The sequence below is a fragment of the Rhamphochromis longiceps genome, linkage group LG15 (genome assembly GCF_057381845.1).
Source record: "Rhamphochromis longiceps isolate RC_006_pf linkage group LG15, R_longiceps_female_GT1.1, whole genome shotgun sequence".
Taxonomy (NCBI): Eukaryota; Metazoa; Chordata; class Actinopteri; order Cichliformes; family Cichlidae; genus Rhamphochromis; species Rhamphochromis longiceps.
In genome coordinates this window covers 7,003,053-7,262,494 of record NC_140571.1, presented here as the reverse complement: position 1 = coordinate 7,262,494, position 259,442 = coordinate 7,003,053, and the positions used below count along the sequence as shown (strand labels likewise).

General features: G+C 40.9%; 11 protein-coding genes across 22 annotated transcripts; 5 read left to right on the top strand and 6 right to left on the bottom strand.

Annotated features, from left to right (window-relative positions):
* The first annotated feature begins 12,600 nt into the window (after nt 1–12,600).
* LOC146651936 (terminal nucleotidyltransferase 5A-like) lies at nt 12,601–19,126 on the top strand. Its single transcript, XM_085382546.1, has 2 exons — nt 12,601–13,708; nt 14,648–19,126. Exons 1-2 carry the CDS (start codon nt 13,283–13,285, stop codon nt 15,461–15,463), a joined length of 1,242 nt encoding a protein of 413 aa, XP_085238672.1. The 5' UTR covers nt 12,601–13,282; the 3' UTR covers nt 15,464–19,126.
* A 19,068-nt stretch (nt 19,127–38,194) lies between these two features.
* On the bottom strand, nt 38,195–40,288 carry LOC146651935 (E3 SUMO-protein ligase ZBED1-like). Its single transcript, XM_085382361.1, has 2 exons — nt 39,185–40,288; nt 38,195–39,020 (listed from the first exon to the last, which is right to left on the bottom strand). Exons 1-2 carry the CDS (start codon nt 40,234–40,236, stop codon nt 38,345–38,347), a joined length of 1,728 nt encoding a protein of 575 aa, XP_085238487.1. The 5' UTR covers nt 40,237–40,288; the 3' UTR covers nt 38,195–38,344.
* Nucleotides 40,289–61,980: 21,692 nt separating this feature from the next.
* Nucleotides 61,981–69,813, top strand: LOC146651934 (very long chain fatty acid elongase 4-like). Its single transcript, XM_085381666.1, has 7 exons — nt 61,981–62,259; nt 63,557–63,648; nt 64,242–64,429; nt 65,613–65,693; nt 66,830–67,001; nt 67,125–67,252; nt 68,775–69,813. Exons 2-7 carry the CDS (start codon nt 63,582–63,584, stop codon nt 69,069–69,071), a joined length of 933 nt encoding a protein of 310 aa, XP_085237792.1. The 5' UTR covers nt 61,981–62,259; nt 63,557–63,581; the 3' UTR covers nt 69,072–69,813.
* A 3,192-nt stretch (nt 69,814–73,005) lies between these two features.
* Nucleotides 73,006–82,698, top strand: LOC146651933 (microtubule cross-linking factor 3-like). Of its 5 annotated transcripts, none has more exons than XR_014907618.1 (9): nt 73,006–73,068; nt 73,150–74,186; nt 74,760–74,984; nt 75,172–75,330; nt 75,646–75,714; nt 76,293–77,024; nt 78,509–79,197; nt 79,509–79,638; nt 82,689–82,698. XR_014907618.1 is itself a non-coding variant. In XM_085382413.1 (9 exons), the coding sequence occupies exons 2-8, from the start codon at nt 73,443–73,445 to the stop codon at nt 79,623–79,625; spliced, it is 2,709 nt and encodes a 902-aa protein (XP_085238539.1). In that variant the 5' UTR covers nt 73,006–73,068; nt 73,150–73,442; the 3' UTR covers nt 79,626–79,638; nt 81,388–81,527. The 5 variants fall into 5 exon arrangements, 4 of the variants coding, with proteins under 4 accessions (XP_085238539.1, XP_085238541.1, XP_085238542.1 ...); XM_085382413.1 differs by lacking the exon at nt 82,689–82,698 and adding an exon at nt 81,388–81,527 and having other exon boundaries at nt 78,509–79,171; XM_085382415.1 differs by lacking the exon at nt 82,689–82,698 and having other exon boundaries at nt 76,293–76,562; nt 76,638–77,024; nt 78,509–79,171.
* Nucleotides 82,699–82,805: 107 nt separating this feature from the next.
* On the top strand, nt 82,806–86,599 carry LOC146651932 (uncharacterized). Its single transcript, XM_085382418.1, has 5 exons — nt 82,806–82,949; nt 84,256–84,585; nt 84,988–85,067; nt 85,159–86,056; nt 86,158–86,599. Exons 1-5 carry the CDS (start codon nt 82,806–82,808, stop codon nt 86,413–86,415), a joined length of 1,710 nt encoding a protein of 569 aa, XP_085238544.1. The 3' UTR covers nt 86,416–86,599.
* An 8,899-nt stretch (nt 86,600–95,498) lies between these two features.
* Nucleotides 95,499–99,034, bottom strand: LOC146651931 (E3 ubiquitin-protein ligase rnf146-like). Its single transcript, XM_085382884.1, has 2 exons — nt 98,829–99,034; nt 95,499–98,252 (listed from the first exon to the last, which is right to left on the bottom strand). The coding sequence occupies exon 2, from the start codon at nt 98,249–98,251 to the stop codon at nt 97,193–97,195; it is 1,059 nt and encodes a 352-aa protein (XP_085239010.1). The 5' UTR covers nt 98,252; nt 98,829–99,034; the 3' UTR covers nt 95,499–97,192.
* Nucleotides 99,035–101,817: 2,783 nt separating this feature from the next.
* Nucleotides 101,818–103,044, bottom strand: cenpw (centromere protein W). Its single transcript, XM_085382104.1, has 3 exons — nt 102,861–103,044; nt 102,667–102,780; nt 101,818–102,022 (listed from the first exon to the last, which is right to left on the bottom strand). Exons 1-3 carry the CDS (start codon nt 102,945–102,947, stop codon nt 101,996–101,998), a joined length of 228 nt encoding a protein of 75 aa, XP_085238230.1. The 5' UTR covers nt 102,948–103,044; the 3' UTR covers nt 101,818–101,995.
* Nucleotides 103,045–103,837: 793 nt separating this feature from the next.
* On the top strand, nt 103,838–106,974 carry hddc2 (HD domain containing 2). Its single transcript, XM_085383184.1, has 6 exons — nt 103,838–103,972; nt 104,347–104,468; nt 104,725–104,827; nt 104,899–104,967; nt 105,044–105,182; nt 105,257–106,974. The coding sequence occupies exons 1-6, from the start codon at nt 103,895–103,897 to the stop codon at nt 105,412–105,414; spliced, it is 669 nt and encodes a 222-aa protein (XP_085239310.1). The 5' UTR covers nt 103,838–103,894; the 3' UTR covers nt 105,415–106,974.
* Nucleotides 106,975–108,237: 1,263 nt separating this feature from the next.
* On the bottom strand, nt 108,238–122,056 carry tpd52l1 (tpd52 like 1). Of its 5 annotated transcripts, none has more exons than XM_085383186.1 (8): nt 121,905–122,056; nt 115,372–115,487; nt 115,116–115,264; nt 112,977–113,078; nt 110,846–110,860; nt 110,264–110,302; nt 109,747–109,807; nt 108,238–108,589 (listed from the first exon to the last, which is right to left on the bottom strand). In XM_085383186.1, the coding sequence occupies exons 1-8, from the start codon at nt 121,921–121,923 to the stop codon at nt 108,467–108,469; spliced, it is 624 nt and encodes a 207-aa protein (XP_085239312.1). In that variant the 5' UTR covers nt 121,924–122,056; the 3' UTR covers nt 108,238–108,466. The 5 variants fall into 5 exon arrangements, with proteins under 5 accessions (XP_085239312.1, XP_085239311.1, XP_085239313.1 ...); XM_085383185.1 differs by lacking the exon at nt 121,905–122,056 and adding an exon at nt 116,545–117,415; XM_085383187.1 differs by lacking the exons at nt 110,264–110,302; nt 121,905–122,056 and adding an exon at nt 116,545–117,393.
* Nucleotides 122,057–123,691: 1,635 nt separating this feature from the next.
* On the bottom strand, nt 123,692–139,933 carry rnf217 (ring finger protein 217). Of its 4 annotated transcripts, none has more exons than XM_085383179.1 (7): nt 138,832–139,933; nt 133,785–134,006; nt 132,609–132,773; nt 131,716–131,813; nt 131,523–131,629; nt 128,492–128,603; nt 123,692–127,058 (listed from the first exon to the last, which is right to left on the bottom strand). In XM_085383179.1, the coding sequence occupies exons 1-7, from the start codon at nt 139,798–139,800 to the stop codon at nt 126,872–126,874; spliced, it is 1,860 nt and encodes a 619-aa protein (XP_085239305.1). In that variant the 5' UTR covers nt 139,801–139,933; the 3' UTR covers nt 123,692–126,871. The 4 variants fall into 4 exon arrangements, with proteins under 4 accessions (XP_085239305.1, XP_085239306.1, XP_085239307.1 ...); XM_085383180.1 differs by having other exon boundaries at nt 131,523–131,626; nt 138,832–139,928; XM_085383181.1 differs by having other exon boundaries at nt 128,532–128,603; nt 138,832–139,927.
* A 1,573-nt stretch (nt 139,934–141,506) lies between these two features.
* On the bottom strand, nt 141,507–253,873 carry nkain2 (sodium/potassium transporting ATPase interacting 2). Its single transcript, XM_085382701.1, has 7 exons — nt 252,458–253,873; nt 192,927–193,064; nt 190,750–190,830; nt 171,387–171,587; nt 159,484–159,544; nt 151,228–151,309; nt 141,507–146,765 (listed from the first exon to the last, which is right to left on the bottom strand). Exons 1-7 carry the CDS (start codon nt 252,509–252,511, stop codon nt 146,756–146,758), a joined length of 627 nt encoding a protein of 208 aa, XP_085238827.1. The 5' UTR covers nt 252,512–253,873; the 3' UTR covers nt 141,507–146,755.
* Nucleotides 253,874–259,442: the final 5,569 nt, after the last annotated feature.

Below are 259,442 nucleotides of genomic sequence, written 5' to 3'. Positions count from 1 at the left end.
GCAAAGAGTACTTGTTATCTGAGTGCAGGAATGCACGTTCTCAACAGCAAAGAAAGAAATAGCTGAAAGACTTGATTATGAAGTGCAAATGATTGGTGAAATGTTAAAGTTTGGAAATGTTTTGACTGCGTTAGAAATAACAATGATACTATCAGATGAACATGCAGCTGCTTTAAGATTAAGACATGAACCACTGACATCTTTTATCACTATTTAGTGTCTGATTTTCAGAAAACAACAACTTTATTAATGGCACTGGCGGTTTGTCAATACTGGATAGTAGTGTGAAGGTTGTTGCTGAATTTATTAATTGATAGATTAAGACAAATTGCACAAAACTTCTATTTGTGATCAACACTGGTTTTCTTTTTGACCTCCGTTCTCTTTAGGCTATCCTGTTGGTAAAAGAATATCCTTGTTTTACTTCTAGCATGGCTGCAAATTCTTAGATTGCTGTCCAAAAATGCACATGGATCCGTGTGGCCTCAGCCAGCTGAGCCTGTGTGCCATGTGCAGCCCCAGCCCAATGAGTCTGAGTATTCAGAGCCTTCAGTAAGCCACACCCCGAGGATTCCAAGTGTAAAGACCCTCCAATGAGAGTGGGTCCTGTACAGCAACAATGTGAGTGTCCAGAGCCTTTGGTGAGTTCTGTGCAAACTCAGATGGAACCTGAGCCAGAAGGTCCCATATTTCCTGTGTCAGAGGGTCCTGCGTGTACCTTGCAATATCCGAGGCTCAAGAGTCCAAGTACCTAAACCCTTCAGTGGGAGTGGCTCCTGCACAGTCCTACCTTGAATGTCCAAAGCCTTCAGTGCGCTCTGCACAGTCCCAGCCCAAGAATTCCAAGTGTATGGACCCTAAAAGGGGAGTGGGTTCTCCACAGTCCCTGCCTGGGTGTCTAGAGCCTTCAGTGACTTCCCTGCTGCTGCAGCCTGACACTGATTTGGAAGGTTTCAAGCAGTCCAAAGCAGCCAGAGTCAGTCAAGGTCTGTCCCTAGCAGCCATAATATAAGACAGAAAGTCACATGTTGCCTTGATCAGGGGGTCCCGTGTTGCTTGAACCTGTTCCCCAAGTAGAATAGAATAGAATAGAATAGAATAGCCTTTATTGTCATTGTACAGAGTACAACGAAATTGGAGTGCCACTCCCTTGGTGCAAGTTTCAATAATAAATATAAATGTAAAATATAAAAAGTACAAAAAAAACAATCGTAAGTACTCAAACAATAGTATGTACAATATATACAGGATAGCAGCATTAATATAATGACAGTATGAATAGCAGCATAATATAATGACAGTGACGGTATGGAATAGGTTCAATTGTTTTTGTGCTTATTTACTACGGTGATAGCTCTGGGAAAGAAGCTATCCCTGAATCTGTTTGTCCTGGTTTTATGTGACCTGTACCGTCGGCCTGACGGTAATAGTTCAAACAGTTGGTTGCTGGGGTGAGAGTGGTCCTTGATGATATTGCCAGCTCTGCTGAGGTACCGAGAGTTTGCAGTGACCTCCAGGCTGGGCAGAGAGCAGCCAGTGATCTTCTGGGCTGTGTTGATGACCCTCTGCAGTACTTTCCTGTCTGCAGCTGAGCACCCTGCATACCATGTTGTTATGCCGTACGTTAGGATGCTCTCTATGGTGGCTCTGTAAAATGTCACCAGCAGCCTCTCCTCCAGGTTGTTCCTCCTGAGCACTCTCAGAAAGTGGAGACGCTGCTGGGCCTTTTTAACCACCGCTGTAGTATTTGCAGTCCAGGAGAGGTCATCAGATATCTGCACGCCCAGAAACCTCATGGAGTGTACCCTCTCCACACAGCTCCCGTGAATGTAAAGTGGGGCCGGGTCTGCTCTGCCCTTCCTGAAGTCCAAGATAAGTTCTTTAGTTTTCGTGGTGTTCAGTTGGAGGTTGTTAACTGAACACCACTCAGTCCTGCATCAGTACTCAGTACCTGCATCCAAAGTAGGCTGCTTCTGGCTATCTTCTTGCCTTTCAGGTTGGCCAACTTTTACCAAGCCTCCACATGGATCCCGTCTCCTACTTTGTCACTGTTTGCCCCTTCAGCCTCCTGATAAGTTCGTCGATGGCCAGACATCAAGCTCTCAGAAGATGGTTGTTTCTGTTGCTGACCACCAGTCCAGCCCCCAAACAATCTCAGCCTTCTCAGCCAGTCTCCAGTGCAACATTTTCACTCCCAGTCTCTTGTCAAGTCAAGTCAAGTCAAGTTTATTTATAGAGCACATTTAAAAACAACCAAGGCTGACCAAAGTGCTGTACAGTAAATACAGATAAAAATACAATAGAACACAATTTCGTAATAACACCTCGCTGATAAAAATAAAATAAAAATATATAAAACAAATAAATTAAACCTTTCTAAAAGCCAATGAAAAGAGGTGAGTTTTAAGAGCGGTTTTAAAAGTTTCTAGGCTTTTGGAGAGTCTGACGTGAGGAGGTAAACTGTTCCACAGTCTGGGTGCAGCCACAGCAAACGCCCTCTCTCCCTTTGTCTTTAATTTATACCTGGGAACATCTAAAAGCATCAGGTCGGCTGACCTCAAAGATCTCCTGGGGCGATAAGTACTAAGGAGTTCTGACAGGTAAGAAGGTGCAGTGCCATTTAAAACCTTAAAAGCCAGCAATAAGATTTTAAAATCAATCCTAAAGGCAACTGGGAGCCAGTGGAGAGAGCAGAGAACCGGAGTGATGTGGTCTCTTTTTTTTGAACCGGTCAACAGGCGAGCGGCAGCGTTCTGCACCAGTTGAAGGCAATGTAGACAGGAACGATCTAGGCCAGCATAGAGGGAATTGCAGTAGTCTAGCCGTGAAGTAATAAAAGCATGAACCACTCTTTCTAGATCGTTCCTGCAAAGGTAAGACTTGACTTTGGCTAAAATCCGCAGATGATAAAAAGATCCCTTAACTACAGAGCTGATTTGTTTATCAAGTTTAAAAGCATTGTCAAAAATAACACCAAGACTCTTAATGGAAGAAGTGCAATCGGAGGTTAGGGGTCCCAAAAAGTCAAGAGAGAAGTTGGGATCTTTAGGAAGCCCAAACACAATGACTTCAGTTTTGCTTTCATTAAGGTGTAAGAAGTTAAGAGTCATCCAAGTCTTAATGTCAGACAAGCAGGAGAGTAGCGGCTGCAAAGAAACATTGCAGTTCAACCTCAGAGGGAGGTAGATCTGAATATCATCGGCAAAGATGTGGAAGGACACATTATGTTTACGGAGCACATCGCCCAGAGGGAGCAAGTACAGAATAAACAACAGGGGGCCTAGTATGGACCCCTGAGGTACGCCACAGGTTAAAGGAGCTCTGGGAGATGACAGTTCACCAAGGTGAACAGAAAAACTCCTATTATTCAAATAGGACTGGAAAAACTTTAAGACAGTGCCCTTTAAACCGACACAATGTTGAAGGCGGGATAGCAGTATGTTGTGATCAACAGTGTCGAAGGCTGCTGTCAGGTCCAGGGTTACTAAGACAGCAGCACAACCAGAGTCAACAGTTAAAAGCAAATCATTAAAAACTCTCAGAAGGGCGGTTTCTGTGCTATGCCGAGCTCTAAAACCAGACTGGAACTTCTCATAGAGATTGTTATTGTCAAGAAATAGCTGGAGCTGCGTGAGGGCGGCTCGTTCCAGTACTTTAGACAGAAAAGGGAGGTTGGAAATGGGCCTATAGTTAGAGAGTAGGGATGGATCTAGATTAGGCTTTTTAAGGAGAGGTTGAACAACAGCGTGCTTGAAGGGTGTTGGAAAACAACCAGAACTGAGGCAGGCATTGATCAGGACCAGAAGGAAAGGTCCGACTGAGTCCAGAACCTGCTTCAGAAGCCGAGAGGGGATAGCATCGGTGGAACAGTTGGTAGTCTTAACCTTGCAGACTATTTCATGCAGCTGAGAGAGAGAGATTGGTTCGAACTGATTAAAGGCAGAATGGCACAAAGACAAAACACAGGGATTGGAAGGTGAAGATGGAATGTCTGATATCCAGAGAGTTCCACCTGCTCTCTTCCATCTCCAAGATGGCTTCCTGAATTATTCCTCTCTGCCCTAAACAGGAAAGGCTCTGATTACAAACAGACTGTAACAATTATTGAGGCAAAAGCAAAGAATACTTTTTGTTATCTGAGTCCAGGAATGCACATTTTTCAAGAGCAAAGAAAGAAATAGTTGAAAGAGTTGATTGTGAAATGTGATTGATCACTGAAATGTTGAATTCTGGCCATTTTTTCAGTGTATTAAAGATTACAAACATGCTGTCACATAAACACACAGCTGCTTTGAAATTGGGACATGAACCACAGACATCCTTTATCACTGTTACATTTAGTGTCAGATTTTCTGAAAACAACACTGGATGGTGGTGGGAAGGTTTTCAGCAATGTTTCTGAATCCAAAGACAAGAGCCAAAGAGTTGTTGCTCACTTTATCAAATAGACTGATTAAGAGAAACTGCAAAAACCTCCATCTGGCCCTGTGATCAATACTTTGGTAATCACTTTTGACCTCATTACCATCAAGATATTGTTTTCCTTAAAAGAACTTATACACCTCCACTCACCAGTCGCTTATTATTACTATTATTATTGCCTTAATTCTTAATGTCATAGATTCAACAAGGAGACATTTCTCAGATATTTTTATCCATATTGGCATGATAGCACACAGCTGATGCAGATTTGTCAGCTGCACATCCACGATATGAATCTCCTGTTCTCAAAGGCAGTTAATTTAGCTGAGATCTTGTGATTGGGGAGGCCATTTGGGTAGAGTTAACTGACTGTTGTGTTCAAGAAACCAGTTTGGCATGATGTGAACTTGTGACATGGAGTGATACCCTGCTGGAAGCAGCCATCAGACGCTGGGTGCCCTGTAGTCATAAAGCCATGGTCAGCCTTATGCACCCTCCTCTTCTCTCAGGTCATCTGATCAGCTACTCCTGCACATACCTAAAACTAAGCATAACCTCAGAGGGGACCGCCTGTGTGTTGAAGTTTCTAAAGTGTGGAACAATTCACCTCTGCACATTAGACAGGCCTCTTCTCTGTCTGTTTTTAAATGTCACTGGATATTTTCTCTCTTTTTCTAATACTCGATTTGGACTTCAGCCACAATGCGTACACATCTAAATGCACTGGGTTGCTGCCATGTTATTTGCTTATAAGATATTTACATTAAAAAGATGGAGTTATTTACAGTTTCAAATGAATAAAAGAGGGCATTAAAGGATTCTGAAGCATATGTATCAGTTTTACTTGCTGTGAAAAACACTTAGTTTCTTAATAAAATCTTGTGCTAACACCTGTGAGGAACAAACTGAGGCATCATGCCACATGTGTGTTATGTGGCTTGTTAAACCTGGATGAGGTCCCTCGGGTGTTTTGGATGTTCTTTTAATCAGAATTTTTCTGATACAATAAATACCTCTCTGAAGGACACAAAGAAAGGAAGGGAGAGTAGGCAGAAGATAAAAGTTGGCTCACAAGGAAGAGGAAAAGGTAGAGAAAAGCTCAAAGCAGAGACATGAGAAACCGCCCAGTATTAGTAAGAATGGAAAGCACTCCCATGTAAGGTAAATGAAAAGAGCTGTGTTGTGTGACATCAGGCTGGATGCTGAATGTGAGGCATTCATGTGGTCTGCAGGGGCTTTGGTTCTCTTTATCATTTATCCACCTCTGCTCATAATGTTTTGTTTATGCTTTCCAACCTCCTCTTCCCCACCCTTCTAAGACATCCAACTGCACGCTTTCTTCCCATCTCCTGCTCTGTATTTCACTCATGTATGTCTTCATCCAAGACCTCAATTACACACCAGAATGCATTTTTCTCTTTTTATCTTCCATTTACTGACCTGCTACCTCACATCTCCCACCACTGCTCTGCTCCGTGGGTGTGAGAAAAGTACACCTCACCCTGAATAAATCACTGCTCAGTCAAGACGTACTCAGAAGAGCAGAGGAGTGGATCTCCACCCTAAACCTTTCATGACAGAGCAAAGTGCCAAATGACTGACCGAGACACAAAATTACTGCCACATCACCTGCAGCTGCACTGAGATCTTCCCACTAAGAACCTCTTTGTTCCTCCGGAGCCCCCAACCAATAAGCCTCAACCTAACTTTGACTTTACATCGTCAATGTTGAACCTATAAAGCAGACTGACTGCTATCAGCAGCAGGGTGTGACTGCACATGTGCGTTTGTTGTCCTCTTCTTTTTTTTCGATTTCCCCTCTGTATGAGATTTCAACATTCCCTGTCACTGATACTGGAGAAAAAGGGGTTTTCACGCGTAGTGGCAGCTAACCGGTTACAGATGCTTCAAAGTGAAGCTCAATGGAAATATCATTTTTCACTCAATTTTCACATGCACACGCAAGAAATCCTGACTTAAAGATGCTGCTGATCAAAAGCCTTAATTATCATCTGGGAAATATGCCCTCACAGATATCTCAAGGGAATTTCTTTCCTCCCACTTTTGCACAGTTTGTCCCCGTGAATCACGCTGCGGAGCCAAAACGGGGTTGATCCCAAGCATTCGCCTCTGCTGCACGTGCAACTAGTCGTCTGAGTCATCCGACCCACAGAAAAGCAGCAGACAAAGCTACCAAATAACGCTGACACAGGTCTCATGTATCAAAGTTTAATTGGTTAGGAACAATATTAGAATCAAATGCAACACCAGCAGTGCTCACGCAGATTTCCCACAGCAGATACCCACAGTATCTAGAGCATCAGCACTATCTTAAACAGAACAAGTCACTCTGCACATATGATGCAAATGATGAACAGAGAGAAGAAGAGACGTGCTTCAAAAGATGGATGACTAATGCGCTTGATTGTGTCATAGCTGCGTGCATTTAATTAGTGCATTTCACTCAATCAGCTTTTAATAACGGAATCATCATACACCGCATGAAGGGATCAAATGACCTAACTTGACTCTTGAATGACACTGTTTACCGAGCACAGCTGTGCAATGTGTCTCTGTGCGTGCGGCTATGTGGGAAACTGAGAAACTGACACAGATACGCTTAACTTTAACTTGTAGAAAAGAGCGCCACCTACGGGGGGGGGGTGAATAGAATTGCTGATTGAGTCTCAGATCAGCTCAGCCCGGGCTGTTTGTGGTGGTCCAGCAGATGGCGCTGTGGTACCTTGATGCTGCGTAAGCATGACCTTTGCTGGGATTTGTCAGGGGTTTTCCAGTTTCCTCATGAAAGTAGAAGAACAATGTGAGAAGGAGATCAAAACAAATTTATCAGACAAAGAGTGAGTTTCCTATATGTGTACTGCTTCTGATTAGTCCACTTTATGTCCAGTTTGGTTGCTGCTGACACTTCAGCGTGAGAATGATCAGTCACAAAAAAAGTAGATTTAAAGAAAAAAACATCAGGTACTTTTCTGTTTCCAAACTTTTTGGCTTGTGGCATTTTAATACAACGTAATGTTCTCTTATAATTTTCCGTTTGCATGTGAGGCCATGTAATCAATCTACAGAGGAGTTTAAAAACCTTTATGTCTCACATTTCTTTCTATATGGCTTCTATAATTCCTGACAGTAGAATTTACTCTGTGGCCCTATGATTAAACACGTTAACCTGGGAATATTCAACACATTCAGAGGCTGAATAAAATGTATACTATAAAAATCATTAGTTCACTTTAGTGTACTACTGCACTGTGCACTGTGGAAACCACCGGTTTAGGGCGGTTTCTAACTAAAGTTGAACTGATGATCATTAACTGGAACTAATAAACCAAGTTTTGTTTTGTGTTTTTTAGACTACCCGTGAAAGTTGTTTTAGGAAGGCTGGCCTCATGAGGTGTAAACTGCAACATGTTTGCATGTTGTCACTACTTCCAATTAATTTTAGTCTTTGGCTTCTAATGCACACAATTTTATGTTTATGAATGTGTGTGCAAGCGGTACAACTGTTTACACAGAAACCATCAGAGAAATTTGCTGTGGTATTAACATCTCCAACGACGGTATCATACAGGAAGCTGAGTCACAGATTGGGCGACTCACTTCCTGTTTATTTTATCAGAGCAGTCTTTTGGCCCTTGTTATGACAAGTCAAGAAAGCAGTCTGAAAAACTGCGGGGTGGTGGGCTATTCTGTGATTTTTGGGGGGCTGCACTAAAACATTCACCTGAGTTCAGCTCACAGACATTATTCATTTCATTTTTCCAAAAGCAAAGCAGGAGCCTTGTACAAAAAAAGTCTAATGTGGTCAATTAATCATATATGTAAAAATATATTTATGGTTATTGAACAACTTTGAACTATTTTAAACACCATTTTACATCTTTTTCTTTCTTGAGCAATGCACGTCTGTGACACTGTGACACAGTCGATTGTGGTCGGCTTTTTAGTGTGTGTCATTTTTTACTGATAAGAGAACACATCGTCTATAAGTTAAATTCAAAAATGGAAACTTTTAATCATGAAATCTCTTAATCTATAATCGTATGAAATGCATAAAAGGAGGGAAAAGGTTCATTGTGGTTTTACTGGTAGGGCTTCTTTTCAACAAATTCTTAAACTTGTTGTTAGCACAGTACCATGTGGAGGACCTTCTCCGAGTGCTGCGCTGCATGACTTACACTCCAGCAGTGCAATGAATCTCATTAGTGGCTGTGGAAGAGTTTAGCAGGGGGCTTACGCTACTGAGCATATTCTTTTAGGGTTGATTGAGGCCAACAGAGGTCACTTCAGAAGGTCAAGGTTAAAACTGATTGGAAATACTGCTGAGGTTTGTCTTTGTCGACATTAGCAGATACCCACTATACATCTACAGTGCTATATGTATGTGATCGGGCAACGGGCTAAAGACTGAGCGTTGCATGCCAAGTAGCAGAAACAGGGTGGCCTGCAATTGCATGATTGCATCACCGCCAGTGCTAAAGTGAAGTGTTTGTTAAAAGTTGTAACAGTTATTGTGGGCAAAACAACAGGAACTCATGCAAAATATTTCAGTAGGCCCTGATGTGACATAACAGACAAAAAATGTCATAGAAAATTGAATAAAACACTGAGATACAAGATTCTTTTTTGGTTTAGGAAGGCAAAGGAAGCTTTTTTATATATTTTACTTTTCAGTGACAGATTTAATTTAAGTGGTTCTTTTCGGATGAAGCACTTAAATTAAATTGCTGTTATTAAATACTTTGGTTTTTAAATAAAATGCTTTTCTACTGTTAACGTGCCTGGCAATTTAAATGTATTTCTATCTCTTGACAGGTCGTTTGAATTATAAAGACAACAAATATGACTTGTCTGTGAGGTTTCATGCCTTTGATATCTGGTAAATTGTTTAAAGTGTGGGATACAGGTGTCTTACTTTTGACTTCAGCTTTTTAAAGAAGCCTCAGCTCTAGTAAATAATTTTAGATTCTACTGCTTAACACATATATTATGCAATTGTTTTACTGGTCTGAAACATTTGGGATCCAACTGGGCTGCATATGGCCCATGAGTTAAAACGAGTTTGATGTAATTACAAATGACCCTAAAGCACCTCCCAATAAGCAGCGCCAACACTGAGGTTTTAATGTAGTGTTGATCCTGGCAAAAGAATAAATAAATACTCCAGGAAATAATAATAATAATAATAATAATAATAATGGATACTTTATTGATCCCCATGGGGAAATTACTTAATCCTCATCATAAAAACTTGTATTATTTAATCTCTTTGGGGAACTATTTAGTTCTTTGTGCAAATGTACCAGAAAAAAAAGAAAGAAAAAACACACTGAAGTCACCAGAACTGATGGTGACACAAATAACAATTCAAGAACAAATGCAAACACTCTTGTCGCACATCACAAACTCTTCCCCCTAACTCCCATTCAATGAAGCATAAACAATGTTCAGTAGTGTTAAACGGTCAGTTAAGTACTGTGTGACAAAGTTTAGCTTGTAATTGCGTAATTAGTTTATTTGATAAATACTGTTGCCCTGCAGGCTTCCCGTAGCTCCATTTGCTCACCACAGAGACCATTTAGATAGCCGTACATATCCCTACACTTGACTTAGCTGCCCGTGTAGACAGTAGACTTTATGCCTGTTATCCTGTTACCTTATTATCTTGTTAGCCTAAAGTTTTTATGCCTGGCTGCCTGGGGAAGGTGTTGAATCTTGCAAATGTATTTTGGTTACTTTTGCCATTTTCACACGGTGCACTATAAATGCATATAGGTTTGAATACTTTCATTCAGCCTAGCAGTTTCATGCAGCCTGTGGTATTTTAGGAGATTCTCCAACACCCAGAAAACCAAAACAGCAAATATCCCAGATGGTTGGAGGTCTTTCATCAACATTAATACGCTTATTTTACTTATTTTTCTACACCCTGCTGCTATGTCTGCAGCTACTCACAGAACTGCCATCATAATTGTGCCAGGCTAATTTTCCTGTCAATGTGACCTTCAGCACAGGACAATGTCTCAATGTCTTACATCTGGAGGTGGTCAGCAGGCCTGCACGCTGCTAATACATGTGGGTTAAATGTGGAAATTTTTTTCGTTCTTTTTTTAATGGAAAATCTTTGAGATACTAAAATGATCCAGCATGCTATATATGAAAATAATAGAAGGTGTTAAGAGTGGGAGGAAGCGAGCGGATGGACATTCACCTAACTACTTCACTGTAATCTCTTAATGAACTTCCACGTGTAGTAATGGTAAAAACAGGAAAGGGGAAGAGGATGAGCAAAGAGCAGGAAAGGATAGAGGGACTGAAGACATAGTGGGTTAATAGGAAAACATGGAAACATTTCAAAAGAATATGCAGAAGATATGGAAAGATATTTTAAGTGTGATCAGAATCCTGGGTGCCGAGATTTCTTCATGTGTCTGCATCTGAATTTTTTAATAAAAAAAACTCTCTGATTCATTTACTGTCATGTTCCTGAATAGAAAGAGGGCACTGTGCAATAATAATTCACACATAAACAGATAGGTTACAATTTAGTGCACACCTCAAGATACTCTTGTGTGCATAAATTTGTTTCCATATATGGAGATAAGTTTAGCAGCCAGGCATGCGGTCTGTCTGAAATCCTGGATAGTCGTTAGACATCGGAAACCAATCCGGTGTCATCCACTTGGCAGGTCAAAGGTCAGGTAAGTAGTTGCTTCACAGTAAGCAGTAAGGCTTAAACTGAGCTAAATGGTGAATGGGGAAGTGAAGAGTGTGACTGACCTGCTGTTGTTATGTCTTAACCTACAGAGCTACGTACTGTATTTGCAGTGTGGAAATAATGGCACAGTATTTCCTGTAATGCAGCAGCAGCACTAATGCTGAAAGTTTTGCATTTGCACATAAATGTGATTCTTCCCGTATTATTTAAATGTTAAGTAGCTGCTGTTAATGCATCAACAATACAAAGAAGTGAAAGCAGCTGCCATATGCTTCACTGCATCAACGACTGACAATGATACTGAGGCGAATAGTTAAAGTAAACTTGATCTCAATGCTGCCTATCAGATTGTAAACTGACATGGATTATTCACTCGAGTCATATGTCGGACTTTAAAATAACAAATAGATATTAAACAGATACAAATATCTTATTTTTTTCTGTAAAATGTAGCGTTTTCATATTTACATCCCTCCCTTTTTCTGACAGATGGTATTGGATCTTTGCTTCAGTCTTACTCAAAACTTGGCTCACGGTTATCATCACGTTTCTCCTTCTTTTCGGTGTTTTAGCTTTTTGCGCATGCACAAAAACAATTCTTGGATAACAATACGTTCACCCTCATGTGTGAAAGTGCACTTGCTAACAGCGCATCTTCCTGTGTGTCGGTGTTAACGTGTGTGACACTGCACATAGAGGGTAATCTGCGATAAGCTGGTTTATGGGCTCGTCTGCAGTGACGCAGATATGCGCGCCCAGCTCCGCACTGACAGATTCTTTATGACAACTAACCCGAGAGACTGTGGCCCATACCCAAGCTGGACCGCAGTCAAGAACATGACCGACAACTTTCATCGCACATATATGCTTAAATTAAACATTCATGTTGGTGTTAAGAGGACAAATAAAACAGAAACTGTTGTTAAATTTGCGCATTAAATGTGGTTTCACGATGTGTGACTTTGGAGATAAGATGATAACTAGTGAAGAAAAAACAAACATCTCTAGAGAGGGTGCATGTGAAACCTCGCGTAGTAGTAAAATTGTAGTGTTTTATATTTGTGTAATTTACACAAATTTATCTGTTTGGAAGGTTGGAAAGAATTCTAAGTACCCGATTTTGATAACGTGCATAGATTTATGTCAAACTGAACAGGGGGAGCTGATACTGGACCAGTGAGACCAGGGTTCCCCTCTGCAGGAAGACAAGTGTAGGCTGGCTGCATCTCCGGAATGATGGGATTTTGAGTAAAAGTGACTGTTTGTGGATACGAATCCCCGATTTTGAAGGCTAGAACTTTAATTTAAAAGTTTTTATTCTTCTTTAGACACGCCTCAGCATTCGAGCTTGAAGCCACTGAAATTAACCATGGGAAGCGGAGGGGGTGGAGGGGGTGGTGTTAGTTGGTGTGGGCTGTCAATCAAACCGAGCCGCCCCATCGCTTCTCGGACTGGAAATGATCTGTTCACAACCTCTCCAGCAGCCGTGGAGTGGGACCTCCGTGCATCGCGCAGTATCAGCGAGCTCCAAAACGGCCAAAATGTAAAAGACAAACAGCAGTCGCTCACCGCTTTTGAAAAGTAGGTGGGGATCGGAAACGCGCATTGTAAAAAAAAAAAAAAAAAAAAAAAAACGGAGCGTAAAGTTGCTCAGCATGGATACGCAATAAGCTGTGCGTATCAAAAAGACAAAAAGCGAGTCAAAGAAGACAGAAGTAAAACTTCTCCAGTGGATTTTTCGGTTGAGATAGCTGCGTCAGAGCACTACTGGGACGTCGCGAAAAGCTGAAACGGAAAGAAAGAACCGACACAGCTGACACCCGCTGTCCAGAGGTTAGACACGGAGACGGATCGGAGCGCGCAGTCTGCCAGCGAAAGCTTGACAAGATCATGAACTGAATTTGTCTGGAGAAGCAGACTTTATGTAAGAAGTGGGGCAACGCCGCCCGACCTGTTCTCTTCGTCATGCGTAAAGACGTTTTGTCGTTCACGGTCTTGTTGGTGTGACAGAGTTCCGCTCCTAAGGGTCATTTCCACAGAACGCTGCCTCCGGCTAATGCCCCAGCTCCGGACGGAGTTAGTAGAAAGTTTTGCCGTTTACATCCTCCTCTACCTCCTGTCAACATGATCGAGAGCGCTGAGTGCGCTGCAGCTGACAGCTACTCGCACGGAGAGAGCATCAACCTCAGCGTGCTCAACTGGGAGCAAGTGCATCGGCTGGACACCATCCTCACGGGCTCCATCCCAATTCACGGGCGATGGAGCTTCCCGACCCTGGAGGTGAAGCCACGAGATATCGTCAAGGTGGTCCGAAGCCGCATGGAGGAGAAGCGGATACATGTTCGGGAGGTGCGGTTAAACGGATCGGCAGCCAGCTACGTCCTGCATGAGGACAGCGGTCTGGGATGGAAAGATCTGGACTTAATATTTTGCGCCGAGCTGAAAGGGGAGATGGAGTTTCAGATAGTGAAAGATATAGTGCTGGACTCACTTCTAGACTTCTTGCCCGAGGGGGTGAATAAAGAAAAGATCACACCAGTGACCTTAAAGGTAGTGTATGAAGAAATGTGACTCACAAACGGAGCAAATTATGATTCTTATGAGAACTGTGAAGCACTGGCGCATATAATGCAGAGCTTCAAAATTACTCAATTCCTGAATTATACATGAAGAAGAATTAGTTAAAATTTCTCAGTCATTGCATACATTTTAGATTTAATAATGCACCCAATTCTAATAAGTCTGAATATGTCAGTGCAGCATAGAGATATAAGCCTACAAATAGTAAAAAGTTTGGTTTCCAGTTCAAAGAGGATTCTGTCTAATCCAATTGGAGTCAGATCCACATTAATCAGTCGGCCCTCAGTTACCTGGATACCAAGGACTACCCAGGCTACTAATGGCCCACCAACAGATGTGATCAGCAAAACATGATGAGTAAAAGGCCAGACAGAGATTTTTATCAGGTGCACATTAATGTGGAGTTGTTGCTCAAACTATGGTCAAAACACATTATATCTCCATTGCTGACCCAGAATGCAGTCGTTCATCTGGTGAGCAGGTCACGGTCAGAAAAAGAAGTTTTTGGTAAACTTTTTGCAAGAACTTTACTTTACCACAGCTGTGAAAAGGACATGGGGGAGGAGGAGGAGTTGAGAGATTGTGAGAGAGGGTTTGAAGGAGGTCCTCGAGTTTTTGAATGATTTGAGCTGATATATACAATTAGTTACTCATCTTATAATGCAGTGCTTTTTGTAAGCCCTTAATGACACACAAATAAAAAAGGTAGAGGGCATATAGAATTCTAGTGTGGATATAAAGTGGGTATAAAACCCTTGTTGTCCACTCTCTTTGTTCCAACAGTGTCTTTAAGTTTTCACTGATGATTTCAGTGTGCTGGTTAAAGCCTGCAAAATATGACATTTACTTGAAGATCATGATTCCTATTGTGTAGAAACTTTTCATGTTTTACTTTGTGTCTGTTTGTAGGAGGCTTATGTGCAGAAGATGGTGAAGGTGTGTAACGACTCAGATCGCTGGAGTCTCATCTCACTGTCCAACAACCGTGGCAAGAACGTGGAGCTCAAGTTTGTGGACTCTCTTCGCCGGCAGTTTGAGTTCAGCGTGGACTCTTTCCAGATCCGCCTGGACTCGCTCCTCCTCTTTTACGAGTGCTCGGAGCACCCAATGGCTGCAACTTTCCACCCCACCATCCTTGGGGAAAGTGTCTATGGTGACTTCCCCACCGCCCTCGATCACCTGCGCAAGCGCCTCATCTGCACGAGGAGCCCCGAGGAGATACGCGGCGGGGGCTTGCTGAAGTACTGCCACCTGCTGGTTCGGGGTTTCCGTGCAGCTTCTGACACCGAGATGAAACTGCTGCAGCGCTACATGTGCTCGCGATTCTTCATAGACTTTCCTGATGTGATTGAGCAGAGGAGAAAGCTGGAGTCCTATCTGCAGAACCACTTTGTAGACCTGGAGGACAGGAAGTATGACTACCTTGCCACGCTGTACAATGTGGTGCAAGAGAGCACTGTGTGCCTGATGGGCCACGAGAGGCGTCAGACACTCAGCCTCATCTCGTCGCTGGCCCTTCGGGTTCTGGTCCAGCAGAATGCCATACCCAATGCTGCCAATGTCACCTGCTTCTACCAGCCGGCTCCATATGTCTCTGATGGCAACTTCAGCAACTATTACGTAGCACAGGTTCAGCCTGTCTACTCATGCCCACCCTCTCCTCCTCAGCAGTACCTTGCTTCTTTGCAGCACCCCATGTACGCCACTTGGTTGCCCTGTAACTAAACCTTTTTTATGTCCATGCACCACTGTGTAAGTGCTGGGACTCCCACCCACTCATAAAAGGGAGGAGTGATGATTTTTTTTAAATCTCCTCCTTGAGAACGGAAGTTTGTGGAAAGGACAAAAGGAAAGCAAGAGATAAGATTGGGCAAGGAAGAAGAGAATCAAGGAAAGGCAAGAAAATGAAGACAAGGAATCAGGACCAAAGCAGCAAGAGAAAGAAATGTTTTTCCCCCCGGGTTAGGATGGCACAGCAGGAGGTGAGCACACAGGGAGAGATGCCAGTGAGTGGGGCTGGCCTGCCAGTTCGAGGGTTTGCTAGATCAAACCGTCGCTGAGGCTCTGAGTCATAAATAGCCTGGACAGGATAGTGTTCTGGTGTGTTGTGGGTTTTGACATGTGTAATAAGCACATCTTCTTCACATTGCAAACCAAAACATGAGATCACAAATGGCCACAAAGAGCAAAGAGCAGCAAAGGACGCAGAAGATGTTTTCATTCACATATTTACCGTCTGCACTGAGTTTGTGGGAGACTGGAACTTTGTTTTCAAAGAAAATTGCAAAAAAAGGAAGTGAGTACTGTTTACAACCCAAAGATCTGCTTTGTTACTCAAGTTTTTCTTTCTGAACTCTGACAACAACAAAAAAAAACAACAAAAAAACAAACAACAAAAAAAACCCAACAACAAAACAATGCATGCTTTATTTCTGTACAGGAATACATTTTTAAGTGCCTAGATAAAGCCTAAAGGGAAGAGTTGTTTTTTGTCATTCTTTATCTTAGAGTAGTATTGAATTGTCTCATGACATTTTCAAAATGATTATGAATGTACTGATGGTCAGAAAATTTACCAATGCTGACTAAGGTCTCTAACACTGAGGGAGGTATCGGACCACCTGATGTTTTTAACAGTGTTTGGTTCAAGATTATGCTCTTATCAGCAGTGCTGCTGGATAAGTACACATCCTGATTACCAAAGAGGAAGTACCAACATAATCTCATCATCTGTAGGAGGTGGGTGGCGAGAGTGTCTAAAAAATACATATAAAAATATAATGCATGGTTATTTTAAAATGAGAGATGGGTTGCAAATTAGGGGGGCAGCACGGTGGCACGGTGGTTAGCACTGTTGCCGCACAGCAAGAAGGTCCTGAGTTCAATTCCAACATCAGGCCGGGGTCTTTCTGTGGGGAGTTTGCATGTTCTCCCCGTGTCTGCGTGGGTTCCCTCCGGGTACTCCGGCTTCCTCCCACCGTCCAAAGACATGCAGCTTGAGGGGATAGGTTAATTGGAAAATCCAAATTGCCATTAGGTGTGAATGTGCGAGTGAATGTGAGCGCGAATGGTTGTCTGTCCCTGTGTGTTGGCCCTGCGACAGACTGTTGACCTGTCCAGGGTGTACCCCGCCTCTCGCCCTATGACAGCTGGGATTGGCACCAGCACCCCCCGCGACCCTGAAAAGGATAAGCGGTAGCGGATGGATGGATGGATGGATGGGTTGCAAATTAAGGTGAAGGAGTGTATAGCAACCTATTTCATGTGCAGGGTCAAATGTGACAGAAAGAAATGTATGCCCATTGTGCATTTCAAAATACAGTCTTATTAAAACACATTTTCATGTGTTTTTGTACACTTTGCCAGATGCAAACTGAAATGCAAATTAAAAGAACAGATTTTTCAGATGTACCACTCAAGCTTACTTAAAGGCACCCTGTGGAGTTTCTTTCTTTGTTTACACTATTTCCCTAAGGTCTAAAAAGCTGAAGTGAGTTCATGGCATGAAATCAGCTGCAGCAATCTCATCAGGGCGTAACTGTGAGAAATAGGTCAGGTCCAGCACTTTCACTTAAACTGGCCCACCACAATCATGTCACTCTCTACCCATCTTTGCGTTCCTCTGAATCTGTATATCAACTGTGATGCTCCCGTAAAACACTAAAAGTTTGTAGTGAGGAAAAGGGAATGAAGAACAAGCGAGAGGAACTGCACACTTCATAAAGGGGGCTCTGCAAAAATGCACGACTTTCTGCAGTGAATCCTAAAAAAATCCCAAATGACATCCTGTGTGTGGGAGGGAGAGAGGGAGAAAGTAGACAATAAACTGTAAAGCCAAGGAAAAGTCAGCTCCAAGAAGAGCAACAGCAAGCTCACTGCCTAAAAACGCTGTTAATGATAAACGCTGGCTAACAAAAAATAACCAAAACTTTCCACTGAGACAACTTATCAACATTTAAAGATGGTTTTAGCTCAACAGGGAGAAAATTAAATCTGGAGTTCTCTTCCTGTTAAAAGGGAGTTCTTCTTTTCCACTGTCACCAAGTGATTGCTCGCAGAGGATTGTCTGATCGGCGGGATTCTTGTGCATTCTTGCAATATGAAAATGCCTTGAAGTAAAGCCAAGTCAACTAGTGCTATATAAAACGCTGAATTAAATTAGCTTCTCCTTATTGCAAGTTTTTATTTCGTTTACTGTCCGGCTGTTGGGCCTCTTCTCACAGCACCTGCCACCACAATCATCTACTATGGCCCACAGGTCCTTAATTTGACAAACTTAGCATCTGTGTTTTGGCTTTCAGCTTTCTCCACAAGTGCCTTCCCTTTTACTCCTACCCATTTTGGCCAGCTGACTATTTTTCCTGACGTGTTGTTGAAAAACCGGTGCGTCCACCCAAATGCAAATGCTTATATTGGCTTACAGGAAAAGTGCCCATTCTGCCAGATGGCCAGCCCTGGACCTCATGCATGACATCACATGTATGCATGTTCTCATACACATGCACGATACAACCAAAGATTTTGCTCTATTAGAGCTCCTAAAATCAAACAAACTCTACAAGGTACCTTTGAGTAACAAACACATGTTTAACAGAAAGTTTTGAAACATGGGCGATCAGTTTTCAAAAAATTACACTGGAAAATTGTAAAAGATTTAAAACACTTTTAATTTATTTTTTTTTTTATCAAATGCATTAAGAAATTTTGTATGCAGTTCGAATGCATTTTGCCATAATGTATCTGCTTTAAAATAAAACAACATGTAACAGAAAAAGGGAACAATTGTGTTACAAGCTACAAGCTCTAAATTTGTCAAAGGAGTGGAAGTTGGTTTGTGTGTGCAAGGGTGTCGTAACAGAGCTCGGGCCCAGCAGAGGAGAACACAGTTAACAGCTGCTGAAATTTGTCTCAGTGAGGAAATAATGAGATAAGTAGAACTGAAAATGCACGGATATTTGAAAGGCATTAAAGCGTTTCGTCTGAGATTTAAAGTAGAGTTTTCATAACAATTGTGGAGTGACAGAGTATATTTCCAGTTTTTAACTGCATTCTGCACTTCACTCAGAATGTTCCCTCTCAAACAAGTCAGATCTTCTATTTTTCTATCGATCTCTATTTTTGTACACTTTGTGTTCAGACGAATTAGCAGACAAGGCTGTGTCACTGAATTTAAAGGTGCTTTTCTGTGTATTAGTTTTGGCTGATGGAGACCTGCTTTGGTGAATACAGTGGTTGAGATTTACATTTACACATGTTCATTGTACGTTCTGCTCTGAGCTGTTCCATGTGGATTTCTGTTGCTGTAAAGAGATTGTTTCATTGTTTTTCAGTGTTTTCAACAGCAATCCTGTTTGAACCTGAAAATAAACATCTGATGATTGTGTTCAAGTGCAGCAATTTCTTAATTAAAAGCAAAAGGAGCCCACTGGACATAAGATGTTTTAAGATTTTTCTTTCTTATCACAAACACTACCAGCCGCAGTAGCACTTTGCATGATGATTATTAGACGTTTCACCACCTTGAACTTTAGTTTAGCCGAGGTAAACGGCTCTGGCATTTGGATTTGGTGTCCAGGTTTTGACATTAAGAGAAAAGTCCTCATTAGGTCAATGCTCTGAAGTGCCCGCACATCCACACAAGTGCATGACTCTTGTTGCCAGCAAGTAACAGCTGAACGTGAAGGATTTCCCCTCAGTGAGACGTCACAGATGAGCGTCAACGAACGTCATCACACTGTTTGCCAAGCTAATTAGCTTTAAGTGAATCTGAAACGGCAAGCAGGTATCACGAATTTACAAACCTTACTACCAGCAGAGCCCAGGTCTCCAGGGACACATGGTAACTTGCTGAGTGGATTGGCTCCAGGTCTGCATCACTCTAATGCCCGCAAGCTTCAGCCTCCAGATGTCACTTTCCCTGCTGACAGTGGGGAAAAAACGTTACTCAACTCTGTCTTTCATCTTTTTCCTTTCTTCTGTCTCTCTACTTGACACTCTGCTTATGTTTTCTCCTCTTTATCTTTTCCTTTTGCTTTCATGCCTGCTTTTGAAAAGATTTCGATGTGCATAACTACTGACTCTTCTATTTTGAGTCACTTGAGATTACAGCTCTCACTCTAGGTGTTTATTATTATTATGATAATTCTGTGTTCACTCATTTCCCTTCATCTCTGCCTCAGTTGGTCTCTTGGTGAATTTAAGCAGCAATGGATGAGCTATGGAAAGAAGAACAGGGCCACTGTTATCCCCTGTTAAGCGGGAGAGAGTGGACACTAAATATAGGCCCCCCTCTCAGCCACTGTAAGGACATTAGCCCATCTGCCAAAAGCTGATTAGCCTCCCTCCATAACCATGCACTCAGGGCTCTAGTGTGGCTGCTGTGGAGAGATTTACTGGCTATTGTGCTGCAACACGTACCTGCCTCATCCCGTCTTTTAGGTCACTCTCGCTTGAAAGAGGAAAAGAGAAGGAGTCCACTTCCTTATCAACGGGCTTAAAGAAAACAACAGATTGAGGCCTTTACTGTGTTGCACAACAAGGAAAATAGCGAACCCAATAACACCGTAAGCTTAGGAAGGGTGTTACTAGCGTGCTATAACAGAGCAGCTTGACAGGTGGGCTGAGCATAGGAAGTATGCCATGCAATTCTTTTGAAGGGAGTCACTGTTAGACTGCAGTAAGGAAAACAAATGCTCTAAAAACGAACTATTTTTGAAACTATCAAACATTGAGTCATTCAGATCTTTATAGTCTTTTCTTCTACAACGATATTTTAAATGAAGTGACAGCTGCCGGTCTCACTGCAGAGCATGAAATAGGAACCAAATGCCACCTCTTTGTTTCTATGCATGGATATTAATTTCCCTTTTTTAACAGCAGCATTTCTTGTATTCCAGTTGAAAGCATTTTTTGTGAATGCATGAAATGTTAATTAAAAATGAAAGCAAAAACAGTTCAACTCAGGTCCCTTCAAAAGCACTACAAACGGTGCCCATGAAAACAAATCAGTGAATTGCATTTAGTGACTATTGAACAACCCGGTGGGATAAAATGTCATAACTAGTTCATAAATTGCTGTTAGACTCTGTGTGGAGAATACTTGCCCTTGTGTTATTTCCTAACAGAAAGCAAGTCCCTCCTACAGCTTCTAATAAAGGCTAGAAACCATTAAAAGCACCGACCTGGCTGTCTCTGAACATATTAGAAGCCACTTTACAGCCCTCACAGAGACAAAGCAGAAGCTGTCATACATTATGGAAGCAAGGACTGAAACAATAGCAATGCCTTTAGCTGACTAAAAATTACAATTTTGCTGTGTCAAATGACTATGTTAGCAACCCTTCTGTACCATGTGTTTCTTCAGTGTACAAAAGAGTTTGTACACTAAAATAAGAAGAAAAGAAAAAAACTCTGACAGCTGGCTCACTCTTAAATAAAATAGCCTTAAAAACTGGCATATGGCATATTTGACTTGCTTGTGACAACAGGGGCATGTCTAGATGGGGGCCATGGGGTGCCACAGAACATGACTACTAATACTTTTAAACCCCCCTCACCACCACCACTGAATGGATAGGAGAATGTAACTTGGTAATTCAAAATGCAGCTGCGCGTCTTTTAACAGGTACGAGAATTCATGAACACATAACTCCAATTTTAGCCAAATTACATTGGCTCCCTGTTAAATATCGTATAGATTTTAAAATTCTTTTGTTCACTTTTAATATTTTGAATAATTTAGCGCCCAGTTATCTTTCTGATTTACTCCATTCATACAATCCCAACAGAGCACTTAGATCGTCCAACCACAGGCTCCTAGGACAACCTAGGACTCGAATGAAGTCGAGAGGTGACCGGGCCTTTGCATCCATGGCACCCAGACTCTGGAATAACCTCCCCGTTCATATTCGCACTGCCGAGTCTATCCAGTCTTTTAAATTACGTCTTAAAACTTATTTTTTTACTTTGGCTTTTGATTCTGTCTAGTTGGCTGTTTTAGCTTGTTGCGTTGTTACCTATTGTTTGTTGTCCTCTTTTATTGTTTGTTTTAAATGTCTCATGTTTTTAGTGACTGTGAAGCACTATGGTCAACACTGTTGTTTTAATATGTGCTATATAAATAAATTTTGATTTGATTTGATTTGATTTAAATGGTTATATGATGTTACGACTTTATATGAGCTTATGATTCTATACAGCTATGTTTTGGATGCAAATACCTCAGTTTGTACTCTGTACCAGTTATTTGAAATATTTAGTTGCTTATTATTTTGGAGATAGGTTGCATTGTTATACATCAAGCTACTTAGCAATATAAAAAGCAGTATAAAGACATGCATACACATCAATGAATCAACAATTGAGAAATTACCATTTGACATAATGAGTATGTTTATTGCAGGCACTCTAAATATGCATCAAGTATAACAATATGAGCAGTGACAGTTGAAATAAATAGCACTGATTATATTCATCATTGCAACTGTTAGTGGGTGAGATTTATTAAGGAGCAAATGAAGTTTTGTCCTCAAAGTTGATGTGTTTAACACATCAACTAACACATCAGCAGGAAAAATTTGCAAGCATAAGGTTTTGGGTGAGTTTGACAAGGGGCAAATTGTGATGGCTAGACGACTGGATCAGAGCATCTCCAAAACTGCAGCAGCTTTGGGTTGTTCCTGGTCTGCAGTGGTCAGTATCTATTAAAAGTGGTGCAAGGAAGGAACAGTGGTGAATCAGTGACATGTGTGCCCAGAGCTCACTGGTGCATGTGGAGAGCAAAGGCTGGTCTGTGTGGTTTGATTCAATAGACAAGCTACTGTAGCTCAAATTGCTTAAAGAGGTGATGCTGGTTCTGATAGAAAGGTGTAAGAATGCACAATGCATCACAGTTTGTTCCAGTCAGGAAGTGCGTGCCTACCCTTCTGCACTGCCAAAAGTGAAAACAATGAGCACGTGAGGATCACAACTGGACCACAGAGCAATGGAAGAAGGTGGCCTGGTCTGATTAATCATGTTTTCTTTTAGATTACATGAATGTCCTTGTGCGTGTGGTTCGCTTAGCTAGGTAACACCTGGCACCAGTATCCACCATGGGAAGAAGGAAACTGTGTTCACTGGGATAATGCACCCTGCCACAAAGCAAAGATATTTCAGATTTGAGGTGTTGACTTGGCCTCCAAATTCCTCAGATCTAAATTTGATCAAGCATCTGTGAGATGTGCTGGACAAACAAGACCAACCCACAAAAAGGCTGAAAGGCCTCACCTCTCAGCTTTTAGGACTTCAAGGAGCTGTTGCTAACACCTTGGTGCCAGATACCACAGCACACCTTCAGGGGTATGGTGGAGTCCATGCCTCGATGGATCAGCAACAGCAATAGAGGGACCAACACAATATTAAACAGGTAGTTATAATATTATGGCTAATTGGTGTATTTTTATGATGCAACTAGCTCACTATTAACCTATTTGAGTAGGATTATAATGCTTACTTAAGTAAAAAGTCATTTTGAATTTTCTCACTAGCAGTCAGAATCATTTCCTGCCTGGATGGACTTTGTCTCTAAACAACAAAATTCAGAGTTTTTGGTTTTTTTTCCTGTTTTTTTTTTTTTTTTTTTTTTCTTGAACAGAGCCTAGCTGTTTCTCAACTTCCACTCTTGGTCCTGCATTGAGCTATTATATGAGAGTTCACATACAGATATTAAAATGGAGATATTTTCCACCTCTAACATCAAGCAAGAAAGTGAATAAATGTATTTTCACAATGTCAAACTGTTCCTTTAAGAAGCTGTAATCCAAGGTGACCTTATTAGTTCAAGATGCATGAGTAGGAGAGAGCAGCGGGAATCCCACATCTGTTCAAAAACGCCAAGCTATGAGCTGCCTTCAAAGATTAGACTTATGTTCAAAAAATACCACATCTATGAGTTAAAGAAGCGCCATCAAAGAAGCATAAAGAAAAAAATACATGTGGATTTATGTGTTCAGACAAGCGCTGACAGATTTGTTTACTACAGAGTTAGATATTACTCAGAGTCTAGGTAGATATAAAATGTCTCACCACACTCTTCTTTTCAGGCTCTCCAGGCTCTAATTCATATAGTGCGTATAGCTTAGCACTAGCCACATTATAGTGAAGGTCATGTTGAGGGCAAGTAAACAGTGAGCCTCTTCAAGACATATGTTTCTAAATGAATACGATCTTTTTTTAACGGACACGTTAAATGTTTCAAAACAGTATGAAAAGGAATCAGGCTAAAGTGCGAACGTGGATGAAAGCCGAAACAAAGTCTTTTTCTTTAGTTTTCTGGTTTTAAAATGAATTATCTGTTGTTTAACTGAATTAATTGGTTTAGAAGACTTTTATTTGGCCCTGGAGTGGTTTAATGAACCGGTCTCTCCCCACTGTTATGCTCTCAGCCTCTTGTGTGAGTATTTTCACAGGAAAAGGTCAGACTGAGTCGAATTACTGTTGCCATCTTTAATTAATTTAGGTTTCACAAAAACAGGAAATGAATAGCACCAAAAGGTCTCTTAGCAGTTTCTAAAACACTGGTATTGTGGCTGCGCTGCTGACAGGAGGTTTTCATTGAATGAGAAGTCACACATGAAGACGACTTTATTTAGTTTAGCTGTTATGTGGAGGCAGCACAGGTGCAGATTTGAGACATATAAACAAGCAGTAATTTAAACAAATATGTAGTACATCAACTTTTTAAAAATATACAGAACTCAAGAAAGGAACTGCGTGTAACTGTTGCAGGTTTTGGGACCACGGAGTGACGTGAAAACAAATGAAGATGTGTGTGTAGGCATTCAAACACAGGCGCACACATGCACGCAGGTCTGGCAGGGTCATGTTGGAGACGAACCAGTTGGAGCTGCAGCAGGGCCGAGAGTCCATCCAGCTCAGCCCAGCTGGGGTCAGAGGTCACCCAGTAAATCAAACAACAGCCAGACTAGACTGTGAGAAACAACGATTTTTGAGTCCGTGCGCGTGTGAAAGAGAACAAGAGAGATAAAGCAGGATGAAGACGAGAAGAGTGTGTATGGGCACACGTGTCTGTGTTCGTGCATTCGCCCTGTCTGTCTGTGTATTTGTGTTACACGAAAACATGAACGAATGTCTAGCGTTCAGTGTCAGACATCTGGGGACGATGTTGCCTTTAGAGATTATGAATACCAGCCATAAGCAAAACTTGATCCCCTTGATTATTAGGCAACACAATAATAATAATTTAGATTTGTCGAACAAACGAACCACTGAGAGAATTTCCCGTGACATCAGATGCCAAACAGCTGGCTGGCTCAAGCACTAAATCAGATTCATCCCTGATCTTAAGTGTTTATGCCTGGTTGTGTAAATAACTTGGACTCCAGTGAAACACAAACTGATTCCTTGCAACGCAGAGATACTAAAGAGACAGAGAGAGTGAGACAAATTGGTGATTTTGCTGCATCAGTGAAAATAATTGGCTAGTTTTCCCAATAGAGGCCAGACATGCTTTTTTTTAGAGAAAAATTATAAAACTTTCCATTGATGCACGGACTACTGGAGACTAAACAGCATAACCCTATAAAACAAATACCCTTAACAACTAATCAGTTCAGCTTTTCAACCTGTGGGGGAGTGCTAAGATTTTTCCTTAACTTGATCTTAGGAGTGGAAATCACCTGATGCACATTTAAGAAGTGGATGAATGTAAAACTGATCTTGGGCACTATGATTATCTGCTGATCTCTTTTGCTCCAACAAATGCTGCAGCAGTTATTTAGGCCCAGTAAATAATGCTGTCAGGGATTATTTACATTTTTTGTATTTGTATATTTGGATGACATTTCGATTTTTTCCATGTACCCGGAGGGACACGGGCAGCACATCAGAAGAGCACATCAGAAGAGCACTTCAGAGTCTGGTTGAAAACAAGTTGTGTAACGGCTGTAAAATAAGAATTACATATGTCATTTGCTTATGGTCTGAAAGGTGGGCAGCTGAAGACCGATCCAGAGAAAATCTAAGCCCAGTCCTGACGTGTGCAAAAAAAAACAAAGGTTCTCAGCGGTTGCACATTTCTCCAAGAGGTTCATTGAAGTAAAATTCTATTTAAACTCGCCTAAATTGTCACTTGGTCTTCAGAAGCAGCTTTTAAGTGTCTCAAGGAGAAATTCACCTCTGCTCCTGTACTTGTTCAGCCTGATCCAAGCCTTCAGTTTATTGTGAAATTGATGATTCTGATGTCATTGTAGGGCAATGCTGTATCAGTGCTCTTTTCTTTCTTTCCTTATTCCAAGCTTAACTATGATGTAGGTAACAGACCTGCGGAAGAATGGGGGCACTGACTGAAGGAGGCCAAGCAACCTTTGGATGTTTGGACCGACCATAAGAACTTGGCGTAAATGAACCTATCGTCTGGCTAGGTTGGTTTTGTTTTTTGGTCAGTTTAGTTTTCTTCAAGGGATATGTCTCAGACTCCAAAGAAATCATCATTTCCCAGTACTATGTCTTGGGAAGCCTCACTTGGGATGTGCTCTGAATCCAGATTTGCAGCTAAATCAACTTTGTTGTTCAACCCACAGGTTGCAAATAAAATCTACGAACTGTTCCACGACAGTTTGGTCCACCTTTGAGTGTTTCTGTCTGTCCACAATCAGGACAGGACCAAAATCTCCTGATACTTTTCTCTCTTCATAATTGCATAAGATTCCCAACACCACTGGCTGAAATGTAACTCCAAACCATGACAGAGCCTCCACTGTGTTTTACAGATGACTGGTGACACTCGCTGTTATAAAGCCTGTTGTTTTCCTTTTTTAAGAATGTCTTTTTGACAGCCACCCTTCCACTGACACCAATTATGATGAAGCTTTGGTGAACACTAGACGGCTGCATGCATCTCTTTTTTTATGCTGGGATGGGTCATAGGTGAGTGTTTAGTGGCTTAAGAACAAAAAAAATAAAAAATGAAAATGTCAGGTTCAAGGACTGGAAAATCTTTGAAAGGTTTTCAGAAAGTTTGGAGAACTATTGCTCAAGAGTAAGTATGGTTTACTGGAGGCAAAACTTTAAGAAAAAAGGAGTGTCTCTAGACACTCTAGACTTTTGCATAGTACTGTAATATTCTCAATTATACAGTTAATTATAACATATTCACATCCCACGGTGTCAAATACTGACATTCTGTAAGTGATAAGTACAAGGTGTGCTTCAGTGGCAGTTCCTTGGTGGGTCAGCCATGGGTCTATGGGATTCAGAATTATAGCCGTTCAGTTTTAAAGGCCAACAAATAAAATCTACTTGTTAGATTAGTGTTTAGATAGTAGAATGTTATATTTTGTACTGACACACACCTCCACACTTGAAGATTGGAAAAGGACACATATGTGTTTAAATGGAACAGGTATTTCACAGGTATATGTATGTGTTGACTAAAGTGATGTCCGGCATTGACACCTCTGCATATCTATCAGATACCAGAGTCCTTGAAAAAAACGAGTGTGGCTAAATGTTCGGTATAATTATACTGAACCAAAATTAGTAGTTCATTTATAACTACCCATGGGTTTCTGTTTTTGTTATAAACTAAATTATGCATGAATAATTCATTTATTTGCCACAGAGGAATCCATTGAGTGCCTTATTGGAATCTGTGAGAGTTAAAAACGAATTGCAAAGGATTCGGCACATATTTTACACCGGATGAAACCCTCCCATTTATTCAGGGTTGGGACCGGCACTAAGAGTACACTCTACCTTATTATTCCCTCAGGTTGAGTTTGCGATTACTCCTGGAATCAAACCGATGATGTTCTGCATTTAATGAATTAACCACTAAACCACAGCAACATATTTGTTAGAGATTAATAAAGCCATTAATCAAAACACATTAAGGCTGTTGTACTTGAAATGGTTTCCCCCAGTCTGTACAAGAGACTGTGTTTGGCTGGTGTGGCCACAGACACAGTTACATTGTAATCACCAAGGCTGCAACAACTAGTCATGAGAGAGCCGCCTCCTCTGTCCTATAAAATAACATCTGGTGCATTGCTGTCTAAGACACACACCCACACTAACCTGCACAATGCACTACAATACCAATTAACTTGCAAGCAGTCGGAATGAGAAGTGAAGAAAAGACAGAGTACAATGAAAGTACATAGATGAAAAAACCATTAACTTGTCACATAAAGTATTACAGATGCATTACCATTTCACCACATGCCAACTCTGAAAGCACTACAGCTACAAAACAAGCTGCTAAGAGTCTAAAAAGTCGCCCGCTTCAAACGTTCAAGCCCGTCCTGATGAAATCAGTATAATTATAATCAACATTACTACATGCTGTGGGTGATTAGAAAAACATTCAAGCTCTTATCACTGGTGCAGTTGGTGCTGAAATATGCTTTGTTTTGGACCTAGATCCATGGCATTTTGAAAAATCACTTAGAGAATAATGCTTTCTTTGGAGCTTTCCCCAGACTGACTCCAGAACAACAGGTCTCAAACACATGTATGTGTGCAGTAGTGTTTCTGAAGTAATTAAAGTTTTCTTTAACCATAGAAAACCAAGGAAACGTTTTAGACTTATAATAAAGCCTACATGCAGACTTAGAATTCAGGGTCAAAGTGAGCATTTACTCAATTTAGGACGTTAAGATAGCCAGTTAAGCCTTCACAAGTACCATCATTCAAAATGTGTGTTTTGCCAATGTATGTGCACATTTGCACACATCTGCTTCTTTCTGTTTACGGCACCCAAGGAGGCAGTGAAAAGCTGTGATGGATATACCCCATATGGTGAAGTGCAGAAACAGAGAGCAGGCCTGAGAGATTACCCATTTGCTTTCTAAACACAGTTACCTGGATCAGCATGAGTGTGACTTTCTGCAGTGATGTGTGGGGGAAAAGGAGCTCAGATAACTCTGAGGTGAGCCCATATAAACATATGAAATATTACTACGCGTCAAAGTTTAATGTAAAAACATGACTTTTGCAGCATTCATTAAAAATGTTACTTTTTGTAAAAGAGTTTTCTAAAAGTCTACGTGATTAAGAAGCATAAGGTCTGCATTTCATCATTATGTTATATTATAAAACACTAGTTTGCGCTCTCCTCCTGCAGGAAAATAACAGGCATCATTTTATTTTCAGCAGTGATACTTCTGAAGGGTTCATTTGAAGCTAAATTTAAATCAGCAAGGTCCTAATTTATGTGTGTTTCTGTTTGTGTATCTCTTCCTTACTGCTTTGCTGTGTCTGTACCTCTGCATAAGTATGTATTATGACTCTGTGTGTGATTAAGGTGCTGAAATGCCAGTTGTGCACTCACATCCTGATAAAGGCATTATTGCTTTCCTCTTGTCTCCATCTTGGCCTGCTGCTAACAAGCCTGCGCTTACCTGGGGTGTAATGATAGTCATTATCACATTGTAACAGCAAACACACCTGCCAGCTCGCTGCTGGTGCCAAAAACACACCTGTATGTGGTTAAGTATAGCACTGTCACTATATAGGGAAATGGAAAGTTAAAACTGGCCTCAAGAATGTGTAAGGTATGTGTGGCATGTTTAATTTTCCGGGTTACAGCATCATATATCATCAGCTCTGGCTGTGTGTGACACTGGTAATGTATGTGTTTCCTGAACATTCACTAAAATCACTAATTATTTCTTCTTCTCTTCCTTGTAGAAATAAAAACGTGACAGAGGATACAGTGTTATAGCAACCATGTGAAGCAGGATTCTAATTAATCACAGAAACAGTCTTAGTCACAACAGATTGTCTCCACACAGCAAGTGTTTTGATGAGCGCCGCTGTTCAGAAAAGTCATAAGCAGACTGTCCAAGTCTGCAGACTTGGGGTTTATTGTTTCTAGCTACATAGCATTGTTCCTGTCCACAGTAATCCAAAACAAACTCATCCAAAGCTCTACAGCTTGGATAAGTCGCTATTTAAATTCAGCTGCTGCAGCAACACATTTGCAAATGACTTGAATGCATCTAACATCTGAAACATGAAAGCTTAAGATTTTTTATGTGACAAATAAATCCTTAGGGGTGATGCTAAGCACCGTGACATGCGTTTAGGTAATGTAAAAGGTATTTGTGCTGTTTGACTCACGTTGTTAGACCCTTGTCAGATAAGTCCCACCAGCCTCAATAAACCCGAGTTTCTCCTTTCACAACATGGCCTGCTTCTCTTGGACTCCAAACACACACAAAAAAAATAAATTTTTGTGCAAATAGACTTTTTGTGAAAACTGTATATCAGCCATTGCAAAACTTGTGAAATTATTTATGTATCGGTGTCTGATGATGCTCAGTCTCAGCTGCCATTTGATGACCTTGACGCGGGTACACCTGTGGAGCTTTCAATGAAGATCCGATTAAGATAAAACGTACACTGGGGACATAATTTTTCTTTCCTATTCCAGCTTCAGCCAGTGCATGTCACTTTTGCTCTTTTTTACGTGCGTGCAGCCAACACAGCCTCAAAAGCCACTGATCAGTACTACTGGGAAACTAAAAACTTTCAGGTCCCAAAAATTCTTGTCCTTACCTACTGCTTCTGCATTTTCATAGGAATACAGCTTTTTTAAGTGATTAGATATTACCAAATAATTCTCATTTCCAGAAATGGAAGTGAGTTGAAATGTTTTGCTTCAAATAAAGACTGAGAACAAAGAAAGCTGACATTATGTATTGGTGTATTGGGTTTGACTCTGAATGTCAACTTTAGCAATAATGCTAGACAGCATTAATGCAAAAGAAGCACTATTTATCATCGTGCTGTGAAAGTAGGTGAAATAGATTGATAAAGTCCCAGTAACCTAGGCCTAGGGACTAGTCAATGAGCCCATGGTAACCATAGGTCGCTAAGGAAAAATGTAAATTCCCTAACCGGTTAGCAAATGGGTGCTGGAGGTTCCTGGCAGTCACAACGCAAAATTGGTCCCAAAGAAGCATACAGTGCTGAACTGAAAACAGACAGTGACCTGAAATGGATAGTCTATCTGATATCCTGTGTTGGTGTTGTTCCTGCATCATCATAATAATGTTTGGCCTGGATAAACATTGCAACTGAAAAATAATGTGTGGAAGAAAAAATACCTTTGCTTATATAAAACTCTTTTCTGGAACCAATTGTAAGCATTCCAAGTGTTTTCTTCATTAATTTATACAGTATAATAAATATTATCAGGTTAGATTTGCTGTTAGCCATATTTAGGTTTCATGTGTTTGTTTGCTAGTTACTGTTTTTAATAGCATTACCTAACATCTTGGCTAATGCTAATTGAGTGCTTAGACAGTGTTTTGAGTTTTGGTCTTGTTGTCATTGTTTAGTTTTCCTGTGTCTGTTTCCTGTTTTATTGTGACAGTCTTTTCTCCCATGGGCGTTATGTTTAGTGTTACTTCCTCTCTTTTATTAGTCAGATTTGTTTCAGCTGTTTTTTCACCTGTTTCCAATCCTCTCATTACCTTGCCTATTTAAGCCCTAAGTTTATCTCTGTTCCTTGTCAAGTCGTCGTCAACTGCTCGTGTGTGCCCTGTTTAACGCAGTCATTTGTGTTTATTTCTCTCAGCTCCAGTAAAACATAGTATATTCCAAACCAGCCTGCGAGTCCTGCATTTTGGTCCCCTGTCTCTATTTTCTACACAGCTGAACGTGACATCCTGGACCAACACTGTTGTGATGATGCAGGAACAACACCAACATGGGGATATCAGATAATGCAGAAATGTGCCTGCTAAAACGTTAGCTGCAGTTGTGAGGCACAACTTTTAATTCGCAGGCAAACATTCATCATTTTGAGCTTGCGTTCAACTTTTTCAAGTTTCCCTGCGGCACAGCTAATAGTTAGCAAGTGTTTACAGATGAGCTGGCTTGTTCCATGCAAACTGTAGGCAGCCAACCACAGACAACTACACTTTACTAGAGACTAAAGCAATAGCCAGCAACCTCAAGCAAATAATTACCAACTGGTCAGGGAACACACATTTTTCCCAACTAGCCTCCGGATGTGTGTTTGATTTAAACCTAACAAAGCTCATCTTTGGCACTGTGTCTCCTTTTAGTGAGCAAGATAACTTATAAGTAAGGCTCATAGATGAAGAGGTAGAGTAGAGGTAGGCTGCAGGAACGTGACTAAGGGAGGAGACAGGATTAAATTAGCATGTTCAGAGATCTGTTCATAATGATTAGGCTGCAGAATTACAGTTAAAGATGTAATTACTAAATTTGTAATTTGAATCAGTATATGCATGTATATCCCAATACTGGGAGATGAATTACTCAGCAGACAGCGTTAGTCATTTCAGAATCAGCTAAAAGGATCATATATTAATCAAAGTCTAGCTAGAATGTCACTTGTCACTGTAGCAGGCTAATCTTGTCACCATCAATAGAGTTAGATTACAAGATAATATGCTGAATTAGCACTGGTTGAGAGAAGAGAAGAGAAGAGAAGAGAAGAGAAGAGAAGGGCTTATTTGTCAAAAAGAGATAAATGTACCTCCCATTTCCTGGTCTTTGGCAAGCGCTTGCATACATGTAAGTCGTGCAGTGCATGACCGTGTCTGTGTAACAGTGAGTCCTGTGTGCACATGTTGCTGCTACTGCAAGTGCACGTCCTCGATCATGTTTGCAGTGCAAACAAAATGTGTGAGTCGGCTGCTACGTTCCAATCCATAAATCATACAGGCAAGTTGAGTTTTTAAAGCTGCTTGACCTCCATATGAAGCTCAGATATTCAACGTGGAGAAAGATAAACATACCGAGAAGACATAAGGGAGGAATATGACATTTCTGCATGACACTTATATTTTTTACTCACATGGACACTTTGAGGGTGAGTTTCACACTAGAAAACAGAACAAAAATGTCTTCATTCGTTTGTTGCTATATCTGCAAAACAAATATTAAGCCTGGATTTATTAAGTTTCTCAGACCGTTAATTTGTCACAGAAGCTTACAGTGCCAATGTCAGTATTCTCTTTCTGGCCTGTCAGACAAACCAGTGGTTCTAATTCAGCCATCACCAATCTTCCTGATGGTTCCTGTAATATATTTGCTAGTGTTCAGTGTTGGCCAGTTGCAAACCAGATGTATCTGGTTGGGTTTTCTTTTGTTTTTTGTTTTATTTTTTGTTTTTTTAGAGCACTTACAGAAGACAAATCTTCAAAACAGAACAACTAACTGCATAATGATGTGTAATTCAATTGGAGTCAACTAAACTTTAGCCACGCTGTAACCACAATGGTCAGACAATATCCAGTCAACCATACACACCAACATGTTTACATTTCTATGAAGGGAAAAATTTAAATTACCCCCTGACCCCCCCCCACACACACACACACACACACACACACACACACACACACACACATAAACACACACACCACTGCCTTGTTTCTTCTTCTTTTCCCCCCTCATTTTGCCTTTTTTCCCCTTCTCTTGTATTTTTGACTGTTTTTGGCATTTTAAATTTTGAATCCTTGGTGTTCCTGCATCATATAATAGGTGGTTTTGGTTAATCAAGGCTGGTTTAGTGATCTACGGAGAAGCTGTTTCTTCTTTATTTTGTTTTGGATCTTTTTTTCTTTTTTTTTTACAGACATATGGCATGAATCTGAGGAAAGAACTGTGCTTGTTTTGTGCTGATCCAGTGTTCTCCTATGAAGAAGTGCCTAATGCTCGGAGAGGATCTTTTGTGGTTCGTTCCTGTTCAAAGGTGAAGTTTGAAGAGTTGTTGACCTTTGCTGCCCGTATTTTAAAAAGACTGAGAGTTTTTCTACAAAGAGAAAGGCTATGAAAATCAGTTCAATAAGTTCAAAAGCTTTTGGGCAAAGGTACAGTTTCTGTAGTTTAGCCTCTGTACACCATCACAGACAATTTTACATCAAATTATGAAGATGTGACTGAGGTACATGATCAATAAATATGAGTAAACTGGTTCCACTGGTCTGTGCTGTAACATTTCCTCCACCATATTTGCCAGATGCTATGGCATGCTTAGGATCAGGAGAGGTTCTTGCCAGGCACATGTCATTTCCAATGGGAGGGTCAATTGACCACTGTGACTTTTTGGATGGAGGACCTCTTGAGTTTTATTGTAGATAAACATCTTTAATAATGATTTCAGTCAAACCATGATTCTACCAGGGTGCATCTGGATTGTGTTTAAGATCTCCCACTGATCCTGACTTTTTATTTATTTATTTATTTATTTTTGCTTTTTGAGCCTGCTGCTTCTGTCTGACCGGGTCTGATCTGAGACCGTTTATGCAATAATTGGCAAAATAATGCTCTCAAACACCTCATCCCTGCCTGAATAACAGATGAGGTTTTTTTTTATAAGTAAATCAAAAGTAAAAAGAAAACGACGGAATTTATTTCTCTGAATACAGAATGAGAGGAAAAGTAAACTCTATGTAAACTTTACATAGGCCACGCTCGGATAAAATTACCTCATTCATAATATGATCTTTTTTATTTGTTTATTCTTTTTTGTTAGATAAGCTGGTTCCCACCAGCTGATGGATGTGATCTTTTAAAAGTCCTATGCTAGTGAAGGGGAAGTCCGGCATTTTAGCTCACTGAGCTGCTTGTCTTTCTAATACCAGATTTATGCCCTTTGACTGTCGGTTCTTAACTGACCCCGGCAAAGGCTTTAAGGTCTAAGGTTAAAGGTGAGGGTACAACAAAAGGGGACATACTGCTGAGAGAAAAGTGTGTCAGCTTTCTCATGTCTTGACTGACTGGTTGAGCCGATTATTCATCATCATAAAGTTGTGAAATTCAGGTTGATTCAAGAGGGGCTGGTTGTGGAAGAGCTATCCTCGTGTGCATACATGCAGGCGTATTCTCGCATGTCACACTAGAGCTATGTTTACACACGAGGCCCATAATCTTAACATCCTCCAACCTGCTCAGTCTTTCCACCCCGTGACCTCTCTTTCACCTTCCATGAATGCATGTCAGAGCCTGTGCTTATTCACTTTTACTTGAGTAAAGAATTTGAAACCATCGTTGTTTTTTAACACAAGTATCTGTATTTCTGTTCTGTACTTTTTCCATCCGTGCTGATCAAATATTTTGCTGTCATTTCAGCAGATAAAAAGAAAATCTATTACACTTGGCTAGTTAAGACTGAAATTCAAACAGTATGGGTTTGTGTCAGCATGCAGCAATTTTTGTGCAGTAAGCACCCATGACCTCATTTATTTCTTCTTTGTTAAAGTGATTATTGTTGCTCGGTTAAAAGACCTCTTTTTAAATATTAGATCATAAATACTTGCTGTGGTTGAGCCAAGATTAGCTGACACTGCTGACAGTTTTTTTTATCCTAAAAGCTGGCCTCTTCCTCTGCTAGAGAAAAGGCCTTCCAAAACTGCAGTGAACATGACATAGAAAAAGGAAACATGGCCTTTTTGTCATGAGAGTTCTGAATGAAGTCGATGTTAAACTTTAAAGGATTTGTACTGCGAATAGACAGTCTAATCACTTTCATATTAGCCATGCAAAACGAGAAAGAAAAGAAACACTAATCCGATTAGCAGCAGAGAAACAGCCAAATTCCTGACCTTCTCTGACCAAAACCTAAGTTTGTCAGCAGCCACTTGCAAGTATTGATATGGTCTCAAATGGCGAAAAGAAGTGGGAAAAGGAAGAAAGAGTTTCCAGGCTCATGGGACAAAAGACCTGGATCCCTGCTTTAGCAGGTCGCTCACAACACCCTGTGAATGCATGTGCGTCAGAGCGTGCACTCTATAAAACCCCATTCAGCCTGCTCCTCTCGGCCATCTGAACGCAGCTGGTGAGCAGATATGTGGGGACAGAGAGGAGAGAGAGAGGGGTTGACAGCAGGGATAAAGGTAATTCAGGGTGATACAGACTGAATTTATATAGAGAAACAAAAAGGAGACGTGAGGCAGGGTTCAAGTGACATCTGGAAATGGATACAGCTGCGTTTGAGACTTCGGCTTCCTGTCTAGTGTTGATGAAAGCTGTATTAGCATTGTGCATATCATTTAGCCTTATCGCTTAAAGAAAAACATGTTCTTCTCATCCTCAGGGGGGAGTAGATGTTGGAGAGTTGTCTATTAATACACAACATGAAAACTATAATGCTTTTTTATATAATGTATTTTTCCATCCCTCGCTCTGTTTATGCACATGTCATTTTATTTGGAGGAGAGAGAGTGTAACTGACATGACTGTGGCCTAATCCCTCAACAACAGTTCTCAAAGATACTGCAGAGCAAGAGATTTGACCAACAGCAAGCATTTCCTTTAAGGTCCAACAAAAACCCAACAAGGAATTAATTTCATAATGACATCACAAAACACACATAAATAAAAGTGAGCAAGTGAGGTGCTGCCAGCTGTAACCAGCTGTTTTGTGTGTGTGTGGGGGGGGAGTGGGGGGGGCACTGCTGTTGAAAATTTACCAAAAAAAAGTTTGAAAGAGATTATGAGTTCCTGCCTCTTAAGCTAAATGAATGAGATCACCGGAGAGGGGTGAAGGAAGGAGAGATGAGGGCGGCATTTATCAGAGAAATGAGATAATTTCGGGGATGATTCATCAATTAAAAAAAACTGGTGCTGAAATCGTTGCTAAACCACTTTTCTCTTACAAAGACAGAAAAACATCACACCACCTCAGAAAAAAGCAGACATTTATGGTGTTATTAGAATTTACAGTACTACAATATGTTTGCTGGTTTTTTGTTTTTGGGGAGGGGTTTTGTACATCTTGTGTAAAGTGATTTACTGTTATCTGGTGAGAGTTTTAAACCTACCAAAGTGGTTCTTAAACATACAGCTTCGGCCGCAAAAATTCAGATAAATATATAAATCCTTGAAGACATTTTTATTTTAGTGCAGCTTTTCTGGAAAGTAATTTTTCACGTTTTGTTGCTTTAGTTTTCCCTGAATGGTCATTAAACTCTTTTACATGTTTAACATGTTTAGCAGGTTTAATGTTTCACTGGCAGGATTTAGAGCTATTAAAATAAAAGCCTGTGCTTTAAAAACAAGCATTTTCCAACTGAAATATGGAAAATAGCCGTACATAAAAACGCACATCCTGGCTCTCAGTTTTCATACAGTATGTATTATACATTCATGGGTGTCTTGCCTGACAAGAACATAGTGAAAGTTTTCTAATATAAAAAGCATTTATGTCATTTTTGAAGATTTAAACACACATGGCCTTATGTGTTCAAATGCTCATTAACATACAATCACATGTCAGCAACTCAATTTATTTAGATGTTTAGACATGGCCAAGACCACCAACTAACTAAGTTTAAACCAAGCATCAGAACGGGGAAGAAAGGTGATTTAAGTCACTCTGAACATGGCGCGGTTGTTGGTGCAAGACTGGCTGGTATTTCAAAAAATGCTGATCTGCTGGGATTTTCTAAAATAATCATATCGATGGTTCACAGAGAACGGTCAAAAAAGAGAAAACATCCGGTGAACGGCAGTTCTGTGGGAGAAAATCCTATAGTTGATGCCAGTTGCCAAAGAGTGCTTCAAATAGAAAACAGCATCCATCCATTTTCTTCCCAATTTTAGGGTTTAAGGAGCCTATCCACTAACTAACCACTAATTACAACTAAGTTATGTAGAAGAGCATCTCTGAATGTATAACACGTCAAACCTTGATAGGCTACAGCGAGAGAAGACCACATCTAGTGACACTCCTGTCAGCTAAGAACAGGAAACTATGGCTACCTTTCAACCAGGCTCACACAAATTGGACAGTAGAGAATTGGAAAATCGTTGCCTGGTCTGATGAGTCTCATTTTCTGCTGCAGCATTTGATCGACAGGGTCAAAACTTGGTATAAAAAAATTCAAAGCATGAATCCATCCTGCCTTGTATCAACAGTTCAGGCTGGTGGTGGTGTTGTAATGATGTGGAGGATATTTTCTTATCATACTTTGGACCCCTTGAGTATTGCTACAGCCTACCTGAGTGTTGTTGGTGACCATGAACTGCAGGATAATGCACCATGTTACAAAGCTCAGAACATCTTAAAAAGAGTTTGGCTTTCTTGCACAAAACTTCCCTTTTCTTTAAATTATTTAGAGTTTCCAGTGGTAGCCACCAAAACAATTATTTGAAGCATACGAACAGATCAAGATCATAGTTTGGGCTAAAATAAAAAACACTGAATTGCTGAACAGATTTTAAAAGGAAGTCTTGAACCAGGTATCGGTTACATAGTATCCCATATCCGTTTAACTTTTTCCCCCTAGATAGTAAGTCAGATTAGCAGATGGCTTCTAAGACTGGTCTCAGATACAGAGCCTATTAGATAGCCTGTTAGGGCTGTGCACTTATGCATTATGGATCCAAGACATGGACCTTACTCAAAACTGACATGTGCAAACTGCAGGTAATCCAAAAAGTTGCCTTGGAAAACTTACAAAAAACCTTTAAGGCCATCAACAGTGACTGAACCCAGGCCTACAGGTTAAAGTGAATATCATAACAATAAAGGGTGCACAAAACTCAGTATTTAAAACACAAAAAGACACAGCTGAAAACCCAGAATGTTGAACATTTTTCACTTCAAAGGAGCAATCTGGATTAGTCCTTCTTTGCACTCAGCCAGTTACTGAGGCAGACTATTCTGTTTACATTGTCTGATGACAAAGAAGCACGCTTCTTTTGAATGATGTGACCTGAGAGTGAGAATAATCTCTCACAAGGCACTGTGGTTGCAGGGGTTGACAGGTACTTGCGTGCAATAGGTGCCAGCCTGGCATGTGCTCCTTCTCTCTTTAACCACCACTGTAGTGGACACTCTCCTATGTCAATTTTGGGCTCTGCTTTGTACAGATTCAGACAGCAGTCTATAGCATCTTCCTCTTCCTCTGTATCTGAATCAGGAGAACCCAGCAAGCAGATGGACATCTTGCTCTTCTTTGGTGAGGGTTCCTCTGTTGTCTGAGCAGATGGTTGGTGTGCATCCGTCTCTGACATCAGAAGGTCATGTACTGATGCCCACACCTCTCTTCTTTCATCTTTGGAAAGGCATTTAAGATCTTTAAACCTGGGATCAAGGGCAGTAGCGATCTTCAGCCATGTGAGATTGCTGCTGTCCCTCCGCTGAGCTAGGTCTGTGGTAAAAATCTTCTTAAACCTCAAAACGTAGACTGGGTCATCATCTGAGGGCTCCATAATCCTGAACAAATGACACAAGGCTGGCAACACCATGGAACAAGAGACATACCGCTCTCCTCCCAGCAGTTCGGTAACATATCTGCAATAGAAAGATCAAGTCTGTATTTTTCTATTAATCACACAGAGACAAACATAAAAACTACATATGAAAATACACAGAGAGGTGGAGGTGGAGAACATACTTGAAAACAAAGCTAGAATGCAAAGATAGACACACAATCATGAGAAACAAAATGTATTTACCTGCAAGGTTCCAGTAGTTCCTCCAGCTTTTGCAGTCTGTCAAGCTCCTGGTCAGTCAACATAGTCACCTTGCTGTTTTGTTGAGTCAGGATGGTGGTCAGCCCAAATTTATTTCTCTGGATCCGCTTGATCATCTCTAGGGTGGAGTTCCATCTTGTTGGAACGTCCTGAACAAGCGGTTCTGTTTGATGTCCATGTGCAGCTTGCTGTGCCTTTAATTCCTGAGCGTTTGCTGGACTATGCTTAAAATGTCCAACAATCTTGCGACATTTGGCCAGAGCCCTTTCAAATGCGCTGTCATTAAGAGAAACTGTGACCGTTCTTTGCAGAATGTGGGCCATGCAGGGCATGTGTTCAAATGGAAGTAGTCTGGCGGCTGCAACCATGTTGCCAAGCGTGGTTACCTTGTCCTTGATTTTCCATTCGTTTGCAACATTCAGAAAATGGTCAGCACACGCCTCAGCATAGTGTCTCTCTTCAGTTTTACTCACTGTTAGTGCAAACGATTGCATAGTCCAGTCGTTATCAATAAAATGCGCCATGACCCCCAAGTAATTATCGTTGTTCACCGAAGTCCAGTGGTCTCCGGTGAGAGCGACATTCCTTACTTGCACAAGCTTGCTGGACTGCTGAGCCCTCTGGTCCCCATACAAAGTGTGCAGTCTCGACACAATGGTTCCTCTCGAGGGCAGATTGTAACACTCATCTCCTGATGCAGCACGAATGACTTCTCTCAGTCCATCATCTTCTACTATGCTAACTGGTCGGCAGTTTTTAGCTATCCAAACAACCAAGGAATTGGTTACCTTTTCTCTCACATTTTTTGTTATTCGTCCACAAGCACCATACTCCTGAAGCGTAGACTGGCGAGGTCCCGTAGAGGTGGATTCAGTTGGGTGTTTTGCTCTCAGGTGATACGCCAGTGATGAACTGCTTCTGTGGTACTTGAATTCAGCTTTGCAAATTGTGCATCTTACTCTCGTTTTGTCCAACAAGCCATCAGGCAACTTCTTAAAGAGAAACTTTCCACCCAAAAGTCCGCCCTCGTCCATGCTTGCGTGTGTTAGCTAGTGTTAGCTAGATAGTAGCATGGTGTCACTTCTTCTTCTAATCATTTCTGTCAGGCCAAACGCCAGCATAGCACACTGTTGCCCCCTCCTCCAGAGGTGCTCATGAATTTAAAGGTCTTAGATTACAGGAAATTAATAAAAAAACAAAATCAGCGTTAAATTTTTTTAATGCATTAAACATTTCGCGTTGATCTTAACAATTAACGCGATAATTTTGACAGCACTAATATATATATATATATATATATATATATATATATATATATATATATATATATATATATATATATATATATATATTTCCAGAGTTTCCAGATTTTCTCTTTTCACTTAAATTGGCATGGATTTTCACTGCAAACAACACATATTTGAATTTTTTTTATTTCATAAAAGTTACATCTGATGCTGAAACTGTCAAGATCTGCTGTCTGGAGTGTGGACTGCCTTAATCAAGACGCAAACACAAGAAACAGAAGTAACCATAAGATGAGCAAGTCAAAGTCAAGCCAAATAGTCCAGAGATGTCAGAAACAATGTCCAAAAGTACATTGTTTCTGACATGGAACGTAAAACCAATCAATGTAAAAGTACCGAAGACACTAGGAGTGGCAGGGAAACTAGAGGTAGGAAATATAAAGCAACCTAACAAAAAGGCAAAGGAAGAATGAGACAATATATGAACTGGGGGTTAGGGTTATGGGGTAGTGAGAATAGTATGGTAGTGACACAGAGGAGGACAAACGAAATGATGAGTTGGGGAAAGTGAAACTGAACAAAAGACACAGGGAACAGTCACTAAATTAAAACAGGAAGCAAGATACTAAAGACTAACCTGACACAAGGTAAAGCTGAAAGACAAGGAAATGAGACTGATGGAGGGAACACGAGAGGACAGGGCAAAAATATAAACCTAAAGTCATCAGTAACTTAACAGAGTTTTCAAATAAGAACACTAGAAAATATTCCATAGGGAACAAAATGCAAACATGAATCATACCAAAAGACATAAACTCAAAACCCCTGGGTCCAAGACCCCGGCCACCATGACAGAAACAAAGAGCATGGCAAACTGACTGCATGTAAATGTGTCTGAATTACGCGATGAACATACAATAGCATATTGCAATATTTGGAGACATTTGCAACATTTGTGAGTGTAGACAGTGTAAAATGTGGACATAGCTTCTGGGTCGTAAAAATGCATCAACCTGCATTCTATCTGAATGCCATTTATGGGTTTGGTCACTCAATTTGGGTCATACTGAAGAAAAAAATTAAGAAGTTTTATAAATCTTGGTCATGCTATGTTTCAAAACAACGTCTAACTGGTAAGTCTTTTGCCAATGAATGTGCAGTTTCACAGTCAGGCCCACCCTCTGATTTCACAGGCTTTTTGCTCATCTTGAGACATCAAAATGGAACTTCAGAAACCAGCGACTTACGTCACAGTAGCTAGTGCCATCTTTTATACTCTATGATTTTGATCAGGCGTATAGCTATTTTCCATTGTTGAAAACAATGATCCTGCTTCACACAGACCTTCTCAAAGAAGCAGATTATTTTGTAACCTCAAGTTTGGTAATTTGACTGTTGCCAAAATGTGACTATGTTTAGATGAGAGGGTAGAGCTAGAGAAGAGCAAAGGGGAGTGGGGGTGAGGAGCTTAGCCTCTTTTATTTTCCATTTAACTCTAAATAGGACCATAATTTACAAAATTACTATCATGTTGTGCTTTAAACTGTGATCCAAGGCAAAAAACTTCAAGGTCGTCTAATTATCAGCGTTAATGCAATCAGACTTGGATAACATATTTTAATACAGCTAAAGCTGCAATTCCTCTGTAATTAAAAGGAATTTCAGTATATTATATTTGAAATTACAACGTAGTTATATTTACCTACAAATATTTAAAGGTAGGCACACTAAAATAAGGTGGTAAAATACCTGAAGTTATGCAATACAGTGGTCTCTCGCTTTATCACGGTTCACCTTTCACGGCCAATTTTGCGATTTTTCTATTTTTTTTTTGTACAATTTTGCATGCTTTTATTTTTTTACAATGCATTGTGTTCTGTGTCCTGATTGGCTGTAGACCATTGTCAATCAATCTTGTGCCGTGTCTCCTGTACAGTACAGAATGCATTCAGCTTGTCAAATTTACATAAATCAAAATCACTAGCAGTGTGACTCTGAAGTGTTTTCTCCCCAACAAACACAACAATGTCGGTAAAACTTTTTGCACCATCAAAGGCCACTGCAGGTTTTTTCATTCTCTAATACTGGACTTATTTTTCTACGAAGGTTTGAACTTTGCGTTTAAACAAGAGAGAAAAGTATGAAAATGTTCGTGCCTGTCTGAGAAAAATGTATAAAATGTGTAGTGAGGGATTTTACAGCCTTAAAACATCTATAATAATTGTAAAAAATAAAGTTGGGTACTTCGCGGATTTCACCTATTGCGGGTTATTTTTACAACGTAACTCCCGCGATAAACGAGGGACCATTGTACTTAAAATTACTCATGCATTGCATAAATTATTTGCATATCATTTAAAATTACTACTTAAATTTACTCTCATCATAATGACTTCTTTGTTTTCTGTAACAAAAATATTTTCACATGTCTACATGTACAATGTCAAATAAAAGACATCCATTTCATGACATGGGACTATGCCCTTAGTCACATATTAGAAAGTGTTACCCAGACTTCCTTTGGAGTCTCCCCCTGCTGGACAATAGATCGAATCCACTATCAAGGTGCGTTAGCTTCACTTTTTAGCCTAGCAGTTTGGCATTACAATGAGAGCTACTAGAATACAATTCTGAATCAGTGGAGTACTTCCATATGATATTTACCTAGTAAATGGCTGTAACCGGAAATCTATTCTAAATTTACATGTGATACGAAGAATTGTAACTATTGTTCCCGCAGAGAAACATTGCTTCATTCATTTAGTCAGCAACATCAGGAAAAATCGTGGGAATGAAGAAAACTTGCTGATCGTCCCATGTGGCTGTGAGGGCGGAATCTGAACAAACACAGAAACACTGGTCATTGTTAACCACATCAGACCGCAGATGAATCATCTGTGAAGAAGCTCAAAGGGGTGTCTGGATGGGTTGCATGTGCGTCTGCGTGTGTGTAGGCATGTGGGGATGTGGTTTCTGTAACCACATTTGCAATGGAAAGCTCTGTGTTCTTGTCATTTTGACTGAAGAATTGATTAGCATTTTGTGTGTCTGGCTATGTTTTTGTAAAGGTTGTTCTGACCTTTTATACATCCAATTAGAAAACAAAGAAACTCAGTATTTCTCACCTTTAAAACTTTTTAAGAGAGAATGCTTTAGGGGGCTAAGGTGAGAAAATTAATTCAAAAAAGCAGCCAGGTCTTTGAGCCACTGGCGTATCTGTGCAAGCAACCCTGTTTGTTTCTCAGCAACACCGACCTCTCTAATGAACCGTTCTGCCTGCTGTTTCTGCCAGAGGTCTCGTAATTATCCAATAATTCTTGAGGAATTGTTCTGGCTGATGTTGTAATGACCTGACTGAGTGTTTTTAACAAAGAATGCTTGAATATCAGCATGCACATGTTTCCAATTCAGACTGACAGCAGTTTATTTACATGTTTATTATGCTAAAAATGCTACTAATGATATCATCTCTTTTAGTATTATAAACACTTTTGAATGAAAGGACCGTTTCTGCTGTGAAAATCTGGGATGTTTATACATAAACTATTGTGTGTCATTCTGGGGGAAAAAAAGATCTTAGCAGGCAAATTGAAGTCAGCCCTTTTCCCAAGGAAGCATTACTTTCTTCTCAGTGAGAGCCTAGCAAGTACTTTGTGTTTTCCTGTAGTACACTCACAGTGACACTGCTGCATTCATGTGGTTTTTTAAAACATGTTTCATCATTCTCACATCAGCACACTGAGCATGAGCAGCACTAAACACTGGGGACCAGCCTTACTCTGACCATAATACATTTGACTTTCAGCACCTCTGAAGCTCACTAATTACTTTAAAGACTAATTCAATGTGCTAAATTCCTCAATGATAAATGTTTTAAAATGTCAAACTATACAGTATATGACCGTGGGTTATGTATGGCACTATTTCTTGGTTGTGTGTATTAACTTCCTGGAGTCTCCAAGAAAAGTAAAGTTTATTTTTTTAGCATTATTCAACAGCAAAGCAACTCAGTACTTTACTCAACTGGAAAAACTCATTTTAAGAGAATATACAAAAGCTAAAGAACAACAAAAAGAAAACAAGAAATGTGGAAAAGGGAAGCTTTAAGAGGCTTAAAATATATCTCAGAGATTCTCATCCACATTGGCATGAGATTTGTCAGCCGCACATCCATGATATGAATTTCCTGTTCCACCACATCCCAAAGGTGCTCCACTGGACTGAGAGCTGATGACTGTGAAGGCAATTTGAGAACGGTGAACTCACTGTAATGTTTAAGAAAACAGTTTGAGATTATCTGAGTTTGTGCAAGCGCTTGGGCGACAGTGGGAAGGAAAAACTCCCTTATAACAAGAAGGATCCTCCAGCACAGCCATGACTGTTTGGGTGGTGAGGGGAGGAAGAGAGAATAAAGACACGTTGTGGAAGAGACCCAGAGATTAATAGTAAATAATTATTAAATGTAGAGAGGTATATAAATACATGTAAACATGTTTACAATAAACATGTAAATAAAAGGTTACTGAAGGTGAAACACTCAGTGCACCATGGGAAACCGTACCAGCCTTGACATGTTGCAGTGTAACTAAGAGATGGTCAATGGTCAGTGGTGGTCAGTGGTCAATGGTAACTTCAGAGGTGGGACCAAGTCATTGTTTTGCAAGTCTCAAGTAAGTCTCAAGTCTTTATCCTCAAGTCTCAAGTCAAGTCTCAAGTAATGTCAGGCAAGTCAGAGTCGAGTCTCAAGTCACTGGTGTAAAAGTCCAAGTAAAGTCACAAGTCTGAAATTTTGAATTTCAAGTCCTTTCGAGTCTTTTAAAAAAAAACAAAAAAAATTATGTTGCAGTTATGCTAAATGTAAATATTAGACCATGTAATTTTTAAATCTGTGTTTTTCTCAACACATGACAAAATAGTGAACTTAGAAAATATACACAAATTGTGAAATTGCACCTCTATAAAATGCAGCTCAATTAAACCTAGCTCCAAGAATAATTTTCACCGACAGTTCTGAGATAAGCTGCATGTTATTCTTGGATGCGGTTGTAGGACCGGCTTTAAAATCGCATGACAAAAATATCATACATAAATAAATGATTATTTTTTTTAAATATCATTTAAAAAAAAAACTGCATCACCAACGTAGCCTGGAAAACATTTGCTAGTTAGATGAAGTCAGCTATCTCATCGTAGCATATTTATATGCATATTTATAATTATACGTTTCTTGGAGTGAGTGCATACACTCATGAAGTTTAGTAACTTCCGGTCACTGCAACAAGCCCAGGTACAGTTTACCGACGGATGGGTGCAGGACCTTGAAATGCACCGTGTAGAAAGTAAAGACCATCGTACGTATCATAAGTTTACCAGTCTCACAAATCGTCGTCATAAATACAGATTTGTTAACCGTTTATTAATAGGACCTTTGAGCTCAACGGTAATTAATTAGCAGTGGAAATAATTTCTGGTAGCATCACAGAAATGTAGCAGTGACAATAATATTGTATGTTGTAATCGCACTGGACAATTAGTGATACAAAACAACTGTTTTATCCTGTGACTAAAAGTATATGTTTTTGTCAATGTACCATAATAACAGAGGCGAAACGCAATATTGTGTCAGGACAATTCACTATTTATGCACAATAAACAAAGAAGCGACAATTTCTGTTCAGCGCCAGACTTGCTTGTAACCTATATCACCAATTATGTTAAGAAAAATGACGCATTAACTACAACAGCAGACTGACCTTCGTGTAAATGCTTGGAGCAGACTAACCTGTGAGCTGGAGTGTTCTGGGACGTTATATTTGATCTTTGAATGGCTGCAATCCAGGCCATCCGTCGCGTCTTTGTTACTTCGGAAACATGGCTCGAACAATTTCTCTTCAACGACGTAATCCGATAACAACCGATCTCTTTACCCGTCGGCTTCCCGTGGCTGTCATGCGACCGGCTATTGCAGTTAATAATACAACGGCTTCTTGACATTTTTGTGTTTCTTTTTATCGCTGTGTAACTGATTTTAATTGAAAGCCTGCGTGCGCTAGTACCGCTTGCCACGAGCTCCCAGAATCCTTTGCGGTTCTACCCGTGAATGACGTCACATTTTCAATCTCTATATAATATGCATGTTAAATTTTATATTTGGGGTAAAATATCAAGTCTTTTCAAGTAAACCGGTTCAAGTCCAATTCAAGTCCCAGGTCATTGGTGTAAAAGTCCAAGTCAAGTCACAAGTCTTACAACATTTTTTCAAGTCAAGTCTAAAGTCATAAAATTAATGACTCGAGTCTGACTCGAGTCCAAGTCATGTGACTCGAGTCCACACCTCTGGGTAACTTTATTGATTTGCAGCATGTCCACACATGAAACAACACACACATAAATCTAAAAAAAACAAACAAACAAGAACAGCCCAAATTTCATCAGTAATGTCCAATAATGTGTTATTAAGCATGATAATAGCAGCAGGTGTAAAAGACACTCTGTCGCTTGGTCTTCACTGCAGGCACTTTATACCAATGACCTGAGGGAAGCAGTTGAAAATCCCTAAAGAGAGGATGGTCTGAACATAACATGACAGAGGTTGCCTTCTTGAAAGAGTGAGTGTAAATACAAAAACCTATTTTATTTTATATGCAGGAATATAAAGCAGGCGAGGAATTACAAACCCCTCATCATCAGTGGCACGCCAGTGGAGAGAGTGGACAGTTTCCGATACCTGGGTGTCCACATCACTCAGGACCTGTCATGGTCCTGCCACATCAACTCCCTGGTTAAGAAAGCCCGTCAGCTTCTCTTCTTCCTCAGAAGACTTAGAGACTTCCATCTGCCACTGAAGGTGCTCAAGAACTTCTACTCCTGCACCATCGAGAGCGTCCTGACGGCAAACATCTGCACCTGGTTTGGGAACAGCACCAAGCAGGACAGACGAGATCTGCAAAGAGTGGTGCGCTCAGCCGAACGCATCATTCAATCAGAGCTCCCTGACCTGCTGTCCATCTACACCAAGCGGTGTAAGTCCAAAGCTAGGAAGATTATGATGGACCTCTCCCATCCCAACAATGGACTCTTCTCACTGTTGAGGTCTGGGAAGCGCTTCCGCTCCCTTAAGGCCAAAACAGAGAGAATGAGGAGGAGCTTCTTCCCCCAGGCTATTCGGGCCCTGAACCAGGTGTAGGACTGGACTCTCCCACACACGTCACTATAAGACTGGACTCTCCCACACATCACCACACGCACCACCACACATTTCCTATAATCCTATAATTCCTATAATTTATAATCTTTATAATCTCTTCTGCTATTTGCACATTCTTTACTGTAAATTCCTAAGTTAATTTGTAAATTTTGTAGTAAACTGTAAATTGTAAATATTGTAAAACTTTTCTTCTGTCATTTAATGGTCGGGCATTGTACAGCTACAAGCATTTCACCCCCATGTCATACTGTGTATGGTTGTGTGTGTGTGACAAATAAAATTTGAATTTGATTTGAATTTGAATGTGCAGAAAATAGGTTTAAATGTTAAACAAATTTCTTCCAGTCAGAGAATGTTGCATATAAGTTAATGTTAGCTTGATGCATAAAGTTAAAAGATTAAAACTAATAAAAGAAGTTTTAAAAAGAGACATTTTCATTTGATTACATTTTATATGATGGATTATGCAGAAAAAGTAGATTTGGGCGGAAAGATCTATCGCTTTATTACCTATTCAGGGTGTAAATCATGTTTTAAATGTAACTAAGTAACTAAGTAAATAAATACTTTTAAGAATAAGTGATCAGTAAAGTAACCGGATTACTTTTTTGGGAAGTAATCAGTAATTAGTTACTGATTACCGTTTTTAAGTAACTTGAGCAACACTGGTCACCACAGCATCATCAACGCCCCTACAAGGCCTGTATGCAAATTGCAGTGGATCAAGCTTTTCTACTTGCTCCAGAATCTCCTTCTTGATGAGCTTTTCAAAGGTTTTCATCGCTAGAGACATTAAAGAAACAGGCCTTAAATCATTTAGTGATGTAGGTTTTGTGGTCTTTGCAACTGGAGCAAAAATTGACTTTTTCCACACCTCTGGAACCTTCTGTTGCTGAAGTGATTAGAGAAAGGTGTAAGAAAAGATGCTGCATAATTGCTCAGCACATGTATTTAGCACCTGGCCACATATGTCATCAGTCCCTGGACTCTTATTAGTCTTGGTAAATTTAAAAAGATTGTTGATGTTTTCCTTTAAAAAGCAGCTGAACAGTTGTACAAAGTGACCAGTGAGTGTTATTTGTTAACTATTGTGCTATGCCAAGCTATAGTGCTAGTTGTAACTGGCTAAAATAAAGACACAGAGACAGTAATAATGTCTTCTCTTTTAATTACGACAATAAACCCAATAAGTGCTTTTCACTAAGTGACTAGCCCTTTTATGTTGCTTTTTAGGGCCAACTCTCTCATGTAGATACAAATTTTTTGCTGAATAAAACACATGGGATTCAAAAGGATGCTAATCATATCTTTCCCAGCCACAATCACTCAACCATAACAGAAGTTTTGGTTGCTGGTCAGGAAAGGATCAACATATCTAGTGTAATTAAAATGAGCTATTAGTGGTACATAGTCTCTCATTAAATATTATGAGACAGATTTACTGTATGTAGGTAAAGTGTATGGTTAGTCAAGCAGCTGGCAATGAACTTGAAAATATGAGCACGCACAAATAAAAGGCATGCACAAATAAGCATGCAAACATTCCTTGTGTGTGTTTGCACTTTATTCCTTTCTTCTTAAACTGTAACTGCAAGAACAACATAATGGCAGTCATCAAATTTACAATGTAAATGTGTTTGTGGGACATCTAAATAGTCTTTAGGACAACTGGAAAATAACTAGACAAACAAAAACTACAAAGCGTGGTTGGTGGATAAACAAATTAAAGTCACTTTTTTAAAGACAAAGACAAAAACTCTAATGATGTCTGCTCAAACTTTTAAATTACATCACGACCACAGACAACAAAGACTTTCTTTAGAGTGACTCACAAAAGAAGCCAGCTTATGCTGATCTAAAAGGGAGATGCATTTTTGTATAAAAGCCCACTTCTTTTTAAATGTCTGTTAAAACATAGTTTCTGAGTCAGACTTAATAGTGAAATATACTAATACACTTAATGACTGTGCAGACACCATTATATCAAAATTGTATATGACAACTCTTTATTGACTCCATTGCTCCTTTGTATTTTTTCTTCAGTCGACTCATTTTTGTTTTTTTATTAGACTCTCACATCAGTCTCACTGTAGTGTAGGCTGGTTTTGTAGTTTATAGAGCTAGAAGTGTCATATGAGTGGATAATGTGGATGCAAAAATGCAGACTTAAAGACTGAGTGACTAAACAAAAGACAAATCTTTATTTAGATGAAGCTGAAAATCCAAAGGGTAAACAAAAAATGGATCCAAAAATCCTGCCAGGGAAACCACTCAGGCAACCAGTATGACGCAACAAGGAACTGAGACAAACTGGGGCCTTAAATAAACACATGATGTAAACAAAGGAAGTGGATACCAGAGCGTGACGAAACAAAGCTGAACTAATTAAACAAAAAAAGGAAATAAAACTGAAAATAAGGCACAAGAGACAAAGACTGCCAAAGTAAAACTGGAATGAACTAAAACATGAGAACACCTACCACAGAGAACAGTATAACAATAAATCTGCAGATGTGGTTCGTAAAGGACCCAGCCACACTCAAGCACGTCTTGGTTGGTTGTAGGACTAGCCTTACTCAGGGCAGATACACATGGAGACACAACTAGGTTCTCAGGTGTCTAGCCGAGAAAGTTGAGCGCAAAAGAAAATCCATCAACGCTCAACTTTCCACGAACCAAGAGGAGCGTCAGTTTTCATTAGTATTTGTCCAGGAGGGAGACAAGCCAAGGATGAGATCCTCAACCCTGGACCTGGGCCCGCTGAAGGTTGCCAGGGATTGGCAGATGCAAGTGGACTTGGACCAGAGGATAATTTTTCCCACAGAGATCGTAACAGCTACTCTGCGACCAGACCTTGTCCTTTGGTCTAACTCCCAAAAACTTGCGTATGTCATTGAGCTGGCGGTACCATGGGAGGAAGCAATTGAAGAGGCATTTGAGCCTTGGCAGCTGAGGCAGAGGACAGAGGCTGAAAGATCAAGGTGCGCCCGGTGGAAGTGGGGTGCAGGGGCTTTGTTGCCAAGACAACAGCCAAACTGCTTAGAGAGATTGGGATCAGAGGACAGGCACAACGGCAGGCTATAAGAGAACTGGCTAACACTGCTGAGAGGACCAGTCACTGGCTATGGCTAAAAAAGGGCTGACATCATTTGGGCAGCTAAGGCAGTCAGCTAACCGCGATACACATGCCAAGGATTGATCGACCCGTGGTGGGCCTGCCTCAGCAGTGGGCAGCCACTGGGCACCCGGGAAGCAGTGTGTTGGGACGGTACCTTGCTCAGGGGTACCCATTCAGTGGATTCGAACCTCAGACCTTCCAATCATAGGGCCACTACTCTACCTACTGAGCTATCCCTGCTCCTGAATGAGGCTCCATAAATGTTAAAGAGGTAAGTATTTCTCAGTTGCATTGAATAAATAGAATAAACTGTAGAAAGACAAAGGTAGATAGCAAAATGAAATCTAAGAATAGGATGTAAACCAAAAACCCAACCATGAATGCTATAGATAACTAGTGCTATAGGTAACACTAGAAAACTTGAAACTAGGACCAAAAACTGAAACTGATAACTCCAGGTCAAAAAACCCAGCACCATGATACTAGGTAAATAATTGGTTGGACAAAGACACACTTTTCAAAGTTTTGCTTACACCACCACAGTCGATTTTACATGAAACAATAAATGGTTGATCGTAATGTAAGCTTTAAGCTTTATTTCAGCGGGTTTTACAAAAAAAATGCTTTAACTGTTTAGGAATTACAAGCATTTTTGCACATATTACCCAACTTCCTCAAGCTCAAAATCAACTGGACTAATTGACTGGCAGACCTGAAAGACCACAGAAGACAACTGAAGTGCATAATGGGAAAATTATTGCTATGGTTAAGAAAAACAACTTCACAAACAAGTCAAGAACACTCTGGAGGACAGAAGTGTATCACTGTTGAAATCTAAATCAAGAGATGCTTTCGTGAATGGAAATACAGAGGGTTTACAATATGATGCGAACTGCTGGTTACGCTCAAGAAAAAGAAAGCCAGATTAGACTTTTCCAGAAAACATCTAAAATAGGCTGCACAGTTCTGAAATTGAGAAATAAATAAATCTTCGGAGAAATCAAGATGAACTTGTACCAGAATGATGTGGAAAAAAAGTATGGAGGAGGAGAGAGACGGCTCATGATCAGAAACATACTACATTATCTGCCAAACATGGTGGAGGCAATGTTTTGGCATGGGCATGTATGACGGCTAGTGGAACTGAGTCACTAATGTTTATTGATTATGTGACTGCTGACAGAAGTAGCAGGATGAGTACAGGGCTACTTTCTCTCTTCAGATTTAGCCGAATGTTGCAAAACGGATCACACAGCACTTCACAATGCAAATTGATAATAATCCAAAGCAAACTACAAAACCAACCCAAGAGTTTCTCAAGGCAAGAGAAAAAAAAATATTGGATTGTTCTTCAATGATCATGTCAATCACACGATTTTAACACAACAGTGCATGTTAAGACTGAAGATAAAACTTTGTCGTTTTGTTTTAACTCAATTAAAAAACAAAATATAAAGAGATTATTTTCACAAAGTACAGGGATTTAGAGGTTCTGGGTCCTTTTGACCCAGTATTTTTGGGTTTTGGGGACATTTTGTATTATGGTTTATGATTTTTAGGTTCACTGGGTAGTCCTGAGTTTATTTTGTACATTTAGGCTCCACTTGTGTCTTTGCCTTTTGTGTCCCCCTCTGTGTGTATGTGTTTAGGTGTGTTAGTCCTTGTGCCTTATTTCCCTCTCCTCTGCCTTTCCCCCACTCCTGTGTCACATTCCACCCTTTCCTGTTTTATTGTGAAAGTCTCGTGTTTCCATGTTCATTGTGCTTCCCCTGTGGCGTCATGTTAATTCATGTCAGCTGTGTTCCCTGCATGTTCTGACTTCCCTCATTATCCTTCTGTGTATTTATGTCCGCGTTTCCCTTGGTCCTGTATTGTGATCTCCCTCGTGGTTGTGTGTTTATTGTGTGTTTCCCCGTGTGTTTTGCTCTTATAATTTGCCAGTATAGTTTCGTGTTATTTTCCTTCTACCTAATAAAGCTATGAGTTTTATGAGTTCTAAGTCCCGTCTCCACGAGTCTACATTTGGGTCCTTTCCTGCCTGCCGCACACAGCCGTTTCATGACAACATAACATTAAAGTTGTTAATTCTGTTTAAGAATTTAAATAGCATTAACACCCTTATATAGAGTTATATACCACAACTTGATGGACAGGGGGGTTACCTGTGTTTACTTTCTGCTGACAATATAGTTTGTTGTTACTTTATTAGTAGTATTTACATGTTTGAAATAAAACAGTCAGTCAGTCATAAATGCAGAGAGACCCACAGCCCCAGTGGCAATTCAAAGGAGGAAACACATCATTTGATGATATCCAGAGGACTTTGCATCTCAGTACTTTTAATATAAATATATATATATATTGAAAAGTCTGCATTTCAGTCACATCTTAATTGTGTGATTTAAAAACAATTAATTGTGTGATTTAAAATCCACTGTGTCAGTGTACAAATGCAAAAGTACAGGTCTATGTCCAACACACAGACATGGTTATGGATCTAACTATAGCCCTAGATACAGTGAATTATAGTTCCTCAAATATAAAGTTCAATTCTTGAGAAATTTGGAGATTTCTTTCTTCTGTTCTTCTCCTCTTTTAAACCAAACTCTCTCTCTCCCTTTAGAGGAAAGTATCTGAGTTCAACATAATTAGAGATTTAACATTACTCTGGCGCTCTTATCAAGCCAGAACAGTAAACACATAAACATCTAGCTCAGCAACTGACTCACTAAATTGCTGATGAAACTTTTTGTCATTTTTTAACACAAACAAACAAAAATGAACATTTAATACAGTTTAAGTTGTGCAAAATTTACCGAGCAGATTCAAACATGTAGAGAGAGCAACAGATTTTTAAAAAAGTCAGAGATTTACAAATGTTATTACTTTCTAACGTGAAGAAAATATTCATGTTTTTGATTTCTATGCATCCATCCAGTAGCTACTAAGTGATTTTACAAAAACATAAACGGATCTCATAAGAGAAAACGGATGTGACAAAGTTATTAACATACACTATCTATAAATCTGTAAATTGTGTACACCAGTTTTTGAAGAAATCCAGTAGTTATTTAATAAGTAAAAACCGTAGCCTGGAATTAAAAATTCACCAAGAATCAACTCCTTGGATAGATACACAATTCACGGATCAACCTTACAACAGTCCACACAATCTTCCTTAAAGCCACACTAATCATGCTAAAGAAAAGTGTGGTCTGATAAATATAGGAGCCATTACCTTTTAGCAGCACATCAAGAAAAACAAACCCACATATCTGACTTATTCTGCTGAAATACAGGGTATTTATTTAGCTTAGACATGTCTGAGTGACTGAGTCTGAGTAAGTTGTTGACTTGAACACAGTCTTGAACAAGTTGGTACAAAGTCTGATGGTGGTTGTGGTTTCTAAATGTTATCAAAGGTCATGGGCATGTTAAATCCAGGCTATTGGCAGTAATTATCAAAGGGCACTCCAGCCTCTTCTAGTGACGTAAGACACTGACCTCAGTAAGGCTGCAGGCAGTGGGTCAGCCCCTTGGCAGTGGATCCACTTCAGATTAACATTAAGAGAACGTGACAGCGCTGAGAGACTTTGAGCTCGGTCGAGCAGAGGATTAACTACCTCTATACCTGCAGTGCCTACCTAGAGCTAGTGCGTCCCAATTCCATACTAGGTACTAACATAAGCAGGGCTAAAATATGTAATGCATTCACACTGGAAGAGGTACTAAAGGTATACTAATAGATTTGTAAGTCACAGCTCCAAATTGCAATTTCTGACAGTGGTAATCTAAACCCATTTCAGGTCAGCTTACTTATGAAGGAGTGTTAATCAGTGAAAGCTGTTGCATAAAGTCTTCTGTACCTTCTGTGGTCTATTAAACATTATATAACCTCTGGAGCTGTGAAACAAAGCTAACATTAGCTAACATGGAAACAAGCTAGACTTTAGCAACTGAATTAACATGCATGAAGAAGGGGTATTATTGTAAGAATAAATAACAATATTAAAAAGCTTTCTCTTGACTGTTTGTAATTTACATCTGTGAAATACATTATGTATTTGATGCTGATTGTGCACCAGACTGATAGAAAAAGTAAACATTTGCTTAAAGAAAGTTGCTGTTTTGGAATAAGGATCTTGCACGTCTACCAAAATAATAAGTTTTCACATATTTCAGTACTATGTGTGTGATATTTTAAGCTATCTAAGCCAGTCTGGGTTTTGAAGGGTTTTTTTCAACAGATAAAACTATCATTCCATTAAATATCACAGTGAATCATACTGTAGATGCACTCTGCTGACTGAGCTAGCTAGCCGGGGCTCGATTTAGCTGATGGCAGCGCAACCCTCTCGTCCGAATATGATTTAAACTACCCAATGCCATCATGGTGTTCATCTGTCACGTACAGCTTATGGTAAGTTTAGTTTGATGCAGTCTGTAAAGAAAAACACAGCATGATTCACAGCTTTAGTGCATGTTTTTGTGTCATTTCACCCCTAAACATAGTTAAATATGCACATTAATTAGTTGCTTTAAAACTGTGGAAGAAGAATATAGCATATATGGTACTTCTTATTTGTTCAATGATTTAGTGGTAGGTTTGCTGGAAAGAAAACTCAGAGTAGACAGCAGATCTCAAACAAACTTAAAGCCTGTTAGCCTGCCTGCCCATTAACCACATCCCCATTATGGGCTTATTGGCAGAGCTGGTCCTGAACCAGCTGTAAATATAATTAGTGACCATACTGTGCTGGAAGTGCCTCGTGTTGACTCTTGCTTTCCACCCCACAGTTGCAGGCCCTCTCTCTGCTGGCTTTGCTTCTTAAAACTGATCCAATAACTCCTGTTTTGAGTGGCAATACTTGTTTTTATGGATTTACATCACACCAGCCACCATGCACTATGACACATTTCGCTCTGCCCAGTCAAAATATCGGTAGACTTGGTGGCAATGAGGCAAAATCCTGGGAATCAGATTTCCTGTAGTAAGGCCAAGTCAGTGAACCACGTGTAACTGCTTCCAGCTAGCTTTAGTCTACAGAGAAAATATTTTTCCTCAAAATATTGTCATGTGTTACAGCTGTAGAGAAGAATACTGTTCACTTTGTGAACACACATTCATGAAATGTGACTGTATATATGCATACAAAGTAAGTGTAGTAGCTTTCACAGGATGTAATCGTGCTGTCAGTATAATGTAAAGACTTCAATAAGGCAGTGGGGTATGGCTGAAGCAATAAGTGGGGTTTCTTGCTGTATACTATTGAAACTTCCAGCAGTTCTTTAATCAAAAGAACAGGTCTAGATTTCATTAAGTAAATGAAATAGAAGGTTTCTTTTAAGATCACTGCACAGGTGTTCATTATTATAAGAAGTTGCAGTGCAGAGCCAAGTTTTCATCAAAGGCAAAAATGAAGGGAGCAAGCCAACCAGCCCGGCCCCCTCCCACAGAGCACCTTGAGACAACTCCTGTATTATGTCTGTGGTTTCTCACTCAGCAGTGACTGACAGGCTGTAGTATAGGTAACGAAAATATTATAGCAGACCATATAGTGTGTTTTCACAATGCTATCAGGAGCAATGATCTTACAAGCTGCTCACATTGCTTGCAGGGAATCTGTTTAATTTATCTGGCTGCCAGTTTCCTAGATGTGATAGCAGCAACAGCCCACTGATATCTGTCTTTCAATAAGAACCGAGCATTTTCTGCATGTCTCCTGTCTCCGAGCGTGTGGAAGTTTCTCAGGGTTTTGCAATTACTGAGACACATTTTTAACAAGTCACTTTTAATGCAACATTTAAACTTTATGTTTTTAACGTGAACTTTACGTTCTGCTCCACAAAAGTAAGAACCGAATGTGATTTCATTAACTCTCTGGGTCTTATCCCGTAAGAGGATTGCTGAAGCAGTCAGTTCTACCTCTATACTTAAACTGGTCTGGTCTTAGAATCAGTGCTGGAGATAATTACAATACTTGGCATTTTAAATTATATGGGGTTGGTCCTCTCTAAATGAGACGTGTAATATATAAGTTTTTCTTTTCTTTTTTTTAATTCTAAATAACTCAGAAAAACCACATCTTACACATTCTAACCACATTCTATAGTGTAAGTATAAATAACATTTAACTTTCCTTAATGAAAGTAATTTAATAGAGGTTATTATAAATTCTAAATGACCCCACTTGTCACTCTAATACAGTTTTTGCCCACTGCTTGAACACATTTTGCAAAACCCCGCTCGCTGTGCCAAAACTGTACACACAAGTACACATGACACAACACTGGGAAATATACTATTCACATCTGTGCCAAATTGGAACTCTACTCCCAAAACCTAAACTCTGCTGTCAAAACCTAACATTCCTTTGTCAAAATGTAACTCTGTTGACAAAATGACACATACCTGCACCATATGCAAACACTCACAGATCAGGGGGAACACACTAGTCTGCTGTACATAAAACACTGCAGTCCTTGATTCCCATTGTTTATTCAGAAGGCACATTTACAGGAGACACATTTCCAAACAACCATAAACGCAAATAGACCTACTCAATACTGTACATTGCAGTACCATGAATACAGGTACAGCAAATAAAACAGCAACAACACAATAGTACTGCAATAGAAAAAACACTATACTGTAAACACAAAAAACCATGACAATTGTGCATAAGTGGGCTCATGGATCCCGCCGTCTGTTGGGGTCTGGCCACAGGACCTCATCAACATCGCAAGCAATGTCCTCTCCCGCTAGGCACCGGGGTAAATATCCTCTTGCTCTCCCTCCATCCATGCTTGCAAAGTTCTTGGAATGGCTACGCTGAGGGCTTTTTGTAGTTGGCTAATTGGTGTTCGGTTTTGCAAGTAGGTGCCTTCAGGTGTGTATTTGAGTGGTTGCAATTACCCGATGTGTTTTGTATTTTGGATACATGTGTTTTCCGAATGGCACCCTGAGATTTCATTTTGTGAGCGAAGTGTCTTATGTATGAAATAGAGTGTAGCATGCAGGACCATGTGTGTTGCATGAGGGAGTAGGTGTGTTGCATAATTGGTACTGGGGTGCAAAGCAGCGCTTTTGTTTAAGGTAGGGGTACATGTGTTTGAGGTATGGTAACAACAGCTTCACGTTGTGTTACTTTAGTCTAAGCATGGGTTTATAGTGTTCAAGCAACGGGCAAAAACTGTAATAAAAACATTTTCTCTTTTTAATTATTGAGTCCTGCTTGTGTCTCTTTACAATGTTAACTGCGTCCTTAGCCTCTAAGAATAACTTTGTGTGGATGGCCAAGTGCTGCGCAAGTCAACATGAAGAAAAACAGAAGAGAAACTCTGTCTTTGAAAGATGATGATGAATGAAAATGGCTTGGGTTTCAGAGAAGGGAAACTGAGAAAGAAAGAAAGAAAGAAAGAAAGAAAGAAAGAAAGAAAGAAAGAAAGAAAGAAAGAAAGAAAGAAAGAAAGAAAGAAAGAAAAACAGGAGAAATGTTGTTCTATCATCGTCATCGATATGTTTCTGCATGTGGGTTCCCTTAAAGGCCAAATGAAAAACAGAAGAGAAACTCTGTCTTTGAAAGATGATGATGAATGAAAATGGCTTGGGTTTCAGAGAAGGGAAACTGAGAAAGAAAGAAAGAAAGAAAGAAAGAAAGAAAGAAAGAAAGAAAGAAAGAAAGAAAGAAAGAAAGAAAGAAAGAAAGAAAGAAAAAGAAAAACAGGAGAAATGTTGTTCTATCATCGTCATCGATATGTTTCTGCATGTGGGTTCCCTTAAAGGCCAAATGAGGACAAGTGTGTGTGTGTGTGTGTGTGTGTGTGTGTGTGTGTGTGTGTGTGTGTGTGTGTGTGTGTGTGTGTGTGTGTGTGTGTGTGCACGCAGCTGTAGAGAACATATATAAGTGTGCAGCTCAATTCCTGTTTTTATGAGAAGCAGTAAAAAAAGCCCTGTTATCCCCAAAGTGGCACAAGCTGTGACCTAATGCCACATCTAGTGAGCCACTACACACAGAGAGGGATCAGCTACTGAACGAAGCCATTTAAATCTCAGCCTGATGGATATGCCGTCCTAAATTAAAACCATATGAAAGACTCTGATGGAAGATTATCCTGATCCAGATTATACAGAAACAGAGGAAGAAAACGATTCAATGCAATTAGATGTAATTGGAGAAACTGGAGCTAGGGTAGGAGAGCTAATTAAAGGAGCACGAACCTGCGTTGTTTATGGGAAACTGTTGCACTTTGCGCCATGTGAAAAGTTGCTGCACGTGTTTAACCTGAAACAAAAGCACTGGCCTATATGAAATGTGGTGATTTAATCCTGCTTAAGAATGCAGTGACCGCACACCTACAGAAAGAACACACACAGAAACCACTGAGAAAAGTAATATGCACATTCATCTATGAGCTAAATCTCCCTAGGCCTGTAATTTCCTGGCCGCACGTGCTGAAAAAGAGACTCAAAAATACATCTTGACTGAGTTACAGTCTTATTCCTATCTGCCCTCCTCGTCTCACACATTATCATAATTAACTCTGTCAACGTGAGGATGACAATGTGCTTACAGTTAGGGTCTTCCAGTTTTTACTTTTTTCCCAGCAAATAAACGCAAACAGCTACTTCATGCTGGCAGGTTTGACATCAACCTATCCCAGTTACAAGAGCCTCAAGGATGTGAAACTCCCCCTTTATTTAGAGAACGCTTTGGAAAAGCGGTATTCCCAAAAGACTTTTTTTAAAAGCCGCTCCAGAGGTATGTGGAAAATAGTTTATCCCAGGTTGCTGGCTGTGACTGTGCCCTACAGAAGGAAATTTCCCTTCCAGAGAGTTCGGTGGTTTGTGCACAGTGTGTTCCAGCATAAATCATAGACTAATATATCTCTGAGAGAGATGGCTGTGCTCTGGCATTTGCTCAGTTTGGAAACGGTGGAATATTTACCCTTTTGAAAATGGCACTGCCAGATGTTACATGAAATATGAAGCCCATAAAGTGCGATAAAAGCGTGTGAGATCAACAGATGGTAACTTTACAAGCTGCGAAAGCACAATATGATATACAGCTGGCCATGCGTGAAGTGAGATGACACTATAGAAAATAGGAAGAGTGAAAACAGGAAGTCTAGTCAGCATATATTCTCTTTAACCCCTACTACGTCACACACTCAGAACCTCAGAGCACTTCACTTCACTTTCTGAATAGGAAGTCTGCAACAGGATATGCTCCTCTGTATGATTATAACATTAGATTGTAATTATGGGATAAATTTACTTAAACGTTTATGGAGTATAAAATGTACATTTTTAAACCCCACAAAGCAAAGCAACCACAGTTTAGTTAGACTTAGCAGGACATTTGGGAATGTCAAATGATAATATTAAATGCATTAGCTTGCATTATTAAAAGCCTAACTTCCAAGTTGCCCTGATGTGCCTCCACACTGGTAGTCATTTCTGATTACGGTCGAGCCCAATTGCCTCCTTCACGTTGTGCATGTGCACAGAAAATGTCAGTGTCAACCAAACTGGAATGCAAATGTGTGTGCAGGATGGTATCTGTGTGCGTTTTCACAACTGAGGTTAAACCCACGGTAAACATCCTGACCTGTGAATTTCAAAAACTGCTTCCTGAATCTTGCGTTTTAATATCGTATGAAACACTTCATACGAGCTACATTGTAACACATACAATTAGCGTCCAGCATGTTGCACAACCTAAAAGATGAAAAAGAAGAAAAAAACAGCAGTTTGGCTGCAGATGCACTATCGATTGCAAATGCTAAAATGTCTAAAGGAAGGAAGAATATGAGCAACTTCCTATATTTCTTTCTTGCAACACTCAAAGAATAAGTATGCAAAAAAAAAAGGTGGGGGGGCAACTTTGTCCTTTTTGCAATCACAAACACACACTGAAACTATTAGAAAGCACACAAAAACAGTTATTCATCTCATCCGAGGGAGCGTGGGGGAAGGCAGGCCTGCAAAGAATGTCAATTTTAGAAATGATAGATCTCCTGTTAACGAAGCAAATAACTGCAAGCACCATAATTACAGTGCAACTGGAGCCATGCAAATGAACCATCAAGGCAAATTTGAATAAATTGCACCAGAGGAAGCACACTGTTTCATGCATTGTTTAGACATAATCTACTGTTCAGTTTATTTTGTATATAGTTCAATCGATCAATGCCAAATTCAGACAGCAGTCAAAACTATTTAAATATTAAGGTGTCTATTAGTGACACAGCATCTTGCAGATGTAGACATGATTACCTTCACAGACCTGTGAATGTATATGCAGTTTTTATTTACAGGGTATCATACAGGACTTAACTGTACTGCAGCAATATCAAAACAAATGGACAGAGGACGTCAGTTTACAAGTTGTATTTGGAGAGAAAGGCATTAATCTGAGCCATTACACCTGTTCCTTGTAGCTTGGTTTAAACACAAACAGACACAGGATACGTTCACATCCTTCACTGTTCTGGATGCCTACAGCCTTTTGGTGGTTGGGCCAGGTTAGTGCAGTCCAGCTGGATCTGTCACCCTTCCTCACAGAAAAGCCTATAAATGGCTCTGGCACAGCAATAGAGCCTTTTCAAATGTACTGGATTCTCCAAAACAGCACAGCCTGACACACTAGTCAAAACTAATTTTCACTTGTAGGTTATGCTGTGACAACTAACCTAACAAACGCAGACAGTGACATATAGCCATAATAATTCGATGACTAATGTTGTGACTTGGCAATACATTTTTGATAAAGGAAATGGTAAATTTCGCTCCACCAAAATACATAAACCAGCTTTCCTTCTGAGGAAACCCTCCTAAAGGAGTCTTGAGCCGGTGACGGTGAATTGAAAACTTAAAGATAGCCTAACAGCACCATCTAGTGGAGAAATCCGACAGGGACGTTTTTACAAGTAAGGCAACCTGCAGAGCCAAACCTCTAGGATGTATATAGTTGTTTTAGGCTGTGAATAGAAAGTTATTATCATTTATCTATTTTTATTAAGATATATGAATAGCAACGAAGCTAGTTTGCTTCTTAATTATCTAACTGTTTATATGTACGGTTAGTAAATGCCGAGGTTTATCACAAGTGCGACAACGCGAGCACGGCCACGAGGTGAGCTGCCATCGCCTGATGCGCGTGAGACGGTAGAGTCGATTCCCGCATGCGCAATGCGCTCTGGCTTCCCTGCTTCCAGGAGATTGGGAGAAGAAGATGCGGCTGAGCGGCCGGCACGGACCGACTGCTTAACGGGCAAACCTTAGTCATAGGTCTCCACTTGCCTTTTCTTTTGTTAGTTTCTTGCCAAATTTGCTGCTTGATGTCGAATTTGAACAGGAGCAGCGAATGAACTGATAAGCTGTAAGGGCAGAAGAAGAAGAGGGGGAGCGAAACAGTTACTGACAGGAGTTGGGCATCATATTGCCACCGGATGTCATTATACGCTTTTAAATATCGAGGACGTAAGTAAATGCATCTTTAAAAACTATTGCATGAGTTTTAAGTGTTATTGTAATGCGGTTTTGAGTATACTTTGTTCTTGTGAGTTTATTATACATGAAAATTAAACATTTGAGCTTTAATTTTGGAGTTACTTAGAGAGGGGACGAGCCTTTTGTACACCAGAAATAATGTATTTAACGCTGGCGGATGAAGAATCACATTTCTATGGCTTGCAAGCTACAAAGAACTATAGTATCAGCCCTCAGTGCCTTTCAGCTACCACCTGTTACCACCATCCGAATAAAGCTGACTGGAGTAAATCACTTGTTGGACCCCTTTTAAAATAAAAAGGGCGATGTGTTTATTCTTTTAAATCCCCATCATTGCAAAAATGACAGTATCACTGCTGTGCAGTGTGCAGGTTGTATTGTCTGTTTTCCTTTCTTTCTTTATTTTTATTTTTTGCGTATGTCATAGCACATATAGGCAGATAACCATCCGGCAGGCTGTCAAATGGTTGGGCATTTGTTCTTAGGCCTACATCTAAGCTCGTTGATCAATTGAATGTAAGCCTCTTGAGCGGTCAGGGCGAAACCTGCTGACACATGCGCCCCAGTCTTTTTGTTCTTGCACAGACCCGGTTAACCCTCTCTTATCTGATCTCCCTCCGCGGCCCTCTGCTGCTCAACTAAACCCTGGACCCTGGATTGGATGTGATGCATCCTGCAAATAAAGTTATCCTGATAAAGCTATGAGCAACTCTGTGCTCAACACTCAACACTTTCCTTCCACTGAGCGCTCACTGGTGGGCAGTAGTTACTGTACACTTAGCAATTAATTATTTAAAGGGCAGCTGATCTGACGCATAGGATTAATTATAGATTAATATAGAGACACCTGCTCCCAGCTCTCAAGTGGATAAAAAGGGTTTGTTATGTAATGCTGCCTTATCAATGGGGTGCAAATCGCCCTCTGCATTATTACTGTCTCATATGTGTGCGTTTTTTATTTGTGTGCCCATTATTACTCAGTATCCTCCATCCATTTTCCTGTAGTTATCTGTAACTGATGGGAGTGCCCAGCAATCATAATAATCAACTTCCTGTGGAGGTTTGTGGTGAATAGGTGACTAATGTGCACTTTCAATGGAGAAAAGAGTGAAAAGAAAAAACTTCATCATGCATTTATCATAACATGCATTTAACATATTATTTGAGCTGTTGAAATGTTTGACTTTAGTCCAGACATCGTTTACCAATACAGTGTAACTCTAGCTGATTTTGATATTCTGCTCTTCTCTCTCTCTCTCCACCACAGTGTAATCTAGACCAAAGGCAGAGCCATGGAGGTTGTAACGCATCTTGTGAATGACACTGTAGAGTTTTACAAATGGAGCCTTACTATAGCAGGTAAGCTAGGATCTCTTGCTTGGAAACAACACGCAATAGGAGCTTTCACTACATACGCACATCTGTGGGGTGGCAACATGGTTTGTTCAACAGTGGCTGCATAATCATAATAATGGATTATTATAACTTCACCAAAAGTGATCGATGTCTCTTGTTTTCATCATCATGCAGTCGTGTGTATGTGTAGATGTGCTTGCTGATGGTATATGGAGTGAACAGAAAACTGCAAAAGTAAACATACTTGATGCTTTGCAAGTGTGTTTACAGCTACGTGCGTGTATCAAGTGAAAGAGGAACTGCAAAACTAAACTTGTCAGCTTATTTTTGAGCCGGGAAGAGTATTTTCACCTTCAACTTACATCCTCTGTACTGTTTTTATAGAGCTAATAAATGAATGCCAAACTATAACTTCTGTAGCTTGTGTTCTTAGTAAAAAATAAATAATAAAATTAATAAAGATTATGAGGGTTTGTGGATCAACTTTACAACATATGTTTATTAATGCTTCAGTTGAATCTATCCTGATATTTACAGCTGTAACTTGTGTTTTTCTTCCCCACCCTTAAAATTAACTGTAACCCCTTTACCATCAGACAAGAGGGTTCAGCACTGGCCCATGATGTCCTCTCCCTTCCCTACTCTGGCTATCAGCTGCCTGTACTTGATCTTCCTGTGGGCAGGACCTAAATACATGCAAGATCGCCAGCCCTACACACTCAGGAAGACCCTCATAGTCTACAACTTCAGCATGGTGGTCCTCAACTTCTACATCGCCAAAGAGGTGAGTGCCATTGTAGCCTTTGAAGGACCGATCATAGCTTAAAGTGGAGGTACTAGATGCTTAAAAGAGCCACGATATGGTGCTTGGCAGATTCTGGGCAGAATCTAAATTGAAAATACATTTTTTGTCCATCAAACTTACAAACAAACATAAAAAAATACTTTACAAAGCACTATATATTTTGTATATACATGAAATATACCTTAGAGCTTATTAAAGGAAATGGATGTATGACACAGATTCTGCAGGTCTGTGAATTCAGTTTCCAGCTTTAAAGATTGTGGATCTAATCAAATGAACATTTTATTTCTTTCCCTAATAAAGAGAAAATATTTCAACTTAATCTTACTGTCAAATAACCATTATTTGCACAAGTCAGAAGCGGCTGCAGTATTTTGTGGCTACCTTTTTTGATGTTAGCAATAATGCTCATATAACATGTTTGCAGTGAAGCCCACAGCATGAACATCTGTCACTGAATGCACCAAATAACAGCATTTCAGTCCGCTCAGAGTTTTCAAAACTCTTACCTGAGGGGGTTTAATGTAGCTTCCTTGATCACCCATTTTCTCTGGTAACTCCATTACGTGGATGGAACTGCCTTTACTCCCTACTAGAAGAACCTGGAGGGCAGCCAGTAAGATTAGTGTGGAAACCTTTGTATTGAATAAATAAAGACATTTTTAATTTGGTGCGTCATATATCCAGTCAACTAGAAGCATAAGACGTAGGAGAAATTCGATTTTTGGATATACATATTTTTTAACTGTCTATGTGACTTTAAATGAGTAGGCATCATATTTAGTGATTTACATTACCAAAGTCTTGTATTGCATACATGGCAATGCATCTGCAAAACATGTTCAATTCTACAAGAAAAGAAAGTGGGGAGATTCACGTGAATTATAGGAGCACATAGGCTCTTTCACTAATTTGATCTTTTTGAGTCAAATTTGTGTCTGCTTACATTCTTCATGTATTTTTGGATAAACTGAAGGTCCTATCTGCACAGAATCTCATGTTCAGTCCTGCTCTCTGTGTGCTGTTAATGTTTTAGCAGTGCTTACGTGAAAAAGGGTAATTGAACAGGAGTGACTTGCAGTAGTTGTCGGTCTCTCCAGATCACAGGCAGGATCTGTTGTTCTGCTCTCATCCTTGTTCCGACTTTGTGTCCTCTCATCAGCTCCTACTAGCCTCCAGAGCAGCCGGGTACAGCTACCTCTGTCAGCCTGTAAACTACTCGAATGATGTCAATGAAGTCAGGGTAGGTTCCCTCGCACGCACAGACATCTAAAAAGCAATCTGTGAACATCCTTCGCACACAGTTTACCTCTGCACTGGACATAGTTAGGGTAAAATAACATTAATATGACACTTTTTAGTATGACAATTTTTTTACTACTTTTACTAATCTTTTGTAAAGCAGTGGGGCTGCAGTATTGACACAGGAAAGAAGAGCCACATTTCTTGACTGTACATATATCACTATAAGCATGAAGGAGAGCGAGGGCTGAGAGATACTGTATATTTCTAATGATTTCAGCACAAAGAGGGTTTGGCTCAACACTCAGAGGGGCGGGACCAGTCAGTCTCACCACCCTTAAGCTCCGCCCCATCTCCACCTTTAGGCTTCACGCTTTCATGATGGCCTTAAGGATAAGAGATGCCAGAGCAAGATGGCTTAGAGAGCAACCTTGTGTGCTGTGTGTCACAAGGGGAGTAATTTGTACTGCGACAGAGTTGAATAGGATAACAGAGAGAGAGATTTTGACATGCTGTGTTAGTATAAAGGAGTTACTAAAAATATTTGATTTGCTGATCTCTCCAAAGATCCTCAGTTGCTACATTTTTCTGTCATCTAAAGATTTTCTATTAGTACAAAGGAAACTCAGGCAAAGAATCTGCTTCATTATTTGTGTACTAGGAAGAATACCACGCTAGAGATCACCACTAAAGAAATATTAATATATATTGTACCAATAACTATGTAAATATATAATTTACATAGTTTACAATAATGTTATTTTATGTGGGATTCTGATGTTGTCTACAGTTGCCATTGGCTTTGTTTACAGTGATCTTAACTCCATGTAATCATTATTTGCAGAACATTTGTTACCAGCAATGTTTCACTGAAGAAACCTTCAGAAAAGGAATCAGAAACAGGCTGTAAATAGTTAAATATGACCTACATAGGACCTTAACCTCCTCTGGAGGTCTTGTTTAGGATGCAAGGGATGTAACAGGTCTGTGTTGAGAAGAGTGAAATATAAGATGCAAAAAAGTCAGAGAAGTCAAATGTAATGTCCCATGCATTGTCTCAAAAGGTTTATTGACTTATGTGACGGATTCACCTCGGTGTGCTGTGATAATTCACCTTGCCTCATTTTATATCTTTAGATAGCCTCGGCTCTTTGGTGGTACTACATCTCCAAAGGAGTGGAGTTCCTGGACACTGTCTTTTTCATACTGAGGAAGAAGTTCAACCAAGTCAGCTTCCTCCACGTCTACCATCACTGCACCATGTTCATCCTCTGGTGGATTGGAATCAAATGGGTTCCCGGTGGACAATGTGAGTCAAAGAATCAGACTAGAGCTTGTCTTTGTACTTGGAGCTGGAAAATAGGCACATTACGGCTGTTTAGTAATAACACAGCCACCATCACCTCTGATATAAATGTAACTGTTTCCACAGCATTTTTTGGTGCAACCATCAACTCTTCCATCCACGTCCTCATGTACGGGTACTATGGCTTGGCTGCCTTGGGACCTCAGATGCAGAAATACCTCTGGTGGAAGAAATACCTCACCATTATCCAGATGGTAAGTGGCACCTTTAGGGATGCATCATATATCAAATAACTTGACGTTATTGATTGCGAAAGTTTAGCCAACAGTTTTTTATGCTAACATGGTGTGATTGGTGTTTTTTGCCTCTCCGAATTACCTGAGCTAATTGTGAGGACAATGAAACACACTTTGGGTTTCACTTGCCTCAGAGTGATTATTAGTGACAATGGTTATCATCTAAAGATCCACTGATCTGCTAATATGTGAAGCCCCTAGATATAGTTTGCACCTTCATCCAGTTATAATAAAGTTTACGCAGAAACGCAGAGCTTATGAAGCTAATAATGAATTGCTATAAATGTGCTACAAATGAGCGCTTAATTAATTTTTTGCTTGTATTTAATTAACTATATCTGAATTTGTTGAACTCTTACAGACTTAATTAGACCTTTCCATCAGCAATGAGTCTTTTGAAGTCTGCCACATTTATGACTGAAAATTGGTTGACAGTGTATTCTTTATTCCACACATAGGGAATATTAATAAGATAGGATAAGACAAGATGACCTTTATTAGTCCCACGTGTGGGAAATTTGTTTTGTTACAGCAGTGGACAGTGCAAAGTTGCATAGAAAAATTAGAGAAAAAACACTGGAATAATATATCTATGAGATACTGTACACAATAATAAAATACTATATACAATCGAATAAAATAGAATACAAATGCTAGATACAATTGATTATAATACAACGATGCCAGAAAAGAGTATTGCACTTAGTGTTATTGCTATTGCACATGTGTGGATGTGTGTGTTTGATCAGTTGAAGTCTTTGTTGTGGAGTCTGACAGCAGTAGGGAGGAAAGACCTGCGAAATCTCTCCGTCCCACATCGTGGGTGCCACAGCCTGCCACTGAAGGAGGCAGGCAGGTTTTAATATAATGTTATATTAAAAAATCAACTTTTAAATCTGTAACTATATTTTCCTCTTAGATCTTCACATTTTAAAGATTAATACAATTGGGTATCATATCAGTATGAAACATTATTTAATTGTTATAAACTTTTAATATAGTGATAATAGGCTTTTAGGAAATGTTATTAGCATTGATTCTAGAGGTTCCATGGTGTAGTAGCGAACACATTAGTCTAGCACAAGGTGGATCCCTGGTTTGATACTGCGAAGAGATGCAATCTCAGGGGATCACAGGCTAGTCCCAGGTCCCAAGACTGGATAAATTGGAGGGTTGCATCAGGAAAAGCATCCGATGTAGAATTTGTGCCAAATCAGATATGCTGATTCATCCACCGTGGTGAACCACTGGGATTAAACTTGGGAACAGGAGTGAAGTCAGCCCTCTGAAACAGCTGTATGCATGAGAAACACAAATATGTAGGCTTTAGTGTTAAGAAGTTAATCTGACAGATCTTCGTTTGTTACTGATTTCTGCCTGTTTCAGTGATAGCTCTGATTTTAGTTGGTAGTTGTATATTCAAAAATTCAGACTGCTTCTTCTGTGTCTTTTTAATCTTTTTTTCTTACATACTCACCAGATCCAGTTCCACGTAACCATCGGCCACGCTGGCCACTCCCTCTACACCGGCTGTCCGTTCCCCTGCTGGATGCAGTGGGCTCTGATTGGCTACGCCGTCACCTTTATCATCCTCTTCGCCAACTTCTACTACCACGCTTATCGACGCAAGCCTGCCTTTTCTCGGAAAGGAGGGAAGCCCATAACAAACGGCTCCTCTGTGGTGGCTAACGGTCATAGCAAAGTGGAGGAAGAGGAGGAGGACGATGAGGAGGACAACGGAAAGAGGCAAAAGAAAGGAAGAGCGAAAAGGGAGTAAAGCAGGAAACGGGGCTTGCTTTGCGAAAAGCAGACAGTTATTTTATAGGCCAGAGAAAGAGGGAGGGGAGGGGAGGGGAGGGATAAACAGAGTTCAAACCAGACGATCATCCCTGCAAATAAAGTGGATGGATGTGATTAGGGACCAACTTGATGAAGTGAATGGTTAGCAGTGTGTGTTCACTGGGTGTGTCTGTAAATGGTTCTGGTTTTGAGGGGACGAGAGTGTCGGTTGTCTCCATGACAGCTTTCTTTTGTAATTAAATCCAGATAAGAAAAGAAAATTGCTGTTCATGTAGGCCCACCCCCCCGTTCCTCTGTCCAGCTCTGTTTTGGACCATAGTAGGACCAAAATATTAAAGGAACCGCATCCTGCTCAGCATCCACTTACTTTCAACCGGAATCCACCTCCAACTTTTGTACTCTGGATTCCAGTACTGTTTAAAAGCTTAATAGTGTTTAATAAGCTAAATTAATTTATTTTCTAGTGCTTTCAATGAGTATCAATTCATTTGGGGCAGGGATAGCTCAGTAGGTAAAGTGGTCGCCCCATGATCGGAAGGTCGGCGGTTCGAATCCACTTAACGGCTACCCTGAGGTACCCCTGAGCAAGGTACCGTCCCTACACACTGCTCCCCGGGCGCCTGCTTAGTGGGCTGCCCACTGCTTCACTGAGTGAATGGGTCAAATGCAGAGAAAAACAAGTAATTTCCCCATGGGGATCAATAAAGTATCCATTATTATTATTATTATTTAAACTGTTAACAAGGGGAAAAAACATTCAAAACTCTGATCTTTCTTTTTTTTTCTTTTTTGGTTTGGGGGGTAATCATTGTTTACAAATACTTAGTTTACCTTAACATGGCTAGCAAAGAAACAAAAAAACATGTCTCTACATTATCTGCCATCAACTCTTTGCAGTCAGCTGCACCATCTACCAGACTTCAAATTTCACTGTCTTCTCTGATTTTATTTACCTGTGCTGCACTTACAGAGTGATACACTATTTTCTTTATGTGCTTTGTGGATTAAAAACCTGGTTTTAAATACTTTTGAGGGGGGCGGTGAAATTGTAGGGTTTTTTTTATAGAGTCACGCTAATTTATGATTATCTTTGTTATAATACACATTTCTGTGGGTCGTTCTTTCTTTTTGCTGTGCAATGTAGCTGAGGTGCAAGAATAAGAGATTGATGTACAGCTCAGTATTGTCTCACTGCCACGTAGAACGGACGGGGAAAGTCGTCTTGAGAAGAGCTTCGTCTTTTTTTTTTTAAGGAAAAGGATTGTCTTATTAAAACAGAAGTGACACAGCTTTCCCTGGCTGCACATATAACTGAAATAAAGACAATGTCAGCACCCCATAGGTTGCGTTTGTGTGTCTTTGTGCTAGTTTTGGCATTAGCGTCTGTGCATTCAGCTGCAAATCATCTGCTAAACTACCAGAAGCTAGTCTTCCCATCCTCCAACTTTCTCCCTTTGTCCTACTTACTTCATCTCTCCTATTTCCATCTGTACAATGGAAAGAGCTCTTATAGGTGAGTGTGTGTGACAGAGAGAGAGAGATAGGCAGAGGTAGGATGTGTGTTTGGCCTGCTCAGACAGATCTGCCCTAATCTTTGGGGGCAAATTGGCTTTAGCTCCAAAAGAGCTTATTTCCACGTCACTCCATAGGTTACTCAGGAAAGCGGGTCACTGAAAGAGAAGCCTTCACTAATCTGCCACCAGGTTGCTACTGCAACTCTCAAACTGCGTGGATTAGTTCATATTTGGCCTTGAAAATAGTTGATTTACAATGTGAACCATGTGTATTTAACAACTTCAAGATATTTGAAAAGAAATAGTAAATTCATCAGCCTGAATTATAACTCTGCCATTCTTGTGACACTGCATGATCTTTCCACACACTCACATTAATTTTTTTCATCATCCTGTAACAAGCAAACTACAGCCCACTCTTCTTTCGCCACACCATGAGTCACTAATGGCATCTATTCAATTATTTAGCCCCTATCATTTTCCTCGTCCATGCCTTTTCCTGTGTCCCGCAGCCTCTGCTCATTCTCAGGCCGTCATTTGTGGCTGCATGTCTGGAAAGTCAATTGCAATTCTTTTGCATCCTTTGTTGTATTTTTGCAAGTTCTCTTTATTTCCTCACATAATTTTCCCACATTCTTATCCCTCCTTCCTAGCATACATGCCCTACTCCTAAACTCCTACTTTCTTATAATGGTATACCTGTGGCTATTTTTATCTTTTTTTTTTCCACTGATGTCGTTAGCAAGGAGGTGGAAGGTTGTAGATGTGAATGATAGATTGGGTGAGATGATTGAGAGGAAGTAAATTTGTCCTCCTTGGGGACACAGAAGGATCTAAGCCAGCGACTAATAGGATTGCAGAATTGCCAAGGCTTTTCTATCAAAGGCATTTAGCACAGGACACTATAACCTGCATGCTTGCTGCTGTTGCTGCAGGAAGCAGAAAAAACATGTATGCACATGCATAAAATTGACCACTATTGCTACAGTTTGATGTGGAACTTAAAACATATGCATTCATAAAAACACACTGCTGCTTCCTGAATGTCTTCTTTCCTTTTGTGGCACACACAAACCTTTACACAAAGACAATAGAAGTTGTAGCTGGGAGACCCAAGTGGGCCAGTTTGCTGGAAGGGTGAAGGGTCAGTTTTCCGGAGGGGGTTAAATCCTTGCAAACCTGACCTGGGTCTTACTCATCTCATTAGCAATTATATTACTAAGGAGCTCATTCTAGCTGAACAGAGAGTGGAAACAGTCAGCGTTTTACTGGCTCTCTCTCTCTATCTGTGAGGCAGATTACCCTCTGGGCTTCTGCATAGGCAGTTTTGTGTATGTAGAGCACCCTCTGTTGGGCCACGGTTATATTTCTTGATTATTTAGAGGTGAGAGGATGAGCCCAATGATACAAACCTGTTAAAAATGTAAATATAAACCAAATAAAATGCTGTGCAAGGAAGTTAAACTTCAATTCAGAACAGTTTAAAACCAGTGAGAGAGTAAAATGCACAGCCAGTGCGGTTAATTTTCAGCAATTCAGGAATTCAGCTCATGTTTGAGCATTTTCTCCTTGTTTCCTTCCCTTAAAAATGGCTTCTTGGCAGTCACACTTTCACTGAGACCATTTCTGATTAACCTTAAGTGAACAGTCAGGTCTTTACTGGATTGTTTCTTATTTCTTAAGTACATGACCTTCAGATATTGTTCATCTTCTGCTGTTATTTTTAGGCCTGCCACTTTTTCTTTTTAACTCCTGACTTTAATCAGTTTCTTGAAAATTTTCAAGCACAACTGCGCACCATGAAGAGATATAGCAAGTGTTTGCCAAATAGTTCTTTGGGAATCACTTTGTTGGTGCAAAAGTATAATTTTATGTCTGTTAAATGTGGTTATCATTGGCACTTTTCACAGATTCAACTAAGCAAATGGGAACAACTTCTGTGTTTTTGCAATGGGCTGCTAGCAATAAGTGCCTAAAGATACAATTTTAGCTTTTTGGAGGCAAAATAAAAGGAAATTATGGGTTGACTGAGACTTTTACACAATACTGCAAGTAAAAAGGAGTAATAAATAACAGCAGGACTGGATGTGTCAGGAATCTGACAGTTCACCTTTGCAGCTGGACCCACTGGAGGATTACACCAGCCCTTTCAGCAAACTGGAGCCCCAGAAATCGATGCCTGTTTCAGTATCAGTGAAGTGGACTGTATTCAAACCAACCAAGAGTAGTCTATTTCTTACATTCTTGTTAACATTGTGCAACATATTGTAGTACAACAATATAATGCTCTGAATATGAGACAGAGGAAGAGAGTGGGATATGTCTATAAGCACGAGGCTGTCGGGAGAGGCTGTTTTACTTCCTGTTCTGACGTCCACCATAACGTTTACGCCCCCGTGCCCCTGCCCTGCAGTGCCTGGTGGTACCCCGTGTCAGCGTCTCCTCTCTCAGAGGTCCGCGGTAAGGATTCAGCCACTATGTAAAATTCTAAATAAATGTTAAAACGCATTTGTTTTATTATTATTTTTAATACTTTTACAGAGTCGTGGCACCGCTCATGTGTTCCCCGCCCTCACTGGCTGTGCGTAAAGCTTTCGGGTCATATGCATATGGTTTGGGATGAGAGGATAGGGGCGCTGACAGCAGCGGCACAATAGCGACATCTAGTGGCTCACTGGAGGCAACTTTGAACTTTTAGAGTTTTTATGAATGTTTTGCTCATGTTTCAGTCAGGCTAAGATTTTCAGAAAATCCTTCTGTAGGGCTGCTTCGTTTTTCATCTATAAAAGCACGCAAATGCAGCGTGTGCGTGGAGTTTACTTGAGGTGGAAAAAATGAAGCCGACCGTGAGCGGCGCTGCAGATCCTTCTTCCACAGCACCGGCAGTCAACAACGCAGGCAGGAGGAGGAGGCAGCACCGGGCTCCCTCGCCGGCTACAGCCCAGGAGGGGGCATTAAAGATTGTTCCCAGACACCCGGGCAGCTCCAGGCCTCCTGATCGTGCACGGAGAAGCGGGGATCTTGGGTTGAGGGACAGCCTGAGCACCGCAGACAGAAGGGAGAGGGAGCCCGAGAGCCGCGGAGGGGCAGCTGTTCACCCGGATGGTGCTGAAGCTGAGCTTGTCAGACCAAACAGGGCGGATGCTGTCGAGGAAGATCCGGCAGATTTCCCTGTACCGACTCTAGGCTCTGCCTTAACCCGCTTTAAAGGTGACTCCACACAGCCTTTGTTTTCCGGCAGAGCTTATTCGCTGAAAGAAAAGGAGAGGAAGCCAGCTGAGAGAAGCGGACACGGGAAGAGAACCGACGTGTCCGCGGCCTGTGGAGCGGGCCTCGGTTTGGGTCTGTGGAAAGGGCGATGCTTACAGACTGAGCTGATTCACTTCCACCTGCAGAAGAGACTCAAGAGGAGGGGAGCCAAGATGCAAGCCAAAGCGGACAGCACTGGGACGTCGGAGACCGCCGTGGAAGAGCCGGAGCGGGCTGCAGAGGCGACAGAGGCGGGGTCCGTGACACAGCAGGACCAGGCCCTGGAGGAGGAGATGGAGAGGCTGCTGGAGGAAAACGAAGATCTCAAGGTTTGATAGACTTTAACAAAAACATTTTTTTAAATAAAATTAAAATACTTTAAAATACATAATCTCACCTAACCTGAATTGTAGGCCAATGCTAAAGAGGTGAAATCATATTAGAATGACACAATTCAGAAACGTCTTAATTGTCATGAAATGACAGATAGCATATGGGGTCGATTATGTTTGTAGGACAGGCTCTCTGTCTTCAGTGAAAACGCATTCGCTATTGTAACTGTATATCGATCCTGATGCTATTGATTAATACGGATCGATTATATCTTGTGTTTAGAAGGGACTACCCACAATGCCACAGCTGGAATTCATATGTTTGCAATGTTGCATTTATATATCCCTGAAATGAACTGTGGAGTAATAAAGATGATCAGACTCACATCTGGAAAATGATTTTTTTTCAGGTTGTATATTTTAACCTGAACCTGAAAATCTGTAATACGTCTGGAGCTACTAGTCAGACTCTGAACCAATAAAATCTCCTGTTTTCGAAGTATATACACCTCCTGCTGTCAGTGTGACACATGTAGCAATCACATCTTCTGTCTGCTATGATTCTGCTAGTGTGAGATTGAAGAAATGAGGGCTGAGATGGACGAGATGCGAGACACTTTCTATGAAGAAGACACTTGCCAGCTCCAGGAAATGAGGCGTGAGCTAGAGAGAGCCAATAAAAACTGCAGAATCCTGCAGTATCGTCTGCGGAAGGCTGAGAGGAAGAGGCTGCGCTACGCCCAGACAGGAGAGATCGATGAAGAGTTGCTCAGGAGTCTGGAGCAGGACCTAAAGGTAGGGGAGGGGAGGAGATGACTCTGTGTGTTAAGGTTAATATGTTATGTATGGGAGGTTTTAATGTAGGCTAATACGAACCATCACGTTAGTTCAATTATTATGCATTTTACAGCAGCAAAAATCAAGTATAACAGATTATTAGTTATTTCTCCAAAACAGCAGGTTCAGGTTATGATTATTACAGGTAGCAAAGGATGTGTCTGTGAGGCTCCACCATGAGCTGGAAAAAGTGGAGGAGAAACGCACTAAGACGGAGGAGGAGAACGAAAAGCTGAGACAGAAGCTCATAGAGGTGGAAGTGACCAAACAAGCCCTGCAGAATGAACTAGAAAAAACCAAAGAGGTGTGTAAACGCTTCCCCACATCCATCACCATACATCAGAGGAGCATTAAATGTAATGTGTCATAAATGTCCACATATATGAATATTAAATGATCGACCAGCAACTTCATTAGGTAATACCTGAGTTGAACTTCAGCAGGTCGCATTGATCATTCACCGAGTTACTCCCACGTGATTGGCTGAACAGATATTTGCTTTAATCAGCAGTTGAGTGGGTATACTTAACAAAGTGGCCAGTAAGTGTACGCATACAAGTATACTCATAAATACATTAAAAAGTCATAATTTAATTTCAATTGCAATGTCCTCTTATAGTCTCAAAAGAGAAGAGGAAGCAAGGACGTCCAGAAGAGTGACAAGAAAGCAGCACAGACTCCCACTGAGGTGAGATGCTGTTATGATTAAAAATAATTATTTTATTTTGTGTATATTTATACATTTTTGGCATAAATGCTTACCTTGCCTAAACTGATGCAGATAATTGTTAGGAGGTAGTTCTCTTAGGAAAATGTGCAGTCTCATGTGAACTGATGTGTGAATATTTAGTCCTGTATCAGCTATTTTTAAACATGCACTTCAGCCTGGAGACAGCCTGCCCATGTATTGAGCAGTCAGGCCAAAGAATAAACAGCTTTTACCCTGCAAACTCTCAGGGTCCAACCTGAGATTTTGCGTATGAGCTTCTGTGATATCCTGTTGTGTCAAATGTTTGGCTTTTCACTTCCAGCTACAAAGTTTTAGTGAAAGCTGAGGGTTTGCAGAGCTGGAGCAATTTTGTTAGACTTATTACATGCCAAGAATCCGCTGAGTCCGACGAGAGATAACCGTCTGGCTCAGAAAGACTGTGGCTAAAAAATCTGCTCTTCACTTTAATCTTAAGTCTTAGGTCTCAATGCAGAAACCAGCCTTCTTAACAATTTAACAAATTCAATGCACTTGAGTGTATACAGTTTGTGTTTTAGGAGGACAATGAGGACCTGAAGTGCCAACTAGCTTTCATCAAAGAGGAGGCTGTGCTTATGAGGAAGAAAACAGCCAAGATTGACAAGGAGAAGGACCGGCTAGAGCAAGAGCTGCAGAAATACCGCTCGTTCTATGGAGAACTTGACAGTACCCACCCAAAAGGGGAGGCTGGGGGGCCACCCACCACGCGTGAGTCAGAGCTGAAGCTACGCCTTCGGCTGGTGGAGGAGGAAGCCAACATCCTCGGGAGAAAGATAGTTGAGTTAGAGGTAAGAGCAGACTGTGTGAAATTTCTGAATGAAAGATCATGTGATTTTTGCACCCGTCTCCCTTTTTCCTTACAGGTTGAGAACCGTGGCTTGAGGGCTGAGCTTGATGACCTCCGTGGAGAAGGAGAGAGCGGTGGAGGCTCGGGTTGTGGAGCGACAGGTGGGCCGGGCGCAGGCCGAGGCCTGGGGGATGATCTGACAGAGCTCAGACAACAGCTACAGCTGGTGGAGGACGAGGCAGAGCTCCTGAGGAGAAACCTGGCTGATGCTGAGGAACAGAACAAGAGGGTGACAGCTGAGCTGAACAAGTTACGCTTTAAAGCTGGCACTCATGAAGGAGGTGCCAGGCATGGAGGAGGAGGAGGAGTTACAGGAGGAGCAGGCATTGATGGAGCAAAGGCAGAAGCCCTCCAGGAGGAGCTGAAAGCTGCAAGACTGCAGATTAATGATCTAAGTGGCAAGGTAAGAAAGGCGTTAAACACTGACATAATATAAGATGCTGATCCATGTAATTCATTTAATGCTTTTATAATTAGTATAAATATATGCATTTAGGTATTAATTAGTAACTCATTCCCAAGACTGAGAGTCCACAAACACAATTCCCTAACAGTCTGTGGTTCCAAATACGTGTGTTGCCATCGGGGAAGGTACTCTAAGAGTACCCTCTCATCTCTTCTTTCTTCTCTTTTTTAGCTTTCATTTATTGGCTACTATAAATATTGATGCTGATAGATCTGCAAACATTTAAAATCAGTCGATAGTATCAGCCTGCTTGGTAAATCAGTTGGGTTTTTGTTATGATCTGCAGCAGCAGATTTTGTGGAGCAGAGAGTGAGGACCTATTTGCAGACAATGTAAGCAGGAACAGAACTATAACAAAAGGCGAGCAGATTATTCGGGCTGATTGGCAAAACAGTACAAAATAAGGAAACTGAACTGAAATCTAAACTGGGAAAGACACTAGAACATGGGAAGCACTGGAAACATAAGCTGTGTCTCAATTTAGGGGCTACTTTAGCCGCGCTCCTAATCCATTGCCGCACATGAAAACTATTTTTATATTATTATAAAAATATTTGAAATACTAATTTAATTAATACAGTATTGCAAAGAGTAATAAAAATAATATTACAACAAAGTAGCTGTCGCCATTGTTGGAAACTGGAATTGGCTGGGCCGCGCTATGAATTCTGGGATAGGTTGGGCCACGAAGGATAGTCCCGACCTATCCTTCAAATTCAGGGAAATGAACGACGCATTTGTCGGCCGCATTTGGAGCAGCCTTCGAATTGGGACAGCCTTCATTGCATTGCTGTGACGTAATTGGCCTTCAAATGCGGCCTCCGAAGGATGCAGCCCCTGAATTGAGACTCAGCCATAGAACCTGAGAGACACAGGGGAAGACAGACAGACACTCAGACAAAGGACTGAGACAATACGTACACTGAGAGGTGATCAGGGAAGTGGAAACACATGGGAACACAGCAGGAACAAATTAGACATAACGAGATAGGGAAAGCAAAACTGACACAATGAACATGAGACAAGGACTATCAAAATAAGACAGGAAGTAGCACAAACACAAAAACTCAAGAGACTCAAGACATACAGAGAGATGTAGGGTGAGAGATACAGAGCGAGGGAAAGACAAGACAGTTTTACATGCACCTTTCACAGTTCTGCATAACTTTAAGTGGGTAAAATAACTGAACAGTTTTTACAACAGGGGAAAATTGCCCATAAAGTCCCAAATCATTTTTTGTACCAGGGTGTAACATGTTCGATCCTGCTGCAAAGCCTGGTATTTTAACATTGCAGCCTATGAGGATTGACTTGCTTTTGGAACCAGCCTGCAATTTATAGTTTTATCTGTCCACCCCAGAGGTCACTGCTTCGCCAAAACATCTTAAAACAGTTCATCTCTCTCCGCCTCTTCCCATCAGGTTATGCAGCTGCAGTATGAGAACCGAGTGCTCCTCTCCAACATGCAACGCTACGATCTGGCTTCTCATCTCTCCCTGCGGCCGAGCCCACGGGACAGCGATGCAGAGAGCGATGCCGGTGGCACGACGAGTGGTCGCCGAGAGAGCGACGAGGACTCCACCTCATCCCGCCTGCTCCCTCCTCACCGCAAACGCGAGGGTCCTGTTGGTGGGGAAAGTGACTCAGATGAGGTGAGAAACAATAACGGCAGCAGTCGCTGCTTGACGCCCACCCGGGGCCTCTACACCCCTACTGGGCCAGAGGGCGCCGCCTCCTCCGCCTTATCCCGCTTCCTGCCTGGTGGCCGGTGCACCCTGCGTGAGCGGCAGCAGATGATAGACATCCGCGTGGAAGCAGAGAGGCTCGTTCGCACCATTGATAGGCTCATCGCCGATACTGCGGCCATCATCTCGGAGGCGAGGGTCTACGTTTCAAATGGCGACTTAATGTTCGGGAGGTCCGGCGAGGAGGGTGGGGAAGAAGATGGGAGCAGAATCAGGGAACATGAGCTGCTATATCGCATTAACGCCCAGATGAAAGCCTTTCGTAAGGAACTGCAGGCCTTCATAGACAGACTGGAAGTGCCGAAGCTAGAGGACAGGGAGTCAGAGGAGCCGCTGTCGGTGAGAATAGAACTGAAATATCTCATGTGAGCACGTAAAATATGCTCGAGAGTTAACTGTATTTCTTCCTTTTTCTCTCTTTATCCATACTCCCGTGTTTCTCATCTGTCGGTTTGCCGCTCCTCCCTCTCCCAGATGTTCCAGCCAATCATTTTACTCATCCTCATACTCGTGTTATTCTCATCCCTCTCTTACGCCACCATCTTCAAGCTCGTCTTTCTTTTCACTCTTTTCTTTGTTCTGTGATGCACACCTCCCTTTAACACACGTCATCCTTTGGTTTGTTTTCCCTCCGTTGATTTTTTTTCTTTCCATCCCCGCATCATTTGTTGCCAAGGTAACCGACAGCACAGTAAAAGCTCAGCACTTACCGAGGTTGCACTCACATTGGAGGAAGTGTGGCCAGCTTCAGCACTGGAATCTGCATTATCATCACGCATCGCCATCTGCATAAGACGCTCGAGACGGTAAGTTACAGACAGGTTACACATTGCAGATAGCGAGTGGAACTCTAACATAATAATGCTTAATTTTAAGCCTTAGTGATGTTTAAACGGTTAAATTGCAAAAATAATAATAATAATAATTCACGCCCCTAAGTTGTCATAAATAGGAAAATTTGTCTTACAGAGAACAAAATTGTTTTCAACTGGACTGTAAAAATGTCTATTTCTGCTAAATGCAATTAAGCATTTTAATGAAGCGGACAGCGGGGATGTAGTTTCAGTCTCAGATGGCCATCTGAGGAGCTGCAACTCCTCGTAGGCTTCATTTGTAAGCACTGGAAGTGTCCACGGGGTTAAAAACAGCCACCTCAGAGACTTATTGTAGTACAAACTTGCAGCACGACAGACATCATCAAAGAGTCCAGTTATATAATATGTCCTGTGTGTGTGTTTGTGTGTGTGGACATTTTAAGATGTGTGCCTGTTTGAATCATAATAATAAATAGTCCAGTTTTTTTGTAGTTCATTCCTCACTGTGCGGGTAATAGCTGTGGATTTAAAGCCAACGGAGATATGTTGGCATATTTGTGCGGAACTTGTTTAAGCCAAAATGAAAGTTTGGTCATATAGGTTTTATTCTGACTGGATGCAATCTGAACCACTTAGTGCTACTTAGTACATTAGCTGTTGTAACAGGACTTGACGGCAGCGACATCGTCTTTAATTTGTAGAACAACACTTGCTGTGCCGCCCTGCTGTTGTTGTTGCCTCAAAGTAAAGTAAGGTGAAAGTTTGTTTCTGTCCCACCCCTGAATTCCTGAAGGGCTTAATTATTCATTTGGGAACACAACAGGTGGAAGACTAAGGCTGATTTCACACTGGAAGGAATTCTGATCATCACCATAAGAAGGGGTCAAGGACCCCAAAATTCCCAACAGGGTCTTGATTAGGGGTTGCTATTAGTAATTGATGGTGTGGCAGATGAACAGTAGCAACTGTCTTCAGATGTTCACCGCAGCAGAATGAGTCACAGCTTTAGGTTACTCCAGGACATGGATGAGAGTGTGCATATTTTACTTCTTTGCACCATTTGAAGCATAAATAATGTGATACCTCTAGTGAGTGTGTGGCTTGATTGTTAGTTTGAAGTATTTTATATATGTATGTATATATATATATTAAAGCTTTAAATATTAAATTTAAAGATTTAATATTAAATATTAAATCTCTACAAATTAGATGTAAATGCTGTATTATTATTTTTATTATTGTTTGTGTGTTGTTGTTGTGTTTTTGTGACTGTCTCCAATAAAGATATTACTCCGTGTGACACATTATTACTCAGTGTCACACGCACTCATTTGGCATCCCTTGGAAAAATGATTTGCAAGCTGGGCACGGTCACAAGGCAAAATCTGCCCAAGCGTCCGAAAGCAGAGTAGCAACAGAGAAGCTGATTGGTCGAGAGACCGCAGCAGCTGAAATAGCTATGTAAACACTTTCCCCTCTCTCCGCGAGCCCCGGTAATTATAGCAGGGATGCTGGTGACGACAGTTTGTCCCATCGAGACTTCAAATGCTGGAATAAGTTTGACAATATGATATTTGACCTCCGCCCCACGTAAACACCCGGGAGCGGTATAAAGTGTGGGTACCCCGGCTGGAACAGAAGTTGTTTACCCTTTAGCTCAACGCTCCCCGAGGAGGAGGACAAGGGGATCCTTTAAATTCAACCCCTGAGGTTTTTTGTTTTTTTTTTTACGTAACACAGTGGAGGCAAAAGCGAGGGGGACGCAGCGGAGAGAGGGCAGTTGAAAATAATTGGCGAGCAGGAACGGTTGAAAGGACCGAAGAGACCAGGGACTAGACTGAGGAGTTACACCCGAGGGCAGATATAACTTTTACGTAGAGGTAGGTAAGAAAAGCTGTAAATTACTAAAGTGGGAAACTTTTTTATTTTATTTTATTTAGTTTTAATTATCAACATATACAAAATGAAAATTGAAAAAATAATAACATGATTTTTTTGTTTTCTTTAAAGATTTATTCTGAGTCATGTTCAGTTTGATCATTTTTCTTTTGGCTTAGTGTCGGGCATACTTTCTGTTCCCCTGTGCCTCTCCCCTGTCCACAGGACGTGCAGTCACTTTACTATGCATAGTTACAAGATTATTAATATCTCTACTCTTACATCACAGATGGGAGGGAAGTGGCTGGTAAATTCGGGCATTTTCTACCAGGATACTTGTAATATTGAGTGGCGGCATCATCAACAACAACAACATCAGAGAAGCCTTGCTGTCTCAGTTTACCACAGCAGTTAGGCTCTTGCTCTTGGCTGGTTTTAGGGAACTGGCTCGCCGTCTTGGATGCATCTGAGGTGTTCCGCAGTTTAATCTCCAGGAGGACGTTTTTAATGTTAAGCCCCACTTAAGAAGCACTGAGCTCAAGTAGGATTTTAAGTGGTTCTTTAAAGGTCAGATGCAGAAGAGATAATGATTTTTTAAACCTTCTTACTAATAGACTCTGTCACAGTTTTGCAATTTTTGTACATTTATGTTTTTTTTAAATTAGCAAATCTTATTGTAATGATTATCAGTATAAACATGATAGGTGGGTGTAGGATATAGGGTGGATAGAGCAAAATGCCTAACAGGTGACATCATGTGTGCACATGGGCACTCTGATTCATGCGTGAAATGTTTTTTCTTTGAAATGCCCGGTCAGGCTGGAGGTCAAACTGACCAAGAGTTGAAACAGATGGCTGTGGCACTGTCGTGTAATAGTTTTGTCTACACGTGCTGCATTGGTAGTTCTAACATGCCTGCAATTATTGGTGAAGAATTCCAAAAGCAGCTGTAAATATCTGACCTTCCTGAGGATAGAAGTATTCAAGCCAAACCCAGATGAAAAAGCCTTGACTGAAAAAGTAGAAATGGGTTGATCAGCCTTTTGATTTCAGTGTCAGAAACAAAACCAGATTTTGGGCTACTTTATATAGAAATACATTGAAACACATTGAAATTAATCAACAACGCTTGTTGTCTGTCTTCTATTTCTTTGACTTTTTAGTGTTTCCAGGCCATTAATCCTTCTGCCCCTTGCTTGCAACCCTTTGGTGACCTTTGACCGAAAAGTGAAAGGGGGGGAAGTCATTTGAAAGAGTGTCTGGCTATTAAGCAGCCTGTCATGGCAGCTATAGATCTGGAGCGAGGGCTTGAGCACAGTGGTTGTGGCTGGGGGCAAGAGAGACCAGAGCTGATGGACAACTTCGACTCGGAGATGCAGGAGTGGGAGGACCAGCTGCAGGACATCCAGAGGAAAATCGAAGAGGTGAGACGTTACATAAACAATGCAGGACTTTTAAATGTACAGACTGTATATAAAATATGGCAGTGGCCACTGTGATGTCACCCGTTAGCTTGTGGACATGCATTTTGAAACCTCAGCTTTAGTATTGTGATCATCGCTGTATTGTTGTGGAGCCAAACTGACCTTTGGCGTCACTAACCATGCTTGCTAGCATTACCAAGGTGCATTAATGAATAATGAAAGGCAAATTTGGACATTTCATGTGACTGGTGGGTTGTACTGGGATCGTGTGCAGTTTTCTTGAAGGTGCATATCAGCTTTTGATAAAACATATTTATTTTTGCTCTACAGTTGTGCAGTTCAACATGGGTCTATGGCAGGGGTGTCAAACTCCAGGCCTCGAGGGCCGGTGTCCTGCAGGTTTTAGATCTCACCCAGGGTCAACACACCTGAATCAAATGATTAGTTCATTAACAGGCTTCTGGAGAACTTCAAGACATGTTGAGGAGGTAATTTAGCCATTTAAATCAGCTGTCTTGGATCAAGGACACATCTAAAACCTGCAGGACACCGGCCCTCGAGGCCTGGAGTTCGACACCTGTGGTCTATGGGGATTAACTTTTGGTCGCAGCCTCAAGTGGTCATTTGAGGAACTGCACCAATCTCAGGTTAAATTTAGCCAAAATTGATCCTTAATCACACATTGCATCAGCACAAACAGTCGATGTATCTACGCAGTGTTAACTGAATAGATACGTGCAGATTTCTACAGACTCTGGGTCAGTGGGTGTAAATTGTACTTACTAATACTACAACCTACTGGTGTGGAAGTGCAAAAGTAAAATTCAGTAGATTGATTTTGTGATAAATGATGGTCTCGATGTTTAATTTAAAGTGGAGTTATTTTGTTTTTGTTGTTGTTTTTTCTTCCCAGAAAGATGTATCAGTTATCTCTCAACATGACCACGTGTGGTACATGTTGTGTTTTCAGTGAGGAGCTTTTGTGGCCCCTAGAGTGTGTGTTAATTGGAGTAACATGTGTGTTTGTGCTCCATAATAAACTGTTGGCAGCACACAAACTGACACAACCTCTTGGCTTTGTTGGAGCAGTGATGCAGATAAATGTTAACAAGCTGATTAAACTGTGATGTGCTGACAGATATGCTGGACACACACACACACTGTCTGAAAAAGGATACCAAAGTATTGCACATTACAAAGATGCAAATTGAAACAGGTGCATGTGTGTAATGGTATTATGAGCTTGTCAGAAATCTAAGTTAGATTTTAAAGTAGTTTTGTAATCATTAATATCGCTGCTTTCCAGCTGTACAATGAAGTTCAGGCCCGCAGAGGAGCAAACGATATCGCCGCTGACAACCAGAAAAATGGCACCCCGTTGGAGTGTGGCCTGGGTCACCATGGCAATGGCCTTTTTGTGCCTGACCATCACAGAGAGAGCCACACTAGAGCTATAACTGTGCCACATCACTATAGTAACGGCTGCAGCTCCAGTGGGTACAGCTACCCTGTGTCTCATCAGAACGGCTACGGTTTCTGCCACGCCAACAGCGTCTCAGAGATTGGCGACCTGCTGCAGGATTATTTGGGGGCAGGGAAACAAATGGGCCGGAAGAACAATGGAGCTCGCCACGTGGTAAGTAGAGGAAATAAATTCTCTTATTTCCCTTCCATGTGCCTCATGTCGTTGGCATTTGCACGCCCGAAGGAACCCGATCAGTAAAAGTATAAGTAGGGCTTTGGTCAGGAGCATATTGATTACAGTTCCCTGTAAGTCTGCTTACACAGACAAGCTGCCAGATAGGAGCTAGTTTCACATTCTGTCCCTGTACCTGACAGCAGTGGAGAAGAAAGCCAACTTGCCAAGTGCAACATGAAAGTACAGTAGATAAGAATAGATTGAGCTATGCTATATTGAGTGGTGGGGTTCAGTTTTGGTAAAGATACAGTAAAGGGTACCTTGCCAATGATCTTCCAGCAAATATAACAGCACAGGGTGATACAGGGTTATTTTTATGTCACTTCTGATCTCTTTCAGCGCTTCAGTGACACAATCAAAGTGAGCCAGGACATCGCTGCATGCCAGGGTGAGATTGAAAGAGGATCTGGAGATAAAAGGTAAGAGGCTGTATGTGTTTTTCATCAACTCTTTATAGTCTGAGAGGATTTTTGTGCCTTGTTTTGAGTTATTTTCTCTGTGCCGAACCAGGCTTGGTAAAGAACAGTTTTTCGGCAGTTTCGAGGAGACTGAAAACAGAAAGAACAGAGTGTCTCACATGAGAAACTCCCCCTGCAGAGAGAGTTCCCCCAACAAAGAAAACTCAGCCAAGCCCCCTCTTGGACAAAGGGATGCTCCTGCGCAAGCACGCTCGCAACTCCAAGGGACTGCAGAATCTCCCGCTCTGGACAGGAAGTCCTTCAGTGCAGGTGTCATGGGTGACAGGAAATGCAGCAGCCCCTCTGTTCTCAGGAAGTTTGGAGCCATGCTGCAGGAGAATGAAGGTAAAATGCTGACAGAATCTGGAGTGGTTACCCATCGGGGGCAAGCTCCAGAAGCAAAGTGTCCCACTCCCAGCTGTCAGCGCAGAACTCTGGGAGCCGCTGCAGTCGCCGGCAGGTTGCCCACCCGTGTGCCTACCCAGAAGTGCCAAACGGATTCTGACGTGCTGACAGCAGAGATAGAGCCCAGCCAAGATCGGGGGTTAGCATTAGACCCTGGAAGGCAGAACTACAAGGATCAAAGAGGAGGGTACAGCAGTTCCAAAGGATCCCAGTCTGGTCCCCAGCAGTCTCAGAGGAGATCACAGGTGGCAGGGAGCCCAAAGATTAGACCCAGAGCTCACAGTGGGGCAGACAGAGATGGAGGACTGGCTCGAGAGAAATCAAGAAAGGCTACAGTGGAGCAAGCGGAGCCCAAAATGGAGCACAGGGTTTCAAGTGCTCCCTCTGTAATCCATAGGGGAATGTTATCAGGACAGGAGTCGACTCGTTATGGCCAGTTGAGGGATGAAGGACTCATTGAACTGCTGGACATGCTGGAGATCCAACACGAGTACAGCTCCAATCCCAGAACAGGATACAAACCCTACAGACAGGAGCCACAACAGGTAGGTAAATTTCTGCTTCTTTTTTTACTATAAATTTGATAAACCTGTAAAAAAAAAACTGTAGTACACCCTAACACGCGTACCACTGTGTTTGTAACCAGACAAACCAAGCTGAGTTGTCACCAGCCACGCCTAAGAAGAGCTTCTCTCGCCCTGCACGGCCGGCCAACCAGCGACCTCCTTCCAGATGGGCCAGCCGCACCCCTCCTGCCAGAATCACCGCCCCCTCAGGCCCAATCTACCGCCCACCAAGCCCACTCACTCACCCCCCTAGCCCCATGACCAGAACCCCAAGCCCTGCCATGAAGCACCGGCTTCTTATTTCTTACTCTCTTCCTACTGAGACCGTCATTATGTAATAGTTCCATTCGAACTGAGCTTGTTCCCTTCCTCTTTTTTTGTAAATAATTTCTATCAAACAAGAGCGCTTCGTTTTTGTTGTGAGATAAAACACATCCACTACATTCTCCAGTGCTGCTGTGGCTTTTAAATCCTTCTGTGCCTAAACTTTGCCAACACATCACCATATCGGCTTTGTTGTAATCCTGCATCGTATCTATAAACTTCTTTATTTTATTTTTTTTTGTATTGAATTTCAGGTGTTTTCTGTGTAACGTGACGAAGCATGCAGCCCTGTTTTGAGGGTGCATGCCCGTGTGTTTGATCCTTACGGCTGCTGTATTATCGACCGTTCTCCGTTCTTCCAGCGGCCACTCCTCTAACTGTCAACAACAGTGTGTTGTACTGTATCACATTGTCAAAATATATTTAAGATGTCGAAATAACAGCTGTGACAAATGACTATAATATGCCTTTAATGTCTTTTTTTCTTGGTAATAAATATGACAGTGCTTTGACATAAAGACTCGTCTCTCTCTGCGTTGAAGGACTGCATTGTCTCACTCCATTAATATTGGCTCATATTGCAGGACGTTGCCCACTGATGCCTGCTGATATCCAATCACAGCATGCCAGTGAGATGGCAGCTCGTCCAGAGCTAGGCGGCTTTGCAACGTGACATAAGCTATTTGAAACAAGCTATGTGATTACTTCCAGCTTCCAGATTGGCATATGACACAGTTTTGATTTGTTGGGTTTAATCATGTTCTTAAAAAAAAAAAAAAGTGAAATGATGATGCTGTTAAGCACATAAACACCGTGCAGCGTCCGTTCAAGGGCAGTTACGTTACCTGCCGTTATCGGGATATTCAGCGTGCGGCACAGGCAGAGATGACGTCGCATGCTTTGTGTTTCTCACCTCATCATTCTCCCATCAACAACCTCTGGGGCACCTGACACCTGCTTTGGAGCAGAGGAAGGAAACACATTGACACACTCACAAGTTTACACACTGGCGCTGAAAGAACATTTGCATTGCATAAAAAAAGCATTCATATCACACAGTTTCTGCACCAACCAACATCATTTTTAGACGTATGCACATATGTTCGTGCCCTGCTATGCCTTTTGCCCCATTTTACAGGGTATTTGAAGTGTGAAATGTCATTTAAAAGCTGCATTGGTGCGTGGAAGACTCTTGGGCCTGTGTTTCATTTCATGCCTGTCACCCAACCTCTCAGTGCTATGTGGCACCTCAGACAGAAATAGCAAGCGTGACGTGTGTTTTGGTGCCAGAAATCTTATCCTGCTGTCTTTAGGAGTATAAATAAAGAGCAGGAAGGGGGTTTTGGCTCCTCTCTCTGTCTCCTTAGCTCTTTATCTTTTAGCTTATTTATCTCCTTTTCTGCCTCCTCAGGTAGAAATGCCTTTAGATTCTGGGTTTCAACTGCTCATCTGGGACATAATTTTGCCCCTCACTCATTTTCTTTTTTAAGTAATTTTATTTAGTGGTTTTTGGGTTCATTTGTGTGTGTCTGTGTGTATTTTGCTTTTTTAGGCACATTACAATAGTTCCCCTTATTATTCCTCTGTCTGGTATCAAAATTACATCTCTCTTCCTGTATCCCTGTTACAGCATTACTCATTGGTCTTCCCGCCTCTGCTTCCAGGTTCTTTGTGTGAGTAAATGACAGCCCGTCTTACAGGTTGGCGCCTCCACATGCTGCAAGATGCTGGCCATCTCCGCTACCCTCATCAGGCCCCCTACTAACTCGACCTCCCACCTGCATAAGCGAGCTTTTAAACAGGAAATCCGCACTAGAAAGTGTGAAAAAGCAGTGTTCTTTGCCATGTACGTCTTCTCCTTCTTCACCCTCCTAGTCCAGCCTGCTCCCCCTTTATCCCTGCCGCCCTGAATGAAAGACACTGCTATCAGACCGACACAGCATGGCAGAGCCTGGCACAACATGCTCTCCACCGGAAAGGCTATTCATGTGAGCAGAAGCAGACACATGTGGGGAGAAAGGAAGAGAACACAGGAGCAGACAGCTGAAGTGTCGCCTTGGCTTACTTGACGTCAGCAACCAAGTTAACATACCCAAGGGGGTTACGCCCACTAAAAGATACTTTTAGTTTTACATCATCACACCTCGGACAGCCTCTACTTTACGCAACTACTTTACGAGTTATGCAACTTTTATTATATGCTATAAAAGTGCAGTCCTGTCCAAACACATTCATTCATGACACATGTACAATGCTGAACTGCCCTTTTCAATGGTTTGCTATTGTGTACATGCGTGTGTGTGCTGAGATCCTGGGAGCAGCCCAGACAAGGCAGCACTTGTACCCCCTTAGAGAATCGAACCTGTGGCAGTGATTGCCAACATTTACATCTATCCTCACCTCTGTTAAGAGAAAACACGTGTATCAGTCTTTCAGACATTTATCCAGACTTGGACTGAGCGTAATCTTGGACTAAAAAGAAAAGGTAAAAGAAAAAAGGTTTTACAGACCAATTTACAACTGGTCTAAATCAATGTCTGGAAAACTGAGTTTATTTTACAGGAGCAACTTATAGTTGTTTCATAGTTAATATTGCTTTATTCAAAAATAAATCCTGCTTGCTTTACAGCATATCACAGTCAGCCACGGTCATGTCATGATGCTCTTTAATGCAAGGTTGAAGACCATACAATAGAGAGAAAACATGAACAATCAGATGACCACATATGAGTAAATGCTTGGTGACAGTGGGAACAAACAACTCCCTTTTAACAGGAAGAAACCTCCCGTAGCACCAGACTCAGGGAGGTGCAGCCATCTGCCACTACCAGTTGATGGCGAAGGTGTAATTAATAAAATTACAGATGTCTTCCTGATGGAACTGAGGCATCAATATTGTTAAAACACCTCTGTTTATCTTGCAGTCTCCAATCAGAACGTGGTTAAAATGATCTATGATATGCATAATTTGCACACACAACTATTTTGCTGTACATGTACTTTTAATGTCAGAGCTCATCTAAAACAGGGATTATCTAGAAGAAATGGTCTTCCATCCCTCTAGGAGGACTGATGATGTTCTATGTGCACATGTGCCGGTTTTAGTTCTTTTGTCCAGTAATTTTTCAGCATCCACAACAAAAAGACCAAGAAACTGGGTCACATAAAAGGAATGTGGTCGTTTTTAATGTTACCTTTCCACAGAACGCATGCCAGGATTTCCGCTGTGGAAAAATGCCTATTACAAGTGTTAAATATATCTCACTGAGTCCCTGGTTGATGACATAATGTTTTCTTAGATGTCTGAAGAATGTGAGAATCTCACATTCCTTCCTGTCACTTCTTAGCCACATCCACCTGTCCTCTGTCCTCTGCTCTCCACCCCTGTCCCGCCTCTCTAAAGCTGGGCTTGGGGAGTCTTCAATGAAATCCCCAGCATGTGTCAGTTGCTCCTGCAACAGACTCAAAATAGTTGACTGTCATTAATTTTGAGTTCATCTCACAAAATTGTGAACAGGAGAGCAGCAGGGCCAAAATAAGTGTAAAGGAGAACAGATCAGCTGAAACTGAGCCGTTTTACAGCCGTTTTCACAAGCTCTCTCATTGCATTATATAGCTGGATTTCTCGTGTTAAAATTTAACAGACAAGAAATGTTTGCATGTCTCAAACAACAGGCATGTCTCTGTCCTCTCATTGGCATCCACCTGCCACTGCACACGTGAGCGCACAGCTGCAGAAACGAGCAGGGTTCGACTGACACCTGTTTTGTTCAGTCTTTTCAGACCTTTTGCGAAATGCTCTTTCAGAGATCTATGCGAACCTGAAATTTCTTGTCACACATTTGTAAATAAAGTTATCTTCTTGTCTCTCAAAGATATTGGGTGATAAGAATTCACACATTTTCAGCAGCTGCTGAACCTGCTCCTCTCGAATCCCTGTATCGGTAACACGTAAAAAATGGATTTCAAAGCTGCTGTACATCTCCCAGGAGTGTTGACAGCCTAAATTATGAATTTGAGGGTCAACTCTGTTAGGCCAGAGGTGTAATTTCAAATTCCACTGCTCCACGCTTCCATTTTGTGCTCCTTTTAACCATATGGCACAAAATGTCCCGTTAGACTGGAGGTGGTGTCACAGTTTGTTCTGCTCTATCTTCGTCCACCTGTCCACACTATCAGTGTGCCTGCATCTGTCCATTGAACCAGCCGTCTCAAATGCTAGATGATGAGTGCAGCAGTACAAGAGGTTGGACCATTAAGGACAGCCAGGGGGGAGCCTAAAGTGTTCTTGAAAATTCCAGAACCCTTCATTAAAATAGAATGGGGCCCAAATATCTCCCCTTTGAAAGACGACCCACGAGGGTCGTCTTTCAAAACAAGAGCGGGGCGCTCTCGTGGGATTAGCTGGTGTTGCTTGGCAGAGGTGACTATAGTGGTCCATTTATCGTGTGACAAATGACCAATTTTAATTTGGTGGTCAGCTGGGAGCGGCAACATGGCTGCAGGACTGGCCTGTGGCCCATTCATGTGCCCATGTTCGCGTCAGATAAATGTTCCTGGACATACACATCACCAAGGAATGTCATCTGTTTTGCAGGTACATGCACCTGGCTGCTGCTGTTGACTGCAGTAATGCATTGGTACAATGTTGTCATGGACTTTTTCCCCTGAAGAAAGATTCTCAACCAAGATTTTATGCTTCATGGCTCTGTCCATTGGCCCCTGATTTTGGTAAAATCGTTCTGTACCATTAGTGGAAAATGACACCAAAGCATGTTTCCAACCCTATGCTTGACTGTGGGGATGGTGATCTTTGGGTCATACTCAGCATTTCTAAAACCAAAGAGCCCAATTTTGATTTCATCTGATCACAGCACTTTCTTTCAAGCTCTTTCTGAATCATTTATTTGCTCACCTAAAAGCAGAGTGACCTTGCAGCCACTGGAAGATTCAGTCTATTGCAGTCTAGTGTATTATTAATGGCATTCTTGGTCACTGTGATCCCGAATGTCATTAGATCATTAACAAGCTACAGGGGAGTTTTAGAGTGTTCTGCCACCTTTCTCGTGATCATTCTCACCCCAGAAGGAACAATCTTGCATGGGAGATGAATTTATTTAAGTTTTATGAACTTATATTGTGTTTATATTGTGTTTCTCTCCCTTGAAATGAAACTTTTTTCATTTCATTTTTCATTTAATTTATTTAGAAAAGGGCAAACTTACAAATTCATTGGATGACCAAATAATTATTTCCCACACTGTATAAACTAGAGAGCAGCTAGATCTCTAAAGAACATTTCTTCCTGTGCAAAAGCTAATATCAGTACCTTAAACTGTCAGCTCAGTACTAACCTGTCTAGTTCTCCCTTTAGCCTTCATTTGGTAGCAAGTAGACACCAAATGGAAAATACAGTGTGCAATCACATTAAACTGTTTTTAGAAATGGAGAAGACTCATAATATAAACTTTACGATCTTCATAGTAATAATGTGATACGTCACTGTTATAAATGGTTCAGTAGCACTGGGCTTAGTGAGGCATGTTACTTGATAGGCTAATGGTGTTAGGTCGATGAGCGTTACAGTAGAAGTGAAGTCATTTTTGGCTCCTGCATGAGTGAGGTACCTTGTCTGTGAATCTCTGCATTATGGTTAGAAATACTGATGACCTACTGTGCATATATGCATAGACACATCATGCACAGCTGCAAGACAGAGGCCACATGCTAATGGTTCTTGTAACAGTCTAAACAGTGTACTAACATCTTTTATTCTCTTACAAAATAAACATTTTAATATTCAATAGAATTTGTATAAGAAAACCTGAGCCTGTATTTAATGGACTCAACCAATCCACCATGTTCAACAAAATAAGGTTAGAAACAATCCCCACAATAACAATGCTCCACTTTGGGCCTCAGGGTGGCGAGAGTGATGAGACTATTTGTGGATGTATTGGAGACAGGGTATGTATTTTATGTAGTGTGAAAAGTTAGGCTACAGAAGGCATTTGACCAGTATATGAGGTTCACGTGAGATCGTTAGAGGGCAGCTACGTGTCTGAAAACATATAGCAGGCTTGTCTCCCGTCTGTCTGCCTGCACTCAGCAATAGCCATATCATATAGTGCATGCCCAGACCAGAAGTAGCCATGACCTCTCATCATAGATGCAATGAGACTCACAGTCAGGTTTTAAAAAAAATAAATTCAGAAAGACATCTTTGTTTCTATGTCAACATCATGTCTGCTCTTCTTCATTTGTCCTTCATGCTATTTTCACGCTAATGTCACATCTCATCTTCCGCCCCAGCAGATGTTCCATCTAAACACAGTCTCTGTTTCTGTGTAAAAGCAAAAGAGCACAATGTAATATCCACGTTATTATTCATGTGCATCACATTAGTTGTTCAGTGATTATATTTATGATGTTTTGACTGTTGCACAACAACATATACAAAAATATATCAGTCAGAAAAGAATACACTGCTACAGTGGTGAGGTAATGCAAGTTTTTTTTAAGTACTTGACAGAGTTTAGCCTTCATGTGTAAATGAATGGAACACACACAAGACAAGTATCAGCTGTGTTCAGGTATAGATCTCCAAAAAATTGAAAGCTACTGAAATCAATATTTTCATAGAAACAATAGATCAAATTGCATGTAATGTAAATGCAACTGGTTGTGGTGACAAGCACCCATAGATATACTCCTGAGCTTGCGGAGCCTCTCGGTTCCAAGCAGGCGTTGTGTTTCAGTTATGTGGAAAACTGATTTACTGTATTGGTTTGGTTGTCGGCTACAGCTGGAAGGTATTTTTAGAGAACAAGAAAATCATAAAACTCACCATAAACTACCTTCTCAGCAACACGTGATACTTTGGTGAATACTATTTTTTGCAATACACATAAAAGGGAAAAGAAAAGGAAATATACTGACCTCAGAAGGTGGTAAGGCCCAGTCTACCCATCAATCTGTCAATGTTACGCAGTATTTAAAGCTTTAATTTTGGGGGGTACATCTCTTGGCACCACAGGATTCAGGCACACTTTCTTGATATGCACTCAACTGTAGTGTTGTAGTGAGGCTCACTGCTATATTGATAACTGCACTGTTGCACTCAGGTCATTTCTTTCAGAAACTCTTTAGCTGGATCCCTGCACATTTTGCTGAACTGCACCTCCACAGCTTGAAGATTATTGGTGATGCAACTCCTGGCAAAAATTTGCAGTCACCACAATTGGAGGATGTTCAGTCAAGATAGCGATATTAAAAATTAGTACTTTAGCTCAGGTTGAGCGGTTTGTAGGAATGTTAGAGAGGCATCCTGAGATGGTTTGGACAGTGGATATACTGGGCAAAGGATGATGAAAAGATTCATGGATGCAGTGAAGGAGGACACGCAGAAGGTCGGTGTGACAGAATAGGAAGCTAGGAATGGGGTGACATGGAGGTAGATGATATGTGAACAACTATTATATATAATTATTTTAATTAATGGAATATTTCTGTCCAGATCCAAAGTTAAACCATTATCAACAAAACCAGAAAAACATCAAAGCCTGACATCCCTGGTTGACGTATGGGCTTTACTAATAAAAGCAATTTTCTCAATCAAACCGAGTCCAACTTTCTCAAAGAGCAGTTGATGGATAAACTTGGAGCCAGAATGGATGTTTTTGGGGTTTTTTAATCAGATTAAAATCTTCAGCCAATACGAATTTATGATTAACTTCTGAACATTCACAGGCCATGCTTCATTTTCATTGTTTTCTGGTTTTCATTTGATCACATTTCTTACAGTTCTGTCAAAACGCCAATGTTTCATGAAGTCAGAATGTCCAGCATTTGAATACAAAAATGTTTTTGTCATATTGGCTTTGTTTATTTCATAAAGTCAAACAGCTAAATGAACATCCTCTAAGTGTGGCGATTCCATATTTTTCTTGTATTTCTTTAGTGCTAAGCATTGCCAGAAACAGAATGGAGCCTGCCAACACATATGAATGGCAAGTCATTTGTATTCCAATCAGGGTATCCTCTATCTGGCTTATTTGCCATAAAGGCCCGTATGATGGTGGTTATCTATGAGCAGGTTTTCCTGTCTCTGCAGAGGACTCCTGAAGCCCTTTTAGAGTGACAGCTAGTTCTTGCTCACCTCCTGAAACAAAACACACCTTACATAGTCACTTATCATGGTCAGAAGTTTGTTTTGTTTAACTGTTAACATGACTAAAAACTACAAACTGAGTGTTAAGTTTTTACCCATTTACAACTCGATAAAGTATACAAAATTGTGTTTGAATGCTTTCTAAAACTGCTGAAAGAATGAAGATGTTCTTTTTTTCAAAAACAAAACAAAATTGCATTCACTTATTTTCCAGGCTGCAGATGAAAATTATTTTACCCAGGAACAGAAACACGACATCTGGCCACCATCGCCACTGACTAAAGAGTGCACACAGCTTTGTGAAAGCTCTGAAAAGACACAGACAAAGTCTGGCCCACAGAGCCATGTTTCTAATTCAAGTCACAGTCCAACTGCACGCATCAAGCCTGCAGTTTTCTTCACTTGGCAAATGCTGCAGCTCAGCGGCTTTGGTGGGGTTTCAGAGCATCATAAATAAATCCAAAGGGCAGAAGGGTCCGGAGCCCAGTGTTTAAGTCACAGCCTTTAGTGATGCATACAGACTAATGCGTCAAACCAAAGCAAATGTGAGCAAGACTTTGATGGAGATACAGTGGGAGTGCAGTGGTGTTAACTGTTAGTCTGTTTGTACCTTTTAAAGGCTGTGAATAAGTTGATGTTTTGGATTGGATCAGCTCCATTTTACTGAAAAATGTGCAGAGAACCCAGAATTTATACAAATAAATTTACATGTTGCTCATGGATTATAGAAAAGGCAGTAATGATTTTAAACACACAAACTGAATATTTCTGTCCACTTAAGATTCGTAATCATTTAAGAACAAATAAATGTTAAATAAAAACTCAAGTATTCACTTTGACACAAACTGCAGCTGAATTCAGCAACTTTCCAGTACAATGTATGCTTGAGTTAGTAATTCCAATGTTAAAAATGTTATTATTCACAATAGGCACAAAAATACTCTTAGTTGCATCACGGGCAAGGTTTCAACCACCCAGTCTGTATGGAGCTGCTTAAGGGTTTCAGAAATCTGAGCAACACCTCCATCTTGTGGACTCTTGAAACATTAAATCCAGGACACTCCTTGCAAGCAAGTCCATGGATCAGAGCTTCCAGTCATCCCACAATCCTCTAATGCACTGAATTACATATTCATCCATCATAAATGAAAATCAACACACCCCATTATGTGACTTTAAATCACAGATAAACAATTTTAATAACTTGACAAAAACACCACAAGGGAAACATTCAGACTTCAGTAAGACAGGTACAGCAAAAACTTAAAAGCTGAAGCAAGAACATGGGGAGGGAAGGGGTCGTGAGGGTGACAGAGCTTGTGAGGACAGTGTGAGCTCATTCAAGTACACGTCAATGCCAAAGCTTTGATAGTAGCCCTGTGACAAGAAATAGAAATCCAAATGTGTCTCTCTACATATATAACCCAACACTTTCCAGTGGTTCTGCCAATAGCTTTTCAACACCCAACAGTGCTCACAACAAAAGAAAAAACACATCATTATTAAATAAGACTATCACACCAAACCAGGGGGGGAAATGGCCTCCCTCCTCTAATACACACACGCGCGCACGCGCACACACACACAATCTCAAATTTAAATAGCTAATAATTAGATCCTGATTAAGCTTTAAAAATAAAAAAAACCTAATCATCACAGCAAGGAAGCAGTTTCAATCCTCTGTAACTTTTGCTACATTTTAGGCTTGATTTTTAAACCATCACTCTAAAAATGGAGAAAAGAGGAAAAAACATTTAGATATACATAAATCAGCCACATTAACAATGAGCTCATAAAATTGGTAAATAGAGAATCACTGAATTTCAAAAGGGCTGTATTACACTGTCACATCTTATGATAAGGCAGTGAGCTTATGGTAGTTTATAGACTGGATAGCTTTCTAAAGCACGTCACTTTTTTGTTTTAGGAACAAGCCTGCTGTTGCATAACCACTGAGCCATGAACTGCAAACTGTTTACGACTATAACAACGACCTTAAAAAAAAATTATATTCCTTTCTAAGGTTTTAGTTGTTTCTGCTCATGAGAGAGTACAACAAAGGTAACATGAAACATCAACCTATATCAGAGGTGTTATGATGATGTTAGCTATTACATTATCCCACACGTAGCAATTTCATATAATGTCTATGTAAAAATGTTAATTTGCTTCAGGTGACATGAACTGGGGAAAGTATGCAAGTCTGCAAGCTAAATTACTTGCATTACAACTTCAGTGGAAATTTTGCTAAGAGTCATAAAATGGATTCTCTAAACTCTCTCAAAACTGGAGGACCTGATTCCAGCTACTGCCTGTAATCCTTCTTCTCGCTTTTACTACTCTCTATATTTTCATGAATTTGGTCTGAACACAGCTCAACAGACACAGGGCCACCGACAGAATGAAGTTTACATTAAAGTGGAGGGAGAATTTTAATTATTCCAACAATAATTTCAGGATAATGTTTGGCACATCAGTCAACAGGTTAATCACCCAGTGACACAGGCAACAACACATTCAAAAGGTATTGCTCTATCCATGGGATCTTTTAAAGATGCATACTGGTTTTTAAACTTTTTTGCTGAACTGATGAGAGTTTGAGAACTTTTCAAATGTTCCAGTCACACTTCTGTCACAGTGCACTGCCCATCAGGACTACGTGAACGGAGACTGAGTGTAGCACTAGAAGGCCTGCCCCTTGGAGGGACTCTGGTTGGCTGGATCTCTCTTAGCGGCCTCTGCCTATGTCTTCTTCGTGCCACTGATTCTTCTCGATCTCTCTCGCACTTCTTCTCGTCCTCACTCTCACTGTTGCCAGATGCAGATTCATACATCTGAAGCTTGTCATCTCCTTCCACCTCTTCACCCTCAGGCTGGCTGATTAGAAGCTGAGAAAAAGATGCCTCCAGGGTCGAAGGTGACAGAGGACTGGTGAGATGATGACGCCCCAGGAGTGTTTGAGGTCTAACAGGGGGACAAGACACAATAACCGGAAAGGAAGACTGCGATTGGCCAGCAGAGTCCGATCCATGAGCTGAGCTGACACGCTCTGTTGCTGCCGGAGCAATGACAGGTAAAGCAGGAACAGGGGTAGGTTCAGGGTCTAACCTTAATCCCGCCACCCCCTTTTTAGGAATATCTAGAATGTCCCTCTTTATCTTGCGCCTGCGACCATGCTCATTTCTGCGGTACTGGACCATGTTTTCCAGATCAGCCACATAAAGAAACCCCGCAATCAGCATCTCTGTGCTCTTTCTGCCCTTGGCGAAGGCCTCCTCTAGCTCTCGGCTTGTCCTCTCATCGTACTGCCACCAACCGTTGCGTCCTTCATAGTACCATGCATAGTCTCCGCAGGATTCACCTCCTACTCCCCCGCTTCGGCTCAACCCAGAAGCCGCTGCCTTCAGTTCTTCAGGTGACAGGAGAACAGGCCGCTCCAGGAAGTCCTCAGGGATTTCCTGTCGGCAGAGAGCACAGCGCTTGCTATGCCAGGAGGCACCTTTCACGCACAGGAAGCAGAAGACATGGCAGCACGGGAGGCGTACAGGATGGACGCAGCTCTGCAGGCAGATGGCACACTCCGGGGTAGTGCTGGTGGAGGCAGCATCCCCCACTTCCTCAATGAGCTTGGAAGGTCGCAGGGCGTTTGCTGAGAGGTCCACTTCTCCACAGCCTGCCATGCTGCAGGGAGAGAGTCACAGCACAGCAAATGGGACATGCATGCTACAAGCTAAACAGATTTAGTGACTCACTGACAAAAACATGGGAATGCAGCCCAAGTTAGCATACACTGCACTGCTCTGCTGACACTTCTGGGAACGCCCTCGTTCGCATATAGCACAAAACTGTTTTCAGGGCAAATATCCCCCTTTGAACATTACTTCCCAAATAACTGTAGCTTTGAAAGCCTAAATATTACAAACAACAGACAGGCCAGCATACTTCTCGTGACTTTATCGGTCTGCAAATAGAACAACAAAGGCCTCTCTGTTTGGCAGAGCTAATGTAGCCACCCAGCTAGGCTACTGTTGTGCTAACGTTAGCTTTTCAGCCCCAAGTTGTATAAACAGATATTAAACTACTTGTCATAATGTTAAACTCTGGCATTGCTTTTGTGGCTGTAACCAATCTACAGTCGAATAAGTTAAATCATTCATTCAGCCAAAGATGGCCTGCTAGCTCCAGCAGTGCATGTAGCTAGCCTGCTAGCTGTCAGTGTGTCTCCGGGCTGCTAAAGTGGCCTATAAATACACTCACCTGAACTCGGGATACCTCGAGAAGCGTCCTCAGCTGAAGGCCAGGTTGAGATATTTCCACAGCTGCATTTATATTTGGTTATGAAGTTATGTATGACAGGAAACGACTGTGTTGCTACGTTAGTTGAGCTCTGTGCCCTGCCCAGCTAACTTCAGTACTGCTGGATGTGCTGCAAACACTTTCCAGCGGTGATACATATGTTGTGTAGATCTGGTGTGTGTGGCTGCACAAAGTAGGTAAAAAAGGAGTGTATTTCACAGTAAAAGGAGGGCTTCATTAAACCTGTTATGGTTTAGTATGTTGTACACCATAAAAAAGAACTAACTTTATTTAATTTTTTAAAATAACTGCGATTTACTTAAGAAAAACAAATAATAAACCGTAAAAAAAACAAACATTTGTCCTACTCAGGTATAATATTTTCACTTTTAATTAGACATTGTAGTTACTGTGTGTTGTGCTTGGCGCAACCCTGTTACCAGAACTCTAAAAAACTGAACCCAGAGTTAAAAAACTATTGTTTGATAAATTCTTACTCATCAAGTTAAAGATATACATGGTCATACTGAATACTCATTCCCTATGGTGTTAACACCCAGCTCAAACACATTTTTAAAGAAATAATCAAAAAAGTAATTTGCATATATGCCTTTAAATTTGCATAATATTTGCTACAGCTTTTGTCTTAAAAATGTCTTTATTTAGGTTTACCAGGCAAAGAAAAAAAATCACACTAATGAAGCCTCAAAAAGTCATGTCTCAAATATAATGCACTTGGCATCAAGGGGTTAAAATATGTTGAAAAAAAAGTTACAAATAAATATGTTTAGAAAAAGGTTTAACATGGTTCACATTTTGTCTGAGGTCAAATGTCATTTATACAACAAGTGCATGTTTTAATATTTTGTGCAGGGATTAGTTTCACATTTATCAGTGGCACAGAAAATGTCCTGCAGCAGTAGAATGGCAGTGATTCTATAACATTTTCATGCAGTTGCTACATCTGGTGATTATATTTGCTATATTATTTAGCAAATACAATCAAATTATCTGAACTTTATTATCTGTGTTAACAGTTCAGTAGGAAAGCGGTGAAATTTTTGCACAGGAATGAGAGATAGACACACAGGATGACAAAATTACAAACTGTAAATATAAACCAATCAGCAGCAACATTAGGATTAAAACCACTGGCATAATAGAAGATCCTTAGGGTCATGTTTGAGTCTCTTTTGTTGTCAGGGAGATCCATGGCGGGTGGGAGTTGGTGTTGGTTTTGTGGCTTATCTCAGTGCATGGAGAACCTTGAAGTGTTTAAGGAATCCACAGCACTGGTGCATCTTTTTGTATGCATTAAACATTTTGCATTTCTCAGCCATTTTGAGCTTCTAACAAGCACAAACACAAAGTTTTCATCATTAAATGTGAAAGTATAATTTGCCCCATACTTGCCCCAGGCTCTTGTGTTGATTTTAGTCCCCAAAAGAGTAGTGTTCGAGTGAGGCATAAACTGAAGCACAGATGAACCTTGGAAATTAATAGCTAACATACAAGCATGTCCAGATGAAGATGTACACAAGCACTTTAATAAAGTTAGTCATATCCATCAACTTCAGTCATAACTGTCGGGCTGTATAGAAAAATCTGGCTTCTTTTAGATGAAAGAGTTTCTACTTGTTTTTAAATTAGAAGACATTAGTGCATAAATTCAACAACGGATGCTAAAGATGGAGCTGCAAGGCAGGAGGGGAAAATGTGCACACCTCATGTGCACATCTATGCAGAACATTTAAAAAGGAAATACATTGATGAACTTTCATGGTGCTATCACTTACTTTGTTTTTCTCTACCCTTTCCAGCTTTTGTTTGTTTGTTTATTTACTGTGTGTTATTTATGCTTTAAGGGCTGATTTATAGAACATTTCTATCCCAAAATTGTGGAAAAGTGATTAATTTCTTATGGTATCTTGTAATTGTTTGTTTACTTGCTTGCTTGCTTCTTTATTGGAAATGTATGCACATTTGTGCGTTTTTACACATAAGATACCTCATTTGTAGAGGTAAAAAGAATAGTTAAAATTAAAAGAAAAACAGAAAAACTGTAATATAAAAACAAACAAACAAACCAAACAGATTTTTTTTTGTGACAGGTGAACACACCTATCAGGACATACTTTTCTACATACATTTACAAATGTATGTATAAATATATATCTCCATATCTAGGGTAATATAACAAAGATAATAAAACATGATAAATTAACATGTCTTTTGCCTCATACATGAACAAAGTTGGTTATAATTAAGTTTATGTAAATGAGGCAAAATAAGTAGCCCCATATTTGGAGTATAAATCAGCCCATTCCAACTCATTTTTTCAATTCCCACCCCTGACTCTTGGTTGTTGGGTGTTATGTAGATGACTTTGAACCCCCTCCCCCGCTACATCTGCTGTCAGGGTGCCGGTTGAGCAAACATGACACTCTTTTCATTAGTAACTTAGCAGATACTGTAAAAGAACAATCAGGCACTTTTACGACTTCAACCTTTTGGCTCACTATGAGGAACCCTGTAGTGACGTGGAACCAGTAGGATATCACTTCATCACACTAACACATGTAGTGTGAAGAAGTGAGGAATTTGAAGAATCATGGGATATAATGGGAGAACAAAACAGATTCGAGAGAGCTCATCTGCACACATACAGCTTTTTAAAACCTTATTTTGGGATCAAGTCAGCAAACTTAATCAGGTCTTATCAGGACTGACTGGTGATTATGTATATGCAGGTTTGATGAATCACTGGCCACTGAAATTTAACTACATTTAGGTAGGGAGTGATTTAATTTGGCTTCCAAATGAATGCCCAAATAACTGCCTGCAGGCATTTCAATGTGGACTTTCTAAAAGAATTTGATCCCAAATGTTTTCAGATAAGAATAACAATTATTTTCTATATTTTAAGTTGTCATACATAAATTAGGCAGTGTAAAATTCATGAATGTTTAATACAGAACAATGAAAGGACAGTGTTTACTTGCACGGAAATACAATTTAAAAAAAAAACTCAAAAAAGGAATTTCAGATCAAAACAAGACATTAAAAATATGAAAGAATATTGCCACTGCCTTCCAAAATAATCTTTATAATGCTCTTCACCGTCTTCATCATCCTCTCGCCTTTTTCAATACTTTCTGTAAAGAAAGAACGGAAATATTTTAGAGTGAGCTCAATTTGACACAACACTGAAATTTCTAACTTCTGTACAGTACGTTTAAAATATCTTTAATAATATGAAGAAGAAGTGCCAGCATACTGAGGGAATAAAATTATGTCTGTTTTATGTAGTTTCAATTACAATGATTAAAAGAAAAACTTCGTAATGTAACAAGATGATAGCTGTTATTATTTTACAGTAGCAGAAACTACCTAGCGTGGAGCAATTCTTTAAAAGTCTTTGAAATGTTAACATGTGATTTGATTGTGTGTGCAGAGAAATAATGTTTGTTTGTTTATTTTAATATTAAATAATGTGTATTTTCTGCTGTAAGGGCTGATTTATGTATATAAGTTATTCAATCAAGACCCCTCCAATAAGGGAAAAAAACGTAGTTTACTCTTTTACATTTAGTGCTTTACAGTTATATACAGTGATGGAAATATTGAAAATAATTCAATCTCTAATTTTAAGGTTGTTTAGTTAAACGGAGAGACAGAACCAAACGATTAATCGGGAATCAATAGATTAACTAATGATTTACTAATGAATAGTAAATCTCTAATCACTGGTTGGTTACATGATTGTGTTGTTAATGCAGTTATGTGAACATAAACCGACCTTGGAGACTGCCCTGACGTGCTGAGCTCTGATCGTCGCAGATTTCTCCTCAAACGCTTTGGCCTTCGCCTCTTCAGCCAGGCTGTTCAGGAACAGCAGTGTCAGCAGTTCGATCTGAGCACACAGGAGCAAAAACCAGCTGTTATTTAGCGTCGCTCATCTACCGGTCAGCTGCGGACAAAGCGATAGCCTACCATCGCCTCTGACGCCGGCCTCACGTTTATGTTGCCCTTCGCCTTCGTTTTAATTGTACTTTTCAGTCTGGGCGCTTTGTTCAACATGTCGATGAAGTTTCTCTGTGAAACAAGAAAGGAACACCCCACGAAAAACGTTTGTTTACGTTTTCTAATCTCCCGCTTTGTTGACTTCCGGTGTAGATTCTTCTTCGTGGTCTTATAAGCCGTTTGCCTCCTTGCTTGTTTCATCCGCGCCATCTAGAGTTTTGTACTCATTACTGCGCAAAGCAGTAAATGCTTTCTCACCTTGTATTAACATACCAAAACATAAATAAATAAATAAATAAATAAATAAATAAATAAATAAATAAATAAATAAATAAATAAATAAATAAATAAAAATGCAGAAGATTTAAGGCAAACATGACAAAATATTAGGGTTGAAACTTAGATAAAAGTAAAAGTAACATGCACATGCAGGAAATCTTATAATTTGATGTTCACCTGTCACAATTTTTTTACCTCTACAAATTAGGTATCTTCTGTGTAAAAGCGCACAAATGTGGATACATTCTGAATAAAGAATCGATCAAGCAAGCAAGCAAACAAACAATTAAAAGATATCATAAGAAATGAATCACTTTTCCACCAATTTTGGGATACAAATCAGCCCTTACAGCATAAGTAGCACATTATTTAACAGTAAATAAACAAACAAACAAAAGATGGAAAGGGTAAAGAAAAACAAACTAAGTGATAGCACTTTGAAGGTTCATCAATGTATTTCCTTTTTTAAAATGTTCTGCATAGATGTGCAGATGACATTATATAATATCCATAAATCTGCATAAACTCCTAAAACACAAACTGCAGGATTTTAAAGACCTGAATGTGTATTTTGAGGACAGGAGGAGAGGCAGTGCTTCCTGAATAAACAGATACAAGTGTGTCCTTCGACTCGGTATCTTTACGTTGTGTATGCTGCCATCCAGCGGCTGCTTTGCGCTATTACATCAGCAAACTCAGTCTTTCTGTATCCGGGTCGGCGGATCATGATGGCGGCTACCGCGGACAAAACAGCCGGCATGAGTAAAATGCTGCAGTTTATGAAACTTATCGGACAATTGAAAGTGAGTTATTATAGAAAGAGAACCAAGACACCTCTATGTTGTTATTGTAGATGTGTACATGTGATATGTTCCTGCAGCTTCGTGTGTTTTTTGCCACCAAACCTTTAGTGTACAGTATTTCCCCACAACGGAAAGCCAGAAAAATCTATCACCAGAAGCCAGAGATATATTATCTTTTAGGTCTGCTTACCCGCTTTACCTGCAAAAACAAACAAACAAAAAACTTAAAACTATTCCTACTTGCACTCACGACGAGTTATCAAACACAGTGAAGTCAGTATCTGCACACAGAGTGTCCCCCAAAAAACCCCTGATGAACCAGTTATGAGACAGATATCTGCATGTGTGTCACTGATGGCTGATATTACTCGCAGAGGGTGCCGCGGACCGGCTGGGTGTACAGGAATGTGAAGAAGCCGGAGAGTGTGTCCGACCACATGTACCGCATGGCCATGATGTCTCTGACCATCACTGACCCCACAGTGGACAGGGACAGGTGGGTCCCATACACCTGAAAATCAGTTTTTACACCATTATCTAAAAGGAAAGCTGAAAAACATATAAATGTTCCTCTTTTTATGTGCTCTGGGTCTCTTCCTGTTAAAAGGGACTTCTTCCTTTCCGACATGGCGACGGCTGTCGCCATGTACTTGCTCATAGGAGATCACAAGGAATTGCTCTTTCATATTGCAAGGTTTTTAGCTTGCAGTATAAAGGACCTTGACTGTTGTTGTGAACTCTTGTGTCTCCAGGTGCATAAAGCTGGCTCTGGTTCACGACATGGCAGAGTGCATTGTGGGAGACATCGCGCCATCAGATAACATCAGCAAAGCAGAGAAACACAGGAGAGAAGAGGCAAGCGACTTCATCATAAAGGAGGCAAATACTAAACTTGGCTGTAGTTGTAACTTCTCCTTGCCTTTCAGGAAGCGATGAAGCAACTAACGAGTCTTCTTCCGGAGGCTCTCAGACAGGAAATCTACACACTGTGGGAAGTACGTCTCTGCAAACATGGCATTTGTTGCTTCCTGGCCATGTGCTTTATAATCGGGATGCTTTGTCCTTGTGCAGGAATATGAAACTCAGAGCAGCGCAGAGGCCCGGCTGGTGAAACAGTTTGACCAGCTGGAGATGATCCTGCAGGCGCACGAGTATGAGGAGCTGGAGGGAACACCAGGAAGACTGCAGGAGTTCTTTGACTCCACAGCCGGTACGTCTCCAGCACGTCTATCGTAGCATTTACCCATTTTTCTACTCGCTCTGATCTTGCTGGGCTGTCTTTAGGTCGTTTCCACCACCCGGACGTTCTCCAGTTGGTCAGCTCTATGAACAAAGAGCGAGAAAGTCACATGACCAACACAGATGGCAGAAAGACGTCTGAGCCATCGCAGGCTGCTGATTCGGTGCCTGAAAAAGACCACACAACGTCACACGCTTCCTGACTGTAACACGCACACAGTGAACAGGACTTCTCAGGTAGACAGAGATGCTGGATTCAGACAAACAGTCTGTACAGGGACGCACAAGCTGTAATATTGTTTTTGTTTTTTTTGTCTAAATCACACCAGTTCATTGTTTTAGTCATTGTTTTATATGTTTTCAGTTTACACACATTATTGCGTATTTTAAACCAAGACAAAGTTAAAGCAAAGACTGAAGATTTGAAGTAGCAAATGACTTTTAAGGAACCGCTACGTTTACATATTATCTAGTAACGCCATTTCTTGATCTTGTATTTGTGACAGCTTGTGTTTTTCAGTTATTTGATATACATGTACATCTTTAGTGTTTGATACTTGAATGTGAATCAGGTATGAATCTAAAAAAGATGCGCTCACACTTGGCTCCTGAAAGTAAACTTAGAGGCTTCAAAACCCAAGTTTGGCATCACATTTATAACTGTGGCGAGGGCTCTCATCTTAACTAATTTGGTGCTTTAAACTTTTCACCTGTGCTGGTGTGATTAGATCTGTGATTGGCTGAACAAATAAGGTGGTGGAGTAGGTCTGATATCAGTTATTGTCAAAGATTCCTTCAGACTGATCTCAGTCGTTCTGCATTTTTAAATTAGACAGAAATTATCTGCAAACCTTCCACAGTCTCTGAGACGGACTGGCGGATGCGACTGTTTGCAGACAGCTTGCCTCCTAAAAGCTGACGTGTGCAATCATCGTGCAATCAAGCAGTTGCGTGTATGCAACACCTTCAAGCTTTGAGCAAGCATTTAATCACCTCAAGCTGCAGCTGGTTTAAGAAAATGAAAAAATCAATACCAGACACTGATTTCTTTATAGATGGAAGGAGGTTGTGGTCTTATTTTTATTCATGACTGAGCTCTTGGCTTGCTCTGAATTAGAAGGTAGCTTTGTCGAGCTAAGTGTGTCCAGTGATTTTCTTTTGAGCTGATTTAATATCAGTTTGCTCACCAAACGTTGTCTCGTTACGATTGTGCACAACAACACATGAATTGAGCTGTGGTTTGGGTAAGGCCTTGAAGGGGACTGGCGGCGGCTCCCGGGCCTGGCAGATCCTGGCAGATCCTGGCAGAAGTGAAAGAATTGAAAAATGGCAGGTAGGATGGGGCATGAAAACAGCTTGCAGAACTGGGTGATCATATATAGATAAGAACAGGAAGTGGCGTGTTTAGAGACGTGGTCCTGGTTCTGAAATTCAGATACTTTAATGCAACAGTGTCGCTGCACCATTACATTGTAGTCCATAAATGATAGGTGTGTTTTAGAAACAATGCTGCAGATAAACGATTATTTTAGTATTCTGCAGGTATTAATGTTTGTTCTGTTTTCCTCATGCTTTTCCAGAGTGCTGTTGAAACTATAGAGTGACATCAGGTTTGGTTCAAACAATCTTTATTATACATACTAAAGTCATAAAAACAGTTATTGATCATTCACATACAGTGTTATTGTACATGATGGTCACAGTTATGTCTTTGTGTTTATGCTGTAAAGACATTTATTACATAAAAGGTTTATTGAAATCAATTTTCCAAAGACAGAACAGAACGAGTTATTTTTAGTGAGTCTGTTTCTGTTTATGGATTTTATTGAATGTATTTCAAGGGCCAAGCATCTTCTCATGGGAGAGGACCAAAAACAAAAGTTTAACACATGGAAGAGAAAGTAAAAACTACAAAACACAAACGATTATTTACTGCAAATAATACAAAGACAAAGTAATGAGTTTGCCACACAGAGCAGATTTGAATAGTTGCAAAGATCATTCTCATCGTTTACGGCACCAACATTTTAGTTATAGTGACACTGAATTCAATTTTTCAGCGTTAAAATGTTCGTTAAAATCTGAGCTCATGTAGTTTCACTACATGCGTAACAGCATTCGCTGGATTAATGCGTCACATTTACAGCCAAGAATTGTGCTCCCGATGATACATCATGTCGCACTGATGCTTTTTCACATATACACCACTGCTTCCTGTAGTTGCTCTCACAGTTTGCATTTAGATATTCAAACAGACCCCAGCTGCAACTCCCAGCTGACTGCTGGCTGCGCCTCCCCAACCCCATGTGTATATCAGTACACTGAGTATATATCGTGAAATGCCGACGACAAAATGTTTTTAGATGCCACAGTGAAACCCGAGGAGCTAGATCTTCTGTAGTAGTGTAAAATCCTTTATACAAATGTCACCCAGGATGTTCAGGTTGATCGGTCACATTTTTACAGCATTAAGTAATAAAATTACTTAATTTTTTAAATCACAAACATATTTCTAGTAAAGATGTGAAACAGCAGTTTTCTGCTGTCCTAATAAAGAAAGGTAGCTGTTTTAAAACTCTCATACTGATGCGGTGTTGAACATCTACTGTCACTTTTTCCACTTGTCTTAAATTTACACATCTCACGGAGGAATCGGCCTTTTGTTTTGTGTCTGGGGAAACCCAGCTGTGATCTGACAGCCGAGTGAACTACATGAGCACAAATGTGCCAAATAGAAGAAGAAGAAAGTACCAGCTCGATATGCGGGGTTTAGGTTCAGTCTGTCTCCTGAAGTTGATGTGTAATCAGCTCAGACTCGTTTCATGTCGTGTTTCAGGTCATTTAAGGCCTATCTGCTAGCTGCTCCTCCCCAACCCCATCTCATCAACATCTGTGGTGTAACGTGGTTAGGAAACCTCTGGAGGACAGATGGCATTCATCAAATCCACTAAAAACCCTTCAACACTATAAATAGAAGGAAAACATTATAGGCTCCTTGCTCTCATTAGTCCCCGTATCATATGAGGTTTAGAGTTGATCTTTTAAAATAAAAGAAGACGACTGCAGCCTTAGGGGTCATTTTGGGTAAATGTAATTATTTAGGTTTTAAGACAATCTGTATTCTGCAAAAGCGCCTTGACACTAAGGATCAAAAGGTGTTGTGCACTGTTTCAGTCAGAGCTTTGAGTTAAAGTGCTGCGACACATCGGCAGCGGAGTTCCCGTTTAAGCCCTGGCTCGTGGTCCGGGTGGAGCCTTAACACTGCCTCTCAGAGCTGTCCATCAAGTTGTTGGTGGGCGTGTCCTGTGAGCTGGCGTGCGCTGCGGATGACAGGACGTCCTCAAAGCTGCCCCCACTCCCGGTGCCGCCAACCTTTGTCTGGGACAAGAAACAAAGGCACAAAAGTGTCACTGAAGCTGTCGTTCTTGTTCTGTGGTGCTACAGAGTCGACTCAAGGTGGCAGACTTTTACAAAGACTGAAGCTGTCGGGCATTTGTAGGGCGTGTACATGGAAACAGGAGTCATTTCACCAGCTTTTGTTCCAACTTTGCTGACCACCACAGCAGATTTCAAATCAAATAATCAACATGTGATTAAAGTACAGATATTCAACTTTGATTCAAAATGCCATTAACTGTTTAAGAATTTACATTTTCAGAGGCTCATAAAGTAACTGGACAAACTAACAAATTTGTATAACCCGTGAACATCACCACATCCTGGATAACTTTGAGATGCTCTGGTGGGCCTTTACACTTTGAAACTTCAGCTATTGTGTCTGCTTTGTTTGTCATTAAATAAGGGAACACGAGTCACCTGATTACAGAACCGCTTGTCAGTGAATTTTCCAGTTACTTTTCAGCCACTGTTTGTAATTCATGAACCGTTAATGCAGCTGTTTTGTAAAGCCTCTTGAATTAAAGCTGAAAGTCTGCACTTCAATCACAGCTTTATTGTTTGATTTAAAATCCTCTGTGATGGTGTACAGCGGAAAAAATACAAAAATTGTGTCTTAGGCCAAGAAATCATGTACCAAACTGATCATTTACATCACATTTAAAGCATCCATACATGAATGAGTGAAAATGTGCTTTCAGTCAATTTGAAAACCAAAACTCTTAATATAAACCTCTCTGGTGATCTAGTTGGGTAAAAACAGGGTCAGTTTCACAGCTTACTAACCCATAAATGTTGCTTCCTAGTACACTCCTCTGGACTCTTAGGACTTGTTTTGGTATCACTATAAATGTCAGTAATCAGTGGGTTCCCTGTCAGAGTGTAGGCTCATAATTACACACTAATTATAGTACTTTGTTTTATGCGTCAGTACTTAGAAGCTGCAACCTGACCAGCTTCTTTATGTGCAGCGTTCACATGAAATAGTTTTTAGTTTATCTTGAAAAACATTCAAAAGTGCCCCTAAATGCCTCGGATTAAGTGAGACTACTTTTAAGGCAAACACACTCTGTTTGAGGCTTTTCACATGTTATCACTTTATAATGCTAAATCTCTCTCTCACACACACACATGGTTACCTTGATAGTGGAAACTGTGTTCTCAACTTTCTCTTCAAAAGACCTGAAGCTGGGAGAGTTTCTGTGAAAAAGGGAGGGAAAGATTATTAAAAAATAAACCACATTTTGCTGTCTTATCACATGAGCACACAATTATTTGTGAAATCCTCTTCTGAAATAGAAGAAGCTACTTTTGGCAGCGCCCTTATTCAAAAAGGGGTCATGTTTGATTTGTAAAATATTCTGAAATAACACAATGGGGGTTTTTTGGTACTGCAACACAAAAAAGTCAAAATGACCTGAAGAAGTGAGCATGTGGAAAAAAACACACCAGGTATTTTTCCAGGTGTGTCAGGGTCAGAGTGCCTTTAACTAAATACAAAGCAGTGCAAGCGTTGCATTAACTCCTAAAGACTGCACAGGATTTTTTTGTGTTAATACACAAAAACTTCAAATTTTAAATGATCATCTCACATATAAACATCTCTCTCTCACTCACACACACACAAAGACACGCACAAAAGCACAGAGTGGTTACCTCATAGCGGGCATGCTCATAGAGTGTTTGATAGAGTAACTGTCCCCGGAGAGCGTGGTGAGAGAAGAGTTAATGATTAACACAGGTTACACGCACTCACCAAACCAGAAACAAAGCCAAGAGTCAGAGCAGTGCTTAGCTGTTCTGTCCTGATGCTGTGCATGTGCAGAGTGTGACAGAGGATTACGTACAGGAAAGCAGTTACATGTCAAAAGATATGCAAGCAAGGAATTAGCAGCAGCCACTCCAGAGTTTCTCGTGTATTTTCATTAATCTCTCTTCAATAGATTTATTAAATAAAGCTATTAATTTAAAACTGAAAAATCCAATGTGGTCCTAAATTTGTTTTTTATTAGCTTAGCTTTAGCACTCTCTGCACAGGGAAGTGCAGCCACTCATGTGACTCAGTCAGGAAGACAGTTTCTCTCCCCGAAAACAAAACTGATGTGATTCTGGGCTCAGACCAGAACCTGACTGAGTCCATACTGTGCTGTCCAGTTAGTGCTATCAGCTGATCTGACTGAGATCTACTCACTGCAACAGACTCCTTACTTTGATAAAATCTACTGTGTGGCTCCTTACCCTATGGAGTTGGATCTTAGGAAGCATGAAAAAAGACGGAAAAACATTTTAGGATACTTGGACAAGCCGATGTCAGCATTACAGTCACACTCTGTCAAATTCACTTTACCAAACATTAATATCAATACAAAACTATTTAACTACAAAAGGCAAACTACCACTACTACACTTATTTTAGGTAACACAAGTAACCAACTCTTTGAAACTTGACTCTTAAAACATGTGTAAACAATCTGTGTTAGAAGAAGAAAACAGAAGAAGAACAAGGGAAACAGTGTCACAGTGACTGGAAACCCAGCTGTGGAACTCGGTTGACAAACAACAGTGTAAATCATCTTTGTAACTGTGTTACAGACTGACTTGATTTGACAGTTTGTTTCTATTAATCTACCTGTAACGTGATTTTCTGTAGGTTGTGGGTTGCTTTTTTTGGCGTCATTGGTCAGTGTTAATTGCACAGCATTAACACATGTTATACCAGACAGGCAGCTCCTATTCATATTTGCATGAACATTTTGTGGCACATCCAGTATTTATAGTTCATTACTAAATGTTGCAAGTTAAACCTTTCAACATTTTTTTGTTAATGATCATGATAGATAGATAGATAGATAGATAGATATCCACAGCAAAAATATTCGAATAAGTTCATGCCCACACAAACCAAACCTGTGTAGAGTGTGAGAACATACCTCCGTGGGAACAGTAACTCTAGACCAAACATGCTGGAATATACCAAAGATAATAAGTTGTTGCTTTTCTGCAATTGATATCCTCAAAAAAGGATACATTAAATTACACAGGGAAGTACTGAAAGTATAGTATAATTTTAATTGTATAATTAGAATAGTATAAAAAGTATATAAGTACAGTATTGGTATAGAATAATTAAGTGTAATTGTGCTTCCACTTAAAGCCAAAGAAAGCCAAACTGTCTGCAGAAAAGACTTCTGATTGATTTCACCACTATTACATTATTAATATGAACTATTATTATTATGAAGCACTAGCAACATGGGCCTGGTGACATTGTGATGTCCTCACTGGGCTTTTGGTTCCTAACCTTCAAAAGCTTTTTTTGTTTTCACCTGCACATCCTGGAAATACTTTCTGCATCACCATTGCGCTGTCACGCAGTCATCTGTGCACATTTAACACAGGGACACATGCTTTCCTGCAAAACACCCCAACATTGTGTGTGTGTGTGTGTGTGTGTGTGTGTGTGTGTGTGTGTGTGTGTGTGTGTGTGTGTGTGTGTGTGTGTGTGTGTATCCGTCTCTCAAACAGAGCAATGCAGACTGTCAGCTCAACAACAACAGAAAGTGACCGAGGGAGACAGCTGCTGCCTCGAGCCCTTTGACTCAGAAAGCAGCTTAGTGCTTCTTACATAATCTGATGCTGCCTTGAACTGTTTAGACCAAGAGTCAAAACTCTGCTGTCTGAGACACAGAGATGGGTAGCACAGATAGAAAGTGTCACCGAGCTGGTTAAAAGTGGAGGCGCACGCGGGGCAGATGGGTTCAACCGGAATGCTTGTGTAAGTTACACAGATGAGCCGATAATGGAGCTTTAAGATGATCAAGTGCCTGCAACGGGCACATTTAAATGGTATCTTTTGTGAGCTACAAGCACACATGAACAACATTTAAAGACTGAATGGTGAAAAAGTTCAAAGACTAAAGCAATTAATGGGATCAATCCATGTGTTTAGACAAAGGAAGCCTGGTTTAATACAAGATGCTCTTGACCTGTCAGCAGAACTACTAGCACAGCTTTTATTAAGATAAAATCCACTTTTAGACAAACAATGACTGAAAACCTTCACAAACAAGGGCTTCGATTCATTAGCACATATTCCTCTGCAGAAGGACGACATTTATCACACTATTTGGCGAACGTGCTTCACTGAAGAGGCAAGATGACTTTAGACATTTGAAACAGTTTATCTAATCTATGTTTAAAACCGTTTGCAGATCGGGTGTCACAGAAGGCAACGCCATGTGTCCACAGAACAACCAAATTCATTGGGTGACTGTGGCCACACGGTTTGCATACAACTACTGTCACTGTTAAAGCTGTTTGGCAAGTGTGAAGCAGGAAATTCAATGAACATGTGACCATCAGTCTGTACCTCATATCTCCAATCTTCCTGGTGATGGTGCTGCCGAGCGTGCTGAAGGCTGCCGAGGTTCTCTGTCCCGCTGTGGAAAGCGTCTCTGATGTCTTCTTGTAGCTGCCAAAAACCCCCAAAACAAAACACACAAAGGTGCGTGCAGTGAAAGATAAAGACGCATACACAACACAGGCTTGTTCGGAGAAAACAAAAGCATGAACATGCTGTAATTAAAACTTGCACTACTGAGGTTTTACAGGAGCAAATGGAATAAGTCACAGTTCATGTTGGGTGATTCCTTTAGCTGATAATTCATATGTGCAATTATTTTTACAAAGCCTCACTTCAATCACTGGTAATAAAAATAACCATCTAGCTTATTTTGAAATTATTTGTTAGCGTTAAGTAAAAAGGCGAACACATCACTTTAAGGCCCTACTTTGCTTTTTTGTATTGTAGAAATTTGACATGAATTTATGTTGGGCCTGTTTGCTTCCAGATCGTCTATCACAGCTTCTCGCATGTCTGTGTTGCCCAGTTTCTCTAACACCACACATTGCTGTGGTCACCCTGGTTCATTATAGATGAGGATGGAGTCTGTGTGTAAGGTGATCTTCGGTGAAAAGTGTAACTGGATAAGAAAGCTGGCCTTCAGAGACTATCCTCTTGCTCTTCTTTGTCTCTTGCTGTCTGGATAAAAGCTCAGTGCTGACCATCTGATCAGAAAATTTGATTGTTTCTCTGGAGACAGAGACACTAAAAGATCTTACAGAAACAACATTTTGGAGATGAGAAGATGGCTCTTTAGCTTAGTATTCCCATCAAGAGACTTACCAAGTATCTTTGGAGCTAACTATTATCACCTGGTCTTGTACAGATAAATGAAAAATTAAAAGGAAAACCCAACACAATAGTATTTGGGTTCCTGCTAAGGTGTTAGGTTAATACATGCTGCCAGAACAGCTTCAGTCTGTCCTAGCATGTCTCTGAAGGTCTAGTGAAGGGATAAAAATAATTCTTATAGAAAACATTCCCGATCACAGTGATAAGGAACGCAGTGTAACAAGCACCGGATTCACATGAGATGTGGTGACTGGGCACGATTCACTACTTTTCATTTTATCCAACCATCTGGATGTTATCTTTGAAAAAAAAAACACTCCTTTTGAGATAGAAATGTAGGATCACTGGGTAAATTTGATCACTTTGCACTTAACTGCTAAACCATCATGTTTTTCCATCCGTTAACTATCCCTGCTTGTCCTACAAGCCTGAGTCGATCGCAGTGCCATGCATGCAGAGCATTACAGAACCACCAGATCTTCTTACTATGGAGGTCGAGGCTTTCTGTTTTCCTTTTAATTTGTCACCCTCTGAGATTTTTTGGAAAGAACAGAAAACCAGCACATTTCCCCAAACTCCAAACTATTCCTATTAATCTTTAAATAAGATCAACTCCTGCAGATCTGCATGAACATCAAAGCCCCGGTAAAATCAAACCTAAAACCTGCAGGGCTGCACGTTTTGTACCATTTCATTCACTATTAGGTTGGTAGATAGTTGTACACTTTTTAAAGCACACAGTTGAAATCAGTATTTCTTTAAGGGAATTTTTTTTTCAGAAATACACCGACAACTTCTCTTTAAAAAAAAGAGAAGTACACAAACAATAAATGTTTCCTGTTACAGGTAGGGAAGTGACATTTAAAAGAAAATCATAGTACAGTACAATGACTTCCAGCTGCTAAAGGGAACATGTACTACTAATTGTGCACTGAGGACAACCATAGCCTTCAGCACTGGGTGATGTGTTTTGATCAGGTTTATGGTGTCTGTTACAGTGAGCACAACAAAGATAACAAATCACACACATGCTGTGCAGCCAGGAGCAGAACATTATGTTTTTTTAATTAGCTTTTTGATATCTGGCACTCGTTTTGGATAGTCAATGCTGGCTGTTAAGAAGAGAGAAACCTGCTCTTTGTGTGATTACTTTGAGTGTGTCCTATGAAGGGCATCAGTGTTTACAGCTAACATAAAAGCCATTCTGCCGTGTACACTTCGAAACACACACCTTATTAAGCACACAAATTCTTTCTTTGTTTCTTAGCTGTGTGATGTAGCCTCTCTCTCTCACACACACACACTGTAACTTACGCTACTGAGCTCTGCATGTCGTGCCAGCCTCTGCTGAAGTTGGTTTTGAGCTCGCTCAGAGGAGTGATGCCCAGTTTCTGTTTGAGCTCCGCATGCTGCTTCTCTTTGGAAGACAAAACCTGCCTCAGTGTGCCGATCTCCTCTTCCAGCTGGACATGCACAGAAAGACACAGCTTCTAAAGTGACTTCATAGACCGAGATAAAAAAGTCATCATCCTAATGCTAAAGATATATTTGTGTTCTTGTGTGTGTTTACTTTAGCTAACTCTTGCTGAATCTCCTCCCTCTCTTCCTCCGTCATGGAGGCGCTCAGGTTGACGTCTGACACAAAGTCTTCATCAGCCTCTCTCAGTGGCTCCGAATCTAGAAAACCTGTGTGAAACACACACAAAGGCACCATAAATGCACTTTAGCGTGTCCATGTGTGACCTTAAAACTGACGACACCCTAATGACAAGGTGTGAATTCAACATTTCAAGGTGAAAATCTGGTCTCTGACCACCAGTAAATCTGTACTTGGCGCCGATTTATTTCCTGGTATTGTTACTTGTTTTGTTGCCATCGTGTATTTTTAAATGAGCCATGTCAGAGACAATCTGGCATCCATGCCTCATTCTGCCTTTTTCTGCTTCATTGTTTTTTTTGACTCTGCTTTTTCCACGTTTTCTGTGTCTGTCTCCATCTCTGATCGTGTCTCTGACAGTTATGTAATCTGAGGCTGCAGCCTGTAGTGCCCTAATCTGGCTTAACTGATGTGGATTATTGTGCTTAAACTCTGCTGACCAACACCACGGGCAAACACAAACACTAACGCACACTCAAACAAGATGGGTTGAGACTTCGGGGAGGAGAGCAAATTTTAAGTTGCAGTGATTGATTTTCAGTTTTGTAGCAAATGAAAAACATGCGCTTGGGGAAAAGCGTTGAATTGAGATTAAAGACATTATGTAAAACCTCCGCTTGCTTACAAGAGCAGCATCGCAGCCGTCTGCCCAACTTACGAGCTATAAGAAATGAAATATGATTAGACAGGACAGAACACACACATAATTCAGATACACAAACAGAATGAAACAACTACAGTAAATGACGCTTTCTGATTAGCAATGTTTATTTACCTTTTAATTCTATTGAAATAATAGTTGCAGAGAGGTGCAAACACCCAAAATAAAGCATGAGCTGAAGGTGAACTCGCTTAGACTATTTTAGTATGATCCGTCTTATACTGTTGCACCATTTGCTTTTATGATATTTGTAAAGGGCTTAACAGCAGCACACAGTACCAGGAAACAGCAGGAGGGCAGTGTACACACAACGCAAGAAAGGTAAATACACGCAAGTCGTGTGTCAATGAACACTTAAAGTTATCCCTTTAAATGCTGACTCAGACGCCATTTCGACAGGATGGAAGTAAAACGTTTTCACGTACCTGCGGTGAGGTGTCTCCTCTCTTGATGTGGCCGCATTATAAGACAGGTGAGGGGACAGTGAGGTTAGTAAAGACTAATGTACTGCACTGTGTCGCCACTCTCCACTGACTGTAGTGGCTACTTTAACATATCAGCAGTTCAGTTCTTTGAAAACTAAGGTTAAAGGGGACACAGCAGCAGCTCATGCAGCAAACTCACACACAAAAACAGCGTACAGCACGAAACTCAAGCACAGCTTGCAGCAGTTCAGTCCGTTGCAGGTCTTTCTACAGTAAAGAGCTTTTTCTGCTAACATTACACAGCAGGAGGACAATGAGATTTTAAACCCCTGCGGTTTCAATAGAAGCTTTTCATGTCTGTCTTAAGTGCACTCAGAAAGCAGTGTCCCTGTTTACACAGCCTTAAAAAGCCAGGCAGAGCCCCGGTTTAGATATTTTCTACCAGAGTTGTTAAAGCTTGGGAAACAAAACACAACACAACACAACACACCATCTCTGCTGAAGTTCGTCTGCAAGGTACAGATTGTTTTCTTTTCAAAGTGCTTTTGAATATAAAGGTAAAAACCACTGCAAGGTAGCTATGAATGACCACATTTGAGTGCTGTTCTTTACTTGTTAGCTGATGATTTTTGCAATTTTTTGGCTAACCTTGATTTCCTTTTAGCTAACTTTTTTTTAAAGACCTAAGCTATGTCTGTCTGTCCAAAACCTTTGAGGTCCACCAAAATATTGCTTTAGCTAAGAAATACCCTGGTTAAGAGTAGTTATAAGGCATCTTATGCCTTTATTTGACAGTGAAATATAGATAAGAGTGAAAGGGGAATAACCTGCAGAAAGGTTAATGTTCATTGGGTAAAATCAAACAGACAGACATTGAAAACAAGATTCAGTGTAAGATCAGGTACTGACAATCTCAATTTCCCAGGTCTTCACACAGGTCTAGAGACCAGTTGGGGATCCTCAAACAAGCAGTGGTTGCAAAGGAAAAATGTGTATTCTCTGACTGGCTGGCAAGTGGTTGCTGGCAGTCGCTAGCAAGAAACTGGTTTCAAAGAAACGGTGCTACTGCAGTAGAGGCGATGATTGGTCGCCTTCAAAGTAAAAGTTTTGCGATAATACACAGCATTTGATTTCTCCGTGTCTAATTGCTGTCACACTTTTTCAAATGTTGCTGAAGCTCGGTGGTTTGTTAGCAAGTGTTTGCAGGCAAGTCTGTGTCTTCCATGCAAACTACAGTGGACGGTGACAACCTGCTAGTGACAAAAGCAATCACAAGCAAGTTTTAGCTGTGGGACGTTCTCCGCGACTGACTTCACCTGGCAACAGCAACCAGTTCAGAAAAACACGTTTCCCTAGCAACCAGAGGTTGCCAGGTGTCAAAAACTGGTCTCTAGGCCTGTGTGACTGACACTTTTTAATTAAACAGGAGCAGTGGGCCACTAGAAATGTGCAGGCAACATCTAACAACGAGAAGATTAAACTTTGTGAAAAGTTACAATGCTAATTTCATGTTGTTTTTATAATACAATATACAATATACAATATAAAAACTATGTTCTACAACAAAAAAAACTTTTGATTGAACACTTAACATATTGTAGACACTTGGTAACAGAAAGAAAATAAATTCCCCAAAAAATTGCAGAAATTTGGATTTATTAAATTTATCTGATTGGTTAATTGTTTGATTGCATTTTCCTTGTTGCTGCTGTTAGGCTGAGTGTGGTCTATATTTGAGACTAAATGCAAACTGTATTATATACAGTGGGGTCTGTGTGTTTGCTTTTTAATTATAACCGCTAGGGATACATCCCATGTGAAATTCTAGATGGCTATTATGTTAACGTGACACGAGTGATAAACAACAGTCACTGCCACCTCTGAGTGCATTCTCATTTGAGGACACCACAAAAATCATGTATCGGCAGATACAAATAATTCAATCGTTACTGAGATAAAAGACTGAATTTAGTTTTTAATAGCTTTGTCACAGATCAGATTGCCTGATGCTTACCATGTTGCTTGTGCCAACAGAAGCCCTAGGGGTAGCTGTAGGTTTAAATGTTCAGCCAAAGTGAATGACTGATCTAATCTACAGGCTCTATATCTACATCCCTTGTCACCTGTGCTGTCCAGCTGCATATCCCAAGCGGTGGACGTGGCCCAGGTGTCAGACACTGATGTGTGACCCCACCGGCTGTCCCCTGAGGGTGAAGTTTTACCCCATTCTGTCAGGTTTTCCCCATTTTGGACGACGGAGGTAAAACCATATGAGCTTTTCCTAAGGGACTCCTCATCAGAGGGGTAAAGCTTACCTTGATTCAAACCTGAGTAAAGTCACAGTTTAAAACATGTTCAGTACCTGAGGAAAACAGAATTTTTAATTTTGCAAGCAATTAGTTCTTATTTAATATTTTAGCTTAAGGAAGGGGAAAAAGGCAAAAGTGGGAAAGCTCACAGGCTGTGAAACTGCCTGTAAGCATACAGGAAGTTCCTGCAGACAGAACAGAGTGCTTACTGGTTTAAGGGAAACACAGGAATGTGAGTAATTTCATACTAAGGAAATCATCCTATCAGTCAGCAACATCTCATATAACTGCCAACGTTTTTTGCTAGTGGTTTTACGTATACAGTATATCCCTCAAATGGTTTGCACTGTAACAGAATTGCATTTTCTTCCAAAACTGATGAAAGACGTCGAAACTTCACCCAGCAGACACAATGTTAGCATTTACAAGGTTTCATAAAACCTATGGAGGCTTTTTAAAGGAGACAGCTGCATGTGGTGGAAGAAAACACAATTGGTGAGAGCTGAGAGTGTTAAATGAAACGGTAACGTTGTGTACCGCGATACCGAAACAATCCACCGAAGATGTTAAAATGCTCTGAAGGGCTGAGGTGGACCATAATTTTCTGTAGCTATGAGCAAAAACCTGTCATATTACACGTAGTATATCTTTTTCTGTTCTATTGCAGAAACATTTCGTGTGGTTTAAATGCATTCCCACATATACATTCATATTTCAGGTCTTTGAAAAAATAGATTATTTGTGATTTAACAGGTATCATGCACTCAAATCAGCCTGATCACTGCTGCTTTGGGTAAAGTTATATCAAATTCAATGAAAGGAATGACTTTCCCTTCAATTTAAGGAATAAAATTCCAGTCTTTTTGTCTTTTTACTTGTTGGTTTATTCACACAGACCAAACTCACTCATCTGACTGTTCATTAAATCAACACTGAATAACAGAAGGGCAATAAGTGCTCCAGTAATTCCTATAGACAGGCACCTTTAAACATTCTGCACCTTTACTGCTTCAGCATTGCTCAGAGCACCACTGCATGACGTGGTTTTATGCTTTTTGTGATTCAGGGTGGATTTACGGGTTTCTTTTGCTTTACTGGGAGAGTTGAGTCTTACCCTGCTCTCCCTCGTGTATGGCTGAATCAACCCATTCCTCTCCGGGGCCCATGCTGCCCCAGTCCACCACTGATCCACTCAGAACACTAGAGTACATCTCTGCAGCGGAGCAAGGCAGCAGGGTGAGGGGACACAAGAAATCCGGTTATACATGCAAACATGGAGACTTCTCCTCCCTGACAGCTGTAGTTAGGCCCAGCTCAGTGCAGGAACAGGAAACCTGACTTTTGACCCTATGTGCCACTGATATGAACTTCTCCGAGCTCTTTAAACATGATGTAGCTCCTTCTTATTATTTAGAGACCCAGACCAAGAAGAAATCAGTGCCACAGAGGGTTCACAACGGGATCTTGTATAACTTTGAAACAATCCAGAAAGAATATCTGAAGCTATTAGGCAATACAAGCTCCCTTCTTGCAGATGAAATCTCATTACACCACACTCCAGCACTACAGGAGGAAGTTGGCCAGGATAAGGCCAGTTTCACTTACAATATGTCCCTCTGGTTCCACATTTTGACAATGAGGCAAAGCTGACTGGCAAAAACAGTTTTTCCAGGGAAGAAAAAGATCACGTACTTGGGTGGAAAAACACTGAGCATACATTTTAATCTAAAAAGCATGTTTTATGGTAATAAAGAAGAATAATTTCCTCAGAGGTGGGTCTTATACAGCAACATGTGTGATTTTAGCTACTCAAAGCAGGTCATACCAGACTGTGAGGGTCTTTTAGCACTAACACTGATTTATGTCATAGGGTGCTCAGAAGAAAATTGTCTCCTTCTTTACTGTCCATTCTGTGTGTCTCCTCCCTCCCCCTGCTTTTTTGTGGGGGTGAAATACCTTTGGTCACAAGATTACCATTCGGCCCAGTGGTCATGTGGCTATGCTAAATCAGAGGCTTGGGGATGGTCATACGGCTGAAAAAATTAATTAAAGCTGGCAAACAGTAGATACTGCACATAACATTTACAGCAGTTAACACAAAAAAAATCCCTGTTCCAGACATTACAGCTGCTTGTACATGGGTAACCATGAAATATAACCAAAAGTATTGCTTTATAAAAAACAAATAAGTTGATTATAAAGTTCATATTCCCATATCAGAGTCTTTTCCCCCCCCTTTTTCCTCCCTCTCTAAGCCTTTCCGGCTTCCTGTTAGCTGTAACAGGTACCTATTTAGAATCAGACTGCAAAAGAATGCAATTACCTACCTGAATAAGCAATCCTTTATATCCCACACAAGCAGAGCTACTGCTCGAGCTCCAGCTTTCATTTTCACAATTCATTTGGTCTGAGCAGTCAGTCAACGTTATTTATCTATAGCTTGGAGTCACTCTGTACTCTAAAAACAACACAGATTCTTTGCACTGCTGTAGAAAACGAAAGCAATGCGTCTTCTGTAAAGCCTTTTGCAGCAGTGATTTTATCTCCTGCAGTACCTGCAGCAGACCAAAGCGCAAAGGTAGTGGACAGGGGAAGGATGGAGGGGGGCTAAGCCAATTCCTGAGGTGAATAGAAAGCATTCTGGCTTTGCAGAACTTCCACAAATAGCCTGAAAGTCACCACATAGAGGGGGTAAACAGTAGCCAGCCCAGGATTTGGTCAGGAGTTTCCATGTCGTCTTACAGTGTGCGTGCGTGTGTGTGCATGAAGCTTCTTAACTGTTGCACTGCTTCTTAAAAACGCAGCACCCTCAACATACAGTCTTTACACTGAAGGCGCCATGCAGCAACAGATGAAGCTGACATAAGCAGCAGCAGATGCTCCGCTTTATACACTTTCCCCCCCCCCCTCTTCTCCATTCCCACAGCGACGTCATAACAGTGGCGCGTGCAACACTCAAGTTCAACTCATTATCAGATCAACTGGAAACAAAAAGTAACGCTGCGGATTCAGTTATCCCGGTCTGAGAGGTAAGAAACGGCACTCACTCACCTTGCTGCCTGGTTTCCATGAGCGACGCACAGGTGAGCTTCACAACAAATAATAATTAAAAAACGCGCTCTGAGTCAACAAGGATCGGCCGCACGGGCAGCTGCACCGCTCCTCGGGTCAGTCCGTGTGTCAAGTTTCCTTGGATGTCACGCGCGCTGGGCCAGTTCCCGGGCGGAGCCTGCAGCGCGAGCCAATGAGCGCGCGCAGTTTTAATGTAGTTAATTTGCTCCGTGCACAGGAAGCTGCGCTCGGTGGACACAACGAAGATGCCACAGCGACAAAGGTCCAGAAAATAAATGTGTTTGTTGGAGGTGGAGAAATATTTTCATTTTCATTATTAAAAAACAAACAAACCGGAACATAAAAATACAAATAAAGAGATAAAAATAAGGTAAATATTTAAATGTAACCATCTTGGATGTTGTGAGCTACTAGTACATATAAAGTAGTGCATGTACTACACCTCTGCACTGTTTGTGCACTTAATATTTCACTCATGTCTAATTGTACATTTTTTAATCGATTTCATTTTGTGCTGTAATTTAATTATATTTATTCATGTAATTTTTTCTAATGTATTTTTATTCCCGTGTTTAACACTTTGGTCAGTGGTTTCTGTTTTTAAAGTACTTAAGTAAAGTAAATAAGGTTGGCTTTGCTCTTACTGGTGTGTTTGTACCACTCCTGACACGACTACTCACACTTCAGTTGAACACTAAATAAGCCACTTACACTTAATGTTATTACTTGTTTTTAAGCCATTAATGAATCTGCCATTTTTTTTTCAGAATTCATTACACCGCTGTTTTAGTGTCTACTTGTTCATAGGAAATAATGAGGTTTTGGCCTTAGACTGCCCATGGTTATGTTGGCTTCACCTCCTCTGGTGCACTTATGACCCCTGCTGACATAAAACTGCAGTCACAGCCGTGCTTACATGAATACACAGACTGTAGCCACTTAAACACCCTGTCAAACAGACCTCAGAAAGAGCTGCATAATTGAGAGAGGCCTCCACTTTATCTACGAACAAAGAAGCAGAGTGTTTCGGTGATGCGTTAATATAAAAAAGAATCAGGCAAACCGGGGCATTTTGGCATTTGACTTACTTTACTTTATTCTCCGTTAATAAAGCAAATGTTCAGGAGAAAACAGTGTTTGTGCCTGGCTAAGTGAGCAACAATAACAAATATTACTAGCAGATGTTTCAGCAGGTGGAAGAAGGTTTTCCTGGTGAAAACAAGGAACATACTCATCAAGCGTCTCTAACATTTCCTTGAATAGGAATACCCGTGGATAACTGTGTGGCGTGTACACATAAACCTGCTGCTGTTGTCGTTCCAACAACTTTGCATGTCTAGATAGGGAAAACCCAACCCGATGTTACTGATAGTACACCACCATATTGCAACATCACTTGTCCTGAGTCAAACTTATGCTGAAATGACACTGAAATCGTTTTTTTTTTTTGGCGTGATTAACTCTTTCATCGAGACAGGGTTAGTCCCGTGTTGGCCTTAAATTATATTCATCTGATGAGTGCAATAGCCTCCTCGAATTAATCCAAAGAGCGAGTCGGAAACATGGTGACAGAGTAACTTGTGCAAAAAGGTACAAAGAGTATTTGGGATGTAGCGAAACCCACTGCATTGTGGCACTTATAAAATTTCAGAAGTTTAGTTTAATCTGAAGCTATAAAACATATTTTTAGCAGGAAAACACTGAGTCATCTGCATATCTTCTGTGTGGTATGGGTAAGACATCCATAAATATATATTCCTTCAACAGTAGTTTCAGACAAATTTATTTTACATCAAGAAGCCTGTTGTACTGCTCTATTAACTGTTCTAATAAATAACACATACAACAGCAGGCTGATAAGACTGCACCCTTGTCTGTAATATTTGCAGGACCCTGAATAAAAAGTTGGTAATCTGATCTATTGTTGATGTGAAGGCACCATTGCATATTTATGCCAATAAAACCGGGAATGTCATATAAACAAAACAAAGACCATGGGTGTCAACCAGCCAATGCTTCCCAGCAAGGGGAAAAAAATCATGACCTGAAACAACTCTAATGTCACTAAATGAATATACAGAGCAGCTTCTGGTTACAGCTTTAACCAAAGAGCTCCTGGCTATAGTAACACAACAACAGTAACAACAAAGATGGGATTTCTGCATGGCATTAGCACTGGGCAGAGTTATGCAACACAGATGTGTATAAAAGGGTAAAAACCTGATGTGACATGGAAAAGAACCATCCCATAAGACCTCAATTATCTGTATTTACAAAAAAACCCCAAAAACAAAAGGCAAATTTGCCATCTTTTTTTTTCTACGAGCTAACCATTAAAGAAAAATTTAAATTTAGGAAAATGCTAAAGGACAATAGTCTAAAGGACATATTCTCTGTCAATCATTTAATAACTTTAAAAAAAAAAACAAAAAAAACAAGCAGCAATTCAATACACCAGTGTAGCTGAAACGTGCCTGCATGAAATGCATGTGAGTAAATGTTAAAAGCATTCAGTTTGGCCCATTCATTGCACATCCGCCTCCATGCTGCTGATTTACTAATACATATTGTAATGTACAGGTTTAACCCGTGACCAGAGTGCAGACCGGACAGTGGCGGCTGCACCCAGACAGTTTGATCTTCTTTTGACACTACAGTGGTTTTACTTCCTGGAATTTAAACCAGGGTTTCTAATCCCTGAAGCTCCAGGCATCAGGAAGAGCTGCGACTCTAGAGTGCAGTTGAGGATATCTGTGGCACAGCTCAGGTAAGATGGGAGTCTCTGGGTTACAGTGAAGAGAAAAGCAAACTTCCTGAGAACAGATTCAAACCCAGAATCGTGACCCTGTTGTGGTTGTTCAGATCGGGTGTGTAACAATCTGTGTATGTATATTGCGCCTACAGCTGACACGTTGTATGTGTTAACTCCCAGATGTAGAAAAGAGATCAGGTCATGGGATAAATCCCAGTTAATGGCATTGCACTGCAAATCATCCAATCATCTGCTTCAGTGATGAAACGTGCTGTAATATTCGCTCCGACAGCAACTGCTACGGATGCACAGACACAAACTTTCCACCTGTACTGTAATCACCCGCCTCTCCACATCCACTCACAGCTGAGGTCAGAGTCCAGTCACACCTCACGGGGCAGCGGCACGGACAAAAGATGTTAAAGGACAATCACGAGGCATCAAAGGTATATATAAAAAAAATGAAATAAAGCAAAAAACAAAAAGAGTGACAGGATAAGTGGAGAGAGCAGCTGGCTGACTGCTGCCAGGTGGCGACCTTTAAAGCTCTTAAAAATCTGTCGTTTCCTGGCAGCGCTCGCTGTGCGCACTCTCTCTCGTGCCAGTGCGAATGAATTCAGAGGTTTGCATCAAAACTGCTTTGTCACTATCCAAACTGTCAAGCAGGCAGACAGCTTCAAACAAACAAACAAACAAACAAAAAAAACCAAACACAAAACTGATCCACATACAGCTGACATCCAAATAAACTGGATGACCTTAAGAACAATAACACCCTGTTTAGCTCTTTGGTAAACCGCGGGCCTAACTCTACATTCTATTCTCTGTCTTTTCAGTCAGTTTCTGGTCTTCTGAGCACTTTCCAACTATCTACCGTACTTCTACAGCTTGTTTTGATCCCCATTTCTTGTGCACACTCCATTACACCTCATCGACACCCCTGCAAAAGTTCACGTCTAAAAGAACAATAAAAACAAAACAAATAACAAAGGGAAACGGTAAACCGTCTATCCCGCCATATTCAGCGCTTTGTTTTGGCACAGCAGCTCCTTTTTTTTTGATGATGCAGATACTGGCATACAGCATGTAGGCTCACTGGAAACAACATGCCATGCAGAGAGGGAGAGTGTAAACCAGCATCAGCTCAGACAGACAGACAGAGAGGTGGGACAAAAAGACAGCGAGAGAGACGGGGACAGACAGGATGAAGGTTTGATGGAAAACCATAACAGAAAACAACAGAGGCGTGTTAGAACTCCAAAGGGCCTTCCAAAGTTTCACTTTCGTGTGTGTTAGTGTGTGTGCGGTCTTTAACACCAGACGTCACTCTTAAGGTTGGGTACACACCCAATCTTCAAACCTTCTAGCGAGAATTTGAGAGGCAGTCGCTGTTACCCAGAATAGTCAAGTATCATCCTTCCTTTGACATTATTGTCCACGCTGTCGGTTTGCCAGATACTCAAACTGCGATGGAAATTTTTCCAAATATCTGACCTACGCTGGGAAAAATTGAGGTCCAGCTTGCGTTGCATCGGTGAGAACTTGATATCAGTGCTTGTTTCAAATTCATTTCCATTTCTCACCCTTTTTTCCTGCAGCCAACAGCGGCAAAAACAACCTTTGCAAATGAATAAAAACGTATTTCCTTCTTTTTCTTTTTCATCCGCAAGGCTATCACCGTGCAGCCGGCATTTCTGGCACAGTATTCCTACATCTCAGCGTCAAACTAACCGCAGGTAGGAAAGCAAGGGCGCAAACCAAACTGCAGCTGTTTAAGCTGCGATTTATGGTTGTTCTCCTTTAAAATAATGAAATAAAAAGTGTGACATTCGTGGAAAATGTGCACTGATTTAAACTTCCTGCAGTGTATCCAAGAAAGTCCTCAGAAGTTCCTGCATTTAACATCCTCTATGTGACGAGCACTGTGCAAGACAGCAGCTGATCGGGGGGGGGGGGGGGGGGGGGGTTGCTTTTTTTTTTTTTTTTTTTACTTTTTTTTTTTTTTAATTACTCTTCTGCGTAAATATCCAGCATTCATTTTGCAGTAGTCCCACTTGAGAGCAATAATCCAGATGTAAAGATGTGCATTCATGTAGTCCTCACGTTATAGATTTAGGTACATCATTCCACCTGAGGTCCTTCCTAACTGCCAGTGTTTAGTTTGTGTTGCTCATCTCAAGAGTTTTGTGATGACTCAGGCTGGGAGGTCTGTCCCTGAGGAGGTGCGGGTGTTGTCTTTCCAAACCGTGTGTGTGTGTGTGTGTGTGTGTGAGGTCTGCGTGGAAAGAAGGACGAGCTTCAGATCCATCGTCCGGAGCCTCTGGTGCGCTGCTGCTTCTTCCTCTTCTTGCACACGTAATAAATCGGGAAAACAACCAACCCTACAAACAGAGAAGGCAGAAAGTGCAAGAGAGGTCAAACCGCTGTCTTATCTACAAGCATTAAATATTCTCTGTTGTGCAGCGCTGCAAACAAATGTGGAGCTGAAAGGTATCGGAGAGAGACGGCAGCACAACACTGATTCTATTAATGATGAACCCGCCAGCATGACTATCAGTCTGCAGAGGACCATCAGTCGGACTTACAGACGCAGGAAACAGATTAACAATAATTACACTAATAACTACAGGTCAGCTGAGGCATGAGCAGTTCACAGTGCAGTCTGATTAGTCTGTAGCTGGATGTTCCTACAAATGTACAGCACTGTGCAAGTCTTGAGCCCCTGACCTTCCTCATTTCTTTATATTTTGCAGGGAAAACTGGAGCAATGAATTAAAACCTGCAAACATACACGAAGCTTAAAGGGCTTTAAAGTCAATATTTGGCATGACCACCTTTGTTCTTCAACACAGACTGAAGTCTCTTAGGCAGCTTTCTTTAAGTAGTCTTTAGGAATAGTTCTTCTAGAAGGACATTTAAAGCTCTTATGCTGATGTTGGCTGACGTTTGTTCCATGACTGATAGTGTTCCACTGTGTGCTTTTTATTTAAATCAGGATATGTTTTTACTGCATTGGCAGTGTGTTTGGGATCATTTTCATGCTGCAAAATGAAGATGAGGCTTCAGTGAAAAAAAATTCTGAAGGGGAGCTGCATCTCTCGGGTCCCTCTTGTCAGGTCTGTGTTGAATTTCTAGCTATTTCTTAAGTTACTGTTCATCCGCTGTAAATCTCGTCACCCTCAAATCTTTAGGGGCACAACTTCCAGCTAAAATCTCTTTGGGAATCACTTTGCTGGTGCAAAAATATTATTTCATACCTGTGAAACTGCCTTATCTTTCTTATCTATAAAAAATAGGAACAAATGATATGTTTTTGCTATAACAAAGTGCAAATTTTAAAGATAAAACTGAAATTGGTCCATTGCTAGGTTGTCTCTTCTGTGTAGACACTGAACTCTAGTTCATCCTTTGTGTTAGCTATATTTTTAAGCTTCAGGTCAGGTACAGGGACTGGACTGAAAAAGAGTGAAGAAGCAGCCCAATGTCCTATGACAACCTTCAGAAAGCCCAGAGAACTGATGCTCAAAACCACCATAAAAAGTTACTAGAAAGCTTTGTTCATTGGAAGCCAAATACAAAGAAATTAGGGGTGACTAAACACTTGCACAGTCCTGTCCTTCCAGGAAGCAATAGTTACTCCATTATAGTGTTTCTCTGGATCAACAGCTTTGTCCTTTTTGAACAGAAAAAGTGAACTTTTACAGAAAATAAAAAGATGCCCATGACCGAAAACAGATGATAAGAGAGCTCCTTAGCAGCCTGGAGGAAAACAACAAGGCGAACCATCTCGCTGATAAGTGTTAAATGCTCTCACCGAAGCAGATTAGAGCTCACGTGTGTTTGTAATATGTTACCTATCACCAGTGCGAGAGCTCCGAGCACCACGACCAGCAGAATGACCACAGGAGCTATCAGCACCTTAGAGGCTGCAGAGAGACACAGGCAGAGGAAAAGATGATTGTCATTTTTTTTTCTCTTCATAAATTGCGACATTTGGTCATCGGTGAATAGCTGCGGGATGGAAGTTACTGTAACTACAAATTACTTCATCCGCAGTGTAATGTTCTTTATTAAATGCTACATCTTTGCCGCTAGCAGTGCATGGCACGAGAGCAGTTATGAGCGCTGTAATGGGCCAGTGGCTCGTGTTAAGCGACAAATTAGCTCCCGGTTCACGGGCACCCTGCTGACATAACGAGCTGAAGCTGTCGCTGAGAGCAGAGTGAAAGAGAGCTATCAGAGGGGATTGCATGTATTTTATAACCGTGAATGGATAATAAGAATGAACATCTGATATGTGATTCTAATCATGCTTCATCAGGAATCTCACGAATGAAGTACAGAGGTAGATGTGGATATGTTCACTTCTGTTGTTATTGGGTGGTGAATTCACATCAATCACTTAGAAACCAGAGAATCTGGTTTCTAAGTGCAGGAGCCCCAGGAAAGGCTTTTTCATTAAAGTGATGCAAGCAGTGGAGCTTTAGGGATGGCAAGTCTGCTTAATTCCGGCTGTTCCGCCACTCTGATCCAAACTGTAATAGCTTCAAACTGTTAAAAGTACAAATACCTCTATTCTTCTCTGTGTTTAATACTTCTTAGCAATCGCGCTAAAACACTAAGACAGGATGCTGAACGTGGTAAGGAGTATCCCTACTAATTCTTCCTGCTTCAGTGCAGCCCATAGACGGTTATAAAGCCTCAGTCTGAGCGTCTTCGCTGTGGTTTCAAGGCGCCGATCTGACTGTGAAGCTGACTTGTGATCAACAAGTCCTTAGCACATGAGGATAGCCTGGATCATCCTCCTTTCTGACTCTCAGAATGACCATAATTTACAAAATGGACTGCGTGTTTTGTTCAGTATGACCTGAAAGTAACAACTTAGACCATAAATAAAGGTGATGATGATGATGATAAAGTCAACAGGAGCGTGATGACTGAGGTCACAGAGAAACAGCAGGCGAGGGCTGTTTGTTATGGAAGCCCGTTTCCGCCACTAAAAAAAAAAAAAAAGGATCCATAACTCAAAATTTCGAGTTATTTTCTCGAAATTTCGAGTTATTATCTCGAAATTTTGAGTTTTTTTCTCGAAATTTCGAGTTATTATCTCGAAATTTCGACATATTAACTCAAAATTTTGAGAAAAGCAACTCGAAATTTCGAGTTAGCGCTGCCAATCAGTAATCTACGTGAATGACGTCATTTCCATGTTACCCGGAAGCTGAAGCCCTCAGCTACAAATGCTACAGCTAAGCTACCGGTATTACATCCAGTCGTGAATGCACAGATTGCTGAGTGTTTTCAGCCTGGCTTCACAAATGATGAAATCCCTGTGTTATTAGCTGAATCACATGGTGTTACTATCAGCAAACATACTTTAATTTGTTGGGATCCGTTTTTGAGTGCGCGGTCCTGCGCCATGTGCTTCCGGGTAACAAGAAAGCGACCTCATTCACGTATATTTTTGATTGGCAGAGCTAACTCGAAATTTTGAGAAAAGTAACTCGAAATTTCGAGTTATATTTCTCGAAATTTCGAGATAATAACTCGAAATTTCGAGAAAATAACTCGAAATTTCGAGTTATGGATACTAGCTTTTTTTTTTTTTTTTAGTGGCGGAAACGGGCTTCCATAGTTTGTCCACACACTTCTTTACAGCCAAAGATCTTTGTGCAGCCACAGGAGTCGGCCCCTGCTGGCCATTAAAAAGACTGCAACTCAAAGGCACCTAACGCTAACCCTGATTGAATTTACAGGCTCAATCACTCATTTCAGGTCACACCAAAATAAAAATTAAGTGTATTTTGTAAATCTCGGTCATACTGTGTTTCAAAATGGAGACTTATCCGTGGAGGAAAACACACCTTCATTTTCTAACAAGAGGCCAAAAACAACTCCAGATTGGTTCAAACAACTATACTTTCAGTACAAGCATTTGTGCCACTTTGAAGACCCAAACTGTCACCCTCAGATGAGAGGGGATTGGTTAGGATGTTCAGGAACCATCAAGGCTCAACCCTGCCGTAAACAGGTAACTGTCCACAGTGAAGTTTTACATCACCAGGAACTGAGAGGATGCTTTCCAAAAGTTAAAAAATCAACACTTTCAAACTCGACTGAAATTTACAGCTACAAGGACAAGTGCCTTCTGGAGAAAAGTTTCATGATCAGACAAAACAAAGAGTGAGTTATTTTGCCTCAATTACAGGAGGTCTGATAGCAGGAGTAAAGCACGGTGGTAGTAGCAGCTGCACTGGCACTCCATACACTGCACAAAGCGCATGGGATAATAAAGAAGGAGGACTACCTCCAAATACTTCGACAGCTTGACATTTGAAACTTGGACACAACAGCTAAATGAAACCTTGTGCTGTACATATGAGGGAAAAGAAATCATTTCCAATAATATTCTTGAAACTTTCAGGGAATGTACTGGTTCTCTGTAATTTCAAAAGCACTGTCCAACTGTCCAAAGCATCAACACATTACTTGAAAGTAGAAAATTGGGGTACGGTGCAGTCAAGCACACATACGGTACTTCCCCTGAGTTTTCTGGATGTAAGGTGTCTGTTACTCGTCTTGCACACACTTGTGTAACGAGCAGAGGACATTGTCCTAGTCTGACACTACTGTTGTGTGACAAAGCCAGTGACCAGAGTTCACTCTCATCACAGCTTGAGCAAACAGCTCTGTTGTTTAAATCTGTGGCAGAACACACGGTAACTGCCATAACGGGCCACTCCTAGTTGTAGACATGCAGCTGTGTTAGCATAAAGCTCACTATAGCTGAAAAGAGCAAACATGCTATGAAAACATCTCTTTATCAATTACACGCAGCAACTTACCACAGACAGAGCCTCTAATTAGCCGTCTCAGATGAGGTTTATCGGGGAGATAGCGATACTTGCAGCCAAACACACTGAGGTTGGATGTGTGGTCCCCAAAAAATCTGCTGGCAAAATGAAGCGAAAGATGAAATCGGAGAGAAGAGATGGGCGGACAAAGCAGCCAGAATGAAGAAAGTGGAGCACAACACACCTCAGGTGTCTGTAGCGCTCTCCGCAGCGGTAACAGAAGTTGGTGTTGCACTGCACACAGGTCATGTGATCGCATCCCTCCGTACGCTGAATATGAATCTACAGACGAAGATTAAAACAAAGAGAGGTGATGTAACATTAACTGAATCTCAATAGTGCAGCTTATCCACTATCGCTTTAGTGCAATACCTGAAGTCTCGTTCGGTTTCGAGCTGTACACTATAAGCATCTAACAGCATCCGCAGTAGTACAGTACATCAGCAGTACGCATCAGGGAGCAGACTTTCTATAACCTCAGCAATAACTAGCTTTGAGCAGCTTCTTTTACTTGACACCAATCTGCTGTCTTCATCAAACATGAGCTCCTCTTCCTGCTTCCAGAGCCATGGAGCACCAGTGTGACAAACACAGATGGAAAGTGTTTACTGCTGTGAGCAAACAGTTCCCATATACCGGTAATTAGCTTAATTTATGTCTTCCTTTAGTCATCTGACAGTCAAATTAGATATTGCGTAGACCAACTTGGTCGTAATGAGACTGCACGATAAGACCAGGCTGGTATTATGGCTAGCAGGGAGATGCCAGTGAGTCTACCAGATATGGTTTTGTGCAGCACACATGGCCATCATTTTTCAGCGTGGACTGCCGCTGCCACACGTGCTTTTTTTTTTTTTACATCTGTGCATCCATCCTGTTCTCTACAGCGCTCCATCCATCATCTACAGCTGCTTCAATGCTTCTTAACCTTCATTGATTCATTCATCTACACCGATAACACCCTCCATCAGTCAAATCCCTTTCTGTTTACAGACACTGTGGCTGCTTTCAGGAGTCCTCTTCCCAAAATGTTGGAAACTAAAAGCTTGTGGCGTGTGTCGTTCATCAGTGTCTCACCTTGCACTTGGGGCATTTCTGGGCGTTTCTCTGTCCGTGCTCAATGACGCTCGCCCAGGTACGTAGCAGCTTGTCTCCTTTCCTGTAGTCGCGGCATTTGAGCCCGTCGTGCCAAGGTGCGTGGCATTTAAAGCACCACACAAACTGGCAATTGCTACACTGGATCTGCAGAGGAGACAGAAGACAGACATGTTTACCCACAAATAACCAACATGCTTAGCCTTAAAAATGGACAACTGCAGTTTGACCAATCACATTGAATGTGGTACTTTTGAGCAGAGGTGCAGATTTAGTACAGGCTATTAATCCTTAAACCAAAATGCATTATTTTAGTAGCCAGTTATTTATATTCATATATACACATGACCCTTAATGAAATCCCAGGTTTATCTATTTTCCAACCGATCTGATCTTTTAGTTCCTGTCTCCTAAAGCATGGAACTCCAGAAAGCCCCTTTTGATTGGTTCCCCCTCGCCTGGCTTCAGCAAACAGAACCTGCTGCTTTTAAGCTCCGCCTTCTCACCGAGGGCTCACCCAAACCCACACCTCCAGCTGTGTAATAGATGACTACAAGAGGAAAATATATGTCGAGCTGATGTCAGATAGGCACAGGCTGGAAACCAAGGCTTAGGTCTTACTTCCCACTGATTACCTTATTATTTTAAAACTCTGCCCAATTTCATAAGAGCATTTGACATTATAATACACAAATAAACACACATCACACAAAAGTATTATTTAAGACCTTTAGGTTTTTGAATTTGCCTGTTTTTTTCCCCAGGATTGTGAGGCATTTTATTCCTAAATATAAGAGTTTGCCAGTAGGGAGATGACAGGGAATGGGGGAAGAGAGATGGGAAACGATAAGCAGCAAATATCTCTGTGCAGATGTGAACTATGGATGTGGTTTCGGTTGAACAAATAAAATCATACATCAATAGGGGACCCTGGTCTTTGTTGCTCTTGACGTGAATAAAGGCTTGGGATCTGATTTGATCCACTCGCAGTTAACCAAAGCAATTACTTTTACCCCAGCTCTGCTTTTGTTGCCTAGTGCACACACCAGCGGCACGAGGCACTTCTTTTTAATCACACAGCTCACTGCGACTCGCTGCGAGCATCCCTTTTTACTGTACAACATTACGGCAACTGTCAACGCCGGCACGTCAACTTACTTTATACTTGTGCTCAGAGCGGTTGGGGGTGTGCGTCTTGAGAGAAGTGAACTGACTGCACTGGGGGCAGGGCTTTGTGCTCGAATCCAGCTGACTCAGCTCCAAGAAGTAACGATATTTTGCCACCTCCTCTTTGGTCAAATGGGAAATCACCAGTCCTTCCTCCAGGTTGCCACTACACTCCGTGATCGGACAGCTGATAAGAGCTTTCCCCACTCGCACCTGGGGAAAGAACACAGACAGATGACATGGCATCGTGGAAAAAGCTGCTTTTAATGCACGCAGAGGCTCAGAGGAGGGTGTTCTACTTTTAAATGTTACTGATAAACCTGTCAAAGGCTCCACAAAGAAATTGGTAAGCTTCATAAAACGTGTGTCACCACTCGGCGGTTTGTTATGGTGTGTTTCTCTGGCCCAAATCTACATGCTGAATATATTTACACCACTGATGAGAGATGGTAAATAATTCACCAAAGACCAGAAGGACTGAGGGGCAGAGGGAGGTCGTGCAGCCGCTGGAGGTTAATCTACGACAAAGGGTGTGCACGTGGGCACATTAGTGCAGCGTGAGTGCCTGGAACTTGGTAACTCTGAGTGGAACTGAACCACAGTCTGGTGATCCAGTAAAACACTAACTAACCATAAGGTCACGCACTCTGGAAGAAGTGCACTCTTTTATTTAGACTTCTCTTGAAGGCGTGTGAGGCTAAGGTAAACAAACCTGCTCACCAAAAGGTGAGCCGGATATTTTGACTGTCTGACTAAGCGATTTCAGGAGGCTGACATGTAATCCTGGAAATTTCACAATCTGTTATTATCATGAGTCATTAATTTAGCCTTTACAGTGCTACGTGCAAATGTCCGGCAAACACAAACTCATGTCATCTAACCCTGCCTATAATGCAGTATGTGATGCAGTAAATGTCACGGGCAGGATTAGAGACAACTCAAATCCCACTGGAAATATTGCCTCCTATTCTTTTACCATCTTTCGTTTCAAACTTTTTTCAATGTGCTTCCTCCCAGCTAGGGCTGATCTTCTCTAGTTCCATTCATCTTTCATTTCCTCATTTTTCGCTCTCTCTGTCTCCTCAACACATTAAATCCATCAAACCCTGCGAGACCTGTTATACTGACACATGATCAGGTCTTTTCTCCCTTTGTGTGTGTGTGTGAGAAATGGCAGGCCGAAAACAAAGCACAATAGCATCAACTTCTGATGGTGTCACACCCATATCACCCACCCCTCAAAAACCCAATATTGCATATAAAGTTAGCATATATCATCCAAAGCTATATTGATATTGTTGCCACAACAGCAGCGCAGGGATGACCAGCACAGACTGGTTTGACTGGTTATTTCTCACCTCCACGTGTCACAGAGTGTGGTCTGCTGAAAATACAGGTGACTTTGTTCTGTGGTTTTAATGTCTTGAGTGAAAACATAATCAAATATAACCAGAAACCTGATTTTACCACATAAGCAGTGAACCGTTCACCTACCTGAGCCAGTCCGAGCACGTAAACTGCCACGTGCTGCACGTATTTGAAAACTAGCTGACTGAGGCTGGGTTGTAAACTAACAGCATTGGGTTACATCCAGCTTTGAATAACAGATTCGTAAGAGCAGCAGATGATGTCAGCATGACGTGGACCAAAATGAGATCATGCTGCCTTAAAGTAAAACAACTGGTAGTAAGTGTTTAGGAATGTAGGAGGCTTTAAAAGGGACCTGTGTTTGGCAATCTGTGATTCAGTATTTGTATTCTGTACTCTACTGGGGTAGCTTTGCACGATTCACAGCCCTGTCCCCCTTCCCTCATACCCAACCAGTCAAGGCAGATGGCTGCTCCGTCCTTAGCCTAATTCTGCCAGAGGTTTCTTCCTGTTAAAAGGGAGTTTTTCCATCCCACTGTCACCAAGTGCTTGCTCAAAGGGGGCTATTTGCTTGTTGGGGTACTCTCTGTATTATTGTCAGGTCTCTACCTTACAATATAAACTCCCTTGACGTGGCTGTTGTTGTGAATTGGTGCTATAGAAATAAAGCTGAATCGAATTCACAGTAAAACAATTTGTCTCACAGGTTCAGCCAGCTTATCAACTGTATGAAAAAACTGTTTTAGCGCTCTCTTCCTGTTCCCTTTAAGCCGACTTTCAGCTGAGTGCCTGCCTCTGCTGAACTGAACATTTGAAGAGCAGATGGGTGGATGTGTCCCTGAGATGATTGATTAGGGATTTCCACTTTTGCTGACATCATACAGAGCACAGAGTACAAAATAATGTCTAGAACTTACTATTATGGGCAATGTGAAGCCTGAGGTTTTGGCTCATAGGGTTTTCCCATAGTTAATCTGACCTCATGAAACCTCTCGTCACTATTTGTTTAATAACACTAAGCTAAAATTGAGAAGCAGTGTATGAAAAACTAAATAAGACCCATACTGCTTCTGTCATATGTCTAAGCGGGTAAGTAGCAGCCAGGTGCTGGTAATCAAATGAACCCCATTAATGGATCTTTAGGAAGTGCGAGCACCTCTATGAAAGCAGAGGTTCTGGCAGTTTGCTGGTCTGAAGCATTCAGCTGTGTCTTAACATGCATCAGTAATGATCTCAGAGGAGCGACTACTGCTGCCCGTTAGCCTGGAAAAGGTTATAAGGCCATTTCCAAACAATCTGGAACCCATCATCCCACACTGAGAAAGACTAAACATGTAAAATGTTGAAGAGATTTTTCCCAGGAGTGGATGATGCAGCGCATTCACCTCAACGTTTGACCCCCCAAAACAAAAACTAAAAAACAAGTTCAACTTCTCAGACTCTAAAGTGCCACATTTTTCAAAAACCCAACACAGCCTATCAGCACCTCATAACAACTGATGATGGAGGGGTGATGATTTGAGTCAACCATGAACTCCTCTGTACACCAAAGTATTCTAGAGTGAAATGTGAGAACATCAGTGCAACAGCTGAAGCTTGGCTCAAACTGGATCACCAACAAGACAATGATCTCAAGCAGAGCAGCAAATCTACAGCATGATGACCGAAAAAGAAAAGAATCAATGTGTTGCAATGGCCCAGCCAAAGTCCAGACCTCGACCTGATTGAAATGACCATTGTAAAGACCAACGGGCTGAAAGTTCCTCCACAATCATGTGAGACAAACAGAAAACAAACACTTCAACTTACTGCCGCTAAAGGTGACTCCACTGAATCACGTAGGATACTCAGCTTTTCACACTCTGCTTCTGCATTTTGGCTTAATTTTTGTTATATAAATGACAACACAGTGTAATATATCGTGTGCTGGTGTTCATTTAAGAACATGCTAATGTCCTGATACATATAACCTTGGAAATGAAAGCGATTACACTGCCTAGATTTCATTAGGTCTTTATTTAGCACAACAGGAAAGTTGCAGGTTTAATCCCTGTTATAACAACTGTCATAACAACACGGCTGGCAGCGGTTCAGTGCAACATCCATCCATCCTGCAAAGCCTGACCAAGATCCCAGGAGCAAAAACAAAAACACAGAAAAACAAAACAAAAAAACCACCAATTCCCAAGTGTCTGTGACCACATCCATCTGACATACCGCTTCTACTGAGGGTAAGCGCCAAGCATGTGTGCTAAAAATTCCACCTCCACAGGATAATGTACATGACCCTTTTAAAAAAAAAAAAAATAATAATTCACAGTGTGCTCATCAGAGAGCCGGCTTGGTTCTGTATTTGCATGAATGTTCATGTCCTGTTATCAAAGCAAGGCAACTGCAGATAAAAATGAGCCTCAATGACTGATAAAAAGTGTGTTATCTACACAGATTAAAGCCAATCTTGGCAACAGTAGCAAGGAGATGAGAGTGCAGCTCCTCCCTGGGCTGCAAAAGCAACAGGGATTATGACTGAAAGATTGCTGACCAGAACAGTCTGATGAAGAAGCCACAAAAAGGCAGAAAATCCATCCTGAAACACTTTACCTCTGGTAGAAAGCATCGCGGGCTGGCAAATTGTAATTTTACTGTCAGTGCAGTGAACATGTACAATAAACGGTTATTTAATTTATCTGTTCAGTGGACTAGTCAGTGTTTCGGGGTCTGTGTTAGCAGTGGAGCTATTAAAGCAGAAAATAACTGCTAATACGCACAATTTTATATTTGCTTATTTATCACAGGTCACACAGTCATGGCAGCGCTGACCACTGTTACTGAACACTGCAGAGCTTCCTTACATCGTGCAGGCCTGGTAGGAAGCAGCAATGTGCCTTGTGCTGCAGTCTGATAGCTGTTTATACTGGAGAGTAATCAATCTATCAATTATTAATTCTCTTAATGGATCAGCATAAAGCAACAGAGACTCCACACTGATATTTATTATAGTGGAAGAACTCATTCGTCAACTATGACGTTGTTGCTTCTGTGTTGACTGCTGCAGCTGTTTTTATCCATCTTATTCCTCCAGATACCAAAAGGCATTCTGGGAATGTAGGAATCAACCCAGAAGGGGATGATCCCACACTTTGTGCCCCTTTGGGATGCAACTGGACATACTAATGCACATAAGAATAAAGGTCTTCTATCTGAAGGTGGGATCCTTCTTAGAGCCTGAGAGAAAGACGCTGAATAAGCCAAAGAGCTCTCACAAAGTCCTCTATTGTGAAAACCACCGCTGCCAGGTCCCAATTTTGGTGTGGCATGCGTCTGTGACCCAGATTCACCGAAAAAGTACTCATCACAAGACAAGAAGACCTGTAGATTCTCGCACTCACTCGTTAATTAACCCTTAACGTGGATCTTTTTGGACGCATGCGAAACACGTGGGGTTGGGGGTCACCACCTGGTATGCTCGAAAGCCAAGCCCGTGCTTCTAAATGTGGATAAAATGCCAAATATAGCCCCAGAAAAGGGTGACGGAGAAGACTGCAAAGTTACTGCTGCTCAAGGACACCTCGGCCAGCTGCTGCTGACCGACCCAGCGAGGCCTGCTTCTGGGACAGGCCCCTTTTGTTTTCACTGAGATACCCCCCCACTGATCCCTAACCCAACCAACCTGGGAGCTGACGTAGAGTTTCAGACACTCGTCACACACGGCCTTCCTGCAGCAGGGCAGGGGTGCGATGGTTTTCTCTTCCATGCACACCCGGCAACTCTGCATCGCACCCTCGGCGCCGGCCTGCTCCGCGGACAGCCGGTGGGACAAGTCCCCGAAAGGATCCACCAGGTCGTCCACTGTGTACGGTTGCGGCTCGAGACTCGAACCCGCATCCTGCCCAGTCTCCAAGTCCCGTTCTGACGCGTCTGGTGCGACCGTGTCATCGGAGCGGTCCGTGATTTCGGCGTCTTGTCTATGGCTGTCGTTGGCAATGCAGTAAACGGTGCAGTAGACGTGCTCTTTGGCACTGACAGACCCCTCCGGAGTGGCCGTGCTGCCGCTGTTGTCACACGTATGATGGTGCTGACCTGTAACGGTTAACAATTCAACTGCCCGAACACCCAAACTCGGTAACTCGCTCGAGGTTGGTTCGTTTTCCACCTCGGCTTCGCCCGTTTCTACGTCCGACTTTGTAGACCCGCTACAATCAGGTACATAATCTTGAGTGTCGTTAACGTTTCCTTCGTGGTTTTCAAGCTCGGCTCCGTACTGCATCCGACTGCCTCTGTTAAGACGGAAAGAGGGAGATTTTGAATCCCCGAAATTCTTCCTCAGGATGTCGACAGCGCTCGCCCTCCTCCTCGCTCTCCCTCCGCCGTTGCAGTTGTTGTTGTTGTTGCCCTCCGCATCCTTCCCCCCCGGGTCCCTGTCGCTTTCGTCCAGCGATAGCCGAGAGTTTGACCTGGTGACACGTCGGCTCAAATCTCCGAGCGTCCGCTCAACTTTACCGTCCGTGAGGGAAGTTTGTGTCGGCAGGTTGCGGGACAATTTCACCCTCCCCTCCTCGATGCCGCTGATGAAACTCGGCATTTTACAGGCGTCAGCTATCGGGCCGTCATTTTCCATTCCCGATTTAGCTCTCCCCATTTAGAGAGCGGCTCTCTCCCATGCGTACCGCCGCCTGCTCGTCTGTCTGCCTCTCACCCAACTCCCACTACCAAAACAAAACAAAGCAGTCAGGTCGCTGCTTCCGGGTGTCGTCGTAAGCGTGAAGGAGAGCAGCGATAGGCCGATGGAAAGCCTAGTGGTGGAGATCGGAGAGAGCCTAACTCCCCTTTAATCTATGCCACCAAATAAAAACAGTGCTCCCGGTACTAAGTGTGAGGAAGAGGAGCCAGAAGGGCTGGCCCACTGGTTATTTTGTTTTTTTGTCCTAGGCCTCTGTACATGGGTGTCAAACATAACGCCAGGATCGGCCCACTAAAGACTCTAATCTGGCCCACTGGATGGTTTAGAACAGCGGTCCCCAACCCCCGGGCCTCGGACCGGTACCGGTCCGTGAGTCGTTTGGTACCGGGCCGCGAGAGTTGAGGCTCGGGTGTGAAATGTATGGCTTTCAGGGGTTTTTTTTTTTATCGGTTTTTAGCGTTTACTGTGTTTCCCACTGATAAAGACCTCCTCCATTAACATCCACGAAGTAAAAAGTAAGTAATAGATAAACATTTAAATGACAGAAAGTTCCTCTTTTTTTCACTAGTTGAAATAAATTATTTTTACTGTAAAAAGAAAAGACAGAAAAAAATCAGTTTTTCTCCCAATCCAGCCTACTGTACAGTTTTAGCAAATGTGAAGGAGTGCACAGATTTTGAACTTTTAACTGTATTTCATAGGTTTTACAGCTTTTCCTGATAAAGACTCGCCCATTGACATTCATACTACACCAAAGTACTTAACTAACAGATAAACAATTTCAAGACAGTAAAGTTCATGTGTTTCCATTACTACAGCGAGTCTACAGTTTAACAGAAACTTTATCTTTTATCATTACAGGACAACCTGTGCAATGAACTGCCATAACCTTTTTTGTAATTTTACACATTTATCATTCAGTTTCACTTAAGATTAAAGCGGCCCTCTTATGCGGCACATAGTATAAAACAAGTGACATCCCTGCCCTCGTAGGTTCTTCAACCTGTCCTTGTAACGACTGCAGCTCTGCAGCTGGATCTTATAATGTGCAGTTAAAATAATTAAATGAAAAAAATCCATCACATTTCTTTGACATTTCAGCATTAAATTAATATAAAATTACAGCCTTCTTTTATAACTATTGTTTGTAAATCTAAAGAAAATGTTCAGTTTAATAAGTTTTGCTTGTAAAAAATCTGAGCTATGATCACATTTAGCAAATACAATATTAAAACATTAAAAATCGTGAGCATTTATTGTCTGAACAATTTTCCATTTTGTCCCATTACGACAGAGAATTGGACCATAATTTAATTTATTTTTTCCTGCCACATTTCAGCTTTTCATAAATGTTCATAAATGTAAAAAGCCATTAGTCTGTATTTTTACAATAACTACTGAACAATCCAAACCATTGAAGCATATAATCATCATTCTGGTAATGTAAAAATATTAACAGTCCTTCTGACCAAGGTTTGTGTATCTTAATTCATAATAATGTGTTTTTGTAATACAAAAAAATACAGATAATGTCTGTATTTTCTTACTGCAGTAGAACTTTCAAATGAATCTAAGTAGGGTACCTGTAAAATGGGTTGTTAGCTTTGTTACAACTTCTCATTAATGCCACAGGGCTGGGGCCACACACTAATTAGTTTTCTTGTTCTGGTTGTGCCCAATTGGTTTTAATGGAGAATGCCAACAATGTTCAGAGAGGAAAAAAAATCTTTACAAGTGCACGTTTATTACATAAGGCCTCAAACCCAATCAGGAAGGTGCTGTTTTACACAAAACAGGTCAAAAAGTAACTAGTGTGCAGGGTATAAAATAGTTCAACTACTTGCATTCTTCAGCATTTCTTCAGCCTTACAATTAACTGGCCTTGCTCACTCCGGGAATGTTTTCCCATATAAGTGGGTAGATGTGTCATTCCTTCCTTTAACATTGATATGTTGAAATGACTGTTGTAGTTTTTTGGAACAGGAACAACAGCTTCCCAGTTTTGACTGCATGTGGGAGTTAAACAGGCGTAGTTGTTGATGACAGGGTGCACTGAATATTTCAGAATCTGCTGATCAGCTGCAGTTTTCCAACATAAGCATTGCTAGGGTTTACAGATAATGGTTGGAAAAAGATAAACTATCAAGTAAGCAAAAGGTCTCTGGGTGAAAATGTCTTCTTGATGCCAAAGGTCTTAGGAGAATGGACAGACTGCTATGAGCTCACATGAAGGCAAAAATAACCTAATTATCAATCATTATAATCGGGGTAAGCAGAAGAGCATCTCTGAATGAGCAACACACTGAACCTTGAAGCAGCAGAAGACTAAACTGGGCAGGTTATGAATAGAATACTAATACTACAGTTCAAATTCATACAATAGACAAATGTCATTTGTCTATTAATAAATAATAAATCCACCCTACCTTGTGTTAATGGTTCAGATTGTTGTTGGTGGCGTAATGTTGTGAAGGATATTTTCCAACATACTTAGTACCAACTGAGCATCATTTAAAGGCCACGGCCTACCCAAGCACTGTTGCTGACCATGTCTGTACCTTTATGACTATAGTGCACCCATCTTCTCATGGCTGCTTCCAGCAGGATAACACACCATGTCACAAAGTTCAGCTAATCTCAAACTGGTTTCTTGAACATGACGATGTGTACTCCAATGGCCTCCACAGTCACCAGATCTCAATCCAATAGAGCACCTTTGGGATGTGGTGGAACGGGAGGTTGACATCCTGGATGTGCAGCTGATAAATCTGGAGCAACTGTGTGATGCTTGCATGTCAATATGAAGCAAAACTTTCTAGCACCTTGTTGAAGCTGTGCTACAACAAACGAAGGCAGTGCCAAGGGCTAAATTGGGTCCAACCCAGTCCCAGCAAAGTGTGAGCGTATACTTGATAAGAAACCCTGAAGTCCACAGAAATAGCCCGGTCTGTAAATGCTAAACTAATTTACATGCATAATATAGCTGGGATGAATAATCTGAGCTAATGTCTAAAAGGAATCAAAGAATAGAGGACACAGTACAGACGTTCCTTCTCCACACTCTACTTTAATCCCAGCTGTCTAGTTTATGTACAGTCAGTCACCTGTGGGAAACCCATCATATGAAGAGAAGGCGCTAACATACATACATGGTACATTCTAGTCAGTGGTGAACTTCAACAAATCAACCCAGAGCCACAGAGAAAAGACTGGACGTCTCTGCTCCCACTTTCAGTAAGTGGCACATTTCCGTAACATTGTACTGTGAAAATAGTTGCTAAATATAAGATGATCATGTCTTAGTGCATTTTCAAACACTCGTCTAACAGAAGATTATCTGTTTCAACAAACCAATTTCCCTCCAGAATGTATGCTTTTTTAAATTAAAGCGCAAATTTCCACCTAAATCAATTATCTAAGAGAACTCAGCTAACTGGTATCTCATACCACACAGAGTATCTTGGAGCTTTTTTATTGCAGTGTCAAGAGTTTTACACTGGCTTGATTGAATGTTTATTTACACTGATCAACACAATAATGGCTTGGCTCAATTCTTCTACAAATTCTTTTTTCCTTTTATCACACAAAAGCTCTATTGACTGTTCCAAAGTCTAAATGGGCTCAACCAGCTCTCAAGATAAATAACAAACAGTGTAGCTGCTGTCTTCCTTTTTACTTTAAAAATGTATTATTACTGTTGTTATTGCTGTTTTTTCACCTTTAACAAGCTCTTCCTTCAGCTTAAAGTGGCACCTCGCTTTAGAGCAGAGCGTGTGTTTTTTTAATTGTCTTTTTGTTAGGTTCGGGGTTCAAGTCTGCATAGTTCACCATGACATAGAAAACAATGCACTGCAGTACACAGTCCCACATGTGGTCTCACACACACACACACACACACACACACACACACACACACACACACACACACACACACACACACACACACACACACACGTCACATTATATTTCTGAAATCCTTTCTCGCTTGTTAAATGTACCAAATTAGGACTTTCTAGATCACTGATTACACAGCGTGGTCAAAGACAAATTTATTAACAAATAAAATCCACTTTCAGTTCAAATAAAGTCATTTCATAATGCTGCGACTGACCAGCTCTTTCAATTAAGCTTCACAATAATGGAACATTTTCACAGTTTCCCGATTTGAACTGTGCAAAACAAACCAAGCTGTCAGAAAGCCACATGTGCATGTGTTTGGTTGACAGTTCAAATACAAATGAATATTAGTTAATTTAATTATGTGTTGAATTGAAAGTGAATTTTAAGGCCTAACAGACCAGTTAATTAAACAATTACAGCCTATAGTGCAACTAATACTCTCCCTCCGCCTTGTCCTCTCTTTCCCGCTCTGATTTCAAATATACTATACAGTTAGAAGAAGTAAAACATAGTAGTCCCACTTATACACAACATCATACAGTATTAGTCAACTAGAAAAAACAGTAAACACAGCCACATGTGAATAAAAAACGTCTAGAAGGTCAAAGTTACATTTCATAGTTTTACATCGTAGTAGCTATTTTTCTCCCTTTACTCAGCAGACATTTCAGACTGTGTTATTTATAGAAAAAACCCCACAAAGTTCACATTTAGGACTCTTGGAGGAGCTTTTGAGGAGCATTCGACAAACCAAACAGTTCCCATTTTTAAGTAGCTAGTTAGTCACACGCAGCATGAGATTAAATATGCAACAGTTTGGGAAACACCTCATGCAAACACACAAAATGCTGTTTCTGTCCTCCGGAGCGACCGTCGGCGGAGCCCCACAGGGCAGCGATTTGAAACGCCTGGAGTTTCATTACAAAACGGATATACTGCTGAAGATACTGGCCGAGGGGGTGCTTAAGGTGGATTTTGAGACGAATTTTGTTGAGGAAAACAGTCTGACCTTGTCCATCCTTCTTTCGTGAGAAGCCAGTGTTTTTCCCACCAGAAAATAAAAAAGAGTTTCTCAGTAAAAGAAGAAGGCCTCAAAACATTTGGTCCAGTGATTACAATACAAATGCAACATCAGTCACATTTCCAGGAGGAGTCAGTTGAATAAAAATAAAACATAAAATAAAAAAACCTGCTGGCTATCTGGAATGCCAATATAATTTTAATTTGTGATTTCTTTTATCAGTTTTCTTTCATGGAAACCCTGCAAAGTAAACTTGAGACCTACTATTATTGGTCCCAGTGTGCGGCTAAAAGTGGAGCAATGAAGTGAAAGAGGAGAACTGCTAAATGTCTTTCTCTGTTTTTTTTGTCCTCATCAGGCTGCTGGCGAGGGTGTGCAAGGATACGGCAAACCTTGCTTTCCCCATTTGTTCCTTTCAATCTTTTATCATTCACCACAAAGGCGAAACATCAAATAATGCATCAAAGAATATCATTTAAAGGCTTCCCTGTTCTCCAGTGACGGTGACCACCATCTTTCGGGAAGGTTTCCTTCTCTAACATCCAGCTCCCTGAACTGACAGAAAAATGCCAATTCACGACACGACAGGCTGCTCTGACTGTGATTGTCATTTATATAAAGTGTTGCCTGCAGAAGATTTTGGCTGCTTTTGAATTATTATTAAAAAGAGCTGGATATTGGAAAAAAGGGTGATTTGCCATTCTTTCTTTAAAAAAACAAAAGAGTCTAATTAAGAAAAAGAGAATCGATTGTTCGGTGACAGATATGGGGTAGTCTACACAAGGACTGAGACGGATGGGAACCTGTCGCTCTCCTGTGACATTTTCTGTCTTTGTTGCCATCTCTGTATGTGTCTTGGGTGGAAGACGAAATATTTATACAGCAAGAGACACAGCTGTTTTTTTTTCCTTGTATGGCTGAAAACACCCCGACCTTTGGGATGCTGCAGCTAAGAAGTGTGGGTCATCTCTACCTGCTGCGTCAGTCAAGTGTTCAGTCTCTCAATTGTAAACATTAAGATTCACATTAGCAGTAAAAAAAAAAAAAAAGTGAAGTGCTAAGATTTGTCCTAAGTTTGTGTGTGTGTGTGTGTGTGTGTTTGTGTGCATGCATGCGTTCACATGTACATTACTCAACGCCTGTCTGTGAATGCGTCTGCTTCCTGTACGCATGCACAGATGAGAGGACGGTAAAATCAACGCTGTTGGATAACATTCAACATTTTTTTGCCAGAGTAAAATGTGTCCTCCTGCCGTCTTGGCCATCACCGTTAGAAAACCAGATCCTGAAATTCACCGAAAATAAATAAATAACTAACTAAAACAAAATAAAAAAAACTTTGAAAGGTGTTTAACATTCCTTAATCGGTAGTCATGTTCGGAGATTCTTCGCTGGACTTTTCCAAGTGTTAATCAGTCAGGCACAAAGAGCAAAAAGTTCCAGAGAAGGTTAAACAGGCTCTGTTGTGTGCACGGGGATGGTTTTTAAACTCTTTGGTGAGGCGCAAGAGCTGTTAGATACCAACACACTTAACCAGCGCTCCTGAAACATGTTTTTTTTTTCTTTTGACAGCAGAAAATTGAACGAGTTCTCATTGGAAGCTCGCAGGAACACGTGACCGTCGACCGTCGAGCGTGGCCTCTTTGCATCCCTTCGGTTTCCCTCGTAAAGCAGACGCCCAGCAGCACAAGGGAGAAGCAAGTCACTGGCTACTGACCGGGTCTGAGGAAGGAATGAAAAATGTCCTGCAGTTACCATGCTGAGCCACATGAGGCCAATGTTTCATCAGGAACTCCACTGAAAGACAGGCTAGTGGGAAGCCATCTGACCAAGTGTTTGGGGAGATTTGTGAGCTGAATCGCAGAGAGTCATCTGTTCCCTGTCTACTTGTCTGTGTCTCTGTTGTTTATTAAAAGACAGTTGGGAGTAATAAAAACAGGATTTTAAGCAGGAATCGTTGGTAAGGCAGCACTCTTGGAGTCGCTTCTGGGCTTATTTTGACCTGTGGGGGGAAAAAAAGACAAGATGAAGAAAACCCAAAACAATGCCAATGATTTTATTTCTATTCTAACTGGTAAGTAGTTATTTTTAAGGTGCGATAAGACATGAAAACATAAAGTGTATGTGACACGGTCAAATCTTCCGTAAAAATGAGAACACTGAAGGTTAAGAGGTTTATGCTGAAATGCTAAGCAGTACATTGTGTTCAGTACGCTCCCTGACTTAGTCATTTACTCATGATAATGTTGCTGGATGAGAACATCATGAGCACTTGTCCCATGTGTTTTGTGAAAGATAACACTCGAGAGAGAGCCTGACAATCTCAAGGGTACACTGGCTCTGTGATACCCCACACCCCCTTTTTGTTGCCAAAACAATCATCTGACATTAATGCAATCATATTACATCATCTTTAATGCAGTGATGTCTAACTGTAAGAGTAAGACTAAGATTTGGTAGCCGTGTAACCTGTACTTTGAAAAAGTCTTGAGCCATCTGTTCTTGTCTTTTTTTTTTTTTTTTAGAGCGCTCTTGAGCAACAGCTCTCCAGATTTTTCTGAAAAAAGTTTTTCTTTGGGCAGTGGCTGCTTTTTCACTATTTCGTATCAGCCCATTTCTTTTACCTGACCATTTTCAGAGAAGTGTTTTTCTTCTGTTAGGCCCTTTAACACTGACCCTTGAAACATTCAAGTACAAAAAAACCTCCCCTCACTCAAGTGATAAACCAGTGGTGTATCTACACATAACAGACAACTTAGCTAAGAAACCATTTTAAAATGCATCTTGAGGCACTTTGTTACCAAAACACATTATTTGTTCCCATTTCTTCAGTTTCTAGTCTTTAGCTGAAAACATATCATATTTTAGCACACTGTGCAGTGTTTTCAATCCATCCATCTTCTTCCACTTTTAGGGCGTTACAGGTCGCCAATCTATTGCAGGGCTAACACAGAGAGACAGACATCCATTCACACTGACATGTGTACCCTGTCAATTTAGAATGACCAATGAATCTAACCCTCTGCATGTGGAGCTATGAGAGGAAGCTGGTGTGCTAGGACCAACTCGTGGGGAACATGCAAACTCCACACAGAACAGCCCTAGACAGCTGACGAATTCAAACTCAGGATCTTGCTGCTGTGCAGTGACGATACATGATGGTGAACCACGCCTTCAAGAGTTATTCCTGAAGACTAATTTAAAAAAAATAATACAAGAAAGATTGCCTGAGCGAAATCAGGCAATGTTTAAAAATAAGGTTATACCAAGGTTGCTAGAATTGTACAAACTCATGTATGTTTGCACACAATTCAGTAAATCACTCCAAGTTTTCCCTATTTTTCTAGCAAAACATAAAGAAATGGTGGATGGCTCAAGACTTGTAATTTCTCATTCTAAGGATAACAAATATTACAAAGCGTCGGATGTAGTGGTTTAAAGTATGCCACCACTGGACTCTAGAGCATTAGAGATGTGTTCTCTGGAGTCTCGACTCACACTTCTCTGTCTGGCAATCCCATGATGAGTCTGGGTTTGGCAGTTGCCAGGACAACAGTGCTTGTCTGACTGCATTGTGGCAAGTGTAAAATTGAATGGAGCGGTGATAATGGTGTTTGTTGTTCATGAGTCAGGTTCGGCCCCTTAGTTCCAGTGAAAGAAACTCTTAATGCTTCAGCATCCCAAGACTCTTGGACAATTTCATTCTCCCAACTTTGTGGGAGCAGTTTGGGGACAACCCCTTCCTGTTCCAACATAGTTGCTCACAAGTGCAAAGCAAGGTCCATAAAGACATGGATGAGCCAGTTTGGAGTGGAAGAACTTGACTGGCCTGCACAGAGTCCTGACCTCAACCCAAATACTTTTGGCAATACAGCGCACTGTACTCACAGCAGTCACTGCTGGTCTTATGCTACCTACCAGCAACCACGTAAAAATTGAATCCCCTCTTTCTAACAGAACGTGTTTTAAATATTACAAGTGAATGCTGTCAAAATAAAGCACTTTGAAATCAGATGATTCTTGGCGATACAGCCTATCATTCAAAACTATGCCACAATGCAATAGAGGTCAGCTGCGTTAGGAATGGGAACCAAGAACTGGTTCTTGTAAACAACTGGTTCCCAATTGTTAGTCTGCTTGCCTCGATTCCACTTATTGGTTCCACTTGTACTCGTTCTACAGTCGGCTGATTTCAGTTTGCGTGTCAGAGGAGCAAATTAGCGTCAAAGTCTGCAGCGTGGATATGGACACTACTTTTATTTCTATTACAGAAACGTATGAGAGCATGATAAAAAGAGCCGGAGCAAATGAAGTGCAAACTGCATCGAGAACAGAAAGAAGATGCATTACACTGCTAACACAACTTTGCCTCTTTGCAAGCACCTGTGCAGAGAACATGCTAACATTAAGCTAGCCAAGAACCCAGAATGATGTTAAAGCTGATAAGTGAATACTAACCCCAGCTCAGCTGTCAGACCCTGAACTTCAACACGTAGCAACCTGATGAGCAGTCAGACTTCTCAAAATGTCTTTGTGCTGGTTTTCATCTTTGCTTAGCGCTGTCAGTTTTGTGTTCATAACCAAATACTAAGAGAAAGATCGTATGTGTGTTCTCATTAGGACAGGGGTTTGTGTTGATGTATGGGGCTGTAGCCTAAAGAGACTTTGAGACAATGTGTTTCAGGTCATTTTACAGAGTAAAAAGCAATGTAACAAATTATTTTCTTCTAGGAGTTATTAAGTATCGTACTGCAATACCTCCAGCATGCACAAACATTTGACCACATAGCACTGCAATCAATTTGCATGAATGTAATGTCTTTGATATGCTGCTTAGCAATGGCAGAGCCAATGAGAACCCACTGAAAATCAATGAGAATGGATAAGGAATCAAATAGATAAGTGTTATTGATAATGGAATCAGAATTGCTAAATTCTTATCAATTTCCACCCCTAATTAGCGTGAGACAAAAAGATGAGGACTAAATAAAATGTGTAATAAATTCACTCCAAGAGTTTCAGCTCTGTATATTTTTTTCTATCATAAAACCACAAAAGTCATTTTTTTCTTTGTAAAAAGAAAGACATTTCTACAGAAGGCTGGAGGGGTGACTGTTGTGCGTGTGTGTGTGTGTAGGTGTGTGTTTGTGTGTTTTTCCTTTGGGATGGTACAGCTGATGCTTTTTTATTGGTCCCTTTGGCCAGAGCCAATAAACACCAAACTGAAGGGACAACAGCTGGAGAACAATGATAGCATATTGATGACGTTTGTGTCAGTATGTGTGCATATACTGTAAAGTACGTTTGTGTGTCCATATGTGTACAAGCACAACTACTGTCTGGATGTTTCTGCGTATGAGTTTGTGTGTACTCATGCTTCAGCTCTCGTGTGTATGTTTATGTGTGTTTGTGTTTCCAGCAATTATCTTGGGTGGGCAGGTGTATGTGTGTGTGTGTGGAGGGTTTTTTGATGATTTATGACCCGTGTTATGGCTTCCACAGGGGAGATATAAAACTACAGAATGGTCCTTTATTGCCTTTCTTCTTTGTTTAGTCCTATGTTTCATCCATCACTCTCTGTTTCTCTTTTTAGCCACTCCTCTCTCTTTTTCTTTCTCTTCATCTACTAGCCTCTCACCCATCTCTCTCTCTCTCTCTCTCTCTCTCTCTCTCTCTCTCTCTCTCTAATTTGCTCTGGCTCTTTTCTAATAAAAACTGTTATTGATAACCTGCCCGCTGCACATCAGTGGAATCACCATTACTTTTCCTCGCTGTTTGTTACACTGGTGGACCTCTTTCCTGCGTTCGCTCGGCGCCTTCCCCACAACAAACCGAGACAGTGAGATTGATGCACGGTTGTCTGAGCCTGGACTCGTCTTGTGATCTCCTATTGGCTTCGCTGCCTAAGAGCAGCCGAGGATTTTGATGAAACTGCAATCCACAGTTTGAGTCTAGGGAAATTACCATATAAACTAGGATCTATCCTGCAAATACGCAAAAGAAAAACCTTGCAACAACAACAAAGGCCACTCCATGAGACAAAAATAATACTCTGGTAGGTGCTCGTTCCAGTCAGAGTGGAAAAGATGGTTAAGAGCTAATTATCAAAAACAGTGTAGTGGTTTTCACTACATGGCTCACCTTTATTTGTGAGGGGAGTGATAAAAGCACCACAGTGGTGATAACTGATGAGACCTTGAGCTGGTAAATGATAAGCCCTTATGCTGATAGAGCAAGAACGTGCCTATATCCACCTCTGCAGAATGCATGATATCAAACCCAGATGAAAATGAGCCCCTAAACAGACTGTTGGAGTTGAATTTTAGAGGGTGAGAGCTTTTCGGGGTTTAAAAAAGTGAGGAATGACCATGGCACTGATGTTGTTGGTACAACATATGATAAAATTAACCTCAAAGCATTTTAGCCAGGCATCTGCAGAAGAGACAGAGTGTCCCCATACTTACATGTACATGGGTTGTAGTTGAAGGTGGGAGGTCTTCTGAGGCCCCTGGTAGCCATACGAGTCAAACCCTCCTATAAAATCAACTGCACAAAAAAACAAAAGCAATTAGAGAAAGCGTATGTCACCGTGGTTATCAAGTGGGAACATCCCACAACAGATGATTCATGCCTTTAAACCTACTCCACCTACAGAGGTCTCAGCAGTACATTTTGAACCAGAACCACCATCTCTGTTGCTTCTATTCCTGCTAATCAGGATTGTAAGCATGAAACGGCTTCAAGTAAAAATTCTGCAATGCAAATTTCCTATCTATTTTTAGGTGCAAGACTAAGACTTATGCAGCGATATATATTTATGCCTTGAGAATACGCTTAACTCCTAAATTATCTAGGATAGCTCCACAGATTCCTGAGCTGAGGAGCTGCCAGCAGGTGGTTGCTTTCCTCACACAGAGGCAAAAAGCCTGGACTTTTGAAGCGAGGGAGCCATGATATTTCTTTTACTTTGATGTTGCAGAGCTCATAAAATGATACTTCCCTGCCTTGATCAGCAGCATACATTCCTATTTATTCTGTGAGATTTCATAACTTCAAGTACAATGCAGAGTTTTGGCTGTCACTGCATAGAGCAAACGTAGCTGTGAATTTACCTTAAACCTGCAGAAAACAAGTCTAAATAACATTTTACAGCAAGTACCACATACAGTCAGGCATCTTTATTCCCAAAACAAGCCCTCATTATGGCAGATAGCTTTTATATGTCTATTACTAAGATAATAACATACATACATTGCATGTATGTATTGCATCGTGCATTAGATGAGAAGATTGATGTAAATCTTTATGCAACCCAATAAGCTTAGCTCTACAATTATCAGATAGATAATCAACATGTTAACTCTTGTTTAGTTAATCTATATTAAAAAAAATGTAAAAAAAAGAAAAGAAAAAAAAGGCAGTTTTTTTTAGCAACTTAGATTATTTGATTATGTACAGTTAGCCATCCTTTAATCACTAAAATATTATATTTTTAAAATCAAATAAAAAAGAGATAATGTATTACTAAAATTGTAGATGTAGATGTTTTTGTTTGAGAAAAATTTCTCCTGTTTCAAAGATTTTGCTATGCTAACTCGCAGCTAGCTTTAGCCTCAACAGCTAAGCACTTGTTTAGTACTGAAATAATAAATATAATTTCTGTATTAAGTCGCACCTGTATTGCATGGAAGCCTGTAACTCAAAATTTCAAGAAAATCTATCGGTAACTTGAAATTGTGACTTTTTTTCAGTGGGTTAAGGCCCTACCAGGACCTCCCCTTGTGTGGGTGTGGCGTTCTCTCTCAGCCTCCTCCTCCTTTGCTCCACCCCTTTGTCTTTCTCACTCTTCTCTCTCCCCAGGACACAGCTGGTGTTCATTGGCCTAGTTTACCACCTGGGCCCAGTCAGCAATCACCTCTCTGAGATTATATAGGCTGGGGAAGAACTGTGTGATGGTGGTGATTTTTCTGGTGTTTCTTCATTGTGTTCTAGATGTCGAAAGAGGTCCTACTGTGTGACTGTCCTGCCTGTGGCGTGGAGTTGTGGGAGCAGTGGGGAGAGTAGCTGCTTCATGTGAGTAGTGTGGACTTGTGGGCCTCAACAGCAGCAGAAGCAGCAGTAGTGGAACTTGCTGCTGCTAGTGATAGGGTGGGCTTGTGGGCCCCCGGAAGTGCCTGTTTGGTTGTTGTGTCCTTTGTTCTTGCGAGCTTTTTCTTTTTCTAGTGTTATTGGTAAAACGGCTTTGCCGTCTCTGTCAGTTCAAATTATTTGTAATAAAACTATATTATATACTGAACACCTCTGTCTGGTTTCCTTTTCATTCCATTCTGGACCCATTTGTTACGGGTCCCCACACTCACAACCCAAGACCTCTTCGTGGGGATGTAACACAGTGGTGGAAACAAAGTGTTGGATGGTTTTAATATTCGCTAGCTCTGAAGCTAGCGAATAATTTTCGATCAGCTTAACTAACTTCAGTAACCCTTCAAAACTTAGTTTTACATCTTTATTTTGCTTGTGACCGGCTGGATGTGGGAAGAAAGACAAGAGGCATAAAGATGTTAACTAGCCAGCTAACTTAGTGCAATCGTCTTGGCTCTATGAATCCTGATTTTCATGCCTCGAGATTTATTGCAATATCAGCTGCAAAAGACACTGATCATTATTGGACTTGAAAGAATTTAGACTGCTGCTTTAATGGTCAATGGCAACTCTGTTTGCTTTTGGAAGTTGAGGAACATTTCAATACGGAAATGGATAATGATGCTGGACTTAACAACCAGACTGTAATTGCTTTTATTAAAAAAAAAAAAGTTGAAATATGCCTGTGCACATAACTAAATCTTCACGTTAAATTAAAAATAATCAATTAATATAGATCTTGCAACACTGAGACATTTAAAATTTTACTTTAAAGACAACCATACTCTACATTATCAGTAAAGAATATGAAAATCTAACACTGATTATTATTAAAAGCTATTTAGTATTTTAGGAATTTGGCATGACATACTTTTCTTGATTGTTTATTTCACTTAAAATCTTAATCTTTAGTCTTAATTAGTTGTAAAACAAGTTGTCCTTTATTTTTTCACATTGCTTGCATGAGAAATTTGAATATCAGCCTAACACACAACAGAAAAGCAGATGGAACAGTTTCTGGTGGTCATTCAGCTGATTGTGACTGTTCAGAAAGACAAGACAGAGCCTCTGTTGGTGCATGGAGCTTTCCTTCTTTGTGTGGATCCTTTTGTGGAGGAATGGCCTGGTGTAAACCGTAAGGGTTTCCTGCTGATTCATGCTGCAGTCAAATAGCCTCAGCAGAGTTTCTGCCATGCTCGACCCTTTGAACACTAGAGAAAATGGAGCCTCTGAGCTTGTCAGCGTGCTGCCTGTCAAGCTGTAGCTACCCAATTTAAAAATTCAGATTTGTTATTCATAAGGCTCAAGACTGTCCAGTAAGAGTGTAAGCACATAAGCAACTCTCTCAAAAAATGTTGCAAAACTTTATATTTCTTTACATTTATTACTGGTCAAACATTTCTATGATGACTGTTAAATAAAAAGTTGCTGTTGCTATGTTAAAGTGTTCATTCATAACTGCGTGTCGTTTGTGTGTACGAATGCGTTTGATAAAAATCTGTCTGGCACATTTGAGTAGCTCTGAGACAGATAACACTTACTATCTTGATTAATACACATGCGCACACACACACCTACACATATGCTCAGGCAAGCACAGAATAATTATCAAGGTAATGAGCTTTCTCAGCAACTCAAATTATTATTGGTCCTGAGTTTTCACTTCTTCACCCAAGGCTGATTTCCACCAAGCTCCCTTATTGTTTATTCACCCAGGATGGATCATTGTGTACCACTTTCCACAGCCAAAATTTGGGACTCACTGCTTAGCATCACTATCATTGTTTTTTATATATTAAATCTGATGGATTTATCAATGCTTTATCTGGAGTTCAAGCCTAGCTTTTCCAGTTCAAAGTCAGATAATTATTGTTTCACCACAATGTACCTCCAAGGACTTGTGATTGACTAAAAAAAAGACACAGAGCTTGAATTACAATATCCTGAAAGGTTTTTATGGTTTTCAAAACATGTTGCCTATCCCTACTTTAACAGAGGGCTGAGACTTTAATTTGAATCCTGATTCTTTCTGATAGCATTTTCCCCTTGAGAAGTATTAAAATCTTCCATGCAGTTTATTATCTCTCATCTGTGTGCAGTTTGAAGGTTTTCCTCATGTCTGCAGGAATTTCCTCTGTGCCCTTGTTTGCTCCCACAGTCCAAAGACATGCAATTTCGATAGACTGAAAGCTCTAAATTGCCTGTTGGTGTGAACGTGAGTGCGAATGCATTTGTCAACATGCATTAACAATTTCAGACTAGCAACCTGGCCAGACTCTACCTTGTGCCTCCTTCTCAGTGTACACTATAATAGGCTCCAGCTCCCATCACTTTTAATATCATAATTGATTTAGAAAATGGATGAATGTATGGGTCAGCTGTTAATATGTGGAGGTGAAATTTGCCCAGATTTGTTAAAGTCCCTCACAACATGGTTTCAAATTATAGCTTTTCTATCTACTGTGAAATGTTCATGAATAAATAAGTAATGAAAAGGGCCCCACTACACTCATCATGTGTTGATTGATGAGTTTTTTTCATTATGCTGTTAATGTCAACAGAGCCATTAAAGGAGAGGAAATATGGCACTCAACGAATCCTGTCTAGAAATATATAAAGGACTATTCTGTTACCCAAAGAATTCCCATCTTTGCTACCAAAAGGCCAATCAACAGCTAAATAATATTTAAAAAATTCAACGATACAATCACCATGCAGTTCAGACTCATTTATAATGGTTCATGACCGTTTCAACAGTTTGGTAGAAGATATTATTCCTTACTATATAAAGTTATAGAGATATATCTTTCTCAGGTTACTGTGACATTATTTAGAATGTTCTCCATTCCTTAGTACTGATGTGGTGAGAGACTCAACTGTAAATGAAATTATAATGATGTTCAGGTAGTACATGTGTAATCAGCAGGGGAACAGAAGCTCAGAAAAAAACGTATTTTGGGGCAAAGACACCAAACTTTTTAAGAACTTTTAATAGGAATCTCTTTTGATTCTATCCATGCAGTTTTTATGTCTCATGTTTATCTATTTAGGGACTTTGTCTTGTTAACATGAAATAATTGTCCAAAAAAGTCCTGCCACTTGTCAGCCTTCTTGCTAATGCCTCTAGACAGTTATTCTGAACATCCTGTTTAGATAAATGGGAAGAGATCCTGCATGTATACAATGTATAGATAATTGGCGTTCTGCAAGGGCAAGCAAGGCAAGCAGGGCTTGGCCTGTGAAATCTCAAAAGAGGTATCAATTAAAGTGAAAGCAATCTCTCTTTTTGTATCTCAAACAGCGTTTTGTCTTGAACTTTCCACCATCCTATAAATTACTGCCATTTTGTAGATGTTGCAGGCTATTAGGAGGCTTGCCTCCAACCATTATTGGCTAATGCCATGTAGACAGAGTACATAAGCCTGCCACAACATAGCAGAAACTACTGTGAAAATGTATGACAACAACACAACTGACTCTCAGGTTTCCTGGTTTGACTGTTGCTCTTTTGAGGTAAGGGTGGGATAATTACCATCCTTGCCACTACAGAATTTTCTCAGATTTCTATTCAAGAGTCTCTCGGTGACATCTTTCTCTTAGTCTCTGTTAGTGCATGAAAATACTGTGAACTCTGACATCTTTTAGCTGAGCCCTATCAGCTCAAACCAATGAAAAGTAAGAACAGGCACTAAAATGTGAAAAAATAAAGCTGTTGCACTTTGACAGAAACATGTGCTCAGACAGGACTACATAACTCATGGATGAGTAAATGTTATTTAAACTTTTTCCAGGGACTGGATTTGTTACCTTAAAAACTAAGAATGTTTGTTTTTGGCAACATTTCACACCACTAAGCACAGTGATGGCAACACATTTCTCTCATCAAAGTCTGCTGCTTAGTTCTGTCAAACTCTCTCTCGGGGTGCAGCATCAGGAGGAATGTGCAGTATCGAAAGCCAACGGCCAAAATGCAGTTAACAAAAGGGCAAATACTAAATGTTGCACATCAATTATTTAGACATGGAGATGAAGGCAAAGTGGCATTTTAGGTTTACTGTCATCACTGAGCTTATTAAAATGCAGTATTAAAAAAACCTCCTCTCAAAAACAACCCCTGAAACTCAATTATTTTCCTTTAAAGTCTCATAAATGTAACATTACATTACTCTCAGCTGTTCTTAAATTTTTACACTATGATGATTTCACTTTTCGCTGTGACCTCGTTTAACATAGAGGTCGTCCTGTCCCAGTACTGACCCACACTTTTATAACAGACGGGATAAATTTGCCCCCTTCAATCTCGACTCCCAATCTGTTCAGGGCAGGAAGGAAAGCAGAAAAATGTGTCTAGTCTCGAGGCTTCAAACTATTTCCACTGATCTAGTCTGCATTTATTACCTATCAATATTTATGCGTTAACAAGCAGCCTCCATGGTTCACTGTTGAATAAGACATGCCACGGTATTGATCTTTGGGAAAAACGGCTGCGTCTACTTTAACGGAATAACTTAACTGATGGCCTCAGGTAAATGGGCTCATTCAAGTAAATGCACAAGGATGCACACTGCATTTTAAAAGCAACAAAAACTGAATTAACATGTTGATGTGCCACATTTTCATCTTCTGCGCCACATGCAAAGGCAACTATTTAGACTCACATCTTACATAAAACGCTTACTATATAGTAGTCAGTGTCACCTCTGGAAAACCAGCCCAATTCCAAATCAGCATGGTTGTATTAATGAATTGATGTATCGATAAAAGCCTCAATAAAGACAAATACTTTGTGAATTGACTGATGAACATCTTTTAGTTCCCTTTCTCTTCACACATTTTTCCCTCCATGACTGTTGCTTGGTGATGGTGGTTGAAAGTGGGAAGCATGAGGGAGAGACCTGCAGTATGAATGAAAAGCAACTTTGATCTAGCAGAAATGTGCTCAGCTATCTTCATCCTCCACACGTTCTCTCACGTCTCTTTCTCTGCATGTTGCTGTAAAATGAATGAGCCCGGCTGTTAAGTCTGTGGGCTACAAGTTTCACTGTGAATTTGTGTCGGTAAAGTAGTGGTAACGACCCTCAACGAGACAATGGCTCCATTCAAACCTTCTGCTTTTTTTTATTAAGAGAATAAACAAGATGGACAGGAGGAGTGTAGTGAGAGGGCGACAGATTGAATTTATTTTAGAAGCCTGACCCTTCAAAGCAACTTTACCCAGTATATTAGAAATCAACCACTGAACCTTGCCAAACAGAGTTTAGTCAGAGCTTAGCAACCGTAACCAGGAACAGCCGGTTTGTCAACCTTTGGATTTCTACACACGCTAAAAGCAGCCAGAGAAACAATTAAAATCCTCAGTTTAAATGGCTACAGTTTTTAAAAAAATCTTTTCAAACGAACAAACAAAAAAATTCAGAACAGATTAAACCATTCGACAGAACAAAAAAACTGCAATTTTTTCTCATTGTGCAACGTCATTGGTTGTGGACCCAGAGTTTTGAGTATCTGTTGACATTCAATTCTTTGATAATTTATTTGTATATATATATTTTTTTTTTGATTGTCATGCTCCTTTGTATTTGTAGCCTTAAGTACTTTGTTTCAGATCCCATGTATTTACATTTGTTTTCTGGCTTGAGGTTATTCTGTATACTTGTTATTTTTCTAGCCCTTTTCCTTATATACTTCTGTGTCAAGTGTGTCTTAGGGTTTAGTCTCTGTGTATAATCACTTTCTTTTTTCATTTTGATACTCTCCTGACTTCTGTTTCTCAATTCTAGGTTAGTCTACTTCCTGTCTCATTATCTTTGAATAGTTTCACCTGTTTCTTGTTCCCCAGCTGTTTCCACTCAACTCCGTAACCTTCAGTGTGTTCCTGTGGCATTTCCCTGTCTTTCAATTAAACCTCGTCATGTCATTCTGTTTCCATACCTGCCTGTTTCACGGTGTTTTTCACTGTGCTGCCTGTATTTTATTGTTTTGTATCGTGGACTTTGTTTTACTTCTGTTTTGTGAAGATTTATGAATTTTACAAACAGTAAACTAAAAATACCTCAGGAGTTGGAATGTGGCTCAGTGCTCAAACCTGAGGATGTGTGCTTTGTGACAAATGGTACGACTGGTGTTTATAAACTCTGAGTGAGACAGCTCACCTGTCTGAAGCAGAGAATTAAATCTGATGGTAGAATCTCACTAATCCTGTCTCCATGTTAGAGATAATTAATAGTTTGAAATATTTAATAAAGTCACAGCTGCTGTGCAACTCGTGTAAATACTTGCAACTCCCTCTACTCATATGGATCCCGCAGATGCGATTCTGCAGGTATTTAATGAATGTTGATAAGATTGATATTTCAGAAGTCGCATATTTTCATGTGAATCAATTATAACTTTTGTTTGTGGATCTCAATGTAACTCCCCATATGTAATCATTTATTCCTCGCACACACTTAAAAGAGATGAAAGTACTCATTTAAATCGAGGATTATGTAAGTTTCAAAAAATAAAAACATAATTTTGCTTTCAAGGTATTTTTCGTGTATGACCATGTGACTGCAGGTGTGTGACTGTGTACTTACAGCTATCCTCCTCTTCAGAAATAAGCTTGACCACGTAACAGGCGTAGATAAACCCCACCAACTAGAGACAAAGACAAAGGAAAAAAGACAAAAAACAGAGGAACATTACTCTTTTGTGCAACACAGAGAGAAAGCGGAAAACATGTGAGGGTGAACAAATAGTTGGAACAGACAGAGAAAACAGGTGTTGGTGGAAGTGGAGCGGAACAGCACTGTGGTATTTTGCTCCAAAATAGAGCGCTGTGTGTGTGTGTGTGCAAAAACATATTTTCAATGACAACCACAAGGTTATCCCAAATTTTCATGGTTTTAGAGCTCCACAGACACTGTTTTAATGCACAATGTGTTAACAGAAAACACCAATGTGTCACAACTGTTGCTCTACAATGTCATGCTGTGGGTAAACATGTGCCGTCTATTGCCTCGGTCACAAGCAATAACTCTAGCTTACAAAATCAAGGCAGATAATGCTACATTTGTGATTATCATCAGAATGAAAACCTTACACCACCGCTGTGGGGTAGGGCTTTGTAAGCGTACAACCACAGGTGAACCTCACAGTCTTCCATCTCATCATGTCATGTCCGTTTGAAGCCATTCACATACCTGGAAATAATGAGGGCCAAACAATCAAAAAAGGATGCTGCAGCTCTGTGCTGTGATTGTTACAGGGAGAAGCTTACATTAAACATGTGTGTATCTGTGTGGGTTATGTTTAGACTGTGGTACAGCAATCCACACCAGCAAAACACCTTTTGCTATCTGATCTGCTTTCCCATTGGCTGTCTGTTTCCTAGGAGACCGATAGGAGGTGGCCGATTGGAGCAAAGATGCAGGAAGGTGCAGTCGATGTAAGGTCGGGATTTTAGTGACCTTATTACCCCGCGATGACAGAGGAGGAGAAGAGGATGGAGGGAAGAGATAAAACGTGGGATGGGAGGAAAAATAGGTATACACGTGTGTTTGTATGAGGCATTAATTTAACCTATTACCCTGAATAAAGAGGACTTATTGCTGAAATATGGCTTTAAGTGTTGGGAAAATGACATTGACCTGGTTGGTATTCTATTGACTACATGGACGGATGCCAACACACACACACACACACACACACACACACACACACACACACACACACACACACACACACACACACACACACACACACACACAAGCGCATAAACACTCAGCTAGCTGCAAATGTGAGGAGCTACATTTGAGATTCAGTGTATATCCCAAGGTCCTGACCTCATTTACTCTAAATAATGTTCAGCTCCCAAAGCTCCCCTCCGTTTCTCACACTGACTATTCCTTCCAGCTTCTCTTCCTTTTTCTCTTGCCATTATACATCCCATTTCCTTCCACCTTGTACTCGCTCTCTCCTCTGCCTCACACAAGGAAACGAGTCAGGAATACAGTGTTTCGCTGCGCGGTAGATGAATTTACTTAAAGCTAAGCCACATACAGGAGGAGGAAACTGCTGCCGGTATCAGCGGGGGGATCAAAACTGATGAGAAAAGAAATGTGCTTTGTGCAGCAGATATGCCATGAGAAATATCCACTGGTCAAAGATGCTGATAAGTTTACGTCCTACAACATCGCAGCTGTCGGTACTACTGACAGCATCATTTCAAAGATTAGGATGACCTCGACCTCAGGCTGCGTCTCCTGTCTGCCGCCAATCCAGCTTGAAATGATTTTTATATTAGTATTCACTTGAAGCAGACTTTTTGCATTGCAAAGTCAAAATGTTGCTTAAAAGACTATGAAGAGTTTAGGGAGTTTTCCACCAATGATCGGGAGCTTGTTCTGTCTTCTTCTGCAGGCTCATTGGCTCTGAAAATGACTTTTGGGTGCAGTTGTGTTAGCGCGACTGAACAGGGAGCGGAGAGCCATGCCCGCCCCGCGATAGGGAACATTCTGATCAGCTGTGACGGAGTACGTTTCTCTGCACATCAATATCCTGTTAATATTCGTGAAACTCAAGTATTCCGTTTTTGGTGTTTGCTGCATATAAACATAATATCCTGTTTACAAGAAGTCTGATTATATCTAATCCTGGAGTCAAGAAATCCAAATAAGATAGCTGGGGTTCACCAATATTAGCTATGGGGCTGTAAGCATGTGTGTTCCTTATCTTGTTTATTGCTGGAGTTCTGGGTGTGTCTATGTTTGATCCCTGCAGTTATATTTGGACTTTCCTGCTCATGAACCCTGGAAAATAGCATATTTGTTATTTTAGGTTTTGCAGGGCCAAACACTTCCAAACCACATTTTTAGTTTTGACTAAGATTTTGATTAAAAAGTGCCAATAGCAACCAACTAGAAACACATTGTCAGTGTAAGATACAACTCACAGACAATTACAAAACAGGTGTGTGTATAAATAAAAACTGAATGGCATGATTTGCAACTCTCATAAACACCTATGTTATTCACAAACAAGAATAGAAATCACATCAAATGTTTGAGCTGTGAAAATTTACCATTTTAAGGAAAAAAAGAGGTCATTTTAAACATGTCTCCAAAACATTGGGACAGGGCCATGTTTAGCAGTTTGTAGCATCACCTCTTTTTGACAGTCTGTAACCATCTGGGAACTGATAAGAGTAGTTGCTGGGCTTAGTGGATCGCAGGCCGACCAGTTCAGCACCCGCGATCCACTAAGAACATTATTCTGAAAGTGTTCAACAATTGAAAGGCACAATTTTTTTGCAGATTGGTAAAACCTTGCCCATCTTTACTTCTCAGAAACTAGGCCTCTCTAAAATCAACTTTTTTTTTTATCGGGGATTGTAAAAAGAAAGAAATACGGTGTTTTAGCTTCTCCACAGTACATGCTTTCTGCCTTTTAGTGAGCTATACCCCCAGGTTTCTCAGACAGACTCTGGCTCCTTTTTTTCATTTTGTCTGTGGATTTAGGTTTCCTAGTTACTAAGCGATGTTCAGTGTGACGAGTGGAAATGGAAAAAGCACCACTTCAGCATCAACTCAGACAGGATCCCTGCCCCTGATCAGCCTGACAAGCAATAACTTGTACAGCTTCACCATTTCGCCGCACAGCACCGTGCACCTCACTCAGAGCAGAAGCCCTTTATTCTTATTAGGTTTTATGAGCACAAGGGCGCATGCAATCCCAGGAGGCAGGAGTTTGTCCCATTTCTTAAACATACCGTTTATCGAATGCCTGTTGCCATGGTAAACACTGCAAATGTAGTTAGTTATGCAACAGTAAGTCCGTAAAACCTAGTTGCATTATTCCAAGGTAGAGAAAAGTAATGGTATGGGTGATAAATTGTGAGATATGCATGTTCTTCCCGCTTCGATGTAGTTGACTGCAACATTTCTCCCCTTCAGAGCTTGAACAGAGTGTTCTGAACAAATGTTTGCAATGATAACGATGGCAAAGTGGCCTTCCTGCACTGCAGTTACACCTCCTAGTTTCACAGTGTCTGTGAGTGGCTGATACACATGCACGTGCATGTTTTCAATCTCAACTCTTCTTCTTGGTGTATTTGTTTTACGGCTCCCATTTGGCATTTATAACAGATTAGTCCATGTTAACAATGATTCAATTAATTTATTAAATGAAGTAAGAATGAAATGGGGTGTTGCGATGGTAAATGCCATTATCTGGCAAGGCCTGGACTCAGCTACCCACAGGTGTGATTGTTAAGTGTGAAGTTGTCAATACTACTAATCTGCAAATAAACCCAAAGTACAAAATAATAGGATGTAAGATTTACTAATGATATTTAATAAAGACGTGCAGTGAGCTCCACATGTATTTGTAGATTCCCATTCATGAGTTCCTCTTTTATGGAAAGAAGAGAAAGAAAAGTCATACAACATGAATATCAAGGCTTGCAGTTGGCAATTTCTAGCTAATTGCACCATTATTTGATACAGAAAAAAAAATCATGTCTTACCTAATTTTCTATTGACATCATCCTGGTAGTGGTTATAAGTACAAGTGCATAATAACAGTTTAAGAGCAGCTCGTAGCTCAAATGTTTAGAGCCATATCTGCATATCTCTGTTCCTTTTAAATGGCTAAATTGTTTGCAGTGAAGCCGCTTTTCTACGTATAAATCCTGAAATTTGAGATGTCAGAAATTAGCCAGAGAAGGAGTCAAAACACCCCTGATGGAGGATTTTGTCCACCATTCTATTCATGCTGTTCATAAGCAAAAACCTAAGCAAACACTTAGCTGTGTCTGTCAGATTATAAGTAGCAAGCTGTGCAAGTGTTATTAGTTGGTCTGTCTGCTTTACAATCTGCTAATTGGAGAAACTCCTGCTAGATTTTGGTTGTTATCACTTGAATAAACTAGCTCCATCTGTGATCATAGATGGTAGTGGATCACCCAAAGAACTTTCAACTTCCATCTGCACTTTTTCCGGGCTCTTGCTTAATAAATCTTGCACTAAGAGTCTACAGCTATATGAGAGGTTCTGTGAGCTGGGGTGAGAAATGATATGGAAAACCACAAATATCAACCTCTAGTGGCGCCAAAGGAAAAGTAAATGTCAGTGGCAGTGCATTGTCAGGATATCTGAACTTTTACCAGGTCTTTGTTTTTCTTTCAACAGGCCAAAATCCTCAGGAACATTGCCACATTGCTAAAATCACTTTCATTGCCGCTGTGTGCTACGCAGGCAAAGAAATCCCATTAGACAAAAGGAAGATAAGTGAATCATCATACTTTTCTACAATCATGATGCTCCAAATGTTCCCTTAGCAGTGATTCTGATAACACCTGGAAGTTTTGAACGGAGCGCAGGGAGAAATTAGTTGAATGTCAAGCAGCTGGTGTTCGGTAAGGATGGAAACTCTACGTTCTGCATGGCCTGAGAGCAATAATTCACTGATACCATCACGGGATGAGACCTGTTAGAAAAGCAAGGACAGATGCCATGGACGTGCATGCATAAGTCAGTTTCCCAGTGACGCAGTCAGTTCTACACCAGAAATGAAGAGGAGTTAACATTTTGAATGAAGCACAGTGCTTTTTAAGTAGATCTTAAACCAGCTGAGTAGATCCGCAGGTTAATACATGACCACCACCACCAATTACCCCTCCCATTCACTGTTGCTTTATTCTCATAACATTCACAGTGTTCATTCTGAATCTTAACGATAGAGCTGTTGTCTATTTGTCTGCTAATCTTGCCTTGTGTTGTGGATGTATTGCTCTTTGATGAGAAATGAATTCATCTCCAATGAGCAAATCCATTACAGCTGTCTGTGGAATTGTACTGAAGATAAATTGTGTTGTGACGAAGATGTCGCATCCATTGGATTAAATCTATTTACGTGCTGATGATGTCCTCTAAAACTTAAACAAATGCTGGGGGAGTTGAGGGTGTGGCGAGGGTGTGGTGTATTATATTTTGTCACCAAGAGCAGGAGTGAAAATTTACAGCTTTAATTAATACTTAATTTGTTTTAAACAAAACAAAAACCAAAAAAAAGAGACACCATCAAGAAAACAGAGATGTGGTTCATCAGGAGAAGGATGACAATATCATACATACAAGACCAAAAGAACACTGTGTCAGAAGACCACGTTGAAACAAGGAGGATTCTTTGGACACATTATGATAAGAGCAGGAATGCAATATAATGATGACGGAATGAAAGACTGGATGAAGAAAGCAAATGAGCTGCTGCACTGTGTGAGAGACGGGGCATCCTGGAGGACCATGTTCGCCAATACTATCCGGCAAGGCACCTAAAAAGACAAACAGACACGTAACCACCAACTGTGATTCTACACTCACCGTTTACTCCCTGGACAAGCTGCCATTTTGGTATTATTTCTGTCGGTCATGGGACTTTGTGCTGCCACTACAGCAGGGTGACATCATGGTGACAATGTAGGATCAAATAAATTCGGTTCCAAGCAAACAGGCTGACTCTGGAACAATCCGTGCATGATGTCACACGAGAAACTTCTAAAAAATTTCATGCACAACACGGTGCATGGATAGCAACAAGGTCTTTTCTTAGTTTTTAGAAACCATCTAATTTTCACATTCACATTATTTGCCAGATTTCCTACTGGTATTTGGCTCTAGTAACTCTGTTTCTATTTCTGCATTATGTTTTCACAATTTCCAATATGTTTTTTAGGATTATAGTTTGTTGTTCTTATAAGAAACGTGCAGCACGACCCGTGAATGCAGCTTGACCCTAACATGTCATTGTGTTTGATCCCACTGACAATGTCACATAATTTCCACCTTAAAATAACCTGTAATTCAAAGGATTACTTTCACAAGATGAAGGCTGAGAAAAACTCTACAGCTGTCTGATAGATCATACTGAAACTACTAGTTACAGTCCATTTTCACAGAGCTTTTTTGGGTACCATGCCATGGACCTGCCAAGCGCAGCACTCTGGAACTATTGGGAACACAAAATATTTAACTGACTGTTGATATTGCGCAGTGTTAACCTAAAAGCAGTGCTGTACCAATCTGATATTCAGTAGACATACTGGTCTGGCAGCAGTGAGCTCTCTAAATCAGGGGTATCAAACATAAGGTGCGGGGGCCAGAATCAGCCCAGGAAAAGCTCCAGTCCAGCCCACTGAATGGCTTTGAACAATGTGAGGGCGGGCATGAATTTTAGACTTTTAACATTATTTATACAGGTTATACAGGTTTGTACAGGTTGTACAGCTTTGCCTACTGATAAAGACCTCAACCATGATCATTCACACTAAACCAAAGTAATTAGCAACACGTTCTCATCCCAACGCGTAACATACAGAAGACTGTGACAAATTGTCGATAGGCATGAGAACGGGTTGGAATAAATCTATACATGCGTTTTACAATCAACCTAACAAAGCATTATGTACGTTAAATCTGTTCACTTTCAGATCCTGAATTACTTTGGAATACACTATGTGATAGGGTTAAGGTGATGGTTAAGGTTAGGATTAGGGCTGGAATAGACGGCTTAGAGCTTCTGCTCTAAGTGTGTCTTACCGCTGTGAGCAGCTTTCTATTTGATTCAACTGAAAACCGAGAGCGTTTCATAAGGATGCGGAAGGGTACCTTTCGCGTTACTATGTGACGCCTAGGGTTGTGACAAATCGTCGGCATGTTACGCGTCGGGAATGATAATGCTGTGTAATTAGGTAACCAATAAACAATTCAGTGAGAGAAAAGTTCTTGTCTTGTGCTATAGAAAATTTTTCATAATTTACAGTGGGTCCACAGATAAACTTTCTTTTTTATAATTACAGGACAGTCTCAGCAATTAGTTACCAGATTTTTTCCTGTAATTTCACATATTTATTCACTACAATTTACCCCCAAAGACTTGGGCTGACAAATTTCTTTCATTTACTGCAGTAGCATTTATTTATTATGAAAAAATTGAGACATACTGTTGAAATTGTTCAATTTTTTTCTTAAATGAAGATATGTGAGGACTAAATGTCTAGTTAAAGAGTAAAGAGTTAAACTTCTTTACAATGACAGAAAGGGGAGTTTCACTCGTCCACCCCACTTGAACTCAAACTGGGGCTGTATGTGGCCCAAATTCTAAAACATGTTTGACATCCCTGCTCTAAATTGTCTAATAAATAAACAGGATAAATAACTTTTTTAAATCTGGTTTTCTGTGTCATTTATTACATTACTCATAAATGCCAATTCAGTTAGTGTATTTATTTATTACATGTTGGACACGGTTAACAAAACAGTGTTTTAGTCCATCATAATAATAATAAATGCCCAGTCTCTTTCTCAAAGTGAAGAATAAAGATAAAATCAATTCCCTGGTTTTAAGTGCTCCTGATTTAAGCATATTCTCTGTGCAGAGTTGTAACATGCAAACAAGCCGACATAGCTAATGGTAATTTTCATCAGTCGATTATGTCTCAGAGACAGGGTTACTCAGCTGTGTGTGGGGACCAGGCTATATGCAGCCATTCCTCCCAATCAGAGAAAGAAAACAAAAAACAACAGTAGGTGATTTCACTGATTAGTATCTCCACTTTAGATGAAGTTATGCTAATCACTGAAATTACTTGCAGGCATGCACTTTAGACCACGGAGCCAGCAGACAGCCTCTTAGATAATGTTGTTTAATATAATTATCACTTTGTTTGTGCTATTAGGATGTACAATAGCGCTGAGGGGGAAAAAAAACGTAATTAAAGAAGTAACGCTCGTGCATTTCCCCACTGTGCTATCGTCTGGGATTGAAGGCCTACATTTCACTGAGCACGCTCCAGTTCTCCCCGGAGAAGCCTTATGCTCTACGTCAGTACAGCTGATATTCACTCTGTGGAACAAACTGTAAAGGAATTGAAAGTTTAGAAAGCTAATTAGTCCACTCTTCAAAATTAACACAGTAATTCACTGTAAAAGTCAGGCAGCAAACCAATTAACAATTTATCATATACACTTTATGAAATAAATGAACCATGGGACAAAGCCCAACGAGACTGACTGTGGAACGAGTTGTTTTCTTATGAGACAAATATTCTCATCTGTTGTAGGGAGAAAAAAAAACTAAAATAGATTTGCGGTCACAGTTGTTACATCACATGAAGTCAGTAAACTGGAGACGAAAATCCAACTGCTGCGAGACACTTAGAAAAGCAAACTAGTTCATCACACACCCAACTAACCACCCAGACAAACAAAAACATGCAGTGTTGAAGAACCTGACAGCTGCAATGCTTCAGTGGCTATTTGTCTTCCTCACACTGTCCAGACTTGTCTACATTTAGATTCCCCCCACCATCGAAACACGAGAGCCTTTAATTCTTGAAAACACAAGCATTACCCCTTTTTGTCAGGTTGTCAGATATTACCTGTTAGTATTGATCCAGCACCATTAACGTTGCTCCAGGATCCAATCACCTGTGGTGTGTAAGTTCAAACTTGACAAGAGCAAATAATGAGATTAACCTGTTCATGTTCATTTTTTGGTGTTTTCTTTAATGAGGTCCTCTGAGCTCTTTTTCAGTCGAATGTCATCCAATCATCCATGCACACCCCCAATCATTATCACCTTTCAAACATGCTTTGCCACTTAAATAATGTGTCATAAAGTAGGACATTTCAAAACAGGTGAGTTTACAAATGTAATTCAACTCTTTCTGAACTTTTGGCTCATGCTCTTGCCTTTCGTTAATGACTCTTTAATGTTATGGGAGCTTGAGATGCCATAAACATCAAGGAAAAAGATCATAATGATACTCAATAATAATTTGTTTATTAGCAGTAAGAAAGTAAGGAGTAAACTTCACATTGCAAATGTTTCAGTTTGCGTGCTTGATTTAAATATTCTCTGCTTTATAATTTGCCCCTTGAGAAAGATGCTCCTAGAAATCCAACAGAATCAGTCTGAAAAATCTCTTACATGTAACCTTGCGCTCTTTTTTTAAATACAGATGATTCTTTTATAACAGTAATTTTCTTTAACGTCAAAACCCAGTTTGCACAAGTGCAATGCATACATAAATCTGGCCCATAGTTTAGTCCCATTTAGATTTTTGCAAAACAATATAGTTCGATTATAAGACACCTTTTTCACAATGTTAGTCACATGTTAGAAAGCCTTTGTGCCAGAAAAGGAAGTAACAATAAATACGAAGCTTTAATGACACCAACAGACCAATGCTGGATTATGTGCCAAGCATCGGTTATTCAGACAATCAACCTGATAACGACCAGTCATTTAGTTTAGGGTGTAATTCAAGCAAACTCTAACCCACCACCAAACAAGGCTGGCGGTCGCCTGGTGAACCTGTCAGACTGTTGAGTTTGTGCTCATGGAGCATGACAGTGTTTCAACACACCAATTACAGTGAGACAGTGGTACAGCTGTGCGGCGGCTTGGCACTCAGCCACACTATAAGCACCACTATCGATTGTCAGAGAGACACAGAGTAGGCAGGAGAAGGGGACAGTCATGCACTGCAAGAGAGCGAGATGCAGAATGAAACCGAAAAGACGGAGAGTCACTCGCTTCCGAAACCTTTTCCCTGTTCTTTGTTGGCGTAATGATGCACGGCCGTGGCATTAAAGCTCTGACTTGTTTATTGCGTGCACTTCCTTATTTGAATGTATGTGTACAAACAGAGCTACAGTACAGAGGAAACTGATATGAGAAGTGGCAGGCCTCCCTCATTCTCGCTTTTTACTTCTCTCTGTATGTTCTCTCCTCTGATCCTCCTAATTATCACAGTTTGACAGTGCAGGAGAGGAAGAAATACTGAGGGCAGAGAGAAACAGAGAGGAAAACTATCACGTTTGGAAAAATGAAATAAAACAGAGAGACAGGCAGAAAACCGAGATAGAGGAACGGTTTCTAAAGCTTATCCAGCCTATTCTATGTTAATGAGGGTATGAGTTATTAACTTAATGGAGACTCATTTTAGTCTAAAACAGGTACTAAAAAGGCCCAACCCGCTGCAGCAGACAAAGGAGCTGTCATGGCTGTGGTACACTTTAGAATACGTTCAACTTATAGCCGAATATAATTTGAATAATTGCAATTTTAAAAGCACCGTGTCACATATCCATACACAGACAAAAAAAGTACAAAGCCTAGGATGTAATTGCCGCATATGTTAATACTTACCTGGACATGTAAACTAATGCAGAGATAGACAAATTTTTTCTTTTTAGTCAAATAAAAGAACCATGTAATTATTTATGATCAAAAAGATTTATTTATGGTTGGAAACAAGAAAGGCTCGATGTACTTTAATCTAACAACACCCTTAAATATGATGGTTTAACTCATTTTACTTAATTTTCTAAGACAGCGGTCCCTAACCTTTTTTGCGCCACGGTCTGGTTTAATGACAGACAATATTTTCACGGACTGGCTTTTAAGGTGAGGCGGATAAACACAACAAAATAAAATGATATGACCAAGGCAAAAACTGTGGTATTTTGTAAATATAAAAATAAACGCGAATTCACTGTGTAATTGCGTAACATTATTATTACCAGCGTCCTCCTGAAATGCGCCAACAACATTGAGAGTAACGTTCTCCTCTCTGCTCGCTATGGTAATGCGTAAATATTTCTTTCAAAATAAGACACCCAACTACAACACGGGAAAAGACCCAGGGAAACCAAGTTAACGATATAAACCCTGCAAACCATAAAGCCTCAACTCTCGCGGCCTGGTACCAAATGACTCACGAACCGGTACCGGTCCGTGGCCCGGGGGTGGGGACCTCTGTTCTAAGACATACACAAAAAGTTATTTTGTGGGGTTTTTTGCTTGTGTTAGGAGTTTTTTTGATCACTAGCAGACCTAATCAGCTCTAGCTAGGTCATTCTACCGCTGAAATGACAGAAAAATATTCATAAACTCTTTCCTCTTGTTGCTTGGGTTTGAAAATGTGATAAAAAGACACAAACCCTATTAAAAATATTACATTTACTAGAACTCTATGGAAATAATAATAAGAATGTTGACAAATGCAAAAAGAATGGATGAATCTGCTAGGTAGGACAGGATTAACACACTTTTGAAGAGTTAATGGTGGACAGCTGCATTCATTTAAATCCATTTCCTTATCTCCAAATATTCTTTACCAGTACTGACCAGCTATCACTGGACAGAGCCTTACTGTTCTCGTGGTGCGAAGTTGCAGGTTAAGCATAGGTGAATGCAGCCACCTGTACGCAGGCCCACTCAATGCACAGGCATTAGGTTTTTCCTTTGGAGGCTGCCTGATGTTCCCCTCATAATTATGGCAAATTTAGTCGGCTCTAAACTGCTACAGTTGTATCTACAGTACCAGCAGGTCATGACTGCCTTTTAAAGCAATAAACCCCGAGTATGTCTACTACATGCAGGCACTTGAGTTTGAAATTACAGTGCATTGTACTTATTCATCTCAAGTACTTACAGCCAGGAGTATCTGCAGCGAGGAATGAGCCACCTCTATGAACTGAAAATCCATCAGACAGCCAGATATAGATATATATCGGTGGTCCTCGGGTGCCCAGGAGGGAGGAGGGGTGATGGGCGTCACCCTGCATCCTGGGCCATTCTCCATCCACCAGGAGCGGTGCATGGACAGGTTAAATGTCAGGACAAGGTCAGAGTCCTGGCAAACAGAGAGAGACAGACAGAAAGAGGTTGATTACATCCTCAGACAGAACACGAACAAGGAGCAAAGAAGAGGCCGTCTGAATATGTCGCACCCTGAGAGCTAGACAGAAATGTAAGGAGAGAGGTTTGATCTAAGATTTAGATTTAAACTCACCAGCAACTTTATTAGGTATACCTGTTCAGCTGCTCATTGATGCATATGTCTATTTAGACACATGGCAGCACCTCAGTGCATTTAGGCATGTAGGCATGGTAAAGACGACCTGCTGAAGTTTAAACTGAGTGTCAGAGTAGGGTAGAAAGGTGATTTTAAGGGAATTTGAGCGTGGCATGGTTGCAAATGCCAGACGGGCAGACAGTCAGAGTAGTTCAGAAGCTGCTGATCTGCTGGGATTTTCCCACACAGCCATCTTTTAGAGATGAGAAAAGGGCAAATTTGGCATAAACAACATGAAAGCGTGGAACCATCCTGCTTCGTAGTGGAAATATTTTCTTCCTGTGCACGAGCTGAGCATCATTTAAACTGGTTTCTTAAACATGACAATGAGTTCAGTGTAATCAAATGATCTCCACAGCCAGCAGATCTCAATCTAATAGAGCACCTTTGAGATGCGGTGGAGTGGGAGATTTGCATGATGGATATGCAGCCGGCAAATCTGCAGCAACTGTGTGATGCTATCAAGTAAACATGGATCAAAATCTCAGAGCCATGTTTCTAGCAACTTGTTGTGCCACGAAGAGTTAAGGTAGTCCAATCTGGTGCTAGCAAGGCGTACCTAATAAAAAGTCATTCCAGTGATTCTGGGCCTGGATGTGAATTGTGCACATGCAGCTACTGTCATCATTATCACTATGACAATGATGACTTGGAAACTTAACCAGAATCAGAACCAACCTATCAGTAATTAGCATCTGTGATTTTTGCCTTGCTAATCATGGGACGAAGGAATAAATATTCACTAATACTCACTAAAACACATTAAAAGCCCCCCCCCCCCGGCCCCAAACCACACATGCACACACACAAAAAAGTCATTTTTTTATGATCTGAAACTTAAGGTTAGGTTTATGGTAGGGTCACTAGAGCGTTAACTTTACTGTGGGGGTTTATAGCTGCACTGCCAACGTGGCTCCATAAATGTCAGCAACATCATTCACTATACCACTCTGACCCAGATTTAATTATCTTTTCACATACTGCCATGTATTTCCATAAAACTGCAGAAACTCATTTGAGTGGAAGAGCCCTAATGACTGGCGATTCCTTAACTTTTCTTCTAGCATCAGCAGCAGGTTTCTACATCTCCGGATGACTTTCGCTCGCAGACCTTTACTGCGCTGCCACTTTGATTTAAAACTTTCCAGCTCTAACTGCACCACTGTTGTGTCGTACTTTGTGTTTAGAGTTAAACGGCAACTTACTGTAATGCTAATTTGCAAGAAGAGAACACGGTAAGCGTGCTAGCAGCTGACGTCAGCATTTTACCTACATAACTGCACAACATCACAAAGCCACTAGCTACAGTCTGATAGCGTGTACTCATATGAGGCAGGATTGCCTTATATCGTACAGATTTGTTAATTACCTAAAACAGAGAAAGCAGCTGTCACACTTTATGTCCAAATAAGCATGAATAGTCCCCTCACTGATGGAACAAACTCTAAACTTTTACATTTTCTGTGGTAAGTCATTTCAGTTCAGCAACGCTGAAGAGCTTTAAATAGAAACCCTGTTCTTACATTACCTGTTTCTACTCCATATATCCCACCTTATCTTGTCCTTGCCTGTCCCTCTTAACCTCCCACCACATCCGCACTTGGCTCTGTCACCTCTTTCTGTACCGTTACTTAATTTTTTCCTGCTCTCTCTTTTTCTCTCTCCATTCATTTATATTGTGATCTCACCCCCCTTCCCCCCTTTTCTCCCCTTCTTATTCTTCTTCTTTCCGTGGCCTCTCTCTATTTCAGCATAATGAGTAAATGCCTCATTAGCGCAGAGCTCTGATTAATGCCATCTCCCCTTGTTGTGCTCCTCTTTTTAATGAGTAAAATCTCTCTAATTTTCTCTCTTGCTCCCTCTCTGCCATCACTCTCCCCGTGCCTGTCACTGCGTCGCCGCAGCTTTCTCTCTGTCTTCTTCTTTTTCACTATATTTCTTCGTTCTTCGCACCTCCTCCCTCCCCCCCGTTTCCGTCAATGCTCCTCTCACTCTATACACCTGCTGAAATGCTGGGGAAACAGGTAATAATGATTCCAGCACAGCATCATCCATCAGTACTTTCATAACAGGCATTTTCAAATCACAAGTAATTCTCGTTAAAAGGCTGAATTTGGCAAAATGTTATGAAGACCCGAGAGAATGCGATGCCAACTCTTCTCATTCTGTGAAGGAAGCATTTATGGACATGACAAGAATAATGCGTTAAGATGCTTGGCTAAATTAGTTTGGCTAAATCGCTAACCACTCGGGGAATGAGCAAACAGAAGGAGCTGTGGTGTTTAATTTTAGATAAGGGAAATACATTTTACAAAAAGTAGTTTGGAAAAAGCTTTACTTTTTTTAGCTTTGATTATAAAATATATGAAATGTTTCCTTTAGAAAACTGACGTTGAGAAAGAAAATGAGTCATGTCTAATTCTAAATGGCATCCTCTCAGACATCGATTTTAGCCGTTAATCTTGCTTGTTATATTCAACAAGGAATATTTAGACACTTTAAGAAAAGTTTTATTTTATTTTATTGTTTTGGACCTTGTGAGAATCTGATGAGAAAATTGATACCATTCCTATATCTGTATGTTAAATATGAGTCTGCAGCAAGGGTGTGGTTAAGGGGGGCCAGGGGCCTGGGGGGTACTGCCCCTGGCCATCAAAATTTCAATGTCCCCCCTGCTGCCTCCCCAAAAAAGAGGTCAGCAGTGAGGTTCTGGAAGTAAAAAATCCCATTAATATTCTCCAAAAGGGCTTTTAATTATGAGCCACATAATTATGTCGACCATCAAAACCATATTTACTATAAGCTATCACGTTATGAATTGATAGTATGCGTGTGACATCAATCATTTTATTCACAGTGCTACAGAAAACAACTACTCTACCTAATCCTGAAATAAAACAGTGACCTCTCTAATTGGTTATGTTGGCTGGTTGCTTTTGTGAAACTCCAGAAACCGCCCGAGCGGTGACTCGAGTCAGGCTCGAAGTGCAATACCACATCCATAACTGAGCTATATTTTAGTACACATAGGGGGCACTGCGTTACTGTACACACACAAACACAAAAAAAAATCCAAAGATATTACAACACAGTATTATCATTAACCATAAAAAACACTGATGATAAAAAGGATTCAATCAGAGAAGGGTGGAAGTCGTTCGCTTTGGACTCTGTTTGCAATTCATTATGTGACGAACAGTTCTTTCACCAATAAAAGTAACTACAAATGCTGTCTTGTACTTTTTGTTTTTAAAAAATTTCCATTATTTTATTTATTGACTTTTTTCCCCCAAATCAAATATTTTTCTACTCATGATTCACCCCACAGCTGGTTAGCTTGGTTCAAGGCTACAAACTCTTCATATAAAAGATTTTCTGAAACGTCAGTAGAAAAAAAATGAATGAATAATTCTTTAACTAGTGGACGTCAATTTGAGCTCTACTGTACTGTAATATTAATGCAATCATGGGTGGAAATGAGAGGGAGGGGGTCTAGCTCTCCTTATACCTCATTGTAAAGTCCATTACTCCATTACATTTTTTTAGTGTATGCTGGTTCTTGTACTGGTTCCTGTAGCCAGAAGAAGGTTTACTAGCTTAGCAATGAGCAACAGCTAGCCTAGCTAGTCTGAGCTAAGAAAACCCACCTTACAAAATCTCTAAGTTAATAAATGTTAACAGGAAATATGTATTAGTGAGCTTTAAGTTTTGATATGTATTTTAATATTTCTTTAGAAGGAACCAAGATAACTGTTTTCCCTCAGTTTTACGCGTACATGCTAACCTAAGCTAATCACCTAAAAAAAATCAACTATACTAAAGCAGAGCCATTATGAAATTATGTGGTAATACTCCTCCAAAATAAACAAACAAATAAACAAAAAAGAGACTTTTCTGTTTTCTCTTTTTTCTATTGAGCCCTGTTTCAGGATTTTGTGCATGTGTATCACAAAGGTTACAGCATTTCTAATATAGCTCGGCCCCAGACTGGAACTAATAATAAAAAGCGTATTATCCCCTTTGTATTCATCCAGCTGCAGTGAGCTCTCTCAACAAGGCTCCACCACCACAGGAAGAGAAAATGTGACACATTAGAGATTAAGCTCATTTTTCCAAACCCATAAATAATGCAGATATTAAGAGTTGTAGAGTTCACAACCTGTTCAACACACTGGGAGGCGAAAAAGAAAAAAAAGATTACTCCATGTTCACCAGTAGAACACAAAACAATTAAATTGCAGCCTGCACTGGCATTGATGTATTGAACTTGAGGAATGTATTTATCAGTGCACAGAGGTGTGGACTCGAGTCACATGACTTGGACTCGAGTCAGACTCGAGTCATTAATTTTATGACTTTAGACTTGACTTGAAAAAATGTTCTAAGACTTGTGACTTGACTTGGACTTTTACACCAATGACCTGGGACTTGAATTGGACTTGAACCGGTTTACTTGAAAAGACTTGATATTTTACCCCAAATATAAAATTTAACATGCATATTATATAGAGATTGAAAATGTGACGTCATTCACGGGTAGAACCGCAAAGGATTCTGGGAACTCGTGGCAAGCGGTACTAGCGCACGCAGGCTTTCAATTAAAATCAGTTATACAGCAATAAAAAGAAACACAAAAATGTCAAGAAGCTGTTGTATTATTAACTGCAATAGCCGGTCGCATGACAGCCACGGGAAGCCGACGGGTAAAGAGATCGGTTGTTATCGGATTACGTCGTTGAAGAGAAATTGTTCGAGCCGTGTTTCCGAAGTAACAAAGACGCGACGGGTGGCCTGGATTGCAGCCATTCAAAGACCAAATATAACGTCCCAGAACACTCCAGCTCACAGGTTAGTCTGCTCCAAGCATTTCCACGAAGGTCAGTGTTTTTTAGTAGTTAATACGTCATTTTCATAACATAATTGGTGATATAGGTTACAAGCAAGTCTGGCGCTGAACAGAAATTGTCGCGCTATGCTCCTTTGTTTATTGTGCATAAATAGTGAATTGTCCTGACACAATATTGCGTTTCGCTTCTGTTATTATGGTACACTGACAAAAACACATACTTTTATTCACAGGATAAAACAGGTTTGTATCACTAATTGCCCAGTGCGATTACAGCATACAGTATTATTGTCACTACTACATTTCTGTAATGAACCAGAAATTATTTCCACTACTAATTAATTACCGTTGAGCTCAAAGGTCCTATTAATAAACGGTTAATGAATGTGTATTTATGACGACGATTTGTGAGACTGGTAAACTTATGATACGTACGATGGTCTTTCGTTCTACACGGTGCATTTCAAGGTCCTGCACCCATCCGTCGGTAAACTGTACCTGGGCTTGTTGCAGTGACCTGAAGTTACTAAACTTCATGAGTGTATGCACTCACTCCAAGAACCGTATGATTATAAATATGCATATAAATATGCTAAGATGAGATAGTTGACTTCATCTAACTAGCAAATGTTGTCCAGGCTACGTTGGTGATACAGTTTTTTTTAAATGTGTATGATATTTTTGTCATGCGATTTTAAAGCTGGTCCTACAAGCGCATCCAAGAATAACATGCAGCTTATCTCAGAACTGTCGGTGAAAATTATTCTTGGAGCTAAGTTTAATTGAGCTGCATTTTAAAGAGGTGCAATTTCACAATTTGTGTATATTTTCTAAGTTCACTATTTTGTCATGTGTTGAGAAAAACACAGATTTTAAAATTACATGGTCTAATATTTACATTTAGCATAACTGCAACATTATTTTTTCGTTTTTTGTTTTTTTTTAAAGACTCGAAAGGACTTGAAATTCAAAGTTTCAGACTTGTGACTTGACTCGGACTTTTACACCAGTGACTTGAGACTCGACTCTGACTTGCCTGACATTACTTGAGACTTGACTTGAGACTTGAGGATAAAGACTTGAGACTTACTTGAGACTTGCAAAACAATGACTTGGTCCCACCTCTGTCAGTGCACTATTTAACCCAGTAAAAAGATGAAGCTGCAGCTCCAAAATAATCTTGAGATCTGTGTGGTGATGAATGGGCTGTTTGGCTTGCAAGCCTAAACAAAACCCCTGGCTGAAGCTGTATTAATATTTCTAACCCAGTGTGTGTGTCTGTGTGCATGTACAAAGCACCATTCTGGCTGTTCTTAGTCTCCCTATATTGTTCCTCCTCTCTTCCTGTCTCTCATCCCCCTCTCTCTCTGGCACACACACATGCAATAGCACATACAGTCTATAATTTCCAGTGTTCTAGTTAAGGATCACGCACTCATGCTCTCAGGTCTTTGTCTCTGACTGTGGGCTAGTGCCGCTTCAATGAACCAGATCTGTTTTTTCCACCACCTTCCTCTCCACCTCTACTTTTCTCCTTCTGCCTCCGCTCTTCACTCCAACCCCCTCCCACACCTTCAGTCTTTCTCAATTTCCCCTCAATTTCCCACCTTCATATTTTCCTTTGTCTTCATCTCCCAAGAGGGAGAGGGGGGGGGGAGACCATTCAGAGTGGTCGTTCCTCTGATGGTCTTACAGTTAACAGGGGAAGAGTGCTGCCATTGTGACATGAAACTACAGAGACTATTTCAACGACTCGAATAACAACACATGCAATCAGGCAAAAATTACATTTCATATTTTTTCACATTTTCAACTAAAAAAAACAAAAGAAAAGGAAGGAAAAGTATAAGCCTTTAAAATGAATTTTGAATACCTTAGAGTCAGTTCTAACCAAAATCGATGTGTTTTTGTTTTTATTCATACAGCATGTTGAATTTCCAGTTTAATAAATGTGCCTACTTATTTCTTCTAAGTTAATCAGAAAAATATCATATGGCTGGCTGGATGGATGATGGGCAGAATAAGATGAGGGTGAAAGTAGTAGATTTTTCCCATTTGTACCCCAAGCAATAGTAGATTGTATCACAAATGCAAATATCTCGTCAGACAATCACATGGAAGAAACTTAATACATTTAAGCATGGAGCTGTGGTTAACAGGACATGCTGAAGTTTATGACCACAGTGTACCCATCTTCTGATGGCTGCTTCCAGCAGAATAATGTGTCATGTCATAAAGTTCAGATCATCTCAAACTGGTTTCTTGAACATGACACTGAGTTCTCTGCACTCAAATGTCCTCCACAGTCACCAGATCTCAGTCCAACAAAACCTTTTTGGGATGTGGTTGAATAGGAGATTTTTGGATGCAGCAAATGTGTGACACCATAATACCAACATGGGCCATGTTGGCAATGTTTCCAGCATATTCTTAGAACAATGCTACAAGCAAGTTTGGCAATTATGAAGGCAAGAAGGGGTCAAACCAGGTACTAACAATGTGTGGTTAGTAAAGAGTCTGGTGAGTGTATATTAGTTTATAGCTACCTTATAGCTTTCTAGTCTAAACATACCATACTAGCTCCAGCAGTTTTGTAGCAAATAAAAAGGTTTAACAGTCTAACAGACAAACCAGTCACCCAGACAGTCAGTTGCCTCAGCAGGCCACCACAAAGATCAGCAGATCATCACACTAAAGGGCAGAAAATCAGTGATGGGACGATATTAGCTTTATTCTCTCTAAAGTCAATTTTTCACTCTATTTAACTGAACCTCACTCTCTGGCTGTATCCACTTTTCTGTCATTTTCTCTCACTGTGTCTCTCTCTCTGTTATTTCACACCAACATAATCAGTCACTGTGCATCTCCCTGCCTTGTTTTGCCATAATTTCCCACGGGTGTTAGATGAGGCCTTAACCCATAATGCTTGAAGCACTTTTCTCCTATCAGATTGGATGGGGTTTTGGGGGAATTGTTTGTGTGTGAGTGTGCTGGGGGGTAGATAGTGATGAGGTCTGTTCCAGATCATAACCCTGACCTTAACCATACCAAACCTATTACCATTTCTAATCAAATGCCTCAACAAAGTCACTCTAACCTCTTCAATCTCTCTGATCGGTGGGCCAATTATAGTGCTTCTACCCCAGGTGGAATCCATAATTTCATGAAAGGGAGGGGCTGCTAAGAGAAGCATGGAGCGAGTAAACTATTTCATCCAGCCACACCTTAAGGAATAATTCAGAATCCTGTCAGAGCTTTATACTTGTGAATTCCAAAACAAAGAAGAAGAAAAAAAGAGAAAGAAACCCTAAACAATATTTTCACACGGAAACAGAACAGCTGAATTGTTAAAGCTGCGCTAATCATTATTCGTATATTAAGAAATGATCAAATTGCTGTGTGAGAAGTGAAAAGGTGTTACTTGTAAAGAAGAATGCAAAAATTCCATGCAAATTCTGCATATCCCATGGACTGTAAGGGGCTCGTTTTGGCTCTTACAAGGCCATGCACAATATCTGACTCTTTAAAGTGAAACATAACCAGATTTCTCACATATATTTAAGAAGACGTCCCCTGTCAAACCAAGACAAAGCATCTACTGATCTCAGTTAGTCCTGAGATTCATGTTATTTGAATTTTTTTTAACAACACCCGATAAAATAAATTACTTTTAAAAATGTGTGACTTTGGCTCTGATGCAGCCCCCACACTTTCTCTGAAGCCACCATTCGGTGGTCTCAGGCAACATCCCACCCACACAACTTGGTTGCATGTCACAAGTAATAGTCAACACTGAAGGCTGCTGTGCCACAGACGGGCACAGAGGGGCTCATTTGCAGACTAGAGCCTCTCTGGTGTGCAAGCAGAGGTATGTTTTGAAGGTAAAAAACAGATACTGGAGAGGTTGCAAAAAAACCCAAAAAACCCAACAAAACCCCACTGCAATGCTTTAACCTGAACTCGCCATTAGCAGCAAAACCTTATGAGCTATACTTATGATGTTTCCCAGTACAAGTGAAAGCTTACAAATAACACACTTTATGCACTTCCTACTGATAAAAGAGTAATGGTATATTTGCATAGACATATGGGTAACTAAAGCAAATTTCAGTCAGCACGTTTATTTTAATCGTGGCTCAAGAGTTGGCAGTTCGTCTTGTAATCGGAAGGTTGCCGGTTCGAGCCCCGGCTCCGACAGTCTTGGTCGTTGATAAGAAGTACACTGTAAATTACAAGTTGAAGGCTAGGCAGATTAGCAGTTTAGCATTTACAGTGAAATCAAACTCTATCGCTAACATAGTTGAGCTAAATCCATTAAGACTTGAAAATAACACAAGCTGCCATCTGGGCCCTGGGACAAGTTTGACTGCAGCAGGCAAGTCAATCAAATCCATTATCTACTGTGGCATTAAGCCAATCTGTGCTCTGCTCATTTCACATGAAACTGTACAGTAAAAACGAGTAACAATCAAATGGAATCACCAGTAATAATAGCTCAGGGCTCAAGCAATAGAATTGGTGGGGTAGAAATGTCCCGCTAGAGATGTGTTGAATGGGGAAGGGGGGGAAAAAGCAATTTCATGCCACAATTTCAACAAATGCATCCATTGATCAAACACAGACGAGGCAGATGGATTAAGTCAGTGACTCAGGGTGGATGTTTTAACTAGAACGCCTATGATTAAATGTGTGGGGATCCCCTCATTCATCGTCTCAATGCAACTATTAGCATAGAAGCTGGAAACCTGTTTTCAACTTTCTTCAGCAATGAATTGGGTGGCTTGGAGTTTGATTTACTGTCATATTTCTACTGCAATTCATCCCGGAGTAAAAAGCCCACCGCATGCTGACAACAGGCGCATCTGATGTTAATATGAAATTGATATGAAAGCCACATTTGATATTTTTTCTTCTTCTTTTTTTCCTGCTCCTCTGTTAGATAAGCGATCCTATCTTGTTAAGAGGTTTTGTTGAACCAACTTTTTCCGTGTTTCGACTTCTTTTTTCCCCCTTGTCCCCGCTTCACCTCTTTTTCCGCGTTGAAAGACACCCGTTGATTCACTTGTGGCTCCATCTCGCAGCACATCATCGTCTTCTACAGCTCTTATCACACTTTCTCATGTCTCATCCTCTCAGTCTCTCTCTTCACCCCCGATGCCTCGCTTTTCTTCTTTTCGTCACCAAAACTTTTGGCCTTCTTTAATTTTTTTTCCTCCACACGTTTTAGTTTGTCGCTGCTTCACTGTGTATGTGGAAATCAAAACGTTTTAAGGCAGTCTGGATTTAGTCCATGCACATAAACAAATATGCATCCCTCATGCACACACACTTTCACAAATTTAAAAAGTATGCAGGACACCCTCCCACAGAGTACCCCCTCCCCACCCCGACCACCAATAAATGACTGACAGTTGGTGCGTGTGCAGTTCTACGAGCCACTATCTGTGCGTTGCCCAGGGGGGTGGCTGCATCTTTTATATGACACAGTGGACTTTTCTGACACTTAGCTGTCTGAGAGTGTGCATGCATATGTGTGAGAGCGTGAATATGCGAGTGTGCGTTCGCAACATGGTGACAGTTCTCTCTCTCTCTCTCTCCACAGGCTCCTCTCCAAAACTGTCAGGGATGCCACATCAGAAATCTTTTTAAAGATTAATTTTATGGCATTGCTGCTATATTAGATAGTGCAGCAGCGAGTGACAGGAAGGATGGGACTGTGACAGACTGATATATGGTATGAATCTTGGGCTTAAACTCAAATTACTGTCAAGACAGGATGTACACCTTATCTTGCCTCTGGGGCTCCACGGGGGCCTCGTGGAAGGCAAAGATACACGTTAGATAGAAAGTTTTATCAAACACAAATGTTAGAAAAACCAAAAAAGAAGGCTTCACAGAAAGGCAGACACAGTTATTTAGCAGAAATTTAAACATAAACAAATATAAACTGTCTGCTTATAATACGCAATTCTAATACATCTGAAAATCAGCTTGTATAAAGTGAAAACATCCATAGGTGTGTTGTTCTAGGATTTGTACACAAAAACCTGCCTCGTGCTGACATATGTTAGCAGACATGCATCAGTGTACTGTGTGTCTACTTGGAAGCAGCGTCCAAAATGAACTGTTTGACTCAGCAGTCAATAGGAGTGGTTAAAAAAAAAGCATCTTTTTTTAGCTCAATAAAGTAATTTTTTTTCGGCCTTGTTTGTGTCACATTCGTATTTATTTCAGTACACTGATTTTAGATAACCAAATATCTAGTTGAATATTAACATAAAAAGAGGCTAGAGTGAAATTATTTCAATATTCATTCATTAGTACAAGCATTAATAGAACCAAAGACACGTGGATCTCAAAATTCTACTTATCTGTTTTTTATGTGCCATGTAGAGCCTAACACTACACGCCTAACACGCCGACTCTGGCAAAAAGTAATTAAGTCACTGAAGATTAAAGTGACGGGCTGTTCATGCATCTGTTTGTCTACTTAGGTTTCTCATTGCTCAAGAGTTGTCTGCCATATTGGATGTGATACAACAACTGTTTGCTAGTGGAAAATGTATATTCCCCAACTTGCTTGCTGTGTTTCCTGGATGTTGCTAGCTGTTGCTGGGTGAAAGTGGTTGCAAAAATGGTGCTGCACCGAAAAACCTGGTTGCTAGCAGATAACCACGGTTGACTGCAGGTTTTCGTATTTGTCAGTAAATATTTGTTAACTACTAGATGAATAAGTGCGATGCAAACTAGAGATGGCGAAGTAAAAGTTGTGCCTCAGCTCTTATGCTGCACCCAGTGTGTTTTCGAACGGTGCCACTTTTACTTGCAGGTGAATGGTCTCTATGCCCATTTTGTGTTGCACTCTTCAAAGTTTCAGTACAACTCAGAGATAGCATTTGTGGTTTTTGCCACTTATTTGGAGAATACATATTTTTTCCTAGCCACAGATGGTTGTCACGGGATTACCGCCTGGTCTGTAGGCCTGTGTGACTCAAACTTTAGCAGTCATCTCCCTACAACTGCCATTCACCTCCACCATACACTAGCATCCAGTTGGGGAATACTCATTTTTCCTATTACATCCAATGGTTGCCAGATGGCTACAGACCAGTCTCTGAATGAGTAGTGCCTTATTCACTTGATCCTACGTTGTCACCATGATTGTCACATGTCCAACATGGCGGACAAGTTAATGTCATGTGGTTAGTACTCACTTGCCTGTGAAACCTCAACACATTTGCACTGTTTGCCTGCAACAAACAATCCTGATGCAGGCAAACAGTCAGGCATTATTTTACACAATGCAAAATCTCAAGTTCTGAAAGCAGCTTCCTTCTGTGACCGGTGCCAAATTATAATGGCTGCTCTGCCATTATAATTTGATCTAATTCCTAAGTCCAGTAACAAATAATTCATTCTACATTTTAAGAATCGCTTTACACCAATATTTTAAAAAGAATAATATTGTTTAACCCTAACCCTAAAAAATCTGGGCATGTCCCCAATTAGTCTAAGGCTACAGGTTAAGATGTACTGTGTGAATATCCCACTACTTTGCATCTGATTGGCTAATATTCACTGCTTGGCTATGTTTATGGCTAAACGGTTAGGGCTGGTAAAAAAGCCAAACTCTATCACAGAAAGAAGAGCACAGTAGCATCACCCCTGTTAATGACATCGTCCTAGCGTTTTGTTAGTGTGGCAAAGACAACCTTTTGAAATTTACTCAAAGAATCGGAAAACATACCCCACCTGGTCCTGGTACAATCTAATATTAGATTGTATTAAATGGTACTTGCTACTATTGGTCAGAATGGATAAAGACCATCATTGGCTTGATTGCTCACACACTGAAACAGATACCTGTAGAGTCATGTAATATGTAATTTTTCTTGGTATTTTATAGACAAAATTCAGTTCAGTTCAGTTCATTTTTATTTCAAACATGTGCCTTCACAATCATTACAAAATATGATTCCATTATTTGTTTGAAAAGGAGTAGGCAGAAGTATTTACTTATTTGCAGAAAATAATGCAACCGTTGCTGTCTCTAGATTCATGAAAGATCAAGGAAGGTCAGCTTTGGTCAACATAAATGAGAAGACTTAGAGGATGTTCAGTTTAGTTAAATAAAAAGGAGAATTTTTTAATGTAGTATCAGTGCTTCCCATAGGCCTGAAAAATAAAGCTAACATATCAAAGGAGGCAAACTGAAGTTTCTCTCAGTGCCAATTGAGGTTGGTTCCAAAAGGGAGTCAATGCCCATAGACTCCATTCTAAAATGGCCAACTTTACAGCATTAAAATTATATTTACAGGCCGCAAAAAAAAAAAAAAAAAAAACTAAAAAAAAAAGAAAGAAAAATCATTTTCTCATCCCGCAGCAACTCTGAGTGGGGTCATCCACCTGGATAATTGAGTTAGGCACCTATCAGCATCTGCTAGGCCTCATCCACTCTTCACTGTGTGTGTGCTGCTGGAGCATTTTTAATGGATTGGCTGGCTAATATTATGGCTTGTTGTGCAGAACAGACCATCCAAAAAGCATCTACCTTGGATTTACTGGGGGAAATACTAGTATTTTATCAGTCTGTTACTTTAGCCAATAACATGGCACTCCACTCTTTAAGTTCATAAAGCTTGGCTTCAAAAAGCCAGCATAGCAGTAACATCTCAGTGATTCCTAGCATTATACGAGGCACAGCATTGATTTTAATGAAACAAACACGCTGGATACACCTGCATTTCCATTAAATATGGGTAACCTTAATCTGCTGATGAAATCTGTGTGATACTGTTGAAATCTCCAGAAGAAGAGAATAAGCCAGCTGTCAACTGCTGTTCCCACCGTTAATAAAAACTGTCAAGCTCAAAATAATTCAGGAATAAAAAAGTGAGTTCCCCCTAACTTTGATTTACGGGCTTGCTGTGTGTTTGTGTGTGCATGTCTGTAAGCGTGGGACAATGTCAGTGAGTCATCGCTGACGTGCACCATGCTCCCACAATGTCCTGTTAGCTCTCAGTGTCATGATGTCTCATCAAACCCACTTTGCCGTAATCTCAGTCATGATAATGATCTGCCTGTTCTTTCAGCGTCTGTCCATCTGGTTGCCTGGTTTTAGGACGTCAAACTGAGCTGACAAACGCGGACACCGCCCACCCATCCACCCCCACCCCCATCCACCCCAACCACTCGGTGTCTCTCCTACTTTTCCACTCACTTTCATGGGGGTTTACTTTCCTTATCAAGAAGAAATGTCATGGGCATTTGGCAAATGCCATACCTTTACAGGCCTAATATTTCTGACTTTTCCTGCTGTTGTACTACAAAACACCAAGAACATTTGCAGTTAGCAGAACATCAAACAGCCTGTGTGCCGTGCACCGCATGGTTAAAATGAAATCTGTCATCAGGAAGGAATTGAGAAGATTCAATGCCTTTGCCTGCAATATTTCCCCTAGTTTAAAACATATCATGCAGAAAAAATATATAAAATGAAGGCAGGCCCCTAAGCGCACACTTATTTCCCTGATAGGCTGATAAACGTACAATCTGCATATCAAGTCTATTAATGGTTAAAACTGAGTATTGGGCTGAAAAAAATGACATCAAAGCTACATTACAAATCCAAGTGTCAGTGATAACATAGCGTAAATCAAAGGACTGTCACCCTCTTTCATTTGGAGACGCCAGATGGCTTTTATGAAGAAAAATGCAGCGTGTCACAATCAGTTTTGTCCCGTGACCCCGCAGTAATGGTGTGAGTATATAAAGTAATGGGCTGTACACAAATCCCTGCCCTGTATTGTCCACTAATAGGAGTGCCTTCTCAACAGGGCCACGTTTCCCCGTGTCTCTACAAAAGAAATTTGAAGGAGGAGGGGGAATGAAGAACGAGGCGAGAGATGAAGATGTGCGAGACAGAAGAGGAGCATGGGACTTTGGAAAGCAACTTGAAAAAGACTTGATTATAGGGTGAGCAGAGGGAGAGGAGGGATGACTTACATGGAGACAGAGAGAGTGAGGCGCAGGAGGAGGGAGAGAGAGAGACTGAGCGAGAGAGTGGCATTGAGAAGCAAATGAGAGAGAGAGTTTCAAAGAAATTTCATTTATATCATGGCATTCTTGAAGCGCGTGCCAACCTCAGCCTTATCAAATACCGACAAGTGGCAGCGTGATACATAAATAGAGGCAGCAGGAAAAGAACATGTCACGATGATACTCATCTCACTCTCTGGTAAATATACTGTACAAACCATGTATTATTGATACACTCGTATTCAAATCCGAGCTTGAAGTCTGTTTTCGCTGGGCTGTCATGATATTGATATATCAACTTTTATCAGCTGCTGGTTGGGATCCAATTAAATCTGGCGCTAACATCTAGTTTCCCTCAGGGTGATTAAACCGGAGAGTGTTATAGACCAGGAAGCCCACAGCTGACCAGCTAAAAGGTCAGCTGGGACTCCTCTACATGTGGAACTGGTTATTCTACACACCTGCAATCCACTTTGCAACCCACCTTCATCTCCAGCCTCTATATATATATAAAGGCAGGGAGGTGCATTGTCTGCTCTGAGGCCATTTACACAAAGCATGAATTTCTGAGTTTTTAGGATGAGAACTTCTCCTTTAATGCAGCGGTCCCCAACCTTTTTTGCCAGTTAAACCAGTACAATACCAAAAAACAGAAAATTTATTCATAAAGACCCAGGGAAACCGAGTTAACGATAAAAACGATGTTTTAAAAAAAGGATAAAAACTGGTAAAGACCCTGAAAACCATAAATTTTACACCCAAGCCTCAACTCTCGTGGCCCAGTACCGGCCCGTGAGTCACCCGTAGGTTGGGGACTGCTGCTGTAATGTATATACACACCAAAACTCAGCACCAAGCTATCAAACCAGCATCAGAAACAAGACGAGCTGGTTCTGATGTTTCTAAACAACAGAAAGAAAAACTGAGATTCTGGGTTCATCTAATCCTCCCGAGAGGTAAGAAGCAGGGAGAATTTCATGGTTTGGTCCAGGAGTTGAAGTTATATCGGAGCTGCTTTTGTACATATTTCAGGGTAGTTTAAGCTCTTTGGCGGAGTTGGGACCACCTCTGAGGAGGCAGAGAAATAATTTCAAAGCTGACTGACCCTTACCTGCGTCTAGCTGTGTCTGAAGTAAAACAGTATTATATTACTATTTGTATATTCAGTACCGATGAGTGTTTTGAGATAAGAGCGCACTTGTTGCCAAATGCAGTGATCTGATTGGTCAGATCTGTTTATTTGCATCTGAAAATCTTTAAAAATCAAGCTTAATCTTAAAAAGCAAAATGCAGCACGCCTGCATTAAAGATAGATGAATCTGAAAAATATTTTTAACATACAATATATTTGTACAGATTTACAGTTAATGCAGAAGGGATGAGAGGGTCCAAAACAGAACCATACCAATATAAATCAGTATAGATGGAAGTATCCAAGTTAAATAGCTTTGGGGATTCAGTGGTTGCTGGAAGTTGAGAGAAGTTTATGTTGGGACCTGCTCACTTCAAGTCACTGAGCATAATTTACCTCCCACTGTTCACCACATCGCTGCAAATCACTTCCAGTGTTTAAAGCTGTTCTAAGATCTTAATTTTGTAAAAAATTTTGAGGCCTGTTGCCAAATTTGTTGTTATTCTGGCGTTGACTACCACTCACAATGCGGGGGTACAGAAATCAGTTTTCTTATGTTTTAAACTGGATGTGTACACCTGTGGAAACAATATCAGACTTGTACTTGTTTTACATGTGGACCAGAATAATAATAGCCCTCAGGTCAGTAATTAAGCCTCAGAACGGTTGGTGATGGATTTATATCTCACACTGTATAACAGCTGGTGGAGCCGATCGGAGGAGAAGTGGGACTTTGTGGTTTTCTCTGCTGCGGTAACTGGGTCAAGGAGGATGTGTCCTTGAGGCACGTGCAAACTGTTCTGGTCATAAAAGCAAAGCTGTTTAGCATCTGGTTTGTGTGTGCTTCTGTACGATTGGTCAGCGGGTAATTGATGACGGTATTGCTAATTAACTGGCTGCTTTGCCCTCATTAGAAACCAGATGTGTTGATTTTGGTCAGGAGAGCTGAAGCCTTTTAAATGACTTTATCTTACAGAACACAGACTAATAATTTTAACCCAAAGAAAAGTGATCCACACTATTTATTTTGCTGTGCCATTTCCGCATGTTTCTACCTTCCACTCTATCCATTTAAAATGACAGACTTGCTCGTTTTTCCCGTGTGATAAAAACGAAATCCAAACAGTAGTCCCCTGTTCTCTCAGTTTCAGTGGTTTCTGTTACAACTAGGCCATGGGGATATTGAGAGGTATATACCAATCAGCCACTGACCCACTGTCGAATGCGGTGAATACAATTTATCGCCCTGCTATTTGGATTTCTGAACAGAAGGCGGATTTTAGACAACTTTCAACTCAAAATTGAAATGTGTAAAAATTTGTGAAAAAGGCTGAGAGTGTAGACTGTGTGCTTGTGTGGGAAGAGCAGAAACGGTATGAGTATATGCAACAAGTACCAGATATAAAAGAAATTGTACTCCCAAATATCATTAATTGATTGATGGATGACTGATGGAAAAACCAATAAGATGTAGATTAGAACAGATTAAGACAGATGGTATGAGGCGGCTGTAACCGCAGTCCTGTGTCAGATATTAAACTGATAGCAAGCATGTTGTGAAACTGTCCAATAAAATAAGTAAATTACAGAGAAGTGAGGCAATTTTTTTTTTTCAACAGCCACACACCCGAGTGTGTAATCAGCAATAATCAGCACTCACATCAACTGATTTCTTCTGTTTATGGAAGCACTGATTAGCCTTAATAAATCATCGAATCTGATAAAATACATTTAAATCAACAAATTTGGAGTTTAGATAAGGCTAACTTTTGAAAAACACATCAAAAAGAATTTGAAAACCCTCCAGTCATCTCTAATATTTATTAGTGGATAATAGCAACATAGTGATTTTAAAATCAAACCAATGACGGCTGAAAGGAAATAATTTCACTACAATGCAATGTTCCACTAAGAAATCTTTGGTCTTGACATTCATGCACATTTTGCTTTGGCACATACCACCAATCTCACCACTGTTGCACTCAAAGTACCCCAACACTCCATATAGCAGTGCTCCCCAATGGCCGCTGCCTTCCCCTAGCGGGACGATATATCCTGGCCACAGAAAAAGCTCAGCAACAGCTCAAGAAACATAACAAACCATCCAGCCTTGCCAGACCCCAATCGATCAATCAGTCAACCAAGCATCTACAAAATGCACTGGAACAAGCCCGATCCGCAGAGGCCAAAATCCATATTTCACAAGACCCAAAGGGTGCCAGAGACTGCAGGACATCCCCAGAAGAATTACAACTAGCTTGGTGACACAAGGGGAACCAACGTACATGTAATGGCAGACGGTTTTAAAGTTGATTAAACCCTCACAAATAATCAGCTTATTTAGTGAGTTAATTCTTTTCTTAATATTTGTGTGACTCATATAGCATGCTGGGAGTAAACAAAGCCATATCTAAATGCAAAAAATAAAATAAAATAAATAATAATAATAATTAAGTTCCCTACACCACTTGAATGTGTGTTATCAGATTTATATCCATATTTTGCAATGGTGCTCCCTCCCCTCTACGTGATGGTTGAGAGGTGCTTCATCAGAGGCGGAAGTTTGACCGAGGTCCTGGTGGTGATCGTCTCTGCTGAGACCCGGGACAGCAGTACAGTGCTGAATTTCAGTTAACCTGAAGGAGAAAGGTCAACCCTTTCTCCTTCAGGTTGAGGGATTTTGGCTTAATACATTTTCATGGGACTGCGTTCAAACTTTGTGAACAAGTAAACAAGTTTGAGAACACGTTACCCAAATGAACAGTGTGGCTCAAGTCACTGTGTCTAACCTGTGTGTATAACACAATATATATTAAACTTGCAGGCAACTTGAACTTGTTTAGAGAATCAATGCATTGCTAGTTTGGGCCTTTTTTTGTGTTAACGCTGGCACATTAAGACTTGACAAAGAAAAATGTTCTTACTCTGGACAGGTCTCCAACCTCCAGGTAAAAACAGATGATGAAAACGTTCCAGGTCATCCAGACTACGAGCCAGGCTGCATACTGCGGAGAAACAGGCAGAGAGATACGCAGAGAGGAAAGTGAGATGCCGACAAGACTTGACAAGCCTTTGTTAGAGAATTTAAAATGCATCTTCGTGTCTTGCATTGGGACTGGGTGAGACGGAGAGAAAGACAGAGGGCGGCTTCACTTTTGATGTCGTTGAGATGCAAAGAAACAGAAACAACGGCAAATAGTACAACAGATCACCTGAATCAAACCAGACAGGAAGAGAAAATGGATAGGGGTGTTGTGTGTATGTGTTTGTGCAAGTTATAAGAAAGCGAGAATGATTTTACAAGCTTTGATACAACTTTCAGTCTCTTTCATTAACTGAATCTTCTTACTAAACCTTGTGTGTCTACTTGAAGGTCTTCTGATTGGATTAATACAATGTGGCAATGTGAAGGGGAGCTTTGCACTAATCTGCTAATTCCTCCTCAAAAGTTCTTCCTACTCCCACTCTGTTCACACCATCTTTTTACACACACACACACACATATATATATATATATATATATATATATATATATATATATATATATATATATATATATATATATATATATATATATATATATATATATATATATACACCGATCAGCCACATCACCACCTCTAACCTATTAGAGCGTGAACATGGGACCTCTGGAGTCTGATGGCACCAGGATTCTGGTATAGACTGGGTGGAGCTGCTTTACATTTGGCTTCTGTCTGCACATCCCACAGAAGCTTGATTAGACTGGGATCTTGGGAGTGTGCAGGCTCTGATAATGCCTTAGGTCCTTGGGTTCTTTGTTTAAAAAAAAAAGTTTTGCTAGCAATGTTCCAGGTTTTTGATTTGCTATTCAGGGGCGATCGTGGCTCAAGAGTTGGGAGTTCGCCTTGTAATCGGAAGGTTGCCGGTTCGAGCCCCGGCTTGGACAGTCTCGGTCGTTGTGTCCTTGGGCAAGACACTTCACCCGTTGCCTACTGGTGGTGGTCAGAGGGCCCGGTGGCGCCAGTGTCCGGCAGCCTCGCCTCTGTCAGTGCGCCCCAGGGTGGCTGTGGCTACAATGTAGCTTGCCATCACCAGTGTGTGAATGTGTGCGTGAATGGGTGGATGACTGGATATGTAAAGCGCTTTGGGGTCCTTAGGGACTAGTAAAGCGCTATATAAATACAGGCCATTTACCATTTTACCATTCAATTAAACAGGAGAAAACCCAGGAGTAGTCTGAAAGCCAGAAAAATGAGGTTAAAATTGGTCCATACAAATAGATTTTATGTATTTAATGTCTGTTTAAAACCATTATTCAAACTCTTTAATAATCAAATTGTATTTTAAATCCCTTAAAAACACGTCTGCAACACGGCGGTACAGTCACATGGAAAACAAAGTGTTCACTGTGCAGTCCTGTGAAAAACTAATTACACTCCATAATTCTAGCTTGTAGAAGCACCTTTAGCAGCAATAAGTTGAAGTAATTGTTTTATGTATGACTTCATCAGTCTCTCACACTGTTGTGAGGGAAATTTTGGACCACTCTTCTTTACAACATTGCTCGAGTGCCTTGAGGTTTGCGAGCATTCGTCTATGCACTCCTCGCTTAAATTTCTGCCACAGCATTTCAATCAGGTTAACTCGTACTAGGGCACTGCAGCACCTTGATTCTTTTTTTCTTCAGCAATTCTATAGTAAATGTGCGAAATGCACGTGTCAAAATAACATGAACATGAATGCCTGGAACCAGATTTCCCAGCAACACTTTACATTGTGATGAGATAATCAGAGTTATTCACTCAAACTGTCAATTTTAATGTAGTGGCTCATCGGTATATAAAATAAATACAGTACATGGTCTTCCATCAATCTTGCATCCACCAGCAGATGCGTTTTTATTAATTATTAATGCAAACTGTTTAAATTTTCTCTGTTATCCATTCAAGTGGATTTCATAGTGCATCCTCCAGGTATGAATGAAGTTTTCACTGTCCTGAACTTTTTTTTAATGAAAGGTTGTGAAAACATCAAACATACTACTTATATAAGTTATAAAGCTTTAAAAAGAGAGAGAGCAGAGTATACGTAAAATGCTTGTTTTGAGTGCAAAACTCACCCCAGTGACATATCTCGGCCTGAACTGAATGGTGCCAAAAAGGCCCAGGATGACAACAATGATGTGCAGGAAGTTGGTCAGGATGGGAGCCCACTGGTATCCCAGGAAATCTATCACCTGGCGCTCCAGCACACTGACCTGATAGAAAAAAGAAGCAAAGGAGTGAGATTAGACGCAAGAAAACAAAGGCATGTTTTCTGTAAAACATTTGACTGTTAAAGGTAAAACTACCAACAGTGACAGAAATGACATAAAACTCTAGTTACAGCTTTGCAGTATGGTACACCTCTACCAACCACGATGGCTTTTCAATAAAAAAAAGGTATTAAGTGTATTTATGTTTGGGAAATGCACTGTAGACACGAGACTAGTGATCCTTCACCCACAGAAAGCCACAAATTCTAAAACACAGATGCTTTACAAGCATCTTGAACCCCAGCAGGACCTATTAATCACCACAGTTTGTAGTTTCATCAATCAGTCTTCTGACCATATGGTCATGACCTTTGTTCCTAAGTAATGGTGTTGCAGAATAAGTGTTTTTACACAATGTTATGATGTCACATTGAAGATGATGCCCTTCTGGATCTAAATGATCCGACTTAGTGTTTTCACCCGTCTGGACATTTGAGAGAAAATTGTGTCATTATCCTTGAAAAACTTCCAAAAACATGTTTCATAAGCCCACAGTGAGCTTGCCCCTTGACTGCCACGTTCAGATCCGTTCATTCTTGAGTCCAAGTCAACATTTGTGCCAGATGTAATTAAATCCCTTGCAGCTGCTCCTGAAATATCGCTTTCACGAGACAGCAACGGACATGAGATTACTGGGACCTTGGTCTTTTGACCTCTGACCACAAAAATCTAATCAGTTCACCTCTGAGTCCAAAGTGAACGTCTGTGCCACACTGGGAGAAACCCGTTTAAAGCTTTCAAAAGGACAGCTTGGCATAGAGATCGGCACCGTTTTTCCTAATTATTGCAGACATGCTGTGAAACCTCAAACAACTGGTCGACCAACAGAAAATTAATCATTAGTCATTAATCATGGCTAACTCCCTCAAATGTAAGGATTTGCTGTGGTTCTTTGTTAAATGCAGAAAACAATTTTGCAGATGAATCGCAGCCTAACTCTGACGTAATATTTGAACTAACGGTGGCTGTTTTTTTGTTTTTTTAATTCACCCCCTTTCTTCAATCAGCTGATTTTTCTGTCTTCTTTACACAGATTTATTTGGGACTCTTAATGATGAACTCACTGATGGGTCTGATAGGGTTAGAGAGGTCATTTATCATAATAACAAATATAAAATGCTTTGTCATAATGAAGTAAACTGTAATCAGTTATACATGCATTACTGTTAAGCTCTCAGGGCTGTGTGTGTGTGTGTGTGTGTGTGTGTGTGTGTGTGTGTGTGTGTGTGTGTGTGTGTGTGTGTGTGTGTGTGTGTGTGTGTGTGTGTGTGTGGTAGAGCCAGTGAGTCTGGGGGGTGAGGGTTATTATCATTCAGTCACTGTAGGCTCATGCTGAGATAGTTAATGAAGTTAGCACAGCGTATGATATGGCACTGCTAAATATATTAACGCACACAGACAAAGACAGGGACAGGGAGATGGTGAGGGGGGAACAAAGAGAGAGCATGAGACAAAGAAAAGGTGTGCACTAAAAAGAAATAGGAAAAAAATATAACATGAAAGCTAAGGATGCCATTATTAGCTTCATTTAGTGCAAATGAGACTGATATTTACTGTTCTACGCTCTCAGCTAGAAGAGATTACACATCATCGACTTACATATCAAATCAAGGGCTTCATTACCAGCCATGACTGTGTAGCTGGTATTGTTTTCAGCTTGTGAGGCTGCCTGTCTGTGAGTGTCTCTCATTTAAATGAATACTGTAGCAGGAGGTAACACAAAGGTGGTCTGTCTGCACAGATTTTGTCAAGATAGCATTGCAACCCTGCAAAATACTGTCCCGAATCATTATGGGTGTGTCGTTGAGTTTAAAATGAACTTTGTTTACACCTGATCTCTTCTCACACACATGCAGGCAAATTTCTGGACGGCTGAGTTCAGAGTGCCCTAAAGGTAAGCCATACGGCAGCACTACAGACAAAGCTAGAGACCGTGTTGAGCTGGGATCACACCAGCAGCGAAGCCTGGGTGTTCTTGGACAAAAACCCATTATGAAAATATTACATGTTCGTACATCAACTAAAGGTGTAGTGTAGTGGTTTACGCATTTGCCTAGCAAGCGAAAGATCCCCAGACGTGACACCAATCTCTTTGGGGTTGCATCAAACAGGGCATGCGCTGTAAAAAGAAATCTGCCAAATGAAACATGTAGACCTACTGTCTGTGGTAATCCATGTGAATAACAAAGCAGCTGAAAGGTATCTGATACAGAATATTTAATATAAGCATTAAAAATACAAATGATTGTGTAACCATGGTTGTTTGTTTGTTCGGTGTTAATGTTCTAGCGCTAGCATGAGGCTATGAACCCATTGTGGTACATTTTTGGCTGCACCAAAAGCCTCTTTTGAAATATACTTTGGTCATTCTCAGATCATCTCAGTCACTTGTACTTTTGAAAAGCTGAAAAAGAGCAACACTACTGGGAAACGTAAAAATGTTTGCCTTGAAAGTAAAAGTTGTGATTCAATTGTGTTCCAAAAGGTGCAAGTTTTACTTTGAAGAAACTTTTTGCAGTTTCTTTCAAATTTAGCAAGTAGTTGGGGAGTTTTTTGGTACAACATCAACCTAGCATCTGCCACCATCCTCCCATAAATGCTCGCCAACCAGTTGTTTTTTCCGTGGTTGCCAGGGGTTACTGACTGATAGGCCTGTGTAAACGCAGCTTTAAGCAATAACTTACAATAACAATGACCAAATCCTCATTTTTTCCTAGCAACCTCATTGGTCACCAGGTGGTCGCCAACTTGTCTCTAGGCGTGAGGACTAACCTAATTGGTAAACACAAGTAATCAAATTTCAACTAAACATTAAAGCATCAAAGTTCTTTTGACTCTTTCAAGCTGATTCTATATTTGTAAAACTGTAGCAGAAGGCTGGTCACTGGTCATTGTTATTTTATATCTCTATATAAATAAAATCATATTTAATACACTTTTTTTAAAATCCCAAAGTTTACGCTCAATATTTAACATAAAGTAGGGCTGATGGGCACTGGAGGAAGTCCTGCACAGATGGGAACATCCCAACAGTACCAGGCACGCTGTCATGACTACAACCGTAACAGTGCATAAACTTCACCAATCAGACCGTCGTTTTAAAAATGAGTTACTGAATGTGAGAGCTACACGGAAAAGGAAGGTGTATGAATGAGTGTGCGGCGTGCTGACATATGTGCATCCATCCATGTGTGGGTTTCTGTGTCAGGGCAGGTCTGCTGTGCTTGCACTTGACAGCACCTGCTGTTATTGGACACACTGGGCTCAGATGGCTCAACAATGTGTGTGTGTGTGTGTGTGTGTGTGTGTGTGTGTGTGTGTGTGTGTGTGTGTGTGTGTGTGTGTGTGTGTGTGTGTGTGTGAGAGTGAGATAGAGAGAGAGCGAGAGACTGTGCCTCTCTGTGTGAGTGCCTTTATGTTTGGATAGACTCTCTCTCTCTCTTTCTTTGTGTATCTGTATTATGTAAAAGTGTGTCCTCCCATTGACAATTATATAGTGGTACAATTGTGTCTCTCTCACAAGCAGGCACACACAACCATACAGACCATTATAAAAAGTCAGAGGCCTCCCAGCCTATTATAGAGGCCTCTTGGGGCCCCTCTTTCATCACCAATAATATAAACAGTCTTCACTCCAGCTGGGACACACACAGACACACACACACAGAGACACAGACACACACACACAGACACACAGACAGAGACACACACACACACACGCACTCACACAAGCAAGAGAAGTCACAGAAAGGAGTATCCAGTGGAGAAAATCTGAGAAATGAAGTAAAGAATTTCTATAGTTTAACTGTCAGTCACTTAAAAAAACAGTTGTCGGGGTTTATTGCTCTAACCTGGGTTCATATAGGAACCAATGAAAGGAATATTCAAATTCAGACCATCTGTTCGTGCACTGCACTCGTCTTTTCATGTGAAACTCTCATTACATGTCTCAGCTGCAAAACAACTAACATCAGGTGCCCCAGTAGATCATCCTTTGTATTTCACTTCTTCAATTCTCCTAACAGAAAGGAGACATGTAAGCACCCCCCCTCACCTCCCTACCCTCCTAACGCCTGCATCCTTTTTCATGAATCGTATGACAGAAGAAACAGTTTGAGTTTCTTCTGCTTTTCAACAACTTTAACTCTGGGGGAAGGGAGATGAAGAGCTGTGCATAGGAGCCTCGTTCCCAGCAGCAGTTTATGGCCTGCATGTAAGCAGATATGGCAGTTTTGTGATACGTGCAGCTGATGAAAGCTTCAGTGGTGTGCAGGTGGAGCTCCAAGCTGGCTAGCCGGGTCCTTTGGGATTAGATGCAGCTCGCTTTGATGCTGCTGACAGATTTGGACATTTCAGAGCCAATGCTTAGGCCAGGTATGCATGCACACTAGGGTTATTTTAAATGCTGTACATACACTCAACAAAAATATAAACGCAACACCTTTGTTACTGCTCCCATTCCCCATGGGATGGACGTAGAGACCTAAAATTCATTCCAGATACACAATATAACCATCCCTCCCAAACAGTGGTCACAAATCAGTCCAAATGTGTGGTAGTGGGCACATCTGCTATATTGAGATAATCCATCCCACCTCACAGGTGTGCCACATCAGGATGCTGATCTGACATCATGAGTAGTGCACAGGTGTACCTCAGACTGCCCACAACAAAAGGCCACCCTGGAATGTGCAGTTTTGTCTCACAGCAAAATGCCACAGATGCCACAAGCAATGAGGGAGCGTGCAATTGGCATGCTGACAGCAGGAATGTCAACCAGATCTGTCGCCCGTGCATTGAATGTTCATTTCTCAACCATAAGCCGTCTCCACAGGCGTTTCAGAGAATATGGCAGCAGATCCAACCGGCCTCACAACCGCAGACCTCGTGTAACCACACCAGCCCAGGACCTCCACATCCAGCAGGTTCACCTCCAAGATCGTCTGAGACCAGCCACCCAGACAGCTGCTGGAACAATTGGTTTGCACAACCAAACAATTTCTGCACAAACTGTCAGAAACCGTCTCAGGGACGCTCAACTGCATGCCCGTCGTCCTCATCGGGGTCTTGACCTGACTCCAGCTCGTCGCCGTAACAGACTTGTGTGGGCAAATGCTCACATTCGATGGCGTCTGGCACGTTGGAGAGGTGTGCGCTTCACGGATGAATCATGGTTCACATTGTTCAGGGCAGATGGCAGCTGAGAATGTCCCAGTTCTTGCATGGCCAGCATACTCACCGGACATGTCACCCATTGAGCATGTTCGGGATGTGCTTGACCGGCGTATACGACAGCGTGTACCAGTTCCCACGAATATCCAACAACCTCGCACAGCCATTGAAGTGGAGTGGACCAACATTCCACAGGCCACAATTGACAATCTGATAGACTCCATGCGACGATGTGTTGCACTGCATGAGGCAAATGGTGGTCACACCAGATACTGACCGGTTCTGGGTCCCCAGACCCCCAATAGCGCAAAAAACTGCACATTCCAGGGTGGCCTTTTGTTGTGGGCAGTCTGAGGTACACCTGTGCACTACTCATGATGTCAGATCAGCATCCTGATGTGGCACACCTGTGAGGTGGGATGGATTATCTCAATATAGCAGATGTGCCCACTACCACACATTTGGACTGATTTGTGACCACTGTTTGGGAGGGATGGTTATATTGTGTATCTGGAATGAATTTTAGGTCTCTACGTCCATCCCATGGGGAATGGGAGCAGTAACAAAGGTGTTGCGTTTATATTTTTGTTGAGTGTATGTACTGTAAATCTGCAGGTGGACACAGCAAATTACTCTCGATATGTTCTGGTCTAGCACATAAGAATACTTGGAGCTCTGGAGAGCCAATGCTTGCATCTATGAATGCGTGGAAAATAAAGTGGGTACTCCATTTCTCTGTTTAACAATGGTTCACAAAACACAGAAAACAACTTTATATTCAGCCTTCTGTCAATCTATCTAATGCCAGCACAAATTCCCTCAGGGACCAAGAATGTTTATTCCACCTACTGTTTTGTTAGCATAGACTGATGCGTGTGCTCTTCCTGGCATCAGCTTCCCAAATGCAGACGGAGTCTAAGTAGAGCTACAGTGAATCTATCACTCCCCTGCTATCCATTTACGTGGAGAGAGGCCAAATTCCTGAGAAAAAATAAAATAGATTCTGGGCTGCGTTTAAAGGGAAAGTAATCTAACTGCCAAAGTAACAAAGACCAATCACCTGCTTGTCTCAAACAATGATTTGAAGCTTTGCAAAAAACGTGATTTTTATTTGTTACCAAGCTGCAGGAGGTGAAAGGTGGCATCGACAGCAGTTTTCCACAAACGACACTGTGACCTCTGTTGCCGGCTAATTTACTCTCCTGTCGTTGATTAGCGCCGTTAATGAAACTCTGTCAGTTACACACACACACACACTGGGGTGCAAAACCATCATAGCGTTTCGAACATTTAGGTTTTAGTGGTGAGTAAAGATACACAACCTACAACACTATCCATGTATCCAGGTTACTCCAGGCCAGTGTTAACTGTGCATATTTAAAGTGTCAGAAACAATAAACGTGTGGATTTTTATTGTTGTTTTTGTAGGCAGGTTATTTGTGGCTGATGTGATTAACACTACGGGCAGATAGGTGCAACATTTGACAGTCACAGCAAATCTGTAGAACGGTTGGCAGCGGCTGTTCTTAACTTGATTATGCAATTGAATGTTTAAAAAAATGTGACATTTGGTTGGGAAAACTAATGATTGATTGTGTAAAAAAAAGCAGGAATACTGCCAGCCGCCTGGTCTCTGGAGACGCACAGAATGCAAAGCAAGGTTTCTGCAATAAAGGTTCATAGGTCGAGAGCTGCTGGGAAGTCTGGGTAAAGTCCAGAAAACTGTGTGGTGTTGCCGAACGCATCGTACTGCTGCTAATGAATGATGATGAACAAATATCAGCTGAACAACTGAGCAAAACTGAATGGTGCCCACTCTTTTACATGTATAAACAGAGGTTATTGTACTGGACTAATTCCATGCACTCACTAAGTGTTAAGCTAAAAATAAATAAATGAATGAATAAAATCCCAATGCTTTGTACTAATAGTGCTTCTGACAGAGTCTGTCAGAGTCTGACAGACATAGGATTTTTAAGACAGATACCATTATTTCGTGATTTGAAAATCGAATATTCTTTCAGACACATGACACATAAACACATTTCCCTAATATTTACTATTATTCGCTCATTTACGCTCTGCCCGACTACCCGCTGGTTTTCGTGTTTCTGGCGTTCCAAACACGGGTGTTGTAAATAGGGACATGTAGAGTGCCCTTTGTTGGACAAACGATGGCAACGTCAACATTTGCAACATGGCTAAAAGAAGTTTCTCACAATTCATTTTTTTCCTTTTTAATTTTTAATTTATCGGCTGTTACAAATGCTGACATAGATCAGCATAGGTCAATAGTACTGGTTGCCGACATATCTAGTAGAAGTAAATATGCCTTTTGTTGAATTGTTTATCTCTGTTGTGACCATAACATTCTATTCAAATTGTCTTCCATTTCTTTTCTTTAGTTACTTTTTTAATGAATTAACTTAACTATCTGTTTGGTAAACTAAGCCTGGCAAACTGGAGACGGACTGAAAAAACCCATGAAGTAAGGTGACATAAGCTAAGCATATCTGCTAAAATATCTACCCACGTCCTCATTTTAGGTTTGGAAGCATTTTTAGTAGATAAAGGCGAATGGCTTAAGCAAGAAATGAGCTGTCGTTTGGGGCAGGCCTCGAAGGGGACTGGTAGCGGCTCCCGGGCCTGGCAGATCCCCATGTACTAAATAGAAGCGAAGAAGTGAAAGGATTGAAAAGGGGAGGGAGGGTGAGGCACATAAATGAGAACAAACAGCTTGTAGAACTGGGGGGGTCATAAGACTCGGAAGGGGCGTGTTTTGAGACGTGGTCCCGCTCCTGATATTCATAAATTTATCTCCAACAAAGATGTATTCCAACACAGCTCATAGCAGGGGAATGTGTATAAAAATGGCTGTAATGCCTGAGCAATAAATGCACAGGTTTTGTAACACCCCTTGAATTAAAGCTGAAAATCTGCACTTCAATCACGTATTGACTAACTGATTTAAACTCTACTGTGGTCCAACAAATTGTGGAGCTAATGATGCCATCAACGTAGTTTCCATCTTCAAATATTTAACTAGTTCAGCCTTATCGATCATATTTAGGTTAAAACACAGCTTATTCGGCTTTGTTCTCACTCTCCAGCTATGCTATGAGTTCAGTTGACTTTAGGCTTGTTGCTTTAGTTTTTACACTATGCAACACCACCCACTTAACATTCAGCCATCCAACTACTGACTAACACACTTCGTGAAGTCAAATATGTTTTTGCTTCTCTTTGGTTAATAAATTGGTAAAAGCTTTGCCTTTCCCATTATTTGTCATGCCTCATGGAGGTGGACAACGAAACACGCAACAGCAGGAAAAGTGTGTGTGCCGCATGGTTGTGGTTCTTGACGATGCTGTGCGCATTCCTCTGGGAGTGCTGGTGGAGGATAGTGACGTGGTGTCAGCAACTTATCGATGCTGCAGCTGTGCAAAGATGCCACACTTCCTCAGCCTCCTCGGAAAACAGACCCACTCCTGATGATGTCATATGCATACTGCGACTGTGGGGGTCCCCGCTATGTGCAAACAGTGAAACATGAAACTGCTGACCCTTTTAACCTCAACAAAGCCAGTGTGGACAGAGGAAGGTTTCCACCCCTCTGCTGTCTTCTGCAGTTCATTTGTGCTGCAAATTGTTTCTGCCACACACGCGCGCACACACACTCGTACACACACGCAACACAGTGATGCAGATGCAGTGAGGGCAAAGACGCACCGAAATACTTCAGGAATAGATTAGCAGCAGAAAGAAATATGAAGCTGATGAAAGGGACAGCAGAGAGGCAGAGCAGGAAAGGGTCTTCGGTGAGGTGGAAAGAGTTGGGTCTATTTGATGATGAATGATAGATGGAAATCAAAGAATGAGCCTCGCTGCCGACAGGAGGACATCTGCACTGCGTGACTATTATGAGACACTGCCGAGCGACGAGTGTCTTTTATCTTAAACACAAGACGAAGAGAAAGAGAGAGAATGAGACAGTGAAGGATGGAGAGAGGGATCTGATGAGAGAACATGAGGAGATGGAGAGGTGATTAGGATCCCACTGTTACTGAGCAAAGAGATGAGTGGCACTGGGTGAGAGAAATGAAAATATCTCCATTCCTCCTTCCTCACCGTCTTTCCTTTCCCGACCTCCCTTTCCTTGCTCTCATCTCCTCATTTCCTCCCATCCTTTTCCTTTTCTCATCATCATCTCCCAGCCTTCTTCCTTCCTTCATCTCTCCTGCATATTTAATATGTATTCATCTGTTAACAGATCTGTTATGTCACAAAACTGCAAATTACCTCATCTGCCCCCTCCCTCTTTTCCCCCCCATTACCTCACTACCTCCCACTTCCGTGCTCGCTTCCCATATTCTCTCCACCGTCTCCCTCTTTGTCCTCTATCTCCTAGTGAAGTTTTTCCTTCCTGTCCCGCCTGCTAGACTCCTCCACCCTCACCTACTTGCTCCCTCGGCTCTTTGGCTGACAGTTTTCGCTTGGTTGTGTGACCTTTAAAAAACTGCTGATCAAATTCTGCCGCTCATCCCATTAGGAACGACAGCGAGGGAAGGAAAGCAGAGAGGGATGAAGGGGAGGAGATCAGGTCAGATGGGCTGTGGTGAGACAACAAGAAGAAGCTGGAGAACGAGCTGGCAGAGAGAAGAGGCAGTATGGAAAGCAGCAGGGATGGAGCAGAGAGAAAAATAAACAGGGAGAGAAAAAATGTGAGAAAATGCCCAGAAACATCATATATGAGTCACGCAGGGAGCATCACGACCGAGTAGCAACATCCAAGCAAATCACAAACACGGTGAAACAAATACGTCCTTTTTTTCTTTACACAACTTTCCTTTTCTGTTTCTCTAATCACCCGAAACTTATTTTTGCAATAAACCTCAGAAGCATTCGTGGTTTTACTGTTAACTTAATTAAGGCCGCCTGCCTGCGCAGTGCCCTACTGTGTACAGCAAAAGCAATCTCCCATCGATTCGGTTCGCACAACGATCAATTCATCTCCATTGGAGGCTATTAGGGACCATTTGTGGCTACTTAGAGCTCGGAGAGAGAGAGAGAAAAGACGGCGGGGAAAGGTGGAGCGAGCAGAGGAGAAGGAAAAAGATGAAAGGATGTCGTGATCCGAAGAAAGGGAGGGAGAGTGTTACGGTCGCTGACCTCTAGTGGCTCTCCCTCTGTAGAAGAGTTGTTTTTCTCCTTTTCTTGTGTTGCAGGTCTGCCTCATGAGCCGCAGCTGAGGTGTGTTCCAGCTCGTCAGCCACGGCATATAGTCTGCCATCCTAAACTGCCACACCCCCTGCCATTTTCCCCATGTTTGCCAGAGCTGTGAGCTGTAGAGTTTTGGGCAGCGGGCCTTAGTGTGTATGTGTGTGAGAACTTACCCTCTGTGAACTTTGGTTTTTCTTTCTTTTATTGTAAGCAAAGGTGTACCCTTATTGTGTTAATTAGTTTGTCATTGTGGAAGCAGGTAGGGGTTCTCTGCCATTTTTGTTTCAACTGTTTTCTCCTGGTTTGGTTAGACAGGGAGCTCAGCCATTGTATTTTGTTTTGGTTAGTGAGTACTTGGTTTTGATTTCTAGCTAAAGTGGGGTGTTTTGTTTATTGTTTTGGCCTTGGAGACCCTGAAGAAAAGAGCTTCCCTGTGCTTGTTTTACTGTAGTAGTTTTAGGCAATAAATCTTGTATACTGACATCTATTTCTCCAGTAGTTCATGTGTTCCCTTTCACTTTGTGTTACCCCTCGCTCCAGTCGACACTTCGTTCTTAAGTGGGGCGTAACATAAGTGGGGGCTCGTCCGGGATTATTTGGGTTATGGCGCAGTTTAGCCTGGGTGATTTTATAGCTAGGCCTGCATTGGACCAGCTTGATGCATGTCGGAAGGAGGATTTGTGTGCTGTTGCCGCGCATTATGAAATCCTTGTGGCCAAGTCCATGAAGAAGAGCGAGTTAAAGACTCTTGTTGTCAGTGGGTTGGTTGGGAAAGGCGTGTTCCCCTTAGAGGTGGTCTCGGGGGATGCCGCGTCACTCCTCGAAACCTCTGGTCATCCTCAGGTTTGTGCTGAGGAGGGGGCGGGGACACCTACGGTGGTCAAACCAGGTGAGGGAAAGCCACCAACCTCTCTTCCACGGTTTGAGCCCTTCTCTGTCGAATCTAGTAATCCCAGTGTTAGTGCACGCGTAAAGGTACGTTTAGTTCGTCTTGAACTTGAGGCCAAAGAAAGGGAACGTAAGGATGAGCTTGAGTTCAAGTTAAAGTGTCGGGAGCTAGAAGCTGAGACATCTATTAGGTTGCGTCAACTGGAGTTGCAAGCTAACAAATTGTCTCCTGAGCCTTCTGCTCCACCTACAGTGAAGGATGAAGACAACAATAGCAATCCTTCAGATAATTCTCCCCCTGCTCCTGCACCTCCGGCATTTGATGTGGGCAAAAACATTGCCCTAGTTCCACCATTCAGGGAGACTGAGGTGGAGGCCTATTTTAATGCGTTTGAGCGCATTGCTATGGCTTTACATTGGCCCAAGGAGGTTTGGTCCCTTTTGCTTCAGTGCAAATTAATTGGTAAGGCACAGGAAGTATGCGCAGCTCTCACTATCGAGGACAGTCTTGTGTATGACAATGTCAAAAGCGCTATACTCAGAGCCTATGAGTTGGTGCCTGAAGCCTACAGGCAGCGTTTCAGAACCCTGAGGAAATCCGCTGCTCAAACATTCCTTGAGTTCGCAAGGGAAAAAGGGACACTATTTGATAGGTGGTGTCAAGCAAGCAAAGTGTCAGAGTTTAACGCATTGCGTGAACTGGTATTGTTGGAGGAATTCAAAAACTGTGTTCCTGATCGTACAGTGCTGTACCTGAATGAACAAAAAGTGGCCACTTTGCAGGAGGCAGCTGTCCTGGCAGAAGAATTTGCTCTAACGCACAAAAGCGTGTTTGTGGGTAAATCCGAATCACACTATCATGAACGACTGGAAAAGGACACAAAGCCTCAACAACCTAGGGGTTCCTTGGGTTCCAAGTCTGATAGACAATGTTTCTACTGTCACAAAGTGGGGCATATAGTTTCTGAGTGTTTGGCTCTTAAACGTAAACAAGTGCCCCAGCGATTAAAACAAGCCAAAGGGGTTGGCCTAGTCAAGTCGCTGAGCTCCCCCCCCCATGTGACCATGAGTGAACCTGATAAGTGTTTTAAACCCTTCATTTTCGATGGTTTTGTCTCCTTAACAGGGTTTCCTGGGGATCAAAAGCCCGTGAGAATACTGAGGGACACGGGTGGCTCGCAGTCATTTCTATTGGCCGACGTTTTGCCAGTCAGTGATGAGTCATCTTGTAACGCTAGTACAATAGTGCAAGGTATTGGGATGGCCTACATACCTGCACCATTACATTGTGTTCATGTGCAGTCGAGGTTAGCCTCTGGTTTGTTCAAGGTTGCAGTAAGAAACTCATTTCCTATTCAGGGTGTTGAGTTTATAATGGGAAATGATATTGCTGGGGACAAAGTACTCCCTGTTCCTGAGGTGGTGGATAAACCCAGCTGTATCCCGGAAGAGGACGAGCTGTTGAAATCCCACCCTGATGTGTTTTCTGTCAGTGTTCTTACCAGGTCGCAAGCTCGGAAGCTGGAGGAAGTGAACCTGAGTGAGACTGTTCTTGGATCTGTTCTAACTGGGGACAGAGAGCCAGCTGCTAGCCCTTCTAAACCAGCGCTCGATGAACAGGGTCTGGCTACTCTGTCTGAGGTTCTTCCTTTGCCGGTCTCACGTGAGTGTTTGAGCCAGGCTCAGGAAAAGGATGAGTCACTCGCTAACTGTTTTAAAGAGGTAAGCGAGTTAGCAAACAATAAAAAGGCACACAGGTTTTATCTTGAGGATGGGTTACTGCTAAGAAAATGGGTCTCAAGACCTGCATTACAGCAGGAAGGAGGTGATGAGGGTTGGGGGGTGGTACGCCAAATAGTCATTCCTAGGGATTACCGGGGTGGCATATTGCAGCTTGCGCATGAACACCCATGGTCAGGTCATTTAGATATTACTAAAACCTATGACCGCGTTCTTCAGCACTTTTTCTGGCCAGGTCTGAAGAAAGACGTTGCCAAGTTCTGCAAAACATGCCAGGTTTGCCAAATTGTGGGTAAACCTAATCAGGCGGTGCCACCTGCTCCTCTTAAACCCATCCCGGTAGTTGGGGAGCCTTTTGAGCGTGTTTTAGTGGACTGTGTGGGTCCTCTACCCAGAACAAAAACGGGTAATCAGTTCCTCTTGACAATCATGTGTGCCATAACCCGTTTTCCTGAAGCCATACCACTTCGAAAAATCACCGCTCCCACTGTGATTAAGGCTCTACTTAAATTCTTTTCAACATTTGGTCTGCCTAGAATTGTTCAGACCGACCAAGGCAGCAATTTCCAGTCAAAACTGTTCAAGCAGACATTACAATCACTTGGTATCAGACACATCCCTTCCAGCCCTTACCATCCCCAGTCACAAGGTGCACTAGAAAGATGGCACCAGACCATAAAGTTGATGATGCGAAAATATTGTCTGGTGACTGACAAGAACTGGGATGAGGGACTGCCATTCCTACTGTTTGCAGCTCGTGAAGCAAAACAGGAGTCCCTTGGTTTCAGCCCTGCTGAATTAGTTTTTGGGCACAGTGTGAGAGGGCCTCTAAAAGCCCTGAAAGAACAGTTTTTGTCTGATGTGCAGCCGCAATCAAATGTGCTTGAGTTTGTCACGCAGTGTCGGGAACGTTTGTACCATGCTTGTGCAATAGCTAAGAAGTCTCTGTCAGCAGCCCAAGGGAAAATGAAGCGGCAGTATGACCGGAAGGCAGTGCAGCGTTCTTTTAAACCTGGTGATCAGGTACTCGTGTTGGTGCCCACATCTGGTCCGTCTCTGTCAGCCCAATTTGCGGGACCATATGTGGTAGAGAGCAAAGTCAATGACACAGACTACATCGTTCGCACTCCGGATAGGAGGCGTAAAACACGGCTCTGCCATATAAACATGCTGAAACTGTTTCACTCTAGGGAAGACGATCGCGAGGGCTCCATCTCACTCATTTCTGTGCCCATAAACCATGATGATGGTTTGGTGAAGGGTAGTGAAGGTCAGCAGAGCGGCAGGCTTGCAAACTCAGAGGTTCTTGGTGCCTTAGACACGTACCTCTCCTATCTTCCTCATGACGAGAGAGACGATGTGAAAGATCTGATCCAAGCGCACCCTAGTCTGTTTGGGGATGTACCGTCTAAAACCCCAGTGTTAAAGCACGACATTGACGTGGGTGATGCGTGCCCTATTAAGCAACACGCATACCGGTGCCCCCCACTCAAGAGGGAATTAATGAAAAACGAGGTACAGTACCTGCTTGGAAATGGTTTGGCGATACCTAGCCATAGCTCTTGGAGCTCTCCATGTCTGCTGACACCAAAGTCAGATGGTTCTCCTCGTTTTTGTACTGATTTTAGGAGAGTAAATGCAGTCACAGTCCCTGACTCATACCCATTGCCTCGCATGGAAGACTGCATAGACAGTATTGGAGCCGCCACCTACATAACAAAGCTAGATCTGTTAAAAGGGTACTGGCAGGTTCCTCTAACTAGCAGAGCCTCTGATATTTCAGCATTTGTTACTCCAGACTATTTCTTGCAGTACACAGTGATGGCGTTTGGCATGCGGAATGCACCAGCCACTTTCCAACGACTTATGAACCTTGTGTTAGCAGACATTCACAGTTGTAATGTGTATTTGGATGACATTGTGGTATATTCTTCTTGCTGGACTGATCACGTGAGTACTCTGAGGGATGTTTTTGCTCGTTTAACCCAGGCTTCCCTAACTCTGAACCTGGCAAAGTGTGAATTTGCCAAGGCGGTAGTGACATACCTCGGAAAACAAGTGGGACATGGCCAGGTGCGCCCCGTGAATGCAAAGGTGGAGGCCGTACTGAGCTACCCGGTGCCCACCACCAGACGGGAGCTCAGACGCTTCTTGGGTCTGGTGGGCTACTACAGATGTTTCTGCCGGAACTTTTCAACAGTGGTGGCTCCCCTGACTCGTCTGTGCAGTCCAAAGGAACCCTTCGTATGGACTGCTGAGTGCCAACATGCATTTGACTGTGCCAAGTCTCTCCTTTGCAGTGCCCCTGTACTGGCTGCTCCCGACTTCAGCAAGGCCTTCAAGCTGGAAGTGGATGCAAGCGCTACGGGCGCTGGAGCAGTACTGTTGCAGGATGGAGTTGATGGCATCAGTCACCCGGTTTCCTACTTCTCAGCTAAGTTCAAGCCTCATCAACTCAACTATTCCACCATTGAGAAGGAAACCCTGGCCATGTTGCTTGCTCTGCAGCATTTCGACGTGTACGTGGGGTCAACCACCACCCCTGTCATGGTTTATACTGACCATAACCCTCTGGTATTCCTAAAGCACATGTACAATCATAACCAAAGATTGATGAGATGGGCGTTGCTTGCTCAGGAGTATAACATAGACATCCGACATCAGAGAGGTGTGGACAACGTGGTGGCTGACGCACTGTCCAGGACCCAGTATTAACCCCTTAACCCCAGTAACGGACCTGGTGGCAGTTGTTAAAGGTGTCTGTTTACTGTATGTGATATTTTATGTGGGGGGGTGTTACGGTCGCTGACCTCTAGTGGCTCTCCCTCTGTAGAAGAGTTGTTTTTCTCCTTTTCTTGTGTTGCAGGTCTGCCTCATGAGCCGCAGCTGAGGTGTGTTCCAGCTCGTCAGCCACGGCATATAGTCTGCCATCCTAAACTGCCACACCCCCTGCCATTTTCCCCATGTTTGCCAGAGCTGTGAGCTGTAGAGTTTTGGGCAGCGGGCCTTAGTGTGTATGTGTGAGAGAACTTACCCTCTGTGAACTTTGGTTTTTCTTTCTTTTATTGTAAGCAAAGGTGTACCCTTATTGTGTTAATTAGTTTGTCATTGTGGAAGCAGGTAGGGGTTCTCTGCCATTTTTGTTTCAACTGTTTTCTCCTGGTTTGGTTAGACAGGGAGCTCAGCCATTGTATTTTGTTTTGGTTAGTGAGTACTTGGTTTTGATTTCTAGCTAAAGTGGGGTGTTTTGTTTATTGTTTTGGCCTTGGAGACCCTGAAGAAAAGAGCTTCCCTGTGCTTGTTTTACTGTAGTAGTTTTAGGCAATAAATCTTGTATACTGACATCTATTTCTCCAGTAGTTCATGTGTTCCCTTTCACTTTGTTACCCCTCGCTCCAGTCGACACTTCGTTCTTAAGTGGGGCGTAACAGAGAGCAAAAGAGTGGAAGAGGAGGAAAGAAAGAGGAAGGGGAAAGGAGCCGTGATGGAAAGAGACAATGATGATCACAGGTGAAAATCTCTATTAAATATCCAATTTCCTCCATTCAGGCCTACTCATTGTCATCACAGCTGTTCAGTTATAGCTGTAATAGCCATAATATCCTTAGTCACTCAGCCATACACGGACTATGCACTATTCCAAGTGGAAGTCCCACTTGAATTAACACTGCAGGATGGCCATAGTCATAAGCCATGCCGCTTTAGTCAAGTCAAGTCAAGTTTATTTATAGAGCACATTTAAAAACAACCAAGGCTGACCAAAGTGCTGTACAGTAAATACAGATAAAAATACAATAGAACACAATTTCGTAATAACACCTCGCTGATAAAAATAAAATAAAAATATATAAAACAAATAAATTAAACCTTTCTAAAAGCCAATGAAAAGAGGTGAGTTTTAAGAGCGGTTTTAAAAGTTTCTAGGCTTTTGGAGAGTCTGACGTGAGGAGGTAAACTGTTCCACAGTCTGGGTGCAGCCACAGCAAACGCCCTCTCTCCCTTTGTCTTTAATTTATACCTGGGAACATCTAAAAGCATCAGGTCGGCTGACCTCAAAGATCTCCTGGGGCGATAAGTACTAAGGAGTTCTGACAGGTAAGAAGGTGCAGTGCCATTTAAAACCTTAAAAGCCAGCAATAAGATTTTAAAATCAATCCTAAAGGCAACTGGGAGCCAGTGGAGAGAGCAGAGAACCGGAGTGATGTGGTCTCTTTTTTTTGAACCGGTCAACAGGCGAGCGGCAGCGTTCTGCACCAGTTGAAGGCGATGTAGACAGGAACGATCTAGGCCAGCATAGAGGGAATTGCAGTAGTCTAGCCGTGAAGTAATAAAAGCATGGACCACTCTTTCTAGATCGTTCCTGCAAAGGTAAGACTTGACTTTGGCTAAAATCCGCAAATGATAAAAAGATCCCTTAACTACAGAGCTGATTTGTTTATCAAGTTTAAAAGCATTGTCAAAAATAACACCAAGACTCTTAATGGAAGAAGTGCAATCGGAGGTTAGGGGTCCCAAAAAGTCAAGAGAGAAGTTGGGATCTTTAGGAAGCCCAAACACAATGACTTCAGTTTTGCTTTCATTAAGGTGTAAGAAGTTAAGAGTCATCCAAGTCTTAATGTCAGACAAGCAGGAGAGTAGCGGCTGCAAAGAAACATTGCAGTTCAACCTCAGAGGGAGGTAGATCTGAATATCATCGGCAAAGATGTGGAAGGACACATTATGTTTACGGAGCACATCGCCCAGAGGGAGCAAGTACAGAATAAACAACAGGGGGCCTAGTATGGACCCCTGAGGTACGCCACAGGTTAAAGGAGCTCTGGGAGATGACAGTTCACCAAGGTGAACAGAAAAACTCCTATTATTCAAATAGGACTGGAAAAACTTTAAGACAGTGCCCTTTAAACCGACACAATGTTGAAGGCGGGATAGCAGTATGTTGTGATCAACAGTGTCGAAGGCTGCTGTCAGGTCCCGGGTTACTAAGACAGCAGCACAACCAGAGTCAACAGTTAAAAGCAAATCATTAAAAACTCTCAGAAGGGCGGTTTCTGTGCTATGCCGAGCTCTAAAACCAGACTGGAACTTCTCATAGAGATTGTTATTGTCAAGAAATAGCTGGAGCTGCGTGAGGGCGGCTCGTTCCAGTACTTTAGACAGAAAAGGGAGGTTGGAAATGGGCCTATAGTTAGAGAGTAGGGATGGATCTAGATTAGGCTTTTTAAGGAGAGGTTGAACAACAGCGTGCTTGAAGGGTGTTGGAAAACAACCAGAACTGAGGCAGGCATTGATCAGGACCAGAAGGAAAGGTCCGACTGAGTCCAGAACCTGCTTCAGAAGCCGAGAGGTGATAGCATCGGTGGAACAGTTGGTAGTCTTAACCTTGCAGACTATTTCATGCAGCTGAGAGAGAGAGATTGGTTCGAACTGATTAAAGGCAGAATGGCACAAAGACAAAACACAGGGATTGGAAGGTGAAGATGGAATGACAGACTGCAGGGAGGAAATCTTGTTTACAAAGAACTTTAGAAAGTCATTACAGAGGGTGGCAGAAGGTGTGAGGCTGGTGGATGTGTAAGGATTTACAATGGAATTTAAAACACGAAACAGAGTCTGAGGTTTATGGACACTACTGCTTTAGTGGAAACGGGCACTGAAAAAACATACCTGTGACTCACACAGGTGACGTGTTGCCTTTATATGAGTTGGATGAACTTTTAGGAGACTTGTGTTAAGCTACTGCTGAGCCTTCAGGTGCACCTATTATTTTTCCTGATCTTATGGGCTTTTGAGGCTGGTGAATAAGATTATGAAACTACAGCAGGAGATATGGCTTCATATTTAGTTCTGGCATAGCGTTTCGTCATGTGGATCTGAAGCTTGCATGCAGAGGTGAGGCTTAAGAATCACAGCAGGGTGTGTATTTCAGCTCCTGGTGATCATATTTCAGAGAAAAGGTGTAGAAAAGTTTAATTAGAATCCGCGACCTGCGACCAGTGTATCCCGGCTGGGATGAGCTCCAGTCACTTGTGACCGTGAGTTGGATAGAAGGTTAAGAAAATGGATGGATGGATGGAAATTGTATTAGAATTTGTCTTCAAAGGTAAAGCCATTGCTGTTATTCTGTTTTCAATGCTGATGTACTGTTTGGTATACCAAAATAGCATGCGAGAATCTTCAGTTACAGTGGAATACTGGAGCATGCAAGCCTAGGACATTACATTGGCAAAATATTTCCACAGTTGAGTCACCTTACATACAATCAGACAATATAAAACATGTACACAGCTTCCAGGTCTAAAATAAAGGCAACATGGAAGCTGAATCGTTAAACTTGTATACTTTTTTGTGGCCAGCAGGGGGTGATTCCTCTGGTTGTAAAAAAAATAAAAATAAAATAAAAACCTATTGGAGAATGGCACCAGGCTTATGACCTTTATGACCTCTATTACTATTTTCGGGTCAGATTATCCAATATATGCTCATTTGCCCTCCCTCTCATATGCTGTCTATGCCCATATTGCAGAACAGTGGCCCATGTTAAACAAATTTGGGCTATGACTGTAATGTGTCTCCAAGTGCAAATGGACTTCTCTGTAAATGACATGAATGCACTAAGAAGTCCAATCACAAAGACACATCCTACTCCGAGGTGCACAGTTTGGGATGCAGACCCCCTTGCAGATTCTGCCAAAGATTATAGTTATTCTGAAAGCATTCAAAAGGTTCTCGGGTGAAAAGCTGCTGGAGTAGGGACTTTTAAGAGATTTAGGATTTTAAGCAAAGGAGAAACTGGCGGAAAGACAAAGAGGTGAGGCGAAATTATTCCCCAAACACTGAATGACAGTGAGTTAATGAAACGCTACAGATTAGACTGTGCAGGGATAATGTTTGTGGTCGATCTCATTAGAGATTCGCTCACATCTCCCACCCAACACATTAACGCTATAATGCCGGAAATGAAAATGATCATCGCAACACGAAGATATCTGGCAGCTGGAAAAATGCAACAGTGCAGCACTGATGTCTGTCGCAACCTTTGATCAGCAGACTGATCGCACACAACAAAAAATAACGACGTCTCCGCCTGAGACACACTTCATTGTATCACAGAAACTGAAAGCAGAACAATTTATTTTAGTCAGTAAAGACAAGAAAAATACTATCAGCGTGTGAAGAGGCTACACTGCAAGTAGGTGGGACTCCTAGTTTATTAGTAATTTTGAATGTTGTCAATTCAATTCTATTTATATAGCGTCAATCACAACAGTCGGCCTCTGTGGACTTTAACATTGTAAGCTAAAGACCCTACAATAATACAGAGAACCCTGTATGAGCAAGCACCCGGTGACAGTGGGAAGGAAAATCTCGTTTCTAACGGGAAGAAACCTCCAGCACTCAGGGAGGGGCAAGTTTTCTAATAAAGCCTAAATTATATGATTAGGTATATCAACTTGAATGGCCAAAGTAAGCCAATCATCACAAAAAGTGTATTTTTCTCTTAAAAATGTATCAAACTTTAAAAAGGAACCAGGTCAAGCCCTCCTTCTCAGAACCTTTTTACCTGCTAGAACTCTTTGGCAGAAAGTTTGTGGCTTAGCAGCTCTATGAGAGGATTCCCTCAATGTTTGTCTACAGGTAGATACTTCAAAGACAAAGTCTCCTTTGAGCCTGAAGTGAGGAGGCAAGCAGAAAACCTTGATCAAATGACCTCAGAGATCTACTGGTGTTACAAGGCCTCGGTGTGTCTCTTATTACAGACAGAGCTCTAAAAATGATCACAAGAATTTCTAAATGAATTCAAAATATTTTCGACAGCCAAGATGACAGATCATAATCATGGTTACATGAGAGATTTAAGTGTCGCATAAATTTTGAAATGAATACAGTGGAGTGTCATTGGCCACACTGGAAAAGTGTCTGGAGCTGTTTGGTCACACCTGAAGGTGGGGTGAAAGGCCAGCACTCACAGGATCGTGTACGAATCAACCATTTAAATAACAGCCTAGAAAAAGCTTGAAGGAGGAGTCCAAACCTTCATCAAAAAGTGACACAATAAGTCAACGTATTTTCTTGGCTGGGAATGATGCCGGAAATGACACTCATGAAAGTCAAGAGAAAGTTTCAGGTCCAAGAGAATGTTTGAACGCTGGTTTTCCATGCCAGAAAGTGCTCAGGTTTACATTAGTGGCTCTTACACTTTTATATATGAAGTGATTTGCTCAGAGCTGGTAGTTTGGTCTCCAGGAGGCATTTCAGACTCTCAGACAACACTCCATCAAATGTCAGTCAGAAGTGTACAAGACTTATATTGATACGCACTATTGGACTGAACCATCCATCCTCTTCCATTTATTCAATTAACTGTTGCAGGGGGATCCTGCTGCAATTGCACCACATCACATATTAATTCAACTCAGGACCTGCTGGCTTAGCAACCCCTGTGGTTATTTTACGTGTCATCACATCAGGTCATGGTCTCTCACCACCACATTCATGTTCTGGTTTCTTCCTGTGTGCACACCTCTTTAGTCTTTTAAAGGTCTTTTCTAGTGATCAGAGACTAGAAATTAATCAATTCATTTTATTAAAGACAGGCTACAAGAAACAAAAAGGACATCATAATGTGTACAACAACAAAATGCAACCACAACTTCCTTGTGACCAGGAAAAATCAGTGGTTGCCCAATGAAGTTTTATGATTCTGGTGACTGATTACAAGTAGTTGCAGCAAAAGGTATTCAATCAAACGTAACGGCACAGATTACCTGGTGAGAGAGGAATTATTTTGGTCGTTCCACAATTTTCAGGCACTGTTTTCCCTATTGTAACTGTAGCACAAGGAAGACCTGCAGTCACTCATCTACCTGGATGTGTGGACTGCTTGACTATTCTTTACATCACTTCCACTTTCCCACGCTTTCAGACTCATTTCTCTCACCATTATTCTGGCAATCAGTCATTTTCTCGCCCACGTTCTGCAAGCCGATCAGCCCCTATTCCATGTGCTTTAAATCTCAGGGCTCCTCTTTCATTCTCCCCTTTCAGGCTCATTCATGTGATCATCCTTGTCCCCACCTCCACCTCATCTCCAACTGCTTCATCTCCCCCACCATCAGCATCAGCACTCTGGGGGGCGCTGTCCTATTTCTTCATCATTGGACTCCGCTCTGCTGCGAAGTTTCATCTGAGTCTAATCGCCGAATAATTTATTACTCAAGCTTTGTACTTAAATAAAATATGTTGAGTTCTTCCAAATTATCTTTCCTTATTGAAACAAGATATTTTTTTAAAATGTGGGTGGTAAAACTGTGCACACAGAAGAAGCCAAAAGAAACCGAGTACACTGGCAAAGGTTCAAGACCACTGACTTCAGGCAGTTTCTACACTGAGTTTAAATGTCACTGCTCTGACCTGCCCAAAAAACTAGTGGTAGTACGTTTCAGGCTCCAGGGCTCCCAGTAATCGATGATTAGTGTTCCCAAAAACATGCGTCACTGTGAACTCAGACTCGAGTAAGTATTTCAAACTATATGGCCAACTATGGTTATATAAGTCTACTGTTAATCTATTGCAGCTTAATGAGGGATTTAATTTCACAAAGAATGAATGCAGTATCTAAAATATCACAGTTTAGATAAACTAAACTGTTTTTACCTGTCACAGATGGCCAGCAGTCACAATAAAAGTGTGCTGCACGACTGCCCAGCATCTCACATTAAAAATACTGGCCCAACACTTGTCACGTCTCATAGATTCTTGTCCAAATTATATGCATTTGGTTCATCTGTTTTGCACTTTTGTTGGCCTGTCATAATGTCAGTTTTTATAAATCTGGCTGCCGTGGCTGTCAGCAGATGGAAAAAGAGGACGGGAGCAGTGTTAGCCAGTTAGCAACACGCTGTAAGTGCTCTGATGTGTCATGTGGAACAACTGAGATGGATCAAGATGGCAGTGTGTTAATGAAAGCTGCGCTGCCGAGGAGCACTCGTAGGCTGTTATTATGGTCACACATCTTCACACTACAGCTCAAGACAGGCTACCTGGAAATATGATGAGTAACTACTAGCCCACAGGCAAAAATCCATTTTCCCACCTAATTTGCAGTAATAAGCCCCAGCACCTGAGCAAATTGGAACTGCAATTTGGATCCCACGGACATCTGACATTCTCAAAATGGAACGTCATTGGAAAAACAGACAGATAGATAGACGGTGCTGAAATCCTATTTCTGCAACATAATCAGAAATACCACGAGGGGGGATTTCCCTCGTTTTGTTCTTTTTGTCATTTTTTATTCGCAACTCAGAGCGGCACTGACAAAGTACCTCAGTGATGAAATACATTCAGGTTCTCGCTCACTTCATACAAGATGCCACGGAGCCACTTGCTGGGAAGCTGTTTCATCCCAGCAGTCAAGATAAAAGTTTCTTAGATAGACTGCAGTACATGATTTCACCTCTTAACTCAATGGGTTGTTCCGCATTGGGACCACTGATTTGAAAGATGAAGTTCTCAATGCTGAAAAGACCTGCACTGGCATTCTACTGTGGGACTTCTTATAACTACAACTTTGAACCAGAGCTTCCACAAAGCCATTCAAGCATTGCCCAGCAACTGGGGTTCAGTCTCTTGTCCAGGGACTCTCCAGGACTGGCCAAATTCTAACCCTGCGATCAATGGAGCACCCACACCACCACCTGAGCCCCCTCTATTTATTGCTGGCCTTTTATTCTAATAATAACAATAATAATATGATGGGTAAGAAGTGCAGCAGACAACTGACTACTAAACTTACATTGCAGTAGTTTCTATCAGTGGTGGGGCAAAATTACCAAAGTGCAGGACTTATTCATTGGTGCTTATTCCTTTTCAGTTGCACACAGTCATGCAACGTATCAAACAGAATCGCTGCATTTGCTTAGTGCGGGCAATGAAATGAGACGCTACCGTATCATGAGCTACTCTGTGACTTCTTCCCCTTGGTTTCTATTTTTGTAGCATTGCTGCTAATATCATTAACTTCTGCAATTGCTCCACCTGAATTCGTTCCTCACCTCCCTTCCCTCTGTCCCTCTCTTCTGCCACGAGCACCACGGATCCGGTACACATCTCCTCGTGAATTAACTAAAGTGATTAATATTCCTTGGAAACATTTCTCTATGTAAACGTGGCATTTAAATGTCAGAAACACCGACTAATCAGTTTGGTATTTCAACAGATCTTCCCTCTCTGCCTGTGACTGTCCGCCCCTCCGTCTTTGCCTCTTTCTGCCGCTGCTCTTTTGTTTTTCTGTCAGCTGGGTGCTGCTCTCCCTCTTTCTCTCTCTCTTTGCCTGGAAACAACATCCAAAAAAGTCTGGCTGAAAAGTCTTGCTTCTGTTATCATCATCTCCTTTTTTAACAGTCAAATTGTCCCTATTATCAGTAAATCCCAGTGTAGGATAACACAGATAAAACAATGTATATTAGCTCAGCTTGCCAAGAAAAGACAAAAAAGCCCATTCTAATCTCAAACTGTGAGGCACAATTGATCCCAATTCCCAAAATATAGACAGCATGAGGGTTATTTATAGCAGCGATATCAGAGGGGTGCACACGGCACATCTGTGCGAGACGGAGTACACACACACAGGTAGGCAGACTGCATGGATACACAGGCGCACACACGACTGGGGGGGACATCCTCTCTCTTAGACTATCAATCAGATATCATTAGGCTGCCTAAAACAAGTGCACGTGTGTCTGAGTGCCTATGACAGTGTGTGTGTGTGTGTGTGTGTGTGTGTGTGTGTGTGTGTGTGTGTGTGTGTGTGTGTGTGTGTGTGTGTGTGTGTGTGTGTGTGTGCGCTTGTTTGATGGCCGTGTGCCGATCCTGAGCTGAATGTGTCATTAGCGATAATTGCAGGTTGCAGCCGAAGCTCTTTGCAGTCATTTAGCGTGATTGACCATTTGATTATGATTAATATTATACACATAAACTCAATAAATGCACCTGTCCCGTCTTTTTCCACCGTCTCTTCTCCCCAACCATCTCACTTTCTTTCCCTCCACATCTTCCACTTCTTTACCGTCCGCGTCCTTTTCCCCAACTCCCAGTCCGGTCACCTTCTTTCTGATGCTCTATCCTTTTTAATATACTTATTAAGTGCTGAATTTAAGGCCTTTGATGGAAACCTTGTCCATCTGTTTGTCTTCCTGCAGCTCCCTTTGAAAGCTTTCTCTTCCTCTAACTGTCTGTCAGATTGCCTTTTTTTCTGTCTGATCCGGCCAGACCAAAGAAACGCTGACATTATCAGAGGAGACCAGAAAGAGTGAAATGCTCGGATTTATCTCAATATGTTTTATCTGCCCTGCCGCTTTGATCTAAACTGGACTGACTTTGACAAAAGCACATAAGAGAGGGGGAAGACAACAGAGCTGGGGGAAATAAAAAATAAAAAAAAACTTGCAGAAGCGATGAGGTTATATTTGAAATCATATTTCCAATACACTGCTCCAATATCATGATAGTTTAGCTGGGGTTTTTTGGGAACCAGTATGGGTAATTCCTTGTTATATCTTGTGGTAATTTCCCCATGGGGATCAATAAAGTATCCATTATTATTATTATTATTATTATTATTATTATTATACACTGAAGAACTTGAAGGTAATCGTGCAGCTGCGGTAATTTCAAATTGATGTCAAGAGTTGTACGTTTTGTGCAAATGGCTCTCTTCTCCTGCTTTTCCTCTCCTGGCTCCTTAATGGCATTGGCTTTCACTGCTTATTGCCTTCTCCCTCCTTCTTTATCTTCTCTCCTGGTGGCTCTCTCCCGCTCTCCCCTCTCACTCTTTCTTCTTCCCTTTATCACAAACTTTTCTTCTCCGTCTTGCTTTTAGCTTGTCAATTCTGCTTCCACTTTCTTTGGCTTTCTGTCTCCCTTGCTCCTCCATGAGTCTCTCCTCAGTCAATCTGTAAATGAATTATCAGCCCACCAATGGTTTTCCCTTCGTAGACTCTGATATCTTAATGGACGATCTATGCAGGCAGTGCTTTTATGAGAATAAAACGTGTGTGTGCGTGTACGTGCATGTGTGTTGGTTAGTTCAACTGCTGCATGATAAATAGGGAGTATTAGAAGGCAACCTCTATCGTACCCAGGGGCTCTCGTTTTGTGTGCGCTTGTGTGTTAAGTGCATGTCTGCATGCAGCGTGTGTGGTTCACTGTATGAGACCCGGTTTTGTCAGGTTACTGCGTGTGTGTGTGTGCGTGAGCGAAAGTGAGAGCAGTGCATAAAGTGTGTGTTTAGTGCAGTTTTTTGTATTGTAAGTGTGTGTGTGTGTGTGTGTGTGTGTGTGTGTGTGTGTGTGTGTGTGTGTGTGTGTGTGTGTGTGTGTGTGTGTGTGAGTGAGAGAGAGAGAGAGAGAGAGAGAGAGAGCGCGCGAGAGAGCGAGACAAAGCGGGAGTGGAAATGACAACAGATAAACCCACAGATGGACGCCCAGCGGGCTAAGAAACATTAAGACTGCACAAACACATTAACACACACACACACACACACACACGCACACGCACGCACACACACACACACAGAATGGTAAGTAGATATTGGCCTCTCCCTCTCTCTGAATAACCTCATGGGAGCCGAATGAAATCAACCACATCATTGGTGGTTGTGGCGTGCATGTCTGTATACACACAAGCAGAATGTAACATGAGTGTGTGTGTGTGTGTGTGTGTGTGTGTGTGTGTGTGTGTGTGTGTGTGTGTGTGTGTGTGTGTGTGTAACTGGTAACAAAAAGGATTACTTTGAGGAAAAATATATAAAACAAAGGAAGTAGCTTGTGTGTTAGTTTATTGTACTGTGTTATATGAGGGCTGACTGCAGCGTGAAAATAACCAGGTAGAGGTTTTAAACACAAGCTGTGTCCCAAAATGTTTCAGCTGCCTCAGTAAGACCGTAGACAATAGCATCAGTGCGGTTTATTGTGTCTGTGTCGGGGCCAAAACTAAATTAACTTTGTGTCCTGGGCTGAATGGGAGACATGAAAAGAACCCGCAGTGTCCCAGCTGACAATGAACTGCCGGCCATCTTTGTCACCTTATTTAAATGAGCTTCATTGTGCTCACGGCGCTCATAGCATCAATGGGCGCCAGGCACTTTATTTCCTCCTTCTCACTGTTATGAAGCAGAAAATATGGCCGTATTTCCATAATATTACTCTGGCTGCTATCACTGAGGCTGCATTGCTGATCACCCATTCAGTGTCAGTGGAGCACATCCAGGCAGCATTCACTCCCGGTGCATGTGGACACGAAAGCTCGTCTGTGTGTTTACCGTACAGAAACACCCACGAGCAGATTGCACTTAAGCTATTTAAGATGCAGTGAATCTGGAGCCTCTGTAAGTTTCCATTGCAGGGTTAGGTGCTACTAGAGGCCAAAGAGACTTTAAAATAAGGGCATGATTACCGTTCTGGGCTGGGCTGAGAAAACTTAGTTTATCTGTCAAGCAGTCCATAATTTACCTGTGATTTATTTTTTACTCTTTTTTTCATGCTGGTGCTGGCATATATTCAAAACTGTAGGTGCTTACTGAGTCATAGCAAGGTTAATTCAGTGCACTAATATAAAACATAATATCAAGGAAATATTTTGTTCTTTGGTTGCCACAAGCATTTGTTTTCATTATTGAACTGCTTGCCACCTATCTTTTGTTTTTCCCATTAATAGATTAGCTTATAAAATGCCTGTAAACATTAAGACATGACCAATCAAACACAGATCATAAAATAGTCACTTTAAAAATACTGATTCTTGTTTGTGGACACAAATTTCCCACACTAAGTTCGTGTCTGTGAACATGACAGGTCTCATATGTCCATGTACACGTCCAAGTGAATAGGTTCCACTTTTAAAGCCCGAAAAAGATGACATTTTGGGATGTAGAGTGGATTATTTTGCAGCTTAGTTTGCATAGTAGGAGTTACACAAGTAACAAGTTACACTTCACTTATATTATGATATTATTTTAGCTATGATATTAATTCAAAAATACAATTTTCAACTTATCAACTTGTTAAATAATGATTTGGTTGGGTTTAAGCACCAACCATGACTTGGTTAGATATTTGGTTAATTAAGGGAGACCCTGGTAACACACTGCTTTGTCGTTGGCAGTCATTGGCTAGTAGCAAAGCGACCAAAACTGCTAGCTACTTTCTTTTTATACCAAAAATTTAAAAATGCGAATACTTTTTTGTTTTTTTTTTAGTTTTTAGTTTTTTGTACAAGTCTAGTCACCGTAGGCAATACATATATTGAGGCTTTTTCTCAGAAGTGTTCTTGTCTATCATTAAATGTTGTGGCTAAAACACAGGAAAAGCTACAGCTACCCCAATAGTTCCACCTAAACTTCTTGATAAGAAAGGCAATATGAGCCAGTTGGTAATAAAACATAATGTTAACATTTTAAATAAAGGATCTACCACGACTATTGACTTTTCAACATTTTAAGCTCATGGGATAATCATTTTTGTTTTCTACAATTGGGTGTAGAGAATAATGTAATTCTACTGGTATTGGTACTAACTACTAAACCTCTGGTATTGTCCCAAGTTATAGTTTGGGCTTTCTAGGCAATCCTTTAATGTAATTACCACCCTTCATACATCAGTTTGCGATGTTCTTTGCTGTCATTGGTGGAGTTTAACTCATTGTGTTGCCAGTGGTTATTTCGCCCAACATCATTTGAAGTCCCCAAATGTCTTATACTGTGGTCTTTGGTTGCCACATTGCTGCAAAGTGCTTCCCATTTATCTTTAGAAGATTGTGGTTTGGTTTCTAATCCAGCAGCTCTGTACAAAAGCTCTGTTTTCTTGGTCGACATGGTGACCAGGTGAATGAAGAGCCTGGACACAAAATTACCTATTTTGTGTCCAGGCACAAAATATTATTATTACCTATACATAATATAGGTAATATTATATAACTATAAGTTTCAAAGAAGGCTAACTGTCATGAAAAAATTTAGCATGCTCATTAGCACGAGCAACCACAGTTAATTACTTTTTCTCAAGCATTACAGCTTCACAGCAAAAGGCGAGGTTTTCAGGTGAGGTTTTGTGTGAGAAAAGTTCATTCTAAAAGGTAATTATAAGCCCTCACATTTCAGTGAAAAAACTAAATGACTGGTTTAGTTGGAACTGATCTTAAACCCTGATAAAGTTTTTGTATTTGTGTGCGTGTTGAGTTGCACCCTTTTGTACTTTTTGTGCACGGTCCTCGAAATGTAATTTGTGTACCACTTCAATCTATTAAGTGAGTGTGCGTACACGTGTGTGTGTTTCTTCCCTTAAGTCAACTAGCCACTTCAACTACACAAAGGCATTTCTTTTGAGACTTCAAAAACAAAAATCTCATTTTTAGCATTGTCTGGCTGCTGAATGAAAGCTCTTACAAAAACTCAAAGAGCTTCTTTTCGCTACACACAGAGAACAAGCATTTGTCTTTGTGTGCATTTCTACCCCTACGTGTTTGCTTTTCATTTAACTAATGGCATGAAAAAAGCGTCAGCACTTCATTTTAGTGGCAGTTTGGGAAGGGACTGGTAACTTTAGTGATTTTAAATCAATGATCATTAGCAGGGTTGGGGGGGTGTTTGTAATGACGCTGGTATTATCCTTGCTGCCAAACACTCGTTGCCATCACACTGATCACTACACTGCCTAGTGTCCACTATTAATAGTCTGAATAATATTGAATCACTAATTTGCAATACTGCTGGGAAACAGATTATAATGTTTATTAAATGCAGAAGTTGTTACCGCTAAATGCTACGAGTAAAAAGCATGGATCGGAGTGCTGTAACAGGCTCAGTTTGCTGGGTTAGTGCTCCGCTTTCTTTATTGAATAAAAGTTCACAGCATTACAGCCAACAGACACTCACACCAGCTTTATATCAAATGCATTACACAGAGTGTTGAGCACTGAAAAATGTCTCTAAAATGACAATCTCTAAAACGGATCGCAATGTTTTCTGGGTGCTCCAGCTAACGTAATGTGATCCTGGCGCCTGAAAGTCACATGAATATAAATCAGTTCATTTACACAAACAACATAAACAAATTCACTTTATGCATGCTAAAACACAGAAGCTTGGTTATGTTCTAAAAAAAATCATAATTACAATTATTTTGGTCATGACTCAGATCACGGTTATGTAGCATGATTAACTTATAAAAAAATAATGTGTGAAACTCAACTCAACTATTATTAGGCTGAATTTTTTTTTCTATTTTCATGAACTATGAGTATACTTTGAATACACTTTCAGTGAAAACTAAACAAGAAAATGACAAGAAATGAAGTGGAGGTGGTGGAGATTGTGAGGCCCTTCCTGTAAGGGCAGCTTTCACACTTGGAGGCTTTGTCTGTTATCAGGAGACATCCCCACCTCAGGAGACAACCGGTAAGTGACAGCAAGTTTCCTCGAGTTCACCTACAGAAACCTTGTTATGACTTTTACTTCTTCTAGGTAGACCTTGTTGGCTCTCTTTCGGTCACACTGGCTCAAGCTCAGTTAAATAGTGAGTGAGTTGGGTTTTTAGGAAGGGATGAAAGCATGCCAATGTAAAGAAAAGAGATCTGCTAAATTTACAACACAAGAACTAAAGCAAGCATCATCACCTTCTTTACTATAATGATCGTAATGTATGTATGAAAGTATGTACCCCATCTCCTCCCTAAGGGGTGGGCCAATCTGAACAAAACTTTCCATGAACTTTGCCACACTTACAGCAATCATTAACGGCTCTATGCTTTAAAAAAAATCCCAGTTTTGATTTTTGCATCTATGATGTTCATCATCATGAATGCGATGTTACATTTTCTGTTTATGTTAGTTTCACGCGTCACGTTCAGCGAACATCACCAGAATGTAAATTAACGCTCACTAAAATTTGCATTCTTGGTGGCATTTTGTTGCTACTGACAGGTGATCAGAAAGACAATGAATAAAACTCGGAATAGAACAAAAGCAATGACATACTGTATAACATTGGTCTATTTTTAGACACTTTAATGAGGATCATTCATCATTAATCACTGTTTTGTCTTAAGCATTTACTTGTGCCATTTTTCAAATTTCCTGGAAGAGAAGTGATCAACTCTAAAAGAGAAACTCCAGCACCAGCTAATGTTTTGGTGGCAAAAGCACACAGGTATGAATGCTGGCAACACCATCGCGAACTTCGGCTGGCTACATTGTAGCCTCTAGATAATTTATACTTATGCATTTAATCTGAGCTTCATAATGTGAAGTGATGGCATCAACTTAATGGATGTGGAGCTTTTGCAAACCTTCTCTGCACAGTGTGATCAAACTTAATGCTGAAAACATTGATATTAATATAAAATTGCATTAATTTACTCCTACCACTGTATCGTAACAGTGCTGGAAATATCTGAGTGTGGTGTGATATGGTTTCTTTGTATCCTGCCAGCAAGCTACGGAAAATAAAACCACCCACAACTCTTCTTATAGCTTGAACATACAGGTGTCTGTACACAGCATGTGGGCCTGGCACTAGGAACTTGGGAGTCAGTGACCTGACAGGCGTACTCACTCACACAGACACATAATAGTCAAATAACATCTGACCTAGCCCGCTGTGTCCTCTTGACTCTGCTAAAAACCACACATATAAACACAGCGGTCTTGATTATCCTGCAGTTTGCCCTGCCACTGACCTTACATCTAAAACCACACACACACACACACACACACACACACACACACACACACACACACACACACACACGCAATGATGCATTTATACCCACACACAGAGCTCAGGATGATTTATGCCCTCGCAGTGCCTTTGAAGATCACATTTTACATTTTAGATGGAGTGTGTGTATGTGCTTGTGTGTGTAGTGGTGGGGTGACTGGAAATCTAAAATAATAATGTTGAGGGTTTGTAAAAGCATAACTTTGCCTCATTATTCGAGGGGACTGCTGTTATGACACAAAAGAACAAAGCAAAAACGATTTTACAAGAAAAAAAAAGAAAGAAAAAGAAAATATTATTTGGACCTTGAAAACTTAACTATGCGAAACAGCTTCTGATGACTGTGAACAAACTTTCATTAATACAGAGCGCCATATAAATTATAGTCAGAGTATTTGTCTTTTGTCTACAACACGAACATGATAATAAGTCTTTTCTCGGCTTGTGTGGGAATCTTCACGAGTCAGTTTGTATAAGGATACAGTATACAGGTGTTACACAGATTTACAGTGCATTTACTACCAAATCAATCTGCTGACACGCTTAGCCATTACATTAAGTGTTTAAGCATCGACACTCCTTTACAAGCTTGCTGTCATCGAAAGAGCCACTCCAAGGAGGTTAATGCTTCAGATTGCTGAGGACACCCAGCAGCACAGAGACAAAGCTTAAAGGATGGTTTATTTATTTATATACAGATCAGGACAAAATCATTAACTTTACTTGGGAAAATCCTGCTAAGATATTAGTGAATGAGTTAGCCAACTGTAGAACTGTAGTCTCAAAGAAGGCAATCACTAGAGCTCTGAACAGGAATAGACTGCAAGGTTACAGACCAAGAAATTCTCCACTGCTGCAGAAGAGACACCTTCGGCCAAACTGAGGTCTGCTAAGGAGACTGGAAGCATGTCCTTTGGACAGATGAGACAAAGCTAGAGCTGGAGATGGAGAAAGAAGGGTGAGGTGCACAACCCAAAGAACACCACCTTGTTTGACAGCTACAGCGACAGTTATATTGAGGGGATGCTTCAGTAGGTCAGGAACTAGGAAGCTCTTTAAGTTGGAATGAATCAACAAGAAAGAAGGATTTGTGAAGATTTTAAGTCAGAAGGTGAACTCAGTCTGAGTAATTGCTTTGCCTTCCAATCCGTCAACAACACAACGTAACCTGGTGAAGAACTGCCGCCAGAAGACGAAAGTAAACGTTACTGACTGGCCTGCATGAAACCCTGACTTGAATCCCATTGAAGATCTGTGGGGTGAACAGAAGATTTGTGCCAGAAGACCTTCAAATCTGAAGTAGCTTGAGAGATTAATCAAAGAAGAATGATCTGGGATTGCACAGGAGATGTTTGTGAGGCTGTTTGTGATATAGCAAAAGTTTATACTAATTTCCACATGAAGAAAATATGTGTATTTGTGGGTTGCAGAATGATTCGTTATTGTCAGTGGTTCAAACTTTGGAACCCAACAAATCTTGTGCCAGTGTCAGGCTTTTGCCATTTTCTTCCAGTGGAAATGTGTGAAACCAGTTAAAGATTCAGGACTGGTGCAGTAGTGGTGGCGATAAGTACATGACCCATGTTTTCATGGCTGAAAGTCGAGGTTTTCATTTACCTCCATCTATTCCTCACTTCATCCTTACATGCTTCTTCGTCCTTTTCTCCCTTCTATATAACCTTGTCTCCCCCTGTCCCTGTCTGCCACAGCTTTATTTAACCATCCATCCATCCTTGCCTCCTTCCATTTCTTCTTTGGACCTTGCCTGGTACGTATTTATTTGTCTTTCCCATCTTATACATCCCTCAGCACCTGACTTACTCCTGCTGCCATCTATCCCTTTTTTTTATTTCTTGCTACATCCTCAGTTGTCCTTCACTAGCTTCCTCCCTCCTTTAGTCCCACATTATCAAAACCAGCACTCAGGTTTCCACAGCAACTCTCTCTCTCACTCACACACACACACACACACACACACACACACACACACTCAATCAGAGAATCACACATGGACAGCCAGCAACGTCACCTTTGCACACACACAAACGCACACACATATAAATGCATGCAAGCAGACGGGCACTTGCCACTGTAATCAACCCCACACATGCAAACCGGCGCACAAACATTACAGCTCTGTTCCCCTTGTTCCTGTGTCTCTCGGTTGACACACACATGCACACACACAAATGCGCACACACTCAGATGTAATCACCGTGAGTGCTGAGAGTGCAGTGCAGAGGTGTGAGAGTTCTAAAAGCTACCGCCTGCCATCAATCATAAAATCCTTTCTGGGGATTGGACAGCTGACAGTGTCGGCATTACGCATCGTCTCCCTTTATTTCAATCAATCATGTCCTCCGCTGCAAAAAGGCCTACAGATTGCCAAATGATATTGGCTTGCTTTCATCAGACCCGATGAATGATTATGTCGGATTCAGGGGAGTGATTTGCTTTGTGTTCATGTTTGTACGCTCCATGGGGTTTTTTGTGTTTCAGAGAAACTTTTTTCAAATTTACCGCTTCAACGTGCAAAGGCGCGGGCTGTGTAATAACTACCTCACACTGGCAGACATGCTTCAAGACGATTTAGGCAAACAATTTTTTATCATTAAATGCAGCTGCTAATGTTGGCAACGCCACTGAACGAACACGGCGATACGTACGCAGCTTGATCTTTGGTTTCAAAAGCTGCGTGTACAATTAGCAGACCAAGAATCTGTTGCCAAAAGTGGCACATAAAAAAATATTTAAAAAGCAGCCTATATTATCACATCCTCTGAAACTAGCAGAGTGGGAGGAAAAAGGTGAGAAGGAAAATTTGTAAATATAGAAAATAACTGAGACTATGCTCAGTAAAAAATAACAGCACAGCCTGTTGGGTTACCATAGAAAAAATGACGTGGATTACATCCTGACAAGCAACCTGTTATATATATATATATGTTGCCTTTGAAATGGTTGCTTCAAAGATGGGGGACCATCTGCATCACACATAAACACACACACACACACACACACACACACACACACACACACAATCAGAGAATCACACATGGACAGCCTGCACCGTCACCTTTGCACACACACAAACGCATCTGCATAGTGACTTTGATAGAAGACTGCAATAAGATCGAGTCATTCTGCTGTCAAACTTAACCATGCAGTTAGTGGGGTTAGGTTAATTGGTAACTTGAAATTGCCCATAGGTGTGAATGTGAGTGCGAATGGTTGTCTGTCTCTATGTGTTAGCCCTGCTGCAGACTGGCGACCTGTCCAGGGTGTACCCTGCCTCTCGCCCTATGACAGTTGGGATTGGCTCCGGACAAGGATAAGCGAATGGATGAATGGATGGATGGCATTCTGCTATCAGATTGTGACAACTGGGGTCAAGTTGGCAATTACATGCAAGCAGTTTGTGATAATATGGCAATTAACAGTTTTTGCTCCATACATACAGATAAATTCCCATTAAACAGAAATTCATATTAACTACTTACATTCAGCACCTCACACAGTAGATTTGTCGTGTCTTTCTTAACTCTCCCCCCACCAGCCATGGCAGATGGCTACCCCGCCCTGAGCATGGTTCTGCCAGAAGTTTCTTCATGTTAAAAGGGATTTTTCCCTTCCCACTTTTGCCAAGTGCTTACTCATAGGGGGCTGTCTGATTGCTGGGGTTGTCTCTCTTTTATTGTATGGTCTTCACCTCGCTTTGAGGTGACTGTTGTTGTGATTTGGTACTATATAAAAAAGCTAAATTGAACATGAAATGAAAATTCTTCTACGAACAGTGATCCAGTTTGAGCAGCACAGTGGTTTAACTGCAAAATGACATAGGCACTGGGCAACCTTATATAAACATAACCAGAATACAACCAGTTGGCAACAACCTGAGTCGAGTCCCCTATTACACAGAGATGTGTTGCAGGAGACTGACTCAGATTGATTACAATGTGTTGGCAGTATGTCTGTCGGCAATTATTTGCAATCTGTCTGAGTGTGCAGTCAATCTGAGTCAGACCCTAATTGTTGGGAGACAGGTTGCCTTCTACCAGGAAAGCTGTGCAACTGCCGAATGCAATGCCATCCCACTTCTACTCTAGTCCGACAAGATAATAAACATTTAAAATAAATTATTATGGAAGCCGATCAATAAACTGCTGGTACTGTATCAGTATAGAACTGGAAAACTGGTACATCCAGTTCATCAGGGATTGTGACTGCACCCCTAAAGGCTGTCCAATTTACCCAGAGCACATAACCGAAGTTCCAAGATCCAATCCAACCGAACACTGGGGATAGAGAAAAGGACTGAACTCCTCACATTTCACAACTCAGTAATGACTGCACTGTCTTTGTCTCTGGCAAACTTCGATGTAGCACAGCGGCGTTACATCGATGCTTGAAGTTTAAGGGCAGGAAGATGGGAGGGTATAAGTGACTCTGACATGTAAGATGGTCTAAAACAGTAATGTGAGTCATTTAACATTTTCTCTCTACACAAGACTCCCCCACACACAGAGACACTGAACACTACTGCCACCATAATGTCTGTTACATTCAAGAGCGCACTGAGCTCCTATTTTGGTGAGACGTGACTGCAGTTTGGCTGATATGCTGATACGGAGCCGGGCTGCGAGCTGACACTGTATCCGTATCTCACTTTAGCTGCCGTATTCAAAAATACAAGAGATTGGCGGATCTGATTACTGTGTCTGAGTGTGTTTGTGTATGTGTGGGTATGACAGTAAGAGCAATAGAAGGCAGTAGTTGGTATGTGTGTGTGTCTATGTGAAAAGGAGACAAGTGGAGCCAAACCAAAGGGCAGGTGTGTAAGGTAGTAAGACTAAATCAATTCATACTTAGAGAGAGGAAGAGGGAAGAGGAGGGTTTTGAGTGGTGGAGGGTAAAAAATGATTACAGGTAAAGATGAAAGTGTAACACGCTGTGCTCTTACTGCTCTCACACATTACGCCTCTCTGTTCCTTCAAGGGATTCAAAACTGAATCAAAACTGTTCTTCTGTTGTGCCTTTAGGAGTCATGTGTGAAGACTCTCTGGATTCCTACTGTTAACATATCAGAGGAAAGTACAGAAAAACTGCATCTGCATGTCTGTGTTTACATGCCGGGTAGGGCATAGATATGAGTCTGTGCCCAGCCTGACAGTGTGTGTTCATTTGTGTGTAAAGAGAACAAAGAGCAAAGTAACATATTTATAGATCAGAATAATGGCAGCTTTTGGAGAAGTGATAGAAGACCTTGGCAGGCAGCAGTAAACATGTGACCCATATCAGATAAGACAGCCCCTGTCAAAACTTCTGTGCTCTTTTTCATGCAACAGAAACAGTGAGGCTAACAAGAATCAGTGATGCAAAATGATGTTTTGGCTTCTGTTTTTTAATCACAAAAGTGCTTGTCAAAATGGAACCAATCTGCATGCCTGAGTATTTGAAAAATGTGAGAATCACAAGGAACAGAAAAGTAGTTTTTACAAGGTTTTTTTTTCTATCAGAGTTGTGTATAGCTGGTGTGTTAATTAAATAATAATAAGTAAGATTAAACTATGAGATGTTAGTTAATTAGTATGAAATATCCACCCATCCACTCCATTATGTTCTTTAACACTTAGGCTTCAGTCACCCCCAGTTACAGGGCCACTTCCCATCTGAGCTTACCCCAATGCAGCTATACTTTAGGTCAGGGGGGTGTTTGGGCCCAGACATTAGACTGATATTGCTATTTAGTAGGGCTGGGGGGAAAAATCGATACTGTGTAGTATCGTGATATTTTGTTTGCTAATAATGTATCGATACAGGGACAGCAGAAATCAATATTTTGTTACAAAAAGGTTTTTGTGGACTGGAACATGCTCTGACTTCAGAGCATGTTGATCCTTTTTCTGAGCAAGAATCCTGACATTCCTTCACTGTCCAAATGTGTTCAACTTTTTTTTTGGCAGCAATAAACATGACAGTTTACTTATTTTAATTTAAGACATGTTTTATTTTAATTAAGTTTAAAACTTTTTTATTTAATGTAAAATTATATTTTGTTTTAATTTACTTTCAAATTCTTCAGTTGCTGAAGGGGCTGCATAGTTTTCATAAATTGCATAGTTCAGAATAGCTATAATTGCACCAGATGGTTGGATTCAGTTAAGTTGGACTAGACTGTAATACAAACCATTCAGTTTGTCAACAATAAAACTGACTGAAATGAGAGAAAGACTAAGTGCGAGACTTTGTTATTAGATAAAATGAATATTGATAAAGTTTACCTTTATGTACAGAATCTGAATATTGCAAAATATTTTTAAATAATTGCAATAATATCGTATTGTGCGTTAAGTATTGTGATAATATCGTATCGTGGGATGTATGGTGATTCCCACCTCTACTATTTAGCAATAACCCTGAGATAACATCACTAAAATACATGGGCAGAGGTTTTGTCTTAAAATGAGTCTCCCATCCACCCATTAACACATCCATCCATCCATCCACCCATCCATTTTTTTAAGCCTATCCAAAGCCTGGTTGTGGGGGTAGTCCCTCTCCACGAGGCATCCTAGTCACATGCCCAAACTACCTCAACTGGCTCCTTTTGATTTGGAAGAGTAGCGGGTCTACTCTAAACCCCTCTCAGATGACTGAGCCCCTCAGCCTATCTCTAACAGAGAGACCAGCCACCCTTCGGAGAAAGCTCAAGTAAGAGCAAGATCTGATTTTGTTGTGTGAAACTGCCTGTTAAGACAGCTTCTTATTTACATGATTTTCTGAATGAATTCATGTGATATTCTCTTTATGATAAAAGCCTTAATGCTTCTAATGCTTCTCTCTAGTTGCCTAAAGCAACCACCTCCTTCCCATCAACACTGGGTGCACTCAGTGGCACACGTATTGCATAAGTCATATGAGATGTGTTCATTGTATATTTAGAATTACTGAATGATTAATACTTCATTTGCACAAGAACTGAACAATCCGCATCACTACTGATCTGTGTGTGCCACAACAGGGGGTGTGTGAAAATGTATGCAGTCTCGTATTCTATGAAAAGACACAAAAGATGTAGGCAGGTTTATGATCTCTGATTCTTCTGTGCATCGAGCCTCTTAACCTGAGCAAAGTCTACAGTGATCAAATAATGGTAAAACATTAGCAGATCAGCTAAGGTCAAAACTATCTTTTCCAGGAGGCCTTGCCCAGTTTATTTCCAACCTTTGGTTTTATTGTTTGTGGATAAAGTTCACTCGCTCAAAACTGCCAGTTACTACATTAAAGGAAAGTCTCAACATAAAATATTAGACATTTACAAATGAGTCATGACAGTTGAACATGTCTGCTTACCCTGTACACTCAGATTGCAGGAAGTTAATTAGTAAAGAATTGCTCAAAAATGCAGTTTCGTTGGAAAACCACTAGAACACTGCAAAGTGACAAATAAGTTGAATCAACTAATCTTTATTCTTTCACCCATGTTCAGTTTTGAAACACCATAGTTGTGGCTTCTCACTGCGATCACTTCTCCTTAATCCAAACCCTCTAAAGTGTAAGAGGATGATTGTAAGACTGCAGTTCTAATATCACCTCACTTTCTTAAGGTCCTTTAATATAGGCTTGACTTGCAGCTTTGTTCAGGATTTCTGCCGAGAGAAAAATCACATAATGAAGAGCATACAGTTGAATGCTGCTGTGGTAAAAAAAAAAAAAAAAAAAAAAAAAAGAGAGAAAGGACAAAATCAAAGCAAAACCCTGCATGTGGAAGAGGTTAGGGCAGGGGTGTCCAACTCCAGGCCTCAAGGGCTGGTGTCCTGCAGGTTTTATATATAACCCTGGGTCAACACACCTGAATCAAATGATTAGTTCATTACCAGGCCTCTGGAGAACTTCAAGACATGTTGAGGAGGTAATTTAGCAATTTAAATCAGTTTGTTGGATCAAAGACACATCTAAAACCTGCAGGACACCGGCCCCTGAGGCCTGGAGTTGGACACCCCTGGGTTAGGGTATGCAGATGGGTTGATACAACATCAGATTTGAACACATGTGACTTTGACCATAAACTCGAAACTCGAAGCTTTACTGTTGAGGGTGTGAGACTGAATTTAAAGTAACCACACTGCTCAACTTTTTATTCATTAATTTATTTATTCAGAGCCAAATACTTTTTATACCACTTCTTTTATACGATTACTTCAGGTACTTATTTTCCTGGGACTAATAATATTAAATATAATATAAAATACAGAGTTACTGTAGGAAAATGATACATATCCTTGACTTGTATTTAGATCATAACACTGAACTTTTGCTTAAAGATGAACTTGCAGGTTAGTTTTTCTTGAAAATAAAAAGTTAAAAAGTTAATTAAGTTCTACACATTATACAGCACAAAGACAGTAAAATTCAGATGATGTTCTATGATATCACGTATGGTTGTAGGCCATGCGTTATTAGTAAATGGCCATTTTTGTTATCTCCTAACACAACATTAGCTCGGTTAGGAGGCCTGCACCAAAAACCTCATTGTGGCTGCTTTGGTTAGTAGCAGACTGCTGTGGTCACTGATAGTTTACTCATTAGCAACAGCCAATGAGTAAACTTGCCTCCTCCCGATGACATACAAAGACAGGCAGGCACATAGTCCCTCCCCTCACTAACAAGTAACAACACTGAACACTTTAGGAGGAATTTCCCAAAGTCAGTAAAGCTCCCATTTTAACAACACTGAAGTATTAAACCATTATCATAAATGCTAACCTGACCAGTGAACGTGGTAACATTAGCCATTTCACTATTAGCAATTACATGGTAGCAAGTTTAGCTGTCTGTTATCATTAACATAATGCCTAGCGGGCTGCAGTTAGATAAGAGCAGAATACTTATTGCACGCTGCTAGAATTTTGTGCCGTGACAGAACGGATTACGGACACGTGAAGAACCTGGCAGATTGCTGGCTGTGCAGAGCAGCGGGGTAACTGTAGATGAACTGAGCAGAGTCCAGAGTGTGGAGAACTAATCCGAGCAAATAACGAGTGAAATCCAGAGCAGAGCTGAGGATGTGAAGAGCTGCAGAGTGATGTGAAGCAGTGAGAACAGTGAAACAGGCTGCAGGCAGATGTGGACGAGATGAAAAAGTTAACTTTTCTACTTAACTTATTAAAATGGGTTTCTTTTTTTGTTGAAGCCAGCTGTGAGGTTTTTCACAGTGAGCGCAATGAGAGTAACTTTTCCATAATGCTGCATTCATTAAATGATTTAGACGTTAGGTATTGTGTTATTTTACCTTTACACTCTGTGTGTAATGATCTGTTTTTTGTAAAACGAATAAAACCTCTAAACTCAATCCTGACTACTTATTTTGTTTAAGCTAAGTTAAGATGTGACTTCTTTGCCATTACTTCTGTTCTTACAGAATGGGATCAAAAGTTTCCCCATAGTATCGAAAATGGTATCGAGCATCTAGTATTTTCATAGGTATCAGTATCGAATTTGACATTCTAATATCGTGACAACCAGCAACCACTCACCTACCAGTTGGCACTCAGTTTGTGTAACATGAGAACCAAGCTCTGAGTTTTTTTTAATGCATATATAAACTTTTTTTCAGAATAATCTAGGTATTGTTTAACTTTCTTATAATTTTATTTACTGAGGTTGCCAACCTGCTAGTCGGTCTTTAATTGGAATCCTGACTGCATGACTTTTAATTCTATGATAATATTTCTACTCTGATTACTGCTTTTATTTATTTCCTCCACCCCTGCTCTTAGTAATACTTACTGATTACTCACATTTAAATACATTATCTAGTCGGGTGTACAGAGTAGCATGAAGGGCCTTAAAGTGCTTGATTTTATTCTTAAATATAAGTTTAGTAAGCCTTATTACTATTAGAGTCTCCAGACAGTATCTGCTCCATTATAACAAAGTCAATGCACAACATATTTGGCTTTCTGTCTGCCATCTATGGTCTTTACTAATAACTCTGCACTATTAAAAGGTCTATTCATCCATATATCTTGGGTATCCATACATCATCGATCCATCCTCTCTTGTTATCATCTGTTCTTCCCCTCCTGCCCCAACTCATCTCTCTCTCTGCCCTCTCTACATCTATTCATTCATCCAAATCTCAATCCCTCCATCCCAATATCGATCCATGCACACAAACATTCATCTATCCACTATGAATATATCTATCCAACCATCCTTCCTTCCTGCTCTCCCTCCTTCCTCCCTTGGCTCCTTATCCCAGTCGAAAGGCTTCTACAGCAAGACTTAACATGCTCCACTTCCTCCCCGTCCCTGCATGTGAACACACACACACACACACACACACACACACACACACACACACACACACACACACACACACACACACACACACAAAGGCAGTCCCTACAGGATGCAGACTCAAAGACACACAGACATCGTTTTCACAGCTCCCTGAGCAACTCAAATGGCCCGGGAGACTCTGCAGAGCAGCAACAGAGAGAATAAAAGAGAGAGTGAGCTTGAGAGAAAGATTGAGAGACGCAGAGAGAAAAATTACAAGACAACAAGGCCAACAATGACACAGAGAAAGAAAAGAGTGAAACAGCATAAGAAACCAGAGGAAAGACAAATGGTGAATATGATAAAAGAAGACGTAGCAGAGGTTTAGCTGCAGCCGATAAGATAAAGCTTTCAGGCAATATAACAAGATGTTTTATCAGAAGTAGGTTTGTTGCTGTTGAAAGGATGGTTACATTGTTGGTAGAAAGAGAATTCGCTTCTGTAGAAAGAAGAAAACAGCTAAATTGAATTTTCATCACTTCCTTCTTGTAACTGATTTTTTACCTTTTTTCATCTAAATATTGAGCGCTGATAACTCTAGTTTCTTCTGTGCAGAGCAACTTCGCCCAAAATCCATTAGACTCGACCAAATACCAATGTCACTCCGAAAATATGGTTGTTTTCTCTCCAAATAGCAGTTCTTAATCTGACACCGGTCGTATCTCCACATTATAATTATGTGAAATGAAGCTGGAAGCATTGCTCTGCAGCCGCTCGCCATTATAATTCAAGCACTCCTTTGATGTAATAAGATCAAAACGACTGCGCAGGCGGAATATCAGGATTCACGGTAACAACAATAGCAACAACTACATCAACAGGATATGAGTTCTCTGAGAACAATGGGGAGCGTTTCACCTTGAGGGGTAAATAACGATCCCGGAGCAGCAACGAGCAGAAAGTCAGCAGCACAACAATTTGGAGCGCTTTAAAATGAAGCACAGAGAAGCAAGTGTCTGTGGCGACCTGTCTGTCTGCCTGAGTGTAAATATTGAGGCTGCAGTATCTGACCAAACACCATCTCGGCTCATCCGTCAGCGGTGGTCGTGCACAAGGTCAGCTTCCAGCGCCGTCGATACGGATCTTGGCAGCTCAGCAGGCACGCCCGCCTGTGATATCGCTCGCTCAAATCCAGTACATGACCTTTGTTGCCTGTCGTCGCCTCACTTTCCTCTCGCTCGCCACTGCTTAGTGTCGATATGAAACCGGCGGCAATTTTCAAAGATAGGGTCAGGACTCAGGAGTATGATGCAGGGAGACTGAAATTGGCCACCAGATTGCTCTGAAGAAACAACAGCAATCCAATATAACTGGCTGCAGTGGCCTTCATGGTGTTTTCCACAGCTGCAATTTAAGATGAAAGGTTTGGACAATTACTTTGAAAATCTAGATCTATAAGTGCACTCGCTAATGTTCTGCATTAAAGGAAGCTTTCAAGGATTCTAAACATTATTCACCATTTGTTGTTTTTCCTCATGCGCTAAAGGAACTAATTTGTTTGCCGAGGAGTGATGTGAATAAATATCATTGCAGACTAGTTTTGTGCTCAGCAGTGAGCCACTGTGAACTTTGCTGTTCCTCGCATTATCTTTGATACATTGCCTCTGTCTTTCTTGTATTGTGTATGAAATAATCACCTCTGGTTTTAAAAAGGAAAAACCTGGAATTAAAATGTATGTTTCAAGGGAAACAGTGCACACTAAGGACTTTCAGTTAGAGAGTTTCCAATCATTCTCCCCACAGACAATATCATTAGATGTTCGGCTGGAATGAGCTAAAAATATATTATGGAATCAAGAATCCTGAGTCCAGATGAAATGTTGTGTCGAGCCTCGTAGAGGGTTGTTCAATAAAGACATCTCAATACTGCTGATGAAAACCTGTTTTTTACTGTGAGCAATTATTAATGTGTTTGAAAAAGACACCAAAAGTAAACATGAACAATACAGGATTTTTATGACCAATACCAATATTTGTCATTTAAAGGTCTGATATGCTGATATACTAGCCAATATTTTCTTTCTTTCAGACACACAAACATAAGCAGATTTCCATAAAATTTGTTATGTGCAGTGATTTACGTACTTGTTTACAGTCTACTCGAATGTGCTTGGATCAGCTGGTTGTTGTGTTCGTCACATCCCAAGTTACCAACAGGGGAGTCCCCTCTGGTGGACTGACTATGCAGTGTAATCACACAATAACATGTTTGAAGGTTTTGCTCCTGTCTCTTTACTTTTTAAAATTTAACTCATCAACTAATATGAATACTGATACTCATAGCAAATAACTAATACTGGGCAATAATTAGCCAAATAAATCTATTTATTATTTGTTCATTTCTATTCTTTCTGATCTGCTTTTAATAAATTCTTTAGATAAATTAAGTGACAATTAAAACACACATACCTGAAACAATACACCCCCAGAAATAAGGAACATAATATTTTTCTTTCTCTCCAAAGCAGCAAATACATTTTGTCCTTATCTGAAGTAGTGTCACTGAAAGTCTATTTTTCCACCAACCCCTTTTGTTTTAGTACTTGTATGTACAGCTAAATCTAGCATATTGAACGATGCACAAACTTAAGTGCTCATAATGACGAATTTCCAGTGTTCCCTTTGAATAAAAAAACAAAACATAAACTAGATGAAGATCTGAATCGTTGTAATTAAAATGGTTAACTGAGGTTTTTCTTGCAGCTTGGAACGTTCAAATTTTGAAAAGTGGAACAAAAAATTCAAAAGAGTTAAAATGATCCAGTTTTATCTGAAAGCTTTGTAAAATTGCTGTAGCTCCAATTTGCACCTCTGACAGTCTTCCTCTCCATCGCAACAGTAGAGAAACCAAACCAAATGATGGCCAAACTGCTGAAAACACATGCTTTCCCCAAAATATTAAAACTGAGGCAAGTGTGTTTCTGTGATGAGCACTGTTGATATGAAAAAAAGAAAAATAAGTGAAGAAAAGAACCAACAGCCTCCTCCATCTCACTACTTTTCCACAGTAAATGTCACGTGTTTTTAACGATGCCAGCAGAAAACATTTTGTGCTATAGTACAGCATGCTGCCACATGAACGTACACAACAAACCCACCACACAGTGGATTTCAGTTTTGGTTTGCAGCTGTGATTTCACAATATGCGTGTCAGTATCAGTAAGAATATAGAACAAACAATCCAACTGTGTAAGAGTTCAATTTAAAGCCTCCACTGAGCTGTGCAGGAATATAGATTGAGTCAGCTTTTCTAAGTCGAACAAAAAAAAAAATCACTCTTTACTGATGCCATTCTTTCACACTTTCACAGACTTTGTTATGATGACAACGTGAGTTGATACACTATCATTGTGTTGCACTCCTTTTTTAAGCCTCCAAGACATGTTGTGTTCACAACTAAGAGAAGAACCCTGCTTTTTACAATAACATTTTTTTCATATGTATATTTACAAACAGTTTTGGTCAGAAGTTTACATCCATGCATCTTGGTCATGAATGTCATGGTAATTTTAATCTTTTTTTTTTTAGCTGTTCTTTTTCTTAATGTTACCACCGGTCAGGGTGGAATGATTTCACAGCATAGTGTGGGAGAAATATTTATTTATTCCCCTGCTGAATTTGTAACTCTGCTCATGTGGATGCTTCTCTGGTGTCCTGGATTGTTGATTACCTGACAGGAAGACCACAATATGTACGTCTCCCACAGTGTGTGTCTGACAAGGTGATTAGCAACACAGGGGCACCACAGGGGACTGTCCTCTCCCCCTTCCTCTTCACCCTCTACACCACAGACTTCAGCCACTGCACAGAGACCTGCCATCTTCAGAAGTTTTCTGATGACTCTGCGGTGGTTGGATGCATCAGCAGGGATGATGAGACAGAGTACCGGGCTGTGGTCGACTCCTTTGTCACGTGGTGTGAGCAGAATCATCTGCAGCTCAACGTGGCAAAGACCAAGGAACTGATCGTGGACTTCAGGAAGACCAGGAAACACTTGACCCCTGTTTCAATCCAGGGGGTCAGTGTTGACATTGTGGAGGACTATAAATACCTTGGAGTACACATTGACAATAAACTGGACTGGGCTAAAAACACCACAGCACTTTACAGGAAGGGCCAGAGTCGTCTCTATTTTTTGAGGCGACTGAGGTCCTTCAACATCTGCCAGAAAATGCTGAGGATTTTCTATGAGTCTGTGGTGGCCAGTGCGATCCTCTATGCTGTTGCATGCTGGGGGAGCAGGCTGAGGGTCGCAGATGCCAACAGACTTAATAAACTGATCCGTAAGGCCAGCAATGTTGTGGGGATGGAGCTGGACTCCCTCAAGGTGGTGTCGGAGAGGCGGATGCTGTCCAAGATAAAGACAATGTTGGATAACACCTCCCACCCACTCCATGACATGTTGGTCAGTCACAGGAGCTCGTTCAGTGAGAGACTGAGATTACCGAAAAGCACCACTGAACGACACAGGAAATCATTCCTGCCTGTGGCCATCTCCCTGTACAACGCATCCACTTAACACACTGTTTGCTGCTACAACTACACATGTTTCTTTTCCAAATATTTATTTATAAGTGACTTATGTATGTATGTATGTATATATATGTATATATTGTACTATTCTTAGTTAGCGTATTGTCTGTCTTGTCTTAATGTTGGTTTAAAATGGAGCACTGTAACAAAAAATAATTTCCCCCAGGGATCAATAAAGTATTCTGATTCTGATTCTGATGTAAAAGAAATGAAAACTCTGTCATTTTATGCTAGTTTTATTTTAACAGAGAGCTTCTGGAATGGCCTTCCCAAAGCTCTGACCTCAATCCTAATGAAAAGCTGGGTCTGTGCTAGGAAACCAATCAATTTAAATGAACTCCACCAATCCTGCCAAGAAGAGTGCTCAAATATCCAGCCAGAATTGTGGCAGAAGCTTGTTGATGGCAACCAAAAATCTCTGGTTGAGGTGCAACTTTCTGAGGGACATTTAACCAAACATCAGTCACAGTGTATATATATATTAGATCCTGTATGGATTACACAAAATCCAAAATAAATTCAAACTTTTATTAATTTATTAAAGGTGTATGCTGTACATTAACCCATTTCACCATAAAAAAAGAACAGTTTAAAATAAATTGTTAAAAATTACCATGACAACAACTTTATATCTCGATATAAATCAAGCTTACTCCAGCTGTCGTAGGGTGAGAGGTGGAGTATACCATGAACAAGTCGCTAGAAATGTTTATGGCCAGTTGGTTATGAGAGTCACTTGCTTTATTAAGCAGCTAAAATCCAACATTTTCGACTGTGCTCACTGGCATAATGACTTTCACAATAAAGTAGGCTGTTGCTTTGTTTTTTGTCATAAGGCATGTTGCAGGAAAAATTGCTTGAGACTCCAACATCTTGCATTGTGCGGCTAAACAATGAGCTGTGCACTGTGTGAGAATGGCGCTGTGATCCGTGATGTCACCTGCCATTTGTGGAAACATGCTTTCGACACAGTTTGCTGCTCTGCTTCTTTATTGGACAAAGTTATTTTGCAATAATTCTGTTTATATGTTTTTGTCCAGCTCTATGACTGAGAAAGTGTTTCTTTCGATTTCTTTTAGAAACACTTTACATCAAGTGGCTATTGAACATCGGACATGACGACGACATTAAATTTCAGCATCATCAGGACTCATCACCTGAATGTTATTTAACAATAACTGGCAGGAATTTGTGCCTGTGTGATGTATTCGCAGTCTGTGGCTGCACCTTGCTCCCACAGGTCTACTAGCATTAGACTCTCATCTAAATCTGGCAATTAATACAGTCTTCGACTTTAATTTAGAAATCCAGCAAAGCCTTCTAAAGCAAGATGCTTAACATGCTAAGGCCTGTTTAAAACAGTATCTACGCATTGTTTTTGTGCTGATATTAGTGTTAGGATTTAGCTCAAAACACAGGTGTGCCTAAGTAGTACATCCTTCCAGAAGATTTAAGTATGACTACAGATACTTTCAGAGGTGTTATAGTTTCTCTGAAGCTGCTAGGGTCCACTTGTGTCCGAGTGATTCATGCTGCTCTGTTTGTATAACTGCGTAGAGTTGTCTGGGGAGACGGGCACTAAAGTACAATGCACCAACTACACAGTCGCTCTTCGAGAAGACTTCAAGTGGACTTCAAAGAAGTATAACAGGAAGGACTACGCCTCTGTGATGCCTGCAGCTGTCTGTGTCTGCAACTGTAACATACAGAGTATAATCCACACTTTCTTCTTGCTATACATGCTGAGTGAGTCTGCATCTCGTGAACTAAGTTTTAATAATGTTTAAAATATTTGCTATTCAGTAAACTAGTAGATGTAGTAGCTTTAGCTTAGAATCTAGACAGAAAGCAGGGCGACATGTTTCAACCTTTCAGAAAATATTTATCAAAAAGAAACATGTAAATAGCATTAAAAGGCTCTTTTATGTTGTCCACGAGACTTCTTCCCTTAAATCAACATAAGCAAAGAGATGAGTGGTAGACCACCACAGAGCACCCACACATTTTTCATTTGGTGTTAGTCCAAACCTTAATGAACTAAACAAATTTTGCAAAATGATATGCTGTTTGGTGACAGCTATTTAATAGACATCTTTGGCTAATGAATGGCTCCACAAAAATTTGTCCCACATTAACAACCAAATAGAAAATTATAGTCCAGGTGCTCACCACTTGAGTAAAATTACTTTCTTTCTAATTTTCACAGCACTAAAATTCCAGAAGTTAAAATTTCACATTCATTTTGACAACTTCAGTAAAATGTAAGTATGGTGCTGCATCCATCCATTTTCTCAACTGCTTATCCAATTTAGAATTGCAGGGGGGGTGGGGCCTAGCCCAGCTGTCATAGGAGAAGAGGCAGGGTACACCCTGTGTAAGGCAGTTAGGAATGGACCCAAAGATGCAGCGTACAAAGGCAAAACTGGACATGAATGCGGCTTTATTGCTGAATTACCAAATACAATAACTAAGTTAGTCACAGGGTGCCTAATCTGCATCTACTAATAAGATTCAGACCGACAAAATAAGGGGAATGGAGGGAGGAGACAGACACAAGACTAGAAGACACAATACGAAGGTGAGAGACCAGGGACACAGAGCAAGAGCAGGGGACCAAGAGAAAACAGAGGAAGCAAACAGACACAGAAACAAGACTGGGGGAACAGACAAATAACTAACAGGAATCCAGAAACAAGAGGACAGGGAACACTTAATAATGAAATACTGAATAACAACAAATACAAAATAATAACTAAAATAAAGATAACAAACTAGAAAAAACTTAAACATTCCCAAAACGCAAAACCCTGGGTCACAGACCAGGTACCACGATACCCTGGATATTTCACAGGGCTAACACAAAGAGACAGACAACCATTCACTCACGCTCACACCTATGGATAATTTAGAATGCATTCCTTTGTGAGTACTGAGTACCTGAGAACTCGGCAAAAACCCACCCAGGAACATGGAGAAAACTCAAAAAGGCCAGAGTCAGGCAGTGAATTTGAACCCAAAACCTTCCTGTTGTGAAGGGACTCTGTTGCTACCTGTTGTTAGCTACAGCTCAAGAATGTGGAGCTCATCAACCTCAGACTACAACTGAGTGGAGAGACAGTTGAATAGGTCAGTAAAGAATGAAGCAAAAAAAACAGATATACTATAGTACATATATACTATAGAAGTACTACACTAGTACAAAAAGTATTATTTATTACTGTATTGAAGAAGGCGGTGGTGAGCCTGCTGGAATTCTGCTGGAACTACTGCAGTGTTACAACAGGCCACCTTGCTTCCGCCTTAAAGTTATTTCTTCATAGCTTAAGCGGTCATTTGGTGTCTAAAGGATGAGCCTTTAAAACAATTAGGCATTTGGTGGATGCAAGTAAGCACAAATGTGAAGATCAATGCTGGAAACAAAGAAAGGGAGAGGTAGATATGCTGGGTGTTAGCGTTTGGCTGTATAGGAGGCGGTGGTTCTAACTGAGTAATTAAAAATATCTGCTTGAACAGAGCTGATCCATTGTCTGACCTAAGATAATTTGTATCACACCACAGTGCAGAGTGCCCTGAAATCTGTTAGTGAGGTTGACTGTCAGTAGCAGTGTAATTATGCTGGGAGAGTTCAGTTACTGCAGATGTAAGTCTTACAGCAGAAAAATTACTTCGGCACGGTTGCAAAAAATACTCACAATATACGCACTATTTCTTAGTACTGGTTGACTGATCTATTGTTTTCCTGTCTGTACCTTCATTATACTGTCTGCACATTAATTGGACTGGGATAGCTTATATAGGTTATTATTAGGGGTGCAACGATACACAAAATTCACGGTTCGGTTCGATTCGATCAGGGTCATTCTTCACATGAAAACCAAAATAGTTCCAAACGCCACATCTGAATGAGGGTGGGGGAGGTTCAATTTGCCATGTTGCAACGAGCTTAGCTTCTGTCTTGCTAGCTTGCGCTGCGCTCAGTGGATCTGCACTGACAGTGCAGCCTAGGTGGAGTAGTCCAACGCAGATCCACTGAGCGCAAAACACAGACAGCATCGTCAGAAGAAAAGTTGATAAAATAAATAAAAAATTTTGTATTGTTCGATACATATGCGTACCGAACCGAAAGCACTGTATCGAACGGTTCAATATCGATACGAGTATTGTTGCACCCCTAGTTGTTATGTATCTGGTAATAATCTGCTAGTTCAAGTGTGTGACTTCAAACAATGCACTCAATCAGACTTTGCATACACAACATGGAACTGACCACTCAGTAGATTAGAAAGAGCAAAAACCTATTGACATACTCGATACCCTATCAAAAGAGTTTAGAAATATGTCACTCTTTGTTAATTCAGTTCAATTCAATTTTATTTTTCATTATATTGTGCCAAATAACAACAACAGTCTCCTCAAGGCACCTCATATTAAAAGGTAAAGACCCTGCAATAATACAGAGAAAACCCCAACAATCACACAATCCCCTATGAGCAAGGACTTGGCAAGAGTGGGAAGGAAAAACTCCCTCATAATAGGAAGAAACCTCCAGGGGGGCGACAGCCATCTGCTGTTGCCACTCGGGGAATGAGGGGAGGAAGACAGGACAAAAGACACACTGTGGAAAAGAGCCAAGCCAGAAATAATAATGAATAATTATTAAATGTAGAGTGATGTGAAAGGAGGTACACCCTGTGTCATGATGCTGTGTAAGGAGTGAGTGGAGATGAAACCCTTAGTGCATCATGGGAAGCCACTATCAGCCTAGGCCTATTGCAGCATAACTAAGGTAAGGTTCAGGGTCACCTGATTCAGACCTAACTGTCAGTTTTATCAAAAAGTAAAGTTTTAAGCCTAAAACGTAACCTTTTGCACACAGCATACCTTCACAGAAAATCACAGAACAGAAAATCACAGAATATGACACTATCATTCATGAATGTATGAGCAATACAGATGCAGCTTGGATTGATCTACAAAGACTGAGATTCAGTGTGGGACTGATTTGGCACACTGAAACTACCTCATCAGATCAGTGAGTGAAGACTTACTTTGTGTTCAGACTATTGAAATACAGTGAATGAGCTGTCAGTCAAGTCCCTGGCCAAGGTGTGATGGCCGCATTCTTGCAAGCAGAGCCAGACAGCGAGAGGAGGTGGAGATAAAGAAATGAAATGGCCAGAAAGACATACACACAGAGGGTGGGCATATATAAAAAGATGGAGACCTGGGGCAAGGGAGACTGACAAATTAGAGACTGTGAAAAAGAAAGAGCGACAGAAAATCTATAGACTCAGAGCTGAGATTGTGTGTGGCCTTTGTTGAAAGCAGTGTTGTACATAAAGGATAGGAAAGCCTTTTTATCTCGCTGAGTTGCTGCGATGAGGAAGGAGGTCTGAAGATTGTTTGTTGCCAAAGAGCAGAGCTCTGTTCACTTTGAAAACTCAACCCATTCTAAAAGTGGATTTTCTTTAAAATGCTGAAAAAAACCAACAGCGGGAGATGGTGCACACTACAAAATAGTTGCAACTAAAGATCACTAATAAAAAAAATGGGATATACGATACAATCAAACTGAGTGGGAGAACATTTTTGCCAAATTGCAATGCTGAATTGATATTGACTGTTTATATCAATCTACAAACCAGTTCTGCTGAAGTTATTAAGCCAGCTTCAAGATAAAATGAGTTCTATTAAACTCCCAGAACATCTTGGTTAAGTACTAGTTTCTGAGTTTTGATGGTTACAAAGTCTTTTTTTTTTTTCAAACATGTGGTGCACATGCTGAGATACCATTTCTGCATCCATTTTGCAGCTTCTAAAAGGTAAATTATTCAGTATGTCCCTCAGTGGTGGAAATGTCACATGATCGTACTGTCACAGTAAGATAAACACTGCCTCTGATAGCCTACAGTCATTCTCTGCATAACCTCATTCCATATAAAACTGTAGTTGCAAAATTACACAAAAATACATGTGTGTCTGGTCAAATGTTTTAAAAAAAAACTTCAAATGAAATGGGTGTTGTTGGCAGCAAGCTAAAATGGGTATTTCATGCATCATATGACTTTTCTTCCACAGAAAATGATCCCTATGAGCGCCACCCACTCCAGAGATGTTATCAAAATCAAATGGTGATTAAAAATGAAAAAGATGATAAAAAATATACCAGTACTACAATAACTACTGTAAAAAAGACAAGAAATGAATGCTGCAGCAAACCCTAATCTGGTGCTGTAGCACACAGAGCGACATCAACATTCAACAATCAACATTTTAATTCCAATTAAATATTTTATGTCTGATGTCTTGCTCTTTGTTGCTGTTTAATTCTAAGGTGCTGGGACGCACAGCTCAGCTTTGAAAGCGCTGAACGCTTACTGTCCCACAGCCTCATAAAGGAGACATGAAAATAACTTTAGTTTGCCAGGAGATCAAAGTCAAATATTCTTGGTATGTGCCTTAGTATCTGCAATTCCAGTCGTGTAAAAGAGAATTTTTTTTAAGAAAAAGCACTTACCTCAGTTTCTGGGAAAATTTATTTTAGGTTAATGTTCTCCTGTTGTGACAGTCTGAGAGATCAATTACATTTCTCTGGATTACCAGTTATTATCTCACTATAATTGTGCACTACACTGAATTACAAGCCCATCATTTTACTCCATTACCTCAATTCAATTAACGTACACATCAACAACATAATTACCGTTCCATCACCATTAACACCCACCGGCCGACTTCAAAAGCTCGACTGAACCAGCCAATGGTGGGAGGCCACGGTTGCAGTCCTGTTACCTGTCACGCCCTTAGATAATTTAGTCATCACTTCTGTGGCAGCAGCTGATGGTTGCTGTGGGCTGTTATAGCAACATAGACCTGAACCATCGCCACAGGCAGTGAGTCACCAGTGGCATGGCATGTATCTGTGTGTTTATGTTTGTGTGTGTGTACTCTATGGCTGTTTTGTTCAATTCAGCTGTATGATCTTCCTCTTATAACACAGCTTGCTCACAGCACCATGAAACTTTATGCATGTAATACAACATGACAACGCTGTTGCTATGGGCTCATTAGGACGCCACTTTTATAGTCAACAAGACTTTATTTTGAGAAAGTCTCTCATTTGCTCATTTTTTTAGTCACTAGAGACGACAAAACCACTTTTGTCTTTAGAATAAATCTGCACTCAACAGCCACATTATTAGATACACGTGTTCAGCTACTTGGTAATGCAAATATACAATTAGCCAGTCATTTGGCACCAACTCTAGGCATTTAGGCATGTGGACACGTTGAAGAGGACCTGCTGAAGTTCAACTCGAATAGGGAAGAAAGGTGATTGAAGTGACTTGTTGGTGCCAGACGGGCTACTCTATTTCAGAAACCGCCGCTCTGCTGGGATTTTCTCATATAACCGTCTCTAGGGTTTACAGAAAATTGTCCAAAAAAGAGGAAATATCCAACGAGTGTCAGTTGACTGGGAGGAAAAAAATGACTTGCCTTCAGAAGAGAATGGCCAGACTGTTTCGCTCTGACAGTAAGGGTACAGTAATTGAAATAACTACTTGTTACAACCAAGGTATGCTGAAGAGCATCTCTAAATGTGCACGATACATTGAATCTTGAAATAGCTGGCCACAGAAGCAGAAGACCACACCTGCGGCCACTCCTGACAGCTAAGAACAGGAAATCGAGGCTACACCATATTTGAATTGGACATTAAAAGACTGGAAAAATGCTGCCTGGTTTGATGAATCTTTGTTTCTTCTATAATACTCAGATGGTGGGGTCAGAATTTGGTGTAAACAACACAACAGCATTGATTCTCCCTGTCTTCTACTGACAGTTCAGCTTGGTGATGGTGGTGTAACGGTATGGGGGACATATTCTTGGTACCTGTTGATCATCTTTTAAATGCCACAGCCTACCTGAGCGGTCATGAAGGAACCATGGCCGTCCCTTTGTGACCAGGGTACCATCTGATAGCTGCTTCCAGCAGGATAACATCAACATGTCACAAAGCTCAACTAATAAAATAATTTCCTGAAGATAGCAAGTTCACTGTACTTAAATGTACAAAGTAAAAAGTAAAGGGTCCAATGAGTGTATATTACTTTTAATTGTGCTGGTCTCTTTGTCAAGTAAGCGTTTGCTTTGCTTGTTTTGTCTCTTTTGTAATTGTAAAAGAAAATTGTAGCTTTTGCTGTTTTTTTTGTTTTGTTTTGTTTTGTTGTTTTTTTTGGGGGGGGGGCAGCCAAATCAAGGGATATGAAGCCATCACCTTGGACGTAATTACATTTTACGTTTTTTTTCTTTAGAGGTTACTTGATTCACTGAGAATATAACCATTTATTCAATCCCCCAAAGTCAATAGTCCCTTTAGCTTTACTTACTAAGTGTGGCTGTGAGGAAAAGAAAGAAAACGATTTAGACTGGCACCGAGCGCTATCAGAAAAGCAGCACACTTTTATCTTTGAACTGCTGACATTAAATTACACATTACTAATAAAAGCAAGACCAATGAAAACAATCAGGCAAATATATACATTTGGCTGTTAGAATCAATTAAACTCTGCACGCTTTGACGTCAGCTGTGAAGTAGACATATCTCCAACCTGGATCATTGATCTCTGCTCAGGTGTGGCGACATCAGCTTTTAGCAATTAACCTAGCTAATGAAGCAGGGGGAAAAACTGCTGCTAGGAGTTACATAAGACATCAGTTCCCCTGCATAAGACACACTGACCAGTCAACCCGATATTGCACCAAAACTTGCAACAGACATGCCGGTCCACTGTTTTTTTTTTACACTTTGGAGAGGCAAAGCGTGAAAAAGACATGGTGGAGCGCTGTGTCTATTACATGTTTTGCCGTGATACTGGGTTGGACCAGTGCTGCTTCCTACTCTACAAGCTCCCCAATTAGGCGGAGGCTCACTTAGCAAAAACAATTACTTCTAACAGGGGGGCGTCTGAGGCAGGGTAAGAGGCTGTCTTTAATCTGTGGTCAATGTGGTTAACTCACAGCAGAGAGGACTGAGAGCAGCGTGCCTTCTGGTGAGGGAACCGCAGGAATGAAATATCTTCACATGTATGTCTTTGAAGAGTGGAAATGAGCACTTTTTGTGATGCTTCACGAGCCCTCTGCTCCAATAGCTGCAGATGCTAACCGTGCATGGCCAAGCTGAAACATACAGTAGTGTTAGACCTCCAGCTCATCAGCTGGCTTAGCTATTACAACGGTTAACAGAGCAAAACATGTTGTTGACTATGGCATAGCATTAGTTCCACCGCATTAGATACAATGACTATCTCTGTGACAGCATCTCATTCACAAGCACTCTCTCTCTCGCTCTCTCTCTCACACACACACAGAGTCACTCGTGGCCTTTATTTCACACAGGGAAATACACAGCATCCCCATTTACAGCACAGTGGTGTGTTTCTTCGCGTACAGTGTGTGCACCGCATTTGGTAAACTCATCGGCATTCTGCTGCGGGCGTGTTCACTTACAGAACTGTCTTTATTTGAATGGAAACGAGCAGAGCAACGTCCTATTTCACAGCACAATAGGCCTACAAGCACACGCTCGCTCAAAGAGGGTCATGCACATAATATCTTTATGGTAAATTGGATAGGTTTTTTTTCTCTATATTTTCCTTTTGTATTGAAAACAGAGTGCTTCGTGCTGCCGCTAACAGCTTCCTATTCATCATCACAATAGCTTTTTACTTTTGCACACAGTCACTGTACATGACTGCAAAGGCTGCAACAGCCAAAGCGTTTCACCTCATGTTTATGCATTTCTGTTCACATGCGTGTTCACTGTCCCATTCTATATCATAGCCTGTCTTTGGCTACCATACACGCGGCAGACAAAAGCTCCACAGCGAGATCCTCTAACAGCAACATTTCATAAATCTTTAGAAAATGCAGGATTTATTCTGTGATGAGTGGTACCGCTTTGCCTAAAGGGAATGATTTCCTTTATTTCCCCGGGTTAGCGTCTGGAGAATCTTTGCCTGGAATTATTGCTCTGCTGTGGCTGTTAGTCTTATAGCTACTATAATAATCCTTTAGTATAAAATGTAGCTAGAATGAGCAGCTTAAATATAACAGTATTAGAAAGAAAAGTAAAGGCATCTACTTTCCCACAACTGGGGATCAATTAAAGGCATGCTCTCAGCTTAAAAAGTCTGTTTGAGGACTTAAAAGGGAGCCATTAGAAACAGCGTTTCTTTTTGTCTTATTCTTAAAGGAACATTTTTTAATTACAATCTCCAAAACTGAACTTTCACCACCAAGCAGCAGCATTTTAACAAGCAAGTGTTTAAATGTTTTAGATGTGTCCTGCTGTCCTTTTTGGAACTGTTTCTATACAAACAGTGCCGTCTTTGCCTCCTCCAGCCGATCTTCACGCACAGTCATCCATGCAGCCCCTTCAAGTAGTTAACGTTCATAAGAGTGAACAACATTTTAGGAGGAATTTCAGAGGTCAGTAAAGCTCCCGTTTTACAGCACTGAATTATTAAACAAGTATTGTGAATGTTAACCTAGCCAGTACACATGTTGGTGCTACCTGTTTAACTGTTAGCAATTGCCCAATGGCCACATTATGCATCTGAAACCATTAATGCAGCAGCTTGTGGACTGTAGCCAGATAAAAGATGAATATTTCTTGCAGCAGAACGAATACCACACTTCATCCAAAGTTTATCTTTAAATTTTCTTTAATGCTCTTCTTCTACAACAATTAAGTTACTTACATATGGTAGGTATTATGCTGTTGGTTGTACCCTAGGTTTATTATGAGTAATACATATATAAAATACATTTTAACTTCATGGTCTGTAGTGAAATTGTCTAAATAATTTATAAAATAAGTAAAATCTCTAAAATTAATCCTAAATACTTATGTTGTTAAATCAAATTTATAATTGGGGAAATTAGTTGAAAATTAACAAGTTAACTTTTTCAAGATTTTGATCGAGTCTTCACTTCTACAGTTGCACTACTGGGTCAAAACATTGCCTTTGGTTTCAAAAGTGGCATCAAGTATCAAGTATTGTCTTGGGCATCGGTATTGATATTGAAATTCTATTATCGAGTCAACCCTAGTACAAATTGGTATTGGAACGTACAGCCAGGTCCTACTAGAAATTCCTGATTATCTCTTCACCACAACACAGCACTCAGTCACTTACAACATAAAGTTTGTTCACGTTCTTAATGCCCTTCCTGACACCAGCCCTCGGTGGTCTGGAAGGGCATCCAATGTAAAAATCTGCCAAATCAAAGCTGCACAGCTACCTGTTGTGGCGACCCTTTGTGAATAAAGGGAGGAACCAGAAGTAGGATTTAACTGTTTCGCTTGGAAATTCACAATAAATACCTTTAAGCTGCCAAGAGTAACACAGATGCCGTAGGTACAAGAGATGCTTGCAATAACACCAAGTGGAAAAATGTTTACATATCGCTCAACTTTATTGAAAGAGATGCGATGCAAACAGTGGAACGGCCTTACCAAAGAAACAACAGCCTATATTTAAATTTCCTATAGTATCCTCTTAACTAAGGTTGGGCAAATAGACTGTATTCTTGTACACACACACACACACACACACACACACACACACACACACACACACACACACACACAGATATAAAACTACGAAATGATAAAAGACAAAATAAAATGCAAAAGCTGGGTTTCCACAGGTAGTTTACAGGAGATTTATGTGTAGTGACTTTATATAGTGGTATACAGAAACCAAGGTGGCAACAAGCTTGTCACAAACTAACCAAAACAAGGCTAAAAAAGCCTGAAAATCTAATCAAATTTAATTTAAAAAAACAAAACAAAAAACGTTAACTGAATTCCAACAATGTTTATTCACATGCTACCTAAAAAAATGTTATCCACTTTGCCTCTTTAATAAGAAATGTCATGATCTACCAGCAGGTCACCCACATTAAACCATTTGGCAGCTCTTGCTGCTTCATTACATCGTTCTGCTCCTGGGAAAAAATTTCCTCATATTATGCAGAAGCTACAAGACAGAACTAATAAAACTGTTTGTGCTGCTCCTCACACTTCCTCACATGTATGCACACATACACACCTACAGACCATCCCTCCTCCCAGTTGTCTTGCCTGGCACCAGTTTCCACTGACACAGATGGTGTAAAAGAGAGATACACCGGGAGACAGACAGACACAGAATGGCAGCGTCTGATGCTGCAACCTTATAATGGGTCTTTACCTTCTTTGCTTTACATGTACCTGCTTCATATATCTATCCATCTGCCATCCACCCATACCTCGTTTCTCTACAGTGCCTCAATCTATCACTCTCCACCAATCCCTCTATATGGACTATTAGTACAGCCCCAGAGCTCCAGGCAACAGTATTCATCTATTCAGTCCTCATATTCGTCATTCAACATCATTCCTTGTATCATGACCTTTTATTAACTTCTGAAATGTGACCTTTGAGTAATCCATCTCTCCCTCTCTCCAGCCACCCACCTCTCCTCCTGCTCCACCTCCAGATAAAGATGCCTTTTTTTTCTTCTTTCCCATCAGAACCTGTCTGTTTGTGGAGCTTTTCAAAGATTTAACCCAGACTTTCCTCCCCTTACAGGATCAATAGTAACGTAAACACTCACCAGCTGCATGCCACAGATGAAGGCCAAGGTGCACCTGCCACTGCAGCACCCCATGATGTCCTCCTGGCTCTCTCTGGAGGTCCACGTGGAGCAGAAACTCCCCAAGATCTCTCCTTCAAAATCCAAAAGCTCCCAAAGGGCCGTCTGGCTGGCCTCCAGCCCAGGTAGAAGCACTCCCTTCTCGGGCTCAGAGGACAGGGTACCAGCTCCCCCCTTGTACTCTCTGGAGCTGAAGGGAATGAAAGGCAACTACTTAAGCCCGTAACAGTACGTCCTTTGGGGAGGGGGATGATTCAAGTCCACAGAGCTGGATATGTAGATAAACCCTCTCCAAGCCTCAGCAACTGAGGGCACTTTAGTAGCCTGCTAAATCAGCTGCATTTCAATACATGTGACACAAACGAAGTCAGATCCAGCTCCTTCATTCATTCATCCAGCAGAGGTTACAGCGACTTTCCAGTGATTTCTACACAGTTTGCACTTGTCCAGACATCACCTGCGATCACCTCGATTAGTCGCATCATCATCACCATCATCATCACAACGCTGAGCACACTGGAAGTGACACAGTCCAGCACACCAGCAGCAGCCACTTAAAGACACTGAAGGGCTGGGGGGGAAAGAGAGACGGTGAGATTAGATGGATGTATTCCCCTCCAGATTAAATCCCTCGTTTAGTAATCCGATTAAGAGCCACTTGCATTCGTGTGAGTGAAACAGCCTAATTTGTTGTAGGGTGGAGAAAACAAGCGAAAGTGGTCCCTGCCTCTTTTCACACAGGCGAGCTCCTCTCCTCTCAGGGGAAGTAACGGACATGTAGCGGCAACATCCTTCACCAAAAACCGCGTTTTATTTATTTATATATTTATTTCAAATCTCCAACACGTAGGTCCCAAACCTGTCTTATATCTTCCGATAGCTGTGGTGTTTTATCCAGTGAGAAAACGGTCATTGATAAAAATGTTGTGAGGTGTCAACAGCCGCTGGAAGCTGATTTCGGGGGGCGCTTTTTGGCTAATGAGTCCTCCTCCTCCTTCGGTTCATCTCCCCATCAGATCCATGGCACAACTGCTGTCTTGTCAAGCCCGTCAGCCGGTAGTTGTTTCAGTCGGTGGTTGTTTCAGTCGGTGCTGTCTCCGTTACTGCCAACGCGTTTATACAATGTTTTTTTTTAAAAAACAAAAACAAGAAAACAGAAGAGCATGTCCAAATTTCATACACAGAGGGAAGGGGTAAATTTTCAGGTCGAGGTAAGTCTCCAAACGTAAAGCATAGTGTGTGGTGTGAGCGGGAAAAAAAGGGCTAAGTTTAGTTGGTCGTCTCGGGGTTGTCTTCAAGGAGTGAACAGGGGAGACAATGAGAACCGGGATGGACCAACGGACCGAGAGAGACAGCCGAGAGAGGAGCGTCTCCCGCCTGCCATCTGTCAAGTCAAATACCTCGGTACAGTGGTGCTGTTCCGGTGGGGATTTTCAAAATAAAAGCGAACAGGATTGGAAAAACTTTCACTTGCCATTAATTAAGTACACGTAGTTATTACCAGGTTGGCCTCTCTCTTGCTTTTAGTACTACCTTAATTCTCCACAGATTCAAAAAGGTGCTGAAAACGTTCATCAGATTGGGTCTGGATTGACATGATAGCATCACAGACCTGCTGCACATCCATGACTTGAAGCTGCAGTTTGAAATGATTTGAGCTTAGTGGCATGATGATTTGTCCTGTTGGAAGCAGCCATCAAGAGATGGGTGCACTGTGGTCATAAAGGGATGGGCCTGGTCGGAGACAAATACTTACTTACAATACTTAAGATGGTCAGTTAATTTAAGTTACTTTAAATCATCTTTCTAATAACTGCCGCAATGATCAAAAAAGCAAAAGCACAGTTTAAATGCAAACAGCATAGCAAATATCAGACTACACTGGTAACAGTTTAAGTGTAGCAAACAGCGCAAAGCAAACAGTATCTTAGTGTGTGCTAAGTGATGTAAGGGTGCAGGGTTCAGTTTAAACTGTTTACTGTCTGTCCTTCACATTACCTATTCCCAACCTTTAACCTGCATACTCAGCAGTTTACAGAGTGCATCACAGTTACACTAGACATGAAAGACATTTCAATTCCTTTAATTTTAAATATGTTTATATTGTCTATCCTGTAAAATAGTCAGATGTCTATTCATATTAATGTACAGAATTCACCTGCTTGCTGCTACTACTGCACATTCACCCAATGTATATATATATATATATATATATATATATATATATATATATATATATATATATATATATATATATATATATATATATATATATATAATGTTCTTCCTCTACACCCCCCCCAATTTTTTTGCACATGTCGAGGAGCGTGTCAGGCTACATTTCACTGTGTGTTATACTTGTATAACTATGCATGTGACAAATAAAGAACCTTGAACCTTGAACCTGAAAGTGTTTTTACTATAAAGCAGGTGGAGTACCACGCTGCTATCAGGGCTAATAGCACTTTATAATATTCTCGCGACTAAGGGTGTAATTCCCCAAGAATTAACTGGAAATTTTATGTATTTTCTGATGTAATTATATTTACCTGCAAATACTTACCAGTATATACACTAAAATAAGTAGGTAACGTATCAAGTATTTCCAAGAAAGAGCAAATAATGATACTGCAAGTAATTTCAAAAATGGTAAATGGTAAATAACATCTGGCTAATTTAGTATAAAAACAAATTTTCCCATCTTGTATTGTAAATATGCTGTATTATGAAGTGGCTTCACTTTGCTTTTATTTGCAAATTAACACCAGCATGCATTGGGCATAGGTATAGGACCATTTGATCTTATAAAGACAGATCCAAGTGAGATTTGATTTTCTTCTTTCACAACAGTTCAACAGCTGTGGGAAAAAGAAAACAAAAAAATAAACAAAACAAAAAAGTCCCTTAAAATGCAATGTATTAATTATTACCCCCCCCCCCCCCCCCTATTCTATTGAATATACTGCTAAGTATTTGTAGGTAAATTAAAAAAAATGGGATAGTTTGTGCAGTGACCTGCAAGAACTTTTTTCAGCAATTTTACACATTCATCATGTAGAAAAGCTGAGATATGCTGTTGAAGCTGCACTTCTTTACCCTACATTAAGGTACCTTATTAAATGTGCAGTTAAACGCCTTTACGCTGACAGAAAGTGGAGTTTCACTCGTCTTGCATGCTTAAGATCAAAGGGGGCTGCGTGTGACCTTCTTTTTAAAATGACTTTGACTTCCCTGCCCTACGATAACAGGGATGATACATTATAATACAGTACCTGTGATAGTGTCGACATTAACTACTTTTAATCAGCTTCAGTCAGTCCAAAATTTAAAACCAGTATAGTGTTTACAGTGGCATGTTTTTAAGCACACAATGCGTACTGTATGCGGAAGGTCTCTTCCGCGTACAGTACGCATTATAATAATAATTATTATTATTTTATAATAATAAAATATTTTTATATTTTAAAAGTTGAAATCATTCAAGCAAATTTTGCTTAGTACAACAAATTTCAGTGCATTAGGTGTTCCCGTTTTTAAACATTGGTTTTATTTATTGGACTTTTATTTTGAAGGCAGCCTAAGCCATCCTGCCGCCGTGCTGTATCTGAGCCCGGCGGACTTGATGAGGCTGATGTTCTGCTCGGCAGGGGAGCGGCGCGGTTCTTTCACTCCCTGAAACACAAACATGTAGAGAGAGACGTAGCCCTGGTCGGTGTGCAGCTGCTCATGAGCATGGCCTTTAACCATCATCGTGAATCTCTCTCTCTCTCAGTCGGCTGTCCTCTCTGAGCTGTCAAGATAATCATTTTATCCTCATTTTTCATTCACTTAATTGAAGTCTGAATGGTTTTCTGATAACCTGCTATTAAGTCTAAACATTTTAAAGAGGAGGGGGAAATGGTGTAGCTTATTAAAATAACTCGCAAATATCTATAAATTGTTGGAAAGAGCCTTGGGTGAACACTTTGGAGGGTTATTGTCTAATTTATAAATGACACTTAGTTTCTGCTCAGCGGCTCTGTGTTGTTTTCACAGTGCCTGTGCAATCCAGCAGAAGCTTTCCAGCTACCAACTGCAGCCAAATGAAGCTTCAAGAAGCTCCTCGAAATAAGCAGTTTGTTCCTAATTAAAGACTTATAGAATCTGTGTGTGTACATGTGTGTGTGTGCCTGTGTTGTGGGGTCGCTTGTGCCACGCCTATAAAATGGCCAGCAGTTTAAGCGGACACAGAGGTGGAAAGGCTATCACTCCTTTTGCTAGACAACATAATGGCCCGCTTTCCCCTCACCATCAATCTCTGTCACAGTCTGCCCCTCCCACACGCACCCAAAACAACACACACATCCAGGTACACACCAAGCATGCACAAACAAATGCAAACACACACTCGTTCCAGCCACACGCAGTGGGACAGGAGTTTAATTATGCCTCTAATCTTGAGTGACAGTAGCATGTATAATGGCTGACTCCCTGGGGCCATGTGTCGAGGCATCCACCCATTCATCCACCCAGCCCTCCTTCTATTTATCATTTACTTACTTAGTCATCCATCACTCCATCCACCAATATTTCCACTCAGGTTCTCGCTTATAGTCAGCCTCCTTTTTCTTAACCACTCCCAGCTCCTTCTCAACCTTTCCTTGTGCCTTTTCTGAGGCCTTTGTAGAAGTCAGCTTTCCTAATTCTCCCTGTCACACATCATCTGCTCTTTAGAAAAGCCTTCTGGACAGGGTCAGTTGGGCCTGTACCCACAGAGGCTCTGACCACTGAAAGCGAGGCCCCGTGTGGTTCAGGGGTGAGTAAATAACAAATCTCCCCTGCGCGTGTGTACACATCTTATATGTGATTTTAGCAGATATGGGAGGTAAGAGTAAAGTCTGAAATGAGGAGCTGTGAAATAGTTAATCCAAGGGAAATTACACATTCATCAGCAAGCGATTATTTGCAGAAACTGTGGAAAAACAGGAAGAAACCCCCCCCCAGCAGATTCCAGCTCATTAAATGTGAATATTTTCTGGTGTTCTTTGTTGTCTCTGATTGGAAATGGGATATCTTGGGGTTTTAAACCTCCAAACAAAACAAGAGGCATCATTTGATTAAGCAAAAAATAATCTGAAGATTAAACCTTAATGAAGAAAAACAAAATCATCAGACTTTAACTACGGGAAAAGGCCAATTTTGCTGTGAAAAAGTCTGCATGACTTTTTTCCTCAAAACTGAAAAGCAAGAACAATTGTGAGTTGAATTTAATTTTATGGTTTGGTAAACGAAATATTGCAAGGATATCTTGCCCATGTTGGCAGAAAGATTTCATTTGTTTTTCAAGATTTCTTGCTGTTTCAGAGAGGGTAATCAATCGTATGGAAAATAAAATTCATTGGACTGTGTGGTGTTTACCCACTGATCAGGTTCCAGCTTTCCTTCCATCAGTCTATCTGGATTCAGTGAAATAGTGGGTTTAAACTTCAAAAGAAACCACACACACAAAAAGAAGGAAATCAAGAAGAAGAGGAGGACAAAAAGCAAGCATAACAACGCTAATTTAAAAGAAGTGCAGACACAGATGTGTTAGATAGCACCTTGCAACCTGTCTGTTGGAGAAAATTGAGTACACATCACCCAAACTGTGCGGGTACGGTTGTGAAGTAGTATTTATGCTAATGCACTTACTGTGGTACTACCTTCTTGTTAGACAGCTTTGGTTGGATATTACTGAAAACTTGTCATGTGGTGATCAAACCTCGTCCACTGGGGGGGAAAAAACTGCATATATTGTTATAGCACTAGTCTTCCTGCCAAAAAAGTTATTTTAATGAAGAAGAGGCAAACAAAAGGATTTCAGTTTGGACTTCAAGAGTTGTTATCAGTGGAAGAGCCCCCAGAGCCCTTTAGTTCATCTCCAGTAATTCCCTGTAACTGCGATAAAAACCAAATGATAATGGAAATTGTTTTTAAACATTTTTTTAGTTTTATTTGTCATAGCATTAGTAAGTCTTTACATTCTCCAGTTTTAAAAATGTGTGACACAGCCTTTGTCTGCCGCCTGGTGTCTTATCCTCTTAGTTTTTATTAAAGCTTCACTGTCAGGGGCTAGCATGGATGAATAGACATCCGTGACTAGTCCTGAGTCTCCTTAGATATGGATTTGAAATCCAAATAAACAAATGTCACCACAAAAAATACAGTATTTTACCATTTTGGGCAGATTTTTATGCTTTTAATCAACACTGCTGGATTACTGGTATTCTGCTTCAGGACTTCAGTGAAAAATTAAATTGAAAGTGGCCTGTTTTTATTTATTTATCTTTAACTTATATCACTTTTAAAGCTATTGGGCTGTCGTTCGGTTTCTTTATATGTTCTTTATATGTTCTTTATATGTTATTATTTTATCAAAGCAAAGCAAAGCTTTTAATTTGATTCATTTGTACTTGAAAAGATAAGATTCATAATGCTGGTTGGTTTTAAAGTAAGCCTTAGCATTTTAATAAATACTTTTCACCACCTGAACAACTTAATTGTTCAGTTTCTTTGTTAAAAAACATTATTTTAATTCTAGTTCTATACTTAAATAATGCATCAAAGACTGTGATGAAAGGGGAGAATTATTTGCACAGTTTTGATGGGCTAATTTATACCTATTAGGCTTTGCCATCTTCATCAAAAGGCTGAAATATGTTTTGCAGCTACATGCAAATTTGTTTGTTGGAAACATTGCTCAAATATAGCTCCTTTGATATAAAAGGTTGCTGAACCCTGTGATAAATGAGGATGCAGTAGGAGAAATAATTATTTGAAGTAAGTTTGCTCACTTCCAAAGGAATGAACAGTCTCTAATTTTAATGGTAGTTTCATTTTAATGGAGAGACATAATATCAAACAAAAATTAAGAAGAAACACATTGCAGGAAGTTATAAACTGCGTGTCATTGAGTGAAATAAGTGCT

What these genes read in the sequence shown, in the direction of transcription:
- nkain2 (XM_085382701.1), bottom strand. Translation starts at nt 252,511, where the DNA reads ATGGGGTGCTGCAGTGGCAGGTGCACCTTGGCCTTCATCTGTGGCATG. An exon ending in CGCTGCAGATACTCCTGGCT is followed by an intron (nt 159,545 to 171,386) that starts GTAAGTACTTGA and finishes CTTTGTCTCTAG; the next exon opens with TTGGTGGGGTTTATCTACGC. An exon ending in TTCTGAAGAGGAGGATAGCT is followed by an intron (nt 151,310 to 159,483) that starts GTAAGTACACAG and finishes TTTTTTGTGCAG; the next exon opens with TTGATTTTATAGGAGGGTTT.
- LOC146651931 (XM_085382884.1), bottom strand. Translation starts at nt 98,251, where the DNA reads ATGGCAGGCTGTGGAGAAGTGGACCTCTCAGCAAACGCCCTGCGACCT.
- LOC146651936 (XM_085382546.1), top strand. Translation starts at nt 13,283, where the DNA reads ATGATCGAGAGCGCTGAGTGCGCTGCAGCTGACAGCTACTCGCACGGA. An exon ending in TCACACCAGTGACCTTAAAG is followed by an intron (nt 13,709 to 14,647) that starts GTAGTGTATGAA and finishes GTCTGTTTGTAG; the next exon opens with GAGGCTTATGTGCAGAAGAT.
- hddc2 (XM_085383184.1), top strand. Translation starts at nt 103,895, where the DNA reads ATGATGGCGGCTACCGCGGACAAAACAGCCGGCATGAGTAAAATGCTG. An exon ending in AGAAACACAGGAGAGAAGAG is followed by an intron (nt 104,828 to 104,898) that starts GCAAGCGACTTC and finishes CTTGCCTTTCAG; the next exon opens with GAAGCGATGAAGCAACTAAC. An exon ending in AAATCTACACACTGTGGGAA is followed by an intron (nt 104,968 to 105,043) that starts GTACGTCTCTGC and finishes GTCCTTGTGCAG; the next exon opens with GAATATGAAACTCAGAGCAG.
- LOC146651934 (XM_085381666.1), top strand. Translation starts at nt 63,582, where the DNA reads ATGGAGGTTGTAACGCATCTTGTGAATGACACTGTAGAGTTTTACAAA. An exon ending in ATGGGTTCCCGGTGGACAAT is followed by an intron (nt 67,002 to 67,124) that starts GTGAGTCAAAGA and finishes CTGTTTCCACAG; the next exon opens with CATTTTTTGGTGCAACCATC. An exon ending in ACCTCACCATTATCCAGATG is followed by an intron (nt 67,253 to 68,774) that starts GTAAGTGGCACC and finishes CATACTCACCAG; the next exon opens with ATCCAGTTCCACGTAACCAT.
- cenpw (XM_085382104.1), bottom strand. Translation starts at nt 102,947, where the DNA reads ATGTTGAACAAAGCGCCCAGACTGAAAAGTACAATTAAAACGAAGGCG. An exon ending in GGCCGGCGTCAGAGGCGATG is followed by an intron (nt 102,781 to 102,860) that starts GTAGGCTATCGC and finishes CTGTGTGCTCAG; the next exon opens with ATCGAACTGCTGACACTGCT. An exon ending in ACGTCAGGGCAGTCTCCAAG is followed by an intron (nt 102,023 to 102,666) that starts GTCGGTTTATGT and finishes CTTTCTTTACAG; the next exon opens with AAAGTATTGAAAAAGGCGAG.
- LOC146651933 (XM_085382413.1), top strand. Translation starts at nt 73,443, where the DNA reads ATGAAGCCGACCGTGAGCGGCGCTGCAGATCCTTCTTCCACAGCACCG. An exon ending in CAGCACAGACTCCCACTGAG is followed by an intron (nt 75,715 to 76,292) that starts GTGAGATGCTGT and finishes TTTGTGTTTTAG; the next exon opens with GAGGACAATGAGGACCTGAA. An exon ending in TTAATGATCTAAGTGGCAAG is followed by an intron (nt 77,025 to 78,508) that starts GTAAGAAAGGCG and finishes TCTTCCCATCAG; the next exon opens with GTTATGCAGCTGCAGTATGA.
- rnf217 (XM_085383179.1), bottom strand. Translation starts at nt 139,800, where the DNA reads ATGGGGAGAGCTAAATCGGGAATGGAAAATGACGGCCCGATAGCTGAC. An exon ending in AATTAGAGGCTCTGTCTGTG is followed by an intron (nt 128,604 to 131,522) that starts GTAAGTTGCTGC and finishes GTCTCTCTGCAG; the next exon opens with CCTCTAAGGTGCTGATAGCT. An exon ending in GTGAGCTCTAATCTGCTTCG is followed by an intron (nt 127,059 to 128,491) that starts GTGAGAGCATTT and finishes CTCTGTTTGTAG; the next exon opens with GGTTGGTTGTTTTCCCGATT.
- LOC146651932 (XM_085382418.1), top strand. Translation starts at nt 82,806, where the DNA reads ATGGCAGCTATAGATCTGGAGCGAGGGCTTGAGCACAGTGGTTGTGGC. An exon ending in ACAATGGAGCTCGCCACGTG is followed by an intron (nt 84,586 to 84,987) that starts GTAAGTAGAGGA and finishes GATCTCTTTCAG; the next exon opens with CGCTTCAGTGACACAATCAA. An exon ending in AGAGGATCTGGAGATAAAAG is followed by an intron (nt 85,068 to 85,158) that starts GTAAGAGGCTGT and finishes GTGCCGAACCAG; the next exon opens with GCTTGGTAAAGAACAGTTTT.
- LOC146651935 (XM_085382361.1), bottom strand. Translation starts at nt 40,236, where the DNA reads ATGGACGAGGGCGGACTTTTGGGTGGAAAGTTTCTCTTTAAGAAGTTG. An exon ending in GAACTACTGGAACCTTGCAG is followed by an intron (nt 39,021 to 39,184) that starts GTAAATACATTT and finishes TTTCTATTGCAG; the next exon opens with ATATGTTACCGAACTGCTGG.
- tpd52l1 (XM_085383185.1), bottom strand. Translation starts at nt 116,581, where the DNA reads ATGCGGCCACATCAAGAGAGGAGACACCTCACCGCAG. An exon ending in GAGGAGACACCTCACCGCAG is followed by an intron (nt 115,488 to 116,544) that starts GTACGTGAAAAC and finishes TGTTTCACACAG; the next exon opens with GTTTTCTAGATTCGGAGCCA. An exon ending in ACACAGTTTCCACTATCAAG is followed by an intron (nt 108,590 to 109,746) that starts GTAACCATGTGT and finishes TTCTTGTCCCAG; the next exon opens with ACAAAGGTTGGCGGCACCGG.